General features: G+C 42.5%; 7 protein-coding genes and 1 long non-coding RNA gene across 21 annotated transcripts; 4 read left to right on the top strand and 4 right to left on the bottom strand.

Annotated features, from left to right (window-relative positions):
* The first annotated feature begins 13,197 nt into the window (after window positions 1-13,197).
* On the top strand, window positions 13,198-19,627 carry cdc42ep3 (CDC42 effector protein (Rho GTPase binding) 3). 3 transcript variants are annotated; one of them, XM_069145216.1, is made up of 2 exons: window positions 13,198-13,472; window positions 17,788-19,627. In XM_069145216.1, the coding sequence occupies exon 2, from the start codon at window positions 18,013-18,015 to the stop codon at window positions 19,090-19,092; it is 1,080 nt and encodes a 359-aa protein (XP_069001317.1). In that variant the 5' UTR covers window positions 13,198-13,472; window positions 17,788-18,012; the 3' UTR covers window positions 19,093-19,627. The 3 variants fall into 3 exon arrangements, with proteins under 3 accessions (XP_069001317.1, XP_069001319.1, XP_069001318.1); XM_069145218.1 differs by lacking the exon at window positions 13,198-13,472 and adding an exon at window positions 14,048-15,055; XM_069145217.1 differs by lacking the exon at window positions 13,198-13,472 and adding an exon at window positions 15,069-17,065.
* Window positions 19,628-71,918: 52,291 nt separating this feature from the next.
* opn3 (opsin 3) lies at window positions 71,919-81,232 on the top strand. Its single transcript, XM_069145226.1, has 4 exons — window positions 71,919-72,341; window positions 74,487-74,806; window positions 78,080-78,331; window positions 78,959-81,232. The coding sequence occupies exons 1-4, from the start codon at window positions 72,023-72,025 to the stop codon at window positions 79,229-79,231; spliced, it is 1,164 nt and encodes a 387-aa protein (XP_069001327.1). The 5' UTR covers window positions 71,919-72,022; the 3' UTR covers window positions 79,232-81,232.
* Window positions 81,233-81,308: 76 nt separating this feature from the next.
* On the bottom strand, window positions 81,309-99,720 carry kmo (kynurenine 3-monooxygenase). Of its 2 annotated transcripts, XM_069145224.1 has the most exons (16): window positions 99,580-99,720; window positions 98,083-98,212; window positions 97,658-97,727; window positions 97,392-97,489; window positions 96,682-96,771; window positions 95,394-95,442; window positions 92,718-92,805; window positions 88,595-88,760; window positions 88,430-88,501; window positions 86,901-87,022; window positions 86,222-86,369; window positions 86,084-86,141; window positions 85,913-85,995; window positions 84,523-84,624; window positions 84,375-84,434; window positions 81,309-82,050 (listed from the first exon to the last, which is right to left on the bottom strand). In XM_069145224.1, exons 1-16 carry the CDS (start codon window positions 99,624-99,626, stop codon window positions 81,904-81,906), a joined length of 1,530 nt encoding a protein of 509 aa, XP_069001325.1. In that variant the 5' UTR covers window positions 99,627-99,720; the 3' UTR covers window positions 81,309-81,903. The 2 variants fall into 2 exon arrangements, with proteins under 2 accessions (XP_069001325.1, XP_069001326.1); XM_069145225.1 differs by lacking the exon at window positions 98,083-98,212 and having other exon boundaries at window positions 99,580-99,676.
* On the top strand, window positions 99,711-128,783 carry ide (insulin-degrading enzyme). 4 transcript variants are annotated; one of them, XM_069145220.1, is made up of 25 exons: window positions 99,711-99,796; window positions 100,734-100,918; window positions 101,972-102,179; window positions 103,621-103,790; window positions 104,616-104,738; window positions 105,813-105,925; window positions 106,124-106,286; window positions 106,687-106,779; window positions 106,942-107,033; window positions 107,575-107,655; window positions 108,259-108,362; window positions 109,954-110,056; window positions 110,195-110,317; window positions 110,694-110,776; window positions 111,668-111,812; window positions 114,965-115,075; window positions 115,318-115,438; window positions 116,371-116,462; window positions 118,067-118,178; window positions 120,867-121,034; window positions 121,559-121,831; window positions 122,842-122,903; window positions 125,651-125,723; window positions 125,911-125,978; window positions 126,492-128,783. In XM_069145220.1, the coding sequence occupies exons 1-25, from the start codon at window positions 99,711-99,713 to the stop codon at window positions 126,585-126,587; spliced, it is 3,048 nt and encodes a 1,015-aa protein (XP_069001321.1). In that variant the 3' UTR covers window positions 126,588-128,783. The 4 variants fall into 4 exon arrangements, with proteins under 4 accessions (XP_069001321.1, XP_069001323.1, XP_069001322.1 ...); XM_069145222.1 differs by having other exon boundaries at window positions 125,920-125,978; XM_069145221.1 differs by lacking the exon at window positions 111,668-111,812 and adding an exon at window positions 112,503-112,647.
* On the bottom strand, window positions 102,493-115,996 carry LOC138195625 (uncharacterized). The gene is made up of 4 exons (XR_011178023.1): window positions 115,917-115,996; window positions 115,716-115,836; window positions 106,915-107,066; window positions 102,493-102,557 (listed from the first exon to the last, which is right to left on the bottom strand). It is a non-coding gene; the product is annotated as an uncharacterized lncRNA (long non-coding RNA).
* A 47-nt stretch (window positions 128,784-128,830) lies between the features above and the next one.
* Window positions 128,831-149,854, bottom strand: marchf5 (membrane-associated ring finger (C3HC4) 5). The gene is made up of 6 exons (XM_069145227.1): window positions 149,435-149,854; window positions 141,484-141,686; window positions 132,813-132,943; window positions 132,487-132,670; window positions 131,939-132,105; window positions 128,831-130,642 (listed from the first exon to the last, which is right to left on the bottom strand). Exons 1-6 carry the CDS (start codon window positions 149,482-149,484, stop codon window positions 130,526-130,528), a joined length of 852 nt encoding a protein of 283 aa, XP_069001328.1. The 5' UTR covers window positions 149,485-149,854; the 3' UTR covers window positions 128,831-130,525.
* A 631-nt stretch (window positions 149,855-150,485) lies between these two features.
* cpeb3 (cytoplasmic polyadenylation element binding protein 3) lies at window positions 150,486-191,860 on the top strand. Of its 8 annotated transcripts, XM_069145230.1 has the most exons (12): window positions 150,699-150,913; window positions 151,946-151,992; window positions 152,262-153,202; window positions 160,687-160,840; window positions 169,445-169,501; window positions 172,386-172,409; window positions 173,994-174,161; window positions 175,554-175,643; window positions 185,251-185,369; window positions 186,700-186,814; window positions 187,327-187,508; window positions 190,057-191,860. In XM_069145230.1, the coding sequence occupies exons 1-12, from the start codon at window positions 150,867-150,869 to the stop codon at window positions 190,282-190,284; spliced, it is 2,172 nt and encodes a 723-aa protein (XP_069001331.1). In that variant the 5' UTR covers window positions 150,699-150,866; the 3' UTR covers window positions 190,285-191,860. The 8 variants fall into 8 exon arrangements, with proteins under 8 accessions (XP_069001336.1, XP_069001331.1, XP_069001337.1 ...); XM_069145235.1 differs by lacking the exons at window positions 150,699-150,913; window positions 151,946-151,992 and adding an exon at window positions 150,486-150,607; XM_069145236.1 differs by lacking the exon at window positions 151,946-151,992 and having other exon boundaries at window positions 150,845-150,913.
* Window positions 191,861-197,135: 5,275 nt separating this feature from the next.
* On the bottom strand, window positions 197,136-218,946 carry btaf1 (BTAF1 RNA polymerase II, B-TFIID transcription factor-associated). The gene is made up of 38 exons (XM_069145238.1): window positions 218,557-218,946; window positions 217,525-217,648; window positions 217,176-217,290; window positions 216,329-216,469; window positions 214,675-214,874; window positions 213,160-213,293; window positions 212,827-212,956; window positions 212,634-212,702; window positions 212,197-212,286; window positions 212,025-212,120; window positions 210,631-210,807; window positions 210,244-210,384; window positions 209,991-210,115; window positions 208,978-209,098; window positions 208,631-208,735; window positions 208,283-208,432; window positions 207,472-207,614; window positions 207,145-207,319; window positions 206,837-207,040; window positions 206,060-206,480; window positions 205,779-205,963; window positions 205,516-205,672; window positions 205,122-205,231; window positions 204,666-204,867; window positions 204,342-204,490; window positions 204,091-204,243; window positions 203,387-203,508; window positions 202,606-202,773; window positions 202,312-202,389; window positions 202,077-202,206; window positions 201,837-201,978; window positions 201,576-201,706; window positions 201,188-201,310; window positions 200,636-200,788; window positions 200,269-200,480; window positions 199,989-200,148; window positions 199,542-199,712; window positions 197,136-198,278 (listed from the first exon to the last, which is right to left on the bottom strand). The coding sequence occupies exons 1-38, from the start codon at window positions 218,568-218,570 to the stop codon at window positions 198,138-198,140; spliced, it is 5,562 nt and encodes a 1,853-aa protein (XP_069001339.1). The 5' UTR covers window positions 218,571-218,946; the 3' UTR covers window positions 197,136-198,137.
* Window positions 218,947-224,332: the final 5,386 nt, after the last annotated feature.

The raw sequence follows: 224,332 nt of genomic DNA on the forward strand, positions 1-224,332 counted from the left end.
AGGATTTCCAGATGGAGCTGGCGTGTTTGTCCGCCCTCAGCCTCTGTGTGACCCAGCTACCACGGGCAGAGAGGGCTAGAATAGTTTACATTGTAATGGATAAAATGTACGGCTGCGCATTATGCCACAGAAGAAAGCTGATGGGGTGATCTTGAACTTCAGTCTCATCATTTTACATTTGTCCGCGCTCTCTACGACCCTGCTGACTGGTAAGGTGAGGAGGTTGCATTACATTGTGATGCAGTAAAACAGAGCAGGTTGAAAAATGGCTGCTGATAATGGCACAGGAGATGAATGATGACCCAGTAATAGTAACAGATGCTATCATGTAAAAATAACTGTTCCTGCTCACTTGACTGAATGAAAGGTTGTTATCAGCCATCATTTTGTAGCAAACCATAATGGACGTCAGTCAGAGCTGATCTGGGGAAGGAGGAAAAGATGGATTTGATCAGCTCTCTTTGTAAACAGATTGTAGTACAAAACAACTTTTTCTTATAATTTCCTTACACACCTTCAAAGTTACAATCAAACATATTTCTTCCTCAATCAAAACTGCCCAAAATGTAGTAAATTCTGTCTATTACAGGAGTCTCAGATAAACCACATAATTTGAGCCAAATGGCATCAATTATTTCAATCCAATCTCAATAGCTGTGTAATAGTCGAGAAGCATTTACTCCCTCTGTGCCTTTCAGCTTAACTGATGTTTAGGGAGCTCATGCCAGAAGTGCTGTATGCTACCATTATGGTTTGCCATGATTTAGCGTTGTTTTAGCCTGTCAGTGGCTCAAAGGTGGGAAGAAAACCAAAAGGGCTTATTCAAGAAGATTTGCAACTTTGACAATGCTAAAATGCAGATTTTAGCAGGTGTAACACGAGTTTTCCATGTTTTCCACATGATCACATGTATGACACATGGTTACCACGTTGCATCACATGATAAATGAGGAAAATATGTGGAAAATGTTCACATGAACATGTACTTCACACATTAAACCATAACAATGTTGGACAGACAGATGGATGGTTGGATGGATGGATGGACGAATAGACTTTTGGATGGACGAATAGATTTTTGGATGGATGGATGGTTGGATAGACGGATAGACAGATAAACGGATGGACAGTTGGATGAATTGACGGATGGATGGATGGATGGATGGATGGATGGATGGATGGTTGGATGGGCAGATAGACAGATAAACGGATGGACGGTTGAATGAATGGATGGATGATGGATGGATAGATGGAAGGATAGACGGATGGATGGTCGGATGGATGCACGGATGGACGGGTGGATGGATGGACGGATGGATGGACGGTTGGACAGGTGAATGGATGGATGGATGGATGGATGGATGGATGGATGGATGGATGGATGGATGGATGGGTGGATGGATGGATGGATAGATGGATGGATGGATGGATGGATGGATGGATGGATGGATGGATGGATGATGGATGGATGATGGATGGATGGATGATGGATGGATGGATGGACAGATGGATGGATGGATGGATGGATGATGGATGGATGGATGGATGGATGGATGGATGGATGGATGGATGGATGGATGGATGGATGGATGGATGGATGGATGGATGGATGGATGATGGATGGATGGATGGATGGACAGATGGGCGGATGGATGGTTGGATGATGGATGGATGGACAGATAAACGGATGGATGGATGGATAGATTTGAATAAATCAGTAGAATCAAATTACTGTAGATTAAAGTCTATTTTTAATGCAATGTGCTTTGTAACTAAACTTTAACACTTCAGTTAATACATTTTGAAGAATGATTGATAATAAGTGCAAATACAAAAACTAACTTACAGCAACATAAGAGATTTCCTTTCATCACTAGAAGAATTGACTTTATGTTGAGGTATTCTTTTGGCTCAGACAGCTCAGAACCTCCCACGACTTTCATTAACTAAACCTTTAATCCAGAATATTGGATGCTTACAGGCAACATTAGATCATAACCTCAGCTGAATGATTCTCAAACTACTAATTTGTTAACTGGAAAGATGCAGTTGTCAGTTAATTATCAGCACAGCCTCCAATCAGCGTCCTCTTTGATGGTCTCTGTGTTGATGCCACACACAGTTTGGATCCTAACTATCAAAATGCCCTTTGTTTCATATGATCAGCTCTTTTGTGGCCTCTCAGTCGTGGCTGTTGGCACACGCTCAGTTTCGCTGCACACGCTTTGTGTCCCAAAACTTCTGTACACGCTCACTGGCTCTGAATACAATAAAGCCTGAGGTATCCCTGGCATCTGTGCATCCTCCGCAGCAGCTCCCTCTGCCTTTGACACATACTCGAATTTCTGAGGAGCAAGCCATTATTACAGGCCTCCACACAATCCTTTCTGAGCTAATTTCTATGTTTGAAATGAGAAATGCAGAGTCTGATACTGTGTGTGGCATGTATTGTTTTATATAGAGAAGGGCCACTTTGTGAAGGTAAACAGAGGCGGAGAGGAATGTCAAGGTCAGCGGGCTTTATGTGGTTGTTGGGTGTCAAGTAAAAATACCTGCAGGGTTGTTCCCTTCTGCCGACAGGTTTGGACAAGTCCCCACCGCATCACCACTGTCAGCTTTTAAACTACAGTGTCAGCTTTACCTAACACAGTCACAGCAGCTAGCAGTTCAGAAGTTGCTTTTTTCAACTTTGTTATGGGGGAAAACATTTTAGAAATACAGTGTGCTCATCACTTGTTCAACTCAAAAGACCACATCACCAATGAATAGACTTAATTTACCTGCAGTTCTTTAAATTAATCCTCTTGGTAATTTAGGACCTCTGTCGTAGTGTGAATGTGCACTGGATGATGAGATCAACCCATTTCAGTTCAACATCCATGTGTCTGTTGATTAGTAGTAGGTCTGCTTAAAGGTTACAAAACCTACATTTAATATGTTTATGTGTCCCTATTCCTCAAATTGTAATTTGAATATTTAGCAAGTCACCAGTTTGACTTGAAGATGCACTGATTAATTTATATTTATGGCTTTGGGTCAGATGGTAGCGATGGTAAAGAGGGTTGCCTACTAATCATAAAGTTGACAGTTTAATCCCTGGGTCCCTTTTGTCCACATGCCGAATGGTCCTTGGGAAAGACACTGAACCCAAAGTTGATCCCAATGGCAGGCGAACACCCCTATGGCAGCTCTGCCACCATTGGTGTGTGGATGTGAGTGTGAGTGGATGAATAAGTGGAAACTATGAAGTGACGATTTAGGTGATAAAGCGCTATAGAAGTTACCATTTATACCAAGAAGGATTGCCTGCGTAAAGATAATTATGCACTTGCCCTTAGCTCTGTGTAGCGTTATGTTTCTTTCAGCTGTTTCAGTTTTACACTCCACAACTTTACTGCTTAGTTGAGTCCGATCACTCGAATCTACCTTATTTCCAGACACAGCAGGCACCTGTTTTCAGCCAGAAAGCTGAGATAGAGTTAATATCTATCAATTTAACATCAGTTAATGCAGTTTTAAAACAGCCACTCCCTATTTAATACAACTGCCATATGCTGTAGTAATATCAAATAATAAGTTGTATATGTAGTTTCGAAAATGTTTAAGAAAGATTCTACAATGCTAATGAAGCCCGCTATCACAGTCCACGAGAGGATACTGTATTAGTATCATGTTTTGCCTTATCTAGGCGTGAAAAATACACGCATGTATGACAAGGGTCAAAGAAGGTCATGTGACAAAGTACAAACGAGTGATAAAGTCTGGGTACAGTAACTAGGTCAAATACAGGACTTTCACCCAAAAAAAGGTAAAAGTAAACGTTTGACTCATGCATTTAACTTACATAATGTACGTTAAGTAACTCCAGTGATGTACATATCACTACTTATGTAGAATTACTTATTTTAGCCCTAACAAAGTCGTTTTTTGCTTCACTTGTGACTTTGTCACGTTTAACTCAAAACAGGATTTTTCTAAATTTGACCATGTAGTTTTCACTGACTAAATCTAAGCCACTTTACTTTTCCCGCCTTGACAAAGTAAAACATGACACTGACACAATATTACCTTGTGGATTGATGAGTGTACCACTTGCTTTGTTGTGATATTGGGTTTGTTGATTTAAAGCAAACAAGTGTTAGTGAAGTGTGTTTCTCGGTTTTTAAAGACAGCTCTCATCACAGATGACCAAAGCTAATCTCATGTTTCTCCATTAAACTGAATGCAGACAGATGGGCCTAACATTCTGCCATGGTATCATTTCCCAAGAATCTAGATGTCAAATCAAGGACATATATATTGTTAAAAGTTGGTCACCCCTGACTTAGATTCTTTTATGTAAAATAATATCATAGCATGTGGCCATGACATACATTACAAGACTTTCCAATGAAAAAAAAAGGAAGAAAATATACAACACAGATTAATTAGATTCTAGGAGTCGCATGCTGAATTGAGATTGTCAAATTAAAACTGTTGAGATAATAAATGCAGCAGATGGTGTCTGCGTATCTTTAAAAATCCTGGCTCAAACCTTCCCCTCGCCTTTCTGCCTTTTCATGCCCAGCGATGTTGTGGAACCAATCATATACTTTTCTGTGGGACACGTGCCATACATAGTAGAGCTGCCTCTAAAATGAGCAGCAATACCCGAGAAATCCTCAAGAATGTGTTTCTTATTTCAAATAACACAATTAAACAATTTTATAAGAAGCATGAACGCAATCAACTCAATCAAAGTGTTTGTAAGTCAGCAGCTGGAAACCTCCAACGCTTCTAATGAACTGAGCTTTGGGAGATAATCTCACCAGATGTTACAAAGCACATTGCTGTTGCTGGAAATGAAACCACACATACTTCTATCTAAAGCCGATGACAAGTAGCCAACACACACTCGCTCTGATAATGCAGTGCTGCAGAAGACTCCCAGAGATCATAAATACTCATTATTATTATTGGCATTATCAGTTCTCCGAAATGAAATCAAAAGCATAACTTTGTGTCAGTGATTCATGTCTTCTAACGATGCTTCCAGTACCAACAAAGTGAGTGTTTATTTAATGGACAAGAAAATGTGTCAGCTACAACCAGCAATTTTATCTCCTTAAACTTAGGAATTTTATTTACTAATCAAACCGATAACATCTTCTCAAATCAAGCCGGAGCGACACATGGATTCCCAGTGGACATCCAAGTAGGTACGAAGAAAAACAGGAAGTGATCATTTGATCAGATTGGAGGTAAACCAACAATGACTGGTTTCAGTTGAGGTCACTCCTCTCCTGAAGCAGTCATGTAATATACTCCAGGTTCAAAAATAGAACTGAGCAGATATTTACTTGGTATCTCACAGGAATGTTGAAAACATTTTCCGGCTCCCCTCGTGACTCGTAAGACACACCGCTGAAAACTCTACTGTCTGGGTTGTTGATCACTAATTGCATCCAAACATCAGTTTACTCACATTATCTGCTCACATGAAAATTACGTAATAACTGTTGAGTACATACTCCAAATTCCAACATGGTGGAGCATGTTCTCGGAGCCTGAAACACATTTCTAATAAGGAACAGACTTGCCAAGGGCCAAGCAATAACTCAGATGTGTTCAGGACACTGCAGACACAGTACATAGTGTCCCTCCACCTATCTAAAGATGTCTGTTAGCACAACACGAGACATCCAGTCACTGCTGTTGGTGCTGGTATTCTGCTCCTAGCCAATGATGTGAGCACTCAGGTTCAGACCTCCAGCTGGCCTCAGCTTGACTCTAGCTGGAATCCTCCACTGCTCACCCCTCTATGATGTGCAGGGCAGCCCGCCAGTTCTCATGGACATAATAGTGCTTTGGTTGTGGATGGAGCAGGATGTAAGCTGGTGGAAATGGACGACCGCAATCTGATTGCAAGAAGCTGGCCTGTGGCACAGCTACTGGGATTCCATCGGGAAGACTCACTACGTACCCTGTGTTGTATCACTTGCTCTCTTTCCAAGGATGTGAGCCAGACATTGACACACTTGCGTGGATGTGGTCAGATAGTCTAATTGTAGAAGAGAGAATTTGTCTCTACGAAGTTACGGAAAAATCCCCCCTCAGATACTCTTACACTCATCAGTCTGAGATGTTCGATGCATTCCAAAAGGGCTTTTTGTGATGAAGTGCAACATTAAGTTACAATTTGTAAATTTTCCATCAGAGTTTCCTCTGTTTCCAATTTCCAGAGACGATACCTCAATCTGCTGCTATCAGCTGTGGTTTAAATATGGACGTCATGTCAGTGGAGAGAGTCACAACAGTAATATTAGGAGAGAATAGCATTAAGAGAGTTGACAGGTTTTCCGATTGAGGAAATTAAAGAGTTATGCCCCTTACTCCAAATGCCTGTAGTTGCATTGCATTTTGGTCTATTGAGGCATTTAGTGGTAAAGTTGACATTCGATAGTTCCTCATTTGCTACAACCAATGTATCACTATATAGTGTTGTTAGGCTCAATTGTTTATCATGCAACATGCAAGGAGCAAAATTCTCAGTCGTGTTTCTGTCCACCTGATGAAAGTACATATGTAAAATGTGGCAGCACGGTGGTGCAGTGGTTAGCACTGTCACCTCACAGCAAAAAAGGTTCTGGGTTCGAATCTGGTCCTGGGCCTTTCTGTGCGGAGTTTGCATGTTCTCCCTGTGCTTGCGTGGGTTCTCTCCGGGTTCTCCGGCTTCCTCCCATCATCCAAAAACATGCACCTCAGGTCAGGTTACCTGGCGCCACGCTAGTGGCAGCCTGCTGCAGCAGCTCCCCCCTGAGAGCCCCCCTGCTGTAGTGAAGAAATTTCCCCTCGGGGATTAATAAAGTGTATAAAATCAAAATCAAATCAAAATATTCATTCTCCTTCAGTTGTGTTTGCCTCTCCACCAACTCCTGAGGGAAATACACATCTCTTTCACTGCTTTGTTCACCAGTTATTCACTAACTTTGTGAGTGTTCGGTGCATGGCATGTCGTCTCCAGTTGATGTATCAGAGCTATTTCACCGAAAATGGCGCCCAGATCCAAACTCATTGTGTGAACATTCACATATATCTGGCCACGCTCTGTTGACGATTGTTTTTTTTAGTTGTTGCATCCTAATAGGCATAGATCTCAGGCTAATTTTGAAACCAATCTTCATCGACCATTATACGACATATACCGACGTGTTGTCCGCCAAAACTTAAGAGATTTTCGGTATTTTTCTTGCTCTAGCTTTGGTTCCTCAACATTTGCTAGCGTAGGTTTCTCTTGCTGTACTACTGTCGCCATTGTTTGAACTACATTCGCAACAAATGTTTGACTTCAGCATTATCGCATTTAGCTACCCCCCACACTGGTTGCTGATTGGTAGGCCCACTAGAGAGGCTGAGCAAACATTTATGAGAATAGGGTTTCTAAATAATAATTACTGCGACAACTGAAATTGTGAGCAATAGGCAAGCAGAGGCAGTCCAGTCCAGAGCTATGGGCTGTAAAATCCAAACAAGAAGTTGAATAAAGCTAAATAGCTTGGAAGAGCTGTGCTGAACTGTGGCGTAGTATGACAATTCATTGTAGGCCAGTCACTACAATCAACCCTTTTCATATCAGACATAGTCATTTTACTCACTGTTAATGTAAAAATGTTGATTAGTGAAGTTTTAAATTGGCACAAAATGTTCAGAATTTCTTGCTCTTTAAATTTAAAGGAAATTATTTCTTGAAAAATGTTAAAAGGTTGCACACCAAAGAGAGGTTCAGTTCTTACAGTTTGTAAAAATGTTCAAATTGTTTATACACTATGATATGAAAACACCACAGCATTTTAAATCGTCCTGTCCTGGCTCTCGTACTCCACCTTTCACTTTGAGCAGAGTTTGTTCAGTTACTAAAATAGACACAAAAGCAGAGGTGCTACCTCTGGTGTGTGTGGTCTGCTGTAATTCAGGATGGTGCATCGCCCACGTGCACACAGAAAAACATTTTGGGATACGGCCACAGAGCAAGACAGTGTTTAGACTATCCACAATCCCCTCCTCTCCTCCCGCTTGGCTGCACTCAGAACATTGGCCGGTGCCCTCAGCCTTGGGTCCCTCCCTGCGCGCTGCCTTCAGGACCCAGAACATTGTGAAATGGTAACTGTCAGCATGAAAATAAATGGGCTGGAGGACCTTTAGTGAAATCATGCAACCATGAGAGACAGCTTTGATAATAATGTAAATGGGCTACTTATAGATGAGGCTGTGAACATGTGGTGTCAAGCCTCCAGCTGTTTACAGTGTATTGGATGTGTGTGAGGAACATTTTGTTCTTAAGCTGTAAAAAATATTGACAAATGCCACTGCAACCCCCTTCAGAGACTCATATGGAGAAATGTTCTTCTAGCTTTTATTATTTTAGAGTTGTTCCTTTTGGAAACTAACCATTTCAATACGTTCCTCACATTTAATAAGAAAAAGAAGAATTCGTCTTGGCCCTGAAAATGGCTGATACAGCACACATCTGTCATTGCTGCATTTATTATTGTGCCCACAATATATGTTTCCATAACTTCCCCATTTTTCTGGTCACATGATAGATGGATTTCAATATGTAAAGACTGGGCAATCTTCCATCACACTATCACTCGTTTAAAATCATCATACAAAAAAGCAGCAGCAGAAGCAGCAACCTTTTCAAAAGACACTCTATAGTGCTTTGTGTCAGTGTGTCATATTGCTCAGCTTCGTCACTCAGCCTCTCTCACATAGCAAGTGATAATGATAAAGCTGACTCTTTAATGAGTGTGAACATATGTGTTGTAGCAGCTGGAGGAGGAAGAGTGAAGCTGGCTAATGCGTAGACTCAGCAAGGTGTTGAAATCAGATTAAAACAAAATCTGTGAGACCGGAGAAAGTCTTTAACCACACTAACAGCTCATAGGTTACAACGACAAAGTGGTAAATATGTTAAGAGCTGCGTCTGCCTCTTTAAATCCTGCTTTTCTCAGTTAATTTACTACAGAAGACAAGGACAGGCTCGTTTACCTGACCTGGGATCAGTACACGGTGTGGCCGCTGGAGAAAAGTGACATCAGCGGAACAGTTCGGACAGGACTGCTAAACACTGAAGAGAAACCTCACGTACAGAGTTCCCTTGTTGAAGGGGCCAAAACAGACCGAGTCTTCGACTGGAATTTTCAAAAGTCTAATTCCTCCCATAACACAACCCAAAACATAACTCGTGATGGAGAAACAAAAATAAAATGACAAGCATATTCCTGGAAAACACTGTGTATTCAGTAGAATACACTGTACAGCACACTGTAAGCTTATGCTGTTGCCTTAGGTTTGGTGAGAGACTGTCTGAGAATAGTAGAAAGTAAATATACTCCAAAAGACATCAAATGAAAAACTTCAGGGCCAATAACACTGAGTGGGAGTGCATAAAACTTCTGCCAGCTTTAACTCGTGGCTTTATACATATGCTGCATATAAAAAAACATTTATTGGAGTTTTATAGTTATTTACCAGCCAAAAATATATGTAGTAAATATATATAATCATTCAACATGACATTTACAAGTGCAGCCTTGAGAGCTTGATAAAAAGTTCAATAGTTATGGCCATGTATTATTGATTTACCATCATGTAACTATAGGTTTGGTGGCTGATTAGAAAGTGAGTAAAGCCATAGAGAAAAAGAAAAAAAAGACACTATTGCACTATGCATGTTGACTTTCTCGTCACTGGATTCATTGGGAGGAGTCTGTGGTTGTTCACTGTTTGCAAAATAGCAATCTGCAAAAACCTGAAATTACTTACTATATGCCAGTTGAGTAATCTCTCCTAATTGTGATAAAGATACCAAGGAAAAAGTATTTTTTCCAAAATATTGCAATATGACCGTTGTTAAGTGTTGATTCTTATATATAAAAAAAAAAAAAAAAATTGTGTTTTTGTAACAAACTGTATAATCAAATCTGAAGGCTGATATTTCAGTAAGGAAATGTTTTCATTTTGTTACCAGTGTAATTATGACCAAGAGCTGTTGTAAACACTCCTTATTTATTTGTCCTCCATTTTAAATGCAGCACAAATAGTAGTTTTCAGCTTCTGTGTTAACATAGGTCGGTTAAACTCAGCCCAAAGCTTTGGACTTCAGTGTGCAGCCCTAGCCTAAGTCTGCCCAGCTTTTGCCAACTGTGATTTTAGTCTGGAAACCCTGATCGCATTAGGGTTCACTCAGTCACTCTAAAGGGCGACGCAATCAGCGACCATGGTGGTGGTGGTGGTGGTGGTGGTGGTGGGGGGGGGGGGGGCTTAGTGTGAAACGTAGTTATATCAATGGTGTTAGAACTAGATGAAGCAAAACAAAAAGTTGTTGCATCGCAATGTGGAGGAATTGAAGACGGAGCAAGAACAAGAACAAAAACAACATTTTTTTTTTGTAATGGTCTATTTAATTTCATGGCATTGCAATCTGCTCACATTGGGAGAGGATCTCCAATGTTTACAGCTTCGTGAGTTTCAACACACAATATATGTCACATGGCGGTCAATGCCAATTGGTCAAAGACTGTTCCAATGGTTTCACAATTAACCGGATGCCTGGAAACAATTCTTTGACAGAATGTGGCCAGACCATATCTATTAGTTCTGGTAACACCAGGTTAGTTCACCCCCACTTCGCTCGCAGAAATCAGCACATCACCTTTTACGATGGTCCTGTGTCAAAACAAGCAGCAACCTCCATCATGGAAGTGTCAAAAACTGCAGTTCCTCAAATGACCACTTGAGGCAGGCTGCAGAAGCCCATCAAAATGGCCAGCTTTACTGCAGAAATAAACAAGCACAACCTGGTACAAAAAATATTCTCGTCTCTAAAGTTAATTTTCTTGTTCGTGAGAAATGAGTAAGGGGTGAATTTTTATATAATTCTCCTGTTTAAATTGTACTAAAGCTTTAAGTTACGTATGAATGTCGGTGGGGGTGCTTTGAGTGACAAGTGACTATCATCAATTTGGCAAACAATTTGCAGGTTTCTTGTAGGACTTCTTGTATAATGCAGATGTTTGTCAAGACTTGCCATTTTCAGCATATAAGTAGCTGCTCGGAGGTTGCTGTTCTTTTTCTGTAAATGGTAACACAGATAGCGAAACAGGAGGGAAATGTCAACTGATTTAATCAGCCAATGGCAGGATTATACCCGTCAACGTCTGATCACTCAGACTAAGTGAACAGTAAATTATTACTATTACATTATATTGTTTAATTATTGTTTTACTGATTCTTGTTTCTTTAGACAGATGCACTGTTTGTGCACAAAAAGTAAGAATATTATATGTTCGTATTTCTGAACTTTAAACCCCTCCCCCCCAAAAAAGAAAGATTAATTCAGTTGATGGCTGAATACCATTCAGCTGCTTCAGTTTCAGGGCCCTGGTATTGTGCATAGTCGCTCAGTCATGGATTGCTGGTAGAGCCAATACACCGCAGCCATTGTTAATCCTTGACAAGTTAAAATATCTGTTGTGAACAAGGTCTATTAGTTTTAGGGACGTCTTGCCAAAAGACTGAATTTCCCATCGGTCTGCTACTGAGCAGCTTATCTTTAAGGGGGACTTACTTGTTGTTTCCTGTTAGAGTAGCAGTAGCACTTTGGAGTTTCCAGGGTTTAATGGTCTTCCTAAATGAGAAGACAGGGTTGTGTGTTCTACTTACAGATCATGTGCCGGCCACATGGATGCCGTGATGACATCACCCCGGGGCGACATGAGAGCACCATGCTAAAAGGGCTTCATTCACAACTGCTGTTTAACTGGTGCTAAATAACGCCTGTGTGAGTTAAATAGAGGGTGTCTTTGCAACTGTAAGCTGTTCACAAACAGACACAACCCTGCATTCACCTCAGTGTAAGACGCTGCAAAACGTTATGTGTGGCTAGTTATTACAACGCTGCATCCATCATAGGATACAGGAGAAAGCGGATTAAGGAGAGTGAGCTCTCCAGGTCAAATTTACCAGGAAGTAAGGGTGTGACTTTGTGCTGTTTGCAGAGGGATGTGCTGCTTCATGTTGGACAAGGCTGGATTATTGTTAAAGCACCAGTACGGCTTGTGAGGACATGCATTCACCTCTTTTCTTAACCGCAGACACACACTGATTGAGCCACAGGCGCCCTTCCCCCCACATATACCTTCTCCCCCCTGCTTTTGAAGCTCACTATTCAGCAGACACACACACCTCTCCTTCTGCTTTCTTTGGGGGGAAACTAGTGTGACATCACCTCTGAGCTGCACTGGTTACCAAGGTGATGGGATCCCTTTTTTTTTTCAATACAAAAATAGAACCAAAAAATGTATAAAAGGATAGGAAGCATGTCCTTGACTTTAGGGCATCATGTTAGAACCTTTACACACACTGTCTCATGTCTCTGTCTACGCATTTACAATCATCATAGAGACAGAGAGGAAGTCTGTTTTGGCTGCAGCTCCCCCATGTGCTGTCTATTAGCCTGACTGTGAATGTCCCCTGCACGTGCTGCAGTGCTGCAGTGCTCTGCAGTGATTAATCCATTCATACGGTGTCGCATCAACTTACTGCAGTTTTTTGTTTTTTTTTAACTTTTGGTTTGAAGTAATTTTGCAGAGTTACAGTTTGGGAATATGTGTGCACGTGTGAGACACAGATAAGGACAGAGAGGAGAGGCTCCGAAGACAGAAAGGCTGAGTCCAGCCTAGTGGCCTTATCAGGTCTTATCAGATGTGAACAGTTCAGGGAGTAAAGCAGAGAGGGAGAGAAACACTAACTGTACACATCATGTAGGACTAATTTAGAGAGGAGAGACAGCCAGACGTCCCATGAGGAATATGCCTTTCTCCACGCAGTGCTAATTTCTGGGGGCTGCGAGACCGGAGCTCGTGATCACTCAACACCTCAACACCGCACCTCCACCAAGAGACAGGAAGTGAGGACCATGGTCAAACACCACAGAGCTGCCTAAAAAAAAATCAGAGCTATACCGGTAAGAGAGAGGAGAGACATGCACAGGTGCTGCTAGAGAGAGAGAGAGAGAGAGAGAGAGCCATAGAGACATAGAGAGAGAGAGAGAGAGAGAGAGAGAGAGAGAGAGAGAGGAAGAGGCAAAGAGAGAAAGAGAAAGAGGCGGGGTGGGGAGAGTGAGGGGAGGTGTAGGAGGAGACTTGACTTGCTTCAGAGGGGAATAGGAGCCTGAGAGCAATTCCAAAACAGCTGTCCGGCAGACGTCCCAGTCCACAGAAGTGAAGCCCCGAGGCAGAGACAAGAGGCAGGGCAGTGTCAACAAGCCACAGGAGCAGCACAGCAGCACACACACCACACAGACACACACACACACACACACACACACACACACATACACACACAGGCATCCACCTGGGACTGCAGCGTTCAGAAGGACACCAGAGGTACCTGGGAAGGATCAAGATCTCCCTATCGGACTGTCTGAGGTGAGTGAGAGCTGGAAACATATTTCATTTCACACTCTGATGGCACTGCAGTCTGAATTAACAGACAGGATCCTGATGCTGGAGATTTCCTGCTGTCATGTAAGTGTTCCGGGTTTTTCATCAGAGTCTTAGTGACTTTCTGGAGCAGGAATGGGAGATTTGCTTGGTAACAGGGAAACGTGAAAGCGTGGTAAGTTAAGCTTGTACGGAAACGTTTGTCTGGCTCTCTTACATGTAACACAAGAGCAGAGCAACATGATATCCTCCCTCGCTTTTCAAGAGACATTTCCAGTCCGGCTACACGCTGAAGGCATGTTCTTCTGAAATGCAGAGCTGGCTTAGCCTTTATCTCTCAAGGGAAACAGATTTTTGAGGAGGGTTTTTATGGTTAGAGAATCAGACTTCTTCTTTCGCCTGTTGACATTCTCTTCATGTTTCATGCGCTTTGATTCCTTTCCTGCTCATCTCTGCCAAGGATAACTCTGGCAAGTGCTGGCCATGCTTGCGGGTGGCACAAGGGGAGCGAGAAAGAAAGACAGAACAAATACTCCACCCTGCTATTCGCCCTCATCCCGCCACCAGGCCCCTCGAAAGTAAGGCCTTTGCCTATAATTGAGGTTTGTTTTATGCAACAAACAGCTTAGCCTTTTTCGGTACCATTACCCGCTGTGGCATTTTGATTTTGATTACAACCCCAAAGAGAGGGTCTTTCTGCTATTCAGAGGCGTGTCAGAAGTCAAGGCCACGGTTACGTGTCAGAGAAGTATTTGGAGACTTCAAACTTCCATAAAGTTGCTTTGTAGAGACAGGGGGAGGACTTGGAGTCTGTCTCCGACATCCAGATGGTGTTACACTGACCACATCTACTACAAGGGTTCAGAATAGCGTGCTATTTTTCAACGGCACTGATGTGAAATGTCAGCACAGCAATTCCATTACGGAGGAATATTTTTGGGGATGCACGGTTTCTATTTTAAAGAAAGGGGAAGTCATATACAGGTCATGTTTTGAACAGCTGCTCCACTGGCTTCGGAGCCCCTCGGTTGACAGTGATCTGTCTGATCTAAAGCATCACCAAACAGTAGCATTTATTTAGACTACCGTAAGGTTACACTGCCTCTAGAATATACTGACCCATTCATGTCACATGACTTTGAGGTGTCCAGGAATACCCAGACAAATCACGAGCCATTAGTTTAATTACCAGATACCAAAGCCATATTTATCTACCCCACACTTCAACTTTCATCACCTCGCTCCTTCTGCTGCCCCTACCTCATATCTAAGCCTCCAAGCATGAACAGATGAGGTAAAGCTCCACTTTTAAAGAGGCTGGAGTGGCTCCAGATCACTTCATGCCCAGACAGATAGCTGTTGCTGACCCAATGACACAGTGGTTTTTTACCCTGCAGCTCCCTTTGTGAGTGGATGGCTGCTTGGGCAGGCAGTTTCGAAAGGAAGGTGCCATCAAATCACCACTTCCCCAGAGGTGTAAATGAAACCCAGGATCACATTCTGGGCTGGCGGCGCCACCCGGCTCAGACCTCTCAATGCGTGCCGCGCCGCCGCTTCCAAAAAAAAGGGTACAAATCTGGCCCTAGCCTTGAGTTTTACTTTTATACATTTGCTACACCATTAACAGCCTGCAGAGACATAAATGGATTCTTTGGGTCAGCTGGCCATAAGCGTAATTAATTAATTTCCTCCTGGGCCAACATAAGCTTAACCAACATTGCTGTGATTCTAGACATTCTCAACTCAAATTAATGCTAATTTACTCAATCTCTAATCAAATTAACCCTCATACAAGGCATGCACAGGCAGCTGAGACATGAAAGACTGACATGAGGATATTGTTTGCCTCATACTTTGCTGGTGTCCTCTGGAATTCCATTCATGTTTGCCATATGAGCCAAACTGAGCCACCAGCAGGACGGCCGACCTGAAGGTCAGACTGTCATCGCTTTCACCGTACCAGCTGACTTCTCACGGGCCACAAGTGTTGACCTTGGGTAGGATGCACAGCAGATGTCTCCCTGTGAGAGTTGCAGAAGTTGGATAACTCTGCTGCCAGAAGATTTCTGTCCATACTATCGATTCCAACCAAGATTATCTTCCATCATAATACATGGGCTGGGTGTGTTTTTCATGCCACTGGAGAGCAGAGGGCCCACTCAGACCAAGTAGTTGTTCTAATTTCCTCGAAACAGACCAATAATCAATAAGTATGTCAGAGAGAAAATGTTTCAGTCAGCTGTGCAGCAGTGACCTTCTATTCTTGGAAACAAACAGAGCAAAAGTTGAGGCAGATATGGAGATGCTGCGCAGTCTGAGTCCACAGGAAGCAGCTTTTGGCTTGGTGATGCATTTGTTTTACTTCCTATCCAAGCCCAATTTCCCACTGCAGTGAGCATCAGCATTCAAGGTCAGAAAAGACTCTGAAGATTGCAGGCGAGAAAGGGAGAAAGGGAGAGATGCTAAAAAAAAAAAAAAAAAAAAAAACAAGTGGGAGGAAGAGAAATGCAAAAAAAATGCAAGAAAAAGCTTGGGCTAAACAAGTTTTGCCATACCCCCCTCCTTCCCTTCATCAAACACTGCAGTACACTCCCCCCACTCCCCCTCTCCTATTTGCTATTAGCAAACAAACACGCTCTCCTTTGCAAACATGGCCAGCATTCAAAACTGCTATCTCAGGCACCTCGCACAAACACTCACTCTCGCACCAGCACTCAAATAGACAAGGACCCTTGTGGAGCGGCGTTGCCATTCAACACACTCCTACATGTTCTGCTTTCCTCAGTGTTTGTCATCGGTATATATAGCTCTATAGAGCCTGCTGGGTGACAGGTTTATTTGTGTTGTAATGGCATCCCCTAAAGTGAGAAGATTTCAGGGTGTGTGCTCCACATCCTAGACACACTTTAAAGACGTTGTTCGGCAGATATCGTTGGAAATTTTTTCGAACAGGTTGGAGACACAAAAACTTGAAGTGGAACATTTTCAGTCGCCTGTTTGGATTCAAACATGCAGCGAGTGCCTGTCTCTGTGGCTCCACGCTAATGTGCCTGCTGCATAAACACAGCCTACTTAAAGTGTCTCTGATAAGGCTGATGCCGTGTGTCTGTGAGGATCGGCTGCAGCAGGAATGTGAATGTTTTTTCTGTGAAACCTTTTCGGTGTGTTTTTGGGTGGACTTGACCGCCCAGGCACTTTCTGTGCAGCGGTGCTCTCTGTTAGACGGTCACTGCTGACAGACCTCTCATAAGTAAATATGTCTATAAATGGGCAAGCTCTCTTTTCACTGGTGCACTCTCCCACCCCCATCACACACACGCACGCGCACACACACACACACACACACACACACACACACACACACACACACACACACACACACACACACACCATCAACTCCCTTTCTCCACGGACTATTTCTCCCTTTCTTCTTGGTTGCTATGTCATTTCAAACGGTCAAACCGATTCTCTCTCTCTTTTTTTACTGAGTTCATCCTACACTAATTTGGCTGCCAACGCGGTGCCATTCCCGCTCGGGTTTGTAATGGAAAAGCTCTATGAAGGCAGCATGCAATCAGGTACCCTTTTATCGAATCTAAAACCCCTTTAAAAATGTTACCCATCGTGATGTATGGTGAAACCTTGCCGGTATCTGGGCGCTTATTAAAACCAGAGCTGACCCGCTGCTCATCAAAGCCAAATCAATTCACAATCTGCACCACCTTCTTTCTTAAAATCCACTTGCTCTGTAATCCCTCGCTCTATCTCTCTCACACAATCCCCCCCTAAACTCCTTAACCCGCCCTTCTCCTCCCCTCCTTCTTCCCGTCGGTCCATCTCTTTCTATCTCTTTGCGTGTCTGTGCAGTAGCTCCTTCCTAAAACGGGCTGGCCGGCTCTTATCCTCCTAAAGTCCCCCTTTGCTTTCCCCCTCCCAATCTGCGGTCCAGCTGTTCCACATTAGCCCATCCAGACTTGTGCAGGCCAAAGGAGGCTCGTGTGGAAATGTGAATAGAGCAGCAAAACGCCTCAGATCCAGGCCTCATCCTCTTCTGCTCTGGCTTCCATGCTGGCCAGATGCAAGATGAGGATGAGGATGTTTTTTTGTTTTTTTTTTCATGCAGAATCCATAGTTTATTTCTGGGACTTGTCTTGGTGGCCAGATTTCTCTTTCAGGCAGGCAGGACAGGAGTTTTGTATCATGGGCAGTTCTCATTAAAGCATCCCCGAGGAAATTAGTCAGCACTGAGTTCATGTTTTATAAAAATGCTGATATATTCTGCATTTCTCTCTGATTTCAGGAAAGTGCCCATTTGACCTTTCTACATCGCTGGACGTCATCAGCCCTGCTTGGAAAACCTATTTCCTGATCGATGCCACAATTATTTTTGGAGTCCTGTACGAGCGGCGTGTTTCTGAGAATGTAACTGGAGCTTCTTTCCTGGGAAACTGTAACATCCAGAACTTATAGAGCATTTCAGACTGTTCTGTCCTGCATATCTGACGCTTCATCTGCAGAAGAAGCCATGCCAGCCAAAGCACCCATATACCTGAAACCCATCAATAGTAAGAAGGGAAAGAAATGTCGCCTGAGAGATATTTTGTCACCTGACATGATCAGTCCACCACTGGGGGACTTTCGCCACACCATCCACATTGGCAGGGGCGGGGAGAGAGACGCCTTTGGGGACATGTCCTTCCTGCAGGGGAAGTATGAGCTTCTACCAGGGAAGGTAGACGTCCATCCTCAGTATGGCATCCAGAGTGAGTTTCTGCGGGCGAACAGCACAGGTGATGCTTCCTTTGCTGAGACGCCCTCTCCAGTGCTCAAGAACGCCATCTCCCTCCCAACGATTGGTGGCTGCCAGGCCCTCACGCTTCCACTGATTTCCTCTAACGTGTTCTCCATGCCACCAGAGCCACTGGACGACATCATGGGGCCTACAGCTACCATGAAGCCTGACGGCGTGGACGAGGTGGAGATCCTGCAGATGGACGCCCTGTTGCGCTCCATGGACGTCTTCAACAGCGAGCCATCGTGTCCCTCCCCAGAAATCCAGTCTAAACCTGACGTCCTCTTGGATCTGCTGGAAAACACAGATAAGCCCACCTCCAAGGCAGTTGCCAAAGCTAACAAAATAAACAAGAGCGAGGGCAGATTTGACAAGCCGTCATCCTACTACATCAACAGTCACAGCAACAGCATCTATAAAGCTAACGGAAGCCTGAACAGCAACGCCAGCAGCGACAGCTTCGACAGCTTTAGCGGTAAAGGGGACTTCCAGAACAAGATCTGCAACGGCAGCAGGAGTCTCAATGGCAACGGGAACTGCAATGGTTTTGTACACTTTAACAATGACATTAGCCTTGGCTTTAAGCAGGAGATCTCCAAGTGCAATGGAGAGTGGGTGGACAGAGACAGTGGGGTGGAAGAGGGCCGCATCTGTGATTTTGAGTTTGAGTTTTCCAAAGAGAAGAGCAGGTCGCAGGATTCCCTCGCCCAGATCACGGGGTCGCTCCTCTCCCTCGAACTCGATCTGGGCCCATCCATCCTGGATGATGTGCTCAACATAATGGATAAACCCGCAGCGAAGAGCAGGCCTTGAGCTGTGCCGAGGCCCCGGGAGGAGAAAGGGAATTATTAAAATACAGCCATGAGGAGAGAAAGACTCATAAAGCAATCAAAATGGTGTCTGGTTATATCATTGAGATGAAAATCAGCTACAATAGACAAAGCTGCTTATGTTTTTATTGTCAAAACATATAACTATTCTAGCTTCTATGGAGTGTTGGTTCTTCCTATGTTTTCTTTGCCATACCAGCAGCATGTTTAAGATGCATGTGCTTTTAAGTTACAGCTAAAACACAGCCATCGTGCCTTTGATTTTAAATTGCTACATGATAGTTTGGTGTTTTTGTGTTGACTTTCACGGTGTAAACCACATAACTCTGAGGTCCTTTGCTTTTTTTTTTTTTTTTTACACAGTCTCAGTGTCTCTATGAACATTTTGCATTTTGTGACTTTAAGTGTGTTTAACAAAGCACTATTTTCACATAATTCATTTGCCACATAACTTTCAAAGAGCAGAACACTATGCATATTTGTGTTTTTGAAAATGTAACACAAATAAATTCATTTGTTTCCTATTCTGGCTATAATTTTTTGCAGGGAATATGCACATACTGTGCACCAAGACTGAGAGCTGATTCCCAAAAAGGCTGAAAGTCAGATTTACACTCGAGAACCAGAAATATACCAAAGCAGAGCTACAGATCAGCAGGAGGAAAGACAGCGTGGATGTATTTTCTCGCCTCTGACATTCCTTACATTCTGCCTCCCTGCCCTGTAGTGGGAGCACTGGTGGGCCTTCATCTGCCCAACCAGGCGCCTGCTCCATTTGTTCTGCGTGTGGACGGGACAGGCAGAGGAGGGGTCTTTGAAATTCCTCACATTCCAGCCACAGAGCACAAATGTCCAGGACCAGACATAAATCAGCTGTTTGGAGTGAGGAGGAAGGGCCCGGTCTGGTGCCACACTATCCATCAGCCAGAATGTACGGCGAGATGAGGCTGTAAAACACAAGCTAGCAACCCGCAGGCAAACTTTGTTCAGCGCTGAACGATAAATGAGTCCTGTCCTTCTGCAACAAACATATGTTGACCTTACAGTGTTGAAGCAACGACCTGAAGGAGCAGGACATGATTACATGCAGCAGCTTGAACTCAGCCACCCCTAAGTAGTGGCCTCCGCAGCATGATCCTCTGTCCCCTACAGGCCCTTCAGTGTAGACATAAAGGATAAGTCAGAACACGACCCTGTGCATACCTGGGGCAGACTTCCCCTCACGTGTCACTGTTGTTTAGAGAAAATAAGAGCATCTCCACCGGGCTCGGGTTAACCAGCTAATTTCATATGGAAATAATTATCAGGGTCTTATTCCACTTCTGTCATTGAGTGGGCCGATGCTGCGAACTTCTCCAAGGCCTCAGAATGTCCCTAAACAATCACTTATGTAAGAGGAGACGTGAACATTTCCCCGTGTCATGGCAGATACCCCAGCCATGGGAAAATCCCGGCATTAGTGCTGAGCAGTTTGCATTTTGCTGGGTTGAAGTGTACAACCTTCAAACATGAGTAATGAAAACCTTCGCTGTCACGGTAATTACTATGCTTATACCTGCAACGGTACATCACAGACTTGATGGCAGCCTTCATTTTGGTGGGCGTGGACCCCAAGCAAACTCCCTTTGGTTTACAAAAGAACTTGCGACCACAGCAGTGGAGCATGTTGTGAAACATGTTATAAGTATTTCTGCAGCGATGCCAAAAACTCTCTGACACAAAATACCAGGAAATACCAGTGTTTTATTAAATCCAATACAAATACTCCACATACACTGATACTGCACTCTTTCAGAACTCTATGAAATACGGGATGAAGAAAGTTTCTTTTGTTTGTGCGACCAATTGTACACTGCTTTCAAAGTTGTAGAGGTTTGTCTTATGTGGGATTGCTGTTTCTATTATTTCAGAGCCCAGATAACAAATCGTTGCATCTGTATTTGAATTGCACAACCTGGAGTCTCTGGCTTTAGTGTTCTCCGGGACCCCGAGGGCAGACGAAAAAATACCAGAGATGGAACATAGAAATAGTCCTGCTGGACTGTTTCTCATTACAAGGCCAAGGTGGAAGTTTGACCTGAAGAAACCTTGACTCCATGATGGTTCAGATATTCCATGTTAACACCACAGAGATGCCGTACAGCAGCCCAGTCAGGCAGCTCATTGTGCGAAACCCACGGACTCAGAACAATCGTCCACTTGTTTTGCTAGTAAGTCTCATTTCATCTTAGCTTCGCTTGAAGTTTTTCAGTTTGTTTGGATCTCTCTTGATATAAATTCACTGGAAAATTCATGTTGATTTGGTACACACATTTTTGTTGTGTTCAGTTTCTCAAATTGGTGGTGCTGGCTGGGAGAGGGAGGTGACACGAGTGTCACCACTACCTGCTGCCAAGTAATTTCTCAACCACTTGCTGTCTTGACAAAAACAGAAGACTGATTGCTAAATTCTGCCTGTTTGACTTGAATGCTGTATTTTCTTAGGATGATGAATAACATGAGAAAGAGAAGCTCTACACAACTTTTTAAGCATTTTAGTCATGGTTTATGCTAACCAGGAAATATTAATTTTAACACATCTTGTGGGGCAAGTCTATCATAAAAAAGCCAAAAAGGGCACATAAATGCTATTTCTTCAAAACATTACAGGTAAATCATTCGAGAACATTTCATGAGCGTTCCTCCACAGCACATGATCCGGGGGGGATCCAGCTCCTCGGTTTCCTGGGCTAAGGTGAAGCTGTCAGTTTACAGATGAATAAGCTTTGGCCCAGAGGCCACCAGTGCCAAAGAAAGCACGGCTCAAACCCAGCAAAATTTTCCACCCTACCTCCACAACATAGCTGCATAGTGCACACAGTGTCTTTCACATAGAGGTGTTGGTGAAGGAGCCCCTCGTAGCCGCTCTTGACCTGCGTCAGTCGGACGAGAGGAGAAACTTTAATAAGATGTTTCCCTTCTCATGGGCCCCGGATGGAGACGTGAGCAGCACGATAAAGCTCCTCTTGTCTTCACCTGCTGTAAATGTACTGCTGCACAAAATGAACCCAAACACAGATACAGTACTTTCCATCCAGCCAACTGTCTGGATTCAAAGAAATATCTGAGGTATGAGAACAGCTTCTCTAAGAAATATTATTGTTAAATATTTCTTTTGCTTGCTGGAGAGATATCATCCATTGTTGATACGTACTGTGCGTGTTCCAACATTGAATGCCATGACCATGATAATCGGGGCTGCAGTAGTAGAAGTTCTTTGGGAACATTTACTTTGGGATGTCGAGCATGGAGCTTGGACTCAAGTGTTCTGCAGATCTGCTGATTTAGCAGCGCAGAGCCGCAGCTCCCTTTCAAAAGACAACAACAGGGGAGAACAGAGAGAGCTTATTCTCAGGGGTGAAACAAATGAGCCCGAGCAGGGTTGATGCAGTGCAGATACAAGCGAGCTCACAGGCAGTTTGGTCTGGCAGGCGGTGGATACCTCAGGTTCACTGCACTGTTGACTGTTGTTTGGCTGACAGTAACCATAGCGAGTTGAGTTTGTATCTTCAGTGAGGGCTGAGCTGAAAGGAGGGCAGGAAGAGGACGAGAGTTAAACAGAGCCGTGTCACCTCAGAGGCACAAGAATGCCTCTGTGACAAAACCCCGGCCCAGTTAATCAGGGTGCCATACTACGTAGAGCAAAACAAGAGCTGCTGCATCGCACACTTCATTTATCTGCATGTCTTTTTTTATTTGTACTCAGCGGTCATGAATACAACACCTGGCTTTGTATTAACTGTACTATTCAAACATATGGAAGGTGCCCAAATCAGACTGGGTCAAAATTAATTGTTGGGTGTTAGCTTTTCTTTTTTACAACAGCTGGTCTTGTGTCTGTATGTCAAAATGTACAATACCCAAGTGGATTCAAATTCACCAGAGCATCCATGTTATCAATAACTTTCATTTCTAAAACCTTTTTTTCATAAACAAAATATTTTCAATCAGAATTAATTGTACTTTACCTAATTTATTTTCCAGTCAGTAATTAAATTGCCATGCGTAAAGTGCCCTAACATTTTGTTTGTTAATGACACAGCTCGTTAATGACGAAGGTTCTATTAGTAAATAAGATGAGTCGGTGAAAAAGCTTTTGAATTGTTACTTGAGTAATTGAGTAATTAAATTGCAATTTATTTCTAGTTAACCTGAGTGCCTTTTATAATTTATGGCTGAGATTGGCTTCTGCGTCATGACACGCATCCAACAGCCTGATTCACATACAATTCAATGACAAGAGTCGGCTTCATTTTTTCTATGATTAACTGAGGAGGAATGTTGCACTCAAAAAAAATCTTGTTTTAACTATTTATGTAAGTAGGATTACATACGTAGGAAATGCACCAAACCTGTCTGTGGGATTTTGGATAGGTCTGTTAATGTGCGATCTGCACACTGAAGCCCCTAAATAGACCCGGGCTGAGCTGGCAGAGGCACAAGTTCACCTTAAAATTGACACAAAAATTAAAACGCACTGTTGCATCATGACTGACTCAACCCCTGTTGCATCGTTCTGCACATCTGGGCGCAGCCGGGTTTACGTTGATCCATGATAATTAGAAATATGTGCTGCACGAAAATGCCAATGTGCCCGGATTTAGTATGAAAATAGGGCCAAATCACTTTACATTTGCCCTTGGAGGATTATCGATTAATCATGTTGTTCGTTTCCACTGAGGAGGCCTGTTGATTGATTCGATTAATTGATATTACATCAATGTTGCTGTTTGGGTCTGTTCAGGTTGGGTGTGGTCCATAGTGCAAATTAATACATGCATGTCAGGTTAAGGAAGGCTTTCCACATCAGGTCTGTTTTGAATCAGGTCAAACATTTTTGACCCATGTAGACTTTGTGTGGCTCTCTAACAATATGTTTTAGGATTTAATATCATTATGTATTCAGGCCACAGCAGTAACTGTGTAGCATCTTACTTAAAATGTTGTCTGGCAAAATATTTATTGTGCTAACTGAGCAAAGCTTCTGGAAATCTTTTGTGTCAAAATAGTCCAATAAAAACATGTATTTGATAAATCAAAATGTTTAAAAAAAAAAATTAACTGCTGCAGGCTAAGGAGAGCAATATGTACAAAAAGAGATGAAATTTGTAAATGTGATAATAATCTGTGTGCGTATGCAATAACTCTGACACAGTGGTCCCTTTGTGTCCTGCAATTAAAAGCCAATTAGTTGCTACAGAACAGTTCATTCTTCCAGTTATTATTACACATTGCTGTACGAGCTTCAGCCTACAGTCACTAAAATTAACTGTCTTCTTGTCAGCGTAATGAAAAATACTGTGAGGGTGCGCTGAGGCATCGGACTCAGCACAAAGTCTGTGCTTTCCATTGTAATCTGCTTAATTTACAACAACCCCCACGCTCAAAACAATCCGTGAATTATTCATATTTGTTTCATATTTATCCAGCCTGAAAGACTGCACAAACAGTAATGTACTGTATGATCTCAGTATCTGAGCTCTCCTTTTATGGCAGCACGAGGAAATGAAACCAAAGGCAGAGATCATGTGAGACTTTCTAAGATCACCAGTGCCTAGATTTGGTTTCTTTTTAAATGGCATACCCCCAACTCAGGGCAGCAACTGCACATTCGGGTGTTCTCCTTTGGACAGCAATCTACAGTCACCCAAGGGAGGTATTTATATTTCTGCTCTTTGATGCATTTCCTCCAGACGGCCCTCTGGGAATTCCTTCAATACCACGCAGAGGGAGCGGGTGTAGGAGGGGAATGGCTTTAGAGGTCACTACCCTTATAGATATGGGTGACATCACTTACCATCTTTTGCTCTGGCAGATCAACAGCATCTCTTTCAGCCTAATGAGATGGCTGTACTCAGTCACCTTCAGGGATTCAATAATGAGGCTGTGCAGGTCACTGAGTTGTCCTGGGAGTGGTGTTTACTGGGGGACACATGGCACAGCTCAGAATAGTTTAGAGGGTGTTAATAAGATTGAAATGTCTGTTCTGTAGCATGATGTCACCAGACTACACTTCTCACAAAGTAATCACAAGTCCAGGGAGGTCTTTGAATATTTACGTGACGTTAAGGAATAGTTCATCATTTAGTCCAGGTATAGTTTCTGCTGTCTCTACCAGCACAGTTACCACACCTGTAATGACAGGACTCAGGAAAGTAGATTTTTAAACTTCATACAGAGCTTGGGCTAATAGTTTCCCTTTGTTTCCAGAGGTTATGCTAATCTAAGCCAACAGGCTGTGGCTTCATGTTTTTCCGTATGTATCAATCTTCTCATCAAACTCTTAAAAATAAAGAGAAACTAGAAGGGCATTGAGCGCAGACCCCCGCCAAGACCAATAGTCACCTCTGCTATGACATACAACTCTACAACTGCAACCACTGGACACACTTACAGTTATAGCGATGTTACAATTGTACCAGTTCTGGTTCTCCCCAATGAAACTACCGTCTCCGAACGCTCCATAACGACTGCTCGCAGTCTTACACTTGAGTGAGCACGTGTTCACTAGAGGATCACTGGTACCTGTAAATGTGAATTGTGACAGTGACTCTGTGTTTGTAGAGTTGCCTTTCTTTTGTCGCTATTGAACTTTACAGCCATCTATGCCCTATCTCACAATGTAATTGAAAGGGAAAAGTAATTTGTGGATCTGCCCATGATTCGTATACTTGGTCCATGCTACACCTTCCCCCAAGTTGAATAAAAATGGGATGGTACTGTAGTTTTTCTGTAAACCTACTGACAAACACATAACATCATAACCCCCTTGGTGAAGATATTAAGTGTGTTTTCTAAAATGTTGAAGTCTTGTTCTAAAGCTGCACTGACAATGACCAGAGAACTGACTCTGTTGATTCATGGATTGTTTTAACTCTCAGTAGACCATTGTAAAGCTTACAACCCTTAAAAAGCAAATCTACCACATTGCCAGAAAGTTACTGTGGTTCTAGAAAGTTCCCCTCCTGTTCATTGTCTCCTGATATCATGCTGAATTCCTGAATGTCTTCTTTCCACAAGAGGGATGAGTCAGTGCTGAACTGTCCAAGACTTTCTACTCTGTGAAGGTACATTAAAGAGTCTTTTGGAACTGATTCTGGTCTTCATAATTTATGTCATCGAGTGTATTTAGCGTATAATGAGAGTGGAATTACACAGTTATAGAAAGTGAAGTGCATGAAAACACTGGGCGCTCAGGTTCAGGTCAGAGGAACGATCCTGCTGGTATGGCCCACAGCCTGCTGGATTCTGCCTTTTAAGGTAAGACCCCACTCTGTTTCTCCTTATCCCCGCGCAAGCCTGACCCCCCCCCCCCCTCCCCTCCCCTCCCCTCCCCAGGGGCTCAACGGGTGCCCCAGAGTCTCTTTTTATAAGTTGTCACCAGCCAGTCATGCGATCACATCTGTAGGAAATTTCCGCACAGGTTCCTTTTCCTACAACCCTTAAAAAGAAGCAGCAGCTGGCGGCCGTTCATTTTACGCTTTGTTTGGAGGAGCTTTTACACTTCAGGTTTGCACAGTTGAATTATGGCCGGGTTCAGTAAAGTGGAACAATACACTGCATGCAGGGAGAGAACTTCCAACTTCCAATTTTTGTGAAATATTTTTAAATAAAAGAGGAGCTGATGACACTCTCACAGTGCAGCGACCTCTGTCCTGCTCTCAAGAGCTGCATTGTGCTTCCACCTGCAACACATCGAGCCGCATCTGTGAAATCCATCTCATTTCCATTTGACACCGTGGGGAGTAAAGCAATATAACAGCTTATACTTCAGCCTCTTTCACTGGACTGTCAATCATCTGTGAGGACTGGCTCTCCTCATAACCTCCCTCAACATTAAAAAAGTCTTGGACAGAGTCCCAGGATCAACATTAAATGACTACCAGGAGTTTTAGCATCAAACAACACAATAGGAGTCAGTGTCTGGATGAGGATATCTCAGAGGATGACTCAATTACTCAAAGCTAAATGTCAAATATTTGGTTATAAAATATATCTTTAAATCTTTTCCTAATTCTTCTCAGATCTGACAGAAGAAAAACAGTGAATGGAGTGAGCCCTTTGTTGGCAAGGTGACTTAAGCAGTATGTATGATTTTATTTATGAATGTTTACCCCCGGCCTCCTTTACTCATGACTTTACTTCTAACACACGGCTGCACAACAAACTCATTAATCTCACACACCAACCTTTCCTAAGGATCACAGGTCACAGGGGCTTCTTCTTGTGAAAGGGATGAATACCAGCCATGAAGTCTCCCAGAGGCAAAGATTATTTTTTGGTTGTCAGCGGGTTTGAAGAACATGAGGTTTGGGACCTCTCATAGAACTGAGTGTTCGTGGCCTTTGGGAGCTGCTCTGCTGTCCAGTGTTGGAGTTTTCCATTTGTCACATCGATGACTTATTGATAGATAATCAGATAAGGTGCCCACACACACATACAGGGATAGACAGAAGTGGAAAAAAACTCCCACTGATGGTAGGAGTGTTTCAGTGATGACAAACAGAAGCAGTGAGGATACACAGAGACAAAGTGTTGCACACTGAGGTGGTAAAAAAAACATCTAAATGAGATCAATAAGATAACCATGAAAAAAGGAAGAAAACATTTTGGGAAACTATCCATCCTGTTCACAACACTACTTCTCAATGTGAGTTCAGCATTGAAGTTGACTTTGTGCATTTGTGCCTTCCTCTTGTAGATTAACACCAAATTAACGCTCTATTCAGGGCCTGATCATAACTTGTCTGTTTGTTGTTTTACAAGTTGAATCAGTTTAGGTTATTTCAAATGACTCATTTAAGTTTCTTCTTCTTTTCTTTCTTTTCTGTGGGCCGGTTAGGGGTTTGCAGTATTTGAATCACAACCTGATGACAGTTGTGGTTTTGTTAAATCCCACCTCTCATTCAGGGTACTCATTGAAGTTTTACTTAGTGGAATTTTTTTCGAACAATATTAACACCAAATAGAAATACAGATTTGACTGACAAAAAATAATGTGGTGAAGAGTAGAGTGCAGGTATGCAGCAGTATTTTAGGCTGTTTACAAACAGTACAATCTTTAGCTGCAAGGTGAAGACTGTTCTGTCAGAATGCCTGTTTAAAGTTGATATCAACATTTTCATTATTTAGATCAGGGGTGTCAAACATACGGCCCGCGGGCCAAATCTGGCCCGCCAGGTGGTCCAGCTCGGCCCGCTGGATGACTTTGCTAAGTGTGAAAATTACAGAAAGACATAAATTGCATTTCTATGAGAATATGGAGGTTTATGAGTACAAAATTTGTGTACATTTTTTTTTTAATCGATCCAGTAATTGCTTCAAAAACAGCGTAAATGCGACGTCTGCTCCGGAGGCAGCAGCGCTTGCTGCTCGCTTTGTGACGCGTTTGATGTCAAACGTGTCACAAAGCGAGGGAATCTGCAGAGGAGAGCCCGGGCAGATAAACAGTGGGCTGATGTCTGAGTTTTTGGTCTTTATGTTTCCAGTTTATTGTAGACCTTAAAATAGGGTTCATCATCCAAAAACCTTCACCAATGATTTCGTTATGTATGCGTTATTATGCTATGATTTTACTAGTCTGGCCCACTTGAGATCAAAGTGGGCAGTATGTGGCCCCTTAACTAAAATGAGTTTGACACCCCTGATTTAGATGGTTTTCATTTGTAGTGTAGTTTATGAAAAGTGAAAAATAACACTCTTGGATCAAGCTTCACCTAATCAGCTCTGATGAAACGAGAATTAGCTGAATTTTTAGTGCTAAAGTCTTAATAAATAAAACAGCTTTTTCCAAACATAAACTTGAAGTGTTCCTTTTTTAATGAATTATTACTGTTGCAGATAAATAACCAAATTTGAAGGATTCAGTGGCTTTAAGAAGGTGACTGACTTGTGTCCAAAAGGTAATTAGATCTATAATGTATTGTTTTTTTTCAATAAATGTGTAACCTAGTGGTGCCCAGTGACGTTGAACAAACCTTCATCAGTTCAGTTATGGTTGTGACCTGTGCTGCAGGTCTTTATTTAAATGAGATGAATTGAAGCACCACTTTGAAATACTATTATTTAGACTGTTACATGTCATAATTACTATTTAAATATCAAACAAGAACAAAAAAAATTAAAAAACAACTAAATGTTCAGTCTAATTCTTACAGATGTCACACAAAGATTCAGAGAGATATCAGTCAGGAAATGGTGAGCAGTGCCCTCTGCTGTTAGTGTCTGTTCTTCTCTCCATCAAATCGTCAAAAGACAGCCTCATTTAACAAAATCCCAGAGCTTTAACAATCATAGCTTTAACTCTATTAAGAGGATTTTTCCATTGTTGGCTCAAAGCCGATGTCCAGACCAACCAGGCTAAAACATTCCTCACTTGCGAATGTCAAACACAATTAAAGCTGAATGTGTCCTCAATTGTTCCCAGGAATTAAAATCTCCTAAATTTGCAGAGATGAATTTGGGATGCTAGTAAAATGTGATCTGTTTTATATGATTAGATCTATTATCTGGATCTATTAGTTCTATCTTCAGCAGTGTGATGTTGGTTCTGTCAGAACTTGTTCCTGTCAAACTATTGTGACGACTGAGTGGAAATGTTTTGAAGGTCAAAGCACACAGGTGACAATACAAATATGTTTGTGCTTTTACCCCACAAATCCGAGGATCGTAGGCTGACCACTTCCAGGGTCGTACACCTCCCATCCGTCATGGCAGGGTCGGGTCAGAGGTGAAACATGGGAGCTAAATACTCAAAGACCAGAACGAGCTGATTGGGTGGCAAACAGGAAGATAAAACATCACATGGTGTAGAGAGTACAGACCATCACATGACGATGATATAATAACACATTACATATTGTTTAGATCTAAGTAAAGTCACATGTAACGGGGCTGTGAAAGAGAACTGACAGTCAAGGGTTACTCCAAAGCTCCTTTACAAAAGTTATGTTTTACTAATGAGATTATCTGCGATTGCACTTCCCTCCGAGGGCAGGGAGAGGAAGAATGAAAATGACTCAACTACTTTGTGGTGTGGCCTGATCCCAAGTCCTTTGCATGCAACCTGCTAATTCGTCCGGCTGGCTAACGACCCGCTTGCGTGCCAGTCGATCATTAGCGCCCCATCAGAAACAGTCACCAAAGATGTCACATGGCCCTCCCAGTCACTCTGTTCAGGACCCGACTGCTGGGGGCCGTGACACACACAGCCAAGGAAAAGCAAATGAATTAGCAGTGAGAAGCACAACACTAATAAAAACACTAGAGACTAACATTTCGGTGATTTCTGACTAATTGTGCTTAGTTATCCCGAACCTAAACAAATTAGCACTCTAGGAGCAAATGACCAGTAAAAGTAAAATGTGGTAATACAAAGCAGCTGGTTGGAGGGACTGATGCCTAAAAAAGAAATATACAATGCATCCGGAAAGTATTCACAGCGCTTCACGTTTTACACATTTTGTTATATTACAGCCTTATTCCAAAATGGATTAAATTCATTTTTTTCCCTCAACATTCTACACACAATACCCCGTAATGACAATGTGAAATACATTTTTTTGAAATTTTTGCAAATCTATTAAAAATCAAAAACGAAAAAAAAAAAATCACACGTACATAAGTATTCACAGCCTTTGCTCAATACTTTGTTGAAGCACCTTTGGCAGAAATTACAGCCTCAAGTCTTTTTGACTATGATGCTATAAGCTTGGCACACCTATTCTTGGGCAGGTTCTCCCATTCTTCTTTGCAGGACCTCTCAAGCTCCATCAGGTTGGATGGGGAGCGTCGGTGCACAGCCATTTTCAGATCTCTCCAGAGATGTTCAATCGGGTTCAAGTCTGGGCTCTGGCTGGGCCTCTCAAAGACATTCACAGAGTTGTCCCAAAGCCACTCCTTTGTTATCTTGGCTGTGTGCTTCGGGTCGTTGTCCTGTTGGAAGATGAACCTTCGCCCCAGTCTGAGGTCCAGAGTACTCTGGAGAAGGTTCTCATCAAGGATGTCTCTGTACATTGCTGCATTCATCTTTTCCTCCATCCTGACTAGTCTCCCAGTTCCTGCCCCTGAAAAACATCCCCACAGCATGATGCTGCCACCACCATGCTTCACCGTAGAGATGGTATTGGCCAGGTGATGAGCGGTGCCTGGTTTCCTCCAGACATGAAGCTTGGCATTCAGGCCAAAGAGTTCAATCTTTGTTTCATCAGACCAGAGAATTTAGTTTCTCATGGTCTGAGAGTCCTTCAGGCGCCTTTTGGTAAACTCCAGGCGGGCTGTCATGAGCCTTTTACTGAGGAGTGGCTTCCGTTTGGCCACTCTACCATACAGGCCTGCTTGGTGGAGTGTTGCAGAGATGGTTGTCCTTCTGGAAGGTTCTCCTCTCTTCACAGAGCGAAGCTGGAGCTCTGTCAGAGTGACCATCGGGTTCTTGGTCACCTCCCTGACTAAGGCCCTTCCCCCCCGATCGCTCAGTTTGGCCGGGCGGCCAACTCTAGGGAGAGTCCTGGTGGTTCCAAACTTCTTCCATTTACGGATGATGGAGGCCACTGTGCTCATTGGGACCTTCAATGCGGCAGACATTTTTCTGTACCCTTCCCCAGATCTGTGCCTCGATACAATCCTGTCTCGGAGGTCTACAGACAATTCTTTGGACTTCATGGCTTGGTTTGTGCTCTGACATGCACTGTCAACTGTGGGACCTTATATAGACGGTGTGTGTCTTTCCAAATCATGTCCAATCAACTGAATTTACCACAGGTGGACTCCAATCAAGTTGTAGAGACATCTCAAGGATGATCAGTGGAAACAGGATGCACCTGAGCTCAATTTTGAGTGTAATGGCAAAGACTGTGAATATTTATGTACATGTGATTTTTGTTTTCGTTTTTGATTTTGAATTTGCAATAATTTCAAAAATGTTTATTTCATGTTGTCATTATGGGGTATTGTGTGTAGAATTTTGAGGGAAAAAATGAATTTAATCCATTTTGGAATAAGGCTGTAATATAACAAAATGTGGAAAAAGTGAAGCGCTGTGAATACTTTCCGGATGCACTGTATATTGAACACAAACTTCAACATACGATACAAAAGTGACAAAAGCTTATTGATTGAATGAGCATTAACCATTTGCAAGATAGCAGGGAAAACATGTTATCATACTGATCACAGTTGTGACCAAACATTAAAAACACTTATTTTTTCAATTAAATGTTAAGTTGTTAAATTTTATTTTTTACAATACTTGCTACTACTGAGACATAAATTGCATTTATAATGAAACAGATACCAAAAATGTATTTGGGTTTAAGTGAACTGACCCTTTTAGCATCCAAAACAGAATTAAACAGTATATACACTTTTTTTTAAATTTCTATTTCATTTTTTTAACTTTATTACACAAAGGACCCAATAAAATGTTATTACGCAACATGGAGGAAATGCTAACAAAACCATTTTGATTGTTTTATACAGTGTACTTGAAAAAGTCCAATTCAATCGCATGCCTCAACCTTGCTGTTGTCAAAGACCGATTGAAAGGAATCAGTGACAAATGCTTTTTTTTTTTAAGCGATTCGCATAGTTTGTCTGTACGATCAAAACCATCTGAGCCTTAAAAAAAAAATGATGGTGATTAGGATTTTCAGTCCATTAAAATATGTGATCAACCTGAGTATCATGGCTGCATGTACAGTATGTTGGATGGCTGCACAAATGTGATAATAACCAGGCCAACATGTCCAACCAGTGACAGGAACAGAAGTTGTGTGATAAAAAGCTGACTGCCACACTGCAGTGAAACAGACTGAAAGATGTAAATAACTTTAAACTCAATCAGCTGGTGTCGACTGGTCATTTATCTATAATGCCATAACTTGTCATTGTGTCAGTGTGTCCTTTTAAATTCTGTATTCATTCTGTGTAGACTGTACGTGTGGTTGTAATCTCAGCATATAGTCACGACTGAACCACATTTTGCAGATCTTTCCAAACAGAAGAAGAATGGAGGTGAAGAAGAGCCACGATCTGATGATTGTGTGTAAATCCCTACTGCCTCTCTGAATCACTGTAAGGCTGATTGGTCGCTCAGTGTCAGTTTTTCTCCTTGTGGGAGTCTCTCCAAGTAAAACACAATGTAAAAATGCAATTTCTGGTTTAGAGAGGGGAGACAAGAGTAGATAAGACTTATTTTTATGCTGGACGGACAAAGAAATCAAACTATTTTTACAAACTTATAAAAAAAAATAAAAAAAAACATATTGAGGCTTTGTCAGGTGTGAAATTGTACCATGATTGGGTTTGAAGTGACGTTACTTTGTGGGACCTGGCGAACCAAATTCAGGCTCCATGTGTCTTCTGCCTTTGTATATATGTGAAACCACTGGGTGGCACCCTGCCATCACTGAATACTCTTAAAACTGACAGCAGACCATCATGTTTCTGTGGTGTAAGAGAGCTGTGAACTTTGTCTCCACTCGGCACATAACCTCAAACACATTAGTGTTAATAAGTGTCTTAGCATTAGAGGGCTGTATGAACATGTTGTCTCCATAATTCCAAAGGAAATATACAGAATGTGTATGACTGTAATTTCAGAGAAAAACAGCAAGCACCATTTTGTAATGTTTATATTCCTATTCATAACATAAATATTGAAATCAGTGTGTGCTATTTAACATAGCATGTATCATTTTAATATAGAAGTGTTTGTATTTCTATCTAAGTTGCTTTATGCCACCGGTGGTCAAAATTTACTGGGTAGCTTTGAAGCTTCATTGTAGGACACCAGTTCCAGCTTGTCAGCCCTAAAAATGAAGTAATGACCCAACCCAGTATCACGACAAAGTGTGAAATAGACACACCGGTCCACTACAGCAAAACGTGAGATAGCCACGCTTTGGGCGCTCTGGGCGTGAAATTTACATGTTTTGAAAATGTGAAACTTACACCCACGTAAATGTCATGTTACGTAGGATCATATATCCAAGGTCCAGCAACAGAGGTTGTGACACCAAGTACAAAGGACATTTCTTTGTGGGATGGCAGTGACAATGACTCACTATCATCTGTAGAGGCACAGGGTGGTATTACGAGATGGCACTGGCTGGGGTTAGCTCGTTAGCATGCTAGTTTTATTAGATATTTGTGCAACACAAAACATTGACGTCTTTGACCGTTTTAAATTTCTTTTTCTTCACATTCTTTGGATAATACAAATTGTTTTATGTTGTAACCTGAACATTTTACATATTGCATCTTGAAACCTTCTCACTTCAAATCTTAAGTTAAGATATTATTTTGAAGAGAACTTTGCCAGTTCAACACCATCTTATGTTGACTGTGCGTTTGTATTAAAAAGGGCCTCTAGTTGGCACTCACAGAATATTGAGAGAATATTCCAGCAGCTTAATCCTTGCATGCTAACTGATCCATTAAAGCCCTAAAATGATCCGATCCAAGTCAGCTTTTCTAAATTACATAAACCTTATTAAAAGAGTTTAAAAACTCAAAAAGTGGAGCAGCCACAGTATTCGCAATATGAAAGAAATCTCATCAGTGAGCGCAGCAAAATAATGTTATTTTCTTCTGTAATCTCACATGAAAACCTTTTGTTGCATGTTTAAACCAATTGCGCTGATTTAGCAAGCCATGTGGAAAGTTTTTGTTTTGTCTTAAGTGGTCACAGTTCAACTTCTGGCCCCACTGCTTTGCCAGGTTTGTGGTTTTGCGTGCATATGGTTTAAGACTGAACAGGATTTGCACAATCTTTACATGTGTATATTAGAGCAGAAGTGATTTGAGGTGGCACATGAGCTGACAAATAATACATTCAAATGTCTTTTGACTGACATTTCTTTCCATTGTCTTTCCTTTCAGATAGTGCCTCCAAAGAGCAGACAGTTTGTAAATCCGCAAGTGTAGCTGGTTGTTTCACGATGATGGGATCAAAGAAAGCTCCTCAAAGCAGACTCAAGTGCCAAAATGACAGTTTCTGTTGCCTTCAGTCCATGGTATAAAGTGATGTGAATTTTTCCAACTTCAAAAAGTGTTGGAAAATAGTCATTTTTTAAATCAGTTTTGGCTGTGAGATGGTGTTGATTTATTAACCTCATGTGCCATCTAGTGGTTAGATCAACATGGTGCAACACGGACTACAGTGTGTGTGCAGTACAGGATATTAATTCAGAGGAAATGTATGAATTTCAATCTTTTGGAAATAGCACCAAAATGTATGATGTAACAAAACTTATCTTAACTCTACAAGGGAAGACTGAAAACGAGAAAACGCCCAACCAACTGTGACTGATTTTTTGATTAAAAGCCCATGGTTATTTCCTCAATATAATTTGTATCTTTAATGAATGACTAAACTTCCATTCTTACTGCAAGTCCTTTATTAAAAGTGTTGTTGTCATCACAATATGGTAACTGGAACAGAGCAGTGTAATCAACGTGTAATTAATATTTACATATATTTGGATGCTCAGTAACTTGTGTAACTGGAGATACGGGAGTCGTTGGGGTGTGGCTGTGTGGTTCAGTGTTTTATCTCTGCTGTCCTGTGTGATTTTTCATGACAGCAGCAGCCATGCCATGTTAATCTGCTGATTGGCATTAAAGTCAGGTGTTTAGTGTGCGACTGTCTGCTGGTGCTGTGCATACAAATCACCATCGATCAATAATGACACTGCAAAGTTTACATGGACAGAAGACAGAGACGGTGCAGTGTCGGATTGAATACAGGGACCTCAGTTTGATCCGACATGTCTGTCTACGTACGCTTTAGGATAAATGCAGGTTCATTTGTGTGTGTGCTTCACTGTAGAAATCGCAATGGTTTTAGTCTGAGAAAATAATTTCTTCAGTATAATAATGTTAATAACAAGGGGAATTTTAACCTATAGAAACAATTTTTCCTTATTATCACATGCAGGATGTTATTATTGAGCCTGTAGGAAGGATATAAAGCATCAAGTGAGGACTACTTTATCGTATTCTGAGTGTAATCAAGAGAAACGACCCATCCATTTAAGATTTTTATCCCCCCTGATGGACCCATTTATGACATAAACCAAGAATAGATCCAGGATGGCTACAAAGCGATAACAACTGAAAAGCATTGCATTTCATGCTTATAGCTCATAGCAGCAATGCTCAACGGAAAAGAGACTCATTTTAAAAACTAATCTGAACATAATCTTTTTGTTGTTGTTGTTTTAACTGGTTTAGTGGAACTTTTTAGTTGACGGGGTAGCTTAGTTTTTTTCTCTGGCATCTACGCCCAGAAAGAGAGTTGGAAAACTAGATTTATCATTACCATTTATCAAACCTTTAAACTTATCATAAAAGAACCAGAAGAACTTTTGTTGATTTAACACCCTAACATGGAAACACCTAATGTTCAAAAAGAGAAAAGGAAGTGAGTTACAGTACAATTAAAAATAAAGTCAAATCCTCAACAAGCTACTATTTAATGTGATCATTGCACATTCATGAAATGCACATGAAATACCCCAATGCAGCCGGTTAAACCACAGCTGCAAATAACCTTGACATTCAGTGAGTAATGAGTAATTATAGATTCATTTAAATGATTAAACGATTCACTCTAAGGCTTTACCCTATGGTATCTCTGACATCTGGGGTGTCATCTATAGGAGGTCATTGTGAATTCCCTCTGCATTGCTTTGTAAAAGGTCATTACACATATAGCTGCGTGGATATATGAATACGGGATATTGGCATTAACTATCATATAGAAACATTGAATTAAATGTTTTTTTAAAAGGCTGTCAGGAGGAGGGAGAGAACGCGCTGAAACCTTTTCAGTCCAAGGTCATCAATCAACCCGGGTATCCATAGCAACAATGCCACCATGGCAAGAGGTCCCACCCTCCAGTTTGACTCGCAGTCTCTGCTGCCCCATAACTCTGCTGTCATAAATCACTGCTCATCGGAAATTATACATGGTAAAGCCTCATTCCCCATTTTGGAGTCCATGACTGATGATTTAATTAGTGAGGAGTATAAAAGGAATATTTAAATGAAGGTTTAAGGGAGAAGTTCTGGTGTATTTTAAAGGTCTTATTATGGTGTTCATATGTGTTGTATTATTTTACACTCGCCAGACATTCAGCAGTCGGCAGTTTCTCTGCACAATGTACAATCATGAATTGTAAAAAAACAAAATGTATGATCATGTCATCATGTGGAATTTTTTTCTATAAGAGTTCAATGCTATAGAATTGATTTGGATTCGTCATCATATGCTAACCATGTTAATAACGTATTACAGAAAATCTGGCATTAATGATCGAGTTACATCTCTGCTGACTTCTCGTTAGACAGCTGCATTCGCTGCACACAAAATGTATTCGGAAGCTATTGTCAACGTTTTAACCTACATACATACTGTAAGCTACGGCACAAACCTTTAGTCATTTGCTCTGTCATATAAGTGTGCACATTAAAAACTTTTGGCACAAGTTTTCGATGAAGTACGATAACTGGAGTTTTTGAACAATTATTTAGTTTGCAGCATCTGGCATTGCTCCTCTTCTGCAGAAACTTTCTGGCTGTTCTGTTCATCAGCAAACTCCAATTTGCAGCAAAGGTGAAATTTGTTGATATCAGACTTGATAAATCTAGACATGTCCATTAATGAGAATGAGCTGGCGGCACCAAATAGTTAGCTTTCCATATGGTGAGCTATAAAATGTAATGAGCTAAAGTCAATCCTTATTATTTTTTTGTCAGTCCATCTAAAAATAGTCCCATCATTAATACGATTTTAGGCCTCCAAAAGCGGCATGTTTGGAGGCGTGTCTGTGGTGCAGTCAGGTTTCTGTGGCGTAGTGTCCTCGGATTTCCAATTTGATCGAATCAGATCCACCGCTCACTCCGCCCTAGCTCACCCACATACTGTATGATTACATCTGGCACCAAAATAGTAAGATGGCAACAGGTCGATACAACAGCAGAACTGGGTGCAGAAGACGAATGATTGCTTCCCATTTCTAACCACAAATCTGTAAAGTTTTTTTTAAAACTACTTTAACTGTTGCCATGAAAACAAATGTTGAATAACTTCAAGAAAGTAGATATGATGACACACAACATGTTTCAAGCGATTATATTAATCCAAACCATTCTCATTCCATTCTCACCAACATTTTTGTCCATAAAGCAAACCGGAGGCATGAAGCTCCTCTTAGGATTACAGAGGAACGAAGCTCGTCTTTGGGTAGCAGAGGTATGAAGTTCCTGTTAGGGTACCAGGGGTACGAAGCTCCTCTTAGGGTACCAGGGGTATGAAGTTCCTGTTAGGGTACAAGGGTCACGAATCTCCTGTTAGGGTATCAGGGGCAAGAGGCTCCTGTTAGGTTACCAGGGGCACGAACTTCCTGTCAGTGTACCAGGGGCACAAATCTCTTCTTAGGGTACCAGGGGCACAAAGCTCTTCTTAGGGTACCTGGGGCACCAACCTCCTGTTAAGGTACCAGGGGCACTGACCTCCTGTTAAGGTACCAGGGGCACTAACCTCCTGTTAAGGTACCAGGGGCACTAACCTGTTAAGGTACCAGGGGCACTAACCTCCTGTTAGGTTACCAGGGGCACGAACTTCCTGTCAGTGTACCAGGGGCACAAATCTCTTCTTAGGGTACCAGCGGCACGAAGCTCCTCTTAGGGTACCAGGGGCATGAATCTCTTCTTAGGGTACCACAGCTCCTTTTTGGAGCTTCGTACCTCATGTTAACAAACATCCATGTTTGTGGAATGTCTACAACAAAGAGCCCAACATTACCAACCTGGGTTAGAATATACTCATGTTTTACTTTTAATTATATAATAATTTTTTTGAATACTTCCTTTTAGATTCTCTGCCAATGTAAAACGCTGCTCTCTGCACACAACAAAACAAACAAAAATAAAGCAGGCTGAATCAATTTCCCCTGGATGCACATTTTGAGAGTCATCCAGCTTTGCCCACTGGCCATGATTTTTATTGCTGGCAGGTGGGAGCAGGAATGTAGGTGGAATTACTGATATTTGTCTGCACCAGATATTTGTCTGCACCAGTGAATCTCAGCCGTCGCATCGTAGCCAGCTGCCTCCCTCGGGAAACAAAACAACATCCAGAGGGACTTTTGGTGAAGCAGTGATGAGCAGCATCAAACAGAGAGCGGGACATGAGGTGAAAGCTGTTTGAGGTTTTGTTAGTAATGATGAATACTGGAATCAAGACCTCTAAACTATCATTTGCATTCAAGAGACACATTATTCCAACAGATCCTACTTTTGTGAAGTATCCTGGCCTGAAAGAGAGACGGTAAAAAACAAAACTAGTAGTTAATTAATTCAGTCTTTAACCCCCTTAATCCCCACTCATGTAAACAGAGATGCAGCTGCTTTAATGTTACCATCATGAGTTCTGCTTAAGCACCTCTGTTGAATTCTAATCCACGCCAGCCTCCTTTTGAGAAAATAGCAATGAATGTTAATGCCGATGCTGTGAAATAGCTGAGGGGGGGTTCCTCTGATATGACTATGCAATTTCATGCTATGCAATCCCCATGAACACCGGCAGAGCAAGATTTCTATGTTTTACCAGTCAATAACTGCTCAGTGTGAGTCTGCACGCTCCTTCCACATTTGGACACAAGGCTGTTTTCATTTGATGAATTATGCATGCTTTGTTGCAACTTTTATCTAGTCTTTTGCGCTCTAAGAGGACAACACAAAGATGCAGTGTGTGCGTTTGCGGACGGTTTCCTCCCCCCTTTCTTCCGGGATAACACTCTTCAAGTGCGCTTTGAGAGGTAGAGTAGCATATAACGAGAACAAGCATTTTGAAAGTGTTCTCATCTCTCTGGGACAGCTGTCTGGGATTTGAGAGTGAGGCTGCACCTGAGGGAGACAATGAAAGAAACACAGACAATCAATTATCTAAACTGATTCTCAAAAACCTTTTGAATAACCATTACAAATTCCCATCTATCCACCTGAGGTTAGGCACCTACTTCTTCTGCGAGCATCGTGGCAGCGGGAAAAATGAGAGATGACAGATGGCACAACCCTCGGGGATAGTATGCACAAGGTGAGACAGTGAGATATATCTCCCGCTCAGCCTTCGCCGAACTCCCAACTTAGGGAGCATCGCTGTTCTGTGGCGCTATGACGCATTTGAGAGACAATCTCCTGAGCCGTTTGGGCAATCCAAATGTCCCAGGCATTTTAGGGTGATCTACACACCTCGGACAAATTAAGGAACAGAACCATCTCTGCTGCCGGGGGCGCCATTATCGGCCTGTCAGCTGAGTGCTAAATCCAGAGCTTACCAGGAAAAACATGCAGTAAAAAAGACAGGAGTACTTTGACTGTCAATAATACAGTGTAACAACATATACACACGTGGAAGAGATATTTCACAGTAAAGGTCTTTCCACACTGAGGACAAATACAGGGCTTGAAAATCCTAAATACTTTCCAGCAATTTTTTCACATCAGAACAACAGATATTCTCCACAGCAGGAACTCGGGATGTGACTATGATGTCACCCATTGGTTCGTGAACGGCTGTTATGAAGCCTTGAGTTCGGATTTCGGACGTTGCCATCTTGTTAGTCCCGAGCAGTTTGGAGCCACAAGTGACCATATTTGAACGATCTGGGGGGAGCGAGCGGGGGATCTGACTGATCTGATTGGAAACCCGCCGATACAACTTCCTGCCGACTGATAGTGGAAACCTGACTGCACAACAAGCCTGTCAATGGAGGCTTTTTGGAGGCAACCTCTACCAGCACTCTGTGATAGTGCAGCTCAAGGCACTTCTGCATCACTATGTCCATTTTTATATACAGTCTTTGGTCAAGGCACCTGAAATGCACTATGATAGTTGATGTCTTGATTCAATCTACGAAAACCAAAAAGTTGCTTTTTTAGCACATAATATTCACATTCTGTGTGAAACTAGTTGACAAAAACAACAGTTCAAAAAAAAATATTTAAAAAAAAAAAACACCCGCGGTGTGTAAACACCTAAAGGCTGCAGTGCAAGGTTGGAATCTGCAACAGGTGAGTGAAAGGCAGACAAGGGTCATGCATGAGCATGAGCAGGGTCAGGAGGACGCTACAGGAGCTGAAATGACAGGAGAACTAGCAACAGGGGACAAATGATAAACAGGAGCCATGACAGAACCCAGTGCTGCTTATCACAGCAGTGAATTTTCTCCTCAAAGTAAAGTAAACGGTATATTCTGAAGCTTTCCTGTACACCAGGTCTTCCTCTCATCACATGGTTATCACAAAAGACCCTAACTCTGATGGTCTGGCAAATTATTTCACCTCCAGTGCAATTACTGTCTTCAGCAAAAATGGTAGTTGTCAAATCCTTTAGCAGCGAGCCCTGACTCACACCGCCGTTACAAATCCCTAGTCCGGAGGCTTCTCTGATTATCACACACCTCATTTAAATTCACACAACGGGCTGCCGAGCATGCAGCCTCCATGTTGGACTCTGAAGCCGGAGAGGAAAGACGGACCTCAGATGTAACACAAATTAAAGGGGGTCTGGTGGCTTCATCTGTCCCTGCCTTTAATCACAGTGGCCTTTTGAACATTATCAGGTTATGTAAAAAGCTGAGCTGGAGATGGCAATCTTTGTGTTCTTTTTTTTTTTTTTTTTTTTAAAGACCAAAACAAAAGAATCCCAGACTCTCACAGCAGGAAGAGCAAAAGAAAAGTCAGAAAAGTAGGACACTAACAAATTCAACTTCTGCCTCCCATGGTGACCACTACTCCAGCTGTCCTCCCTCACTTATTTCTTGGTCTGTGCTTTTGTAAAAACATCCAAATGTTGCCCATTATCTGATGTTTTATTCATTTAAAGTTCAGTTGATGTTAAATGGATGTGTTAAATGTGATTGTGAAATATGAGATGTAGCATTTCATATGCCAGTTAAGGATGTGAAATTAAGTCCCTCAAATGACGTACAACTGACTGACTCATGTTATCACAGTCTATCGTTTGTGCTGTTACTTGTTCCTTTCAACTGTCAATCTCCCACACAGATACTGCAGGAGCTCTGTTTTAGATGTAAAAAATTACAACAGTTCAGTCTCTGTGGTTAAATGCAATAGGATGGAAAATGGAAAAACAGTCTGCATCCAACTTCTGTTTATTTGCCTCAGTTTGCTATTAGAAGGGAAGATGAAGAAATGCAGTGTTTCATGTGGATAGTTGAATTTAAGATTGATGATGGGATGTGTAGGTGGTCAATTGTCAGTTTGTTAGGTATACTTAGGGAAGAAAAACAATGCTACTATACAATAAATCCTACCCTAATGAAGATTATTATTTTTAAATTGTTCTGTATAAACCTGGGATCATGGCAACGCGTGTAATACACTCTTCAGTCAGAGCAGTCAAAGGCGCAGCTCGCTAACCAATGAGTCCTGTCGCAGTAAATTGATGTTTTGCCTAAAACTAAGGCACCTAACTTTTCATGGCTAGGCAATGACCTGATGGTTATATTAAATGCTTTGGCTTCATACTGGGTTGCATCTGTAGTACACTGTAGGTTCACCTTGAAAACCAATAAATAACAGGGAACTTTACAGATTATTCTTTTCATCAAAGGACAAGTTTGACATTTACGGCAAATTTAGAAGATTGATACCACTAATATCTGTAGAGCAATTATGAATCTGGAGTCAGGAGACCATTAGCTTGGTTTGTATAAAGGAACAAGAAACAAGGGGAAACAGGCCCAGAATTGTCTTACAGAAGTTCACTGATTAACATCTTTTTGTTTAATGCATAAAAAAGGTGTAAAATAATGCCACGTGCTTTTACAGTCATGTCAAGCTGTTTTTTAAAAAACAAAAAACAGTGACCACACACAAACGAGAAATGGTACCACACATATAGCTCCACAATAAAGCTACTACTTCACACTACACTCTTGATTTGAGCTTTAAAGGGTGTAAATAAGTGCGTCCTTGGGGAAACAGTTTGTAGAAATGAAAAAAGTTCAACATGTGTTTTTCAAGTGGCTCTAAAGAAACGGCTGACACATTTAATGGGTTCGAGTGCTGAAGGGAAAATAAGCAGCAATTTTACATTGATGATTATGTTGAGTTATCGCCACTCACTAATCAAGAAACACTCATCAGGAATTATATTAGAAAAGGCATTTGGTTAAAACAAAGGCCTTCTAGAGGCACGATAAACACTTGATGGATTATTTCTAAAGCAATTTAACCAGATGATATTCACAGGTTGGGGGGAAAATGTCTCACTGAAAACAAACAGCATGAAAATTAAGGTCACATTAAATAGCCTGCTTTTAAACACTGTCGGCAATCTGTCATTGGTATTCATGCTGAGAGTACGTTTCTGAGAATCAAAGCCTTTCATACATCAAAGGACAAAAAAATATATATGTTGGAGCGCATTGTAATTTTTAAGCACTCTAAGATGAAATACTGTGTTTTCTTGATGACGGGAAATTTTATTATAAAGATAAATGTTTTTTTAAAGGCACGTAGCATTCAAATTGCGTCAGATCCATGAAACCTCACCACTGCATCACTTGTTTGCTTTCTTTCAGAGTTTTCTATGCTGGTTAAAAAGAAAGAGAGGAGGAAGAAAGTGGGTAAAAGTGGTTAAAACAAACGAGAGCCCTTTTCCGGTCCACATTCAAAGCCCGGAACAATCCATTTATTGGTCTGTCATCAGCCTGCCAGGAGGACTGCAGGGGAAGATAAGATCATTTAATCAGAGCCAGGCGCTCTCTGCAGGGATTCAGCCCAACAGAGGTAATTTAGGAGTGATGGGTTCAACAGCGCAGGTCAAAGGTTTGCACAAAGTTGTACAACAGTTAATGGGACTAATTGACAGTTCAAGGGGAAATGCTACAAGGCCTCAAAGCACAGGCCCACCCTGTAGAGCTATACACGGAATTATAAAGGTATAAAACATAGATTAAACAACCCAGTCTCACATCAAAGCTTGAAATAGACAAGCTGATCTACTACAGCAAAACGTGAAAGAGCCACACTTTCGGCTGTTTAGGCGCAAAAGTTACACGTTTTGAAAGTGTGAAACTTGCACACGCAAATGTCATGTGACCAAGGTCCCGCAACAGAGGCAACAAAAGACTTTTTTCGGCTGTATTAAGTTGAGTTTTTGGCCACTACGGGAAAACGTGCAACTTTCACGCCATGACAGCCCAAAGTGTGGCTATTTTACATTTTGGTGTGATACCGGGTTGAGATTAAAGCTACAGTCACATTTACAGTGAAAACATATCCTTCAACCAACAAAATCTTGCTGTTGTTGCCCTTCAGAGTTCATATGTAGTCACTACCAATGTCATTAGTGATGATAAACCATTTGTCATCATATTGAGTTTGTAGCTGTGGTGATTCAAGCAGGTCTTCACAGATGTCACAGCAGCAGGTCACGAATGCTATACACTGCTTTTACAGATGTTTGTGCCCACAGTGGCAGTATGTCGTGATTACTGAAAAGCTAAATTCAGATTATATTATGTCAGACTGAATGTGGTGGACAGAGTTTACTGCCCATGATTTCAATTTATGTTCACCTTGCCAAAACATGGTGAAACATGAGATCAATTATTACAGTGCCAGGACACCGCTGCCTCTTCTCTGATTTGTACATCTAATTTTTACTTTATTAACCAGCTTGATAACAACATCTACTAGAAATAAAATAGTCTCTAACACAGCCTGATGATTCCAAAATACCTTTTTCTAGTTTTATTTTAAAAGTGCAGACCCGCATGTTGAAGCTTTTTTTTTTGTAAAATGGATTCTTAGTAGTGTGACAAATGGTCTGAGCGTTGCAGCTGCGTCAGCGTTAAATTACCCTTCGGTCCTGCAGTGAGGGTGTTTGAATCACTCACAGTGCAAAGAGTCCTTTCCGCCTGTGACCATTCTTGGAATCACTGTTCTCCTTCGCCACAGGGTGGTTGGAAAACTCATTGAGCCGTTGCAGTGCAATTAGATATGCATTGTGGAGGCAGCCGTGGCCGTCCAATAATAAAAAAAACAAGTGCATACACAGTTCAGGTCTGTTGTTCAGTGCAGGTCTCTGTCCCAAAGCAGGCTTAGGTCGATCCAAGCCTGTGGCTAAAATCAGGAAGAAGCTGGAAACAGCTGATCCAATGGAGATCCAGTGGAAGAGCTGCAGAACAAATAACACCACATGGGTATTATTTGTCTTGTAGAGAAACTGTGCACAGTGGAATGCAAAATGTCCAGCTGCATTGTCAGACCACACTCCTACCCAGAAATTTGTGATCTATCAGTTACTGTATAATGAATACTTTAGGATTAACAATTGATCAGATGACTATAAAGGTTTCACTTGTATTGATAAATCAATGGAGATGTTACCCAACTCTGAATTTTCTATTCAGCTCATTGTTTTGGTTTTCACTCTCACTGCTGGTTTTAGCTAAAAAAAAAAAAAGCTCTGATAAACCTGCTGCCCACCACCTGCCACTCACCACGCAGACAGACGCAGTCAATGACAAGGTGGGGAATGTTTCACTTGCAAGTTGCGGGATACATGACTCCATATTAATATTAATGTAATGCTGTGTCTGCGAGATGAATGTCTAAGTAGGCAGCTACATCAAGTTTAAAGGTATATATAGTGTACATCAGTGATAATGTTTTGTTTCTGTTGCCTCCAGGTAGCCAAAAACTCAATGCAATGCAAAAAACACAGCCTTATGAAATTTTGATAGGGATAAAATAAAATGGCATTCATTTCGGATTTATTAATTTGAAGTTATATTTAATTCTAATGTTCCAGGGCAACTTCTTTGGAAAGAAGGAGCCTCAAATGGGCTACACATTCATGAAGATAACAAGTAAAAACTTGAATGTTGCTTTGCAGACATGCACACTGATCCAAAGTGTTATTGTGAATGTTTGGCTGCAGCAGAGAGCATCGTCAGGGTAAGCAGAGCTCTACTTGTGTTAATTCACCTCTTCTCAAGTACGCTGCTGGTGGAAAAGTGGTCTTTATTGATCTGCCAGCAAGGCAGGCACTGTGTGCCTTGCAGACACCTGCTGGCACCCTCATCAGCATGACCTCCCTCTGCCACTGCCCTCTTTCCGCCTCCCTCTTTGTGCCTATCCTCTTTGTGTCTATATTCTTTACCTTGAATAGGTAGCACTTTAGTAGCGCTTAACATGGCACTTACTGATAGCACTTTGTAGTTTGGCTTTCTTGAAGAAATTGTATTTTCTTGATTCTTGTTGTCTTTGGGTTTGTACCCTCATGGTTGTCGCTTTGGATAAAAGCGTCAGCTAAATGTAATGTAATGTCTATCCACTATGGAGTGAATGAGACATTTTGTTTTTGTGTGGTTTTGATTCTCCACCGTAAAATTTATTCAATATATAGTGCTCTATAAAATCATTGTTATGCTCACCAAAATGTAGTGCACAGAGCCTACACCCTTCATTGAGCTACCCGGCCCATCATGCATTGCGGCCTATGCTGTGAAAATGAGTTGCAGAAGAAGAGCAGTGAGGGGTGGATCTGACTGAGAACTGAAGAGCCTTTGTCCGCCCACCTTTACCGTCAACCGGACTGCACCCTAGACATGTGCTCTTCAGACGTCTTAACCGTGTAGTGACTCATTTCGTCATCTGCCTCAGCAGCAGGCTGAAAAAAACACAATTACAGTAAAATACCTGCATGAACAATATTTGAGAAATTTTGATTTCTCAGTCAAAACTGTTGTAAAGATGTTATTTTGTTTAGTAGCTTGCTTATGAAATACTTACATGCGAGTTATAAAACAAAGCCCGAGCTGCTGCTTCTTTAAAAATAAAAGGTTACTTTGATGTATCAATTCACTTTGCATGCTAACATTAGTTCAAAATTAATATAGTAAAGAGTAGCGTTAGATTATGTGATACCATGGTTACAGCTGCATCATGTTGGTGTCGGTGGAAACATTACAGTTAAAGTATGTTGAAAAAGTTATTTGTATCGAGGTATGTCAATTATGGTGTACTTATCCAAAAATAGCAACATTGGTGTCAGTGGCCTCACACGTGGTGATTGTTGATGCAGAAGAGATAATAATGAAGACAATCCAGTGCAGTCCTTTCCAGTAAATATGAAGCATCATAACATCCAACTGGCGTTCCTATGTATCAACAGCTGTCTGCACTTATCCTGTGAGTGAATGCACAACTGGACAATTCAAGCAGCATCTGTCTCATTAAAGCACACATCAGCGGATCCATTTGAATTCTGACTTTTATTTTGATGATCACTAGACTAAAAGCTTCAATGATGACTCTACAATCTACATCCAGACAGAGAAAACTTTCCTGCCCTTAAAACAAACATGACCCTGTGGGTTAGATGCCAAAACATGTTTTGCTTAACTCACTGTGGCTTTGACTTCTTGTGCAGAAAGACTGGGTTGCAATGGGCAAAGACACCAGAGAGAATTCACTTCAGATAGGTACAGTGAGTGAGTGAGTGAGTGTGAGTGTGTGTGTGTGTGTGTGTGTGTGTGTGTGTGTGCGTGCGTGCGTGTGTGTGTGTGCGCGCGCACTCATTAGAAGTGTGAAGCGGGCAGCTATACAGCAGGAGTCTGGCTCTCATTTGTCTCAACAGTGCTTTCCTCCGTTTGTGCCGATAACCGCCTCCACTAGTGTGATGGAGGAGGAGGATCATGGGAGGAGAAAGGAGGGAAATAAATGAAAACCAGGGAAGCAAATGAGACATCAAAGGGCAGAAAACGGGGAAGTCATGAATGCAGATTAAAAATCTACCCTGCTGTCACTGACCACTGTTTCCCAGCCACACCGTCAACAACAAAACGGCATATCAGACAGAGCTCACGCTTCCTGTGCAGCGCTGTTGTTGGCGGTGATGCATCAGTGGAGCAAAGAGTCGACACTGTACCAACCAGCATGGCATCTTGGCATGAGGCTGATGCATGTTTGCGTGTGCAAATAACACTTATGTTGAGAGCTCTGCAACCCACTTTGCTAAATTTTTCCAACTGTGCTCTTCCTTCTCCTCCTCCTGCTGTGTTGGAGGACGGACACACACTCACACTCTGCTTAGGGGGCTGCTGGACACACTGAAGGGTGACAAGTGTTATTAGCAGATAATCTCTCATCCGCTCTCAGTTTAACTCAGTTTTTTTTTTTTTAAACACAGTTCCACATCAAAGTCTGAGGTTGTTTTGCACATACATATTCAAGTGTGTAGACATACTGAGCGCGTGTGTGTGCGTGCTCAGTACATTATAGCTATTCAGTGCCAAAGAAGATTCATGACCATCCATTCTCTTGGTTATAATCTCTAATGGCACTTTAATCACTCACACAACGCTGCACATGTCGCAGTGCTTTATTGTAATCAGTAGTTGCGGCCACAGCATTATGCACCAACAATAGAGAGTAAATATTTTGCAGCCAGGCACCAGGATAATGAATGGGCTTCAATCAATGGCATGTCTGCTGAAAACAAAACCTCCGATAGAAGGGACACGCAGAGAGGAAAAAAACGACAACATAGAGACTCCTTATTGATTCTACATAAAACAAAAGGTAAGACATTACCAGAGGATTTATCGTCATACAATCAGATATTGTTCGTCCAAATGTTACATTGTTGATTGCCATAGCATGAATAAAATGGTCGTGCCACATATTGATTCAGTAACGTATTGACATCGATATGCAGTTATTACAGTAACTTTAAAGACCTCACTTCCTCGTTTCTGCTTGCACAAATAAAAGGAAATGCAACCAAAAGTGCTTCAACTATTGTAGCTATCACACAGCATTGTAGACTAAACAGATAAACTGGAGGTGTGTATATGAGCTTTATCCCATGTTAGGAAAAGAGCTGTGAATGTGATGCATTTTATTGTACGTCAGTGTCATAAACTGGATCATGTGTCCAAAATCATTTATTTGCTGCAAATAAACCCAATAATACTGACCCTCAATTGTTTACTTTCTGGTGAGCAGTAGATTTCAGACACTTGTGATTTAAATTTTGAGACTTGTAAATATTACATTTATCTGAATTAGAGTTGCAGATTGCATCGTATGTCCTTTTAAAAAGTCCAGCAAAGTTGGAATTGATGTTGAATAAACAACAACATTTGAATCTTGTATTTGAAATAAATACCAGCCTGTTCTAATTCCCAGGGTGTCAAATATTGCCATCCTGTCAAAGCTGGCGACATCCGAGAGATATGAACAAAGTGCCCTTTGGTGCTGATACAGTGATGACCCGAAGGACGTCGGGTGGTTGGATGGAATAAAGACAGGACTTTCATCTGAAACCCAAACGTATGAGTCCAAATAAAAGCCAAAGTCAATGAGTATTTCTTTTATATATTTACCTTGAAGTAGCGTACATAAAGCCACTAACCAGACCGATGTCATGTTACAAATGTAAATTTACCTCAAACCATGATCTGTTCCTAAACCTAAGCTGCCAAACTTAAGGCATCCAATGCATGTGTATGAGACACCCAGGGGAATCTTGTTTGCATCCCTTAGACACCAGTGATTAAACATCAGTATTTGACACCTTGGTATAAGGATGGGTTGAAAATACAAATCAACCACACAAATATAAAAGTATTTCAAGAGATGTTAAGCTCCAAACAGGTGATGTTTTCAATATTTCATGATAAAACAAGAGATGCAGCTGACAGTATCAAAACAACGAATGAAACCACAATACATTCGTGGCTAACGCCACTGCAGGGTCTGGTTATTTCTTTCCATTTTGGATCAAATTAACCACAGATCCCCAAGTGATGGAAAATAATGGAGATTCCCCCAAGATTACAAAATGTATTTAAACATTTTTTTTTTTTTTTTTTAAATCTAACAAAGTGAAATAAAGGGCAATTTATTAAATCAAATTTTGAAGAACCTACAAAAATAAAAACACTACAATGTAGCTTTAAAAAAAAAGTCAAGCGCTAATGGTGACCAGGCCAGAGCTGTGGACAGTAAGAGGGGGAACAGGCTCTGGGACAGGGCCCTCACCAGCTCTTGTGCTCTACACACACATCAAACAATCCAAAATTATAACAAGAGCATGCAAATACTGGGAAGGATGTGCAAAAACAAAAAGGTAAATACCACCAACCACACAACAGGGAATGTGAGGAGCAGGTGAGAGGCCCAGTCACTAAACCCACCACTGTCTGAGCAACAATGCTGCTGCCAGCACCAAGCACTACTAAAAGGAACAAGAAAGTCTAACTTAACTCAAGTACAATATTATGGAAATTAATATTCTTGGGGGGAAATAGCTGACACAGTTTAGTTAAAAAAAAAAAAAAGGAAACTAACACCAACAAAAGTCATCTAACTAAACAATACCACAGAAACATAGAAACACAAAACAGTAGCAAAACAAAACAACAGTGGCTTTCATTTCTGGCCTTAACATTGTGCCTCCTCCATCTAGAAAGGCTCAAACCTGGTTTGGGCCTCCCTGAGGAGCTGGATCTGGAGTACAAACAAACAAAAGGTAACCAACAGCAGCCAAGCTTTACTTCAAGATTGAGCTTTAAAAACACCTACCAGATCACTGCAAATCACAATTTGTGTAGCACTCGGACACCAGAAGGAAAAAGCAGCCTGTCAGCAGTGCATTTGGTGCAACTTTTATACTGTGCCTAATGGGTGACCGAGGGAGTAGGAGGTGCCAAGGCCTGACAGTAGCTCAGGAGGGACATTTCCTCACTGGCTACACATTCATAGCAGCAACCTTAAGTCAGAGATCACAGTCAAAACAATAAGTACCGTTTCTCATTAACGGAAAAGAGTGAACACCGAGTGAAATGTCAACATTTAGTTGTTAACCATGTCACAAAGTTGGTATACTGTTATTGTTTCTGGGTGACTGTAAAATGGACAACTGAAAATACAAACAGCTTTGAAAGCTACTGACGTTATATTCTTGACAAATGTATTTCCACTGCCACATATCATGTCATCCTTAATTAAAATAGGTCAACATTTTATCTTGTTGTTCAGCAGCATTCTAAATTTCTCCACTGCAGACTGAATACATACATAGGAGAGCAGCTCAGTGTCAGAGGAGCTTTATTTCTAATTTTATCCCATACTGTGTTGCATTATGCATTAGCCATGTGCAAATGTTTTTAAAAGAGAAAAATCAAATCTCTCAAAGTCCTCCCTCTAAATCGTCTTATTTCCCCTCACTTCCTTTTTAAATATCCGTCCTTATTCCAGGCATCTGTAATCTCCTGAATGAAGCTCCTCTGATCTGGTTGTAGGCTGAAGTGCTGCACAGCAGCCGGACTAAATGCTTCAGTGGCTCAGGTTCACCGTTGATGGCATTTCCGTGTAAACCTTCCTGTGGAACAGATGGAGGTGCCCTTAGCTGTGAACTGGGGATTTTGCACCTTCACTTTACTGAAAAATCCCCAGTAGATGTTTCCTCTTTCAGGAATCTGTAACAGTGTCTTAAAGTTGAAGTATTTAGGTACAGGCTTTTATTATAAATGTGTTTTCATGGGAACATTTGTATAATTTGATGCAAGAAGAGATCATAAGAAATGAGACTGCGCGTAACGTAGATATATTATGTTTGATTCAGCTCAATCTCTCCTGCTCAGGGTGTCGGAGTTATTTTGTCCTTTGCTTTGGCTCCCACTGCAGCGACGACATTAACTGCCACAAATGTTAAGACCTCCACCACAATACGTCATCGTGAAATAGAGCCGAGTACAACGTTGTTCTCGTCACATTTTCTGTGTCTGTTGCTATTTGCCCAGAATAATTAGTAGATGCAGGCGGTCTGCCCGCCTCCGCCCCGTCCTGAAACCGCCGTGGGAGTCAAACGCAACGTTTTAAATAAAGCTAAAATCATTCATGCACAAGCCACTGCTCCACATTTCCAGTCACAGTAAATCCGTATTTTTCTGGTTGTGACACGATTGCATGCGATTGCTTTGACAAGTTCAATTATGGTGTTGTTTTACAATGTGGATACAGATGTAGGTGGGACACCACAGCATAAATGTGCTTAATTTCATGTCTGAAATATATAGCATTATCACATACTCTGCAACCCACACAGACCTACTTTTCATCAGATGGAGACGCATTTAATCTCCCACACGAGCTCATCAGACATGTTCAGAACGACAATGATGCAATCACATCTGGGAGGACACGGTTTTTGCAATAGTAATTCATGATAATTAGTTCCACCACAAATGGCCCTTAACTGCTGCTGATGGTGATTACAAATGTGTAGTCCAGAAAGGAATCATCAGAGTGGTACACCTTAAATAATACCTTTCCTGTATGCAGGTGTTGACACAGTTTGCAGGTGGGTGAGCTAAACAGAAATCTGTCTTTGTCATCTGTAATAGGAGTGTCACAAAAATTATAAATAAACAAAGTCTAAGTTGGTTTTTTTTTTTTTTTTTTCAAACAGACAGAACCACAGCACCTGTTTTCCCGTGTTGTCCACATGTGATATGACACATGTTTACCACATGTTGCAACACATGATAACATTAAGAAAATATGTGGAAAAGTTTTCACATGGGAACCGACATGAAAATGTTCCAAAACAACATCGTTCTCAAAATACATAATTAGTCATGTGGCCAAAATAGCAATGTGAGTCTAATATGCCAAGCTGAAAGTGTAACAGTAGTGAAATGATGCAACAATTTACCTCTACCTGTTTCCTCTTCCCAAGGTGTTCGGGCAAAATAGCACCGCAGGGGCTCAAGCACGTATTTATAGTTGCGGGAAGGTACCAACCACAGGAAGTCGGTAGGGGAAGTTTAGATTTCAGTGCTCGTATATTTATTTATGTAAAGTATTTATTGTTATTCACTATATTTATAGGGTGTGTAAATATTTGTAAATATTGTGTGTATATGTTTGGTTAGTGGTTAAATGCAAATATTTATTGTATGTATTTGTGTTTGGTGTAGGTAGTTATCTATAGATGGTATGTGGCACTTACTGTAATTAGAGCAGATACTTAAAAGGAGCTGAGTTTGTGTGTTAACTGGAAGCCGTTAAGTGATGGCAAACTGCTGTTTTGGTGCTTGATGTGATAGTAAAATAAGCTTCATCTGAAATCCTCTAACACTAATGTTAAAATGTTAACATATTCAAAATGACAATTCAATTAGGTTTTATTTATACATTAAAATTCACCATGGAACAAGGTCACCACTACATTGTACACTTTACATACATAGACAACAACCACATTGAAATATAGAAATTTTACAACAAAAAGTGCCAACAAACTAAACAAAATATGAATAGCCTACCAATAAAATGTTAAGGGAAGCATTAAAACAACATTCAGTTGTGGCAAATGCTTGCAGAGCAAAAGGAGAGCACAGTGAGGGGAGGATTCAAGGTCATTTTTGCTGACATAATTGTAAGCTTTATTGAAAAGGTAAGTTTTAAGCTTTGTCTTAGTAGAGAACATGTCAGCCTCCAGAAGTCAAACTGTGGGATGGCTACACACATAACTGAAGGCCCTGACTCCCAGTTTACTCCTACACCATAAGGAAGCCTGCTAAGAGATCTGTGACATAAAGTAGAGCTTGATTGTCAAGGATTTTGTTTAAAGTAATAAATGTTTGAATTTCTATGTATCAACAATGCTAACATGCTGATGTTTACCAGGCTTAAAGTAATAGAATAATACCATGTTCCCAATTTACCATGTTAGTGTTGTAAACTTTAATTAATTAGCACAATTGACGTTGAGGTTTAAAGTACACTTAAGGCGAGTAGGAATGTCATTGTTTTTTTTAGTATTTAGTCATATTGGACATCTTTCTGCCCCAAATTTCAAAGCAATCCCCCTAATAATTTTAGTCTGAACTAGTCTTGGACTGTAAGGCAGATCATTGCCATTCATAAAGCCTCACAGCTACTGAGGTGAAAACCAAAAAAGTAATGTCAAGTAAATTTCCACAAGCCTGTTTTCCAAACTGTACCCAGATTATAGGTGAACACCTCTCATTCAGGAACCAAAAAAACTATTACCCAATATTAACAATATTTCACTTATTTTACGGTTTTACCTTCATAGATATCTGAACTTTGAAAAGCCTTACATACCAAGAGAATGTTATGGCACAAAGCAACACAATATAATGAGGGTTTCAAAGGTTAGGCACTAATGGTCTCTGAGATGAAGATAGAAAGGTCAGAGCCGATATAAGGTCTTGAGAGAAAGCCATAATGTTATGATAAGCTCAACGAAGGTGCATGCACGTGTCCATCCCTCAGGTCTTCTGAGTCCACGGTGTCAAAGAGGCAAAAACTGAATATTTTTAGACAGAATATAAGCTTTCTACTTTAACTTGAACTCTGCATGTTCCCTGAAAAACTTTTCGTGTTTCCAATGAATGAGTTTCTAATGAATCATTCGTGTTGTGTTTCCGTGCAAATATGTTGCCTCACACTGAATATATAATTAACAGTAAATAACATGAAATTATGTTTGTTTGCCTTGCCAAATACAGTTTAAATATTATGCATTTGCTGTCTGGCTGGTGTTTATAGCCATTGTTATTTTCCAATGAAGGCCATGACCTTCATTGTTGCTAAAGCTGAATCCAGCAGCTGGTTAGCCGAGCTTAAAGACTGGAAACAGGAAAAGGCTAGTCCGGGTGTAGCAACTAAAATTTGTATAGGGATACTTTTTTTAAAATTAATTATAGTTAATTAATAAGCTTCACAGGTGCTGGCATTCAAATTCTGTTACTTTCAGACTGAGACAGAGAATCTGTTTTTGCCTGTTCCCAATGCTAAGCTAACAGGCTACCGGCTGTATATTCATATTAGTGCTGCAGACATCAGAGAGGGGTCAATCTTCTGATCTACTCGAGGCTAGAATGTAAATAAAGGCATCTCCCAAAAATGTTCTTTAACAAAGTGCTGTGAGTGCTTAGTCCTGACCATTAAAAACAATACAATGTTTTAGTTGTTAGTCATAATTTTCAATTGTAAAACTATTAAAAACATCTCCGTATTATTTTCATCATAATAATTAACAAAATTTTGTGATATTTGGATGAGTCAATATGTAGCCTATTATCTGTTGCAGTTGTATGTAATAGTATGTAAATATGTAAATATTGTATCTATAGCCTATATATTTACTTTACTGGTCTGATGAAAGCTACTATTACTTTTATTATCTACACTGCTAATTCTTCGATACACATAAACTGTAGACAATGAAATGATCGATGTTATTTGTGTAATTCAGTTTATAATGTCAATCTTAACTCCTTTCAAAATAAAAGACTTCCTTTCAAAGCTCTCTTCCACAGACCCGAAGGAGTTTGAACTGGATCAAAAGCATTAATAAAGAATGACATGCCTACAGGCACCACAGTCGCTGCAACGTTTTTTAATCAATCTATCCATAATGTAACCATGCGAAAGCTTTATAGAAACAGCAGCAGATTTATTGTCGTTGATGTGCTCAATTCTCTGATCTGAGAAATATTGATTTACCTGTCAGGTTGCACCTGTCCCAGTTGATGATGCCAATAAAGTCTTCAAAGCCTTCAGCATGCTGTAAGTTTCACACCTTGTTTCTCATTTCACACGTCAAAATTAACAAGCCCACAAATATCACACTTCCGTGGATGACACGTTGTTCGATCTTTGCAGTTTTTCAAGCTAGGCTTCCACACAAGCTTAAGCAACCTCCTCACTAAAGGTTTCATATATTAATGAGTTCAGAAAAATGGCACTCCTTTCATGTAACAGGAAAAACCCTGCAGGTGGACGGACGGATGGATAGACAGATGAGACAATCAATGGATGGATGGATGGATGGATGGATGGCAGCAGCAGAGAGGATCATTAAGGCGTTGCTTGCATCGCTTTAGGTAGCTTGAGGCCCGCCAAGAGAACTTGACAGTTTGATTCAGCACTGAGATTATCTTGACTCTGAAATTGATTCTGAATATCCATCAAATGGCATTTTCGGTGGTAATTACAGAAAAACAAGTAATCCTGCCAACGGTAACTAAGGCACGGTTTGAAAAAATGTTCAGTGAAAGCACCATGAGGGGAATCTTTAAATAAATTCTAAGATTTAAAGAATAAAGAGGAATTATCAGGACAAAAGTCCCTCAGGACAAAGTGAACATATTACAACTTTAAATAAACTTGTCAGGGACAAAATAAACATGTATCTTTTCAAACAAATGAATTGGTAAAAAAACAAAACAACATCCACCTCTATTCTTTTTCATTGCTCCATGATTGCTGCTATCAAACATTTATCTTTAACATAGACCTAAACTGCAGTGGCCTAGCAATTTCCTGCACAAATAGCTATCATTAATCCCTTTGAATTTTTTCTCTTCACGGAGTCGTGATTTTCATATTAAGCATGGTGGAAATTTTACTCTGTATGAACTCCGGCCGCGTACTCACAGAGAAATGGAAGCACCTGCTGTTAGAAAGAAGCTATTACCAAAACAGGTAATACATGGCATGTAGTTCACTGATGCACTTCTATATGCCACCAATATAAGTGACTGTAGGAGAAGTATTGGGGATTTAAATTACATTTTACTTTGGCAAAAACAATAAATAACATAGAAACTTGGGATGGGAAAAACACGTCATATTCCATCCAACTTTCAAACTACAAATTGTTTGTTCAAGTAAACATTATTAATACTACTAATAACACTGTCCCTGGTTAAAGATATTTGTCTGTTGATTTTCATGAAGGATGCCTTGATTGGCATCATCAAACAGTTTGTGTTTGTTCCTTTATATGAGTGCGTAAGTGATGGATTCGCAGCCACAATGGACCATTCTGCTGGCAAGAAAAACACAATCTCTTGATGCGAACATCAAAGAAGCATCCAAAGCCGCTCCTCTAGGGTCTTACTCCTCACAGACCTGCACAAGGCTTGATTCCCCATCAGCCAACCGATTCCTAATGAGGTTAGGAGACTTCAAACAAGGCTGTGACTCAGCCATGCTCCCGTAAAGACGAGGGGGAATGTATTAAAGATGTGAAGAGCTCATCGTCTTCTATCTGCCTTCGTCTTTCTTTGGCACTCCTCGACATATTTGGTACTCTACATTCACAGCTTTGACCCAGCTCTTTCTTTCATTGATAACATTCCTGGTAGTCCTCAAATGTCCTCCACCTCCTCTTTCCTGCATTATGTAACTGGGAACAGGTTCCAACCAGACAAACATGAGCAACATTAACATTCGACAGACACAACTGGCAGCTCGATTGAGTTTTGTTTACCTCACTGCTTATTATGTGCTGCTGAACTTTACCCATGAATCAGGGGTTGTATTTCCCTTCTGCTAACAGAAATTCATTAATTGACATTCAGTTAGACTTCAATAGCTTTCCAACTCAATAGCTGCTTTTACATACACACTTTTTTTTCATTCTGATTGACTTCAATAATATTGAAAATTTCAGCTCATTGGTTTCCATGAGATGTGATCTAATACTGTCTGCTGTTTACATGCATAGATGCATTTTACCAGAACAGCTGTGTGGCATGTGCAAAAGTATAATCCAACCAGATTCAGAATCAAGGGGAGCATGAATGTCTGTACAAAAGAGACATGAACCAAAGTGATGGATAGACTCGCCCTAGACTGTATATAAAAGTGGACGTAGCTTCCGGGTCTGTAATAAGAGGCTGATGCAGAAGTGCCTTAAGCTGAAATACAACCAAGTGCCACTAGAGGTTGGCTCCAAAAAGCTTCTGGCTTCATAGACTCCCACTCAACTTCTCTCATGAAGTCAATGATTTTTTTTTTCCCACTTTTGGTGTTGTTAGCCAAAGTCCCTCCTTCTTATTAGTTTTCTGGCTGTCCATCTGAAAATAATTCCGTCATTACTTACATATTAGGCCTTAAAAACCAGTGATTTTGTGTGTCAGTCAGGATTCCACCATCAGTGGGTGGGATGTAGTATCATCGGGTTTCCAATAAGATCCAACGCTCCCTCCCCACAGCTCATCCAAATATTGTCACTTCTGGCTCCAAACCGCTCCAAACTAGCAAGATGGCGACGATATCCGACCTTGAGCCTTCATTGAAGGCAGTTAACAAACCTATGGGTGATGTCACTGTTGGTTGCCGCTTGAGGCTGGCAGACCATCGGATTGACATTCCCATCTCTGGGGCCACACCACGAGCATGACTAACCGTTTTACCTGATAAAAGTGTAAGGACACATTATTAAAGTGAGTTTAAGAGATTTACAGGTGCAAGATGTTTTTTAGTTATTTCGCAGTGTACAATGAGAAAAAGTATCACAACAGATTTACCAAAAAATAAACACATAAAAGTTGAGCTGTAACTGCAAGTAAAGGAATACAACAGCCTCAACAAAAGTGTTTGAAAGTGTTTGATTGTTAAAAATAGGCATAAGATTCAGATTTCACAATATATTTTTGACCTATAAAACTTCTAAGTGGGAAGGATTTATCCCATTCTTATAATCAGCATCCAATTTTCTTTATCACAAATTAATTGTGTGCTGTGTATGCAATTAAAAGGACAAGATAAAAAAAAAAATTGTATTTCTATTACCAAGTGATTCATTTTGGATATCTAATTTTGATAAAAAGTTTCCAGCTGTGAATCTGTCCATAAAGTTAATCTGCGCTGCATATTACTGCATGTGAATTTCATTATGAATTTTCCTCAAATTTCATTCAAGTACAAGGAGTTAATAAGTCTACATTTCACATGAAATTTGAGCTTTGTGCCAAACCCAACAAGGATTCTTTTCTTTTTATCTTTTCACTGCAGGCATCTGGGTCCCAACACATGTTACTTGAAAGCGCTAAAAAAAAAAAAAAAAAAAAAATCAACTTTTTAAGAACTTTGTTCCTCATGTCTTTCTGGCTTGGTTAAAATAAAGCAGAGTGCTGAATAATTTACCAGCAACTGAAGTTATAGAGCCAAAGAGAGATTACTGTTTTCTCAGGCCAATACTGAGACCAAGACAGAGATGGTTCGGGGAAACACTAGATTCAAACCAATAATGTATTCCTAAAGAAAGGGCCATATTGACATTTCAGTAATCTGACAAGCATTTATCTTTTAAAACAATCGACGTGATGGCTCTCACAATGCACCAATACAGCACACACACACACACACACACACACACACACACACACACACACACACACACACACACACACACACACACACACACACACACACACACACACACACACTCGGATCAAAATTACTGGAGCAGGAGCTGTTGTTCATGTTTCCCGTTGAGAAATAATTAAGTAACGTAGTAAATTTCAATTAGCTTTGGGGCCTTTAACAGCACAGATGGCACCTACTCCTCCTGGAGGAAATGTTAACAGACAAATGTACTCATTTGGTAAAGTTGGTGTATCTGGCTTCAAACCTCAACATGATGTACTCATTCATCACCAGAGCAGCTAGAATTTAATTTGACTCTTTGAAGTTTGATTACGAGGGAACAGTGCAGGGAATGTGTAAATGATTGGCAAAAATATGAGCAATAAATGGGTAAAACATGAAAGGAATTCTTCATATTTTAAAGCATCCCTGTTTTTTAATATTTTGTGACAACTTAGTGAACCTGGCAAAAAAACGGATCAAGCACTCATCACACTATCTGCTCTCTCTCAGCACCTCTAAATCTCATCGGGTCACGAGATATCTAGTATTTGTGGAAAAAATTGGAGTGCCAGATTCGGTCTTGACAGGTCAAAATGACTTTCTAAAGCAAAACTAACCAACTAATGGACAAAATGAAAGTGAATCTTTTCATCTCACTTTTTTTTACTCAAAATGTCAAAGTATTCATTTAAATATGAGTCTGTCATCAAGTTTTACACAGTTGTGTGCAGTTTTTGAGGAACATAAAGAAGTCAAAGGGAGGCAGATCCGATGATTAGCAGTAGTGGGTAGCACCATGTGTGTTTTTTTCACCTGGTTTCACCTCTGACCTGAAGTTCCTTTGGTCTCAGACAGTTCTGCTCCTCTTGAAACATGAATTCCCCTGAAAACACATCAATTGAAGGTGAAGCTCATTGTTTCATTGCCGTATCATTTGAAGGATCTTGTCAATATCCCTGAGTTTGACACCCAATTTGTTGTGCACTTTCTGCTCAAGTCCATGGCGAGATTGCAAATGCACATGTGCCAGTGGTCACAAAAATGTGTGGAACTTGGGTGCTAATGTTGATCAAGTTACAGATTTACTGTAACTTGTAAAACGTACTCATGAAAGGTATTGCTTCTTCCTGCTTCATCCACACTACTGTGATGCACTGCATTCATGCAAAACAGAAACACCCTCGTAACTTTTTAATCGTGCTTTGTATCTCACAAACACACACACCCTTTGAAGACTCTCATGTGTAACCTTAATTTTAGTGTAATGCGGAACTCTAATACAAAGTACTGTAGTGTTTGTTTCAGACATCAGTGGAGATTGCTGTCTGTACTTTGCGCTGCCTAATGAAGGTGAATGTGCAATTACAGCTAATGATTCTCCACTGTCATTAGATTGTAATATCTGTACATAGATCTAGCTTCAAGGAGTACAAATATGATGCATGGTTGGTATTTCAAAGCATGATAAAAAAAAAAAACTTGGTGTATTTTTTCCAAAGTGACGCAAAATACACCAGAATTGTCACCCACCCCCCCCACCCCACCCCACCCCACCCCCCTGCGAAAAAAAACATTCCTGAAGATTGTGCAGTGACAGTTTTTCTTTATCGTTAAGTCTGATCGGCTGTGTAGCTGTAAGGATTTGTGTCTCTGTGCACCCACCTGGGCCAGATGGAGGTAAGGGATATCACAGTGTGTGGGCTCCACTGCTTCAAGTAATTAATTTCACTCAACAGTGTTTGTTTCGTGTGTCAGTCTGATTGGCATCTCCTTTATACTTGTCTTTTTAAAGGCTGCATTTAATTTGTGTAAAATGAGAGTTGCTAGCAAAAGATTATATTTTCTCACATTGAAATTATCGTTTCAATATTCAGAGTCAACAAAAGAAACTTCAATCAAATCGGTGTTGACAGAAAAGTCTTTTGACCCTTCCCTTGCAGTTATGTTAAGCCTTTCAATCTCTAAAACTGTTTGACGTATAACTTCAACACTTTCTGCAGTAACAATGTCCAATTCATAAACAAAATTGATGTTTTAAAAGTATCAATAGTGACTCCCCTGATGGGCTCTACATCCACAAACAGCCCTCCACTTTACGTCAGTCCACCTCAAACCTGACCAGGACAGTCTGTTCTCACCATGGGTTTAACTGGACAGTGAGGGTGACACGGAGAGGATCGGATAGCCTCTAAACTATCACCCACCTCCGACTGGGTTATCTGGTTTCATCCCCAGCTGTCTATAAATTTTCCAAGTCTGCAGGGGTCTGCTGAGCAGGACTGGAATTGAGGCCCGCGGTCTTTTCATCATCTGTCATCAGCTTCACCACACGTGGCATCGCTGTCATATCGAATGGCAGACCGGTGTCCGTTCTGGCTGTTACAGGTACTGTACTGGTCAATGGCAACAGTTGCCTCAGAGTCTGTAATTCATCTCTGTTGTAGGTTGACATTCTGATCCTGTGTCAGTATTTCTCTGCATCGACATTTACAAGGAGAATCAGTGAAAGCTTTTTGTCTTACATAAGATAATTTCCAATCCGGTATCACAGCAAAGCGTGAAATAGACACACCTGTCCACTACAGTAAAACATGCGATAGCCACGCTGTTTTGGGCTGCTTCGACGTTAAAGTTACACGTTTTCCTTGTAGTGGACGAAAATGAAAACTATTGTATGCTTTGAGCCATGTGATTTACAGGAATATGAAACTTTTTGCAAAACCACAGGGTTGGGGTGCCTAAATAAGTACGTGGTTGCGGTTTGGAAACAAAAAACAGCTAAAAAAAACCTGTCCCCTCCTGGATTCAAACGTCATCATCCCGCATGGCAGTCAATAACAACACCATTGCACCCTCCTGCCTCCCAATAGTGCAAAAAAATGTCCTTCGTACTTCGTCCAAAAACCTCTTTTCCACCTTTACATACGTGTAAGTTTCACACTTACAGAATGTGTAACTTTCATGCCTAGACACACTTTTCTGTGATGCTGGGTTGTAATTTCATGACATCAGAGACCATTCCATCTATAATGCCATCATAATCATCCACAGGTATCATACATCAAATGTTCAATGCTAATACTGAATATAAAGTGTGCATTCCCACCTCAACATCAATACAAGTAACAAGATATTCTGTGAGGAGCTCATATGCCAATACCTGTCCTGTTCCCATCGCTGTGACATTTATATGACTTTTAAAGCTGCAGTGTGTCACTTCCACTTTCACTGTGTCTTCCAATCCTCTGCTTCCTTCTCCCCCTGCAGTCCTGGTCCACAATAAAACATAGCCTTACTGTTTTATCTGTCACTGACGTACAGTAATCCTGGATTTTGCAGTCCCAGTGCTCTGCTGTTCCTCATCTCGTCTGCTGTGACCTTTTATCTTACGACTCCTCACTGCTGCATCGACAGTAAAGTGTGATTCTCTGTGAGGACGGTGAAATATGCAGTAAATGAAAATAATTTTGATGTCTTCTAGCACAATCTAAAGTATCTGATCATGTCTACGACCACAGCAGCTGAGACAAACCAGATTCTGCAACTATTTGGTAACAAATAAGTGCTTTTCTGACCTTCTGGTTTTAAACTGTGGATAAACACTCTTTTTGTAGACCAACTTTTTGTTTTGATTCTCTTCTGATAATTGCTTTTTTGGTCAATAGACATTTGTCTCTGGCTTCTAAATGTGGTCTGTGTGTTGTTTGAATACACCATTACTTGGTCTAGGTTTTGTATTTAATACGTATAAATCAGCAATTCAAAACCAGTGTTACAAAATTTAATGTTAACTCTTTTGGATAACGTGAGAAAGCTTATATGAACAGATGTACCAGTTTTGATCACAGAGCTACATCAAAATAATAATTTGGGAAGGAAAAAAGTTGATTGAAAGCAACCTGAAATGACACTGGGTCTGACGGTTATGAGTAATCAAGCACTGTGTGTCGAGAGCCCACTGAATATAGCCTAACCTTTCATTGTGGCAAACCTACCAAAGGGTTGAAAAACTGGGGTGAATTAACAAACCGCCCTTATTTATTTTTAAATGAGTAAAAATAAGCTGAAAAAACATTCATTGGAGCATTCAGCGTTGTGTCCTGGGCTGCAGGTGAGGAAAAGAAGATGTGACTCCTATTGAAAAAGACTAAGTTGTCTAGATGAGGTGGATAAAATGTTTGCTGCAGCATGTAAATACAGGGTTGTTATGCCACACTTAATGATCTATAAATGTAATTACACAAAAAACCTGTATCCTTGTTATGATCTCATTTAGTTCAACTTGCAATATGCTAAATAATAGCGCATGCCTCTTCCCCTTCACAGCTCATTTTTTCTGTGTGCATACAACACATCACTTCTCAGTGCTTTTCACAGGTCTAATAAGTGTTGTTATTTACCTTCAGTAATCTTTAGTTTTTACTGCACACAAAATCGTCTGTAGTACACTCAGAGGTCCTTATTCAGCCAGTCTGAGCAACAGAAACACAAACAGACACAACAGAATTGCAAGACAAGGCACCTTAATTATTTTGCACTCAACCAAGAAAGGGATTTTTTTTCTTCTAAAATAAAAGGGCATTTGTGTGTACGGCGCATGCCCTGCACTTCATGTTGTTTATTTGTGAGAGCAATGAGTATTCATTTGTGTTGTGAGAAATAGAACAAAGCACCGTGACATTTGTGAGAATGTGTCAATCGAGGAGAATAGCGTGTCCTTCGAGAGATTTGCAGTGTCTCCTCGGCCTAATCTGGTTTTGTCACAGCCAACAGCAGAGGCCAGAGCTGGAGCAGGAGGTGACACAGGGAAGGAGGTTGGAGAACTGAAGGCAGTAAAAGGAAGTTAGAAAATGTGGAAGCAAAGTTTGACAAAGCTCTTATATACAATATATATATATATATAGAGAGAGATACTGAAGGTTTGACCTTTAGCAATTCAAAGTTAAATTCAACTTTATTGTCAATCCACCATATGTACAAAACATACAGAGAGATCGAAATATTATTTCTCACAGTCCCACGGTGTGCAGAATAAAAAGATAAAACAAGAAAAGTATAAATATGTAACAATACAAATAATAAAACAGCCGCAGTGATGCTTAACTGCAGTATACATAAGTACTATGTTGTGCAAATACGGGTCCATAGTGCAAAAGTGCAGACCTTATGGGTCAAGGGGGAGAGAGGGGAGAGAGTTCAGCATCCTGACAGCCTCATGGCCGAAACTGTTCCTCAGTCTGGAGGAGCGTGAACGGAGCTAATTATAAGCTAATTAATCAATGCCCTGGTGAACAAGCTTAATATTGCACACATTTTGTAATGTTCCCTCCGAACTCATGTTTATAGTCTGTTTGGTCTGCAAATAGATTGGTTTTAAGTAGCAACAATTTTTCAGGGGAGCCTTTTACAGATTCCCTGTATACGGTTTAGATTTTAGACCACGCCCCCATCCTGTGAGTCCCCACCACCACCACTCTCCACCCATGTTGCGCATGCCTGCATATGTGGTGGACAGCAATCAAATTAATGTGATGAGGAGAACCACCGGTTGCTTATGAATCAGCATTTGTCGCCGTGACAGTAAAGGACATCAAAAGTGACACTTTGTCCTGCTTGCAGTGCATGTTTCCAAGTGAGATGAGGAGACACTGTTGGCAAAAAAAAAAAAGATAGTTATATAAAGATGACCACTGCAGAGAGAGATAAATAAAAGCACTCTTATTCTTCTGGCAGGCTGGGAAAACAGAGTCTGACCGGCATGAGGTTACCCAGCGGTGCAGTTACGACACAGACTGATTGAGCTCAGCAGAAAATAGACAGCTGACACTGACAGATCCCACTGGGTGACTGTGTTGTTCATGCCACGGTTAACGTGTTTGAAGACAGCATCTGCAAAAACAACCGATTGCAAAGCTAGAGCTAAACCTACGACACTTTTAGTATGCACAGGTATGTGAGTCAGTCAGCGTCTGCATTTGTGCAGGAGGAGAAAGTTGTGTGCTTTATTCTGTATTGACTTCAAACCTTGTGCAGTTTTGCACTGGAAGAAAAAAACAAACTCTAGAGACTTCAGTCACACAGAGAGATAAAGGTGAAAAAAACATTTGAGAGGAAAGGAGAGAGTTGGTGCACAAAAGAGAGATCAACAGAGGAGAGAGACATGCTCAAACGCCAGTGCTGATGCACAGACCTTACAGCTTCAAACCATGTCTGTGGAGAGAGATCTAGGTCAGTAATGTCTGAGAAAAGAAAACAAGTCAAATCTATTCCAGCACTTTGAAACACAAATGTATCTCACTGCCACTGAAAACATAACATGAAGCCAAAGAAATCAAGCTGAGGATGTGTACACAGATGCTGTGTCGACTACATAAACTACTGTGAACAAACCAACAGCTCTACCAAATACTGTGCTGTACAGAACTGCCGATTGATTTTATGGCATTGTACCATATTGAATGTAATTATTTTCATCACACTGTGTATCATTTTAGATTTTGAAAACAAAGTAGTTGAAAAATTGTTTGGAAAGACCACAAATTATGCGACATTTTAAGATATATTTTGCATTATATGGCAGTTAGTTAGAGTGGGACCTCCTATTTAATACAAGTTTATTGTATTCTTTCTTAAAATACTTTTATGATAATATATAAAATATATATGATGTAATAAAAACATTTTGTGTTTTTCAACATTAAACTTGCATGAATTGAGTTTGGCCTTTTAATTTGAAATGGATACAGGAAGTGTTGAGTTTGTATTAACATCATAATGCAGTAACTTTAAAAGGACAAAGGTAGCAGACCAAAACCAGGCTCCATCATGAATCAATCAACATGTCAACCAACTTTGACCAATCCATTTGTTTTGATTTGCTCTCTTGCCATGGCATGCACTTCAGTGGTGATTGGATATTTAAGCCCTTGGAAAATGCAAATGAATTTAAACCGCGTCAGGAGAACAGTGAACGTTTCATTTCCTAATAAGTCACAAGGTGCTCCCTGACAGCACTGCACCTGTATAGTTGCCACCAACTCTATTAAAGGCAGTTATCTGGCTCTTAAGTTGTAAAATGCTCCACTATGCTCACCAGCTAGTTGCTATTTGTGCTATTGTCTGCTGTTTAGTGTGTGACATCCATGTTTCCGCTGAGGAGAGAAACCTCCACGGGTGAAAAATAGATCCCCGACATCCCAGAATACTTCCACTACTCCTTTGCACCTCTGAGGACTAAGGACCTCAGAGTCAATGATAACCTTATATCTCTCACTTTGGCATGCTAACACATGTTCTAGTTTACATTTCTAACACTCTGGTGCAATGCCTATTCACACATACACACACATTTATCTTATCCAATTACTGTGAGAGGAAGATATGGTTGACTGTAATGAATTATTCATGATTCAATAAAGATGCACCACAAAGGTTAGCGTGTTAATCTAGAGTCTGCTTCTCTGAATCCCTTTAAAAGATTATTTCTTGAATTCAGCAGAGATGATTGCCCGCCATAATTAAGTTGCTTTTTGCAGGGGTAGAATTGAGCCACCAATCTGTGAGTCGCTGTGATTAGACTTTAATTCTGGCTGCCCTTGTAGCGTCACATGGAATTGACTTGGCTCTCGTGAAACATTAAAACAAAGCGATTAAACCGGAGGAAAATGTCTGACACTGGGTCACCACAGTCAACACGTGCACATCATTTACATGTGCTATTTGTTTTATCTCCACTCCTAAGTCATTATAGGAAATTTAGAATCGATATTGTTTTCTGGTTGATGCAGCATCCTCTGTTGTCTATATTTTGTTGAGGTCAGTATTATATCTTACCCTGGAATAACCTTGGCTGTATCTTTTACGTGTCAAAGACAAAGATGCTGCAGGGCTCAAACATTCACACATTTTTATTCAGACTGACAGCGGAGCTCCTTTGGCAAATTCTCAAAGACATTTTGCAGTGTCAGTCAGAGGGAGTGATATGTAAAGATTCATCGCTCCATCCCTGAACTCAAAGTGTGTTAATGACAATGACAGTCGCTTTTAGGAAAAAAATGTTCTCCTACTCTTTAAGATTTAACTTCTGAGCTGAAATTAAACAGCTTAATTCCTGCAGCATAACTGAAAATGTACGAGTGCTTTTGCTGCACTTTCGCTGCACTCTCCCCTGTCCTCAAGCTCACATTCACTCCACTGTTAATCCCTCCGAGGGCAGAGATGATATGACACAGCCATTTGAGAGAAGCAGGTTTTTGGCACATGCCTTAATTCTACTATTAATAAAAAAAATAAAAAAATAAAAAAAGCAGCAGACTCCAGCTGCTGCAGTATAGAGTGGTCTAAATGTGAGTTAGGAGGCTCCTACAGCCACTTCAGATGTGACAGCTCTCTGTGGAATCAGAGGGAAATCAGTAGGAATCTGTGAAGGACCTATGAAGTAGCTCATCAGGGTCATCACAACCAGCAAATCCTGCCCTGGTTATTTTTTGGATGATTTGATGAGCAAAGCCAGGGCCATTACAGTGAAATCAACTCAAAGAAAAATAAACATATTTTACTTCATCCAAAACCGGAACACATTTTTGAAGCATTGAAAACTTTGAAGTTATAGTTCAACATATTGGGAAATACACTTCCTGCTGAAAGTTAGAGAAGATTTATATCTTATTGTATTATAAATACTGAAACCAGGGACAAACAGCTCGCCTGGCTCAGACTAAACTTTAAAAATGTGCCTTTCAGCACCTCGAAATTTCACAATGATGCAGTTTTTCTTCCGTCCGCTTCTTGTCAACAAAGTGCACATACATCTGTTTCCAGGTGAGACTGCTGCAAACTGCCTCACTGGCTGTGAGTTGGGCAATGATGTGTTGAGTTTTATTTGCTGCAAGTCTTTGTTACTCTTCTAAACATAATTTTAAAATTTCAATGTTTTTGGCATTATTGAAATCATAATTCTTAAAAACTAAATAAAAATGTTCTGAATTACCCTCTTCAGCTGACAGTGGAACAGCATGCTGAGCAGAAGGGAAAGAAGTGGCACTGTCTTTTTCCAGGCTCCTCAAGTTTCTCAGAAGACATCTTTCCCTTTTGCTTTCAAATGTACTGTTGACCTTTTAATTGTTATAGAGGTGTAGCCCAGATGTCAATGGCCAATTGACTGAAGTCATACTGCAACACTGTTTGTGTTGGGAAGTGAAGTCCAAAAACACAGCTACAAATACCACTTATTTCCACAGATGCCGCCAAAGAGAACAAATCAGAGATCTTCGAGATTGTTACTTTAATGTATTTAAAATGTGAACACATTTTTGTACGGAACTAATAAAAAACATTTTAGAATCAACATTTTATTTATATATATTTATTTGTATATATTTGTTCAGTATTTTAAGTGGTGGTGAAAGAAAATGTTCAAAGAGGTTGTATGTTTTTATAGGACCTTTAATGTACAAATGATGCACCCAGCTGGAATAAAAACTGAAGGGAGCAGGAAGATACTCATATTAACTCCAAGACAGCGGTAGCACTTATAAACTTCTAGTTTCATCTGTTTGGAGCCTTGTAAGCCTCTGGTGATTTTGAGAGCTGTATTCATATCATAGAAACCTTATTTTTGTTTAATGAGCAGGGACAGCTATGTTCTTTAAAGCCACTGAACACTAGCCTACTTTAGCTGACTACCAGTCATGCTGCTTTTGACCTGCACATCTTAACAGTCCTTCAAATATCCCTTGTTTCCCGTCTTTATACGAAGCTAAGCTAACTGCCACCTGGGTTTCTTCATACAAACATGAGAGTGGTATTGGTTTTCTCTTTAAACACATAGCAAGGAAGGAAATACAATTATAACCCATCTCTACTAGTCTGTGTGTCTAAAGCTGCACTGACCTTTACAACAGCTCCCTTATTCTGTCTCTTTTGGGACCTTTTTCCATTTCAGATAAGGGCTGTGCTTTTAATTTTACAGTTCAGAGTCAACATTTAAGACTTGAATTGTCTTTCCAACGAGGTGCAGAAATGAACAAAGTCAACAATTGAATTGTTTTCGCCTGCAGCTGTGTGGTCGCGTATAAAAGTGGTTGTAATGATTGAATAAGCAGACGCATCTCTCCTCTGGCGTTGCATACCGGCTCGCTCACATGAGACAGGAGGGCATTTAATCAGTGAACTACTGCCGCATGACTGGAGAGAATCAGGAAATGTACATTGATGTAGATAGAAGTAGGACGGATGGTGGAACAGAGCTTTGTCCTGTCTGAAGTGCTGATGTTTGTGACATTGAAAAGCTACTTAAATATTCATTACAGAAGCGATCCCCTATGCAATGAAGCGTAATGATACAATAATTGCATCTCAGGGGGGCACACCATGAATGATTATATGTAAGCAAGCAGATGTGCTTTGCTAAAGAGTTAAGGCTAATATGGGCAGAGATTACCTTTCATAAGATATTACTCAACAAAACCTATTAGGTTAGGTTAGGTAGTTACTTTATTAATCCCAGAGGGGACATTTTTTCGCTACAGCAGCATACAGAAGCAATAAGATAATAATAGAATAATAGAAAGCAATAAAATAGCAGTAAAATAGCAGTAAAAATATAAAATATAAAATGCACAGTATATACAGTACAGTATATATCTATATATATTATATACAAACAACCAAGAACACAGACAACAGTGTTATTGTTGTGTGATGGATTTTGCCAGAGGTGAGTTGTTGTACAGGTGTATTATGTTCACAGGCTCTTATTAAATCAGGAGAGTTAAACAATTGGAGGGAGCGAGAGATGGACAGACAGAGAGAGATGCTTTGATTGGAAGCTTGACCTACTTACAGGAGCTCTGACCAGAGATAAAAAAGCATAAGAGCAAACTACAAAAGAGACATCTGTCTTTAAATGCTTATGTCACCAGCAAAAAGCCATATAATTGGTTTAAAGAAACATAAAGGAGTGACGCCTCCACTGAACATTGAATTTAAAGGATATGTTGTCAGTGTTCTTCCTGAGGAAATTTAAATGTGGCTGAACTATTTATTAATTGGATTTTGCTATTTATTTTGAAGTGTTGCTGGTCTGAACACATGGATCACTGTTTGCCAGCATTAAACTGCTGTTCTTCTGCAGCAGTCTTTACAAAGACAGGTCACTGTGAATCATAGGAAGCAGTGTTATGTGGGGAAACATATTCCAGAGAAATAACCAAACCTATACCAGCACTGACAGTTCCCTTTTTACAATGCCCTTGGTCAAAAAAGGATAACACATTTTTATTACAGTCAGTCAGACTGCAGCGTAAATCCCTGCATTATGAAAACATGAAGTTTCCTGAATGAAAAACCTTCAAACTATGAATGAACATGCACATGAGTGAGTCAGTGGGTGAACTGCAGCATAATTAAAACATTCCAAGAGTGTGTGTGTGTGTGTGTGTGTGTGTGTGTGTGTGTGTGTGTGTGTGTGTGTGTGTGTGTGTGTGTGTGTGTGTGTGCCAGCATGCACACATCCCCTTGTGCACACTCTCATCTCTTGTGTTATTCGAGAGAGATCTGCTATTTTGAATCAACCTGTAGGCACAGAGAAAGGACGTCAGAAGCAAACAACGTGGCTGTCGGAAGCCGGCATTTCAACACAGTGACATTTCTCTGTAGACAAAATGAGACCACCTTTGGAGGAAGAGCACCCGGAAATGTCACCGGACATTTCATTGTTTATCTGTGCTTGACCTGTTGTAAGTGTTAATAACATGTGAATCATAATGAATGGAAATTTTAAATTGGATTATGTGGATGGATTATCTGGAAGTGTCCATAACAGTCCTTCATCTAAGCATTAAAAAATGCAATGTAAGCAGTAAACATTTTGTTAAAAAGAAAAAAGGTATATATATATATATATATATATATAGTTATATAAATAGGCTATAGGTCAGTTTTCTGTATAGCTGTGTCAAGATCATTAACATCAGTTTACCCACATTTAGTCACATTAACTCTCCTGTTGTCCTTGAGTCAAAATGACCCGCAGCTGTGTTCAACCAAGTTCTATTTTATTTTCATATTTTTTGGGATCATTGGTGACAAGGAGGCTGTGAGTGTTTCTTTAAAGAATGATCACCAATGATCCCAAAAATATAGAAATAAAATAGAACTTGGTTGAACACAGCTGCGGGTCATTTTGACCCGAGGACAACAGGAGGGTTAAACACCGGAGATTATTAGGGCACTTCGATTTAAAAAATAAAAGCGTGAAATGTATGTATTCAGCACATAAAGTGAAGTGCTACACCATCTGTAAACTGTTTCGTTTTTATTAAAATGATACCTAAAAGCTCCTATATTTTTTTAACATTATTAAAACTACATAAACACACCTATTTTCGTCGCAAAACATGTAGGCCAAAACTATTTACTTTGAAATTATAGCCGGAAGTACGCCGTTCCTATTCTGTCTGCCTTGACGTTGGTACATTGACCCAGTTTCATCAGTCTCTGGTTGGGTTTGAATTAGCGGCGCATGGGGAGTCCGTGCAGGAACACCGTGGAGCCCACAGTCTCTCGTGCCCAAGGACCTGCGCGCAGCACAATGCTGGACTGGACACCAAGTTTGCATCCACGCAATGAATCCTGCCAACGAAACCAGAGCCGAAAGAAGTGCAGAGCACTACCTCTTTGCAGTTGGCACCTACAAACTTCTCGCTTTTGCCATCGGGACCATCGGAGTATTCGGCTTTTGCAACAACGTTATTGTCATCATACTCTTCTGTAAATTCAAGAGACTCCGGACGCCCATTAATTTGTTACTGGTAAACATAAGTTTGAGCGATCTTCTGGTTTCTATCATCGGAATAAACTTTACCTTCGCTTCGTGCGTCAAAGGCGGATGGATTTGGAGCCAGACGACGTGCACCTGGGACGGCTTCAGCAACAGCTTATTTGGTGAGAGAAATAAAAGGAGCAAAATGTCCATTTATACTTGTGTGTATTTCATATTGACCGATATTGTCACAATAGTTATTGTTTTTACATAAAAAAAAAAAAAAAATTGCAAAACGAAATTATAAACAATCATAATAATTAACTGTTTGCCCCTATTGGTCGAAATTACTCCTTTACTACAGGGAAACATTGAAATTTGTAATTTCTGACTTCATTTAAAATATGTGAAAATGAGCTTGTAATGTATGTAGAATGTAATGATTAGCAGATTCACAATATAGACTTCTATATAAGACATGAAATAAGGATAATATGAAATATTTGTAAAATGCAGATATAAACTTTATATATATATATATATATATATATATATATATATATATATATATATATATAAATATATAAATTGTGACACTTTTTCTTGTTTGTTCTCGTGTACACTTACTTGCATAAAAACAGTTAACTCAGTCTCCCATCATGATGAGCTGCAGTAAAATCAAACGACCATGAAGGGCTTTATGTTGTGTACTTTTTTTCTGCGTTGATCAAACTGTGTCGTTTCTATAAAGTGCACATCTCCTGCCTCATGCAGAGGAATCTTTTGTCACCCCTTAGTGCGCCTTTTTGCTTTTGTGTTACTGTCTCACGGGCTGTCTATTTATTACCAGTTTAAGCTGCGTTGAGCAGTGAATTATGAATGAACACGGGGGTCACTCCGTTTCCCACCACTACTCTACAGCTCAGGAGGAGTGTGTGATAATGAGCTCATTGGAACACGCCTTCAAGCCTTTTGCTGCTTTATCAGCAAAGAGACTGACTGTTCTTCTGTCATCTTACTGTCCTTTAACTGACATTGTCTTCTTTGCACATGAACTAAAGAACACATTTGCCTGCCTCTAACCAGTGTAACACTGCATGTGGTTTGCATTGCAAATTCATCATGAGAAATCCACTTCAAAATGAAAAGTTGGTTTTATAGTTTATATTTTGTTTTATATTCCTTCATCATTCATGCAGTGACATTCAGAAAGAATGTGGTGTCCTGCTGTGTTGGCCTGCTCACAAACCTGCCAGATAATGGAGATTTCAGTTAAAGTCAATGCACCCGCCCCTCCCATTTCTCATTATTCACAGAACAGCACTACAGCTACAAAATCTTCTGTGACATTTTTACATGTGAAAACCCAAGGTCATAAATGAAGCCACAGCATGATTACACAGGAACAAACAGACGGCTCCGTACTGTATAGTTCCCTGCTGACTCTGATGGAAAACTGAAGTGTACAAAAAAATAAATCCCACAGCTCCACTTCTGTGTCCTCTAATCCTTTGTACGCAAACATGCCGTCATCTTTGTGTCTCATCATGTGTGGAGGTTGGTGATACACACACACGCACACACACACATGCACACACGCACACACATACACACATGCACACACGCACGCACACACACGCGTGCGTGCGGGCCACAGCGGCTGCAGCAATGAACCCTGGCATTCTGTCAATGTACGTCTTTTCCACTGAAACCCAACCTGAGGGGCTGCGGCTCAAACTCGGTGCATCCCCTGAAACAAGTCCCTGTGTTGTGTGTTCATCACCAGTGTGTCTGTTTACTAACACTTTTCCTGCGTCATGAATCAAGCGATTAATGAATTACAGACAGAGTTGTGAAGGGTGCTGGAGGATGTAACTGGAAATATATATAGGTTACTGGAGTGTGTGTGTGATGTGTATTGGCTGTAAAGATGCAGAATCAATTTTAGATACCGTACCATGAGTCTGGCTTGGATGACATATGATGGTGGCAACAAAAGGGCTGCACAATGTGAACATGAGAGCTACAACTGTGCACCATTAGAAGCAAACCACTTCGCTTTGTGTGAAACAGGCGGGCTGTCTGATGCAGATGCAGGTAGAGGTGTGTGTGTGTGTGTGGGGGGGGGGGCGTCAAGTCTGTTTCTGTGAGTTTTCAAGGCAACAAAAAGATTGGATGTGATGTTGAGCATGAAGATGTTGAAAATTATGTTTACAAAGAGGATAATGAAACTCAGTCCAACGAGACGCTGAGTAGCCACTGACCCAGATCCTGCAGCGAGCGCTCCGCATTACTCAGCGCGCTTTTCTCTCTCCCTCTGCTGCCAGGCATCGTCTCCATCATGACTCTGGCGGCCCTGGCTTATGAGCGCTACATCCGGGTGGTCCATGCCCAGGTGGTGGACTTCTCCTGGGCTTGGCGGGCCATAGCCCACATCTGGCTCTACTCCCTGGCCTGGACGGGGGCTCCTCTGCTTGGGTGGAACCGCTACACTTTGGAGATCCACCGACTGGGCTGCTCTCTGGACTGGACGTCCAAGGACCCCAATGATGCCTCCTTCATCCTCTTATTCCTCCTGGCGTGTTTCTTTGTGCCCGTCGGTGTCATGATCTACTGCTACGGAAACATTCTCTACACAGTGAAAATGGTAAGGAATGCAAATCTTTGTTTTTTTCTGTTGTGTTCACATATTCAATATATTATTAATGAGTTTGAGTAATAAACAGAATGAGCAACATGGGCTTGTGAATGGAGGGTTGCTGATTTAAACTGACAAAAATGTGTGAAGAAAACATTAAAAACTGATGAAGTTGCGCCTCCCTAAGAAAACATATGACTACTAAATTATTACAATCCCCACGAGAGCTGCTTATAATCTGATGTAAAAGAGGAAGTGTTACACATTATTATTTATCATTAAATCTCAATTTGACTCCTTTTTATTCAACAATTTTCAGATTTAAATTTTAATTAACATTTCAACTGCTCTCCAGTCACATACTTGACAGGTTTGCAGTGCTTTTGCTTCAGGCAAAATGTTTGCTGCTTTTACTCACACATCAACTGACACTTCAACTGTGTTTGTCTCTTCATCTTCACATGGCAGTTGAACTGCAAGCACTTACTATGTGAGTGACACATCAAATCATTTCAGGTATCAGGTGTTAATTTTTCAAAAACAACAGCTAATTCCAGATTTTTGAACAACACACACACACACACACACACACACACACACACACACACACACACACACACACACACACACACACATACACACAGCCTCCACTGTTTGCACCACACACACCAACTGCTTTCAGCACTTACATTTCAGTTCTGCTGACACTTCACCTGTCAATGACTCTCAGTTTAAAGGTATGAATTGGCACACATTTGTTTCAGGAGTTGAACTGACTTCCAGGTTCATTCATCACATCCAGAAGAACTTGTTCTGAACATTTCAACTACTTTCACCACTTCCACATCAACTGACATTTCATTTATGTTTGTTGCTTAATCTTCAATGACCATTCAACAGTTTGAACTTGGCTAATCTAAAAACAATTCTTGCAATTTGAGTACATGCATTGTACTCCTTAGACCTGCCTGACACACATACTTTATACAGTTTTGATGTTATGTACATAAAGTTGGTGAAATATTAGGTTTTATACACTTTTTATGAGCAAAATATATATGCAAGAGTATAATTCTCAATATATCAGCAGGACACCCTTTAAAGAAAATATCTACAAAATACGACAGCTCTATCTGTGAAGAAAAATATTTTGAGTTACTTTGTTCTGTTGAAGTCTCAGCAGGATATCTTCTTCCATAGATGCTGATCTTTTCACACTAGTAGCAAGACATTGATCAATTTTAATCTAGACTTTCTTTTTTTTTTTTTTAAACTTAAATGTCTTACTCAAAGGCAACAAGGGAACTTTTAGAGCTTCCAGAAACACGTGGTCACAGAGGAGATTAAACAGGTGAAGTACAACTGTACTTGCATGTGACACTTCAAATCCTTTCAGGTCTCACTGATTAGTTTCAGGACTTCCACTTAAGCTGACTTTCATCACCACTTCATCACATCCCCTGAACGAACAATTCATCTCATCACAGCCACCTGAGCCACACTTACAGCAGCTTACACTTACATTGACATTTTGTCCTCCTTCATGGTTCACACTCAACCAACTCTGAAAGTATAACTTCTTTCAGTTTTAACTACCATGTTGTCTTCGGTCCGCGTTTTTCGCCTACAACAATTACTTCAACTCAGTATTCAGTATTTCAACAGTTTCAAATGTTATATGGTAACTACCAATTTCAAACTCTATTATATTATTACTTTGGGCTAGAGTCTGGACAGATACAGATTCTTCTGGGTTTTCATTTTAATAAAACGAAACTCCTTCACCTTAAGTGGCCAAGCGCTGCCTTCCTCTCCTCTTTCATTACAGCCTCTATTATCATAACATTCTTCTGTGCTTTCAGGGCTTGTCCTGTACAGGGGAAGTCATCCGAAAGCAATTTTTTTTCTTGTGCCTGTACTGAGCCTCAGAAGTGCAGCCTCAAAGTGTCTCTCACGGTAATAAAGGTCAATTGAGCTAGCTGCGTGGATGAGAATTAAGCATTTGTGTTAATGAGTCCAGTGAGACCGCTGCAGATCTTCCTCCGCCTGCGGTGGAAGAAATGAGGGAATCTGTTTTGGTCTGCATTCATCTTTGTCTGTTTGTACCACTGAGCATATGGTCGCTCAAGTGTTGGAACGGGATAGTGTGTAAGCAACTGAGAAAAACACCAACTCGATTCAAATCAAATGACCCAGATGTCAGTCTGCGCCACAATATCCTTCCTTAAATATGCACAACCTTGTAGGAAGTGTGAGCACTCGGAGGCCCCACCCCACATCCCCTCGAGCTTGAGCACCACAAAACTCCCCGAAAACCTCAGAAGCCTGGGCGAGGACTCATCACACATCACAGCATTTCAGGAAAATCTTCAAAGAGAAGCACTCCGAACTCTGCAGAGTATTTTTCCTTTGCTTTGCCAGAGCCAGAAAATCTCATCGAGGATTTTGGAAGACGCAGAGAACAATAGAACATTAACACTAAAATATAATTGTGGCTTCATAAGATATTGAACATACATTAGAAAAAAAACAATCTTGTGAATTCATGAATAAAAATAGATGCTTTCAGTGATTCAATCTGCTGCTGTATTCTCTCTTGAGGGAGTCTAGAGAAGTAACCACACTCTTTATCTTCTCTTCACTTTAGCTGATCTGCAGTGTCAGTCACCCTATCTGTTATTGAGTCATTACCATATGTTTTCCATGAGCTGACAGCTATTACCAAGATGTTATGATCCAATGAAGGGGAGAAAAACTTGACTATTTTTCTATCACTTACCTGTCTAAATAAAAACCCGTCCACAGCAACTTGTGACTCTGTGGATCAAGTACACAGTCTAGTCTCAACATAAGATTACTAATTACCAAACTGACATCCAGCCAAGAGACACGGAGGTAAGATGATCACTCCGGATCACAGTCATCGTGAGTGACAGCCGAAGCAGATTTAATTTGATTGGAGAGCTGGACCGGGCGCCCAGCCAATCACAATCCTAACGACGGGCAGCCATTTAGCAGGTTGTGCGGCATCTTAGCATCAGGGGCCAAGCAAGTAACAGGCAAAGACTGTCAGACTTGCAGCATCTTGGTATCAGATTAAAACGCATTGAAAAACTTCTCTTTGGTCCTACTTTTAATAATCTCCCATTGGTCCAACCTGGGGACTGAACTGTTAGATCACAAACTTTAATCAGATCCAGCAACCTTCTGGCCACCAGCCTGTTTAATTTTAGATCAATATCCCCCTCATGATAGCATCTCGCTCTCTCCTGTTTCTTTCAGCTGCACTCTATACAGGACCTCCAGACGGTTCAGATCATCAAGATCCTGCGGTACGAGAAGAAGGTCGCCATGATGTTTCTCCTGATGATATCCTGCTTCCTGGTGTGTTGGACACCCTACGCCATCGTGTCCATGATGGAGGCCTTTGGTAGGAAGAACATGGTCTCTCCCACGGTGGCCATAATCCCCTCGTTCTTTGCCAAGTCGAGCACCGCGTACAACCCCCTCATCTACGTGTTCATGAGCAGAAAGGTTTGCTATCACAACACGTTGTCTTTTTTTTATGTGTGTGGAAAATAAACTCTAATTCTGACTAAACTTTAAGACCCACAAATAACATGCACTTCTCCAACACAGATTTTATTGCTTTGTACCCTGTTGGGGTGTAAGGTTCAGCCATCACTCTGGAATCCAGGTCAGGATGCCTTCAAGAAGACATTATATGTTTTTTTTTTGGAGATTTCTGAATAGCCACTTCCTGTGTATGGTCAGCTAATTTTTCCCCTCCAGTGACCACAGCTGAACCCAGAATTGAATGTGGACAAACAAGGAAAATCAATGACATTTCTATTAGGGGTGATGGTTCGTTTTTATTTTGTTCTGCTTCAGTTTTCAAAAGTAGTTTTATTTTTGAAGGGATATTTTTACATAAAATGTTGCACAACTCAAAGGATGTATGTATTCTTTTTTCTGAAGTGTTTTATTGTGTGTGTAGGAGTGAAATTATCACTTATACTAACCATAATTTGCTGGCTTAGAGGCTGATATCTTGTGTGTTTGACAGACGAAACTAGAAAAGGATGCTGTTTCATCCCTGCGTTAAATACCACCCTCTTACCTCTCCCCTCTGCTTCTCTTCCTCCTCCATCGTCTACACAGTTCCGGCGCTGTTTGCTGCAGCTGCTCTGCTCGCGGCTCTCTTGGCTACAGTGCACCCTCAAAGAGCGCCCCCTGGCTCCGGTACAGCGCCCCATTCGACCAATCGTCGTGTCCGGCGTGTGCAGCAGCAGGGACCGCCCCAAAAAGAGGGTGACCTTCAACTCCTCCTCCATCGTCTTCATCATCACCAGCGATGAGCTCCAACACATGGACGTGAGCTCCAGGTTGGGAGAGTCCAGGAAGGTTAATGTCATTCAAGTGAGGCCATTGTGATCCACAAGAACTGGACTTCCCACCCCACCACTCAGTATGCCTTAGGACCTAACATGCAACTCCAAGCCAAAGTAACCCTGTCTGACCTCTCAGGATGCTTCTGTGTCTGCATACAGTTACAGACTTGTTACTACTTCATGTAAATATCCAACTGTCATCCCTGAAATCTCAACTAAACCTATTTGAGTAGTATGAGAGTGTGACATCCTCATCTAACATCAGCTGTGGTGATATAAGTACTTAATGATGTAGATAACAACTAGTAGTATGTTCCTCACACTTATTTGTCCAATATGCCATCCAGTATATGTGACAGCTGTAGGACTGTGTTGAGTATTTAGAGGCCGGTTTCGGACATGAGTTTGGATCGACATGTGATAGCAAATTTCTTTTGGTTGGTACCCAACTGCAAGTGTGTAAAAATGGTAAATAAGCCTTTGCTTCTTAGCCATAAACCATAATGCACAAACTGACATTATTGTGTATGGATTCAATAAGTAGATATTATTTTAAGCTACCTCGCTTGTGTACCTTATCTCATTTCAATCTAAATATCCAGTGCGACGAGAGCAGTCGCTGTGAAATGACATTTGGTGGACTTATATGTACGAGGACGACAGGAGTGGAATTAGATAGAGGAGATGAGACTTCAGTAAGCTCCATGAGACGCTCCTTTCATAACCTCCTGAGCTGTCACCTATGAATAGACTTGATGAATGGATTTCCATTGCTGTTAAAACCGTTTTCACTATGGATGTGTGTGTGAGCGAGAAAGTGGTCTTTGTTTTCCCTTTTGTTAGTTAAAAAAAAAATTAAATAAACGGCTGGACATTATGGAAAATCACTTGTTTGGTATATGCCAAGAGTTAAGCGAGGTCCGTATTTCAAATACATGTATGAATGTACAGTCAGGAAATGGTTTGCTAAGCTAAGCATAGCATAAAGTCTGAAGGCAGAACCTATGCAGTGTTCCAAATGGCGTACTGACTTGCTCACTATTTTGAAAATTTGAGTGCATAAGTGTGTTCGCACTGACAAGTATGGAAACATCCAGTGCATTACAAGTACCCAGATGATGTACTCACACTGACAGCTTCTGTCCAGCAGCAGTATGGTAGTAGTAAAAAATAAAAACACTTTGTGTGGTGTTTTGCAACAGCTGTAGCCTCCTTAGCTGCCATAATTTGAAAACACTTTAGGGTCGGTGGTCCCTCCGTTTCTACTATGTAGAAATGGGGACTGTTTAATGTGGAAAGTTTCCAGCATTTCACACCAAATTTTTGAGTACACTGTTTTGATGTGTTTATTGTGTGTGTTAAACAGAGGGGGAAAAACATGTTCAATTCTGGGTAAAATAATTAAAACAGGTAGAGATGTTGGCAGGTGATGCATTCAAATGGTAGTTATTTAAGTGCAGAAAGGCAGTGTGCAATTTGTGACAACACTATCCTGTCAAAATAAAAAATATAACATAAGTAAGTATACTAACATGTAAGAACACAATATGTGAGTGTACTCAGGGAAGTGCATCATTTGGAACACAGACCAAGTCTAGCTCTGCTCATACGGGAAATTAAATTCACATAAACAGTATGTCCCACAGGTTTAACACAAGCAGAAGCCACTGGGGCCAAAAAAGAGACCATGTGCCAAAAACTGCAATCCCTCCAAATTCCCACTTGAGGCAGGCTCCAGAAGTGACATTTTAACAACTTTACAGCATTAGTAAACATGCTTACTTTATGCTCATATCCTGGATTTGCCAGGAGTTGGGTAGGCAGGATCAGGTATTGCTAAGATGAGGAGGCCAGACACCCAGAACTGTGTGGCTCAAAGATACATCTATTTTTAGCTATGCAGTCTTGGTTTAACACCCCCATCGTGAAAAACAACATGTTTTGTGTCTCCGAGCAAAGAAAAAAGAAAACAAAAAATCCTCAAAACCCCTCATTTGCACTCGTGCTTTATACATACTACCAGCCCAGCAGCAAAGAGGTGACAGACACGGTTAGCAAGTAAAGTTGTTGAACGTAGTGGAGCATTTCACAACTGAAGAGACAGATTTTTTGCACAAAAATCGCTGAGCTAAAAGAGAGGGATATTTATTGCATTCGTTTGTTATACAAACATATATCTAAACAAATTATAATTGTTGCAAATACATGAGCTATATCAATGGTGTCAGGTGATATTATGTCAGTTTTGTGTTTCCAGTTTCCTGCCTTGAGTGTGCACACAAACCAATTAATGGAGATTTAATGTGAAAAACCAAAAAGTCCCCAGTTTTGCAAAAAGTAGAAAGGAAAGAAGCCAAAAGGGAAAAAAATTGGAAAGTTACTATGAGCTGAATAACCATTATTTTCAATTGTTGTGTAAAAGCAGCTTTATACTGTAAACTCATATCTAATACTGAGCATGAGTTTAATACTGACATTTTGTTTCTCATGGGCTCCCTCAATCTTACCATGATGGTTTAACACTGATGAAATGTTGTAAAATCTTATTATCAATCATTATCACGGGTATACGCTGAGACAGTTATTATTACAGTGCATTAATTTGCATGGCAGAGCCTTCATTGTGAATTAGACTATTCAATCAAGATCTAATTACCCCCTTCAGTTCATTCTAGTGTTTAACGCTCTTGTCTTTGCACCAGACGGTGCCAGACCTCAGGAGATCCTGAGAGTCATGAGCCTGTTCCACATTTTCTCAGCAGGGATGATGAGGTTGTTGATTTGAGGAGGATTTTTAATAAGCAGGTAGGAGCCTCCCAAAACAGCCCCAGCAGCAGTGAACAGCAGGCCTCGGTTTATCACCTGTGAAGAAATGATTACATAAAAAGCTTATTGGCTTGAATTCAGTTTTGTTGGTTTTAGTCACACATACTTATTTGTTCTTCACAATGTCACATTAGTGTTTGTGGGGGAAAAAAACAAAACATTTTGAGGTAAATTAGTCTTTCAAAAGCAGAAACAACAACAGGGAAAACATCCATGGCTCATGTTTCACTGGGCATTTTGGCAGCACTTCATTATATAACCCACAGTATCTCATAGAAAGGAACTAACATGCTACTGTGGGAAGGTTATTATTATAATCTGTATAATTATAGGTAAGAGGATGTAGGGTTACACACACATTAATTCCACATAATTGCTGGTTTCACCTATAGAATCTTTTTTAACATCCAGGGTGTAACCAGCCCCAAACCCCAGCCCTGTACAGAATAAGGCAGATAAAGATAATCAATGGATGGAGGCATCTTTTTAACATATCAGCTGGACATTTAACAATGTAAAAGTTGTCCAGAAGCCATCCAGCTACAAATGAAAAATCACCCCAAAATACATAATGGCATTTTGAAGATCTTAGTTTTTAAGAATTTAGCTCTTCTATGGAATTTAACAACTGCTTATTAACACCACACAATAAACTATTCTCAAATAATTCACTCAGAATATAATGCCTGAAGTTAAACTGCTGTCAGGCCATTTTGAGAGACTGATGTCTGCATAGCATCAACATTAAGAAAAGAATACTGGTTTGACAGCTATGCCAGCAGCTCTGTGAGGATGTACTTTGCAGCTAAATGCTAAAACCAGCATGCTCTCGTTCTCACAAGATGCAGCTGATGAGCAGGTATCATGTTTACCATGTTTAGCATATATGCATGCTGCTTCACCAAAGTCAGCAGGTTTCATCTTATAAGGATCATGAATGTCTGAAACAAGATTCATGGCAATCCATCCAATATTTGTTGAGATATTTCTGTCTGGACCAGAGGTGCTTAATTTCATTCCTATAAAGGGCCAAAAATTCATCTTGATGGAGGACCGCGAGCAAAAAATAAATACAAGTGAAATTATGCTTCAGGTAATTTCAAGTAATTTTATTGTTTCGTAGAAATTATTGTCAAAGACAGTCATCTTGCCAATTGTTTCTAAATGTTCTCTTGTCAGTGCACCGCAGCGGCGATCTCTCATCTTGACTGGAAGGCCAAAGTCAGTGATTTAGGACAGACTAACAGCACATTAGCATTTAAAGGAGAGAGAGAAAGAAACAAATATTCATAGATGAGATATCGGCCAACGTACTTTAATGGGCAAGCTTTAGTAGGCGCTTTTTTTAGGTCATTTCCACCGAATGTTTCCCCTCAGACACATCAGAACAACACAGTTGAATTTGGCACGGACAGTCTGACCCGGGGGGAAGAACTCTCAAGGCACAACCCCGTGAATGTCAAAGAAGCCCCCTCTCTCGCTTGTGCTCATGAACTGACGAGCTGTTTTCAGTTATTGACAGTACAGTGATGTTCTGCTCCTCTTGAAACATAAATGTCTCATAACACCTCCCTCAGCTCATCGCTTCATTGCCGAAGGCTTTCTGAAGCATTTCAAGGGTCTCTGTGGCCGATTTGTGGAGTTTGACAGACGATGTGCGTTTTCTGCTCATGACCACAGAGAAATCGCTGTAGGCACGGACCAGCACTCACAAAAACGCGTGTACTCAGGTGTTGATATTGATCTTACTCATTAAGATTATAGCTTCCTCCTGCTTCGTTCGCACGCAACAGGAGCAGCCTCTGAACTTTTTCATCCCCCCTTGTAATCGCAAGCTTGTGAAGTATTGTGGTAGGCCAAAACAAAGACGGTACAGGCCCTAAATTGAGCTGCTCTGGGCTTCATACTGTAGTTTTCTATTTTCACCACAAAGGTCATTTCTTTGTTTGCCCACACATCCCTACGGGTTTCAACAACAACAATTTGCGAATGTGTGAGAACCCCTGCTGTCCGTCTGACCATTAGTGCAGAAGCCATCAGTACAAACCATCAGACAGTTCAGCACAGTGCCAAAGACTAACTGGCTTATCTGCAGTTCAGCATGACAAATCAGAAACATTACTCCACGCAGCAAAGCTGTGTGTTTGTGGTGGAATAAATCAAATGTTTCTAAAAAGGGGACGTGTTTACTCAGCAAGAGCCGCATCCGCCCTTCATGCTCAGTGCTGATAATACAGCAAATTCATAAGAGTCCCGAATTACAATACTTAGATGTTCAAAGGTGTGAAAAATCCCCCCAAAAAGTAAATTGAATGCAGGAAAGCTGAAATAAAAGAAAGCAGTTTCTCAGAGTGTTTTACTTTGTTTTGCCAATGCCAGCGCTCCACAGCTTCGTGGTATCTGGTCCTGGTGAAGGTGACCTAGAAACAGCAAAGGACAACAAATAACAGATTTTGAGGGAAGCAAAGTGATGTGACTGAACTCATTGTTTATTGGAAACATACTCACCATTGTGTAGAGTGGAACTATTCTCTTGGGCATGAGGAAGTGGAGAAAGTTATCAACTTGTTTTCTGAAGAGGAACCACTTGGAGTTGACGTGTGCACGCATCTACAAAACAAAATAACAAATGAGTTAGTGAAGCGCACCATCTGTCCAAAATCTCTCAGCCATGTTTGAAGCTCCAGACGGTCTCTTTCACTCTTCTGGGCAGGGTGGGGGATTAAGCTAACACAAAGTCCTGCGGTCAGTTTTAGGATCTGTAAAGAATAATGACTCACTCATCACTTTTAATGGACAGACGGTTAGGAAGCTGTCCAGCTGGCAGATGTGATGAGTCAAAGAGTAAACATGCATATAATTGGAGTGGGCACACCCAGAACCCGAACTGACTTTCTTATTCCTATGCATGGCCTCTCCAGACTCCATCTCTCCTAGTATAAATTTTAAGTTGATGTGAAAATTGCTCAAATAACTGGAATGTTAAATTAGGTTAATTAACAATTAAAGAATGCTGCTCTGATACTAATTGATCAATTAAAGTGAATAAGCCGTAATGTTCAAGTGAGTAAATCAGCCTAGCCTTAACTGATTTATGTTGAAATGTGCTCAGTCGCTGCTCAAATGTATTGTGTATTACTACTGTGAGGATTAAAGAACTGAACTGGAATATTTTAATTCATTGCCAGTTTATAGATTTTTAGACCTTCATTCAAAACCAACGCTGTGAGAGCGCTGAGAGTCAACCGAAACAAGGAAGTTGCACAACTGAAAACCAAAATAATGAGCTGAAAGCCACTAAATCACCAAGAGAATGGCAGAGTTTGGTCATAATTCTGTGTGGATTTGTAATTACGAGCTCCACTTTTCACTGGACATGCAGCCATTCGATTCATTCTTATTATCCTTCCATCTATCATTTATACCTGCTTTATCCTAATACAGCTTACTGAAGGCGGGGAACACCCTGGGTAGGTCACCAGTTTATCACAGGGACAACACAAGATGACAGACAACCATTCAGGCTCACATTCACACCTACAGGCAATTTAGATTCACAAATTAACCAAACATGCAATGTGTTTGGAAGGTGGTGGGAAGACAGAGCCTTCTTGCTGTGAGGCGACAGTGCTAACCAGCGCATCACATTCTTCATTCTTTACATAAAACAATCAGTTCTAGCACCTGTAAATGATTTTTATTATTTTTATTTATATTATTTTAGTATTTTTATACTGAAGTATGCTGAAGTAAAAGATCTCAGTGCTTGTTCCATCACCAATCATTCAACCATAACGCTGAAGTCAGGACCTCTACATTTGTAATAACCCTACTTAAATCGTTTCAGTGTTGTATGAAGATGTGCACTTAAAGCATGAGGTAAATTGGACATAATTACTTCAATGTAGTTGTACATGGCCAGGTCTGCTATTGCGTGGTCGTCTGGAACCCGCACTCTGGTGTACTCAGGCAACACAGCACCTGCGGGTGGACGCACAAAGGTCATCAGCGAGATTGTCGCATGTATTCTCTGTCTCCTTTAATCTTTGTTCATAAAACAAGTACTTACTGAAATCTTCATTGAGCTGATGCATTATTTCATCAAAGACAATGCAGTCTTCAAAGCCCTGTAAAGCAAGAATGGAGGAATGAGTCTCCATGTAATTCTCTTCAGGGTTTTTGTCCTCCTTACATTATTGTTACTCACAGCATTCATCCCCTGCCCGTAGAACGGTACTACTGCGTGGGCTGCATCGCCCATAAGGACGCATTTGTCGCCGATGTGATATGGGGTGCATTTGACAGACACCATACCCTGCGCAGGCAGTCGGAAATAATCTCTCCTGAGTGCATCCCTACAAGGAACAAATGGAAAGAAAACAATTACCAAATTATTTTGAGTTATCTAATTTGACAGTTGCATTTTTTTTTTCTCTAAACAACAGACTGGTTTTTGCTTGCTACATCATTAATATGCTAAAATAACCACGCTCTGTATGCCCTGGTAAAGTTAAGCAGCCAAAAAGAGGAGTGAAGGCATGCTTTCAGTTCTTGATGCCTGAGCACTCTGGATTAAGTGAGCCTAGGGAGGAAGTGAAGTGAATGGAGAGCCACTGGTGGTGCTACACCTCATGCGAGCCCCATCTCTCAATCACCCGCAACATATGGTTCACCTGAAATTAAAACCTCACTGCAGAAAACCATGTAACTGTAAGTCTGCAATTTCACACTTCACAAATCACGGCTGTGGATGTGGCTGCAGCCGATGGGATGATGGGAAATGAAAGTGTTTTTTTAGAGGAAGGCTTGGCAGGTTGGATGACATGATAAAAGGCAGAAGGAGAAACAGAGATGAGAGACGGGCAGGCAGTAAGAAAATTACTCACTCTCCTATTAGTGGTATGGTGTCGGGGAAGTATTTCTGGAAAAACTCTATGACTTCATCTCCTGTGGTAATCTTCTCGAACTCATCGAAGGGCATGAAGAGGGTACAGGTGAAAGTCTTGTCCTAAATTGGAAAATAAACAGAGTGCATGGTGATGTTAGCTCTCCAATCCTTTGGACACACCTGTCAAGTTACATTTTTATTTATTACACTTGCTCACGAGATACTTCACATAATAAACCTTTTATTATCTACTGTTCCAGCAATGCGGCACGAGCACAGTGTGGAACTTTGACAGACAAAGTTTTTGTAACGTATATTAATTCATTTAACTTTTCTTTTTATAAACACACCTTAAAAACAAGACTATAGTTTTTGCAGGTATTTGGTCAGTAAATATTGGTTAAAATTTTGCCCTGATGATGGTGCCAGTTAAATAGACCACTGAAGTTATTATAAAGTATCCTCTGATGACCATCAACATCTGTGGACATTGTACCAAATCACTCTTGTACACTCGATATATTATCTGTATACGAATGAACGTTTTTTTTTCTGCTGATGGCACCACACTCAAATATTGTTATACAGTACATACTTCAAAAAATGTAATTCAAATTGATCAGAGTTGTACAAAACAAAAAGTGTGCGTCACATACTGAAAGGAAAATAGATTAAATCTGTACTTGGTTTCTGGGTTGTAAGTGTTAAAATGTTACCACACTTTTGCCCTGTTCTGTGTGCGCTCATTGTTTTTCTATTGATACATAACACAAATTCATCCATCACAAACAGGTGGCAACTGTGAGAAAACATTCTAAACACAGGGATGACTATTCCCAAAGCTTTCAGCTGCATTTCAGAAAGAGAGTAATCTTTCGGGGATAATTGTTTCCAAGTTCAAGAACAAGTCCTCACAAATAAATTAGCATCCCTTGATAAATGCTGCATCCTGCTGTATCCTACACACACACTTCATTTCTCATGTCTTTCCCATGTAAATTCACTTTATTTCATGAGTCTGAAAAATTCCTCCCTGCTGAGCTCATTATAAAATTTTCCATCCTCAATGTAAACGTAACACTAAACTCCTCCCAGAGAAAGTGATGGATGAAAGTGCACTGAGGTTGTGGGTATGCCATTATCTGCCCAGCCGAGCAGGTGCCATCTATAAACGGAGCAGTGATTGACAGTGTGAATACTCTCCAAAGTCAACTGCCTAAAACTGGCCTCACCGAGGAGAGCAGAACCGTTATGCTCAGTCAACCAGGCAGAAAAATCAATTGAGAGATTAAGAAGGACAGGACAGACTGCAACTCAGGTGAGAAGGAGGACAAGGCGGCTGTCTGAAAAGTAGGGTGAACCTCACAGGGAGACAAAACATTTTGCACACAAAGATATCTGATGAGCAAGCGTCTGAAGTGAGTCTAATTAACTGTATGAGTATATCCCAGAGGTCAATCATGGCCTGAAATTTTCGGAATTGATTATGATTTTGCCAAAGAGGAAAAAAAGAAAGTTCCCACTCACCATGTTGGGCAGGGCGATCATCATGAACGTGTTTCGTGGCCAGATGTGCAGATAATTATGCTTCATAGCAAACTGGGGATGATGATGATGAAAGTGGGTCAAAGACAAATGAAAAAAAAAGACATGTACGAATGAAAAATTCAGAGCACGGCATGGTGGACCGACCTCTCCGTTGATGGGTGGCATGGTGAGCTCCATGTAGCCGTGAGGGATGTAGGTCTGGCTGAAGTTGAAGCGGCTGCGACGCAGGAACTGCTTGCGGATGGTGGAGAAAGCTCCATCACAGCCCACAATAAGGTCAGCCTTCACCTGCTCCTCGGACCCGTCTGGCCTGAGAAGCATACCAACAACATAACAAACTGACCTCAATAAATAACATGGAGGATGTTTAACAGACTCCTGCTTAAAGCCTGAGGGACTGGAACATCACAAAAAAATACCCAAAACTGAATTTATTGAACAAAGACAACATTTTGGATCTTCGTAAGGCTTCCTGGTAGCAACGTCCTGGTGCCTCCACTCCTGTGAGCCGGGCTGACACTCAGGTTAAAAAGCTTTACTTTGTGGATGCTTAGCCTGTGAAAATGTAATAATTGGTGAGCCATCTCTGTGTGCTTTGGGTTTGATTCAGACACAAAATGTGGTACAGGCTGAAGCTTACCACATTCCCTCTGCAGTTCACTTGCACTCCAGCTTTTTTAACTTTCCATTATTTATGAATGAAATATTTTTTTTTTATTCTGGGCAGAATTGTATATTAAGTATTATGATACAATAGCTAAATATAATAATATTTGCTCACATGGAGATTGAAGTCATGCTTGCACTTGCAGAAACTAAAAAAAAACTAAAAATATTTTTGTTAAAGATAATAATAATAATGACAGCGGCTTTTAACCAACTCAGGCTACTCGTAAAATACATGGACGCTTCAAATATAAACTGGATTTCATAGTATCTGTGTAGCATGTTGGTTAAGTGGCCATGGCCTTTTTGATTTGTTGCACTTTAGCTGAAAGGCTTGGAGGTAGCAGATAATGGCCTCTGTGGTCACTGCAATCACACAGTAAACTGTTTGGTCCATCTAGTCATTGCTTTTAAAAGCTGTTGGAAACCGCAGGAGTCAGTATATGTCTAACAACTCTGGTCACAGGCTGAGTGTTACAGTGTTACATTGCAACCCAGAATAAGATGTAAAATACACACACCCATCCACTAGACAGTTGTCTGGAGGTGAGAAGAACACGTATGTAAACAGAGGCAGGTAAGACACAGACTTTCAGCAGGTTTCAGTCAGGGACTGTCTCCGAAGTGTCTTTTGGAGGGTTTTTTCCTAACTATAACCATGAGGTTTCTCTAACTCTAAGGTTTGTTTTTTCCTCACCTTGGGTTTCCACATGGTTTCTATTTCCTAAAGCACATAGCACTGTGACGTCTCACGAGACAAAGCTGCGACACTGATACGCTTGTTGTGTACCCCTCTGTGTATCACACACTTTGCCGTGACACCGGCTTGCTCATTAAAAGTTTCGGCGACCCACATGATGTGAGATCTGATGCTGTTCACATCAGTGACCTGCAGTTGGTGGATGTGGGAGCATCTATCAAACTCAATGTTTAGTACCTCTCAATATTTTCTTTGCACCCCATCTTCTTATTAAATGATCCTTGTATTATACATAATGGTGTTAAGTGCCTAATTGCTTCAGCACCACTCCAATTATTTAGACATCAATAAACAGACATTAGTTTCAGAGTGTCATTTATTTAAATCTGTTTAACCATTTTTCCCCTTATAAACATTAGTGTTCAGGATGTATTCATTTGTTTTAGGTTGAATCATATTATATGAAGCTGTGTGTCACTGTTACTGTTGGACAAAACATAAAGCACTGTTCAGAGTGCACAGCCATGTTAGCAACTCTGTTCGGCTGTACTTCAGCACAGTGGAGCTTTGAGTTAAATGCTGATGTCAGCATGCTAATCCAGCTCAGTATCACCAGAGTGTGTAATACAGCCAGCGGCCCAGTAGAGGACACTGTGTCAGTGTTATGTTTTGCCTTGACTCAACCAGAAAATTACAGGCACCTATGACAAGGGTCGAAGAAGGAGGTCATGTGATGAAGGTCATGTGACACAAAAATGACAATGTTCTTGTAGGGAAGCAGGTTGAGGATGGTTGGATCTATTAAAACCCAGGACTTTCACTCAGGAGTGTTCAGGTCTGTGAGGAAGCAAAGTGGATTTCTTTTCTTTTCTATTCAGATATCTTTCTTACACCTAACCAAGTAGTTTTTGTGCCCCCCCCCCCCAACCTACCAGGTGTTTCTTTCAGTGGTTTCTCACGCATCGGCGAGGCAAAACGTGACACTGACCCAGCATGCCGTAGTGGATTGACAGGTGTATTACACACTTTAATGTGATACCAGTTGTGCTAATCCCAATCATGGTGCTCGCATGTTTATGGTTGCAGGCTCTACTGTTTACTGTGGATCTACACTTAGATGGACGGAGGCAGTAGATGCTGGCAACAGTTCAAAGCTAGGAAACGTGGGGGTTCTCGATTGATAGCAAAGCGACCCTCAGGCAGGCATATATTTTGGTTTAGCCTGCTACAATGGCAACATTTGTTAACTAGCAGTAAAAGTGCCAGTGAGGCTGATAGATATGACATTTAATTTATAAATATTTGTGTCACATTAAGAACTGAAGGCCTGATGATAGAATAAGAGGAAGAGGGTCAATAATTGTTACGATATGTTCCTGTAAACCACCAAAGCAGGCTTCTTGGTATTTTGAGAGGAAACATAAGGTGATCAGCCATCAGCAAAGAAGTCTTTGAAGCTGATTAATCTTCTGATGACCACGAGTGTCTGTACAGAATTTTATGGCCATCAAGTAAGTGTTAAGATGAGGTCTGGTACTTCATACAGCCACACTGCTAGCATGACTAATAGGTAACCAAATCTTTCATACTGTACAAGCACAGGTGTTAATCCTCAGAGTCTTATTCCTTAGCGATAGATCCAGAACTCATCTACATCAGTTTATTGTCCCTGAACTCATGCAACACTTTTATCCACTCCGTTATCCACTTTCCAATTCCAAGCATGTCCAATCAACTGACAATAATAAGCGAGTTTAGGCAACAGGTACTTTACATAGATTCCAAATTGGCGCTTCAATGTCATTGTGACACATTCAGCTGAGTGTATTTTTTTTATTGCCTCTGACCAGCTGTATTTCCACAGAACATACAGTTGTATAAAAACCCTAAGCGTGCATAGAGACCCATTAATCTGTAAATTGACTCAGTGCATGCTTAATTCAGGGTCTGGTTTCCTGAGTACAGCGTCATGAGGAATGACAATCCTTTTGTTACAAATGTGCCTGCATCATGGGATGCTGATTTCACATTTCCTCATTAACTTGCTTTTAGATTTGCAGCAGATTATTGTATGAGTGTGGACCAGATTATCAGACATCTATTTCATGCTGATGACTATCTGCACATTTCCTGTGCTAGTATGGGAGGAAACCGTCTATCTGAGTGCCATCAAGTTCTCCATGGACATTTAATTATATAAGCCAGAGAGAGCAAACATAAACTGCCACAGTTCAGCTGCAGGGAGGAGGGGAGATGAGCCAGACATGTGTGAGGCGCACACCAGGGTGACGTTTGGTGCCTTTGCATTAAACTTGATTTAATTAAAGTGACTCATTGTAGTTTTAACTAGGTAGGACTTGATATGAAAATAAATGAATAAACATAAATGATAAGAGAGACATGAAATGGATTTTTTTTTTTTAGATAAGGCTGAAGTCAATTTAAGGACTCTGAACAGTTTGTGCTCCTGCATACTGTTAATAATTCATTGCATGTGTACACTAATACCAGCAACCAAAAAGACATAAGGCTGAAGTCAATTTAAGGACTCTGAACAGTTTGTGCTCCTGCATACTGTTAATAATTCACTGCATGCATACACTAATACCAGCAACCGAAAAGACCTGGAGGTGTTTCATTGTTAATTGGGTTGTAAATTGTGTGTCACATTTACCTCAAGGACAACCAATTACAAAGCAACTAAGAAGTCACACACACAAGGCTTCAAAGGCAACATATGTGTCCATATGAGGTCCAGGACCTCAGGTGGTGACCGTGTACAAGCACATGGGTCTTTACATGCAGCAACACACAGAGAAAACATGATCAATAAAGTTGTAATGTAAACAAAGAATCCTCCTCTTAGGTAACCCTCTGGGAAAATGATCGGTAACTATTTACCTGACAAAGGTCATTAGCCCTGTTTCAGCACTCCAGTCCTGCAGCTTGTGGTCAAAGTTCAACTTTGTGTTTGGATACCTCTCTGCCTCTGTGGGAGTAAAATGTTACAATAACAGCTTACTTGTCACAGATGCAGGCATACCAGCAGCAGTTTAACATGACAGAGAAATATCTCGTTAAATACACAAGAAACCTTCAGAATTCTAATAAAACAGAAAAAGAGAAATACTTTCAGCATAAAGTCAGCAGCCACTGAGGATAAATGGCCTTGTACCAATCTGCATGAATGTACTGAGCTACATAACACAGCAGTCAGTGTTTTGTGAAAAGCAATGTTAAGGCTGTCACCCTTTCAAAAAATCTCTTTATCTCAATGTTCACTCCGGGAGCCTGGATCAGACCTGATAATGTTGACAACTTCACAACCAGCCTCTATTTCAACACATGTAGGCAATCTAATTAAAGACAGACCTGTGCTGTCACACATTACCTCTAACCGACACCGAGGAGGCAAAATCCTTTTTAGCTAAAAAACGAACACATCCCCTGATGTCGCCTGATGCATTTAGGCAGTTTAAAGACTGGCAGGGATCTCACACACAGGGAGGACGTGCAGTGGAAAAGAGACTCAGCTCACTAACAAACAGCCTGGACTCGGACAAGTGCCTGGGGGGGGGGGGGGACACAGAGTATATACTTTAACTTTGGGCTTTGTATAGAGTTCATGAATTAATAAAGTTCTGAGTATACAGACTTTAAATATTAAAGCTTTCATAGAATTCAAAAATATAGAGGCTACTGTGTCAAAATGCAAAGTGATACTGTATAACTTCTGAAAGAATAAATAATTCAGTGTTCCTATTGCAAATAAAATGTTGAAATCATTAGCAAACGTCAGGCTGCTGAATAGTTAACCCATCCCACTATCAAAGCTGCTGCTCTGGTTATTCTATTTTATTATTCTACTCTTTTAAATTCACACTACTGTTGATATTAGTATGGCACTATTTCAATTGTACATTATACTTCTTAGCTATGCGGGCTCAGAGTCTGTGACGGGTTGTATGAATGGTTTTGTAGTTTTATTGCACTTGGTTCCAGACAAACTCCTTCCCAGAACGCAAAGAGATGTTTGGTAAAATCACTTGATTACTTGCTCAAGTCTTTACACTTATTCTACATCCTCTCTTGGTCTGGTATGACCAGTAGCTTATGGCGGCTAATGTCAGCAAACGTCAGATAGTTTTTAGGGCTCAAAGTATTCCATTGTTTGCTCACTCATTTTTCAACATAGATAACAGTCCTTATTAGTGAGATTATAGACACTTTTCATTCATCATTGTTTTGTGTCATAACCAACAATAGAGTCGCTTAAACTTTCCACACCAGTAAAATGAAATGATTTACATGATGGGGCTGTTAGCAGAAAGTAGTGAATACGGGACATATATGAAAATTTTTGAGAGGATTGTAAATTTCACACAGAATTTGGACCCTCAAATAAAAGGTCTTTCAGTAAACATGTGAAAGATACAACAAAAGCCGCATTTTGTTCGGTTGCAACATAAAGCACATGAATCCACTAATACATTTCTGCACCTGTTTTATCATTTAACGTTATGAATAATATATAATATAAATTCTGCAGCTTGTTTTATGATATCCAACAACACAAAGCATTGAATTACACAACATCAATTTGGGAATCTTGTTAAATTCCAACAAGGTCCCGTGCTGTATGAGTGTAGTGTTTTGCTCAACATACCTGTACTTCACATTAATCTGAAGCCATTCAATTAAAATGTTAGGTCCAATCTAGTCGAATTGCCACCATGAAGCTTGTGCACAAGTTCAATGAGAAAGATCTGTTCCTTCATGTGCCTTTCTTGCTGCTCTATTTTCTTCATCGCTCTATTTTCCCACGCTCTGAACTCATTCATTCGTCACTACACCTGCTCAATGATCTTTCTGCACGTGTTTTTGAGCCAATTAGTTTCCCTGTTCTTGAAACATCATTGTAATACTGTCATTCTGCCTTTCAGACTGACCGACACGCAGCCATCACCACCTCATCCGTCTGGTTTTTCTGATAGTTTCAACTGAAGTTTCCATTCATCTCCGCTCTCCCCTCTTCCCTAACAATTGAGGTAGATGACCTCCCACCTCTGAGCCCGGTTCTGTTTCTTCCTATCATTCCTGTGGGAATTGTTGAATTGTTGGGTTTCTTAAGTCCCCTGAGATGTCTTATATTGTGATTTGGTGCTACATATTAAATAATTTGAAATCCACATTCTCCTCCGCTCCACCGCCTCCAGTGTCTAAGCTGCAGGGAGCTTGTCCTGTCTCCTACATCCATTTGGGACATCAGTGTAGGAAGGGGCTTAATCGCCAGAATTTATTACTCAATCTGTCATTTTTTCAATAGATTATTTTTCATTCCTAATGGTCTCTCCGTTTACATAAAAAAAATATATCTTAGGCACTTGTTCAGACATCAACTGACCAACTGCCATCAGATTAATATTAAGGGGCTCTTTAAAAGCCTGTGCTGTATGTTCTTGTCAGAAATGTTTCTTTTGAATGTTGAATTGTCATCTCTGTTTGACTGTGACTTGGTTATTTCAGCACTTAAATGACGGCTATTTGTGTACAGAAATACACAATGAATGTTCTTACCTGTTAGCAGGTCTTTGTTCAGACTGGCTCGGTCCACTGACAGGATGTACTGAAAGGAGAACATTCTGTAATTCTGTTCTACAGGTAACACAGCTTCACAAACAGATATATACAGTTCATATAAAATGGGAACAGGAAGCATCTGCAGATTAAATACTAATTTTGCAGCTTGTCAGACCTCGAATGTGTTTGAAAGCACACACTTACAAGTAGCTGGGGTTCGTGTTGTCTCTGCATTCACGACTCATTGTGCTTCCCCCGTCTTTCTTGTATATTGTTGTTTCAACTAACCATGTAGGTCCCCATGAGATTAAAGAATCCCTGCCGAACTGGCAGCAGGGTAATTAAACAGCTATTTTCAGACAGACTCATCCTGCATACAAATAACATCTTATATAATGACATACAAGCATCTATCTAGTTGGACCTTTATATTGTTTTGGGACAAAATTAAGTCTGACTGTAGCAGTCATCACCTCTACTAGTCGTTGTTTGGTGCATCCTCGAGTAACCTCAGCCAACAGCTACTTGTAAGTGTGTGCTTTCAAACACATTCTAGGTCTGACAAGCTGCAAAATTAGTATTTAATCTGCAGACTGAATCTGTATGCATGAGGCAGTTCTTACAGTGTCTTCACGAGCACCCAGACACTTGTAACTGGACAGAGTAATATTCTTGGAAGTGGAGATGCTGTCAATTTAACTTGGTGCCCAAATTCTTTCCTGTGAAGGGCAAATTAATCTGGAAGGAGGGTCAAGAGCCAAAAACAAATGTTTATGCTTGAGAACACCATCCTTCTTTCTAGATAAGATGTAGGCAAAGTGTTATAAATATATGGAAGCTTAACAGCACGATGCTGTACAATGTTATGACTCATATTAACTTTTTAGTTGCACAAAATGTACAGTTTGGATTAATTACGGTTTGGATTATACAGCATTTAAGAATAAGGAGGATAAGTATGTGCTTTTCAAATGCTGTGGTGGACCAAGACAATGACAGTGCAGGCCAAACCTGACCCACAGGCCCCAAATTGGGCCGCTGCGATCTAAAAAGAAGTAGTTTAACAGAAAATCCAAATGACAATTTATAGTTATTTGTAGATTCATTAACATATGCCCTGATAATGTATTTTTAAGTCTTTAGTGTTATGTCATTAATTGAGACTTTTGTTTTAGTTTATTACTTAAATAAAAACCGGATTCACAAAATTCTGCAGTTATTTTGTGAAAAACAGTAGTTTTGCAGTTGTTATGGGGTTGATATGTGACAAATTAAAGAGGTTTACCTGGCCTTTCTTGCCATAAGGGATTGGAGACTGTTTACCACTCAGTGAATGGATCATCCTTGCATGCATGGGGATTCCCTGGGACACAATCTGAAAAGAAATAACAGATTATTACAGAACATCACATCTTTAAGCCGACGTGTACAACCCATTTGTCTATATCCGCTTCATCCTGAGGCCTATCCCATCTGCCTGTGGGCCAAGTCGGAGTACAGTTCTGTCTCATGTTTTGTTTGTCAGTGTCCTCAGTGGAAAATGTCAAGTGGAAAATGTCAAGTGGAAAGAGGACATCATGCTGTGTACAGCCAGCTCGTCCATGCACTGTGTCTGTGTCTGCCCTTGAAAAGTATGTGAAAACCTGGCGAAGCATGTCTTATTTCGTCATGCTGAAAAGTCATGCAAGTGTAAAAAAAAAAAAGGGGGAGTGATACAGAGTGATGCAGAGTTCTCAGGCATGAATAACATGCTCAGTGCAGACAATGTAGACCAACAAAAAGGATTGCTGACCTTAGACACCAGAAAAAAAATATCTTGAGTTGACTACAAGCAGAGAAAGCAGGGTGGCTGCTTCCCTGAGGCCTGGCCACATATTTAATATTAATGTAAATCAACAAAAACAAATGCTTACCTCCACTTTTCTCTATATTACCACCATATTCACCTAATTTACACTTCATAATTTAAGCAGTGAATATGTTTTATCAGCATACCTTCTCCTCCATTCCAACATGTTTCAGTGCTTGCCGGCCGCGGTGAGACAGAGCCAGATTGATGCTTCTCCCCTTCACAATTTTGGCTTGCCGGATATCTGAGCAAAAAGTCAAACACAGTATTTCAATCTTACCTTTTTTTCCCCTGTGTGTGTAGGATTACAGTAATTGGGATGCGTGGGTGTATTCCTGAGAGAATGGTGTGGTAATGTGACAACATTACTGACTTAGAAAAATATTAGTTTTAAATAAGCTGTGAGTGTTACCTTCCCGAGTTTCAAAGACTTCCACATCAAAGCCTCTTCTGGCGAAGTAGCAGGAACTCAGTGCCCCAACCTGAAGCATTCCATAAAAACCTTATCAAAATCACTTTTACACTGACATATATACAGTATATTGTGACTACACAGTATTAACAGCTGTACATGCTGCATAGCCAATCCTAAACACTCATTTTTAATTACACTGTTAAATGTAAATACACTTCTTTGACCACATAGTTAAAACAAATTGTGGTCTCTCCTTCCCTTTAACAGTATTGCTTTGTAAAACTGACCCCTTTAGAGGAGACCAGCTGGCTTGGAAAAAGCACATTTACAGTAAAGAGCTCAAGAGGCAAGAAGTACAACAAATGTATGCAATAACAAAATTAATAATTCACTTTTACTTCACTTTCACTTTATTTTCTTACCAAACCACCGCCCACCACTGCTACAACTTTCCTCTTGTTTTGTCTGTCAGTGGATTCCTCCATTATGTTCGGGGCTCTCTGGTGGTTTGACCTTCTGCACTCACTGTCCAGCTCAAAGTGACTTATGGGACTATTGAGTTAAGATTTAAAAGAGGAGGAGCGTTGTGAATCCCATGAATGACACTTTCAAAATCAATTCCCCTGTTTCTAGGCAAACAGCTTCAAAGCAGCGTCTGGCAGACCAATCTGGTGTCAGAAAAGCCGAAACCAGACACCACCTGTGCTCTATCCTAAATATTCCATTGGCATAAGTTTTATCTATTGTTATAGTCCCAGGAAGTCTCTGTCTGCATGTGGGATATTGAGTATGCAGGTTCAAAACATACATTAAAAAGTCAAAAAGTCCCTAAATTTTGCTGAGTTATTATCAGCCGTCCATTCATAGCATGTAAACATACAGGATCATTATGGCAGTTGTATTTTCGGGGGCCACCTGAACCTGTGCTTGTAAAGACGACTAGTGTTAAGGATTACTGCTCCTGTTGTCACAAATGACAGGTAATGGTATTTAAATATAAAAGCAAAGAAATCTGTCGCCATCTAGTGGCTGTGCGATGACAGCACGTTCAGCAGCTACACGACCACAACACTCATCAACAAGGCTACTACATACAGTACATATAGCCTACTACATACAGCATATGTAAAAATAAGTACAGCGTTAAAATTAAGAGTTGGAAATGCCCTACAATTTATACAATATATAATAACATCTGCAATTTCGGTGCTATTTCAAATTGTTCTTGACTAAAGAGTTTACTACTAACATAAACTACATTGAAAATTATATCTTTCTTGTTGACTTTGAAACATACCCATACAGCTTTTTTTTTTTTTTTTTCTATTAAATCAGCATCCATTCGGTATGTTTTATGTCTATTTTATATGTAATCACAACGATATTAAATATTTAGCCTCTCCGGCTCACATTGTACTATATTAAAAAGAAACGTAATTTTTGGGGATCCCAGCAACAAAACATAAACATGATTAATAAAAAATAACACTCGCAAAGTAACAACAATAATAAAGAGTAATTAAAAATTGGTCTTCATGTCTTTCTCTATTAAGAGTTCCGTAAAGTTCTGCAGATATTAACGATTCCTTTGCAGAATTTAAATTTATACATTTACTACTAGCAAAATTGTTTTTACTTTGACCACTATGTTATTATATAGGAAAGGGGGGGTATATTTCTAATAATTGTACTTTTTAATGTCTAACTTTCATGTTTAAAAGCAGCCCTCAGGACAAAAGGAGGAAACTTGATCTGACACACGCAACATAAAAGGAAATCCACACACAGGCGATGTAATCAATATCAGAATCAATGACACAACACAATTGTGACAACAAGGGTGAACTCTTCACAGCTTGCCAGTGTTTTTAACTTCAAGTATACAGCTAATTAATTGTTGTTGTCACAATTCAATTTACCATTGGCAGGATTCATTGTAAAATTGACGACCTATCATTTCCGACATCGGTGCGTTCTGCGCTCGATTGCTCGAGTCTGTTCAAAGATGGCGCTGTGAAAGCCGAGGTTTGTTTTCCAACGGGTGCAAAGTATGTTTAAGTGCATTAACCGACCGGCCCAGTTAACGAGGTATCTCCAGTCGGCAACCGACGGTCTCCGTATCTACCAAGACTTCAGGTGAGTGCTGCCACGCACATGTTGGCAACATTTAGTTAAAGCGAGTTGAGTTGTTTCTACAAAGAACAGCCAGCTGCCAAAAACAACGTTAGTAGCCGGAGCCGGTTTCTCGACCCGGCTAACCTCCCGAGCTAACGCGGACCTGTTAGCCGCGCTGCTACGTGAGGTGGCAGCTGAGTCGGGTTGTGCTCGCAGCTCCGGTGTTACTCAGTCGGTTATAATACGTTTAGTTGCACATGTCGCCGCAGAAAGAGACCGGACGGCCCCGGACAGCTGCCGCTCGCTGACTTTCCCCCCCCCCGGAGCTTTTGTTGCTGTCGGAACAAGCTAGCGCTCGTTTCCCATGTGAGTGGTGTTGATCACGTCCTCCGGAGAGTTTGTCGGTCCACTCATCTCTTCGTGTTTTCAACCATCTCACCGACAGTGACGCGTGGATTTTTACGCGTTTTTTTGTTGTTCTTTCTGTGAACCCGTTTTAAAGCGTGTGTTCCGGTCAGCTGTTCTTTGAGACAACAACGTAGTTACGACCGAAGTAGCTTTAAAAACGGAGTCCGGACAGATTCGCTGGTTGTATTTTAATATTCGGCACCGCTTTGCAAAACTGAAAGATTTAATGTTATAATATTCCTATAAAACTGTGCCACTCGGCCAGCGGCACCATCAGGTGTGTTTCACCGACTATCATCTGTTAAAGTCGCTTTATAACCACCACTGGAACAGCTGTATGTAAACATATATCCACGTGGTATTTTTTTGAACGCCATCCATACATGTCACTTATTATATTCCCCGCGTCGCTCTCGGCCCTTAAAGACCAAATCCTCAGGGGTCAAGAGAATCTCCTTCACACCTTTACGGGTTCATTCAGAATATCATTACAGGAGAAACTCACAGCTGCATTAACTTTTGAGTTTCCGTTTGCTTCCCTCTGCTGCAGGCCGGTGTCATCCTCACCACTCAGAATGACCGAGCCGGCTGTGAACAGGGTGGTCAGTGAAATAATCCGCTCTCCAGAAGACAAGCGGGTTTACCAGGGCCTGGAGTTCACCAACGGCCTGAAGGCCATGCTCATCAGTGACCCAACAACAGACAAATCCTCTGCTGCTTTGGATGTCCAGATAGGTAAAAGATAGCTGTTTTCTTGCCAGGTTGTGTTTATATATATATATATATTCATTCATTCATTGAAAAGATCCATGTGACCGTGTATTATGCTAAAATGTTGGGCTTTGAAGATGACCATAATGTCTAATGTAACCTCAATACTGACCATAAATTAGTTTTAGGTTTCAGAGAAGAATCTTTGATCTCTATTGTCTGTTGCCATAAATTAACCTCTAACGATAATATTTTGATGTGCCTACTTGGGTTTTTCAACTTTCATGTAAAACATTGTCCCAGCAAAAAAATAGCCAAAGTTGTGACTCTCGGCTGTAACTCCTGTGACGAAGCATTAGTGGCTTGCTTTTAGTGTAGGAGGAGGAAATAATTAACACAGAGCACTGTCATGTTTCACTTCACTATAAAATGTTACCTCTGAACTGTCTAACACATTGGGGAGGCACGGTGGTGCAGTGGTTAGCATTGTCACCTCACAGCAAAAAAGGTTCTGGGTTCGAATCCGGTCCTGGGCCTTTCTGTGCAGAGTTTGCATGTTCTCCCTGTGCTTGCGTGGGTTCTCTCCGGTTTCTCCAGCTTCCTCCCATCATCCAAAAACATGCACCTCAGGTCAGGTTACCTGGCGCCGCGCTAGTGGCAGCCTGCTGCAGCAGCTCCCCCCTGAGAGCCCCCCTGCTGTAGTGAAGAAATTTCCCCTCGGGGATTAATAAAGTGTATAAAATAAAAAAATTAAAAAAAAGGCACAACTGCAGAGATGGTTTATAAGAGGGGTAAACGTTTACTATACGACACTGAGCTGTTTTATATCAGGTAAGTTGATGAGGTCTTTCAGAGTAGAGGCTTACCCAGCATATTCTGATTGCTTAAATACCATCTCAATCTCTGTGCATATAAACGTACCTGTTATGGTGCCATTTCACATCCGTGATTCTTTTTTTTTCTTACTTTGTTTGGCCAACCATATGTCACACTTTGTAAAGTCAAGATTTTGTATCTGGGTTCTAATGAGCAAAGACATTCAGCTCAACTGACTTCATTTTCTTTTTCAATTCAAAGGTTCTTTATCTGACCCAGCGAACATCTCAGGCCTGGCGCACTTTTGTGAGCACATGTTGTTCCTGGGAACACAGAAGTACCCCAAGGAGAATGAGTACAGTCAGTTTCTCAGCGAGCACGCAGGCAGCTCCAACGCCTTCACCAGCGGAGAGCATACCAACTATTACTTTGACGTGTCCCATGAGCACTTGGAAGGAGCACTAGACAGGTATTTAATTTGCTTAATTTCGCCTTGTATGAAAAAAAAAAAAAAGGCACGTCACGAGGACTTTAGTCTCTGCAAATATGAGTCAATTAGCAAACCTGGCAGCAATATCTGCACAGCTAATCAGATTTCACAATATACATACATATACATATACACATACATTGGTTTATAGCTTGTCAGTGGGTTTTTTTAGGGGACACACACACACACACACACACGTACGTACGTACGTTTATCAAATATGGGCAGATGTCATGTGTTTGCCTAAGTGCTCGTTGAGTTATCAGTACCCAGTGTTCCCCTCGGGAGTCGTCGTCAACCTCAGGCACCGGGTGAGATTGATGGCTTCAGCCTTGCAGGGGGCTCCGCACGTGTCAGCTGTGGTGGTTTGAAAAGGACACTTGGGTGGTCAGAATTTAACCAATAGGGGTAAACTTACCTAATTAGAAATGAATGATGGTCTAGCAAGCACCTGTTTCAGTGGCATAGGCTAATTGTTCCCTTGCACCAGTGAGTTGTGAAGGCCATCTGGACTTTAGTGGGAGGAAAGGACAGTGCAGAGTGAGCTGAATTATTGATGATGCTGCTTCTTTGAAAACGTTGGGTCTAAGAGGACCATGTGTTATTAACAAGCCTGGTTTTCATACCCATGCTAGTATTAATCCAACAATATTTATATCACACTTTTGTGTCTAGGTGGTTTATTTATTTATTTGATTTACCTTGATTGATTGTCCAGATGTCACCTCTATCTAACGCAAAGTTTGTTGAAATATTTTTAGCTTGCACACATAACATTCATCTTGGTCATGGTGTCAATCTCTTATAATCAAACAGCAACATCATCATCTTCTTTTTTTTTCGAGGCCTGCTATTTAGTAGTGGCTTAAACAATCACACAAATATTAGAATGCACCTCAGTGAACCTCGTACTAAAGACTGATTGTGTTTTAGCGTGAGCATTTTAAGGATACAACACCTATAAACACCTGCTCGTGAAAACGTTCACGGTGCAGTTGTTGTAATTGTGCAGTTGTATTGTAACTTGACTTCAAACAACCAGCTGCTGTGACAACGCTACATTTCTAGTCAGCTCCAGGAAGGATTTCAGATGGGTACAATATCTGTGTCATCAATCTTTAAATCTACACTGTTCACTTCTGTGTGCACTTTGCATTTCCTCATTTGCATGGCAGTTGCTCTGACCTTGTACTCATGCAAATGTTTTTTCATCATTTCATGTGTATGTCGCAGTGTGTGTCTACAAATGGTCCTATTGTTCACACTAACAATATTCATTTAATATAAAACAGCATTGTTCAACTCGCAAATTAAAAAAAGATCACAGAGCCTTCAGTGTTAGTATTGTTCATCTGTATGGTGATTCAGCATACCAAAATGTAATGGTTTATGTTAACTTGTCATATTGCAAACTCTGCAGGTTTGCCCAGTTCTTCCTGTGCCCGTTGTTTGATGAGAGCTGTAAGGACCGCGAGGTGAATGCTGTGGACTCTGAGCATGAGAAGAACCTGATGAATGATGCCTGGAGGCTGTTTCAGTTGGAGAAGGCGACTGGCAACTCAAACCACCCCTTCAGTAAATTTGGAACAGGTAGAAACCCACACGAGTTCTCGCCAGACCGCACTTAAGACACTATATCATCATATTATTCTGTCTCGATTGTTGTGGTAGGTCGTCGTGTCTGTCATATGAGCGTGTCTGTCTCTACACATGGAGACGCGGAGTGAATACGACCGGAGAGCAATATGTGTTTAAGCACCATCAGACAGTACTTAAGTATTTCTAGTTTTCTCCCAACTATAGGACAGAGATAATGTGATTTAGAGTTTGGATTCCCAGATCAGAGTAACATGGAGTTGGAGCAGCTCTAAACTCAAAATATCCACCTGATGGCAGTCTTGAATTGTATAATCTGTGTTCCAGTTAAGAATAGAAGAGGATCAGACAGGCCTGAGAGCCATGCACTCATAGCAGACCAACATAATCTTCTCCAGCCTGTTGTTTGTGTCTCTGTCTCAAAAAACCTCAACCACTAGACTTGCCTTAGAGGTGCCAGATGTAGAAATATAATTCACTCGCAGACGGCAGGGAAGCAGCTTATTTATGTGCTTAACATGTTATTTTCACTTGGACTCTGAATAGTTAAAGCAGTTTTTAAGAAGATCATGCTGATGTATGCGGTGATCATTATCTGTCCTTTCTCTGTCATGCACAGCCAACTGATCTGTCAATACACTGCTCATATTTCTCTATTTATTCAAACTTTGTTGATAACTGCAGTTGGACATGAAGATGAACCTAAAGGATGTTTTAGTTTTTATAGGCTGGCAAAGATTGAGTGTGACAGTTGTGGATTTTTTTTTTTTTTTTAACATGACTTCATATGTCCATTGGCCCGATTACTTTTTGTTATAGGTAACAAATTGACACTTGAGACCAGACCGTCTAGAGATGGGATCGACATCCGCCAGGAGCTCCTAAAATTTCACTCGACATACTACTCCTCCAACCTTATGGGATTCTGTGTGTTAGGACGAGGTAAGACTTCTGCTGTGTTCCAAATGGCCTACTTACATACTAACACTCAGCATTTTGAGTGCATAAGTGTGCTCACACTTACAAATATGTAAACATGCAGTGCACTACAAGCACCCAGATGATGGGCTCGGAACGGTCCAAAAATTGCTTGTGAAGTGCTCGACACTTTCCACACTCGACCGCCACCGTTGTGGCTACTCAGCAGAAAAGGACGGATCACCAACACTGTACGAAAGTGTTTATTTTTCACTAAGTACCACCATACTGCTGTTGGGTAAAAGACATCAGTATGTTTATTGTGTGCGTTAAACAGAGGGCACGGAAAAAAAGTACAGCATTTGAAATATAATCTATTGTTTATGTAACGTTTGAAAGTTGCAACACTGCTTTTGTACTGTCTGTACAAAGAGAGGAACAAACATTGCAAGTCATGGATGACTTAGGTGTTGCATGTTCTGCTTGCAAATTATTATGCAGTAGTACAACATATCATTTTCAAATCAGTTGTGATAATGTGCTTTTGTCTCATGACTGAAACTAAATGACATCATCAAGCCTCCACCTCATGCCAGCTGTAGCATTTCATAAAGCTTAGTTCTTATACAGTGTTCGCTGCAATGTTTGTCTTCTGTTTAGCTTTGCTGAACATGGAGGTGGTGATATGGTGACTGGCTGCTGGCCTTTCAACATGGTGTGTGTAATTGTGAGGAAAACTGAAAACCTCATTTCCTTTGTGGTAAAAGCAGTCTTGTGTTTTACAAGTTCCTCAAACTAAAGGTGATATTCTAGAGTCGAAAATAAAAGCTAAATGCTAACAGGACTTCGAGCATGTTGAAACGATGATGGACACAATGTGTACATTTACTATGATCATTGGCTCCAGGTGATTCTCAGTTACTGAAAGTCTAGTGAGGTTTCTTGTATATTTTGTTGTGAGTGTCCTGACAACTGTTTAAAATGCTCAACATATTTGCATGTTTCAGACGAGGCCATTGAAAGTTACATACTATAGGTTAACTGGGTCTGGATTTATTTATTTTCTCAACCATATATATTCTCCTGTTTCACCCACAGAGTCACTAGAAGAGTTGACGTCCATGGTGGTTAAGCTGTTTGGAGAAGTGGAAAACAAGAGCGTGCCTATCCCAGAATTCCCTGAGCACCCCTTCCAGGCAGAACACCTCAAAGTGAGCCGCTAACTTCTCTCATCACGTTACACTCTTCACACTTTAACGCAGGAGTATATCCAGCATTTCTTTTCTGTTTTCACCCATTACATCATGGTAACTGGCTGTTTTTCTACATTTTTACTGCCTATGGAAGACATTTCATCACTCATTTGAATAGTAAATAATGTGTTTTTTGTTCTTTGTGTTCCATTACAGCAATTCTACAAAGTGGTTCCTATCAAAGACATTAGGAACCTTTACGTGACTTTCCCCATCCCAGACCTCCAGAAGTACTACAAATCTAACCCAGGCCATTATCTGGGACATCTGATTGGTCACGAAGGACCTGGAAGTTTGTTATCGGAGCTGAAATCTAAAGGTACGAGGACACAGAGTTGACGACAAAAATGGTTGAATACATTTTAGAGAGTTTAGAGGTTAAGATTGAAAATGCTGCAGACATAAACGGAAGGTCTTATCAGCTATGATTAACACTGTTTTTTTAATGCGTTTTTTTGTTTTATTATAATAATCTAATCATAACCATATATAGCAACAAAACAAGAATTCAGTTTTCTGCGCTTTAAAATCAAATGACAACAGATCGAGCTGTTACCCACGAGCGCGGCACTTTTCTATTTTACTGAATAGCTTAGAAGGGAATAATTTTCAGTAATCAAAGTTATTAAGAGTTCAAATTATTAAGAGTTAAAAATTTTCCATCACCAAATGAAATTTATACTCCTCAATAAATGAAAATTATGATAATTGTTTTTCAGGCTGGGTGAACACGCTTGTTGGAGGGCAGAAAGAAGGAGCCAGAGGATTCATGTTCTTTATCATCAATGTGGATTTGACTGAAGAGGGCCTCTGTAAGTACTGCATCTTACTCCACTGTCGGTGTGCTGCAGTTGCTTCATCACTGGTGTGTTTTGCACGTGATTGTGTTTATTCCTAGGAGTGATCAGATTTATATGTGTGGGTAAAAGAAATGTAAATCTCCTTACCGCGGCGTGCTCTCCGTGTCGCTGCAGTGCACGTGGAGGACATCATCTTCCACATGTTCCAGTACATCCAGAAGCTGCGTACTGAGGGCCCTCAGGAGTGGGTGTTCGATGAGTGCAAGGTAATTTATGTCATCTATTCAGTGGCACGATTTCTGAGGAACGGAACAAACATGATCCACTTCTGGTTAGTGGAGAAACTAATAAAGCAGCAGATACATTGACAACAGAGACTGATGGATTCAAACCTGACAACCGTTTCCTCCATCTCTTAATATCATTTAAAAAGACTAATATCAAAATAATGGCAATATTCTGACACGTTGACCAAATTAACTTAAAAACAGTTTGGATACAAAAGGAAGTTGCAATTGCATTTTCTTGAAATGAATGAGAAAATATTTTTTAGTATTTTGTCATATCGTGTTATCTTAGAAATAAACAGAAATGCCCTAAAACGCTGTGCTGTTATTTTCGGGTCATATCACCCACCTATACTGTACGTTTATTGTTTAAGTCATCTTCCCAAAGAGATGATAATAACAGCAGCACTCCTTTTTTAGATGCGTCTCTAAACTTCAACTGTTTGCATCAGTTTTACGTGTTTCCAGGCTTCAGCGTGTTACATCCTCCACCTCTTTCTTTTTTTTCGCCTCTCTGCAGGATTTAAACAAAGTGGCCTTCAGGTTCAAGGACAAGGAGCGACCCCGGGGCTACACCTCCAAAGTGGCAGGTTTACTACACGTAGGTCCCCTCTCCATCTGCAAAGGTTGTTTCCAGGGAGACTCGGTGCAGCTCATTGCGTCTGTACCTGCTGTCGTCACCGGGCTGCCGGCTGCTGCTGTTGACTCTGTTATGTGAGACGGGAGATTTTGCAGAGGCACAGCCAGAATGAGGCTACCTTTTATATTTAACTGTGGCAGCAGGTAGAGTTAAGTACCTGATGGTTACTGCTGCTCTAATTACAGGAATTTTGTTACACCAGATTTGGCAGTGCAAATATTTTTCTCACCATTATAACAAGGCACAGGAAGTGCTTACATTACACCCATGCTGCCAGGTAGAATACGGTCACCTTGAGCATAGAAAGCATTTTGTCTAATCTTCATACACTCACCGGTTTGCTTCATGTAATTAGAAATTTGATATCTGGACACCAAAAAGATTTTAGATTTAACAGCACATATGTTTCATCCTCTTTAGTAGCACTTTAAGACTTACAATAATTTGGCTTTTTAAAAAAGAAATTAATTGAATTTTATGTGTTTTCCATGAATGTTTTCCAGTTAATTCCCCCCCAACCTGAAGCAGGAAAATGCTAACAACTTCCTGCCCTTTGTGTTGCAGTACTACCCTCTAGAAGAAGTTCTAGCAGCAGAGTACCTTTTGGAGGACTTCAGGCCAGATCTGATCGAGATGGTGCTGGATAAGCTGAGACCAGAACACGTCAGGTCGGTATGATTAAAAACCAGGCTCTGGTCATGTGCAGAAAACCTTAGGCTCTCTTTGTTTATTCCTTTAACAGGAAATAAACACCACCCAAGTAAAAGTGGCTTGAGACAGTAACTGAACTGTTCAGTAAAGAATATTATTGAATATTATTAGGTTATTTTCTGTACATGATGTGCAAATCTCCTCACTGATAGAATTTTTTTTACTGATAATTAGATGCATTGCAAGCCTTTTATACATTACATTATGTTTCATTGTACCATTATAACTGGTGTCTGTGCTGATGGATACAAAATAGAAAGTGGGGTTGGTTTGTTTGGATGAAACGGCTTTTCAATTTTCTCCCCTGAAAAGAAATGCCAGACAGCTTTACAGATGTGATTATCTCTGCAGCTCAGAAAAGGTTTAGTTTCTTATATCAGGAGACAGACGGGAGTGCTCAGGAATACATTATCAAGTTTTGCTTTCTTCGTTGGGAATACTTGCATCTTCATAGGATTTTACATAAGCAGTTTGTCGAGGATGAAAGATTTGTAATAGACGGGTTGTCCATGTCCTGTGTTGTTTAAAGATGGAGCCATGTCAGATTGTAATTGAGCTCCACAAAGCTGTGGGTTTTACACATGGACCCGATAGTTGTCTAACATGATGGACTACAGCTGAAACAATTGACAGAAGAACAATCACCAACAACTTGATAATTGATAATTTAAGCAAAAGTGATCTGATTCCAGTTTCTTAGATGTAAGTATTAGTTCGTTTCCTTTTCTACGATTTTAATTCTATCAGCATTTTTCCATATTTTCCGATGGAATACTTACATTAATTTAAGTAGTTGGTTGTTGTTTTTTTACCCGTAACCACACTTTTGGATCCAGATTTTGTCCTTTATGGAGACGCTGAATAGGTTTGGGTATTTGAGGGTGTGACACTGAGAGAAATTTCTGTTTACCTGTTGACTTTATTTTTAATTCACAACCTTTTATGAGGCGAGATGTCTGTGAATGAAAGAAAAAAAGGTGGGCACACTTTTTTTTTTTTTTTTTTTAAAAAAGCTTAATCTTTACATTTACAGTCTGACAAATCTTACCTTGTGTGGCTTTAACACTAACTCATTTTCTTGGATGCTGCTGTTGCGTCAAGCAAAGTGCAGACTTGTGTCTAGTCCATTGCTTAATGAGGAGGAGATGGTGTGCACTCATTGGCTGACCCTGACAGTTTGGCTGCCAGTCTCTTCCTTTACTGAAGTGGCTGTTTAACTTTGGGGTTCTGCCAGCACTGTTTTAAATTCATGACCGAGGGCTTCTTGATGTATCACTCTCATTCCAGCAGCTGTAAGTGAAGCATGTCAGTTTGAATCTGCTATACATTACACACTTGTTAATTATGAGCACTATTTCCCAGTACCTTGTTGTTTAACAAACGACAGCTAGTGAAACACAGACTCTAAATGCGCTCAGAGCTCCAGCTCTGTGCTCTGAATGCTGGATCAGACTTGTCCCCTCGACCTCATACATGATCCATAGGTTTCTCTAAACAAAAGTGACCTGATTTGCTTTTTTTTTTCTCTCTCTCTCTCTCTTTCTCCAGAGTTGCAGTGGTGTCAAAGTCATTTGAAGGGCAAACAGACAAGACAGAAGAGTGGTATGGCACGCAGTACAAACAAGAGGCCATCTCCGAGGAGACCATCAAGGTGAGTGACTGCGGTCGCAGCGCTCTAATCCGATCACACACCGTCCTGCGTGTTTAGTTTTTCTGCTGTGTGATGAGTGTATGATAGCTGACTTCGTTTTATAAAAGACTGCTCACTGATCGTACACTTGTGTTTCAGAAATGGGAAAATGCAGACTTCAACGGCAAGTTCAAATTACCGATGAAAAACGAGTTCATCCCCATGAACTTCGAGATCTACCCTCTTGAGAAAGACTCTCCTTCAGTACCGACTTTAATCAAGGCAAGTGTTTTTTGCTGCACAGCTGTGTCATCAAAGTGTTGCCTCACTGCACCGGATGCTCCCCGCTCAGCTGCATACTGTTAGAAATCTCTATCATGCTTTCATATTGAAATATGGTATTGTGATTGAGACATTAAGCCATGATGTCCAGATCAGAGGAACTAAGCTATGAACAACAGCGAACAGCTGAATCAAATGTTGTCTTTTTTTTTGCTAAAAGACCTATCAAAGTAACTCTGTTGGATTCACGTGATGAGATTTACACTATCTGCTGGTGTGCAGCTGAAATTTGCCTCTGCAGGCATTTCTATGGTTATGTTTGCACAGCCTGGACTTTGAAAATGAGAATTGCCTGTTTGGTGTTTATTTCTTCCAGGACACTGCAATGAGCAAGGTGTGGTTCAAGCAGGATGACAAGTTCTTCTTGCCCAAGGCATGCCTGAACTTTGAGTTCTTCAGGTGAGCAATTATGAAGATTTGTACTTCAGCTGGAATGTAAGCACAACGTCTCACCCAGTAAAACAACGTTACTTCTTTGTAATTCTTAAACAGCTTCTAGATGTGGGGATTCATGAGTGACAAGCAGTAACTAAACGTCCAGGTTTTTTTAGGGTGCCATGGAAACGGTACTTCAAATTATTCAACCAACAAAGTGCAGAAAAGAAATGTGAAAAAACACGTGTTTATCAGGAGTTTGATCAAGTCAACGACTGCTGTAACTGCTACATAATAACAACGAGTTTTAAAAAGGAGCTGAAAGTCGTATTAATTTTGCATTAAGTTGTTCCACTTCACAACTTCAGAAGTAAGTAAAACACGTCAGTTTTACTGGAACTACAAATCTACTGCAACCTGAACGACTGCCACAGTTTGACCATGGATGGTCTCAGCATGTTAACAGCAACGGAAGTACAAATAACTGTGGAAACACCACATAAACCTGAAATTCTTTTAACCAGGTTAGCTCACTCCTTAATTAAGGTAGGTCGCTGCTTCCTGGCTCAGTGTTGATATAATTTAGTTGCAGGATTTAATGATTCCAGACATGCAATCAAACTGGGAAGGTGTTTGCGTAGGCCGCGCACAGAAAATACTTCTATATGAAGTAGGATTTGATGGATTAGCTTGTAGCCAATAGTCAACACTGGAAACACTGCCCAGCCCTTCTGGGTGGGACTGTAATTAGACGGTATTGTCTTGGCGAATACATGTAACATTACAAATAGCACGCTAAAGTGTAGAAACAGGTACTGTACATGTTTCAGATCTCAGTGGGAGAAAATGTAAAGACCAATACCTCTACATGTTGTGTCTCTATGCTTTGTGTGACCACTGACGTTTTCTCTGCAGCCCGTTTGCATACGTGGACCCATTGCATTGTAACATGGCGTATTTATACCTGGAGCTCCTCAAGGACTCCCTCAACGAGTATGCATATGCAGCCGAGCTAGCTGGCTTGAACTATGACCTCCAAAATACCGTCTATGGGATGTATGTAAGTATTGACAATCCCTCCCCATCGCCCTCACGCCGCTTCCCAGACCTCACATCTCCTCCCCCTTTATCATCCTCAGACTGAGACTGTGGCTCAGCCAGGCCTCGGTTGACAGGTAATATTAAGGCCTGTCTGTGGGCCAAGTGGAAGGTTTTATCACGCAGAATGATAAAGAAATGAAAGAAGTTTAGACATTTACAAAGTCATGTCGTTAAAAAAACCAATGTATTTTCAAAAACCCTTCCAACCCAGGCCAGGCTGCACCAGCCTCTGTTCTATCTGCATCTTCCTCCTCATTCTTCATCAATCCTTTCTCTCTGCCATCCACCTCCTGCTAGACGTTCATGACTACGTAAGAGAGGCTTTATTTGCTCGTATCAAATCATCAGTTTTCTCTTTTTAGACATACGAGGGTTAAGTGCACACCTGTAATGACATCATCGGGTGAAGCGGTGTTCAATCAACAAAATTAAATTCATTATTTAAAAGTTGATTTGAAACTAGTGCAAGTCCTCCAGAGAACAGTTTTTGCCAGTTGTTGCGGGACAGAAAGCCAGTCATGTGGCTGCATATGCATACTCTTCTTATCATTCTTCTCATACCGCCTTTCCTTTTCTTTTTTTTTTGACAACCCTTCATGCCCAGCCAACATGTTTTTGTTTATTTTTGTTTCTTTCTTCCTTCCATTAGTCGCTACCTTTACGCAGATCCCCTGCACTGCAACATGACCTACTTGTTACTCAGGTTACTGAAGGATGATTTAAAAGAGTATACATATGCAGCCAGCCTGGCCGGGCTGGTGTATGGCGTAGCCTCAGGGATGAATGCCATCCTCGTAAGTACAGCCGTTTGAAGTCTGGAGGGGAGTGGGGGCGTCAGCAGAGGGTCCACTCTCAGGCTGTGAAAATGGCTTGGTTTTCTACGCTGTGTTTGATGGTGTGAAGTGCTGCCCTGGATTTATAGGACTCTCTGTTTGTTACTGCATTCCCTGCAAACACCAACTTAATCTCACTTCTACAAAATTCTCTGGAAAGACAATTAACGACTGCGTTGGCATTTTTATTTCCACTTAAGTCAAGGAACTATGTTGGAGAGAATCTCCTCATTATATTTCATGAGAGGAGAGCACAAATTTCCACACCACGTTTTTAACACGCCAACATTTTCATTTGTAAGATTAGTGTTGAAATGTATTTATTCATTCACAGTTTCGTTTTAGGCCCCCGTGGCAGTAAAACCGACAAATTTAAAACTTTGTGCGGACTTTCAGGAGAAACTCTGGCCGGTTCAGTCGAGGATGCATGAGCGACTGATCTCACAGATTCACTTCCAAACGTCACACAGGGTGATAAATTCAGACGGCGAATGTTCAGCAGAAGGGAAAAAAAAAAAAAAAGGAGGAATACCGGAAGGCACGATTTTACCCACTCTGACTGTGTAATGCTGTTTTTTTGGTCTTTTGGCTGCTGTTCTCCTGCATCTATTGTTCAGGTCATAGAGACAGTAAATGAAAAAGCATCTCAGTCTGAAGGAATACAATCAATCAATGCAGATTTGCTGACATATTTATAGTCCTATTTCTGCTGATGCAAGTGCACAAAGGATGTTGGGAGTGGATCTGTATCCAGGAAGTGTGACATCATTTGGAGGGACTTGCTCAATCAGGCAGCTCTTTGTTTTCCCTCCTTATGAATACAGCTTGTGTGTGTGTGGGGGGGGGGGGGGGGGGGGGGCACTGAAAACCTCCCACCCTACGAATGAAAACTGGTTTCCAGGGTTGGTGCTTCTGTCTTCTTTCAAGCTTTCTAACTTCCTCACTAACACTCTGCACCCTTTGTCATGACCTAGTAACCTGCATTCATTAGCTACCTCTCTCAAAAGTGAGTTCCTGACAGCGGTGTGTGTCCTTAGAGATGAACATTCAACACAGTCTGTGGACCTGTGGTGGGATGCAGGTAATTGATTTGAGTCAGCAGTATCGGTGCGGCTGGCTGGCCGTTTGTGAAGGTTAATGATGTTAGGAGAGATTACTTTTAACAGGTGTCACCGCAGGGACTCGGTGACAGCGAGAGGCCGGGAATGGGATGAGTCTGAAAGTGTAGACATGTAGTCGGAGGTTTTGCTGAATCATGGAGGCCCATAAGGTGTGCATGACATTGCAAAATGGAGGCTTGGAATAACCTTGACTTTTCTTTTTCTATTTTTTACTACTTTGCATAGAAAAACCTCATCATCAGCCACTTAGGTCTGTGCTCATCTCTTTTATGCTCAAGCACATTATCTAACAGATGGGTATAAAGAATTTTTATGATATTTACTAGAGCAATGAAGAGGAATAATTTTTATAACATAACATTTTTAAGCCTCAAGCGGCAGCCTCAGAAGTTGTTAGATTAAACCAAAGTCGGAGAAGCAAAAGCTGCAGTTCCTCAAATGAAATGGCCACTTGAGGTTGCCTCCAAAGGCTCGTCAATCCCCATAGACCACCATGTTAAAATGCCAGACTTTACTGCAGGAATAAACATGTTTACAGCCTCCTACAAAAAACACTTCTGGACTCTACATATCATGTTTCTCTTCATGACAACTGTATGAGGGATGAAATTTTATAGAATTCATCCATTTTATTGTATTAAGGCATAAAGTCGTGCCTAATAAAGGGCGAGGCTTCTTTAAGTTACATGTGGGTGTGGTGACAGTTGGCTAGCTGAATGCAGGTTGTGGCAACCAGGCTCCATTCAGCCCACTTCAACACCATCCATGCTTCACCTCTTCGCCCATATTTCGATTAGCCGAGAGTGAAGCAGAATCAGGCGCCGAGTTTAGTCAGAGTTTATTGTTTATTGGAACATTTTAGGGACCTGGTGTAATAATTATTGTGATTTATATGTTGTTGTGGTGATGACTCATCTTAATCTGCATAGTGATATTTTCATGACAATTATCTTGACCAGCCAGTAATTGCCTTACCACACACTATATTAAACGGACACACCGCAATCATGAATTCCCTGGTGATGAATGGTAGCTAATGAATGCAAAAACCTTCAAATCAAACTCCTGAACGAAGATGATGTTTCATGCTCCCAGGCTTTCCCGTCCCTCTGTTTGCTGATAATGTTCCACCTGTGCTCTGTCACTGCTCGCTGCAGCTGTCTGTTAAAGGTTACAGTGACAAACAGCACATCCTGCTGAAGAAGATTATCGAGAAGATGGCCACCTTTGAGATCGATGAGAAGCGCTTTGACATCATCAAGGAAGCGGTACGTTCTGACTGTGACTCCATCATCGCTACAAAGTTATGATGCGTCATCAAACAAATGACTCCGCAATGTGTTGAAACATCCATAAATCCTGACGACCTGTTTTATTCTGCCGTGTGACACAGAACAGTAGCGTAACTGCAGTAATAGCAGACGTGATACTCTGCTCTGGTTTTACTTGACTCCTCCACTCCTCCAAGTGCTGAAGTGGAACTCACTCTGCCTTCTCCATCTCCCTACAGTACATGAGGTCTTTGAATAACTTCAGAGCCGAGCAGCCTCACCAGCACGCCATGTACTACCTCCGCCTTCTAATGACGGAGGTTGCTTGGACCAAAGATGAGCTCAGAGAGGCTCTGGATGGTGAGACGCTGCTCTTTCTCTTTCTCTTTCTCTTTACTTCTGTCTCTGAGCGCCTGCACTTGTGCTTATTGGTGCCTTTTCTGCTGCGGACCAAACAGACTTCACTGAAATACAGAATAAAACACATAGTCAAGCCCTTCTTCAGGCTCGAGCTGAACAAGTGAAGTGTGCGCTAGTTGGATGAGATTAAATAACATGGTAGCTCTCAGTCTGTAGGCTGGTGTTTCCAGGTGTTTGGCTTCGAGTCGATAGAGCAGTGCTCCTTCTCTCCTCTCACCTGAGGTCGACTCTTCTCCTCCGTCTCCCTCCTTACATCCTCATTTGAATGCCGAGGCTGCTCTCCAGCAGATGCCTCCCTCGCTGCAGTCGCTTCCCTCTCCGCGGCGCCAGTCTGGAGCCTGAAGGGCAGATTGTTATATTTTTTTTACCACGGAGCTTTACACAGAGAATCCTCAGATTCACATGAGACCCAATTAACCTGCAGGGTCGAAGCCTGTAGCGCCGTCACCTGGGCCTCCAATTACCACGACTTGTTCCCCTCCTTACCCTGTCCTCCTCTGTCGGGGGTCTATGAGACACTGGTCAGTCTCCTGGTGCTGAGTGTATCGCTGTTGCCATGGACAAACAAAGCGCACGAGCGTGTGTGTGTGTGTGCGTGTAGCATTTCATCCTTGAATCTGGGTCAGACGTTGCTTGAATTCAGATTGGACAGCCCCCATTGAGACGGACTTGATTTTTGTGCATGTGTCATTGAATGTTTAATTGTGATTATTTCCATCCTGTGTGACCGTCCGTCATGAGGCTGCTGCTGTTCGATGAAATCACCACACACTCGGCAGATATTCTCTTCTTCTTTTTTTTTGTCACTGTTGATAACAGCTTGGGAAAATTGCTCTTTGATTGATTGCTGTTGTCTGTGATTTGTTTTCCAGATGTAACTCTCCCACGCCTCAAGGCCTTCATACCTCAGCTATTGTCACGGTTACATATTGAAACCCTTCTCCATGGCAACATCACCAAGGAGGTTTGTTCAGTCACTGTGTTTTTACTGCCAGCTTAGAGGATTTTAAATTTGTTACCTCTTTGCCGTGAACATGTGTGTGCGCTTTTCTCCATGAATATAAATCGCACCTTTCTATTCTTGGAGCCACATTTCAGTCACATGTCATTCTGTCCTCCGATGGTATCGCAGGGTATTACTGCAGAAAATCTCTTATAAGATGGAATCACACTTTTGTATGAGGTCCCAGCAGTCGCATCAGCTGCCTTAGTGATGACGGCGTCACAGCCTGGTGGACGGAGAATTAGACCCATCAGTGGGAGCAATGATCCATTTTGTTATCACGGAGCTACAGTACCGACCTGCTTCTGTAGCACCAGAACAAATCTGACCAAGTAGTTAGGCAGAGAAGTCTTGAGGCTGTATGATGCATGAGGAATCAGATGGTAATGTTTTCATTCGAAATATTTGATTATTAATTACAGCAAAACAGGCCAATTTGAATAATGGGAAAATATATTTAAAAAAACAGAATTTACAAATGACTTTCTTGTTTGATGGCAAGAGCAACTACACCAGTTAGCATATGCAATGTGAACTGAGCCTCTCCTTTTACATTTTAGGAAAATAAACTCCGTAATACCAACTTTTTTTTACATAATTCTTTGACAACTGTCAGAAGTCAACGTAGTTACCTCAAATTCCCTTTGTTAGTCCATCCCACATACACACCTCACAATTTACCACTTTTCTAAGGTATTCTATACACCGGTGATTATTAAACTGGGTCAATAGTTTAAATGACACAAACACCAGATTTTATTTTATTTTATCCCCTGGTGGTTATACTTTGAGATTTTGTGACTTTATAATGTAAAGTTTTTGTAGGAATTTTTTTTTTTTCCATTAAATGTTTACCATTGAGAGGATAATCAAAAGTGTCGTTGTACTGGGCTATATTTTGTTTTTCATACATGAGGGTGGGAGATCATTGGAAACATCTCTGACCAGTTTAAAATGTCATTTCAGTGCAGCACATAACCACCACTAACTATGACCTTAAAGCTCAAACACAAAACTTCTTAGAGTGTCAAAAAAATATATACAGAGACATCAGAAAAGGTGACTTGATGGCAGAACACCCGTTTGAGTGTATGAAATTTCACTTTTTTGAATCTTGAGCACCACAACTAAAACGCCACTCACCTTCTATGTATTAGTGTAGTAAAATAAAAGTCCCTTTGGGGACCTCTCATCACCCTCAAGCTAAGCTCACTGCAGTTTTTAAGTGGTGATGGAGAGGGTGATGCAATACCCATGTGTGCCATCAATTAGCACTACAAATTGAGGGTGGAAGTGGTTCGATGTCAAGACAACTTAATTCTCTTCATGAAGAAGCCGCAGCGTAATTCAGCTTGTTGCGGAGCGTCCGAAGCAATTCTGATTCATTAGCTGCAAACGGAGGCAGGTTAAAGGAAAAACTGCACGACAGGAAGGTGAATTAGAAATTCTTAGAGAGGGGCGAGACATCACAGCAAAATGATGTTTTTCTAAGAGGAAAAATGACTTGATACAGATTTTGAGGACTAAAATGTTTTGCTTTCCCTCTCGTCTGTTTTCTCTGCTAGTCTGCTCTGGGCATGATGCAGATGGTGGAGGACACGCTCATTGAGCACGCTCACACAAAGCCCCTCCTCCCGAGCCAACTGATTCGCTACAGAGAGGTGCAGGTTCCAGACGGTACGTACACACACACACACACACACACACACACACACACACACACACACACACCAGTTAAGCTCTGTTGATCATCGTCTGCCTGTCATGTCTGTCTCCACGGCGACCGTTCAGAAGGGTCCTTGCCTTCGTCATCGGTGTCTTGCGTTTGTGAAGATCTGATTAAAGTGAACATCCCATGTTTACCGCAGAGGAACAACAGTCAGTGGAAATGGACGTCATTGGGCAAAATACGTCCACACGTTGCCCTCGGCAGCTCGAACAATGAGCACACACATGCAGGCAGGGAACCTGCGTGGCCTCTGATTACATTTGGAGGGTGGAATAATGTGCAGAAGAAAGCCAGAGGCGTGCAGGGCCACCCGGAGATGTCCTGTGTCTCAGAGGGACTTTCTCGGACTGGCTCCAGACTGCAGAGCAGGAGAAAGACGTACATCTCACAAACATGGTGTTAGTCTCACAGCTGAAAGTTTTAGAGCAAAGAGTTCACTCAACTGTGGACAGTTACACATCCATCTTTGTTAAATACACCATATATTTGAAAATGCCATTCAAAAAAAAAAATGTATGGTCAATTTTGTAGCATGCTCTCACGCTAACCGGTGAATCCCAGCGGGTACAGGACCGTCACGTCCCGTTGGGTCCGTCCTCTGTACAACATCATTCCTCACCGGGGCCGTTTCACAATTTAAGCATTTTGTTCACCTGATTTTGTTGACTTCATGAGTCTAATGTAGGAAAGTAGGCTCCGTTGTTAAAGGGTTTGTTCTTTCTTTTCTACTTTTTTGTGCTGAAACTGAGAGACCAAGTTAATACAGTTGGCTTTGATTTAGTTGCTAAAAAACCCCAAAAAAACCTTCGTCCTCATTATTATTTTGCTTCTATATTTCACACCGTGTCTGTGAGCAGGAGGAGAACGCGTTAGAAGGGGAAACACTGATATACAATCATTGGTCTGCATACGGTATTTTATTTGGAAAACTGACCAAACTCTTTGCCTTTCGGTGTCTGACTTCCTGCCAGGCAGATCTGCTCTGCGCAGTTTGACACAGCTTCCGTCAAACAATCTCCAGCGTTGTGTAGACGGGCAGTGATCAGGTCCAGAGACGGCCCGGTGGAGTCGAGGCTTTAAGTTGATTGACAGGCTGTTTATTACAAGGACAAACACTGGAAAACAATAAATCCTCAACTGAAGCTCATGTTTTCTGTTGCTGCAGCAAAGACAGCTGTAATTCATATCGTTAAAAATGTTACAGCAGAAAGTCGTGCAGTTTTCCACCGAGCAGCGAGAAAATATGCAGTTTCATCTCTTCGTATTCGGAGCGCCACGCTTCTGTTGAGTTGACTGAAAGCTAGTTTACGCCACACCGACAGCCTGATGTGTAACGCTAACAGTCTGTGACAAAACCAAATACACAATGACAAAGTCCGAAGTTTCCGCAGTTCCCATTAGAGCTTTGATTAATCAAAGAGCGCCTCTGCCCCCAACGGTCGACCGCTCCTTTTTTTTTTTTACAGAAAACTTTTGACATGTGGAGGAGAACGCGAGCGGAGACGTTGAGTACTGTGGACAGGACACTCCCTGAGCGCCGAGCCAAAGTGCTCCGTCAGCATGAACACAAAGGCACCTGCTTCACCAGCCTCCGCTCGTCCTCCATTCAGAGTGAGCTTGATCACAATGGACTCGTACAAACTGAAGCCGAGCGTACGAGGAGCCAGATGTCCCCCGTGCTGCAACGGATGACTCCTCTCCACGTTCTACTCCAAAGAAAATGTTAAAGTACAGATGAAAGGCAAGAGGAGGCCAGTTTGGATCCACTCGGCAAAAAAAAAAAAATCCCCCCCCAAAAAAAGGCCAGATGTTGGCGTTGAGCAGAACGTGTCCGCCTTTCTGGAGAATGTCACCACTGACCTCTGCGTGAACTTTCCTGTACAATACTTCTCTCCGCCTCGAGCAGAGTGCTGAGCTCCAGCTGCATACCTGCAGTTGAAAGAGCTGGTGTGTTTTCACACGCTTCACCTGGACGAGTTACTTTACGCAGCTCTGAAAGACCCGATTATTCATCCAGGGATGGATTATATGAAGTCGAGCAGCTCAGCCGCTGAAATTCATTTCAAAGCTTATCTGAGTTCATGAATCAGTGGATTTCAGGTTAATGAAAAGGATTCTACCTTAAACTCCCGGAGCTGCCTTCTGCTCGCTCACTGCATTACAGGCCAAGTTCAGATCTCGGCACGGCCGTGTTGGATACAATAACTTCAGCTTTGACCGGGTTTGTGAACTAAATTAAACGTGTACACACACAGCAGAAAGAAAGTATATTATATTATCAAATGCAGTCTTCTAACTGTTCTGAGGTCTGTTTTATGGTTAAAAACTGGAGCAGGATGATGGAGAATGACAGGATGAGGTTTTTTTTTTTTTTTCAGTTTTCCTCACTTCATTAGTTTCTGCCTCAAATACATGCCGACATACTAAAAACATGTCCGCTCCTTTACTTGTATCAGTGTTCAGCTGAAATATAAATGAGTTGTTTTCTTTTTTCAGGTCCATCGCTGCTGTTTTTATTTTTTTTTTTGTGTCAATAATGAATCTCCGACTGAATGTGCTTCCCTTTTTTTTTTTTTTTTTTTTATGATGACGGCACAGAGAAGGTAAACAAACAAATATTGTTGTCTTCCTCTCAGGCGGCTGGTATGTTTACCAGCAGAGGAACGAGGTGCACAACAACTGCGGCATCGAGATCTACTACCAGACGGACATGCAGACGACCCACGACAACATGCTGCTGGAGCTCTTCTGTCAGATCGTCTCGGAGCCCTGCTTCAACACGCTGAGAACCAAAGAGCAGCTGGGTGAGCTCACAACACACCGACGAGGACGCAGCCCGCTCTGCACGACGGAAGGAGACTAAATCCTGGCAGATGTAGTAGATTTGCTGCAAAGTTGTGAATGTTTGTTTGAGTTTCGGCTGCGTTTGGTAATGAGATCCCGTTTCTGTAAACGGCGGACGGCATGAAGGTGACGTCTCTAAAGATCTGTCACCTCTGATGACGTTTAATAAGTTTGAGAATGAATGGATTGTTCCTCTGAGCCACATCTCCTTGGAAGTAGTGCTGTAATTATAGTGCTAGACCTAAAAATAATATCAAGACGGTAATAAGACTAAAGTGAGGAGAAGAAGAGCGCAACCTCAGTATTTTTTATTTTTTTTTATTTTTTAAACACTTAAAAGGTTTATGTACACGACAGTGAAGTTAATAGTTTGGAACAAACTGTCCTTTGAAGAGTTTTTCTGTACGAGCCGAGACTCCCCTTCCTGCTAAGCTCTAACTCCCCCCCCCCCCCCCCCCCCCCCCCCTCCTCAAACCCCCTCAAGGCTACATCGTGTTCAGCGGGCCTCGGCGGGCCAACGGGGTGCAAGGCCTGCGCTTCATCATCCAGTCTGAGAAGGCGCCCCACTACCTGGAGAGCCGGGTGGAGGCCTTCCTGTGCACCATGGAGAAGGCCGTGGAGGAGATGAGCGAGGAGGCCTTCCAGAAGCACATCCAGGCGCTGGCCATCCGCCGCCTGGACAAGCCCAAGAAGCTGTCGGCCGAGTGTGCCAAGTACTGGGGGGAGATCATCTCTCAGCAGTACAACTTTGACAGAGGTGAGGCCTCCTTGCGAACTCTTCATCCCGTTTGGATCCGATGCGACTCTTCCTCATCCACCTGCTCGTGTGACACGGAAAGTCAAATTTCACGCTGTTGAGAGTTATCAATATTTTGCTCCGTCTCAGAGGTGAGCAGGATGTTGCTTGGAGCTGCACAAACTGCGATCGATTAAAGCCCGAAATAATCTGCAGCCGTAGCACACCTCTCCTGAGTGGCGTAATGGATCGTAATGGGCCTGATTCACTGGTAATCTGCCTAAAGCCCTGAATGATGGCGACGAGGAGAGGCTGCCAGGGGAGCGCTGGTGATTACTGATACTAGCAGTGCTAACACGCTACACGCCAAGGGCTCCGAAAAACATACAACACACTCTATTAATAAGAGCACACACACACACACACACACACACACACTGTCTCAGTGTCTCATGGAGAAAAGCTGCTGCTGACTGATCACTAAGAAATTCTTATTGGATTTGGTTCCATTCTACATTCATTTTATCTGCTGATCGGCAGCAGATACTTTATTGATCCGAGGTTTATTTTCTTGTCATTGTGATGCTAAACAATTCAAAGCTATGATATATTTTTATAAAATCAATCCCAGAAAACAAAAAAAATCTAAGAAAAAAAAAAAGAAATGAATTTTTTTTATTTTTTTTGGCAGCTTCAGTTTCAGATATACAAACTTTCCAAAAGCATTTGAACACACTAATATGGAACACTTTTAAACATCCAGTTCTGCAGCTGCAGTTTAATGACTGAATTGATGAACCAACACTAAGATGGAGCGCTCCTCAGCGTTATTTTTGAAATTCCACTGACCTGAAGTGAAACGTCCGCCCTGCACAGTCAGCAGTTATTTGAAGTGTTCTTGAGTTGCTGTGTGTCGGCTGAAAGCTAAGAGGACCTCTTTTGTAGCGCTCCTCTCAGTACAGTACAGTTCTTCTACAGTCGTGATCATGTACCCGAAACTGATGCGCTCTGTTGTCTCTGTTGTGTTGCAGATAACATTGAAGTAGCGTATCTGAAGACGCTGACAAAAGAGAACATCATGAACTTCTACAGAGTAAGTAGCACCGTGTTTCAGCCCGAACCCGTTCATGTTACAGGTCATCCACACTTTAGGGACTGTTTAGTTTCACCGCTTTCTTTTTTTGACAATAATAAGAATAAACTATTTGCTTGGCACTTTTTTTTTTTTTTTTTTTTTTAAACGGCTACAAAGAACAATAAAAAAATAAAATAAAAAAAAAAAGCACCCACACAATCAGGATAATACCAATATAAGACACGGGACCTAATAAAACATCCTGCGCAATGAGAGCATAAAACATGCAGCGATAAAAAGGGGAATAAAAACCAGAGAAACTACAGAATTATTGTAAGAAAGCCTTTCAAGAAAAGTACCTTTTGAGGAGATTTAAAAGAAGGCTCAGAGCCAGCTCACCTGAGTTCCTCAGGTCAGGAGTTCCACTCTTGTGGGCTTTTAATAGAAAACAACACCTGCTATCTGCTCAGTAAATGAGGCGCTCAGATATGTGAAACCTCACGCGAAACCGTCAATATCAAACAAATGAGCCGGACAACTTCGGGTCGTCATCATCCTCCGAGGAAATTATGACACAATATAACAACCAGAATAAACAAAGTCCCCGAATGTATTTACTGCACGTCTTGAGCATTTGAGCAGCTTTAAATTCTGATGCTCATTTGACTCGAGTTGCAGTACTTTGTTGCTGTATGGATAGCAGAGGCTGCTGTTTACATTAAAACATGATGATGAAATCTCTCAGCAGTTCGTCCACCATTGTTCAAGGCATATTTGGACCGTCTCATAATCCCTCGTTAATGTCTGTGAAATGACACACCTAAAGGCGAACTTCATACATACTACTGCTTGGAAATATGAACTGACTGGACATGAGTTGTTTTAAGTTTGATTATCAGACCTTACTGTGGTACTTTGCACACATATGGGCTCATTATTATACCTCGGTGTTACCAAGCGGCAACCAGCAGTGACGTCACCCGTTGGTTTGTGAACTGCTGTTCTCAAGCATCGAATTAGGCATTTCGGCCGTCGCCATCTTGCTATTTTTGAGCCAGAAGTGAGAATATTTGGACAAAATGGGAGCAACGAGTGATGGATCTGATTTTAAACTCAACGACGTTACATCCCGCCCACCAATAGGCCTGTCAGTCAAGCAGACATGCTGCTTTTTGAGGCCTATTACCTAATTAATGATGGAATTATTTTCAGGTGGCCCACCAGAAAACTAATAAGGAGGAGTGACTTCAGCAAATGACACCACAATGACTCATGGGGAAAATGTACTGACTTTGTATTTCATGAGAGAAGTTGAATGGGAGTCTGGAGCCAGAGCCTTTTTAAGCCAGCTAGTTTTATAATCAGTCTTTGGAAGTTACACATCTTGTTCTTGGAAGCTTAAAGTTCATTCTTGTTTTGAAAGCAAATGTTGAAATAACGGACTTCTACAGAAATAACAGCTCTTCTGTTCACTTAAGTTTGATATGTCGTCATGGAAGTTCCAATTTCCTTCCTTTTTTTTCCTGAGGAATTAATATACTCTTTCACCCACGTCGGCTTAAAAATCCAAAGTTCAAACAGAAAAAGTGAAGCCGGATCATTTTCATCAGCCGATGAAGACCGTGAGGTGTGATCGAAACCTCCAGAGTACAATTAAACCGACTGATGTCTGCTGAGGTGTATTTTGCTTTTGGGCACCTCTCCATGCACGGACAAATATTCAAACGGCTGGTTTAAACAAAATCGGATTAAACTGTGTCTGTAGATAATTGTGGAGCTTAAACCGGTTAATAGAAATACATATTTAGCATTCAGAAGCAGAAGACAGAAATATTTGAATGTACTATTAATAATAGTACTTTACCAGAGTTGTATCATTGTGTCAGACGGCAGAATATGTCATCAGTATTGCGCAACGGTGACGGGATGGTAATCACAGTTCTGATTAAAGAGCATCATTTCTCCTATACACAGCAGCAGCACCTACTCTGAACCGGTGTGTGTGTGTGCGTGTGTGTGTGTGTGTGTGTGTGTGTGTGTGTGTGTGTGTGCGTGCGTGTGTGTGTGTGTGTGTGCGCGGGGACACACACTGCTCTCCTGGATTCAGCGTGCCCTCCCAGCTTTCATCTCCTCCTGCTTCTATTCATAGCTGCGGAGGTGACACTGACACAGGACGCTCGCAGCATATCAGCTGCCGTAATGACAGCCAGCCGCTTCCGAGGGGATAAAGGGTCCAGAGACACGGGGCCGCGGAAAGAATGGGCTTTATCTGAGCCCAGCAGAAACCATTACAGCCCCCATGCAGAATAAAGCCAATGCATTTTTAATGTCGTATCAACAGCAATCTCGGACGCCTTTTTAATATATATATACGTGTGTGTGTGTGTGTGTATATATATGTGTATATATATATATAGATATATATATATAGATATATATATATATATAGACGAGCCAAATCTTCAGTGTAATATAATCCTCCGTTCAGAGGCGGTGACGAGGCCTGACGATGCAGCTAAATCTCACGGGGCTGTCGCCACCGATCCCGACTCGGTGGGAGGAACACGCGGTCATCTCGGCCATGTTGAGCTTCTTCCAGTGTTTTAACACGCCGATGACTCACTCCTTTATGTCCCCCTCCCTCCCCCCCTCCCTCCCCCCTCCCCTAAAACTCCGTGCGGACATTTAAATAAAGAATGAAATGGTAATGACGTCTCCTGCCTGCCGCCGTGCATCATGTCACCCGTCTCCGTTTGTCTCCATAGGAACGGCTGACAGTCGAGGCCCCGAAGAGACACAAGGTGTCCGTGCACGTCCTGTCCAGAGAGATGGACTCCTGTGAGTTTCTGTGGACACATGGTGGTGTCACATGATGCTACATGTTGAATCTCTGTTTATTCACTGTCAGGTTGAGCTGAATGTTCCTGTGTGTGTGTCTGTGTCTCTCTCTCTGTGTGTGTGTGTGTGTGTGTGTGTGTGTGTGTGTGTGTGTGTGTGTGTGTGTGTGTGTGTGTATATACACCAGGTCCAATAGTGGGAGAGTTCCCGGCTCAGAACGATGTCAACCTGGCCCCTGCTCCCTCTCTGCCACAGGTACTGATCACATCCTTCACCTCAGCTTCTGGATTCATTAACCTGACTGTTGGTCAACTGCTGACGAACTTCATTCACTTTTTTTTTACTGTATGTTTTGTCACATTGACACAAAGTCACGTGAAAAGAAAACGACGAAATGATCTGACTGACAAACGTCAGCTGTACGTAGCTTTTGTTGTCCAACTAAAAACACGCAGACACAAAGTTACACCGACCGATGTGGACATTATTTGGAGTCACACTCGGTCCTGCTGCGTCCACTAGATGTGGATTAACATCCGTCTCGTGATGTTAAGAAAAGACTGAAAGTCAGCTGGCCTCAGGAACTTTGAACTTTTCGATAGAAAACAAAATAATTAGGAAAGAAGAGTTTTACAGCAGCTGTTGCTCTGCTGCTAGTTAAAAGCTACCTGACTCATCGCTATGACAACAAGTCAGCTGTTTTGCATCTTGCATCATTAGAAAGGCTTCTCTGACCTGCCTGTTTGTTTGTTTGTTTGTTCCCTGCAGCCCACGTTGGTTCAGGACATGACGGAGTTCAAGAGGAGCCTTCCTCTGTTCCCGCTGGCGAAGCAGCACATCAACTTCATGGCTGCCAAACTGTGAGCGCGGTCCACACGCGGCAGCGTGGAGGGACGGGAAGACGTCGGGGAGGGGGACCACGCAACACCACGCAACACCACGCAACACCACGCAACACCCCAACTCTCCGTTCCCCACCTCCCCCCCCCCCTCCCACATCCCCCCATCTCTCTCTCTCTCTCTCTCTCTCTCTCTACCTTCTCCCGTCAGAAAGACTTCGACGTCAACGTGTGTGTGTGTGTGTGTGTGTGTGTGTGTGTGTGCGTGTGCGTGAACATGGCACGTGTGGCAGGCCGGCGCCGCTAGAAAGAGGCGCTCGGAAACATAAAAAAAAAAAAAAAAAAACTTAACGAAGCAAAATTTGAATCACCAAGTTAGCCGTGGTTGTCGACATAGCTGTGATAACGATAGACTCACCTCATGTTCAAGTCTCTGGCAGGAGATGCATCTCAACACTGTGTAGGCTGTCGTAGAGGAAGCAGAAGCAATGTTAAAAAAAAATAATAATAATAATTAAGACGAGGGCCCCGATCGCTTTCAACAAAACGTACTGCGGAAGCTTCACGGTAGGAGGCGTTGCCTTGGAGACGCTGCTCTGAGAACGGACGGCGCGTTTTACCGCGACGAACCGGAGGGTGTTTTATTTGTCCGTTTGTTTGCCACGTCACTCTCGGCTCTCCTCAGTTCACAGCAGAGGCACTCGGTCGCTATTTTAATTCAAATGTATGCATTTCTGAAGCCTTATAATTCTCCTTTCAACCAGTGCATGTTCTGAAACGTTTTTGCCTGTAAACTGGTAAAATGTTGGAGCCCTTTGAGGAGCTGTTTTTACGTTGCAGAATCATCCCCGTGACCAGAGTTTTATTTTTTAACTGCATTTTACAGTAGTATGTGATTCCGACATCTCAGGGGTACGTCCATGCTGTTTGATTTTATTTTTTATGGTTGTTTTTACATTCAGTTTTATTACCAATTGAAATAAAAACTTTCATTGGTCTGTCATCTACATTAGTGCTCTGTTCACAAATCCATAAAACTAAAAGGAAACGAACAGCTGTTGAGACTTTTATTTTGAAAGCTCCGGGGAGCCTGTCATTGTTCTGAGTCTGCATGTTAGACTTCCTGCAGCTTGTGCCTTTCCAGGGGGGCATCGGTTACTTTATATCCTGGTTCTCCCCCCCATACCCCCACTAACCCCACGACCACCGCCACCCCCCCTCCCCTCCTCTAAATTGATGATGTGCACTGGCTCTAACAGCGTAGATGTCAAACAAAGCAGCTCCAGTCTGGACTTTTTTTTTTTTTTTATTCTGAAAATATGCACTTCTTTCACAGAGCAATAATTTGAAACGTTGTTGACGGGAGCCGGTGCGAGGCGGGACGAGGTGCAGCTCTGCACGACTGCTGAGCTGGACTCCAAATTAACCCCAGAGAGGACCGTGTCCGTTCTGAGTGGGTGGTGATGTCGGTGTCGTGACCCCCCCTCTGTCCCCCCTCCCCTCCTCCCTCTCTCAGGTGCTAACCAGCTTCACAGTGTAAAGTGGAGCTGCCAACACACTGATTTTTTTTTGGCTGTTTGAACAGTTGTACCTGCTCTCAGGCGACTTCATTGCACACTTATGTGATGCTGCAGTTTTAAAGGCTGAAACAACAACAACAACAACAACAATAATAATAAGTTGCAGGGAGCATCTGTTTGATTGTGGTGCACCAAAAAGCTTCTTCAATGTTTTCCAGCATTTTACTACGTCTCAACCAGATCAAAAACCATTTCAGTTGTTTGTGTTTTTTTTGGTTTTAAATGAGCCCCCACCCCCCCACCCCCCACCCCCACCACCTCCTCCATGATCAACTGCTACGGTGTCAAAGCTCAAAGACAACCAGCAGCAGCAGCAGCAGCAGCAGCCTCCAGTAATCTTCCCTCCCACAGGCAGTAGCTCGGGACGGAGCAGTCTTCTTCACACAGCGGTCTCCAACAAACTAGCAACATGACATATCAGGCTTGGGTGGGCCGTGCACTGTTTACCTTGTGAAGTACCTAGTGAGTGGTTTACACTTAGAAAAATCAAGCTTTTCTTTCTTTTTTTTTTTAAATTTCTGGATGTATTTAGCAAACAGAAAGGCCCGTGATTGGCTGGTTGTGTTTATGGGCTGGTGATGAAGCGTGCTGATATTTTCAGTCCCGTGTGTGTTTCTAATGAATAAACCAACTGAACGGAACCGTCGTGACGTTTCTTTTTCCTCCATTCAGTGTCGACACGAGCGCGTCGGCGTTTGGAAAAATACATTTATTCACAGAAGTGAGACCGTCGAGCTCTACAGTCGGGAGCAAGGTGTGTTCACACGTTAAAACGTCCCGCGGAGGACATGACGGTGGACGTCATGTGGGGAGGGGGAGGGGGAGGGGAGGAGGACACCTGGGATGCAGGCGGGTGCGGTTTAAACGGTCCCAGAGATCGGATAGAGAGTGAACGTCCTCAACCACACAGATTATTTCTACACCTGGAAAACTGCAACATTTATACATGAATATTTGAAGTCAGTTCACTCAAACTACACAGAAATTAAAGTTTAGTTTATTCATTTTTTTTTTTAAATTTTTATTTCTACTCATCTTCCAGTAAATTCTTAGTTGTATGAGCATTTAAATATTACATCGTGACATACTGAAGAAATGATCCCAAATGACTCAACATTTTTGTAAATCATATTTGTTCCACTGCTTCAATCCCGAGAGTGTCGAAGTAAAAACCAGAAATCAGGTTTAAAGCAGGAAAATATAGTTTGTTAGTTTGTGTGAACTGACCCTTTCATTACCAAAGGAGTCCAGCCAAAAGTGTCAACTGCTGCAATGAGTCACTTTCAATTACTGGTGTCCAAGTCTCTCTCGTGTCTCCACGGTAACCACTGAGCTGCAGTTCAGGCGACGCCGTCTTCTCATCACGATGGGGAAGAAAAATATGTATATATAAAAGTTTCACATGTCCCAGTGAAAAGCGATGGACTGAATGTCGTGTGATAGGCACCCGAAGCTTTAAAAAAAAAAAAAAAAAAAGACCAAAAAAATTCAGTCCAACGTCCTGAAACCTCCCCGCGTCAGGAAGAGACGGTCTCTCGGCAACCAGCTGGAGCGCTGTGATTGGGCGATGAGGCTTCAAACACATCACATAACTGCGGTTAGTAAAAATAAAAACAAAAGCTACGCCGTGAACACTGCCGAGGCATGTGAATGAAAACATGACGCACTCCTCGGATAAGTCGGGGTCTGAAACACACACCTGTGTTTACTGTGGTCAGCGCTTCCTGCCTGTATTTACCTTCTGCATCAGGATCCGCTGTTAAACTGTTAAACATAATTGTATTGTTTGCTCATTAATACATTCCAGACACTGAATAATATTCAATAGAAAGCCCTGACATGTCAAACCTGCAAAATAAACATTATAAAACAATCATTTATTAACATTATAAAACTCTCATTACACATGCCCCGCATTGCTTTGCTTTAAAATACAGTAAGTTTACAACGAGGGTTAGTCGTGTGATTGTTGCAGCACATTCACCCTGCGGTCGCACGCCACAGTCAGGGAGGAGGTGGAGGGGTGTGTGTGTCCGCGTGTGTGTGTGTGCGTGTGTGTGCGTGTGTGTGTGTGTGTGTGTAACGTGCTCCAATCTGCAGCTCTGATCCGTCCTTCACCTTTTTTTTTTTGGAAAGTTTAAAAACAGCGTGTGGTTGGTGGAGGAGGTGGTTGGTGGTGGTTGGTGGTGGTGCAATGAGTCAATGAGTCACTCCGGAGCGGGGTGGGGTGGGGTGGGGCGGGGCGGGGCGGGCGGGTGGGGGTGCAGGGAGGAGGAGGTAAATGAGTCTGTTTCACCAGCACTTCCTGCCCCCCACCCTCCCAGGTAGTGGTGTGTGGCTCCTCCCTCCGGACGCCCCCCCCCCTCCTCCCCTTCCTCCCCCCTCAGGCCTCCTCCTGCTCGGGGAAGTTGAGGATCTTGCGGTGGGCTTGCCGCATGTACTGCTGCTGTTTGAAATACACCTTGAACGCCCCCTTGATGGCCACGAAGGCGATACCTCCCTGCAGGTGGAAATGGGGAAAAAACAGAAAGAAGAAGAGAGGGCTTAGAAACAGATTGAGCCGCACACATCAAAGCCTCCGTCACCGCCGGCTTAGAGGAGGTCTTCTTTAATTTCACGCCGTCTCTCAGACGTACGGCGGAAACACACAAACGAGAGGAATGTTTCCTGCTCGGGAAACATTTCCTTCATTGTACTCGTTGGTTCAGATTCAACACCGAGAAGTAAAAGCTGCGGCTTCCTGAAACGCTGTGAAAGTGCAGATTAAAACCTCGGAGCAAAGAATTCACACCAAGTTTAGTTTTTCGATTCAGTTTTTAAACAAACAAAACATGGTTTCCAGAACACGAAGAGCAACCTCGTTAACATCAGGACGTATTCAAAGTGTACAGCTACGGGACTTATGGACTTATGGACTTTATAGTTACAGTTCGTAGATAACCGTCTTGAATTAGATGTTAAATAATAAATTCTGATGGTTTATATGATTAAGAATTATTGACAACGTTCTGATGGGTTCTTCCAAAAAACAGGAAGTTATTGAGTGGAGAGAGAAAAGAAAAAAAAAAAGCTGCACTCCAACAAACAACGACTGTTTGTCTGATAACTGTTAAATGAAGTTCAGGTCTGACGGCTGTATTTCACACTTTATAGTTAATCAATCACAAATGAGTGATGCAAAAAAATAAGACAGATTAAAATGGTAACAGAAACAAATGCTAACCATGTTTTTTTGTTGTGTATTTGGAAGAAATATTTACACTGAGAACTAAACTACACCTGAATTCAAATACATAAAACTAGATGAAAAGGAAAAGGCAAAAATGTTTGATTTCAATTTCAAATCCAGACATAAAGGTGTTGTTGTTGTTGTTTTCTTTCTTTCTGCTCTGAGGAACGTCGGACTAAAATCTCCACGAATCGTCCCGGACCTCATTTCCAGCTTCCACCACGCAGACGTGCGACGGTGAGACGAATGATGCCGCTCGTCCGCTCGCTCGGCTTCCTGCTCGGGTGAAAGGTTTCAGTCCGTCACTCAGAGCGGCCGAGGACGAGGACAAAGTGTCGGGACGGGTGTCGGCGCTGCCGCTCCGGTTACCTCTCTGTCCTCTCGTCTGTACGATGCCGTCGAAGCGCCGCACGTTTATTCCGCGGTGAGTTGCGACGCGTTTCCGTCTGGCTAAAGCCGCCGGCGTCATTTCCGTGTGTGAATGTTAATCCCGCTGTGACTCATTCTACTTCCTGTGCCCCCCCCTCCCCCTCCCCCCTGCCCCCCCGGGACTCTGCTGGTACCCACCAGGATGGTCCTCTGCAGGTTGGAGTTGACGCTGCTGAACATGAGCTTCCCCACGATGGTGGCGATGGTGGGGAACACCAGAGCGCCGCACAGGATGCGCGTGGCCGACACGTGGTCCGCCAGCGGGCTGGCCTCCGCGGGGATCCGAGGGACCGGGCAGCCGAGCCCTGCGGAGACACGGGGGAGGGGGAGGGGGGGGGAGCATATTTACATGAGCACCTGAGACACCGGCTGGTCTGAGTCATCGGCTCAGGGAGCTGAAGTCCGACCGTGTTCACGACCGCGAGGCCGTCTGACGGATGCAGGACGTGACGCTCGGTTACCAACACCAGGCGTCCAGGGTCTGTGCTCACGAAGCTGCCGACTCGTGGTCTGCTCCTTAAACGATGCAGGTCAATATTGTCCTTTAAACACAGTATTTAACTAAACCGCGGGCCTGAGATCATCTCACAGTAACGGCAGCGTCCGAACGCGGTCAAACGGACGCACGGAGACGAGCGACGGTTTAAAGAAGTAACGACTGAAAGGTAAGCGGGGGACGTCCTGACCCGGGAAGATGCTGTTGAGGATCTGCAGCTTGTTGGAGTACTTCCTCCACAGACGCAGGACGTAGTCCTCCCAGCGGATCATCTTGCCGAGGATCAGCATGACGGGGATGGTGGGCAGCCCGATGAGCAGGAACAGAGGGTCGGCCCGCTCCATCACGTCCAGGCCCTCCTTATGGCCCACCACCTGGACAGCAGAGGGGACGCAGAGGGGACGCAGAGGGGACGCAGAGCGGGTCAGACAGCGGGCCGGGACAACCGGATGACTTCTACTTACAAATACGGAACCGGACGGAGGAGCTGCTGGGAAGCCACAGCGGAGGTCACACCTGCATGACGGTGACGGCGCCGTAGGTGACGGCCGTCCAGTAGATGGAGCCCACCATGATGCCGGCGGCGGCGAAGGGGCCGGCCTTCGAAATGAGCCGGTCAGCCAGGTCCAGCACGTAAACCACGGGACCTGGAGGAGGGACACATCCGACAGCAGAGTCACAACGGACGTCTGTTTGACACCGGGAGCTGAAAATAACCCCGAGAACAAAAGGCAACGCTTTCAATCTCATTTCACTCATCTCATAATCGTCTTGATTCACTGATCGATCCATTTTTTTTTTTTTTTTTTTGGGGGGGGGGGGGGGGGGGGGTAAAAAGTCAGAAACATGTTCTTCATAGTTTGCCTCACATCTCAGGTTGACATGTCCTAATGTCCAAGCCACTATGAGCACCTCCATCACCAGACAGACAGACAGACAGACAGACAGGCAGGCAGGCAGGCAGACAGACAGACAGGCAGACAGACAGACAGGCAGACAGGCAGGCAGGCAGGCAGGCAGACAGACAGCGGCCATGTTTGTTGCATCCGGCTGAGAGGTTGAGTTTAACCAGCACGCCGACCTGCGACCACAACTTTTCTCTCACTTCGCTAAACAACCAGACAAAGACACCAGGAAGCTGCCATGAAATAAACATGTCCAACAATGCAGTCATGTGAGTGCGCAGCTTCCTCCTCGGTGCCGTCTGTCAGTACGCCCGCGGGTGTATTGACAGGACGAGTTGGAGCTTCTTCCACTGAGATTAAAACCCAACCGGGCTGATTCTCCACAAGCGTGTCGTAAGGATTCATCTGATGCTCAAACTTCAGAGCAGCGACATCTCTGTCTGACATCAGGGGCAGGACTTAAAAAAAAAAAATAAAATAAAATAAAATAAAACCCCTCCTCTCTGGCGTTCCAGGCCGACTCGAGGGAAATCATGCAATATTTACAGGAAGGCAACCTGATTTCCTCCCTCAGACAGACCCGTCCACAGCCTATTAATACCCGGCCCAGGAGTCGGCGGGAGGGGCCGCGGCCGGAGGGAGAGCTCGGAGCAACACAACACAGAGCTGTGATGCTCAGGAGCTCTGGAAACTAACTGCAGGACCGGATCCAGAGCACAGAGCACAGAGCAGCCTGGAAACCCAGTTCCTCAAACACCTCCACTTCTGACTGGAAGCAGCGCGGTTCCTCATCCAAACGAGGGGAACGGTGACGTCCGCTCGGCCCCGCCCCCTCAGGTGCTGCGAAATCACCTGGTGGAACACAGACAGCGGAAGAAGCCGACGAATCACCGACAGACTTTACGAGCTGCAGCTCAGTTCAGCCGAGTTCAACGAGCTGATTAAAAGCGTTCGAAGTTTCTGATTGATCTCGTTACATTTGCGGGTTCAGGAAAGGGAAGATCAGACTTTTATTTCACCAGATTGTCAGCTGCTTAGTTTACAAACTCAAGACCAGCTGGGCAGGTCAGATGTTAAGATAGTACGTTACCCTTTAAAGAGCACAAAAGTCAAAACTTTAAAAAGGATGGAGATTACCCGATGAATTTAGCATAATGCCGCACTGCACGACGGTATCTGGGGTAACTGGTTTGAGTTACTATTTAATGAGGAGAGGAGCAGGACAGAGCCGCTGACGTTAGTTTACGCTGACGCAGCACCTAGCAGAGGAACGCTGTGTTTAATCCTTTTCCTACGACCTTTCATCTTGTGTTTTTTGGTTGTAAAACAGATCGGGGGGGAGGGAGGAGGAGGGGGGGGGAGAGAAATGGCTTCAACATGCGACTTGATCCAAAGCGTGATGTGATTTCTGATAAATAATTACATAAAAGAATAGTTCAAACTTACACTTTGATATTTTGCTTCTTTTTTTTTTTGTGTAAATAACAAAAAAAATATATGCAAGTTGTGACAAGCAAAATCAAATTCAAATATGCCGTCTGTAAAAAAAACCTGCAGTCTCAGTATCTGTGTAATATGTGCTGTTAAAACTAAAACCACAGCTGATCGATATCAATGTTATCGGGAAAATTCTATTGCAATGATCCCTAAAATGTGGGAATCAAACTCCTTTGACACTTGGGACAAAGATATATGATGGAAGCGGGATATTTTACAGTTTATTGTCCGCGCTGACACCAATGCACTGAAACGGTGACTAAAAATGTAATTATTGTAAGTAACTGATCAAATTTGACCCCAGACATCTTTTTTTTTTTTTTTAACATGATGTTCAGTATAAATATTAAAAGCACGTTGGCCAAAATAGACGCTGCTACTGGTAAATCTGTGATGGGTAAATATCAGCCAATAAAATCATGAGCAGGCCCAGTCGGGCCTTCGCGCTTTATTTATTTTTTATTTTTTATTTTTTTTATTTATCAAAACTGGGTTGAAATGTGGTTTCCGAGGAGGGTGACATTTATAGTCGCATTCTTAAAATAGCGATTTGGCCACGCGTCTTCTCTAGTTTGGAAACAGTGCTGAGTCACCGGTCGTTGGGAAAGCAGGACAGGGTTCAAGAGCACATGTCCTCCTCCTCCTCCTCCTCGTCCTCCTCCGCAGCAGATTGATAAATATATGATCTTGTTCGTGTATGCTGCGAAGCTGGAGTAGAGCGAGGTAAATAAAACACATCGACCTTGTGGCGCTGAGCCGCCATCACTCCGCTGCCGGCGGGGGGGGATTACCGAGCAGGGCTGCCGAGCCAGCGTGGCAGAGACGTGGGCAGATTTAATGCGAACACCTGAGCGGAGACATTTTCATGAGCCTTCGGAGGAAGCTGTAACATCTCAAACTACAACGTTTACATTAGCCTACACGGCAAATGTGGGGGGGGAAAAAAAAAAAAAAAAAAAAAAGCCACAGCTTTCTGAAATAACTCCGACCTTCGGGGGGTTATTTTGGGGATACGAGTTTTTACAGTTCGCACATAAGACAGACTTTATGAAGCTGTTTGTACAGCGTGGCCACTATGAGGCTGCTACCCATAAGTACTTCCCACAAGCTGTGTACAATTCAGCCACTGTTAGCCGGGCACCTATTTCTCCAGCTGAGTACATTCCCCGTGTAAAAAGCTTCGAGTTGCGAGCGGCATTTTAATCAGGCCACGCTCCGTCTCTCCAGACAGCAGCGCTCCGGCCCATTTGTTGAAGAGTCCAAAGCAAGCGAGGCGGCATTTCTAACTTTTAAAGCTACTTAACTCGACAGAAGCATCACAAGTTATTTCTAAAGTAGTTATTAATGCAGCAGCTCTCTCTCTCTCTCTCTCTCTCTCTCGTCTACCGCCAGCCTTCTGGTGCTCTCCACGACTCCTTCTTTCTTTTTTCTTTTTTTTTTACTGCACCTGCGTTTGCCGCACAGACTGATCTCACAATGCTTGAGAGCATTAATACGCCATATTTTGATGACGGCACTAGAATCTCTTCCTCTCTCGCCCTGCCGGAGCGTTACGCCATCGCGGCCGGAGGGAACTGGGTCGACCTTAATGGCCGCGAGCAGAGTGGAGAGCTGAGCAATTCATTTCAGCCGCTGGCAGCCGATTCCATAATTAAGATAATTAAAAAGGAGGGGGGGGAGAGAGAGAGGGGGGGGGAGGGGGAGTGCGCAACTGCAATTCCTCAGTAGTTGGCACGTTGGCACGCTGCTCCGACTGGCTTGTTTACTCTCTCCAGGCTGAGTGTCAGTAAATTAGAAGCAGCAAGGACACGCCGTCCTCGGAGTTATATTGCCGGCCAAATTAGCACGATCGGCTGAGCTCTGGCTCTGCAGCAGGTGCGCTGCTCGTTCAGGGCGGAAGTGGCGTTAACTTCCGCCTCCGCTGTGCTGCAAGTCAGTGAAAACAATCAAAAGATGGGTTGATAGAAAAGGTAAGCCAGCTCTGCATTCCCCCCCCCCCCCCCCCCCCCCCCCCCAATCTGATCCGGCAGCAGCAGGCAGGGGTCCCACCCTGGGAGCCAAAAATGAGTAATGCCTGTGAAGGCTGGAGAAATGAGCTGGCCTCAGCAGCAACCCTGAGAAAATGACTACTGTGGCAGCTCCCTGACGATGCTCCCTGTCTCTGCCTGTCCACGGCTTTAGCTCCATCACCCAAATTGAAAGCTGCCCCCCCTGTGTTGTCGCCAAGCTGTGAAATTGCTATTATTCTGAGGGCTAATTAAAGCTGCTGCAAATACCACAACACGGGGAGCCAAGTCACTGAAAGGGGAAATACATATCGGTGCTTTACATTTTGAACTAAAGATGGCACAGCAACTGGCTGTCTGTACAACTGGCAAACCATAAATGTAAAGTATCATTGTGTCCATATCACCATTATAAAGAGAGCGGGGCTGAAGGGGAACAAAATGGGAAAGAAACACTGCAGCAATGATGCAGCAAAACAGACACCGCTGTGCTCCTCCTGCTCACTTTGAAGTGCACTCGTGCCCAGAGTATCCTGCAGCTCCGGTCTGAAGTCAGTACAAATACAATCACAGCGAATAGGTGGAGAGATTTACTCCTCTGCATTAATAATCACATCATTCAGCAACAACGGTGTAAAAGAAGATAGATAAAGCCCCGTGAAATGTTTGATGTGTTCATACTGTTTGTCCTCTGTTAGGGTTCTGGAGGCTGCACGACAAAAACTGCAAACAGTCAAGAAAAGGTAAATTAGACCTTAACAAGTAACAAAACCAAAGAGTTTGCAAAGTGCAATTTGACCCGAGTCTGGCATCATGTAGAGCCAGAGATGCAAAATGAGCAAATCCCCACGCGGCGTTTGCATGTGCTACTGCGCTGGGAGGGATCGCATCGCCGAGGTACATCCCGTCCTACCATCATCTCCAAACGCCGCCGTCAGACCGGAGCTCTAATGACGGGTGAAAGAGACGTGTAGGTCACAGGGAAACACTGGAGGAGGACAGCTGCGCTTTCGCGGCTGCATCAGCAGAGCGCCGGCGTCACCCCCGCTCGCCTCCGCTCTGCTCGGTCAGCCTTTGACGAGCTGCTCCGTCGGCTCCTCCCGTGACCCACTTTCACTCCCGCTCGCCTCCCAGACACATCCGACATCCAACGGCTCCCTCGCCACCTCTGTCTGACACTTGCTAATGAGATTAGGAAAAAGACACTTTTCCCTGCGGTGGCGAAGCCTCCGAGGGGAAACGCAACAGGCAGCGTGCACATAACCAACCGCTGCTCCGCTTCCGGTCCAGATACTCTCTGAACGTCCCGGCGAAAATCACTTGATTTCAGAGGTTCTGGATTTATCATTAAATATACGAAGAACAAATCTCACAGGCTCGGTTGTTATCTGCCACGGGAAATGCTCAAATTAGGCACAGCAAACGTTGCAAAAACGGTTCGTCCATGACCAGACAACGTGGGTACTGCTGGGTCTCCACAAAGAAAATCGTATTAATTCAGTTCATATCAAAGTTTTGGTTACGTTGGGGAGGCTGTGGCTCAGACGGTAGAGTGGGTTGCACACTAATCGGAAGGTTGGTGGTTCGATCCCCAGCTCCTCCTGTCCACATGCCTAAGTGTCTTTGAGCGAGACACTGAACCCTAAAATTGCTCCCGATGGTGTACCATCGGTGTGTTGTAAGTCGCTTTGGATAAAAGCGTCAGCTAAATGAAATGTAACAAAACATCCTGAGGATAAAACTCCTAAAAAGTGAGGCGAGTCGCCTCCTCCGACATCCTCACATTCTGTCCCGTAAAGTCAGAGTTACACAGCTAAATCAAAACCAACACAAGCCTGTGGTTGCTTATATAACAGCCTCCGTATCATTCAACCTGCAGATCAGCTGCACTGAAAGAGAGGAAGTTCCCTTTCAAAACAAACCACTGGCCAATCCATCACGGCGCTCCATCGGCGTCTGCCAAACCTCTCCGGCACCACACATGACAAAGGAGGACAAACTTTGAAGTGGGAATCAGCAGCTCGGGGGTAAACATCTTACCTTCTCGGCCACAAGTCATTATTATAAGTGTTTTTTTATGTAAAGAGCTGGCCAAAAGTACCGAGCCACAAAGCCGGTGTGATTACTGTATGTGGCACAGTGTGAGAAAACACTGAGGCAACGAGTCCAAATCGCCGATCCTGACGCTGCTCTGTGAAACAGAGGCTCACTTCATAATGAGTCTCAAAGCCAGAGCATGTGAGCGGCACACAACACAAACATGTTTGTATGACTCGTTTCAAAGGCCTTCAATAATCAGTACTAAAGATATTTGTTCAGTCTTCCAGTGAAAACCTAGAAGTAAAAATGCAATGAATATCGAGTGTATCCCTAACTGAGATTCGTTGTGATGTAGCCTACAGTCCAGACTACCTTTCACCATGTTGCTTGGCAACTAGTCAGGCAAGGTTTCACCTCAATTTCCCTGCATCACTACGTCTTCCTGCGCTCCCCTGTTTGCTATGTATTGATGAATTTGAAATAGAGTAATTCTTTATCTTTGACACAGCATGCAAAGTAATGTGGGCGAACAAAGTTGTTTTCACTATCAGCTTTTAGCACACCTGTGATATAAATAAGATGGGAGATGACCTACCAGACATGATGAGGCTGTGGTGGACCATCAGGACATGCACATGATTTTCAGGCCCATAAAAACTTAGTGAACTTATCATCAATACATACAATAGTACAAGCGGGTCTTTTTCTCATTATATTTTATGTCAGCTAAATACTGTGAACCATTCACATTTCCATTAAGGATGACTATATTTTCTAATGTTTTATTTCACTGAAGTGACCCAGAAAAGGTGATAAAGATAGCATGCTGTATATTTATTGGACTTGTGACTGAGACTACGAAGGCACCTGCAGAGCGAGGGCGTGACAGAAAATACCGCCTCGTTCTTGTTGTTTAACATTTCTGCTTCCTGTTAGGCTCCAACTGAAGTCTTTAAAAGATCAGATTGTTTTTCCTGGAAACCAAAAAAAGACTGAGAAAACCTCAACTGAAGCCCTCTGATCTTTGTTTGAGAACATCCAATAGATGTGCTTTCATTTCTCGAGTCATGTTTTCACAAAATACCGTGTGGGAACCTTGCCAATTGCCTCCATATTAATTAGATGCATTTTTACAAATATGTTCTTTTTAGATTAGTGAGCCAAATAAAAGTGACAACTCAAATTGTGAATTATTACATAATACATATAAATAATGAAATGGGTTGTCGTGCCCTGTTAGACGGCGCTACTAAACGTTACCGTAGAGTTAATACAGCACTAATTAAAAGTCCCGTTGGGAACAGTGTATCACAAACTTCGATACAAAAAGGAAAGAAGGAAAGAGGGTGACAGACATATTCCCAAAAACCCAGCAACCAGCCAAGTGCCAATAATCATCTCAGAGAGATGCAGACATGCACTTGAGGAGGAGAAAGCATCTAAAGAAGCTGAGCTGAAATCTTCCACTTATAGCACCAAAGTGAGTGACAGCACAGCCTCGGTTGCTATAAATATACATGAACCTGTTTACCAGCCGGGCCTCGCCCTCCTGCAGGCTAACATTGTGTTTGGTCCAGCTTCGGTCTCAAATTGCAGCTTCTCTCTCCATTAGGTTCAAATGGCAGCGGCCCAGTGGCTGATGAGCGACCTAGTGACGACATGTGCACTATGAGCTTTAACAATATGTCCAGGTCTGCAAATCTGGTAGCAAAACTCACAAACGGATAAACCAACATTATTGTTTCTGGTGCACCCAGACGCTCCTGAGTCAGAAGGAGCGGAGCGATTGGAAAGCGAGAAACTGACAAGTGAGCCGGTTCTAGCCAAATAAGCGTTGCTCCTTATGGTGTATTTTCAACAAACGAGTCGCAGCTTTTGGCAACAATTGAAGCGCTCGTCACTCTGACGTGTCAAGATAATTGAGGCAGCTGCTTCTCTAAACTGCAGCTGGTCAATCAGCCAGGAGCCGGGCTGCAGAACAAGAGAGCACCCTTCTGTTCCCCGTCAAGCTGAAAGGAAATATTTAGCCAGATCACCACATAATCGATGCTGGCTCACGAGTAAACAAACATGCACTCAGGCAAGACAAGCTGAGCAGCTCTCAGAGCCCTGGGCATGATTACGGGCAGCAACTATTAAAAGAGGAGCTTCAGCAGTCTATTTACATGGCCATTTGCTCCGTCATGCTGCGTCAGCGTTGGCAGCTGGCACAAAACGAGTCGTCATGACATTTTGTCAGGAAATTCAATTCTGATTTACGAGTTAAGAACTTTTCTGGCCGTTTGTCAGTATAGCGTGGCGCTATAGGGCAGCAAGCAGACAGCCAATCACCTTCACTTCTCTCAAAGTTCAACCACGTTGGACATCACACGATGACTGCTGTAGGATCAGAAACCATGAAATGTTGCAGTACACATAAACTTGATCTTAATTAGGGAAACTGACAATAAACGCAGTTTGGCAGATAAGACGTAACTTATGAAGCTCCTTAAAGCTCTATGCAGCAACAGTTGACTTGAAAAATATAACTGAAGGCCTAGCCCACTTGTCCCCTTAAAAATGTATGATTTCCACGAGCACAGACACTCGAGCTGCTTCCACCACGCTGGCAGAGCATCTCCGATCAACAAGACAACAAAAGCGAAGCGAGCGCCTTTTTGTTTTTAAGGTCATCCTGTCCGTGAAGTGCACAACTTATCTCCCCGGGCCGAGTTTCATCTCCTGCGAAATGCAACCCACCCAGTTTGGGAAAGACGATGAGGTATTCTGCGTTGCATTGTGGGCAGGCCACGCGCGCTGTGCTGTTGCCCCGCTGCTTCTCGTCCACCCAGCGCTGCAGGCAGGCCTGGTGGACCCACTTGGTGGAGCCGCGGCAGCGACACGGACGAACCCACTCTGCCGTGCGGTCGTCCTCGTCTGTGGCGAAGCAAACCCAGCAGCTCCTAGAACACACGGGGGAGGGGGGGGATAGAAACAATGAATAAACGCAGCTGGAAAAAAAAAAAAAAAAAAAGGCACCAACTTTTTGTGTTGCAGCTGATGACAACAGATAATGTGATTTCAGAGCAGAAAACTAGGTTAGATATAAATTCATATAACTAAAATAAAAGCGGCGTGATGAATATTTTGGGCTCCAGTAAAAAAGGCAGAGTTCCTCTCTGCTCGTACGACACACAAGCAAAAACTAACGAGAGAAAAACCTGCTGACGATACGCGACCACAGTTTGTGTTCAATGAATAAACAAACGCCATTTAAGTGGGAAAAAATAAAGCGCGTCGCCATGTAAAGGTGACGTGACGCATGTCTGCCGAGATGAAGCTGGAACTCCCGACATCAGACGACAATAACGAACAATGTGCGTGAGCATGTGTTTGTGTGTGGTAGATGGGAGGAGAGTGAACAACAGCCAGCCAGACTAATGTAATCTTCCATGTCCCTTTTGAGCCAAAAGCTGGCAATCAGCAGCACAAAGTCACTACAAACATGAGTGAAAGGTTTGGGCTTAGACCGGGCTTATTCAGGGGTTCTTACTGAGAAAAGGCCTGGCGGGGCTCTTTTTCAGCATTTAGAAAACAGTGGAAGTAGTGATCAAAGTCTGGGAAATAACTGCGGACTAAACGGCCTCACTGAACACACATGCTCATCCAGCGTCACTCTGCATGAAATCAGCCAAGATCAATACATAAACCTTACAGGCAAACAAGCTGTAACGCAGACTGCTCGTCAGGCACATCTGACAGGACCGCAGGAACCGTTCAATGCACACACACCAGCTCAAACAAGCAGGCCCTTCATCCTGCCATCTGGATACGAGGAAAAGAATTTCCAGGGGATTATATTTCAGATCAAATCACAATGCCAAATCCCCCCCCCCCTTTTTTTGTTTCTTTGACTGATATTTTGCCAAAGAGGGACGATCTATACTTTACTCGTGCAGCGTTTCTTCAGTTCTTGCTTTGCATCGAATTTGAGCTACATTCTTCTGACATCGCCTCGAGTAGTCGTCACATTGCTACTCAAACCTAACTCTGTGTGTGTGTGTGTGTGTGTGTGTGTGTGTGTGTGTGTGTGTGTGTGTGTGTAGAATATTGTAACAAACAGCTAGGGTGTGAGGTGGAAGCAGACACAGAGGAGACACAGTCTCCCTTGTGTGTGACATCCAGACAAATGCCTTGTTCTGGCCCTAAGCCAGATCACCCCCCCCCCCCGCCTCCCTCCAACCACACACAAGTATACCAACACATCCTCCTTTTCGCTCCCCCGCACTATTATCCTCCTGCATACACTGAGGGACCTTCTGAGTAAACTGTTCTTCCATTTAAAAAGGGTTGTACCTCCTCACGTGCAGGAAGGCAGACCCTCCTACATTTTCTGTGCCGTCTTACAATTAACTCGACTCTTATCGTGCAAACACCCCCCCCCCCCCCCACCCCCCCCCACCCCCCCCCCACCCTCCGCTCCATGTCAACCCAACATCTGGGAGGTAATTTGATATCCAACTTCCCTGACCTTACCACAGTACATCTCCAACTGTGACATTATATTGCTGTTCCATAATTAATCAGCAGCCTGCGAGTGGCTGGAGGGTTCAGCCCCCCCAGTGCCGCTCTGCATGTGGTTAAGTTTGAAAATCCAGAGCAGTGACAGTCTTATTTAAGCTGCCGTCTACCAATGAAAATGTCTGGTAATGACTACCACGACCCAGCCTCCAAACCAGAACAGATGTCAGATAATTGTTGCAATGAAGAACAACAACCAAGAATATCCCAAAATGTCAAGACTTTGCTTAAATCTTCATTCATACTTCATTAGGCCTGAGATTAACCTGTTGCTAGGAGATCGGGAGCCGACAGCTGCCTTCGACCCACTTTCAGCCCGACTGTCCGTGTGTGTGATATTTATGTTTTCGTTTTCATAATTACACTGAACCTTAAACAGTTGGCATTTCACTGGATGGATGAAGAAAGGTTTGCTGTACACACGCCTCCCATAAACCTCCGGCATATATTCAATGTGGAGAGACAGCAGACTGGAGTAGAGAGGTTTGTTGGGATTATCTATATTTTGGATATCATTCAGATTAGTGCCAGCAAATTTAAAAAATAAAAAAAGACTGACAGGTGAATATTTAGAGTCCACATTGCAGTAAGAACACATCACACCCTCCATCATCAATACACACTGGAGTAGTATTTAGTACATCCAAGTCTATTCGTTCCATAAAACTGTTTAAAAACAGCCTCAACAAAAGTAAAGATGTATTAAACAGAATAATATGTCCAAACTGTGGTATGAACTACAGTTCTAATTTCTACATGCAGTCTTACAAAGTCCCATAACCCCTGTATGATATGCATTTCTGCCACGCTAGCACGGAAACAATCTGATGAGTTTAAAAACTGGTTGAAGGTTTCAGCCACGATCAATTGTTTCACTCACGTTCCTATTTGTCCTGAAATCTGTAGGTCGTACATGGAGGAAAACACGTCTGTGTTTCTGAGAAAATGATTTGAACCCAGAGGTTTCACTGAATCACGGTAACCACAACTCACCGTGACGAAAACTAGGACATGATTTAGTAAATGAAGACAAACGTGGCTTTATGCCAATGCATGCTGTCACTAAGATGCTTTGTAAGGAAAGAAGTTAGAGGATTTTTCTAGTCAAACTTTTCTAGCTGCCCACCTCTGGCAGCACCGTCACACTCGCTTCAACATTTAGCCACAGTGCCTGACTCAGCGAATCCCCACAGAACACCATGTACATTTCAGCCCTCCTGCTCCCGCAGCTGAATAATGGATGCTGAATCAGTGGCCTTCTGTCATCATCGTACCGAGGTCTAGATGTGCTCTGTTACTGGGACCGCGGGAGAGTAGAGGGGGTCCTCTGTCAAAGACTGGATGGCCAACTTGGATAATTCGCTCAGGTTGCTGCCTACTTGCAATGAATGATTTTCCAATACTCCGCTGGCGCTGAATAAAACATGACAACGCAGGAGAGGAGCCTCCAGGTCGAGGCGCTCGGATGACATGTCCGGCTACAGAGGCCACGCCGGGAACAAGTGGTGAAGCTGAGTCTGACGGAAACATCAACCCTCGGTTCACACCGTCTACAGTCTTTATTGAGCTCACCACGTGACTGCCCCCCCCCCCCCACCCCGTTTGCCTCTGACAGGTACGTGTCCCGGCCCCTGTTTGACATACATGTGATACAGTTATCACAGAAAAGCTGCAAAAGGCTGATAACAGAAAATGCGTCATGTGGTCCGATGTCCTACGTTCACGAGACTGAAAGGGATGCGGCTCTAAAACACGACGCTGAGGAGCAGACCGGCGGACGGATGTCTCCGCAGGAGCACGACAGCGGAGAACAAAACCCGGCGCTACCTTAGATTGACTGGCTCCTATTCCTGTAACCCGGCCCCGGAGCCTGACAGGACCCAATACAACGGCACCGAAACGCTATCCTCTGTGCGAAACCTTAATCTCCAGCTCGCCGTCGCCGCAGCGCTGTTTAACAGAACACTCGGGCAGATAAGGACAAAATGTCTCCAGAAACCCTGCGCAGTTTCACATGAAAACAGCCGGCTCTATCAAGAAGCTAAAATCTGTCTCCAAAACACAAGCAGCATAATATCAGGTGTGAAGAAAATCGATGGCGATTCACCGATACTAACAATACTATTCCAGTTAACCAAGCGTGTTTATGAATATTTACAGACGGCAGCATGAATCTTCCAGATCACCCCTGATATGTTACCGCACTAAAGCTGACCGAGGTCTGGAAGGTTTCCATCAAAGTGTCCTTCAAGAACATGAGATCTGATGGTGGCGACTCGCCTGAACTTCACTGAAGCAAGGTGACCCGCTGTCTCGCCCACTTATTTACATGTTAAATAAAGCAAACTCCGAGTGGAGCTTTGCCGTCTTTACAATGAGCTTTAATCCAGCTAATGCTAACCGACTGCTTTCAAACTTCAAGGGCAGGCGAGCGGCACCGTGTCACATCCTTTTGATTTCAACAGTTATTTTGAAAAAGCTTCAAGCTGCCACGATCAAAAGAATATGCAGCAGTGAAGGACCGCTGATCCCGTCGAGCTGGGCCAAATATCATGAGTTCCACCTCAGCTGTGGATATAACTCTGACAGCTGAAGAAAGCGCAGAACTTTATGGCGCAGTCTCACCGACGCAGGAGAGCAGGGAGTTCTGGTGTCCTACAGAGACGGCGTGATTGACAGTCGGTACTAAGATGAGTTTGACGGCATCGCTACTTTCTCATCGTCTCGCAAGTCAGGCTCCCGTTCTTTAAGAAGCGCGTAAGCCACCCCACAAAGGCTCCTTTCACTCAGCGGCGGTCACGTGACGGTGGGAAAACTGGAGGTTCCTCAGCACAAAGGAGGGCACCCGAGTACCGGATTCTGGTCCACAAAGATCTTAAAGCGAGGTTACGGCTTCGGCGGGCTTCTCCGTGTCCGACTGCTTCTCCTCAATCGCTAACTAGTCCCGTCCAAGTTCAGTAAAAAAAAAAAACAACTCGGGCCGTTTGCCACACCGAGACAGTCGAGTGTCCAACTACCCCCCCGTCTGAAATTAGTAGCTTTGTGTGTCAGTGGCTGGTTAAAGAGTCTTTGCCAAATAAATTGGTGAGAGTCAGCAGCCACAGTGAATCTAAAAAGTTGCCATGGTTACATGGTTTTGAGTATTTCCCGCACGAGGTTAATAACACAACAGGTTGTCTGTACAATTTTGTGCAACTAAATTTAGCAACATCAACTCCAGCGTCTAAAATTATCAGATGTGAATCAACAATCTCAACAAAATATTTTAGTCATTCTTCATATTTGAACCCTGCACTTAATATATGTATCATGAATTATAGGATATAAAAGTTTGTGACATTTCCAAAGAAACAGCACTCCAAATTTAAACTATTATTGATGGAGACATGACAACATTTCCCCACCGTGGGATTAATAAAATCTAATCTAATCTATGTTGTTCATCAGAATATCAACAAACACAGGAGCCTGCCGCTGCACACACATCTGTTATGGAGTAGCTTCAGGATGCTCCATAACAGATGAGTGGGCTTCTGGTCCATGCATTATGAGGCACGGTGACCTTTGTATTGTTTTAACATGTACACTGGAGTCCAGGAAGTGGCTGGCTTTCAAAATTAAGATGACTGTGACCAGTGGTGGATTACAGTTTATTTATCCAACCAATAAACCTTTTTATAATGTGACTCTTTGGTCACGTGGCTCCTATATTACTGTGTAGTGATATTACCGCGCTGCCTGTAAATGTTCCCGGGATACAAAGCTATGGAACCGCATTGAAAAAGGTTTGAGATCCAACGTCTGGTTCGGGGCGGACGATCTTAACAGGATGAGCTCCAGTTCAGTTTGTAGTTTAAATAACTCGAGCTAAACCACGTAGCTTAAGTTGTGTCATTTGGCATGAGCTTTCACTGAAGTTAATGTCATCCAGTGCAGGTTACCAAAACAAGACCGGTCAGCTGCCATTGAGTTCTGTTTCTTGGAATATATCTATAACACACTGCATGAGAAAAGTGTGAGCAAGTCTGTACAGTTGTTTTGGGACAGAAAATCCATTACAACACAGTTTGGAATGTTTCTTTCTCTGGACTGAAGAGGACCTGTAGATACCGACACCACCCCACAGCAGAATTTGTGCAAAATCATGCCTGCGCAGTCAATCATTATTAGCTTTTGTGCATACACACACGTACAGCACATATTTATCAACCCATTCATAGACAGGGTCAGCAATCTGGGCAACACAACCAAACGAGGAAGGAGTAAAACAAGGAGGTCGTGTGAGAGCCAATAAAAAGGTCAGGCCGGATTGAAATGTGTCTCCCAGATCTATTTGTGAAACACTGCATTGCAGGGGCAGCTGGCTGCTTGTGGCAGGCCCAGATAACAGCCTGTGGAGCCTCATGTTTGTCAGTGATAGAGGCTGGGTACACAACTGTCTAGAAGCAAGGCGACATGACATACATCTTCCTGCTATCGGCTCCTCAAACATCGTCAGGGTTATTGCCTCTGCAACACACCCGCAGCTCCACTACATTTCACAAAGTTCACATGCCCTTCCTTTCTCTTCGCTACTGTACCGTGCGCTCGGGAAACGGATTCAAAGTTCAACATTGACAGAACGTGCGGCGTCAAGTGCCCACGAATGCCTTTTAGTACGCACTGCACAAGTCAAGTAACTGTTCGAAGGAAACGGCACACAAATGTTCTGGGACCAAAAGTTGCAGCATCTCCTCACCGCCACTCACAGATTCTGGTGACCTCACAGGTTCCAGGTTTGCATTTTTAATTTTGGTGGTGGCGTAAACTAAGTAAAAACCTTCCTATGACTCTTATTTTACACTGGAAATGCTCAGAAAAGTGATGCTTGAGCCGACATAAAGCCAAAAACAAGCTGAATAAGAATGTCCTGAATAGGAGTTTAACTTGTCGCTTTAGGAGGTTGGCTGCTTGCGATCACAAATAATGAAAAGGCTATTTGAGTTGAGGATTTGAGGCTGCAGCGTCTACATTTTATGTCCAGTGTGACTGCCCAAGTGAAGAGGAAGAGCTTCGAGCAAGATTCGGGACATCGTGCTTCTCTGAGAGACCTGAGAGTTGCCGACTGTGCGCTCCGACATCCCTAACGAAAGGTCTTGAGAGTAGGATTGTATACGTTTACAGCTCAAAACAATTCTCCACCTGTCACGAAGGATCTCCTCTCCATGGGACCACGAGACGGTTTAACCCAGAGGAGCCCGTTTCTGAGGAGTGAAAACTGACAAGTGTTGTTAGATATTTCAGTGTCTGCTGGGAAACTTGCCACCGTGACACTTTCCAAGGGCTTCAAAGGAAATCCATTAAAGTGTGTACAGACATTGGACAGCTATGACGTGTTGTGGTGATGTAAAGCTCAGTTTGTTTGATCACATGAAAGGGTAAGTCATTAAGCATTTAGTTTGGCAGCCTTGTTTTGTTGCTGGCTGGAAAGAGCTTTTCTGCTTCCAGTTATGTTTTCCTATGATGGTTCAAGATCACTTTTATATAGTAGTGCAGGAGATCAATCTTCCTGTCGCACAACTTTTCTCAAGATGCCAACACATCTCAGCAGTCTTTATCCCCAATCTGGTGTTCTCCGTTATACAAATCTCTGCAGAAAGTGGGAACACAAACTAAGTTTGATAGTGTGTTTACTTGGTAAATTCATGAGGGAATGAACGCACACTTGTCATAGAAATGTTTTTTGTTTTTTTTAGTGTCTTACAAGCAGGTTTACTCATTCTGGGCCATAATGGACGTGACTGGTTGATAAATCTTACTAAGTACAGTCTTCTTGTCTAAGGGTCAATAAGTTAACAGGACAAATGTTTGGGGAAAGTTGTACCTGGCGAGGTAAACGTAAATGAACTGCATGTGTTAAGGAGATCAAATAATGCAACCTCAATTTAATGTCAGCAGCTGGAAGCTGAGGACGTCCTTATCAAATAAGAACATCATATCCAGAGGAGGGTTTTAAAGCCAGTAGTTGGTATGACATGATAAGTACACACTGAAGTCGAGTATCTTCACAACACTTCCTCCCACTTCTGACAAGGCTTGTGATTTTACGTAAAGCTATGGAGCTGCATTAGCACGTTAGCCTAAAACTTACCTGTCCAAATTCTGCTGCATGACCACTGCACTGAGTTCCGCCATTACCATAGAGGAGACAAAATACTCAAACGTTGTCTTTTCGGTAGCGGGTATGGCTAAAAAAAAAAAAGAAAAAAAGAAAAAACGTCACGCGTGTTGCTCTGCTGCAGCGGAGGTCGTGTTTAGATCACTTGCTAAGCTAGTTAGCAGAGGAGCTGACGCTAACTAGCCACACAGGCCTTTTGTTGGCGCGGCGCGTCGGCTGCAAACGAGCCGATGATTCAGCATAAAACTATTCCTGCGCGGTCATTGCACTCTAAGCAGCACTTATCTGCGACCGATGCGCTATTTGAAGTAGCAAAAAACAAATCGCCTTTACATCTGCTAGGGCCTCTTCTGGCGTGACCGTTTGACTCCATTGACTGGCCGTCTCTGAGGGGACGTCTGTGCGTGATTACGTCATCAAAACAAGGACCGCGTCACGAGCGCCACCAGGCCACCGTCCAGGGGAAATGGCGTTTCAGAAAGCTCGTTTTCTGACGGCCGGACGTCACATGTCGGGTCTGAATCCGATCCTGTGCTCCAAAAGAGATCAATTAAAGTGGAGATAAACCTGAAGATGCATTTTAAGATGACCAAAAGACTTCTGACCGTGCTAAAACGCTATATTCTCTGTAATTGTTATATTTGGTCAACCTTTTACAAAATATTTTCTCCACTTATTTTGTACTTGTCTCCACTTGAGTTTTGAAGTTATTCGGAAAAAAAATATGTAAGCAATTTTTGTAAACTTAATTCCCAAACCTTGCGCGTGAGTGTACGCATGTGTGTTAGAGAGAGAGAGAGAGAGAGAGAGACTTGGTATCAATTATCAGTAGCCTACATTTTATTTCTAATTTAACACGCTGCTTCTATGTGTATTCTCATGAAGCCTGTATTCTCGGTCTACCTTGTTTTTGTTGTTTCTACCGCAGCAGTTAAGTAGAATAATTTGTTGACCAAGACGCCGCACAGCGGCAAACTACAACTCCCAGCAGCCTCCTCGGTATCATCCATGCGCCGCAGTCAATCAGCTGTTGAGGCAACTGCTGACTACCTCGGCGCAAGGGTAGCTCGTTTGTCATATCTAAACCCAGACGAGGCAAACAGAAATATCTTTATTTACAGAGTCCCAAAAAGGTGAACGATAAAGGTAATTCAAGCTCAACGCCGGGCCGAGAGGCGACACCGCTCTGTGCGCATGTTGTTCTGTATGTCGTTCGTGTGGAGAGGGGGGACACGTATGGATTAGAGTGAGATTTCAAATCAAGACATCTTCATGGACTGTATATCGGATGTCTCGATCCGTGCGATGAATGGGCAGCCTGAAGGGTCAGGTTTGGGCAGTGTGTGTGTGTGTGCTGAAGGGCCGGTGAGCTGAGCCACTGTGGGCTGCTGATTATGCTGCTTTGATGACCTTGGAAGCGTTGCTGTTGGAGGAGAAAACACGGATTAACTGGTGCGGTGTGTGTAACGCAGACTATCGCGATTACCCTCAAAGTCCAAATTGTATTGCTGCCATCACGGTGCTGAAATGATCTGGCATGTCATCTGGAGTGTTATTTTCAAAGCACTATTGCATCTATGTTATTGAAAGGCCTCGTTGTGGGCTGCTTGTGAAGTTCTCCTGCAGCCAGGTTATTAGTGTTATCTGTGCTTTACATTTATCATATTTTGATGTGTTGACCCTATGGTTGTGCCTTTATTGTGCTCTAACGGAATATCCTCAGCTTCTCTGTGAAATCATCAGGAATATTTTGGTCTGTTTACATTTTTTATTGTCCTGCATGCTCATTGTTGCGCTAAATATGGCAAACTTTATGAATTTCATGAATGCAAATTTGCCGGTCGACTGGCTGGGGTACTAGTCGAGGGTGTATGTTAATTGGGCTTTTGCAAGGCGTTGTCTCTGAAATGCAAAGTAAAGGATGATTTTGCATCTAACTTTGAATAGAAGACATAGAGTATAGACTTTTCAGTGATATTCTAGCCTTGGCTTGGCTACTATAGTGCCTAAAAATGCATGGTACATATTGCTTCATGTAAACACCAAGCCCGTGGCTGTGTCAATGCGGACCTCGGGCAGAGTCCCTCTATGCGCTATAATACAATCTCTCACTATGAATCCTATTATTCATGTAGGAGCTCGTATTGAAGACTCATTTTAATTTTATTGTTTTATATCATGCAAATAAATAAAGACATTTAATTGTAGCATAAATGTTTATGTCGATTTTTCAGGCTTTATTGAAGTGGTCCAGGTGCGTCACTTTCTGCTGCATTAAAAAAAAAAAAAGGACGAAGTGCGCCTTTTCTTTAGGAAGTCCTGGAACAAAAGCTGCGTGCGCTCGTGTGTGTCGAAGTGCCTGGGTCAAGGTGGAGCTGTCTTTTTAACCTTGTTGAAGGACAGCTGTATTTACTGACGTATGTAAATGAATATAGGGGAGGTCCTTGGACAAAAAACACACACTGAATCAGTTTCACATTGCAGCTCCGGAGTTCCTGCGTGGAAGGAAAAACGAGACGTGGCGAAATCTGGTGAATATCTGCTGCCATATGCTCCGTGTGTAATTTGTGGGATTTGTGAATCACTCTCGTGTAGTGTGTGTTTTTTTTTTCTCTTCTTCTCTTCGGCTAAATGGATGATCACGCGTTCGCTTTGCAGTTGCCTGATCCCTCTAACATCATATCCTTGTCGGAGTTGTCCCAGTTTATCAGACACTACAGCAGCCCAGGGAGCCCGGTGTTTGAGCTCCTAAATTACAACAGTAATAATAACTCCTCGTGTCTGTTTCCCCCTGTTGCAGCTCAGCAAACCATGCAGGATGATTTACTGATGGACAAAAACAAAGCCCAGCCTCACCATCAGCAAGATCCGACGCAAGTAGACCCTCCTCCCTCCACACCGACCCCGTCATCGGAGCTCACTTCTTCTTCATCCGAGTCGGAGAGCCCGTCTAGCGGGAGCAACCAAGCGGCTTCAGCGCTGAGCAGCAGCAGCAAGGACAAAGTGCCGATGGAGTCGCCGATCCTGCCCGGGTTGAGCTTCCACCACCAGCCGCAGGAGACCGGCGGCCCCCTGTCCTCCCCGTCCTCCTCGTTTGGGAGCACTTGGTCCACGGGAACCACCAGCGCCGTGGATGATAGCTTTTTCCAGGGAATACCCTCGGTGAACGGGACGATGCTTTTCCAGAACTTCCCCCACCACGTCAACCCGGTCTTCGGGGGGAATTTCTCCCCGCAGATCGGTCTGTCTCCCCAGTCCCAGCAGCATCAACAGCAAGCCCAGCAGCAGCAGCAGCAGCAGCCGCCGCAGCCGCCCCAACCCCAGCCCCAGCCCCAGCAGAGGAGATCCCCTGTCAGCCCCAGCCAAGGCCCCTTCCCCCAGAGAAACGCTTATCAGACCATCATGAACAACAGCAAGGGGTCGTCGTCTTCGTCGTCTTCTTCTGCCTCGTCGTCAGCTTGGAATAATCACCAAAACGCCGCATGGAGCACAGCCTCCAACCCCTGGAGCGGGCTGCAGGCAGGCAGGGACCCGCGCAGAGCGGTGGGCGTCGGGGTCGGGGTTGGAGTCGGCGTCGGAGTGCCGTCACCCCTGAACCCGATCTCCCCGATGAAAAAGCCCTATTCCAGCAATGTCATAGCACCCCCCAAATTCCCAAGACCTGGTCCCCTCACTCCCAAGCCCTGGATGGAGGACAGCGCATTCAGGACTGACAACAGCAACAACATACTGCCTTTCCAGGTAAATACATTCCCAGTATAGCCTATAAGAGCAGGCCCATATAGGCCTGTATTGATCGATTCGATCTGTGTTTAAAAAAGACACTTTGACATGTTGTCAGCAGTCGACCTCTCAAATATATCAGGCGGATGAGGTTATTTCTTACGTCTTCTGTGGCTGAGAAAGAAAAGTAGGCGAACCAAAGATAAGGTCACCCTGAACTCATCAGCACCAAGAATTCATTTTAGGTCCACAAATTATAGTGAATGATAGACTGTTTATGTCATTGTAATTGGGACAGGAATCATTTTATCGCATGAATCTGTAAACAGTCTCATACATTTTTACTCAAAGGCTATATCACAGTTTTTTTTACGTGTTTTATCACTTGGACTCAGTCGCATTGGGATTAATATGAGTTTATTGCAGCATGATTCGGCACAAAAGGCTACGATATCTCGAAGCTGTGGCTTGTTTAGTTGACTTAATAAATGACCATCGACTTTTGCCGGTGGCTGTCACCATTTCAATATCTTATGGCTTGTATGCTGGGAGATTCTAGTGGAGGTCAAATTAATCCAATAAGACACCGAGTTATTTCAAGGGGCCTATTAATCGTTGATCATGGCTATTTTTACGCAATCAAAGATAAACACACCAACTCAGACCTAGAAATAGTCGCTGTGCGCGATTTATTGGACCGAGTGGTTAAATTTCCTGTGCCAGCTCACGCTCTGAGGGGTTTGAAGGACACATGACGCATTTAGGTGCTACTCGGAAATTTTCAATTCAGACTGACAGGGTCTATGGGGTAGATTACCACTACGCCCTAAATATCAAAAAGGTGTTGTCATTGGTGTGTTTTAAAAAATATTCAACACTCCGTTGTAAAACAGAGTAAGCCTCAGAAATAATGTGATGAATATTACTCAGGAAAAATAATGCATTACTTAGTTAACTTGTAAATTCATGTTCCCAATTACGGGAACGTTTTTTTTGTTTTGTTTTTTAAAACCTGTTTAGAATAAATTAATATCTGACACTTAGGGTCACATTTATACTTGTAAAAATATCTATTTTTCTGTCTCTATTTTCGACATTGTTCGTGTTTAATGCACGCTCTCACGGATACTTCCCACGTTTTCGACAGTAATTGAAGGCGACATTCATATGCCGATTTGATTGGCTTGTGATCGCGTAGTGGGCGGGGTTTAAACCCCAGTTGAAATCGGAGGCAGGTCACACCCGGAAGGTAGAGAAAAGTTATTGTTTACATTTTACAGAAAGAAAAAGCCAACATTAAGTTCATATGATGAGTTTTAACAAAGAGTATTACATAATGCAAATGCTGACATCGATATACGTCTGTGTTTCTGCTGTGAGGAGGCAGCACGTCCATGAAAATGAACCTTATTCAGGGTCAAAACATGCTTAAAGGTTGTTAATAGTGTTGTTTTTAATTTCAAAAACAAAACCTGACAGCTAATAAGGAAATATGCATTAACATTAGATAAGCCCAGTGCAAGAAAGGGTCCTCTTTGTACCTTTTCAGATGTCCAAATACAGCCAAATACTTTGTTGATTCATATAGATCACATTAGACAGTAACATAATCAAGGTGGATAAGGGATGTTTATGTTTATTATTTGAACAGTAGCCCTGATGCCAATACAGTGTTTATTTGAAAACAAAATTAGTTATGAAAATATATGACCATTAATAATTACTAGGAATTGTATATCTGGCTCTGTCACCCGACGCCGATAAGTGAATCGTTTGTTACCTGTCTTTGGTCCATAAGTAAGATTTCACATTGTTGAAACCAGAAGTCGGTTTCACACTGGTTTGGATTTATTTCAGTCTGTCGTTCTGCCTTGATTGACATGTGTGATTGAAGAGTTGACCAACATGAACAGTCCCAACACTGTCTGTTTTTCTGTCCTATGTTTAGCCACGCTGCCTGACAAACAAGTCAACATAAAAAAATAAGGCAGCCGGATAACCCTCCCACCCACCTCCCCCCACCCACACACATACGCACACACACATGCACACACACACATATGTACGCACGCACACACACACCCCTCTCCTTAAGTCACTGGCTCACTTAAAAAGGAGCACTTGTTCACCTGATCAAAGAGAGAGAACGGACCTCAAGCCAACATCTTAGCCGGTTACTGCAGTAGAGCAAGGACTACATGTGCAGACGAAACGCAGCTCGACACGGGCTGAAATTCCAGTCGGCTTGAAACGTATAGCATTTGAGGAGATAATGATTGTGTGTGTCAGTCAGGACCTCTCGAGGCTTTATTACTCAGTTTCCTCTGCCCACAGCTGCTTTCTCGGTTCTCTCGACTTGGCTGGATTACAGCTCGAGTTATCACTAGGAGACAAGGTCAGGGGGTCACAGGTCACGCAGTCCAGACTGGTCCGTGGGCTGAAAGGAAACGGCAGAGTTGAAGTGCATCTTAGTCTCATGTCATCAAGTGTTGCCGAGTTAAAACCTCCGGCTTTAAATGACATATGATTCATCGTTTCACAAAATGAATCTGCAGTTATTCTGATTAGCTGGGTTTTTTTTTTTAACTGAGCAAAAGTATTTCCTGTTTTTTCTTCTTCTTTTAATATCAATATTAATTGACTGCCATAATCTACCTTAATATTTTATTGACAAAGCAGTTAGCTGGTAAAATGTAGGTAAACTGACAAAGAAGACATTGGTTAACAGTAGCCCTGATGCCAATACAGTGTTTAATTACCATGTTCTTTATATTAATCTTTGCTATGTGCGGTTGCCATGAGATCACTGCATCTTTCCACAAAACGTATAGCTCCATTTCAATGACTCTAATTGCGCAGTGATGTTTTTCAAGCATATACATCTCTTCTTCATGTGTAAAACTGGTGGGTCGTCCCTTTAACAGCACACATGCATATACATATACATACAATGAAGTCATTCGGTACATCCCAGGTTTGTTTAGCTGTTGACAGTGTCTGTTCTAGATAGAGGGTATGTCTCAAAGGGCTCATGGGGTTCCTCTATGATGCAATTGGCTCCCGGCTGTATCTCACACTTAGCTGCTTAACAATTCCATCCATAATTGGAGAAGCGTTATCACCAGGATGCAAGGTCAGGGTGCCACATGTCGACTGGCCTGTTTACTGAAGTGAAACTCAGGCAATTCTCTGACCGGAGCGAGCAGCAGGTGGGGAGGGGGGAAGGGGTCCTGCACCGTCATGTGGACGGCGGGTGACAGGTGTACTTGTTGTCATGGTTTAGATATCTCTCGGTATTCTCCACGTGCCCCAGATGAACCGCAGGATGAAAATGTCGAGTCACATGCCACCTGATGCTCGTACTCGCCCGCTGCTGGCTGCCACTTAAAAGGCCGAGGAATGCGTGGAATTCAACTTAACGCGTCAGTGTGAGGCTTTAGACTCGGAGTCATATGAGCTCCTCGGGAGATACTCGGATCTGAAAATGATGGTCACGTTAATCATTGCGTGGTCCTCTGTGATTGTGATCATATCAGTTCAGGAAGGACGTTAGTCAGCAGACTGACAGGTGGAGTGCCGCAGTCAAATGCTGTCATGTAAAACAGCAGCTTCGACGACTTCAGAGGTGCAACAGGTCATTTACATTAGTTAGTGTGGTTTAGCTTTTGCTTTGTCGAGTTTTTGATTTTGCCACTGCGTTTGTTTCAGCTGACAGATAAAACCGGTTTAAGGTTAATGTCCTGTGGGAGGTGTTATTTGAAAATCTATTGCAAATTAAATGATCAAAATCACTCAGTTTTGACAGCTGATTCATTGTTTGAGTCATTTAATGAGCAAAAAGGTAAAACATTCACCTCTCCATGTCTTTAGTTTTATCAAAGATCTTAGACTTTTGTTGTGTTGATCGCATTGGTAACTTTTTTTGCATTTCAAAGTAGAGCTGGGTGACATAGACAATATCACATGACTATTGGTGTTTGCACAACATATTTACATCATAAGAGTTTTGATAAATAATCATCAGTAATGGCTATATAATGACTGAGTGGATGAAGGCAAATTATAGAGGAGCTAGAACAGTCTGGTTAGTTCAGGAAATGACATCACTTTACTGTAATGTAGTCTTTGAAACCAGTAAAAGACAACACAAATGTCATATTACAATAAAGTGTTATATGACAATATTGATCGATATATTGCTCACCCCTATTTCATAAATTACACAATTAACTGTATGATTGAAAAAATTTAAATGATCATTTGTAATAAGGAAACAATATTTGCAACCTGACTTATCTTGGTCAAAACCTTTATTGGTGGATTCATTAATGTATTATGTGCTTTATGATTATGAACATATTCAGTGGTTATATATTTTAGATGGCGTTTCATAGACATATTTATACTCAAATGAATACGGGAAAGAATCCGGATAAATTCATTAAATTAGAATCTGTACGTATGAGTCTGTACGTCCCTGTAATTAAAAATACAGAGGCTGTTTTATTCTGTCTTTAGGGCTTTTCCCGTTGATTGATTGTTTGATTGATTGATTGAGTGATTGTGTGGTATAGAAGTTACCCTGACGGTCACATTCATGTCAAACTCACAAAACCTTTTTGAGTATAAAACTCAATAAATGCTAAATGTCTGATCTGCTTCTGACTCTGGCTGAACTCCACCTTACTGAGCAGATTTATTAAAAACCAGGTATTCAGTCATATCAGAAAGGCTTGTGTTTCTTATCTTGATGTCCCTCATAAATGCTCACGAGGAATGAGCTGCAGTGTCGTCGAGATAGGCCGACCTGAACCTGCATTCCATTCTGTGAACTTACGCAATGTGTTCAGGAGTTCAGTGGTGTCATCTCGGGTCGTTTGACTACAGAGAGATCTCCGACCCTCCCCACCCACCCATCGCTGTGATCATCCACATGTGTCAGAGTGGAGGGGAAGGGGGGATGAAACTAAAAGCTCAGCGTTTTAAGTGTTTACCATTTATACCAAGTGGGCAGATTTTTATCTGTGTGGCGCTGCCGGGTCCAGAGTGGAGGGGAATAACACTTTTGAATGCTCAGCCGAATGGGCAACAATAGCCGTGGCGTGCAAACAATGCGGCAGCGGCTCGGGGCAGCGGACACAGGACACAGCTGCCAAGGCTGCCGTGTCCAGGGTCGGAGCGCTCTACCTTTGGCACACATGTCATCCTCATAAATTCATCGGCGCACAGTGGGAATCTAAACATTTTGCCTCAAGGTGTTTGATGTAGTCATAGACTGCACGGTTCTGCAGTGGACCGACTTCCCTTGTAAGATTAGGATATTAGAGAAGGTTTTGTAAATAATCAGGCATAAATACAATAACACTCAAACAATAACAACCTCATGACAGCCACAGGACCAAGCTTCGACTCTTTAGGGCTTTAACAAAAGGGCCACTGAGTTCACGTCAGATTGACTCGAAAACAAAAAGCAGCATTCATAACATCTTAACATAATCTTCTTTAATTATTCTTTGATCCTATAGTTGAGTTTTAAACCCTTTTAAGTTCTTGTTTGCTTGATTTTATTTACGCATATTTAATATCTGACAGCTTTTTCATGAGCTTTATAAATAGAAAAAATGGCATTGCAGAAAAACACATACTGTATATTTATATTTATTTATATTTGTTCAATGTAAGGTATCCAGAAAAAAAGAGTCATTTTGGTATCAGTAGTTTAACTTGGGTATCATATTGACACTAGTATCAGTATCAGTAATACGCAGCCCAATATTGAACTGGGATTTTTAATTTTTTGTCACGTGGCAGATTTGAAAAAGACCAAAGCTGATCTTGAACGATCATCTTTGTTGAGCTGAGACAAGTGTTGTTTAATAACTGATTAATTTTGATAATCAGTATTTCATTTAAGCCTTTTTCCAAACGTCAGTTGGTTCGAGCTTCTTCAATGTGAGGAAGAATTTACAGCTTTTCTCTGTCGTATATCACTGAAAGCTGAATATCTTTTAAGGCTGGTAGTTGAGATGTGCATATTTCACCTTTTTCATTTTAAATACAACATCTGAAAATGTAAGAAAATAAACAACAAAGAAACTGGTTATGAAAATAATAGAACCCAACCAATGTTTATTGGTCAATTTTGGTCAATCGGTATCGGTATCAGTGTGGATGTTGTCCGATATGAAACTTTATTTTTACTGAACATAATGCAGAAAACGAATCTTGGACTAACTGAGTTCTATTTGTGTTTATTTTTTGATTTATAGTTAGTTATAGATAGTTACCATTATTGTTTACCCAGTGAACTTCACTGTTTCAATGCACTGGTGTCATTTTGGATGACAGTTTACCAAATATCCTGCCTCCACTACATATCCTCGTCACAAGTGTTTGATAATTTTGATCAATGTATCAATATCTGTTTTGTGTTTTTTTTACTTACCAATATTGGTATCGGCTTTAGTACCAAAAATCAGGTCTCAGTCGGGCTCTAGTAAATGATTGATTGTTGCCGCCAGTCTTTGGCTGCATGGTAGTGACATTTAAATTAAAGCCGTCTGACACCCCAGACTGGAGATGGGAACCCCCTGAGGATGGGCAGTGAAAAAAGGAATACTTAATTGATTACAAGATAGCCCAACGAGTGACTCATACATCACAGACTGATTCTGCCTCTGACATCTCTCCACCCACGGAGCTGATGGTTGAGAAATTCTCTCCTAAAGTCTCTGGATTCAAACACACAAGATGCCTTTGGGCAGAATCCTGTCTCTTTTTTCACTGTAGCTTTTTTTTTTTTTTTTTTTTTTTTTTTTTTAGCTTAAAATTCATATCTCCTTCAATATCAACCGTGTTCACCGTCTTCCCCAGAGCTGGCACATACCTTCTATTTGCCTTTTTATTTTTGTTTAAATGTTCTCCCACATCTCCAGTTTATATTAGTCCAGTTAGCTAAGAATGCACCGCTGCCTGTCTTGACTTTTTAACAGAAATGGGAGCTGTCGGTACATGCAAGTTGTTACTAGTGATCTGCCCTTGAGCAAGGTAGCAACCAGAACTTCAAAAGCACGGATAAATATTCAAGATCATCATGGGTTGTTTTTTTTCCTGTTCCCACCATGTCTCTGAAGCTGAAATTACAAGTTATTGACCTTTAGTGTTTAGTAACATTCATTAACATAGCTGAGCTCCACCCAAACCAGCTGAACAAGCTTCTTTTATGTGAACAATAACAAATTGATACACACATTTTGTATCACAACAGCTTAAATTCAACAGAATTTGCATTTTTATTTCTGTATGCAGTTCTTTACGTTTTCAATTGATGAAGCTCACACTACTAAGTAGTGATCTACTCAGAACCAGATCTACAGGTTGGATGTATACGGTGCTATACTTGACACGTGTTGCAGCAGTAGTAAGTCCCTCCCTGTCTTTGTTTTGTATGTGATCCACTGTGCTGACTAACTCGACCCTCTTCCTGTTTTGCTGTGTTGCAGGACCGGAATCGGCCCTTTGATGCTTTTAGCTTGCACTCTTTGGAGAATTCCTTAATGGATATGATAAGGACTGACCATGACAAAGGTAAACCACACCCTGCCGGTGGCCCACCAATGACTATCGCTGATATTATATGGAGGAATCATTTTGCAGGTTAGGAATATTCATACGTCCACGCTTACAGTATTTAGGTTGTTTTTTTTTTTTTATTATTTTTGCTTCATGGGCATAAATCATTTCTGGGTACATTTTATTTTTCATTTGCTCTATTTGCCAATCTCTTAATCAATTCAGTATGAATCATCATGTTCTGTTTGAATAATTAACATAATGAGCCTTACCTGCAAAATCTCACGTGATGTCTGTTTGTTTGTGTGTTTTGTTTGTGTGTTTTGTTTGCGTGTTTGTGCAGTGGACCAGGTGTGCTGCAGCATGCACTCGCATGGTCTTATTTGCAAATTGCATTTTCCTTCGCCCTTTGTTCTTCGATAGCTCTTAGATCTGCTGATCAGAATCAGTGGATCAAATGACTGCATCACATGATTTGCACTGTTGTTGTTGACTGAATATGTTGTGTGTATAAATGTGGACTGTATTTGTTGTTTACATTATTAATGAGTGACACAAAATTGATTTGAACTTGTATTTTTGTGTGTAATTGTGGGCTCAGACGTGACCGAGTCCTAACCTAAAGATCAAATCAGTGTTTCTAAGAAGCTACGACACAGTGTTTCTGAGCAGTGAAAAGCAGATTCAGAGTAAAATTAATAACCGTCATGCAGCTTTATCTCTTGGGAAGTATAAAGAACTTTTGAAACCATGAAAACAAGGTTAAAAAGTCTCTCTTCACACCCTTTTAAGGCCATCCAATGTATGTCAGGCTTTCTAAGTCAATATTTTTGTAGCAGCGGTCACGTGTCTTTTGTAGAAAAAACTCCTGTCTCCTAGACAAGGCCCTGTCAGGTTGGGTGTGGGGTTTTTCTGCTCCCCCGTCCTCCCATCTTAACAATGGAAAGATTGGTGGGAGGGGTATATAATGAGCAGAGCATGTCGTTTTTCCCATGCGTACGGTCTGTTTTCCCGATCTTGTGCTGAGCTTGGATTGTTACAGCCAAAATGATCACCGTGGCCCGGACTCACTGGAAAGGTGTCGTAATGTAATGTCCTGTAGGGCTTCACTCGTGATTGTTTGTCAAAGCACAACAAACACACGGGAGATATGAGAAAAGTCAACGAGGGTGTGCATTCCTGAATCTCTCTTTGCTTGTTTACTCCGTCATGTCGTCATGTGGGGCTGCTGTAAGCTACTGTGCCGACCACAGAGCAGCTCCACCCTGCTAGCGTACCTACCCACTGTCTGAGGACGGCCCTGTGAGTGTGGCCTTTGTTGCACGCAGTGGCGACGGGGAAAGAGATTCCTAAATGTATTGACGAGCTGCATACCAGTAAATGAAGAAATGTGGCAGCAATGTAACTTTGGATCTCAAATTAGGAAGGTCAGGTTCGGGCTGGCCTGACATGTCAACTTAATCACCATTTGGTTTCACTTCATTCAAAAGCCTGATATAGTGCTCATGTTAGCTGATTTCCTGTTTGAAAGGACGTTGTGTTTTGTCTTGTTTGGCCCGAACCAGACATTCTAAAGAGATGTATCCAACCCGTCAACACTGAAGCTGTGGTGGCAGTTGATCGTAATGGTTAACTTTATTTAACTTAAGGTTTTTTGTTAAGATCATGCTGTCTTTATTTGATCATTTTGATGTTTTTAAATACAGCAGAGATAGACTGCAGCCCCCACTCGTGACCCTTTTCAATATAAAACGAGTATAGACAATGGATGGATGTTTTAAAATACAATATATTATTTCTGTAGGTTGACTTACTGCACCTTGTTGCTATTTTTCTAACACTGTAAATAAAATCTTACCATGTAGGAAGATAATGTTAATGCCGCCTGCTGACCTCTGAATGGTCAATTGTTCCTTAATTGGGTTAAACAGCAAGCCTGGCTGCGCCCAACTACTGCTCATAGATTCAGTCTTAATAGTGATAACAGTCTGGAAACCCTGTTCACATGAAGGTCTGCTCAGCCACTCGGAGTGGACCAATCAGTGACCAGTGTGGGTGCCTAAGCGCAATGACGTTGAAGTACTTCCAGCAATGGCAGCGGTGGCGGAGTTTTGTCGCACACCATATGGTACATGGTGGTCAATGCCGATTGGTTAAAGGCTGTTCCAATAGTTTCAAAATTAAGCGAAGGGCTACAGCCATTTAGGATGCAGCGACTGGAAACAATCCTCAGTGGAGCGCTGGCCAGAGCCATAATTTACTGGTACTTACAGGCTAGTAAAAGCCATCAGTAAGCACAACAGTAGACCTGCTAGAATTGCTAAACACATCAGACGACGGTGGTTCAGAGGTCTAGAAGCCGGCTGGGTTCAGGTGTTGGTATCAGGCCGCTGTACCGACACACGGCAGCAAAAGATGAGTGGATCTAGTACTGCAGGTGTGTCGTTACTTTAGTCTTTGTTGTTAACATGTTAACACTAAGATAAACTTGAGCCTATTGTAAGTCCACTACTGCAGCATTGTACTAGGAAACATGAAGAGGAAATTGTTTACTGAGGCGTTGAGAATGAGCATTATCATTGTCAACTGGACAGGTGTGACCCGTCGAACCTGATCCACCCTTCTGAGAGAGAGTATTCAAAGTGTTCACCATATAGTAGGTCAAATATTGGTGATTTGACTGACTGATGACTCAGACAGTAGGCTGTCTTTTTTCTTGCTGGGTGCTAACTTGAAAATTACCAGATCTAGTCAGCAATTCTCCTCTGTTGACTTAGATGAGATAATAGATTATCCTCTTTTTTTGGTACAAGTTGTTTCTAAAGCCAGTTGCATTTGTCTGGCAACCCACTTTAAGGACACTTTAGGTTCACCAGCTGAGAACCGCCAGTCGAAGCTAATTAACCCAGTAGGCCCAGTTTTGCATTCCCAACTGAACGGGTGCCGCCCACATCCATCCCATCACAGACATTTCTGACATACTTCTTATTGTTTCTGGAATAGTTGTTTTTCTTTGAGAGTTTTGAGAGTCCCTGTATCTGTGTGTGCGTGTGTTTGAAAGAAGAAAAACACACTCGTACTGTGATGTGAATAAGAATTGGTGGGTCTTCTGAAGAAAAGTGTGAGGTGATCCCACACTTTCTGTCCCTGTCAATACGGGGAAGAGGGTGAGGCCGTCTCGATTCAACAGTGTCTTTTTTTTCTCTGAGCACTTGTTTGGAGAAGAGTCAGCTTCAAAGAAAGAGAGAGAGTGTGTGTGTGTGTGTGTGTGTGTGTGTTGTCTGTGAGAGAGACACTTTATTCCCACCAGTCTTTCAAACTTTCTGAAAGCTCTTTGCTCCTGGGTGAGGGGAGCAGGGCCACAGGGACATCTGAACAAACTGGCCCTTTATGCAGCCACACACACACACACACACACACACACACACACACACACACACACACACACACACACACACACACACACACACACACACACAGTGGTATGGATGTAGTTTCTGAACTGGGTCATGAGCTCACGTGTGGAGAACTAAACACACACACACACACACACACACACACACACACACTAGAGATTCTCCCTTTGGCCTGGAAAAACACCACCAGTTTGACAACAGCCGCCACCGCTGCTGCCAGCGTTAACATCTCTCACACACACACACACACACACACACACACACACACACACACACACACACACACACACCCAAATTGTTGCTGACATGTAAATCAACTGAGACATTCCATGCAAGGCACTCTCACCTCATGTACGCATCTTTCAGGCTGTCACTCACCATCGGACAAGACAGCTCAACAGAAGTGATAGTGCTTCTGCCGCATGCAGCCTCTTCCTGCACACACACACACACACACACACACACACACACACACACACACACACACACACACACACACACACACAGTCACACTCGCTCGCACAGACCATAGGCTGGACATAAAACTCGACAAAGCACCCATGTCCGAAAAGAGAAGCCAATGTGGAAGTGCCTTAAAGTGCAATACTACTGAGGGCCACAAGGGGCTAGCTCCAAGAAAAACTCTGACTCTAAATAGACTCCCAGTTAAGAACCATCAACTTTTCTCATGGTCTCGTTTGCTAAATTCACTCCGTCTGATCAGTGTACTGGTGTTCCCTCTGAAAATAATTGCATAATTAATTCAATATTAGGGCCTCAAAAAGAGGTATGTTTGGGGGGTGTGGCTGGTTTGATTGACAGGCCTGGGGTGCAGTCAGATTTCCCGTACAGGTTGGTGGACGTAGTGTCCTCAGTTTCTTGGTCAGATCCATCGCTCACTCCTCCCCAGTTCGTCTAAATAGGGGCTCCTCTGGCTCCAAAAAAACAAAATGGCATGGCCAAAATGCCAAACTCAAGGCTTCAAAACAGAAGTTCACAAAGCAATAGGTGACATCACAGTAGGTTACTGTTTGGTACAGATACGAGATCAGCTCAGTCTTACCAAGAAACCAAGTATATATTTCAGACACTGCACACAAAATGTACTTGGAAAAACTGCTGAAACTCCGTGATCAGTTTATTAAATGTATGTCAATTATGTTTTCTGTAAACTGACTATTTAAATGATCAACTAATTATTTGTTTAGTCCAAAAGATGCTTGGCCATTTGTTCTAGAAACTCTAGATTAAGTCAAGTTTAGCTTCACACAATTACTTTTTCAGAAAGTGTTGTGTTTTGTTGTCACCCAATATGTGTTGGTTGATTGATTGGTAGGATATAAAAGGTAGTTGGTGCCAGCGATTACTGAAGAAAGTAGTTGAGGGAGAGAAAACATGGGCTGGCTTGGGGCATTGGTCAACAGAAAACAGTTTTTAAGCAGAGTACAGGTCAGATGAAGAACAGTCTAATTCAGCAGGGAGCTTCAATAATAGGAAAGAGTGGGCCTCTAACTTCTAGTCTAGATGTTGCACTTTCTGTATCTGCATAAATTGTGTCATAAAGATTAATGATAATGGTTATAATATTTTTTTTTTTTTTTGGTTAAGATCACGTTGATTTGAAACAGACTTTTCTATTAGATCGGGTTTTTTTTCCTTCAGGTTCACACCAAGTTAACCTGAGGTTACAGGTCAGCACTCGGTTGGGCAAACGTTCAGCTGACAGACTGGTTTTGACCCCTTAAACTTTTCAACCCCTGTTGTCACCAGCACGTGAGATGATTACAGTTTAAGAGGGATGTCCCTGTACTTTAAACAGACAGTAATGACTGCACAGAGATAAGATGACGTGTTCATAGGCTGTGTTTAAAGGTTAGATCGCACCTTGCTTCCAATAAACTACAGCGTCAGAGTGCTGCGTTTTGTTATGTTGGAAAATTCATGACTCTTGCGAACATGACTGAGCTAATCCATGCCAGGCAACCAAACAAGTCTGGGCTTGTTTTGTCTATTAAAATCACTGTTTGTTCAAATCTCACAAACTATGAAATGCTATTAGAGGCATGACTGTTTCTGCCAACTAGAGCATCAGGGTTGAACTGAAAATCCTGTTATGATTTGAAGGGCACTTGATAGTTTATGAATATTATTTTTAATGAAACACTAAAAGAAAGTGGGTAGTCGTTTTGGCAGTTATTAGGTTCTACCTCGAGAAATATACCCCAACCATTTCTTTTTATACTTTTCTATATAGTTTAATGTGCTATGGCTCGATCGTTAAAAGAACTTTGGTCATGCTATAATCATCTTGTTGAGGGTTGTTGGGTTCAACTGGTATGAAGAGAGGAAGAAGTGGGCGAACAGAGACACACAAAATAACCTTTTCATAAAGAAACGACCATCCTCTCAATCTGTTGGCTCCACTGTGGATATATTGTCATGTTTTTTACCCCTTTTTTTTTGCCAGTGTAGTGTTGGTAACTGAACATTTCTTTGGCAGTAGTCAGCAAGAAGTGCTGCCTTGGCGTGTTTTTTTTCATCTGCGCTAACATTTCCACACCTTGCTTTCGGCACGCCCTCCATCTTCTCATAACTTCTGCGGGGGCTTTCTCTTCGAGGTGTTATTGGGGGCTTAAGTACGTGCTATAGTGTAGACCAGAGGGAACAAAACACGACCAAAGCAGTCGAGAGGAACTCGGGGAGGGGGGGACGCAGTCGGTCATGATTAGCCACGTAACCTCTTAGGATGCTGAAGAACAGCATTCTTGTAGTTTCTGTGATGTTAGTTCTGGTTGTTGATTAGTGACTCGGTGGATACCTCACCAGATGTTGAGATGTTCGGCTGTCCGTGCTGAACTCGTTGCCAGAACTAAATGATGCTCTCACCTAGAAGATGGGTTTTGAACTCTTAGCCTGCCTCTTCTCTTGCAGCTGCTGTTGTTTTTCCCCTCATTTGTCTGTATTTGAACCGCTTTGCTGAAACCTCTCAGAACAGAAGCCTCATTCTCGCTTGTCCTTGGCATCTGTGGACACTAGATCCCAAATTGATGCCCGCTGTCTATGCCCAGCTGATCCCTCCCCTACTCTTTACCCACTTCTACCAAAGTGGTCACAGCGAGGTCATTGTCCAGTCTGTCGATCAGGTCAAGCGCGTGAGTCGCTGCTGGTTCTGTGCCTGTAAGGAAAAGCACCCGGCGCGTCCCTCCGGAGGGGCTGCATCTCTCCGGAGGGGCTGCGCTGCGGTTCCCCCATCATGGAGAGGTTGAGAATAGCTCGGGCTCTCAGTGAGGAAATGTCACAAGAACAGCAGCTCAGGGCCTCTCCGGCCCTGCCACTCATCGCCTGGGGGAAGCAGATGGCACATGCCCAGAGTTATTTTAAGGCTTCAGGAGGGCAACTGCCCCCCCCCCCCCCCCCCCCCACGTGTCACCCCCAATGACTAATGTAGACGAAAAGGCAAGCACAGACCTCGGTGTCTGTTGTGACATTTGTCCTCCAATCAGCAAAGTCATGGCTTTGATTGTGTCTGAGTTCATGGTAGCGTAGGAGTCTCTAGTGTGCAGTGCTGAATGTGTTACTGGGTTAAAGTGCACATCTGAGGCCGAAAGAGGTTCATCTCTCTCAAGGACACATTAGCCAGTCAGACATTGAGGTTTAAACCTTATAATGTGGTCGGATAACTAACAAATAGACCACCCACACGTTTACCAATAAATGATTCTGCGCTGCGACCCCTCGGGGCTGTTGAACTTGGATGACAGCCTGGCTTTCCTATCAGATCAGATGGAAGGGTGGTGAGATAGAGAAAGCAGCAGAGGATTACAGACGTTTCTGGAGAGTAAAACAAAACAAAAACTCTGTGTCAGGATACAACACTGGGTGCTCTGAAATGTTTGTTTTCTTCATAAAAATCTGTTGGAAACCGCAAAAACAAGTTGGTGACATATATATATCTATATATATATCTATATATATAGATATATATATAGATATATATATAGATATCCATATATATATCTATATATATATCTATATATATATCTATATATATAGATATAGATATATATATAGATATATATATAGATATATATATGTCACATGTGTCTATGTGCTCATGCAAACGTGTGTGTGAATCCATGGCCTCGTTGCACTCCGTTTGCCCCCGATCCCCACTGCCTGGTTTGTGACTGGCTGAGAGGAGTGTGGAAATCCACATCTGTGGAGCTGCATGGTGGCTTCCTCCCCCCTACTCGTCCTCCCCCTTCCCTGCCTCTCAACCTGGTCTAACCGCTGCTTGTCCTGATCTTGTTTGCGAGCCCAGAAAGAGCCCCTCACCCCTTCCTAACGCTGTCCCCTGTTATCTGTTTTCTGTGGCCATCTTTTGAAACTCTTGACATCATGTTTGCGCCATAGCAGCTTGCAACATGAAGGAGCTCTCTCAATGTTCACGGTACATATGGGGTCTGCACATGCCTGCAGATATCTGTTGCAGTCGTCCTCCTCTGCCGTGAACCCCGACACCACCCCAGTGTTAAGGCTGGAGTGACGGTAAAATAGGAAGACTCACAAAGGGTATTGGCCAAATATCAGTCTTCAATGTATCCAAGCGAGAAAATGTTGCTCTGTCTTTCTTTCTTAAATGACTCCAGGTCGGCCGGTAGCACGCTGTGTGATGAGTATAAAGCTGATGTTGGCGTATTTTGACAGAGGGCCTTAATTTAAAGTGGTGAGAGGTACAGGGCGTGTCTCTGCAGCTGTCACTGCAAAATGATGTTGGCGGTGAGACAGCAATATTTTGTCCTAAACCAGGTAGGCTATTTCCGCATCAGCCTAAGTGCATTTTTCTCGTTGTTTCCTGCTCGAGGGGGACGATGGAGACAAATAACTAGGAAGTCTTCCGTTTAGTCGTCCCACACCACCGACAGATGGGCCCTTGTAACGTGCACACACTGTCAGCGTCGCAGCTTTGTTGGACTCCCAGCCGTGCAGCTGCTTTTGTTTGTGCCGAGCGTATGTGCATGCGAGATATGTGACAACAAAGGAATGTGTGTTCTCCACCTCGTTTTTCACATCTGTTGTCTGTGTTTGTCCTTTGTATCACGTTGAGTAAATTTGCTGTTTATTCATTTCATGTTCATGGCTGGCATTTTCCCAGCGCACACGGTAGAATGGAAGATTAAAATGAATGTCTGTCAACAGGCTGACTTTTATCAGCATTTTCCATGTTTTCCTTCCTTTGTAAAATGTATTCTTTTTTTTTTTTCTTTGACAGGACGGATGGGCCTCAACTTTCATCATCCTGGAGCAGACCACATAATGCCATTGAACAGTAAGTCACGGTTTCATTGCAGCAATGAATTATAAGTGTTTCACTTTTACAGATAAGCGCTGCTTTTTTTTGTCTTCAGCATTCAAAAAGTAGTGAAAATTGGAAAGCCCTTTGTGGACGATAAACATATGCCCAAGCCACAGGGGCCGTGTCAGTATGTGCCGGGTACACCTGACCGCCCTTATACTAAGGCCTCGATTCCCTGACACCATAAACTGAGGACAGGCCTCTTAGCGCTGTGGGAAAGACAGTTGACCTGTGAATAGCACTTCCAAAAATACCCCAACATGTAAGACTAGATTCCCCCCTCGGTGTCCTACCAGATGACCAATAGCGACAGGAGATGAGCCAGGGAGGGAAATCAGGTCCTTGTTCCATATGCTGCAACACAGATGCCACTAAGTTTTCCAGGCCAGGCCTTGAACTTCTGAGTGGTCTTCATTTGACCTCGGAGGGGATCAGGGACGTGATTTTCTAGTTGTTGTTGTTGTTGTTTTTTTTGTTTTTTTTTTGGTTTTTTTTGTTTTTTTTTATAGCTACGCTTTTTTTGGGGCAATCATGTTTCCCATCTTTAGCTCCAAACGTCTTCAAAATATCAAGGACGTCGTAACAGACGGGGGATCAAACCAAATCAGCGCGTTTCCTCTCCGGACATGTTTAGTCGGTCTGTAGAGTATAGAAACGGATAAAAAGCAGAGGATGTCTAACATAAAGAAACTTTCTCAGTGAAGCAGTTTTGTACAACGCTGGTGCTCCTTCCTCATTTTGTTCTTTTCATCATGTGTATCCTTGGAGAGCGTGCCTCGGATTGATGTTAAACTGTTGTGTCATGGGATTACGCTCAGGCAAGCACGGATCTGTCCAGATCTTCCAAGTCTGTCAGAGCTGGCTCTCTCCACTATAGCATGTGATGTGTGGAGACAAGGAAGCTTTGGATTCAACTTTTAAAGTGTTTTTACTCGGTGTTTCTCCTTCATTTCCTCCCATTAGCTTTGAGGCGTCACGCTGAGAAAACCTGTACTTTCTGCAGATGGTGTTGGCACTCAAAGGGAAGAAGAAAGGGTGGAGGGTAGGAAGCGCAGGTCCTCCTTCCAGAGATATCGGCGTTGTTCGCTTGACAGTTTCGTAGAAGCGTCTGAGGCTTTGAAGCCGAGCAGAGCAGGAGACATCAAACTCATCATGCCCAGCGGAATCACCCACTTCCCTTTCAAACGTTTTCTCTCTCTCCCAGACACCACAGTTTGAAGTTTGTACTTATGCTTAACCCCTCACTTGTCTCCTTCCTCGTCTCCCTCGTGGGTTGTATTCTCACTCTTTGAGGCATCTGACGGTCTCCCAGCGCGACGTTTTCTTCATTTCGCCCCGGTTGCTAGGTGACTTTGTTTCTGCCGAGGCCAGACGGTGAGAGGGCAAAGCTGTAGAGAGACTGCCCAGGTTTTTTTTTGGATTGGAGAAGCAGATCTGTTTTAATGAAAATATAGCAAGAGAGAAGAGTCTCAGAGACAATACATTCCCTGAGAGGAGCCAGAGGGGCACGTCACATAATGGGGCTCTCACAATGCAAAGGCTCATATTGGTTTTTGAGGCGACGAGACTGCTTTGTGACAGATGAGTTTGGAGGAGCAGTAGGGTCTGTTTAGCGCCGAGTTACCCCTCCTGCTGTTTGTTGGCATTTGCACCGTCTTAAACCACCATTTTGGTTTCAATTCCCGTCACGGTGAGATTCAGATTGAAATTGTTTGTGGGAACATTTCAGAGATTAGTGGAACACAGAAAAAACTATCCTGAAACAAGATTTGGTGTTTTTGCATCTAAAAGTTGAGCTACATCGACCATTTCTTTTTACCATAGAAACAGTATTATGGTTAAAAAAAAAAAGTAAGTGTGGTCTGGTTAGAGTTCTAGCTTTTACCAGAGCTTTTGAATACATATCATGGTCTTTCTCAGCCGATGGATTTTTGCAGATGTTGCCATCATGTGATTACTGGTGTTTCTATAAAGTAGGAAGCCGGTGAGATAATAGTTAGTTAAAGACTAATTTATGAAACACAGTTATTACATTATCTATTTTTTTTTTTTTTTTTTTTACAGCTTCTCAAGTCCTGGCAGTGAAATGATCAGTGAAATATAAAAAAGATAAGACGGATCCTTTTGAGAACTGGTGCATGTGACCAGCTGGGAGATACAAGTGATCACAGCGCTGTACTTTTGCCTTGCCATAGATTCCGATTAGTTCGGCCTGTGGCATCACATCACTCCACTGCAGTCCCTCTGTATGTTCTCCACCCTTCTCAGAGCGACGAGGCTGCCAGCCGTGTCCATACACTCCTCTTATCCTGTGGGAAGTTTCCACTCACACCTGGCCTGCCATGTCTGACCTGAGAGCCACTTTTAATATTTTACCAAGGCCATGATAATGACTAACCTGCTGTATCTCCAGTCGTGCGTACTCTCTGCTCTATGGCCTCATTTGTGAATATTCACAGAAGATTAGCAGGAACTCGAGCCATTGCGGGTTCATTAAGCCGAGATTACAATCTCCGGCTACAGGGCATTGCATTATGCTGCTAAATATCTCCAGCCATTTCCGTGGCTAAACCTCATCTATCGCCCTCCCGTCCGCGCAGCATCTGCAGGCGTGCGTTGCCAGGGCAGGTGCAGCAGGTTTACTGTGGGCCGGTGCCAGGCCGGAATAATCTCTGGTCCTGGTGCTAAAGCTGTAGGTGTTGCCATCTGTGGTTTCACTGTTGCCTGAGAGATGTTCCTGGTTTGGTTTATTTCCACAAAACCCATGTCTCTGTATCTCTTTCCTATCCCTGTTCCTGACCCAACCCTCTATCTCCCCCTTTGTCTCCCTCCTTCCCCCCACTGTGCTGACAAGCAGCCCGGAGCTATGGCCGCAGAAGAGGTAACGTGTGGCATTTTCTCTGGGGTTCTGCTTGCCATGTCGGCCGTGTCTCTCTCTCCGAGGCTGAAGAAGGGGGGGTCTTAGTGTGGTGTCACTATCTGCTTTCCATCTGTGCTGTGATTGAATGAAATCATATTAATTTCAATACAGTGTTTTCTATGTTGTGCATTTAATCGGGAAAGGGTCTATCAAATCTGTCACTATAAATCTTGTTTTGCTTGATGGTGAGAGGAAAAAAAATCTGTCTGACAATTTTCTTTTCTCTCTATTCTGAGTCAGCTTCCTACCTGCAATGCTTATAATATAATACGAGCAAATTGGGGTTGCTGTATTGCAAATGCACCCCAGTGTAAAAGTAAAGCGACGGCGGTTGACTCCGGCGGTTGACGAGTAAACAGCAGCATGACGCTGCTGGCAAATCGAACACTAAACCTTTGCAGCATGTTTGGTTGAAGTGCTTCCACCATTGATTTTAAAGGGTTTCCTGACAGTGTATGCTGACTCAGAAGTAATTCATCATCTTGACGGCAAAGATGGGCGCTTCCAACCCAGCTCATCTCTGATTTGATGTGCTTTTTTTTTTTTCTTTTTTTTTTTTAACTAATTCTGTCTCTCTTCAGTGAGGAAAGGGGAATGCTGGTGTGTGACATTTGTAAGGTCACTGCAGTTTCTGGTCTGGGAGGAAGGGGGCAGGGGGGCGGCGATTAGATGTTGTTGGCGAACAAAATGCAGTGAATAATATCTGAATCAACAAAAGAGGTTGCTTAGGTGCTGACATGAACACACAGAGGAGACAGAAAGTGTAGACAAATGTAATTCTACTGCACAAAATATACATATTACCTCTCAAATAACACCACGGTCAAAAAACTACAGTAATATTTTTGCCTTGCTGCACCAGTGGAAGCCTCCCATAGCTGTGTTAGACTCCTGCAGGCAACTGAGAGAGAGACGGTGCTCAGCAGTCTGATCAACAGTCTCATTATGTGCTGCACTTCAGCATGTCGTCTAAAGGTCAGGGAGACTGGTATAATAATGGTGATTAGGAGCTGCCAGCAAGGTCCAGAGACAACACTATGATATCATGGTCATAATTTGAAGACATGATCGACCAAAGTTTGTGAATGTCTTCTTTCCACATGGGAAATATTGTGTGTTTGTCCACATACATTTGGCCATATCTATGTGTGGCTTTCTTCAAATCAGTTATACCTGTGGATAAAGATAAGAGAGACCAATTGGCCTTGTAGCTGTGGACTTGAAACCACCATGTCAAATAAAAGTGGGAATCAGGATTTATTTATAATGAATATGAAAGTAGTGTTAATATAAGATCTAAATTGCATCAGAGTCAGAGAGGATGTGTTCAGAGGTGGAAGAAAACAGGCTGGCAGACAGAGTTATGATGTAATCTCCAGCATCCAAACTGCTGCTCCTCCAACCACTTCCAGATGTGATTAATTCTCTGTGTCTGTCACACCCTTCCTCCCTTTTTTTTACTTTACACTTTCGTACCTCTCTGCCCTCCCCCGCTATCCCCGTCTCGCCTCCTGGCGTCCTTCGCTCTTCCTCTACCCCCGGCAGGTCGTTCTTGTCTTTTCCCCTTTGAGGATGGTTTCCTCGACGACGGCCACGGCGACCCCTCCTTGACTCCGGGCCTGAACTCGCCGACCCGCTGTCAGAACGGAGAGAGGATGGAGCGCTACTCCAGGAAGGTCTTTGTGGGAGGCCTCCCCCCCGACATAGATGAAGGTAAACCGTGTGAGCGAGTAGAGAAAGGTGTTCGTTAAACTCAAGCACCGCCCTGCAGCAGATTTATACTGATACATATTGTTGGTACCTGCCCAGTTGGAAGCCTCCCAGTACAGACTGTGTGGTTGGCGGGTTGCCACCAACAGTTACACTGACGTATTTGAGCCTTGCTTAAGGGCACCTTGACACTCCTTGTTACAGATATTAAATGTACACACTGTTTAGCCCCTTTTAACTTTTTTACTATTAAAAGCCTGGATGTGCTGCACAATTTGAGACTTTCACACATGCGACCCCGAACCAAAGAACAGATTTGAGACAATTTATTGAAATTAAAGGTGCCATATGTGCGATTTCTTTAAAATCTTCAAAAATGTACTGAAATTAATACCCAGAATTGGACATTGACATAACATCAAAGGCATCTACATGTGTTGTGTTACATCGACGTTTGCTGAATGAGAGTCGGACTGAGGGCATACTGCCCGGACGCTACAGTGACTCAGTGCTATCACTTGGAAGGACTTCAATCTTACGTGTGGCGCCTTTCATAGGGACTTTTTAAAAATATACTTTTACCTATACTACCAACTAGTACCAATATCAGATGTGTGCATCAAATATGAAGCTACTGCCAGCAGTAGGGCCACTTAGTTTAGCACAAAGTGTAGAAACAGGGGAACAGTTGTGCAGTACAGACACATTTGTGTGGGTTAAACTAACAACCTTTGTACACAGGTTTTCCCCTTGTTTCCAGTCTTTGTGCTAAACTAAGCTTCTTGTGGTAGTTGTAGTCCATTTACTGTACAGATATGAGAGGTATCAATCTTGTCATCTTGCTCTCGGCAAGAAAGTGAATGAGTGTGTTTCCAAAAATGTCAGAAATATTCTTTTAAGGACATGAAGACAGTCCTTGATATGGATATTAATATGTAAACCTTGCTAATAAATGTAGCTCTAGCTTGGTGGAAAACCATTGAGATGTAACCAAAAACAAGACTTTTGACAGTTTGTCAAAGTGAAAATGTAATTAGTTGATCAGACCAGAGCTGAAGAACCACGGTAGAGGCCATAGAGTTTAATATGGGATGTTTACCTTCATATATGTCCGCACAGTAAAACAAGCACATGTACTCCCGAATTCATCCACAACACGTGCCCTCATCAGGCTGAAAAATGTATGAGTTTCCACAGCACGAGTCAGACTGGATGTGTTCCTGTTTAATGCAGTAGCTACTACTGCAGCAGAAACAGGGCAAAAAATAGAAACTGGCCCGCCTCAGCGTGGCTCTGCACAGATTCCTTCATCTGCATATTACATGAACAACTAAGAGTGACTCTTATGCTTTTATGAGAATAACGCCGACATTTTCTTTTGTTGTTGTTTTACAGATGAAATCACCAACAGTTTCCGTCGCTATGGGCACCTGGTCGTAGACTGGCCCCACAAAGCCGAGAGCAAATCCTACTTCCCACCTAAAGGTAACAGCAGGTTGTCAGAGCATAAGCTGTAGTTTCCCATCAGGCGTCAAAATCCGCACCAATAAATATCACCTCGGGTGAAAATTTAAGAGTTTTGTAAAGAGTCATGTTACCCAGAATTCGTGGCTCATGCAGGGCGACCCCGGAGGAGTCTGTTTATGTAAGCAGCCCCCTGTGGTCGTCTCACCGAGAGACACGTAGAATATAATCAGTCTGTGACTGGCCACCGAGGGTTTTGACCCAAGAAGTGTTTGCTCGAATGAGTACCTGAGGAGTGTGAAAGTTTTCCTCGTCTCTGCTCAGGCTCTCGGGTGTCATTTTTCAGGCAGGTGATCAGAGCAGCGCCGCCCCGGTCGGAGCCTCCACATCCCTCCCTCTGGCCTGGGAGCTGCAGTGTGTCATATTAGGGAAGCTATTAAAGACGTTCTGGAAATAACTGGCATTCCATAGGCAGATGGTAATACGCTGCATCTGGAGGACCTGCAAAAAAAAAAATCTCTGCCAGTTTCTCCCCCACTCTCATTTTTCATTTTTAGCTTTGGAGGATTATTTTGAATAGGCTTGGCTCGACTAATATCCAAAGCCAGCAGGAAAAAATGCAGCCTCCTTTTAGGGGAATGAATGAGCTTACGGCAGCTGGATGGACGCCGCCATGTAAGGGGAGGAGACATGTGGGACTGGTGATCTGTGCAGACTTCATCTCTCGCTCCCATTTGAACCCCCCCCCCCCCCCCCCCCCCCCCCAAAAAAAAAAAAAAAAAAAAAAAAACTCTGAGGGAAACTGCTAAAATATCCTGTTTGTATCACACTCTCCATATTAACTGGAAAGGGAGCTTGGACAGATGCCTGGTGACAGAGTTCTTAGCACTAATAGCTGCAGGGTTGAGAGAGAGAGAGAGAGAGAGAGAGAGAGAGAGAGAGAGAGAGAGAGAGTGTGTGTGTGTGTGTGTGTGTGTGTGTGCATCCGTCCGTCCGTCCCACTGCAGTGCGGACTATAACAACTGATTTACAAATGTGAGATTCGCTTCAAGAGGTCACCGGCCTCTCCTCGTTTTAAACGTCCTTCCAAGCTTGACCGAATGGAAGATAGCTGTCACTTTCCGTCCTGCTTCACATTAAACTGTCGGCAATATGCGTCTGTGCAGTTATGAAAGTGTTTTGGTTTGGGGATGACTCATGTTGTGGCTCAGGCTGATGTTAGGGGCAGGGTAAGACTGTTTTGGTGCTCGGAGAGGACCGGAGCCTGAGAGAGGAAGTGGGGACAAGGATGACCTCACAGTGATTTGTTCTGATGTGCTGGGAGACCCAGACAAAATCTAAAACCACAATATTTTTCAACAAATACCTCAATTATAATACTGTAGGGATGAGTGTTGGTGCTTTTACAAAATATTTACTTACTTTATTTTTTGTATATACGATCATCAGTTATGTGGATATCATGACTATGTCAGTGAAGGCAAATAATAGAAATAGTTAGAACAGTCTGAAAAGTTCACTTCACTGTAATGCAGCCTTTAAAACCAAGAAAAGACAACATTTATATTGATATCATAATATTACAGTATCCAAGATTTATCATGATATCTAGTCTCAGAACACAATATTGATATAATATCGATGTACTGCATAGTTAACACCACTCCAATTATTATTTTTGTTGTTTGTATTATTGTCTCTACAACTTTTCTGTTTTTGGAGCTTTGCCGATCAAATAGCTGCATATTTCTGCAATAACATTAATGTGGTGTATTAGAGGACTGTAGGAGAGTTGTGTGTCCGATGTGGAAAACATGGGAACCTTTTTCTTTTTCTGTAATGGGTGGGTATTTGTAGAGAAAGTAAACGTGGGGAAATAGAGCACTGGAAAAAGATGCAGCAAATTTACAACCGGACAGGAATCAAACCATGAACTTGCTGCTCAGGGCATTAGCGCCCCCATGGTATTTGCTTTTAACAATCAACTATTGTCTAATGCAATTAAATAGCCACATCAATAATACCAGTTTTGCTTTTTCCATGACTGAATGGTCGTTACTGGACTTAGATGAGCCAAACACTTTAGTGGCCATGAGAAAGGTTTAATAGGAGTACACCATCTTAAATCTTAGTGCACATCTAGCTGTTGATGGCAAAACAGATTGTACCATTTCAGTAATGTTATATTATCATATATATTTATTTATATCAGAGTACGCTACTTTGGCTCTGAAAACGGGTCTAAAGAAAGGTGTTTTTTTTTGTTTTTTTTCATAAGTTTCCATAAGTCCATAAGGCACCAAAAAAAAAAAATGCTTTTTGGGTGTGACCATCTTGCGCTGCTTAAATAGTTCAATGGTTTGTTGTACATCTTACAAAGCTACTTCCCACATTACCAAAATCACTCACTTCCCCAGACCTAACGCATCTACAATGGAGCCGACAACAATGTTACTTTTGGTGCTTGTTATTATCACATTAGGATGTAAAAGCTGTATTTATCAATATTTTTTATGGTAACAGTGGTTCAAAAGGCTGTGCGTTAGAGGTCATTTGAGGACACAGATTCTGCCGATCCCTTCCTGCTCCCACAGAGCGTTTTAGCATCTTTTACCTCTTTGTTTTGGTTTTACAGCCTGCAAATTTAATGTTGCTCTCATCAACCTTGTGTTCAGCCAGCTGTTTTTTTTTTTTTTTTACAAAAACCACAGTGCACAATGTGCACAGCACTAAAGGACGGGATTTAGCGACCGGTGAACACCCTACAGCAGACAGCTACTTAAGAGAAACATATTTTCTTGAGGACGCGATGGAGAGAAAAGCTCATGTTCATCAACAAAAACATGACTCCAAATCAAAGCAACTGTTGGCTAACAGTTTGCCATATAGCAGTTACAAACAGATATCTAAACATTGTTCTGATGCTTCCAAGTGGCTAAAAATTAAGTAATGCAGCTTTAAAAATATGCCAGTGTTATCATGAACATTTTTAACGTCCCTATTTAACGCAGCCTTTTTGGCCGTCTCACTCGTAAAAACAGTTTTCCAGTAACCTGTAGTCACTATGATGCTGTCACTCACACCCCCTCTTATCATCCAAACACTATTGTTGGTGATGGGCTTGAAATGTTAGGCAGTTATTTCTGTCTGTGATTCAGGAATAAAACCAGCAGGAGGAGGAGGAAGAGGAAGAAGAGGGCGGGGGGGGGGGGTTGCCTTTACGACACAAGTCAGAGCGCTGGGAGCTATAAACCGCTGCAAATGCTTACGCTCACGTCACCCGCAATAACTGTGCGTCAGGCTTGTTTCAAGTCTTCAAAAAGTTCCAGGTGACAGTCAGCATTTTTCTGATGCCACAAGTCAGTCAAAACAGAAGTCTGCATTCCTCTGCTCCGTATCTATCTGACAGCAGCAGAGGAGTGCTGCAGTGGCAGCGCTCGCAGTCTCCCTGCGTTACTCCAGCCTTGATTTCTCTTTTTGCGCTCGTGCTGGGATTATATCCAGTGAGTGACTTCTTCCAATTCAGATGATTAGAGACGCTTGATTTCACCGCTCCTCTACTCTATCACTGACTGCTCTCCAATTGCTCTAAAGCCTCAGGGCCCGTATTTGTTTTTAGGAGAGCAGATGTTTGTGTCTCCCTCCATCCATCCTGCCAAGCCCTCCTCCTCCTCCTCCTCTTCTTCTCCTTCTTCTTCTTTTGCTTCTCCTACTGCTGTCAGCAGTCGGTCTGTTTACATTTTGTGGCAGAGTCACAGCTCTCTGCAGATTTCGTTCTCTCGCTCTGCTGTCATGGGATATATAGTGTACATGGAGATGCGGCTTCATCTGTGCTCTCACAAAAAACAGCCTCCAGACTTTTGCAGGGTCTACATGAGTGTGTAGGAAGCCTTTTTTATTTTTTTTTATTTATTTTTGATAGTTTGGCTGATTTATTTCTTGGTCATCGTGGTCTGAAACTGCAGACACATGTCTGTTTGTGGGTATGAAATGATAAGCCTGGATTTAAATATCACTATTAAAGCCAGAGAGGTGCACATTGTGACCACGCTCACTCAGTTTATCTCGTCATCACGGATCGGATGTCAGCAGTCAACATAACGTTCAGTTGATGAGATGATGGGGAGAGAAGGATTGCAATGTGGGACTTTGATATACCGGGGGAAAGATGTCTGTGCATTACTTTTAATCACTGACCCCGCAGTGTCAATTGCAAAGACACAACAGTGCGATGTAGATAAAGTACAAGCGAGGGATTGATGCTACACGTGGACTCAACAGTGTATATGTATGGATTAGTAGTTAAGAGATTTCAGGATTTTTTTTTTTGAATGCATTTCTTATTAATGATAATGTAAATGTTACAAAATCCTATGGGTAAAAGCAATAAATATTGTAGATTTATGGAAGGTTATAAGATTATTTCTTGGCCTATTCTGACATTTTATTGATAAACCAATAAAGGGAGGTTTGTCATTCTGGAAAATTTGCTAATTTGCTTACTTAGAGTTAAATGAGAAGATTGATATCAATCTTTTGTCTTCATCAAGCAGCAACTCACCGTAACATCAACCGTTGGTTTGGTTTGTGAACTAAAGTTTGGAAGTCACAGGTCTGGCATTTTGGCCGTCACCATCTTTGTTTTTTGGAGCCAGAAGTCACCATATTTGGACGATCTGAGGATGTTAAGCCCCGCCCACCTATACAGGAAACCTGACTGCACCAAAATCATGTCAATCAAACAGACAAGCCACTAACTACACCTTTTTCAGATCTAAAATCTAATTAATAATGGAATTATTTTCAGAACGACCACCAGAGCACTGGTCAGACGTAATACATTTAGCAAATGACGCCATCATGACTTGTGGAAAAAGTTTATTGACTTTGTAAGAGAGAAGTTAACGCTTTTTGAATAGGAGTCTGTTGGAGTCAGAGGTTCTTTAGAGCCTGCCCCTAGTGGCCATCTGTGGTATCGCACCGGTGACACTACCTTCGCGCTCTCGTTTCACTTTTCAAAACCCAAAGGCTACGTACGTATATCTCTAGTCTGTACACTAAATATGAATTTACCAGGATATGTTAGCGCTAGCTTAGCATAGCAGTAGTCCACCACATAATCTAGAGTCGTAGTTGTGTTATGTGGATTTGGTTACTTCTGGACAGAGCTGGACTAGCTGTTTCCCACTATATCCAGTCTTTGTGCTAAGTTAAGATAACTAGCTCCTGGTACTTCATATTAAACGTACAGATATGAAAGTGATGTAAATCCTCTTACCTAATTTTCCAGCACATTTCCCACGTGTCAAACTATATGCATCCTAACTCGATAACAGTCAGTGTGTTCATGTCTTTGGTTTAACAGTAATTCAACAACATGTCATCAGGTTGCCATTGAGGAAACAGTTTCTCTCCACGAGTCAAACTGCTGGCGTCCATTACAGGAAACAATCAGTCCTGCATGAGGTCACTGGTTCTCCTGCGCCGTTCACGAGGCACGCTGCCTATTGTTTGTCAGTAAACGGTACTGTTGGGGGGGAAACCGCTGCGTGGTTGTTCGTATTCCCTTCCTCGCCTAGACAGTGCTGGGAGCTCAGCAGCAAAGCCCTATAAATCTCAGGCACGAGCCACTGCAGATCTGTGCTCTCCTCCCGTGGCATAAGCCTCTGCAGTGCGCAAGGCTGATGGAAAAAGAGACGGATCCTCAGCACCATTCAGACTAAATATCAGAGCATTAAAGTGGCATCGTGCCCCGTGGAATTCGGTACAGCCTGCTTTAACGGGAGCCCGTAGGCACCGAAACATATTAGAGAGGGCTATGTTCCCCATACTGACTGTCTTTTAGACTGTTGATCATCTTTTATATCATGTATACCAAAAACAGCCAACAACAAGGTGATGCATCGAATTTTGAGGATTGTATTTCAGTAACATCGTCCATAATTAAAAGATAAGGCAGGATAATAACTGACAGATGCCACCAGAGAGGTCGACTTTAGGCTTATAAAACTTCTGTCTTCAAAATTTCTGATTTTCTTTCACCATTATCACAAATGTGTAACTTTGCTAGGACATTCGGTGTCCCCCACCTGAAAGTTTTATTTTGCTCTGACAGGTGTTAATGATGTCACAGAAGGCTTGCGTCACTTCTTTTAACTTCCAAACCATTTAAGTAGCAGCTTTCCGTCGGTCTCGCCGGTCTCTCCCTCCTCCTGCTCACCAGCCCCTCCCATCCACCTTCTCTGTTTGTATGGCACTCATTGATGCTACTTCACTCCTTCCTCTTTTTCTACCTTTTCTCACTTTTTTTTTGCTCTCTTTCCATCTGTCTCGCTCCTCTCCCCCTCCTCCTCCTTCTCCTTCTTCTTCTCTCTCTGCCCTGGGTCATGGAACATGTTGTTCCCTCCTTCAGACTGTACGAGCTGCTGGCTAGCTCTGCCTTTTCAAGCACTTTTTTTTTTTCCCCCCTATGCACGACTGCAGTTGTTTTTTTCTCTGAGGGGGGATGTCAGTGCTAAACCACATGATTTCTCCCAATGACAAACCTTCTTTATGTAACGCTGCAACACAGACACAGGGGTCTTATGTCGGAGGAAGATGATGATGCACAAAAATCCTCTTTATGTCCGGTCTCCCTGTGTATTTCCTGTGTGTGGTCCCGATAGGAGCCAGCTCTGTATTGACCAATTACAAAAAGACAGAGATTAATTGGTCATTTTAAGCGGCCGATTCAATTTAGTTTTGCATTGTGAGTATTTTGGTTTTGCCCGTGACGATGCAGCTTGTTATTAGAGAAAACATTATATCCTCACTGAGCTTATTAGCCTGCAAAAAGCAAACGCTAAAAATGTTTAATTAGTAAGAGCCTCTGTGGTTACTCTGCATAACAACAGGTGCATACAAAGACTTAATATTGTGTATGCTACTGTGTTATGGAGCAGAAATTGTCATTGACCTAAAAGGGAGACATCTATCATAATAGAAGATACATATTCTTTTAATGTGGCTCTTTATGAAGTATTTAACACTCTTTAACACGAACTTAATTATGGAAAGGATTCTTCATTCTAAGCTGTAATTGTCATTTTTTTGTGATCTCATTTTGAAGGACTCGCCTGAAGATCATGCTGTTACAATAGTAACAGTGGTAACAAAATGACGGGATCAGCATCTGCACACATCTCCATATGGGGTGTAAGGAAGGATTAATGTTGGCTTTAGGTCAAAGTTCAAACAAGGATGTCTGTTGTGGCCAATCTTGTTTTCGAATTTTACTTATTCCTAAATCCAACTGCAAAGTGTAATTTGATTAGGTCATCCACCTCAGGTCTAATACACAGTAAGAAGCATCTTATGTGGTGTTATAAGGTTGATCCACGCCTGCAACGTGAAACGATGTGGCTCCCTGACAAGAAAAAAAATACCATTTAAAAAAAAAAAAAAAACTCCATTATATTGTTTTTTTCTCATAAATTTACAACTTTAGTTTAGTAAATTCCGAGTTATTTTTCAGAACCACCCCCGGCCTCAATGGTCCTAATATGCTATTATGCCATTGTAAAATCTTCAAATGTCTTTCTTTTTTTTTATTATACAACAAACAGTTTAAAGCCCAAATATACTCAGTTTACTGTCATATGGTGAGAAATATAAGCAACAAATGATCATATTTGAAAAGCTGGAATCAGTAAAATGACCAAAATGATTTAACAGTTATCAAAGTAGTAGCTGATTTTCTGTATTTCTAATCAGTTTTTGCTTTAATTCTGTTTAGTTTTTGTTTTGGTGGATTCTTTAAAATGCTGTTTTTGGTTCCTATTTCATGTTTGTGCACCAACATACATGTTTTTCTTCCACCTCAAACTCATCAGGTTGTAATGCTGAAGCTTAGATTTTTCTGCGGATAGATGCAAATGTAAAAAAGACACAAAAGTCATCAGTGCTCGAGGCAGGACAGCATCATGTCACTGTGACAGGGGACACGTCAGATACATGAGGACACACACACACACACACACACTCACACTCACACTCACAGAAGTCGCAGCCTCGAGTCCTGTGCCTGCTTCTGCACCTGCCGTTTCCCTTCTCGCCCCACCCTTCCTCCTCCTCCTCCTCCTCCTCCTCCTTCTCCTCCTCCTCCTCCTCCTCCCTTGACCTGATACACACTCTCAGAAGTATCCACATACCACAGTTCCACCAGGTCTGCCGAGTCAGGTATTTTTTTCTGCTCATCAAAACTGTGGCAGCTCCACTCAGGAATGTTCAAAGGGAAACCTGACATTTGTCTGTGTGTGTGTGTGTGTGTGTGTGTGTGTGTGTGTGTGTGTGTGTGTGTGTGTGTGTGTGTGTGTGTGCGCGCGCCAATGACGGAAATAATTTTCGTCTGAGAAAGCTGCAGCACCAAAGTGTTTATTTTCCGCTGCTGGACAGGACAAGCAGTGTGTTTATTGAGTGTGTTAAACAGAGGACACAAAAACAAGCTCATTTCTGGGTGAAATAATTAAAGCTGCAGATATTTTGGCGGCTGATGTGTTCACATGGTGCACTTATTTCTGGTCAGTGGACAACGGCAGTGTGCGATTTGAAACAACACTACTCTGTCAATATTCCTGCACTACTACAGTAAGAGTCCTAATATGTAAGAGCACTATTTCCTAGTGTACGAAGATAAGTATGTCATTTGGAGCACAGCGAGGGTGTTGGGTGTGGGATCCTGTGCACTTGTGCATATCTGCCCTCCCCCTCCGACAGCAGCTCACATTTCCCCGACTCACGGGTGCTACAGGTGCTGCTGGGCTTTTGCTAACATAACCAGGAGCAACAAACTAATAATTTAGAGCCCCTTCAAAGATGGTGGTGTGCATCAATATCTGCTACTTTGTGACAGAATTGCAAATATATTTGCTCCCTTAAGGCTTGTTTTGGGGTCAGAAAGTGGATTTGGACTCTTGACTCTTCCAACATAAGGTGTTCAGTCTGTAAACCAGATCCCTATTGCTTGCCGATCCTTGCAGCATTGTGCGATGGATGTACCCTCTTGACTCAGTTTCCGTCCCTCCCGAAATGTCCTAATAGCTCTGACCTTGGACGAGCTCTGTGCTCTCCACGCTAAATAATTCAATAGTACAGAGTGACTGTCTGAATTGCTCTTTTTTTTTTTTCTGCCTCGTATAGACATCACCAATATCTCCCTACCTTACCCAACGCTCAGGAGGATCTGCAGTGTGTCAGCCTGATCAATTTTGCATGGTTGCTTTAGGAGTTGAGGCACTCACAGCCATTTAATCTGAGGCGACGCAGGCAGCGAGGTGCCGGGAGCAGAATGTCTCATAGAAGCAGGCGAGGCAAATGAGGACCGAAGAACAGGCCACAAGGTCATACGCCTGCGCGGGGCTCAAGTTGTCTGAAGCTATGCATAGTTAGAAGGGGAGAAAGTATTGGTCGTAGTCATGGGATCGTGACTAGAAACAATGTCGCCAGTGTAAAGAAAATACTCAAATATCTATGAATTCTTGCCCAGAAGACAAAGTTTAGAGCGTCACAGTCACAAGGTTGTGACTATTAAACACAGTAGATGTGCTTTCTGTTGTTCTTTTTCCTAAGATCCCTGTTTTCGGTGTTTCAGGCTACGCCTTCCTGCTGTTCCAGGAGGAGACTTCTGTCCAGGCCCTGATCGATGCCTGCATCGAGGAGGATGGCAAACTCTACCTGTGTGTGTCCAGTCCCACCATCAAAGACAAACCGGTGAGTGGTGACGTTCATTTGTACATGTCCCCCTTTTATCTCCTCATGTTTCCAATCGGGATTCAAACATTTTCTTCATTTGATAATGTAAACGGTACTCTAACAACAGGAGCACAGTTGTTTATGTGTAAGAAGCAATACTAAAAGTCGACACCCATGTTAGTGTCTGTGTCAGGCTGAACTTTGAGGTAGTAATGCTTTGAGCTAAATGCTGACGTCGGCAGGCTGACATGGTCGAGGTGCCAATCCCAGCGTGTTTATGTTCAGCAGGTTCACCATCTTAAATTTAGCAAAGACTTGAGAACTCCGCGTGTAATGTTATTAGATTTGATCATAAAACAAAGTACCGGACAAACTAGGAATTTTGATTCAATGAAAGATCATTGGATCTCTAAATACTCATCCTCTGGGGAGAATGAATGTCTGTTCCAAATGCCAAAGCAGTTTTAAAAATCATTTCTTTCCATGTTTCCACATAAGAATGAGCCACATGTTAGCAGAGCATCAGGTGCAGCTGTATTCTGGGAATTAGACTTGAAGTGTAAAATTATGCTTCGGGTCTCGTTTACAGATGTGTAGCACGAATAAGATGCGAATTGTCACGTCGCAGACAGCTGGATTGATGAATTTCGGAGCGTATCTGTTCCATGGATGTATGAAGGAGAACTGAACTCAAAGATGGAGCCCATTCACTTGAATGAAAATTGTTCACCTGCTCACTAAAGCCGGAAACGTTTTCTAGCTTCCAGGTTTACTTCTGCATTGTGAAGTTCAATGCACACACTCATCGCTCATTCCCCGTGCTAGCCCCCGCCCAAGTGACTGTGCCTGGCCCATAGTGTTTCCATTGGGATGTAAAACCGCCACGGATTAAAGGCTCATTATAGAAAGAGTAAAACCCAGCCTTGTTTGTTGTTGGAGGTGTCCTTACAGACCAGACGTCTGTTTTGTAACAGTGGTATTTGGGAATGGAGTTTTTAATTGCAACACAAAGTATGGGAAATAATAGCGGCAAGGCGGAGTAGCAGCGCCGTATCCATCTTTCATAGCACGTCTGTGATCTGTAACATCCGACGCACGGGAGTCAAACTGAAAAACACAGCTGGAACGCCTTCTGTGGAAAGAAAGTCGGGGATCACCAGAGCAGAAAGGAAACATCGTCTGGGGGGGATCATGAATGTTTCTACAAAATGTCGTGCTACTATATCTATTAATTACTGATACGTTTCAGTCTGGACAATCGATAAATAAATCCATAGATCAGTGCCGTTAGCAGTATACGATACACTGCCTTCTAAACAGCCACGTTATTTCCCTCCTCCACACACAGGTCCAGATCCGTCCCTGGAACCTGAGCGACAGTGACTTCGTCATGGACGGCTCCCAGCCTCTGGACCCCCGCAAGACCATCTTTGTTGGTGGGGTGCCACGGCCCCTGCGTGCAGGTAACTCACTAATACGAACAAAATATCTTGTTTGCGAGCCCCCGAAGCTTCCAAATTGGCTTCATAACATCGAGTGCCATGGAGCCCAGAGGCCCGGAGGCCGTAATGAAAGTTCCCCCAGTGAGAAAGCAATCCTCTGCGTTGGTTTCCAGGAAGCGGGCCAAGTGGTCATCATGTTAAGAATTCATGGTGTAATGGAAGGCTCAGTCTTTCTGTTCTTGGGATAAACATTGCTGGCTCGTCTGCAATGTGAGGCCTACTAATTATACCAGCAGTTCCAGACTGCTGCAGTAATGAATCGTGGATCAGGGAGGATTTTTACATCAGTTAATAACAGTGTCAATCACAACAGTTAAACCTTTTTATTTAAGTATTTTTAGAGGAACTGAAGATTTTAAATTGAGAAAAGACCAAAGAAAGAATGGTCTTAAAGTTAAAAACTCCTGAGAGGACTGCAGCACTAATCACCTCTCTCTCCCCCCCTCCCTCCCTCCCCCCTCCCTCCTCTGCAGTGGAGCTGGCGATGATCATGGACCGGCTGTACGGAGGTGTTTGCTACGCCGGAATCGACACCGACCCGGAGCTCAAATACCCAAAGGGAGCCGGCCGCGTGGCCTTCTCCAATCAGCAGAGCTACATCGCCGCCATCAGCGCTCGCTTCGTCCAGCTGCAGCACAATGACATCGACAAGAGGGTGAGCGAGTTCACGTCCACATTCGCAGCCTCCCTCCTCTGACAAAGAGAGAGCGAGAGAGCAGCGTCTCAACCACAAGTGAGGTTTCTTCGCAGTCTTTCCCGGCGCTGAACTCTCCTCGAGTCGTCTCCTTCGTGTATCAGAGCTTTCATTATAGCCACGTTTTCAGCCAACTGCTCAGCACAGCCTACAATAACGGAAGGCCGTGCCTGGCTGTGTAATCACTCCGGCCTTTAGGCTGCCGGAGTCCCGACAGATGTTTCAAGCTGCAGACACATAGGGTTGGTTTAATTATAGTAGTTCCCTACACACGTACATCCAGTGCAGCCTGGTTATTTTTAGGCACGCCGGCCAATCGCAGCGAGACAGATCGCAACCAACGGAGACTGGTTGTCAGCCAGGAAGCTGAGCCTGCACAGGGTGGAGCAGCCCACCCCACCTCAGCTATCACCACCCATCTTCACTGGGGGTTCAGAGTGTCTTTATTATGACTGGGTGGCAGTCAAATAAGGCCCAAAAACAAGTCAATAAAATAACACTTAAGAAAGCATCAAAGGGTGTGAATAAACACATTTACTATCAAATAAAGATGCTTTTTTTTCCTCCCCTTTCTTGAACCAGTTAATTCGCTGCGAGTTTTCATTTGATGCTGTAAATAGATATTTCTACATTTTATGAAGCTGCCCTCAACGTGGTCATCATCAGAAATGATTTGTGTCGACAGAATTACCACTTGTGTTCTCTGCAGGCTGCAGAAAGTGCAGCACATTCTTGAGATTCGTGAGTCCAGAGCTGTGCGAGGGAACAAAGTCCCCCTTCGCCGCTTTCTATTTTTCCTCATTTCTCGCCCTCAGCGTCCACAATTCCATTACCAGGCTCTTGATGATAGGACAGAGAAGCTAATTACCACCGGTCAGCTTGATATCGGTGTTTAATAGCGAGGCAGCGGAGCCGTTTCTGTCTGGCTTTGCGTCTTTTGTCTCGTTGCCCTCGGCACTGGATGTTTCCCTGCAGTTGTTTCAGAGTTCAGCTCCAGAAGGACGGCCTCCTACAGTTGAAGGATTTGATAACCTTTCATTTTGTGGCCACGCTATAACAAGGTTAGCATCCACCCCTGTCCGCTCACACACTAAGGCGTCTCCATGGCGACTGAGCTCTCATTTCTCGTCTCCCGGCTTAGTGGTCGAACTCACTTCGCTGGTGGACAGGAGGATACCTGCCTCTGCGTCGCCCGGGTTTATTCCAGATAGCTGCGCAGAGCTCGGCCTGTGAGGGGTCAGTGGATGACGGCTTAAAGGGGCGAACACATCTGGATCAACCCAGCTGTTCTGTTCGCACACTCGCCAACCATACAGTACGTGCTGGTTGTCAGTCGTATTACTGAGAACCTTTCAAACACCCTTTTTGTTTTGAGCCAGCGTGGAGCCCTGTTGTGAAGGAATCATTGGCCGTAGGGCTGCATGTTGAATATGTGGTTACAATACTCGATAGATGCTGTGCGGGTTACTGTGAGGCGCGATGGAAAACCTCCTGTTGCGGCCGAACGCAGAGAACAGGAGAAGCAATGACTTTCAGAAGTATTCCAAGTTAACATCATTTTCGACCGGAGTTACGCGCATTTTTATGACCACTGCACGTTTGTGATTTCCAAATCGACTTGAGCGGAGAGAGCGCATTAAGATTTCTTTCTCGATTTTTGGAGAACAGACAGAAGTCGCTGGGAGCCAAATCTAGCGAGTAAGGGGGAGGCGACAATTGAGAAACTCGCACGCTTTCAATGCGCTGTGAGCTGGAGCGCTGTCGCGTTGAAGTGCCCTCACACCACAGCTCAGGCCGTCGCAAAGATTATTTTCTCTCGGACGCCTCAGTAGAACTCAGTGTTGAGGGTTTGAGAGTTGAGATTCCCTCGGGGGACGAATTCGCAGTTCACGACCTCACAAAAAAAAAAAACCCACTTGGTTGCGCCGGTGACCTGATGCACCTTCTTTGGCCCTGGACAGTGACATCCTGCCCCTCCTGAAATGGGAAAGTAAATCAGAACGCCCCGCCCGGCTTACTCCTTCACGGCCATCGGCTTTCCGAAGCACGTCGACGATCTCTGTTGCTGGTTTACCGAGTTTGACACAAACTGTTGACGGTACAGGGGTCAGAAAAACAGATGAAACTCGTGCCGATGTTGCTCAAGACTCGTAACTTGAAATTCGTGCCCGCTAAAGTTTTTGCTTCCTCCCGCTCTATGAGCATCGGCGTGCTGCGCTCCGTTCCCGCTCGACAGGAACAGTCTCTTCGACCACACCTGCAGAAACCAGTGTGCGCGTTTCGCTGCGCGTCGCACATCACCGGTTTGCGTTGCCCTTTACTTTTGCCGACAGGCCAAACACTTCACCCAACAGCAGCAGCTGAGAGCTGACTGCTGCTTAGAAAGTGCAGATTCAGGGCAGAATCCTCATTAATCAGGGCCGCCTGTGCTTCACCTGAACACGTTTTTTTGGACGTGTGTTTGTGGGTGATAAACGAAATGCGACCTCTCTGCTCTCGTTGTTCCCAGGTGGAGGTGAAGCCGTACGTCCTGGACGACCAGATGTGCGATGAGTGCCAGGGGGCTCGCTGCGGGGGGAAGTTCGCCCCCTTCTTCTGTGCCAACGTCACCTGCCTGCAGTACTACTGCGAGTACTGCTGGGCCAGCATCCACTCGCGTGCCGGCCGAGAGTTTCACAAGCCTCTGGTGAAGGAGGGGGGCGACCGCCCTCGACACGTGTCCTTCCGTTGGAGCTGAGGGGGGGGGGGTCGCCACGTCGGCCCTGCCCCGGTAAACCCAAACCCGACCCCCACCCCGAGAAGAAAAAAAAAACAACAACAACTCCTGCAGCCCGGGACAGCGCTGCAACCCCGCCCTCCCACCGCCCCACGTACTCCACCCCGCTGCCCACAAACACCTCATCAAAGGATTCCATCAGATACAAGGGACTTTTTCCACACCACAGGTCCCTGAACTCATCGTCTAGTGTTCCCCTCTGATGACGCCTGGAGGGGAAGTGAAAGTCCATCAGCTTAGAATTTGCACTTTGGCACAAAATCTCACTAAACACACACACACAGGATGGTTTGATAGACACCTGGCTACTTTCAGTTCCCTGTTCTGTCGTCTGGGTGGTGTGGTACGTCCTGTAGGACTCCCCCCTCCCCCCTCACTGAGACAGAGGTAGGACCAGACAAATATTTAAAAAAAAAAGTATATATTTTTTGTTTTGTACCTATCTATACACATATAGATAATTAAAATTGTATGTAAAAGGAGCATGCACTTATTTTCAAAAGCTGTAGTTATATTGCCCTTACAAAAAAAAAAAAAAAAAAAAAAAAAAAAAAGAATTACCAAAGGCAAATTCAATTAATGCATTCACAAAAGTAAAATAGGTGGCATAAGATGTAGCAAGATTCAACAACTATCCATAGTGTGGGCCCGTATCGCCCGGAGTAAAAAATAACACGGCTATATTCGCTCTCAATCTTGACTCTGAAAATATTAATACCTCATATGCGCATCAGATTAGTTTGCTTTCGATTTCTAGGTCTTTATTTTTATAATAACATAATTTTTTAGTGTTATGTAAATGTAATGCTGCAATAGCTTTGCTGCTAAATCCATGGTATAAACAGATACCATAAGTACTTTATTCAGGCTAGGGTGTAAAATACTAAACAGCAGATGTAGAAAAGCACCTGATGTCTTTGAACGACGAGCTGTCACCGGGGGTCGGGGTGGGTCGCCCCTAACTGCATGTTTCTTTCAATCAGGTTGCTGCATGCAATAGACTTTTCGATATCATGTCTACTATTGGATTCTGCCCATGTTTGCACAACACACTATAGACGTACGTTTGACTCGCACGAAACCGAACAGAAACGGGGACGACCGGCCGACGCAATCGTGGCGACTCCACGCCGCCGGTCGGGCCGACAGAGCCGAGGGTTCCTGCACCACCGGGCAGCGAACACATCCAGACCATAAAAATAATCATCACAAATCAAAGTCAATGTAGGATAACCATTTAAAAACTGTCTATGATAGGTGAAGTACTTTTTTGCAGTGATCGTTGATATAATTGTGCAATTTTTTATACCGTATGTAGTTAGGTCTGAGTATGCCTAGAACTGTGATTCGCTTTAACTGTCGTTAACGTCCGACATAGAAGTCCTGTGAAACTTCATAACTAGTGTATGCACACGTATATATGTTCTCTTGTACACACACTTGCACCAGAATACACGGACGCCTCTCGACACGCACACACACACATACACGCACACACGCACACACACACACACACACACACACACACACACACACACACACACGGACGGACGGACGGCTGTCTTTCTTACGCACACAAAAACAGGCCCACAAACATCGAGTCTGATCCGAAGGAGAAGACGCAACAATGTGAGCTTAAACTGAGAACTGAGGTCTTTTTATTATTATTATTATTATTATTATTATTATTATTATTAATATTAATATTAATATTCTTATTATCATTTGTTCCACCGTTGACAAAAACGCACGTTTACGTCCCCGAATGCAACCAAAGAGCTGACATGTTTGACTTTTTACAGACCCCCCCCCCCCTCTCCACCCACCCCTCCCACCCCATGGAGGAGCTGACGGTGAGGAAAGAAGAGGGCAGTTTGGAGGGGGGGCTGTAAAATGAAATATTGAAGCTACTGGAGACTTGAGGTTGATAAACTGAGCCCTGCACATGCTGTTACTAAATGGGGAGAGGTGGGGGAGGGGGGGAGGGGGGGGGGTCAACGATGCCAGAAAACATGTGCAGATGTGCAAAGCTGGGGTTACCACATTTATCCAGATGTTTTTGTTTTTTGTTTTTTTTCCTGCAAAGCTTGAAGTAATGAACCTGCTACAAAAAAAAATGGTGGACATATCTATATATAGATATATAGATATATTTTTTGTTTTTATCAAAAGGTTATGGTGCACAGTTTAAACAGGAGCGGGTGGACGGGGGGGGGGGGGTGGAGGGGGGTGGAGTGGTGGCTATGAATGCAATGCATAGAAACTTAAGTATTGGCTGCTGAAAGACAGGCGGGCTCTGGTTTGTGGAGGGGGGTGGTGTCAGGGAGGGGGGTGGGGGGGGGGGGAGTCCAAGCTACACTGTTTTTTTTAGCAGTTTTGTGGACAATCCCAACATGATCCTGCATCATTGCAAGTTTCATGTGCGTCGCCCCCTTTCCCCGCTCTTTTTTTATTTTGTTTATTTTTGTTTGGTGAGTTGTGATTGTCCCGTGCTGGCGCCCCGCAGTCCCGCTCCCCTTTCTTGTTTTAGTCGTAAACTGTTTTCTTTTTCTGCTTTAAGATAGATGTTTTTGTTTGTTTCGTGTCCAAGAAAAGCTAATCAAAAGTAAGCAGACAATACTTTTTTTATTGAAAAAAAACAAAACAAAGGCTAACCATGAGTAATAATAATAATAATAATAATAATGATGATGATCATAATAATAATAATAATAATAATAATAATAACAAGCATCCCTATGAAAGTGAATTCTGGGTGTTTTTGTGACATTTCTTTCCTCACCCAGACAGGTTTTCTATGTTTGTTCCTTCTCTATGATACATATTTGTTATGCACTACTCTTTGTATCTGAACAGTTTTCAAAAGTCAGCAGTTCTTTTTGTTAAAAGACAAAAAAAACCAACCAGACGATAAAGCGTGCTTTCTGACTGACAAAATCTTTTGCAATACCTCAATTTTGAAATATATTAGGAGAGAAACAGATATTTTCTAAGTAAGTTTATTCAGATGAAAAAATATATATTAATTTAATTCTTCAAGAGAAATGATTTAACAGATGGTTGATTTTTTTATTTTTATCATGCTTTTTTTTTTTTTTTTGGTTTTTTTTTTGGTTTTATTTTAAGAATTTATTTTTTTGAAAAAGACAACAACTGAAGGAGCTAGAGCTTTATAACTAATATAATGACGTAGTTAGCGAGAGTACAGTCTACTTTATTACAGTGGAAGCGAGGGTGAGTGTCCCGCTGGTCAAATTGGTCTAAACATCGGCGACAAAAAAAAAAAAGAAATCCCAACATCAGGTGCTCAGAGAGAAAACGAAAACATATTTCCCACCTTTTTGTATATTTATAATCAATCATTTACTATGCTGACCAGAGTTGTGAAAGAGATCTTCTGTTTGTTATTTTTTTAAGAGAAGTTTTTTATGTTTCCTAAAAGTATGTGCTCCCTTTTGTTTTGTAAAAAAAAAAGAAAAAAAAAAACGCCAACGTGACCCTGATTCGTTTAGCCTGCCGAGAAACCCGCGGAGGGACTTGTGAGAGTCAGCGGACGGCCGCAGGTTCGAGAGAAAAGAATGTTGTTTTGAACACAAAACAGACACGAGTGTTTTCACCTGCAACTTGATCGAAAGCCCCCCCCCCCTCCCCCTCCCCCCCCCACCCCCCCACCCCCCCCCTCCCCAAGGTGCATCAATTGACTGGTGGCCTTCTATTCACGCAAGACTTGAATTAGTCCCATTTTTTTAAGGCTAAGAACCTTGATTCTTTGTTGTAATGTGCAATACTGTTTGTACTGTTTGTAGAAAAGAAGAAAACACGAAAAAGAGGCATAAATCTTTATTGCAGAATTATTTTCATTGCAAGCATTGTGATTCACTAAAATCATTTTCTACTGTGTATTTACCTACTCTACCTGCTAGTACCTTCCAGTAGTAATGTAGCCTTTGTACTGAGAAATTTTCATTATTTTTAGAAAGTTTTGCTAAAAAAAGAAAAGAAACATATTTTCATTTTTATTTCATATTTTTCTTTACAGACTTATTTCTCAACCATTAATAGTTATTTCTGGGGGAGACTTTCATATCTGGTCAATGTCATAAATATTATTTTGTATTTTTACTTGGAATAAATTAATTTTCTGATGCTAATTCTTTAAACGGTTTAATTTTTTTTTTTTTTTTTCATTTGTTCACTTTTTTCATTTTTTGAAGTTGAAAAAAAACCCTTTGTAATATTGTTACTAAATGTCTCGTTTCTTGAAATGCTAAGCTTTATGTGTTAACTCGCTGATGTTGCTTACATTAGTGTGAAAATGATCTAAGGAGATAAAAAAAAAAAAATTTAAAAAAAAGAAGAAAAATAACTACTCGAAGAAAAAGTTTGGTGGTTGGTGATGTTTAAGTGATTCGCAATGTAAACAAATGAATGGGCAATAAAATAAAAATGGCAGAATGGAGCATACATTGCACTATGTCGTGACGTAATTGTGGAAGACACCACTATTTACATTGCTTCTGCTACTCCAATATCACCACTAAAGCTACAACAATCCTCACGTCCTCTGGTGTGAAATATTCCACCTGCTTCTACTAAAGAAACGCCCCGTCACACGTCCTCCTCTTTCTGGTTGGTTCCATCCACACCAGTGCGATTGTATTTAAGTATGAATGTAAATGTAGGGATGCACTGTATAAAACAGATTGAGAAGAGACTTTTTTTTTTTTTTTGAGAAGTAGCCTAACTTGAGTTGCAGAAATCTCTTAAAACTGCAGCTTGTACTTTTTGGTTTTGGAAAAAAAAAAAAAAAAAGAAGAAGATATAAGATGGGGAGATTTTTGAATTGCTGGCGGGCGCATTGATGACCCAGCAGGTCGAGCTTTCCTCCATCCTGCAGGACTTCTGCTGCACTAAGAGTGGAAGGAGAAGGTTATTCTGTATGAAGCTGCAGCGAGTGAGCTCAGCATAAAGACTGGAAACGAGCAGAAACAGTTAGCCTGCCTCTGTCCAAAGCCATCAACACCTCTAAAGCTCAATCATTTATAACACACGTTTCATTTGTTTAAAGCACACCAAAAAACAACAACAACCCAACCAGATGAGAAGCGCCCTCCCCGCTCACTGCTGAGCGGGAGGGCGCTTATTTTCCGGACCAGTGACTTGCTGAAGTTTTGTCCGAGAACAAGTCTGACCTGTAAAACCTTTTCAGATCGCAGTGTGTAGTTTTACACTTTGGTGTTAATCAGTGAGCTTTAGAGGAGCCGGAGGCAGCCAGATGTTTGAACCCCTGGACGGAGACAAGTGGAGAGCAGTTTCCAGTCTTTCTGCTAAGCTAAGCTGTTTTCTGTAGACCACAGACACGAGGAGGCATCGACACTCTTTCATCTCAGTAGGACCGAGACAAATCTCATCTCCGAAAAATAGTCCTTTAATTCAGGCTGAATCTTGAAGTGGTTTTTTTTTTTTAACGTCCTTCTCCACCGTCTTCATCCAAAAGGCTGCAGTGCTCATGTGACCATGTTATTTCCACCAGTTTATACAGCTGATGCTGACCCCCCCCCCCCCCCCCCTCCTCCCTCACCCTCCCTGGCCTCAGTATTATTCACCACCATACCACCAAGTATTTATCGATCTCCTAACCTTCTTTTGGTATCCCCCCCCCCCCCCCAAGTTTCTCTTTCACTAAACAAATCAATTTATACCTGGCCTATAAAATAAAATGTATGTACAAACAAACAAAAAAGAAAAAGAGAAGACTGATTTGGATGATGGCTATTGTTTCATATATTCCTCTATAGATATTACGTATGTATTTCATGTAACTAGACTTGGATAGTAAACTGTATATTCACTTCTTCTTCTTCTTCTTCTTCTTCATGGGCGTTCTCTGGGTAGGTAAACACTGTGGCTCTCGTCATGTGATCTCAAAATAGATTAAAAAAAAAAAAATTTAAAAAATGACTGGTAATGTGCTTTTTTTCCCTCACGAACATCCCTCTACTTTTGAAATGTATTTCTTTTTCTTTCTTTTTTTTTTTTTTTTTCCAAATACAACATCTGTGCTTTTATTTTCTAGGTTTTTATTTCCTGACTTGAACGCTGTTTTTTGTTGTTGTTTTTTTTAGACTGACTTGGACGTATGGGTGTCTCAACTTTTTTTTGCAGTATAACTGTGGTTTGAAAACATGGAGCTCAACGCTGCTAACGCTTACTACTGCTTCAGAGTTTGTAGTTCCGACGTTCAGTTTTCTTTTTTCTGTACTAATGAGCAAACCTTATTAAACGTAGTTGTACGACGCTGTGAAACCTTGTGGTCTTTTGCATGGCATCCTTTTCCAGCACTAACTCACACGATGCTTTTGGCCTCTGTCATATTAACACATCTGTCCACTTGGTACTAAGTTGAAGTGTTTTACTCTTGATTTATTTTTTTAATTCATAAACTCAGCGTAACAATTTCAGGTGTCCAAATTTCAAAAGAATGTTCATTTAAGGTTTACATAAAATTCAAACACTAAAACTGTAGATTCAAATATTAAAATCAAAGAGGACCGGACCATAATCAAAACATATGGTCCGTTTAGCAGCTTTGATGGAGGATAATCTCTGAAGGACATCAACTCCATCGGCCGCGGTGTTTGCATCTTGTTCAGTGTGTCTGTAACGAAGCACTAAACGATCCTTTAATGTGCAGAAGTGTGTTCAAATTAAACTGATGAGAGCAGCTTTTATATTCATTCACATCCACTTCCTGCTGTTATTCCTGGATGTGCAACATCACCATCTACTGGTCACAAAGAAAATACATGTGGTTCAAAGGTTTGTAGAATTTATTACAATTCCGCGATCATAAACAAAAAGCAGCAATTACAGAAATATGTACAAGTCTATTATTCTTTTAAAATACTTGTGACAAGTTTCAGGGACCGGCTTGGCGCCCCGTTCAGTCTCTGTAACGCAGCTTCAAGTGCAGCCCCCCCCCCCCCCCCTCCTCCTCCCCAGGTCACTTCTACATCACACGTGGCTGCGACAGAGAATTGGCGTTTCTCCGTCGGGCTCTGGGTCGGCCACCGACTCCGGGACCCGGGTCGCGTGGAGGAGGGGAGTCGTGTCGTCGTCGCCGAGCTCAGCGGGTATAGCACGTGCTATAAAAAGCTGAGGCAGCGTGACGACATCCTGTGGCTTCATGTCACTCTCACCCTGTTTCCCTTTGTCATACAAAAACATATTTGGATCCGTCAGTCAGAGGGGCGCTGACCGGTGTGGCTGGGTACAGCAGTGCTTTTAAGACTTTGTGAGGGGGGGGGGGGGCAAGGGGGGATACATGGTGTCTGAAGCAGTTAACACTGTATACTCTGGTGCTGCGGTGAGGGAGGGGGGCAGCGGTTTGTAAAAGCAGCACCTGCTGCTGTAACTATGAAGGATACGACGCCGCTGCCGTTCATTACTGTAGAAGATGGAGACCGAACGCTGCAGGTGTTGCTGCCGGTTCATTCTCTCGGCAGTTTCTGTAGCGGGGCGTGACGAAGGACTGCGTGGTTCGCTCACAACAAGGAATTATGGGATGTCTTGATCATCGTCCTACCGATCTCAGAGCAATAAATAAGAGAGTCTCTCCTCACTGGCTGTGTTTGAGTTATTGCTGTGGGACGCGAGCGGTGAGCTCGTCTACGGTGTGTGTGTGTGTGTGTGGAGGGGGGGGAGGGGGGGGGGGGGCGTCTCCTCAGGCTCTGACCAGGTCCTGCTCGGCCAGCAGATGAGATGAGTGATGGAGGCTGAGTGGGGTGGGGGTGGGGTGGGGGTGTTGTACGGTGCTACTGCAGCGAGTGCATGAAGCTGTCCAGGTTGTACTCGGTGTCGTACTGTTGCTGGTCCCACAGCTCTCCCAGACCGTCCAGCACCGACTTCATGGAGGCTTTCCCCGAGGTCGACGTCGGCTGCTCGCCCTTCTCGCCCTGAAACACGCAAACACACACACACACGAGGCGGCTCAGATGCAGCGGTATAACACGCAGAAAGTGGCGATGTTTTTGTTTTTTTTCATAGTAAAAACGAAAACGGTACAAAACACTCCCGGGGTTTGTTTTTGTCCCGTTCAGGGAATTGGACCGGCCTCCTGCGTTTCTACGGCTCTTATATCGAGGGGCGATTTGGAAGCAGGACAGGAAGTCGTGTGACCTTTCAACTTGGATGATTTGCGTCTTTCATTTGTTGTGCTGATCAGTTTCCACCCGGCTGATGTTCAGCAGCCAAATCCCATTCTGAATTCTTCCTCCATTTGCGCCTCACTAACATGTCGGTCCTCTCCCAGTGAAGACATCCAAACACCGCGTGTTTCCAGGTGGAAACGAGGTCTCGGACTCGTCTGAACAAACGGAGATCCGTCACATTTATCACATGATCAACCGGTTCCAATGATTTGAGGTGACCGCAAGCCTTTTCACATAATCTCTGGAAATCTGTCTTGATGTCATCCAGCTGGTTTAATACAAATGAACGGAAACGATTCCGTCAGTTTCCCTGTTTGACTCTTAACAACATCTCGCTGCACCTACTTCCTCTTCTACGGTTTAACGCAACATCAGAATTAGCACCGCCGTAGCACAACGTTTATACCGACGTATATTTAAGATACATGTTACGACTGAACTTGTGCTTTACTTTGGTCTACAAATCATAAAAGGCAAACAGAAATGTGTTTTTTATTCATATATGCCGATGTTCAATAAATGGCTCTTCTTCATGAGGTGTATAATTATAATTATTATTATTATTATTATTATTATGATGAGGCTTATACTACAACAGTGGCATAAAATGAGCAGAAAAAGACAATTAGATCTCAATTATTTCTGTGAATTAATATTCAACTAAAAACTTCATGATCACGACAGGCCAACCAGTAAGTTGTTTAAAAAAAAAGGAAAAGAAAAAAAGATGTTTGGGCAGATTACAGACAATAATCTGCATTTTCATAGTTACAGTGTGATCTGTTTATACCAAATGTAGAAATATATTTTTGGTGACCACGTTTAACTTCCGTGGTCACCAGACGTTCCAGATAACAACACTTGCAAGTCAGTTGAGATCAGAGTTGCTGCTCGTCTCTGTCCGCTTTCCTTTAGCACTGAACTCCACAGTGGAAACAAACGAACATCCGTTATGTATGACGGATCGTGTTTAGAGATGTGCGTTCCACAGGAACTCGGAGGTCTCACCTTGTCGAGGGTGAAGAGGTTGAGGAGCTGGTCCGTGCCCATGCTCTGCAGGCTGCTGTTGTCCTGGCTGATGACGGTGTTGGCGATGCTCATCTTGAATTTCTGCAGCCCCATTATCTTCTCCTCCAGCGTGCCTCGTGTGATCAGCCGGTACACGTTCACCACCCGTTTCTGCACGAGAGCAAAACAACAATACAAGTTCCCAGAATGGATCACGTGTGCCGTCCTGACAACTTCATTTCGCTTCGTTTTTTGCGTCGCTGGTTTCAAACAAGAGCGGCGGTGTCACACAATCCAAGACTGATCTAAGGCTCTGCTTAATAATGCATCAAGGAAACACTGATGAACCAGTCACTTTGTACTGAGAGCAGCAGCAGCAGCAGCTGCTTGGCTCCAGTATCACCTGTGCAGATAGATGTGGAGGTATTGTGCCGTATGCTGCGGTACCTGTCCTATCCTGTGGGCCCGATCCATGGCCTGCAGGTCCCTCATGGGGTTCCAGTCATGTTCCACAAACACCACGGTGTCTGCGCCCGTCAGGTTCAGACCCAGACCGCCAACATGGGTGGTCAGCAGCAGCACATCGATGGAAGGGTCGTTGTTAAACCTGAAGGCGCAAAAGGGGAGACGGCCGTCGGCCTCGCGTTCACGTCGCCTGCAGCACTGAGCAGAATCTGCACCGAGTCTCGTTGACAAACGGCTTCAACGGAAATTCAAACGGACCGACCTGGAAACAATGGAGTGCCGCAGGCCGGCCTGCACGCTGCCGTCCAGCCTCAGGTAGGTGACGGTGGGCAGTTTGGGTTTCAGCAGGTCGTGCTCCACGATGTCCAGCATGCTCTTCAACTGGCAGAATATCAGCACACGGTGCTGCGCCACCACCGCCTCGGGGCCCCCCTCAGAACCTCCTCCGCCACCAAGGCCGCAGTCCAACAGCAGCTGGAGGGCAGAAACATGACAGAGCCATGTCAGAAAAAAAAACAACCCAGCTGATCAAAGGCGCTACAAAAATCTCCTCGCCCTACTCGGCCGTCTGGAGAACCATCAACGGCTGATCGGTGGTGCCCCCCCCCTTCCCCCCCCCGGGACATCACCTGTTTGAGAGCGGACAGTTTGGGCGCGTGCTGAATGTCCCGCAGGTTTGAGTTCTGACCCGTCAGCTGCTCCGTGACGCGTTTGTACTCCGGATGCTGCGGCGTCAAGACCAGGCTCGGGTGGTTACACAGCTTCCGCAGGTACTGCAGCGCCTGATGGAAAGTAGATGAGAAGGCAAATATCACAGGGAGGTAATAAGGAGAAGATTAGCGATGCATTCTGAGGAAAGGACGGCGACATCTTTGCATTAACCTGCAGAGTTTATGACTTCTACTATTTCAGTTTGTTTTGTTCGTCTCTGACGATGAGAGTCAAGACCATTCCACCGATCTGCCGGACGCATTAATGCACCAACAAAAAGCATTGAGGACAAGCAGGGAGGACAAGCAGGTCCTACGCTGCTCACACCCATGTTGGTTTTCCTTTAGATTTACAGAAGTTTTACACAGCATGGATTTTGGGGGGAAAAAACCCGAAAGTAATAGGAAACCTTCTTCACAAGAAAACGCCACAGAGCTCCTTTAACTTAAGCAGGTTTATACTTGATGTACCTGGAAGACGTGGCCTGTTGCCTTCAGTTTGGGCTTCTCCTCTTCCTCTGTAGAGGCTACAGAGATGCTGTCCTCCACGCTGGCTTTGGCTCGAGACTTTGCAAAGTCTTCATAGAGCTGAACCTGCAGGTAGTGAGAAAGGTTACACGGAGGTTGTGCCTCTAATGTTGTTGGAGCACCTATAAACAAACACTTGCGTCACTTCCAACCTCAACTCTGCCAGCATAATTACACTAACGAAGACCTTCAGCCTTTAATCTCATTAGCTATCTTAGTCAACAGAAGAAGGCTCTGAAACACACGAGGTCAAATCTTTACAGCTTTTAAAATGTTAACGCGAGAAAAACTGGGATTGATTGAACAGATCGTCATCAGGGGCCACGAGTACCTGTAGAGGGCTCAGGGTGCAGTAATAGTCCTGAATTATTTTAGGAGGAAGATCCTGGAGGACATCCTCCTTCATCCTCCTCAGAAGGAAGGGCAGCACCTGTCGATGCAGAGCCTCCATCGCCAGGACACCTTCAAGCACAAACCAATATTTACTGCCGTTTAGAACCTTTATTTAAAAAGAGCAAAATAAACGAGGGATGTCTGAAAATGTAAAATGTTCAGACAACAGCAGTATATTTAGATATTTAGTCCGACTTACCCGCCTCCTGTTCCCGCGACGAGCTCTTGGCGTCTCGGCTGGCCAGGATGGGTTTACCGTAGCGAGCAGCAAACTGCCGCTCGGTTCCAAGGAAGCCCGGCATGAGGAAGTCGAACAACGACCAGAGCTCCAGGACGTTGTTCTGAGGAGAGACCGAGCGGGAAGACATTGACGGTCGGACTAGAAAAGAAGTTAAATCGTCCTGGTCACTTCCTTCCAAGGTCTCAGAAGGCGTCTCACCTGAATGGGTGTTCCTGACAAGATGATTCGGAAGTTGGCGGCCAGCTGTTTAATGGCTTTGGAAAGTTTGGTTTTCCCGTTCTTGATGACGTGACCCTCATCGAGGATACAGTAATTAAATTTGATATTTCTGAAAAATAAAAAAAAAATAAAAACATTTTTTTTTTTTTTTTTAAATAAAACAGGCTGCCTGCTTCCAAAACTGAAAAACAATCATATGTGAAATTGTCCTCACCTAAAAAAGTCGATATCATTGCGTACAACATCGTAAGAGGCTACTACGAGGTTGTGTTTTTTTACTTGGTGTTGCAACCTAAAAAAAAAGTAAATGTTCAGTTAGCTCAACATGATGGAAATGTTGTCTTTACACAGAGATGCACATGTTCTCTTTCACTTATTCACTTTTGAAAGACTTGAGAGAAGGAAAGGAAAGGGAAAAAAAAAAAAAATAAAAAAAAAAAAAAAAATAAAAAAAAATAAAAAGGGAACATGAATCATCATCTTACACCAAACTCTGACTAATCCTTACCGCATCCTTTCCGTGGGAGGCCCGGTGTAGTGCAGCGGGTTGAGGTACTCTTTGGTGCAGAACTTGCCCACTTCGTCCACCCAGTGGCCGGTCAGCGTGGGAGGACACACCACCAGAGAGGTCAGGGGGCTGCAGTCCGCGGCCTTCGTCTTGGCGTATTCCTGAGCCCTGAGCGACACGCACGCAGCAGGCTGAGTCACATGTTCAAACGCGCCACGTCAAACTTCAGAGAGGACGAGTGTTTTAAAAGAACACAGGAGGAGGTCGAAGAAGAACAAAAACAAATCACTGCTGAAGCCGTCGAACCCTGCGCTGCCCGTCGGGCAGTGCAGCACGTTCAACGGGGCTCAGAAAGGAACAGCATCTTAGATTTGACCATATTCACAAGGTTTTATATCATAAACTAAAAGAACATTCAAGTCGGTCTCCTTTTACATTCTGTCTGCATTACTATTAGTGTATCTATCCTAAAAAAGGAAACGAAGCAAACTGTAATGAGCTTTCACTAACATAATGTAGTTCAGTCCTTTCAGTGATAATTGGATTATAATATTATATATAATATGTCATATAACATTGAATGCATATAAACCTGCTGTGCACTCATATATTACTATTCAAGTAGAAAAGTTGTTTTTAATGTCCTTCAGACGAGAAGCAGGAACAATCATACGAGTGGAGTTGCTTAGCAATAGAACAATCTCTAGAGGAGGAGAGTCGGTGTGCTGGACTCGTAGAGCTGGAAGTGAAAGCCGGTATCGGTGCCGTTCGGACTCGGTACCTGAGGTAGTGATCGCCTGCCAGAATGCAGATGGACTGCAGCGTCTTGCCGAGCCCCATGTCGTCACACAGGATCCCGTGCAGCTTGTATTTGTTAAGGAATGACAGCCAGTTCACTCCGTCCTGCAGGACGACACAAAGACCCACAGCATTATGCGTGCGTCATGGTTTTTATGTTGTGATATTGTCAAACGCAAAGAGTTTTAATAGCCGAGGAAACATCTGGTGTAATCACACATTTTTATATTTGTTGGAAATCGTCAGGAAAAGAAATCCTCACTGAAGCGGTGCTCCTGAGTGAGTTACGGTAACGAGGTCGAAGACCTGGCAGCAACGTGTTGAGCACGAGCAGCAACAATAGCAGCATTTAAACAGGACGACCGCACTGCTCCATTAAAGAGAGAGATGGCTGGTCTCAGCAGAGCCGCCAGCAGCCAACGCTTCCAACAGGAAGCAGCACATTTCGCCTCCGTTTGACTGCTTTAAATGTCAAGACAACCATTTGTTGTCAGCAGCTCGGTTGTCTACAGCCTGCAGCAGTTAAAGCAAACGCTCGTTCCTGAATCTGGCAGAAATATGATGGGACTGGAGGTGAGGAGGCAGCTCGGGCACGAAACGCCCAAATGTTCCAGAAGTTAATTAAATGTGTAAAAATGTCCACAGGCTGCACGTCCTTCATCTGAAAACTGACACGCACACACACACCTGCTGGTACTTCCTCAGCTCGGCTTTAATGGGCACAGGGATCTTGTAGTTCTCCAGCTTTCTGCTGTCGAGCAGCTGCTCCAGGAAGTGACGTTCTCTGGCTTTCTGGCGGATCAGGTCAGCGGACATGGCGGGAGGGTCCGGTATACCTGGCTGGTAGACGAGAGCAAAACAGTAAGACCTTCAGAATTCGAACCCCTTCCCCCCACCCTCAAAAACTGCACCTCAGCCTGCCGTCCGGGCGCTCGTACCTCGAGTGGCAGCAGGCGGATGAGTGTTGCGAAGCACTGCGTGGCCATGAAGCGAACGCTGTCGCTGGGGTCGCTCATACGGCCGAGCACCGGGACGACCAGCAGCACGATGTAGGGAACAATGTCCACATCGAGCTGCTCCATGACACCTGCACAAGATGCTGGTCAAGGACAGAACTGTGCCGAAATAACACACCTTTAATCCTCGCGCGTAACATCTCGGCTTGAAATAGTATCACTGCATATGTGTTATAAAAAGAAAATTAAAAAAAAGAAATGCTGCGCGGGTAAGAAAGCGGAAGGCTTTATGTGACTGAAGGATACAGGCTAAAGACTCGATGGCACCCTCCTGCTTGGTGCAGTCTTCAATAGCAGCTAACCAGGGCAGCACATGCTCCAGGAAGCTGTTCATGGTCTCCAGTGTGGCGATCTTACTGAGCACGCCCACGCAGCGCGCCGCCATGTGACGCACCGCTGTGTACGGGTGCTGCAGGCAGGTGAACAGGTGGGGGAGGTGCTCCAGCAGCTACGCAGGGACACAAAAGGACACACATCTTCAGAGTTGTTTCAAGATGCCTTCATGAACATGTTGTGGGAATCTCTCCTGCTACAACTTTTGTTCCATTACATCGACATGTGAACTTTTTTGAGACGGACTCTTCACGGGTCAAAGAGAAACAACAGCGTTTAAGTCTTCATGTGACACAATTAGAAGTCGCACCAATAATAAAAACTCAGTAAAAGGGGAGTAAAGTGGTGTTGGTGGATCAGCAGTCTTACCAAAGGTTTGAGGTCAGCAGACATGGCTCCAGCCATGACTTCCAGGACTTGCAGTGAGTTAACTAGTTCCTGAGCTGCAGCGTCTCCTCTCTCCAGCTGGAGCTGCCTGTCTGGAACACACAACAGACACACAGTGATTCAGTGTGCCGACCAGATGCCTGCAGGCCTTCATGAGACGTGGATGATCCTGATGAATTATCATGAAGAAATAAAGTGAATCGAGTCGATTTACAAAGACATAATCAAAGACAAAACAGTAACTCGAAACAAGTTAAGAGACTCGTAGACTATGAATGACGGCAGGACGTCAACAGATTCAAACTAAACTTCGATCTGAAGTGTTACATTTAGATGTGCTCAAGTGGATTACAAGCTTCGATCCAATCCGACATACCGATGCAGTGATTGTCCGTCGCCACTGTCCTCAGAGGTCCCACTGTGTTCTCCCAGAGGTACGGCAGAGACTTGGTGAGGTCGGCACCGAAGTGCCTGGCAACAGTCGTTAGGGAGAACTCTGCCCCTCGTCTCTGAATAAGAAATGGCTTCTTGCTCTAAAAGGAAAGTTCATAGAAAAACGGTAAACACAACGGGCCGTTGGTACGAGCTGAATGTGAGGAGTGTGTCGTTTAGCGTCTCTCTCTCTCTCTCTTTCTGTACCTCGTCATTCTCGGCACTGATGGTGCTGCCAGGAGGAAGCTCTGTGGTCGGGGTCTTCGGGGCTTTAGGAGCTGGACCTCTCTTACTGGTGATGGCAAACGCAGCCCTTTGGTGGCGGTAAAGCGTGATGATGCCTCGGGTTTTGTTGACCATGTGATGCATGCCGTCTTTCTCCAACCCACCCCCTTAACGGCACAAGAAATAAAACATGGATGCAATTATCGCACGAGCATATTTCCAAGTCAGTTAATGAATACGCGGCCAACTTCATCCACTCTCACCTTTGGCATTTTCCTGTGTCGGGGGAACGGGGCAGGCGGACGAGGGCGTGACCGCAGAGTCCACGCAGGCCGAGGCACAGAGGTTCTTGATGATCTTGGGGTTGGGGCACGGCGAGCGCCCGGCGCACTGCTGCAGCAGCTTGGCTATAAAAGAAGCAGCGTAACCCTGGATCAGGGTGTTCTCCTCCCTCTTGATGGCCTCCATCAGAGGCCTCACCAGTGGGTTGAGCTTGTCGGGAAGTGCCTGCAGGTTGATGACTGCGCAGGCGGTGAACATGTGCACGCGCAGGTGCAGCTGCTGCCACTCGGCGCTGGTCTCCATCACCGTTGCTTGAGCCTGCTGTCGTTTACTGTCCAGTGCCTGCCACTGTTTGGACTTCACATTCAGACCCGCCGTTGACTCGGTGAAGATGGTGGTTACCTAGGAAACAAGTGGGGACGGATGCGATTTGTTACCGAGGTGCAATATCCATTAACCTTTGCAGCTCAGAGTCAGCTGGGAAACATTATTACCGGAGCTGTCAGTTCAGGAAATGAAGACTTGGACAGAAAACAAATTACAGTTCCACAATATGGAAAATATGACCGCAATAACAACAAATACCATAACAGCTTAATGCCATTATAATGAAGTAGTAGCGTTACAGCTTAGGAATATATGCGAGTGGAATGCGGGTGACTAGAGAGCAACATGTTCCATTAAAATATACAGTGAGGAAGTTTGCTTCATGTAACGGAGGCGAAGTGTTTAACGTGTGTGAGTGTGTATGGATTTACCAATTCATTGGCTTGGTCAATGGTGAAAACGCTACAATTGAGGCGGTCCTGAAGGTCTATCTGGGCGTCGGCGAACAGCGCGATCAGCTGCTTGCACTCATTCTGCATGCGGGTGAAGGGGATGGCGATCTCATCGTAGTACAGCTGCTCAGACAGAATGGCCAGAAGACGAGGCTGCACCATCAGTGACACCACCTGGCAATCCTGAAGGAATTGAGAGAAACGTGCTCGAACGTTAGTTCGGATGTTTTACGAGCGCGGCAGAATCGAGCATTTAGTTTGTTCCGCGACTAAAAACGTCAGTCGACCTTCTGCAGTGCGGACCACTTGCAAAGCACCAGCGCCACCGCGATGCGCTGCAGGGCCGACTTGGAGTTGAGGTGGAAGAGCAGCAGCTGGCCCAAAGACTCAGCTGGTCGGATCTCCTGAGATGCAGCATTGAGCTGAGGGTCACAGATGCACCGACACAGAGCTCCCAGCAATCTGGATCGCAGAGTTACAAAGAGAGCAGGGAAACGCCGGCAGAGCAATTAGTATCTCAGAAATTACGGATTTGGAAATTCAAGCTTATAGAAAGCAACACGCTGTCCTCCAGATCAGAACTTTTTCTCTCTGATGCAACGATGAAAACTTACTTGGCAGACATGAGTCGAGCACGAACCACCACATAGTCCCTTGTCACCGGGTCATCCGTCACCGTGTCGGCGCCCGCTATATACTCCTGAACCGTTTCCTTCACCTGATTGTTCCCGAGGCGTGCCTTCGCTCCAGCCTTATCCTGTAGCAGCAGCACAACATGAATTATTATCGACTGAGAAAATTGAACTCCATATAAATTTCATGTTGTTATAAATGTCTCTGGGGCAGGCGAAGAAACAAACGGTCTGTTGGCACCATTAAATTTAAATATTTGTCTCCTTCTCCGTTTCAAACGCACACTGAATCAACTTGATACGTGCAAAGCTGAGCTGTTCCCATTCTAACTTGCATTCATTCTCCATCAGTTCAGACACACTTCATTAAACAAACTGGATATTAAGTCACTCGCTGGGCTGAACGTGCTTCTCTCCTGTATTTCATTTCCTCTCTCAGACTGTTCAGGTTGCTAAAACTCCTCAAACATACAGACCGCAGCAGGAAGATTTTTAGCCAAGCAGCCACAGCGAGGAGCATTTATTTTGTCTTTTGTGTGAAATCACTTGCATGAAGTTGTTGACATAACGAGCGAAAAGAAAACAAACAAAAAAACTGCTATCCTGAGTTATGTCATACTGACTTTTAAAAACAGACCTTAATATTCATTTTTTGAAACATTAAAATAAAAATATTATTCGAGTCACTGCCTACAATTGCCGTCACAAAAAGCTATTTAAATACTGCCAAACTATAATATAAAACATCAGGTGTTAGAGCAATAGAAGAATAAAGTGTGAATATGAAGTGTACCTTGCAGCGCGCCTTCACCTCCAGCAGCATGTTCAGGTCTATAGGAATGTGAGACGCCTGCATCATGAGACACAACCAGGCCCCCATCCATGGACAGCTGGCTGCTACCACGTACTGTTGGGGGGCCTGAGACAGCAGCTCCATCCACACCTGCACACACGATGCATATCAATAAAAGTCCTCCACACAAGCCTTTTTCCAATCCAAGGACTAAAAAAAAATATATATTTTTTTTAAAATAATGAGTATTGGATTGTTTGTATTATTCTTCCTTTTTCTAATAAGCAAACTTAGGTCGTGTTTGTAATTTTACCCATCAGAGGTAGAAGTTTGGGTCATTCAACAAACCTTTTGAATCAGTTCGAGGATCTCCTCGTTGCTCTCCAGTATGCAGGACTGGAAGATGTGTCGGAGCATATCTTGTAGGATGGGATTTATCCACACTGCACAACTCTGAAGAGGCAAAAACATGAAACACGGCCTCATGAGGGAGACAACTCATTAATCAGCATTCAAGGACTGAACAAAAAAAGGTTTGACAGCAACACTGGGTGGTGTCAATAAAAACATGGAAATTTACTGTATTTATAATACTGTTAAATACTGTATAGCGGAGAAAAAAAAAAAAAAAAAAAAAAAAAAGGTTGGAATGTACTTTGTCATGTGACCATCCAACTGCTCTTGGTCAAACGTACCTGGTCAGCTTTGGACAGCAGAGTGAAAAGAGTTTCTAGCGCTGCCCGTCTTACTGATGATATGGTGTGTCTCAGGAAGGGCCAAACCCGAGGAACCAGCACAGTTAGTGACTGCTGCATGCTGCAGGGAACAGGACACTGTGTCACTATACATAAACAGACAGCAAGGGCCACGCGAGAACATCATAAAAACAAAAACGAATTAAATAATGCATTACTGTCATAACTATAAGTGTACCAGCAGCAAATTAATTTGGTCTTTGTGGTAAGTTGGTTCTGGCTGTTTACAAGTCTGGTTGTCGGCTTTTATTTAAATCAGGTTCATTTTAAGAAAGATAACCGGTTTTAAAAAGCAACTCTGATATTATAATGTGTAATACTGTGAGTGTATTTGCTTTCCCCATCAGTTACAGCTCAGGATAACACAGGAATCAATATGTCGGCACCAAGTCAAAATTCAGAAAGTGTGACAGAAGTTGTTTTTCAGTGGTACCCAGAATACCGAGATACAACAACATGCAGGATGAAGGTGGCAATGACAGAGGAAGCAACAGCTCCACTGTTACTTGTGAACACGTGGTGAGTGTTTCAGTTGTTCACTTTACATCAACATGTTGTGTTTCCGTTATCGTTTGAGAGTTATGACAGACGGCATCTCTTCACACAACGTTCACACAGATTATGGTTTTCTCTTTTTGGCTAATGGATTGATTGAAGAGCTTTGAGCTACTCAACATTAATGGATTACTGTCTTTATTGTTTAGTATATCAAAATATATAGTGTGTGCATGTTGCTACGCACCATTTTTTAGATGAGAGTTTATTTTGAAATACATTCATTTGAGAATTTGCTGTGGTGTCGAGTATCATGACACTTTCACAGCAACATTACCGATAACTAAATGTCTGGTGTGGTGACGTGCTGAGTTACAACACGTTGTTGACTCTGTTCAAGAAACCGACGGCGTCACTTTGCGGCAGCAGTATTTATTGTACGACCTTCAGCGACTGACCTGCACTGACGGACCTGCGGATACGTGAGCAGCGAGGACAGCAGCGTCATGATACTGTTGGTGGAAGCGGTGAGATCGTCCAGGTCCAAAAGAGCATCCCATAGTGTGTTCACTATGAAGGGTACCTGAGAGACGTTGCATTTTACAACTAAATTAAGACCTCCAGAACACAAACACTGTGAAAAATAGAGAGGACACTTCAACACAGGCGGAAGACTATTAACATTTGGGGGGGGGGGGGGGGTCCTCCGACCTTGTTGGGCAGTAGCTGCACCAAGCCTTTCACCACAGGGATAAGGGATGCAGCTGCCACAGCCCTGACATCATCATCTAGGTCCTGTAAGCCTTCTGTGATAGCGGGGAGCACCCGGGGCAGTAGAACCGCAATCAAATCCTGAGCCACGAAGGAACCGACAGATGAGAAACAGCACATATGTATGGGTATGACATCAGGAAAAAAAATTATCTCTACACGGGGAGCACATATGCTTCCAGATTGGAAAAAGCTTTCTGTCCATGCACACACCCTGCCACCCCCACAATTTATATTCATGACCTTATGGTGCTCAAATGAAATACATAGGAGAAGCCCGCTATGCTGATTTAACAGCTCATCATATACACGGTGAACAGGCAGTACCTGACGGACAGCCAGGGCGTACTTGATCCCCAACAGGCCTCCGTGACGGACTTCCCACTGGTCCTCTTTCAGCAGCTTCAGCAGGACGTCTACCGTCATGGAAACGCCGGTTTCATTCATGTGGCGAAGGGCCACGCCGAGCGTCTGGGCACACGTCTCTCTGACAGGAGCCACCACCTGCCAACAGAAGAGATGTAGAATAAATAGAACACTGAGACAACGAGAGTTGGATAATATGAATTTAGTAATTTGCCAATTATTCTGGTTGAGATTGCTCTAATAGGCCAGACAGCCACCATTAATAGAGACGATAAAATGCTGTTTTATCACATATTCATGACAATGTGATGTAGACGTTTATAAAAAAAAATAAAAAAAATCTTCCCTTCGGTCTCGGGGGAGAGTTTTGACTTCCTTCTACAGATAAACATACAATAGCTGATCCAAAATAGGTTGTCATCATGCAAACCTCCAAACTAATAAGGTCAATTCACTGTTTTCCACTGGTACAAATCCAGTCAAATGCAATGTCCCATTAATCTAGTAAACTCCCCTTTACACTCCTTTTTATTGATATAGGTTATTTTGTTGTATTAAGTAGGGCTGCGTGTTGTTTAAAAAAAAAAAATTGTTTAAATCATTGCCAGTACCTTTTCTTTTTCATAAATACAAATTTTATGAAAACATTTTTTGGATAAAGAAAATTCAATGACACATAACGGTACACATCTTTAGTTTCCATGAAGTTTAAAGGGGGCGTGTATTACCCAGGTTATATCCTGTAGCTACAATTAACAGATGTCCCTTAAAAGCCACACATACTGTCGATAGATACAAGCTAACTGCCTGCACGTACATGTCTCGAATCCAAATACACAAGAGTGAAACAAGGCACTCTAATGTAAGATTTACCTAAATTGAAACCAAGTCATTTTATCTGCCTTGGACAAGCTGCCCAAGTAGAGCATATGTAAAGGAAATGCTGTGTTGGCTCACTGAGGCCGATAAGATTTGCTCTTGTGTAAACATAGCAAAACGTTGTGCATTCAAAAAGGAAAATATTATCTTGTTAAAACTTCCATCTTCTTTAATGACATTGTTCAACTCACTGCTGTGTTACATATAGAAGAAAACAGTAAAAGAACACCTCTCAGGCAATGACAACCAAAAGGTGCAATAAATCCTCCAACAGACATAAACACAACTAGAATATTAAAGACACTGCAAGGTCCATTAGATATTTCCTTCCATGACATGACCAAAGTACATCTGGATCCTTTGTTACATATCCTCATATTCATAACACGCTACATCTCAATAGAAAAACACATCAGTAACTTCTAACATCCTCTGACGTTCTGTTTAGTTGTCCAGTGAAGAACAATGAAACCTACCTCGTCTGATACAAAATCTCCAAAGCGATCCAGAGCGAAGACACAGAGAAGCCGGATAACCAGGTCCTCTATCCACTCCTGATGCTGCCGCGACATCTAAACCAGAACATCAGGACAGTTGGTGCCGTGCTTAATTGTCAACAAATAACCTGCAGCAACGGTGGACATGTACCTGTTCTGCAGTGCTTCCTACCAGCTTCCCACCAACAGCACCATGGGACTTGAGGATTTCTCGAAGACCCGTGCCTGCACCATGACGAATCTGTAAACAGCCACATACAATACAATCCTTTTACATAACATTTATAGTAACTAACACTGGTCAAATAAAAGCTGTTAAAATGGGGTTTTTTTGTAAGGGAGGTTTTGTTAGAAACTGAAAAAAGGTAAATAAATAGTTTGTTTGACCCTTCAAAATATTCGCATTCATTATAGGAGTCTGATTTGGTCACGGTGCATCAAAAGACATGAATCAGTTGGGGAGTGACAGCTTCCAATCCTCAAAGTGTATTTTGTGGTGTTGGATCACAGATTAAATCAGCTCACCCCTTCATGTTCAACTGTGTACCATCAACTGAAATTAGCACATCATCAATGCTTTGTCTTTACCTCCCATAACGGATTGAAGAGGTCGTTGCAGAGCTCCTCACAGAAGCTCTCCAGAGGCCACTCGTGTATCTGAAGACAAAGAGACCAGTTACATAACATGTAAACTATTTTACGAGGTCCTTCATACCAGTTCGAGCACTTTAACTGTCTCAGACCTCACCAATAACTTCTTCAGTTGTTTTAGACTCCTTACCTCCTCTAAAAGGCCGGAGTTGTCTGGAACGTTGTCGATTAAGACTTTATGCTCTGTTGCTGGTTGGTCAATAACTACATTGGCGGTTTTTCTTCGTTTCTCCTCAGGTTCACTCTCAAAACTGTCGTTACTGAAGGTTGAAGAGGGAGCAGAGCCACGTTAGCATTACAACTCATCAGACTTCATTTACATGTTGAAATGGGTCGAATCCTTGAAATCCTTAAATATGACAATGCTGCTAAATACACACATGGCTGTACATGGGTCTGTCTTTTGAGATTAGTTGATTTACGATGATACAACTCTCCATGCATAACCAAACAATAATCGTACCTCTTTTCATTAGGATCCACATCTCTGGATCTTTGTTTTGCTACTAGTTTAGCCATCCTTTTGGCCTTATTCTTCTGGCGACTGCTCATGCCTGGCCGGAACTCTGAGTCGATCAATTCAGCAGCTTGCATGTGCTTAAAAGAAAAACAGTGGAGTTGATTATATAGTTTAAAACATAAGGACACACATATCCACCAACAGTTGCTCTACAATGAGGAGCAGATTACATTAAGAAAATTCATTCTCTTGTTCAGAACAAGTGTGGTGCTTACTGCTTTAGGTAAAGCGAACATCCCACTCTAAATCAATAGCCGCTCTTCTACATTCTCTCTGTCTATTTATGTACAATCCATTTTTATTGTTTCATACTGAGCTTGACTTTCAGCAGGCACAGACTACTCGTACCACACAAACATTTAAGGGGTTAGTATCTTTGGTATGTTTGGGACACTACATACTGATGAGGCAAAGCTATAAAAGGCATTTGATACACTATTACCATACAGACAATACTGACACAATGATTTAAAATGTGTGCAGAACTTCACAAGAGAAAAGGCACACAGGCTCGGAGGATGTGAAAATCAGGCAGCATGACTAAACACTAAGCTTGGAAACATAAAAAAAAAACCCACTGATGTTTGAATCATAACAGGCAAAGAAAAGACTGATTCACCAACGCCTGTCAGGCCAAAGAGAAGACGACACAATTAGAATGAATTTATTAGCTTTCTGAGCAGACTTCCTGTCCAGACAAGCCTTTATGCTGAAATGAAATAGGTGTACAATAGCAAGACATGTCGCGAGTCATATGTGTGACTACGGCATCAACATCCTTTCCACTCTTCAATTAGTCAAGTGTAGTTTGAGTTGAACAGGTAAGAAAGCCAATGACCTTAATGTTGTAGTTATGGTAACACACTGGTCATTGGTCAGCATTTTTCCCACACTTGAAGTGTGCTTAACTGACTGCAGTGTTCCTTGCTGTTTAGAAAGATACCATCTACACTGCTGGAATAGTAAAAGCAGTGGAAATTTACAGGAGGTACAAAGCAATTGCAGAGGTTTTTCCATAGTTTTCTTCCCCTGTACTCCCACATTAAAGGATCGTAGAGATGCCTGGAGAGATGGACCTGTTCACAGACGCAAGCCTCCAACTCATCCATTTTACAAATGCGCAAGCCCCCCAAAATTGGGAGGTGTGCCGCCAACTGAAACAATGCCAAAGAGCACCGCATGGAATCAGTAATGACATCACTTTTGGTGTGTGCTGCCATAAGCAATGGCAACGACAAGCTTAAGCCAAAGTACACGAGTCTTAGTCAAAGTCACCCTCTGGGAACATTCAACTGCAATCTGTTGTCACTGAAAGCAGTGACAACAGATGGTAAAGTATAAACTACAATAGGACCTTTAAAGTCCACAACTGTCAAAGAGGCAGTTTCCTTTCAAGTTTGGTAAACCAAAAGGACAATGTCTGGTCACACAAAGCTAAAAGGCTAAAAGGTGACCCACCACATGGTTGCGGGAGCTGGATCCAGCTGTGGGTTTGCTTCCATGAGCTCTGGGCCCAATTTGTTGGCAGGTGTAGTCCAGATCCTCGTCGTTGAACAGCTCCTCGGTATCCATACCAATAGCAGCTCCCATATCGAGGCCCAACTTCTTCTGAAGAAGCTTTCTCTGGCGGGCAAGACGTTCTTTGGGGTCCATCTCACCTGAGAACAAATCACAGGAAGTCATTGGAAAACTAGATGGTGTGGAGAGTGCATTGTGGCAGTGTGGGGAAGACTTGTGTGTAAGTGAACCACAGACTATAATTCTGGAGCTAAATGCAGGTAGGCGGAAAAAAAAAAAAGATTATTCCTCGGGATACAAATCAATATAGTAACAGCATCACAAATAGCTCTGAATGTCACATTGAACTTGCTCGATTTGGTAAACTTTGACAGTGAAGGGGACTTTATTGCTTTTCTATTACTGTATTTTTCGGACTATAAGGCGCACCGGATTATAAGGTGCATTAAGCAAAACAACACAGTCCGGTAAATCAAACTTTCCACTTCCGTACCATTGATTCATTGATGTTGAATTCTTTGGCGGCTGCTCTATTCCCATGTTCTGCTGCGTAGCTAATTGCTTGGAGTTTGAAACCCGCTTCGTAAGCATGCCTCTTAACAGGTGCCAATTTTGGAGTCCTTTTACGTACACACAAATGTACTGTAATATAATGTTGAAGCACAGTAAGTATTACGTATAAAAAGTGGAGGGGGTAAGCGTACTAAATACTGTTCTCTGATTGGTTTATTGTAGCTAACGCATACTCTGGGCGCGGGCTGCCTTACATGAATGCACTTTTAGTTCAGACATTACATTCCTGTTACGGGGCCGATCAGGTCGTGACCCAGCGTACCGTAATGCTCCGAATATCCATTGAGCGGAGCGGCTCCGTTGCTTACCAAAGTCGTACTTACACATTTCGACAGATTTTTGAGCGCATTGTACCACATAAAATCGATCAATAAGCACAACAAGTAACCATACATAAGGCGCGCTGGATTATAAGGCGCACTGTCAATTTTTGAGAAAATTTAAGGATTTTAAGTGCACCTTATAGTCCGAAAAATACGGTATTCTATTATTATCTTATTGCTTCTGTATGCTGCTGTAGCGAAAAAATTTCCCCTCGGGGATTAATAAAGTAACTACCGAACCTAATTTTGTAAACTCTTTGCTTCCCTGTAGTCCGATTTCACTTCTTGTTCAAAACACAAAAGAAGTTCATATTCAAATGGCCATCAAAAGATAACAATGAGCAGCATTGCCAATTCAAATCACAATCAAATTCATGACTAAGTCACACTGCTGCTTATATGGGATAGTGACCAGTGATGTTGTAATAGTATAGCCATAGTTGATTACCATATTTCACAACAGGTTTGTGATTTTAGGGTGTAAATATGGTGCACAAAGTGTGTTTAGCAAACAAGAGTCATGAGACAATCTCTTTCCTCAAGTCAAAACAAACAGGTTGGAAATCTCCCAGTCTGATGCCCTGAGGTCCAACACGACCAAACACAAGACTGTGCAGATTCAACCATGTGTGCGTGAGAGAATGTAACCGTATGGATGTCACTGAAGCTGAAATAATAATTGAAGAGGCACTACAAACCGATTTTGTCATCCTGGAGCTCAAACTCTGCCCCGGCAGATCCCAGCAGAGACACCCCGTGTTTGAGGAGGCGGGAGATGTCAAAGTGGTAGAAACTCAACCGGTCACAAGAGGAGTCCTCTGGAGACAGGTCACATGACTCTATAGGAAACAAACACAAGAGTCTTAATTGTTGTATATTTGTCCCTTAAACTTCTTAATAACTCTTGGGTCATTTTCACAGAAATGTATTCACCATTTATGAGCTGCGATTCCATCATCTTTCTATGAAGCCTTCGTTCAAGTGAAAAAGATAGAAAACTTGGTGTTCGGTAAAAGAAAAAACAACGAGCGAATGACACGAGTATAGGGCAACAGTGTTTAACCTGTTGAGACAATGAGGAGTATAACAAAGAGTCCTTATCAGGGGGTGGCTGCCATGCATCATTTTACCGTTCGTCAAACAATAGAGGGAAAAGCACAAAGCTGTTGTTTTGGAGTCTTCACGTACTATAAAAACTTTTTAAACAGTGATCTGACAATGTTAGTTTGAATGTAACCACGTTTGATAAAAATGCAGTAATAATAGAGAGGGCATTTTATATTTTTGACCAGAACAACCTGCATGTTATCAGCCAACACTATTTAGTTCCCTGTAGCGTCCACGACAACCCGGTAAAACAACACGCATAGCTGATATGAGTCATGCATTTTCTTGTACAAGAAAGCAGTGGTCCGAAACTTATCACAAAAACAATACCGCATTAAGGAAATGGCTCAACAAAACTTGGTGCCAGATGTGACACGTGTACGGCTGAGATCACCCAAATTTGGGGAAATATTTCACGGAACAAGCCTGCCGGCTCACCTGGTTTAGGCCTGGGATTCGGGTTCCACTCTGGAATATTCCTCACAATGGCCTCTACAGCTTGGCCCGCTGCTATACGAGTGTCCCAGTTGGGACTCCTTAGGTAGGTCAAGACCTTATAATTGACAGAAAATAGATTTAATTTATTAATTGTACAACTAGAATTAAACCTATATCATCCAAAAAGAGATGGAAAGAGACAAGAAGAACAGCACACACAAAACAATATATCACAATCTGACTGCAGGGACAGCCACATATGCACAAGTGGACATAGTTGGTTTCTTAAAGTGGCTTGTCCTGTTAGGACAAGGATATATATATATATATATATATATCAAACACACACCTTTGATAAGAGGTTATTGAGTTCATGTGGGTGGAGTTTGACCACTTCTCCAAGCTGCTGGGCTGCTGCTTTCCTGGTTACAGGTGTTGTTCCGGTGTCAAGCAGGATAAACAAACGATCAAGTCTGAAGACGGGTCACAAAAAAAACAAGGTCAGCAGAAACATCAGAGGCCATGCACAACCACAACACTGAACAGAAACATGACGATTCCTCCTTGCCAGATTTTGGTGCTCGACTGCGTCAGGACTTTTAAACAAAAAGCCCTAAAAGTGCTCCAACAGTTTTATGTCACCGTCTTTGCACAAGTTAACCTGCATGTCGATCCCGGCCTGTCACCGAGGTCGTGAGCAGTCTATTAACAAAGCGGAGTGGATTAGAGATGTACGGGGTGTGACCCCCCCCCCGCTCCTCAAACACTTAAAACTGTGACACAAACGCGTGGACTCCGTTATACACGCGACAGAAGACCGATGGACACCACGTGGACTTAAAGAAAACACAACGGAGAGACAGAAGTGAAGGACGATGTTGACATCAAGGCTGCAAAACGCTTCGCAAACAATGTCACAAGATGTTTGCGGTTCAATTTTGCATCGACTGAGCAGCGTCACGAGCCGGTGGTGTCCCGGTGTCCCGGTGTCCCGGCTCCGGTCGACAACAGTAACGGGACGAGTTGATCTCCACGGCTCCCGGCGGTCTCTCGTTTCCTGACACGACTTCACAGCAGCATCAGTTCACGACACCGCGGTGTAAAATCCACGTTAACAGACATGTCCGTACCTGCAGCGAAACACGAGTCCGAACGGACTTCTGGGGCCGCGCCGCGCCGCGCCGTGCCCGGCTAAGAGCAGTGCCTTTAAGTTACTCACTCACTCACTCACCGGCTGCGGGCGGCCATGCCATCTCTGCCGAACCACAAAAAAAAAAAAAAAAAAAAAAAAAAAGCTAGCAGGTGTTAGCGAGTCAGTTAGCTAATTGTTAAGAGGAAAGTCGGACTTCTAAAGACAAGAGTCGCTCCGGGAATATCTCACCGTGATACGGCCATGTTCAGTCACTGCACTCGCTTCCACGTCCAGCATTCAACAGGCCGTACGCGGTTCGAGACTCTCCCTCCGACGCCGTTTAACGTTTCTGACAGATTAGCAGCAGACGAAGTCATTGGCTAGTTAGCTGGTTAGCTGGCTAGCCGCGGCCCGGCTGTGTGCTTCTGTCCGCCGGAGACTTTCACCACCGAGACATGTCCTCAAAGTTCTCCCCGCTGTCCCTCTGGTATCTCCCCCCGCAAAACACCATCAAACTAAAGCTCGATTTACCCTTCAGCGGTACTCGCAGATAAATATTTCAACCTAATACGATTTAAAGAGTTATTTAGTCGCACGTTGAGGCCAACCCAGACAACTGTTTTTATATGAGGAGCCATCTTGAATTTATTCCTTCCTCCATGGCAGGCGGAAGCTGATTGGCTAGAAGCATCCTGGAGGGCCAATCAAAATGCACGTTAAAAGAGGAAGCGAATAAAGAAAAAAAAAAAAAAGGAATAGTCTACATTTTTGTTGTTCAATCTTGTCACCCATATTGTTGCACTCGGCTTCATTTATATGAATACATATATATGAATATATATGTATATATATATCACATTTACTTACGATATGTACAAGCTTGATATCATTTATCACAATGTGCTTCAAATATGATATCAAACGATTCAATATTGCCAACTTTTAGAATTTTCTGATGTTTTCATGTATTTTCACGACACAATATTTGCTGGCATTGCTCTCAGTTATAGTTGAAACTGAACCCTGAGCTGACCATGGTCCTGAAGAGGTTCATCTTTTTGGTTTCACTGACAGAGTTCTCATGAGCTTTTTATAGCCTGTACAGTAAACATCACAAGTGCCGTTGAGCAAATATTAATCATGCTTAGAGTTTCAGATAGCAACTGTTTAGGGGGTATTTAGTAGGATTGACAAGCTGGGCAAATATGCTCACAATTCAGTGGACAAAACAGTTGTATTGGTGACTTGGGATAGTACATGTAAAATAAATATATATTTTATTGTTCTAGCACAATGGCAATGTCACCACACTTGCAGCATTTGAAAGTGTCAAGTGGACGAACACAGATCCAAAAAAAAAAAAAAACTTTCTATGCATATGAAAATTCCCATTCTAATGATTGTGGTCATGCCAAGTTTTATTGAATTTGGATTGTGCTACTGATTTCTTTACAAATCAGCAGAGTTCTTTTTGTTGTTGTTTTTCACAGACTGTAGAAGTAAGAAGAAACATCAAGTGGTTGTGGATCACAATCACTTGTATTCCTATAATGTGATACAAAGAATGAATTTAAAACCACGAGTGCCTTGCCACTCGTTGGTGTCTTTTATAAACTTAATCATGTAGACACGGCTTTTGTGTATCACAACTCTTGAAAACTGCAGTTTTCAGGTCTGCAAAGTATCAATATTCATTGTAGTAAAAAACAAACAAAAGAACACAGAAGAATCAGCAGATGTCTTATGAAGGACTAAGAACTGCACGCATGTATCTTAAGTGGATTAACATGATTGACGAGGCCAGGTTTTGACATGACAGATTTGCATGTAATCTTGTACATGGTGATATCGTGAACAGGATCACTGCACAGAGTTGCTGCATAGAATTTGAAATGATTTTATCACATAATGAACATCCTGTCTGTTTTCAGAATTTTGGTTATGAAACATTGTTATGCAATGTCTAAAATAAGCTCAGGGCTTCTCAGTTTGTATGCTCACATTTAGATTACTGTAAATCCTGTTTTATCTCTTAAGATATGACTAAATGGGTCACAATGGATTTGGAATGTAATTTAAACTCCAGTAGCCCTATAATTAAATGATCAATATGCTTTTCTAAACAGATTGAATTAACATAATCTGTTGGTTTTATTTATTTATTTAGTTCCATTTAAAACCCCAAAAAATACAGAAACTGAAATCATGTCTATTGCAGAATGTACTTTTTTGACAATACCAAAAATTCAAAAAACTCCTTAATGAGATGCAGCAGTGTGACCTGAACATTTATTGTCACGTAACATCCTCCTTTCAGCTCCTTTCTTTGCTAAGCACTGGTGATAGTGAGCAAAGTTGTCGGATATCAGGTGCAATCGACGGCATGCAGAACGAGCAACAAGACATTTATATGGAGCACATTTATTTTTGAACTGGCAGTGATTCACATTGTGTTTCACTTGCTGATGTCAGTAAATGGGGCTGCAGATTTCAGAAGCAGCTAAAAAAAAACATGTTTAAAAATAGACAAAGCTTCAGAAACAAACTTTGAGGAAATGGCATGATTGGTTTTGTTTTGACCAAACAATACCATGTACATTTAGAAGGGTTTCTTCAACTATAATGAAGCCAGATTTTTTTTTTTACAGGAATACCTGCAGCAAACTGAGGGAAAAAGAAAAATACACAGATCTCTATCTTATGAAAAAACAGCTGACACTTGTCAAATTACAGCTGCAAATGTTTCTACCATTAAAGTCACCAACAACATGTGTTGTGGGACAAAATAGGCCTCTACTTCTCCTTTCAATATACTGCTGAGATCATGCAGTAACATACTGTGTTCATGCTGGCTTACATTTGCACCATCTGTCTTTTGAACAAAGTGATGGCACACAGATCATCTGAACTGAGTGAAACACAGAGAGGTGCTTATACTGATAAAAAAAAACAACAACATATTTTCAAAACTTGAAATGTGATATATCATCTGAATGTATGTGTAAAGGGTTTATATTCCTGCTACTTAAAAAAAAAAGGGGATAGTTTGGTTTTCATGAAGCTGAGCTCTTGAATCTAAAGGAGAAGAATGCGTCAATCCCCGCGGGTTTAAAAACATGACTGACATTTCTTTCTTGTTTCTCTGTGTGCAGTGTCCTGATGTGATCCATGTTTAATCTGCGAGCGGGGTTTCACTCTGAAACTAAACTGACCCATGTAACACTTACAAAATCACAGTGAAGTGAACTTGGAACAGTAAAATACTCCTTTAAATCGTTACATAGACCTAACCTATTTGATACTATTACAATGGTAAATATATTTTATTGTTAGCAGTTTAAAACACCATACCTGTTGAATATGAATATGGTCCATGTCCATTTTAAGACCAGCATTATGCCGAGTCCAGAGACAAGGGAGATCATATATGTACATGTAGATAACTAGTCGAAACATAACTTCAAAAATTCAGGAGTAGCAAGTAAGACGTGAATCAAGCACTGCTTCTGTCCCCGTCTGATTTAATAATGTGTAAGTATTTACCTTGACATACTGGAGGATTAAAGTAGGTATTTAAAAAGTTTTTATATAGCTTTACAACAAACTTGTTGTTCAATATTAAACAATGTAATAAAAATGCCCCTTACAAAAGTCTTTTAACAGTTCTTAGCACATTCCCCATTAAGATTTTTATTTTATACTAAATTTTATTTAAAAATATCTCTTTGTTGCTCAAACATTTAAGTTCATAATTCCTTTCATAATAGCGGTGTTGTCAGTGGTCCTTGACCTTTCACCTTTCAGCCACTCATCGAGCTACTCTTAAACTAGCAAGCTCATCCACTATTACCAAAGTTAGCCAGTTAGTTCCTGTTAGCTCGAGCAACAACAGTGCTAAAGGTATCCTGAATCAACCAACTAGAAACTGCTGCTGTAAATAAACATAAAGACACACAGTTACTAATGTTAAAACTCTTTAGATTTTAGGTTTTAGGTTAACGAAGGTGTGTTTCTGTTTGTTTACATCAATAGCATGTTTATTCATAATTATTCTAACAGGAGTCAGCGGGCTAAATAATATCATAAAATATGGAAGCAGTGGTTGGCTTCAAGAGACAGGTGGCATCTGATTGGCTGAACAACACAATGAAAAGGGACATGATCAAATCAAATCTGACATTATGATGTGCCATTATGAAACCTGACATTATGGAATTAAAAGTGGCCTAAAATAGAACTGTTAATAGGAAATGCCACTCTGAAGTAAAAAAAAAAAAAAAAAAAAAAACCATTTTTAAAAGTCTTATAATGACACCAAAAGGATGATATAACATTTATGATACTGAGATTGAATCATTTCCTTCATAAAATGTATATTACATTTTTATACACAATAAATTGATATAACTAGGCTATTTATTATTATTTAGGACCTCAGACAAGTATCACCTAACAAGACGTCATAACAGTGTTCCTTCTCTCAATGGTTAAAGTCAGACAATTAACCATGAACTTGAACATGAATTGTTTTGGTTATAATGGCATAAATCTTCCTTCTAAAGTCAACTTTATAACAATTTTTCTACATGTGAGAGTGTGTACCCTTTAGCAACATAAAAAAATTATGTCAACGTGTGCCTGGGAGCAAGCAGTCCTCACACCAATCTCCCCTTGTTGTTGTCTTGTGAACAGAGACTCAGAGAAACTTGAAGTTTCATCTGTGTGCCCTGAAGGAGCAGTTTTGACTTCACAGTCGAAGAACAGCTTGACAAGTCAGACTGCTTTCAGTGTTTGAAGTTGAGTAGCTCCCACTCTTTGAACACTGCTCTTTCCTCACTGTGAGAAGGAAATATAACCCTTTTTGTTATTTCTTCTTATTTTGGTATATAGCCCTTCACATACTTTGCTTCCTAAATTTGAACCATTTACCCACCAGATTTTGTCCTAACTGGTTAGAAATTATTCACTCCTCTCTCCTGAAAGAGTTGAAAAGATTAGAAAACGAAGCAGATATTTTCTAAAGCTGCTGTCTTTTTGGTTTGATATATACTCATTTTATCTCTCCACTGCAGTTAAAAAACAAATCTTTTAGATATAACTCTGCTATCACCTCCTTGCATATAAATTGTCATATAGTTTATGTGTGGTGTTCCACAAGGTTCTATTTTAGGCTCTTGTCCTTTTTAAATTACACTATATTTTTCTTTTAAAATGGGACATTCTTTGGTATAATGTCTGTCACCAGACTGACTTTTTTTGGCACTGCACAAAATGTCAGACTCCTGCAATCTTTATGGCCTTCATATCAAAATAGCACTAAATGTCATATGTAAACATAAATGATTTGATTTGATTTAATGTCATTTCAGCCCTTAACTCGTGGGTGGAATCAAGGAAAATCCCTGAAAAATTACAAAACTTTGGGCAAGCTGCAAGCACCTCTCAATATGGCATTATATTACCAATGTTTAATTTTTTCACTTTGTTAGTAGTGACATGTTCACTTTTTGTTTTAAAATCCAAGAGGCCTGTGGTGCTGTGGGTTGACCACCAGTGGGCTGACCACCGGCACCAACACAAATTACACAACTATATCCAAGTCCATCAGAGGATTACATCCCATTGATTACCACATGTACATTTTAAACATTGGAAATACAACATAATAAACCCCGCCAGTGCTCGTTTTAGTGTGCAGTACCACAGATGGATGAGTGGGCCTCTATGTTTTTCACATTAAATATTTTGGCAACTGCAGAAAAGTTTGGGAATTTTTTTTCTTTTACTGTCTTTCTCTTGAACTTTATCTGGAAATTTAAAAACACTCAGACTTCGGTTCCTCCATACTTGCTTTGCCCAAACGCCTCAGTGAAGTCAAAAGACTGATAGAAAGTGTTTGATTTAGTTGCGACTCTATTACATGAAAACAGTAGGATGTTGTGACTAAGATAGCACAGAGTGGTAAAACCTGCTGGATGGCTTCATAAATCTCAGTCCTCCTACTGATCTGGCAACTTATATGCAC

This window comes from Embiotoca jacksoni, unplaced genomic scaffold, assembly GCF_022577435.1.
Source record: "Embiotoca jacksoni isolate LCO1_2020_lvr unplaced genomic scaffold, fEmbJac1.0.p SCAF_12, whole genome shotgun sequence".
NCBI classification, from domain to species: Eukaryota; Metazoa; Chordata; class Actinopteri; family Embiotocidae; genus Embiotoca; species Embiotoca jacksoni.

What these genes read in the sequence shown, in the direction of transcription:
- cdc42ep3 (XM_069145216.1), top strand. Translation starts at nt 18,013, where the DNA reads ATGCCAGCCAAAGCACCCATATACCTGAAACCCATCAATAGTAAGAAG.
- opn3 (XM_069145226.1), top strand. Translation starts at nt 72,023, where the DNA reads ATGAATCCTGCCAACGAAACCAGAGCCGAAAGAAGTGCAGAGCACTAC. An exon ending in CTTCAGCAACAGCTTATTTG is followed by an intron (nt 72,342 to 74,486) that starts GTGAGAGAAATA and finishes CTCTGCTGCCAG; the next exon opens with GCATCGTCTCCATCATGACT. An exon ending in ACGTGTTCATGAGCAGAAAG is followed by an intron (nt 78,332 to 78,958) that starts GTTTGCTATCAC and finishes TCGTCTACACAG; the next exon opens with TTCCGGCGCTGTTTGCTGCA.
- kmo (XM_069145224.1), bottom strand. Translation starts at nt 99,626, where the DNA reads ATGTCGGAAATGATAGGTCGTCAATTTTACAATGAATCCTGCCAATG. An exon ending in TCAGCTCAATGAAGATTTCA is followed by an intron (nt 85,996 to 86,083) that starts GTAAGTACTTGT and finishes GTCCACCCGCAG; the next exon opens with GTGCTGTGTTGCCTGAGTAC. An exon ending in TAGTTCCACTCTACACAATG is followed by an intron (nt 84,435 to 84,522) that starts GTGAGTATGTTT and finishes TGCTGTTTCTAG; the next exon opens with GTCACCTTCACCAGGACCAG.
- ide (XM_069145220.1), top strand. Translation starts at nt 99,711, where the DNA reads ATGTTTAAGTGCATTAACCGACCGGCCCAGTTAACGAGGTATCTCCAG. An exon ending in TTGGAAGGAGCACTAGACAG is followed by an intron (nt 102,180 to 103,620) that starts GTATTTAATTTG and finishes CAAACTCTGCAG; the next exon opens with GTTTGCCCAGTTCTTCCTGT. An exon ending in ATGGCAACATCACCAAGGAG is followed by an intron (nt 116,463 to 118,066) that starts GTTTGTTCAGTC and finishes TTTCTCTGCTAG; the next exon opens with TCTGCTCTGGGCATGATGCA.
- marchf5 (XM_069145227.1), bottom strand. Translation starts at nt 149,484, where the DNA reads ATGGTAATGGCGGAACTCAGTGCAGTGGTCATGCAGCAGAATTTGGAC. An exon ending in CCTCAACAGCATCTTCCCGG is followed by an intron (nt 132,106 to 132,486) that starts GTCAGGACGTCC and finishes GTGTCTCCGCAG; the next exon opens with GGCTCGGCTGCCCGGTCCCT. An exon ending in ACCTGCAGAGGACCATCCTG is followed by an intron (nt 130,643 to 131,938) that starts GTGGGTACCAGC and finishes TTCCACCTGCAG; the next exon opens with GGAGGTATCGCCTTCGTGGC.
- cpeb3 (XM_069145228.1), top strand. Translation starts at nt 152,093, where the DNA reads ATGGATGATCACGCGTTCGCTTTGCAGTTGCCTGATCCCTCTAACATC. An exon ending in CCCCCCCGACATAGATGAAG is followed by an intron (nt 174,162 to 175,553) that starts GTAAACCGTGTG and finishes GTTGTTTTACAG; the next exon opens with ATGAAATCACCAACAGTTTC. An exon ending in ATCCTACTTCCCACCTAAAG is followed by an intron (nt 175,644 to 185,250) that starts GTAACAGCAGGT and finishes TCGGTGTTTCAG; the next exon opens with GCTACGCCTTCCTGCTGTTC.
- btaf1 (XM_069145238.1), bottom strand. An exon ending in TGCAGCTACTGCCCAACAAG is followed by an intron (nt 210,116 to 210,243) that starts GTCGGAGGACCC and finishes AACGTCTCTCAG; the next exon opens with GTACCCTTCATAGTGAACAC. An exon ending in AGGTGAAGGCGCGCTGCAAG is followed by an intron (nt 207,615 to 208,282) that starts GTACACTTCATA and finishes CTGCTGCTACAG; the next exon opens with GATAAGGCTGGAGCGAAGGC.